This window comes from Hippopotamus amphibius, chromosome 10 (assembly GCF_030028045.1).
Source record: "Hippopotamus amphibius kiboko isolate mHipAmp2 chromosome 10, mHipAmp2.hap2, whole genome shotgun sequence".
In the NCBI taxonomy this organism is placed as follows: domain Eukaryota; kingdom Metazoa; phylum Chordata; class Mammalia; order Artiodactyla; family Hippopotamidae; genus Hippopotamus; species Hippopotamus amphibius.
The window spans coordinates 90,615,128-90,903,485 of NC_080195.1; the positions used below are offsets into that span (position 1 = coordinate 90,615,128).

The following is a 288,358-nucleotide window of genomic DNA, read 5'->3' on the forward strand; positions in this document are numbered from 1 at the left end:
AATGTTCATTGCAGCACTGTTTACAATAGCCAGCATGTGGAAGCAACTTAAATGCCCATCAACAGATGAATGGATAAAGAAGATGTGGCGCATATACACAATGGAATACTCAGCCATAAAAAAGTATGAAATTGAGTTATTTGTAATGAGGTGGATAGACCTAGAGTCTGTCATATAGAGCAAAGTAAGTCAGAAAGAGAAAAACAAATACTGTATGCTAACTCACACATGTGGAATCTAAAAAAAAAAAAAATGGTACTGATGAACCCAGTGACAGGGCAAGAATAAAGATGCAGATGTAGAGAAACGGACTTGAGGACACAGGGTTGGGGGGGTTGGCAAAGGGGAAGCTGGGACAAAGTGAGAGAGTAGCTTTGACATATATACACCACCAAATGTAAAATAGATAGCTCGTGGGAAGTTCCTGCATAGCATAAGGAGACAAACTCGATGATGGGTGATGACTTAGAGGGCCAGGATAGGGAGGGTGGGAGGGAGTCGGGGGAGGGTGGGGATATGTGTATAAATACAGCTGATTCATTTTGGTGTACCTTAAAAATTGGCACAGCAGTGTAAAGCAATTATATTCCAATAAAGAACTTAAATTAAAAAAATAATTTAAAAAATGGTATAGCCATAGTAATGACAAAGACTGGTTAGAACCAACTGGGTCCAAAATGCTAGAAGAACTGACTTCTAGTGGACTTTGAGCCTCATTATACACTCATTGTGATACATTAGCATACTAAATGACACACCCACCAGTGCCATGACAGCTCTGAGGACAACTACAAAAGATCAAAAAGTGGGTGGTGGCCCAATTCCTGGAAATCCTTGCCCCTGCCCCCAAATAATTGGGATAATCCCCCCACTCATTAGCCTATGAAATTACCAGCCCATAAAAACTAACCACACCATATTTTGAGGCTCTCTCTCACCTTCTGAGATGGCCCATGTTCTGTCTGTGGAATGTGTTACTCTCTAAATAAATCCACTTTTTACCTATCACTTTGTCTCTGATTTCTTTTGCAATGAAGGAAGAACCTCAAATTCATCAGGAACATATTGGCAAATCCAGCCAGGAGAATTCTGTAAGCCTCAGGGTCTCATCTACCTTGGGCTTGAGAGGTGCCACCTTACTTCCCACTGTTGAGAGAGAGAGAGAGAGAGGTGTGGCCTTACTTCCAGCCATCTCCATCTCTCTCTCTCCCCCCCTTTCTTATAGTCTGTCTTATTTTTGGACCACTGTCACAAAAATGTGGGCGCAGGATGAGCATAACACTGCCCCCTCCTAGTGGCTACCTTCTTAGGCTTATTATTGGTCCACTTATGCTTAACTCTCCTTGTCTGAACTCTGCATCCCTACCTTACTCTTACTCTGCTGGAAATGGGGAAAAAGAAATCTGCCAGGTATTTTCCAACGTGCCAATAAGTCTTCCACTTCTTCTTGTAACATATATACAGGGCATGTCAGGGAAAGTTTCCAGCCATCCTCACAGGCAGCTAGGGACCCAAACCATAGGATCTTTGCCCTCTGGGTTTGCCTTATCCACCATTTAATTAACTGTTAACAGGTCCAATTGTGTAAAAATATGAAATACAGCCTTACTTAGAGTTTGTGCCATGGTTACAGTGGCTATAGTCCCTTGGGGAGCTCCCTCGTGCAGTAGGCCGTCTGTGCCTGTACCCCTCACCATATTAGGAGACAGATAGTCCCTGCGGCACATGTTGGGGCTCAAGGCAGTGGGAACAATGGTCTCGGAGCCATGAGTCCACCTCCTGGTGTTTGGCTGGCCCCCTCCAGGGTCCACCCTGTTAGGGTGAGGCAGGTGACTCAAGCTGGATGGGTCACACACATGGCCACATGCCGGGGATACATGCTAGGGCAATGATCCACATTTTCTGTGCTTGCTTCCCTGGGATTACACAATAGGGAGTGTCCTTCCAGGGTCTAGGGGCCCTCCATCCCCCTAACTACAGTCACAGTGTAGTCCCACTGCCCACTGGCCAGAGCATTTGTGAGAAGGGGGCAGGAGGAAGATAGTACTGAGGCCTCAGGCATACCACCCACAAAAGGGAAGGGAAAAGAGAGGGTTGTTTTTTTTTTCTTTTTCATAAACCATCTCCCTTAGTGGCCAGTGCCTATTTTCTGAAACTTACCACCTTTCTGGGACTTAAATAGGTCTTAGAACCATAAGGATGTCCATTCCAGGGGACTATATCCCAGAACACAGGGAGTAATGTATAGAATCTATAGATAAACGTTCAGGAAGGTCACTCGTCCTGGGTACCATGGATGCTAGGATATTACACAGGCCCCAGGACACTGGGGCCAGAAGGACAGCCACATGGGGAATAGCTGGCCCCCATTGTGGATAAAGTCCACAGGACTAGGTGGACGACGACACCTGGAACCAGCCCTGTCTTAGAAAGCCCCCATGGGACCTCCTAACACTAGTGCTCCTCCCTGATACAGAAGCATTCTCTCCCTGAAGGAACAATGGGAAACATGTCCTTCATCCCCAGGGACTCACCTGTCATGTGCATTTTGAGTCACTAGAACAATTTCCTCTAGATTTTTTTTTTAAGCCCTTTATTGGAATATAATTGCTTTATACTGTTGTGCCAGTTTTTGCTGTACAACAAAGTGAATCAGCTGCATCTACATATATGTCCCCATTTCCCCTCCCTTCTGCAACCTTTCCCACCTTCCCTATCCCAGCCCTCTAAGTCATCACCCATCATCGAATTGATCACCCTGTGTTATGCAGCAGCTTCCCACTAGCTATCTATTTTTCATTTGGTAGTGTATATATGTCAGTGCTACTCTCTCACTATGTCCCAGCTTCCCCTTCACCTCACCCCCACCCCCATGTCCTCAAGTCCATTCTCTACAAAAAAAAGCTTATCTTCTTTCCTAACATATAAACTTAAGCCCTATGAGGCCTGGACAGAAAATGGGAGCTTCAACTACAATGCTATCCTACACTTACACATCTTTTGCAAAAGGCAGGGGAAATGGACGGAAGTTCCTATATACAGGCTTTTATGGCCCTAAGAGAAAACCTGAAGCTATGCAAGTCCTATGTTAGGACTGGGACACATCTGGGCTATGCAAAAGCCCTCTCTAGTGGCACCCCTGGAAGAACAGGAACCCCACACAGAAGACCCAAATACTGTTGAGAGACACATTGTATTTGCAACCCAGTAGCCCCTGACATTCGTCAGAAGCTTCAAAAACTTGTTGCAGGGCCCCAAATCCTTCTTAACCTTCTGTTGACACAGTTTTCAGTGTTTTTAACAATAGACATCAGGCTGAGGAGGAAAAGAAGGAACAGCATGACTTAAGGAAGGAATGATGGCAAGCCAGGCACGTGGCAGCTGTCATGACAAGACCCAATGCAGTTCCTGGTCACTCCCAGAAGACCTGCACCAGGGAGGGGAGGCAATTTCAGCTGTGGGAATCCTGAACACTGGAGCAAGGAATGCTCAGAAGACAGCTCCCAGCCTATACCCAAAATGTCATGCCCACTCTGCAAGAAGATGGGCCACTGGAAGAGGGAATGCCCCCAGCTCCGAAGGGAGCAAGGAAATTCTCCCACATCAGTCATGGCAGTGGCTGATTGACAAGAGCAGGAACCTCCCAAGGCTCCGGAGAGAAGATAGTCATCATCGCATGGGAGGAACTGCAGGTGACCCTCGATGTAGCAGGTAAGCTTGTCCAATTTCTAGTGGAGAGGGGAGCCACTCACTCTGTCCTGACTGCTCACGCTGGGCCCCTTTGTCCTTAAAACCTGCTCTATTGTTGGGGTTTAAGGAAAGCCAAAACTAAAATATTTCACCACCCCTTTAAGTTGCACCTGGAGAAAGACTCTTATAACTCACAAGTTTCTCATCATGACTGAATGCCCCAGCCCATTACTGGGAAGGGATTTTCTCTCAGCCTTGGGGGCAACTATTACTCTCCCTGAAAACCAAAGCGGAGGAATGTTTTTGGCTGGGCTATGTATTATACAAGACATGGACAGTCCAACCCAAAATACTCCCCCAGAAATTGAAAAATGTATAGATCTGCAAGTCTGGGATCAGGGAATCCAGGAAAGGCAAAGTTTGTCACTTCTATAAAAATCACCTAAAAGGAAACTAATAACTTCCCTTCCAGGTGCCAATACCCCATAAAACTATAGGCTCAATGAGGCCTCCAACCCCTAATTTCAAAATTCATTAAATACAGGCCTTTGGTGCCATGCCAATCTCCCTGTAATACTCCAATCCTACCTGGTCTTCTCCAGGAACCCTTATCTCCACCATCCTTTTAAAATGCAAATTGCAAAGAAGGTAAAGTAATTTAGAACTTGACTTGTCAAGGATAAGTAGAAATCCTAAGTGTCTTTTCTGTAAACATTAATAAAAAGGGTTTAGCCATCTAGATAGGTGACCTTGATTTGTTCCATCTGCCAGGAGCCAATTTGAATACAACCCCATATAACTGATGAGTTTTATGTTGTTCTACTTGACTTAGGGCTAAAATTTTGAAATGGGAGCTATGAGGTCTCTGTGTTTCTGTGTTTGTATATATCTGTGTGTATTGTAGATGTATGGTATTGCCAAAATTAATTCATAAAAGAATTCTATTTAATTGACTTAAAGGAAATTAAGCCCTTATATAAATACTCAGGAATATAAGTCTGGCAAGAATGAATTTCAGGTTCATGTCATCTGGGAGATATTTAATATTAAACGGGTATCTGGTTTTGAAGGTGGCTGAAGCTTGTTGGTCTGATTAATATAGACATGTCTTAGAGTCATCAATGTTAAGTGTAACACTTCTGTTGTATCTAGGTTTACTAGAGGTCAAATAAGACCTCATTCTATCCGTTAAAATTTTGTCAACAAGAAAAGTAACTCAATGTGAAAAAAACCTTTTAAGGACAAAAATGCAAATGAGAAGAGCTTTGGGTAAACTTTTTAAAAATAATTATGTTTTAAAAATGTCTATCTAAAATAGTCTCTCCAGATTCTGGTAACTTGAAAATCTAGAGTTGTGCCAAATTAAATAAATGATGAAAGCTTATTAAATAACTAGGTCATTTCCATAATAAAATAAGATACCGAAATATTGATTCCTGAACATTGGCTTCCTTTTACAGAGAAACAAAAGGTTTAGAACTATTAACAACTGTGTTTGGTGCCACACTGAAATATTTTCTATAAGAAAGCACATTTAAAAAAAATTATTATTTGGATTTACATTTACCAATATACAGAGTGCTAATATGAAGAACAGTTCATGGTTGCTTACAGAAAATAGGATATGTGTTTTCAGTAAAGAAAGTATGAGGAGCAGAATTGCATTTTATAATGTTACAGGAAAAGGGGGTTAGCTGTTTCTGAATGGAAAAATAAAGTGATGGATACAGAAAGTGATGAAAGTTTGTGGAAAGGAACCCTGAGAAAAAATGTTTTGTGCATGGTCAGGATTGACTAAGTTTAAAATAAACTTAATCGAGTAAATGAATTTTAGAAGTAAGCTGTTGCAAAACCTGAATTTGGCCTTTCTCTCCTTTAAAAGGACAAGCTTTTTTAAAATGTTAAACTGCCTTTGGTAACAGGTTTTAAATTCTATGCCTTTTAATTGATCTGTTCTCTATTTGTCTTTGAAATCTTTTTTTGTCTCTTTGGCTAAGTAAATAACTATTGTTTCACAGTGACCTATGATCCTATCTGACTGAGTGTTTTAAATCCTTTTGATATTTTTTTGACAAAACTTCCTAAGTCAGATTAAATTACATGGGAAGTATTGTCAAATAAGTAATAAATCTTCTTAGGTTATATTGTATGGCAATATACTAATATAGATATTCTAGAAATTATGTGGAGTTTCTAAAATTCTGACATGTCATTGTACAATGTTATCAGTCATAATTCTAGTTATTATCTTAAAATACTGTATGTCACAACAGTAACCAAGCTTCTTTATCAATTACACTGTAATCAGATGCTTAACCATGCCTTTTAAGACTTTTGTCATTTATAAATATTTTTGTACCCTGAGGCTGTTACAAAAAGTGCATCATCATCAAGAGGATTCATAGGAAGGCTATGGAAGCAGTTACAACAGTTCCACATCAAGATGATAGCTATGCAAGGATTCTAGCCCATACTGCCTTAAAAGAAGGAGCTGTCCTGCCTCTGGGGTCCTTAGATCAGGCACCAAGAGAGTTTTATTCCCTGACAGGCAATGTTGATGCCCCAACTCAGCCTCAAAGCAATTACAGAAGACAGATTGTGGCCCCTCTGCTTCCCATTAAAATATGGGAGTAAAATCTCTGAGGGGGCAATGAAACAGGAAGGAAGGGGGCAAGTCACAACCTTTCAAAGAATGATATAGCCATAGTACATGACAAAGACTGGTTAGAACCAACTGGATCCAAGATGACAGAAGATTCGACTTCCAGTGGACCTTGAGCCTCATTATATGCTCATTGTAATATATTAACATGCTAAATGACACACCCACCAGTGCCATGACAGCTCTGAGGACAACCATAAAAGATCAAAAAGTGGACGGTGGCCCAATTCCTGGAAATCCTTGCCCCTTCCCCCAAATAATTGGAATAATCCTCCCATTATTAGCCTATGAAATTACCAACCCATAAAATCTAACCACGCCATATTTTGAGTCTCTCTCTCACCTTCTGAGATGGCCCATGCTCTGTTTGTGGAGTGTGTTACTCTCTAAATAAATCCACTTTTTACCTATCACTTCATCTCCAAATTCTTTCACTACAAAGAAAGAGTCTCAAATTCACCAGGAACAATTCCATAAGCTTAAATTGGCAATTTTAAATTAACCTGTAAACATCTATATTTTCTATGTAATTCAAGATTTCTGCTTTTTACTTAACATTAAATATTCCACTCAGTAATTTTATCATTAAGTAGTTCATAACACTTAGGAGTGCTTATTCAGTGCCAAGGACTGTGTGGGTTACTGAGAATGAAAAGAGGGAAGCATAGTCCCCTGTTCTTAAAGTCTTGGGAAATGGATAAAGGCAAATTATAATAGATTTAGAAGTATGTATTGTACTATGGTAAGACTGAAAGAATGCTGAATTAGACATTGGTCAGGAAACAGTCTGGAAAGTCTTCCTAATACAGTTGATACCCATGTTGTCTCCAAATAGAAGACAGGCAAGCAAAGAGCTATAAGGAAGTGCATTACCATAAGTGCCCAGATCAAGGAGAGAAAATGTGACGATGAACCTAGTTCATAGGTGGGATAATATGGATAATTTACTAGAGATGTTAGTAGAGAGCTAAATGATGATTACATCATAAAGAAGACAGAGTTAGTGCCCATTATATAATGAACACTCAGTAAATATTTCCTTAGAGATAGTATAGACAGTGATCAGGAACTTAAGCTATGGCATCAGATTGTTTGGGTTTAATCATGCCTTTCCATTTATTTGAACCTAACTTAGTAGAATTAGTGCTCAATACATTTTAGTTATTAACTGTTTCTCTTTATTTAAGATCATTTTCTGTTGGTTAACTTTGAAGCACATAAAAGCCACATTCATATAGGAACTTGATGTTAAATGATGTTAAATCGGGGTTTTCTCAGGAAATGTCTGCATCTGCAAACTTTTTATTAGATGTTCTAACTGATCATCATGATACTTTACATATGTTTTTTCTGTGGAAAAAGAAACAATAAGTAAAAGAATTTTTTGTAACTCTGGCACAATATCACAAATTTGTAAATAATTATTGTTAGCAGGTATTGGAGTAGGACATATCACTATTGTTTTAAGTTGTCATCCAACATTGTGTTATGAGGAACGCAGCATGACAAACCTATTTCTTGTACAGGGAATGGAGGAGAAAAAGAAGTATAATATCTTAGGGAAGATTTCTGAGTCCAAATACAGTTTTGAGTCCAGCTTGAGTAAGAAAGGCCTCTCTAAATTCTTTTTTAAACTTGTTTTTGTTTTTTCCAACTTTATTGAGGTATTACTAACAAGTTGAAAACTACATATATTAAGGTATAAAACATGGTGTTTTGATATAAGTATACCTTGTGTAATGATTACCACACTCAGTCAAGCTAATTAGCACATCCATCACTTTATATAGTTACGTGTGTGTGTGTGTGTGTGTGTAGAACATTTAAGATTTATTCTCGTAGAAAATATCAGATATACAATGCACTAATACTAGGATAGTTACCATGCAGTACATTAGATAGCTAGAGCTTATTCATGTTATAACTGAAAGTTTGTAACCTTTGACCAACATCTCCATATTTCTCCCAACCCCTCAGCCCATAGAAATCACTATTCTACACTTTATTTTTCTAAGTTTGACTTTTTTAGATTCCACATATAAGTGAGAAAACATAGTATTTTGTCTTTCTGTGTCTGGCTTATTTCACTTAGAGTAATGTCCTCCAAATTTGTACACATTGTCACAAATGGCAGGATTTCCTTCTTTTTAAGGCTAATTTATAGTCCATTATGTATTATGTATATGTTTCTTTATCAATTTATCCATTGATGGAAACTGAATTTTTATTCAACAGTCAGCCAGAAGGTCTTATGCAATTTTCTTAAGAATAATATAATCTCTTAGTTTTTGATCATTTAGAATGTCTTTGTGTTGTCTTTACACATGAAATGAAATTTGGCTAGCCTATAAGTTATAATACTTTTCACTTATGTTAAGTAAAAATAGACTCTAAATGGCTTAAACAATAAGGAAATTTATTGGTTCACATAATTGAAAACACTCATAGGTAAGGTAAGATGAAATCTGGGTTTTAATATCATCAAGGTACTAGTTGTCTCTCTCTGTCTTCTGTGATGTCACTTTTATCCCAAAGCTTGATTCTGTCATGGTTATAAAAAGGTGATTCTTAGATATACGTGACTCCTTTTACGTAAGAGACTATATCAATTATGGTCATGTGATCGAGACCACTCTGAACCAATATCTGTGGTTGGAGGAATAAGTACATTGATTGGTTTATGTCTGGCTTTCATCTAATTCTGTTGGATTAAGACAATTATAGTTCACCTTTGATCCCTATGGTTGGCCCTAATTCCTTTTATTCAAAAGCTAATATACCCCAATGTTACATGGATATTATTAATTTTTCATTTCATAAAGAAATAATGTGGACAGATCATTTCTATTCCCATGTGGATACACACACACACACACACACACACACACACACACACACACACACATTACTTTTTGATTTGGTAATATTTATACTTTAAAATTACAATTAAAACTTTTCTTTGCTAGAGTGATCTAGGTCTGTATCTTCCTCCATTAATTTTGCTAAGCACATGGTGAATTATTTAATTTAGCATTAGGCTTGAGAAAATTCTATCTTTGATATCTTTGATTTTTTTTAAATTTGTTCTAACACTTCAGGAACATTAAGTATTCATGAATTATCTTTTTATTTTTAATTATTTCTAAAGATTAGTTTTTTGGGGTTTTTTTTTGCTTTCCTAGAACAAAATAAATGTTTTTTTAATCTGCCCACTAAAGTTTCTTTTTGTTGCTGTTGTTGAGAACTTTTTTCTTTAGTTATATTTTTATATTCCATGTTTTTCCACTTGTCCTAGTGTTTTGCTCAAGAATTGCTGAGATATTATGAGATCTCTCCTGACATCAGTCATCTGGCATGTGAGAATGGTTGGCTGTTAGACAGAGTAGGAGTAGGTTAAAGGGAAAAGAACAAATATAATTTTAGGAATGGATATGGGATGCCTATGGACTTTTAGAAAATAGGATCTGGAGCACTATATAGAGGTGTCTGTGCTGACGATTTGGAGGTTATCAACCTACTTGTGAAAATCAAGTACATTTCTGAGTAGATTGAGAAAAGAAAAATGTAGCTAAGGAGGGAATCTTGAGTGACACATTTAAGGTGAAAACAAAATCAGATATATAGGAAGAAAAAAAAAATATTGGGAAAACAATGTCATGGAAACCAAAGAAGTAGATTCATTACTTAAATACATATTTCTCAAGAATTGCTTTCTGGACATTGCTTCCACACCTAAGAAAATATTGGCTAACATACCATGAAGTATTTAATCATTTTTTCTATATACAATATTTCTTCTGGTGTACATTTTAATAACTATTTAATTTTAGAACAATTTTATAGCTATAAAATTATTTCAGAGATGGTACAAAGATTTCCTGTATACGCCACACCTAGTTTCTCAATATAGTAGTGTCATATATTTGTCACAATTGGTCAAACACAGTTGGTATATTATTACCAGCTAAAGTTCTTACTTTATTCAGATTTCCTCAGGTTTTCCCCTAATGTTCCCTTTTTTTGGTTGTTGTTCCAGGATCCCATCCAGGATACCATATTACATTAATAGTCATGTCTCTTTAGGCTATTCTAGGTTGTGGCAGTTTCTCAGATTTTCCTTGTTTCTAGTGACCTTGACGATTTTGAGGTTTACTGATCAATTGTTGCATAGAATAACTCTCAGTTGGAATTTGTCTGTTGTTTTTCTTACACTTAGACTAAAGTAATACATTTTGGGAAGGAAGACCACAAAGGTAAATTGCCATTTTCATCACATAATATCAAAATTGAATATTATTAAAATGTTATCACTGTTGTTGTTAATCTTGATCACCTGGCTTGCACAAGTGTTTGTCAGCTTTCTCCACTATAAATTTATTTTTTCTGTCTGTTTTCAATATTGTGTTCTTTGGGGGGGAGTCACTATGCTCAGCCCACACTAAGGGAGTGGGCAGATTCCTCCTTAAGGATGGAAATAAAAGGGTAAATATATTCATTAATTTATATCAATATGTATTCATGGATATATTATTTGCACTTTGGGTTGTAACCCAATACTACTTTATTTACTTTGTTGTTTAAATTATTTCAACTTTGGCCATTGAGACCTCTTTTAATTGACTCCTGTATCCCTTTAATGTATTTTCATCATTATTTATTATTGATTTTTATTTTTGGCACTTACTTTTTTGGCACTGTAAGGTGCCTCAGGCCCATTTTGCCTATTTCCTTCTAAGTCCTAGAATCAGGCAGTTCTCCAAGGAGCTCTAGTTCCTTTTATTAGTGAATGGTATTAGAAACCAAGATCTGGGTGATAAATGTGCTCATTTGTGTTGGAAGCATTGCATCCTGGGCTAACAGAGCAAAAACATAGACATATTTAGATTGTCCTTTTTTTTCATCAGCAGTTTGTAGTTTTCCACATATATGTATTGTGCATATTTTGTTAGATTTATGCCTAAGTATTTAATTTTTTGATACTATTATAGATGGTATTTTTAAAATTTCAAATTCTAACATTTTATTGCTGGTAAAGAGGAAAGCAATTGGCTTTAAAATTTTTTATTTTTTAGCTTTATTGAGATATAATTGACATATAACATTGTGTAAATTTAAAGTGTACAATGTGTTGATTTGATACACTTATATACTGCAGTGTTAGCATTCCACACATCACATAATTATTGTTTCTTTTTTTGTGCTGAGAACATTTAAGATCTATTCTCTTGGCAATTTTTATGTGTACAATACAGTACTGTTACTATAATCACAATGCTGTACATTAGAACCCCAGAACTTATTCATCTGCTAACTAGCAATGGGCTTTTGTATATTAACCTTGTACCCTGAAACCTTGCTATAGTTGCTTTTTTATAAAAAGAATTGTCTGGAACTTCTCTATATAGACAATCCTATCATCCATGAGTAGAGACAGTTTTATTCTTTTCCAATATGTATCCTTTTATTTCCATTTCTTTTCTTAGGGCACGAGCTAGGAATTCCTATGTGGTGTTGAATAGGAGTGGTTAGTGGGAGCATCCTTGCCTTGTTTCTGGTCTTGGGGAAAGTGTCTAGTTACTTTTTATTGATTATATTAGCTGTAGGTTTTTGTAGATATTCTCTATCGCTTTGGAGAAGTTCCCCCCTACTCCTAATTTGCTGAGTATTTTTATTATGATTGCATGTTGGATTTTGTCAAATGCTATTTCTTCTTTGTCAATTAATATAATCACATAATTTACCTCCTTTAGTCTGTTGATATGGTGGATTATATTGATTGATTTTTCAGATGTTGAACCAACCTTGCATACATGGAATAAATACCACTTGGTTGTAGTGTGTAATTCTTTTTATACATTGTTGAATTTGACTTACTAATATTTCAGTGAGGTTTTGCTCTGTGTCTGTGTTCACGAGAGACACACGTTTGTGACTTTTTTTTCTTGTATTTAGTTTTAGCATTTGAGTAAAGCTGGGCTCATTGAGTGAGTTAGTATTCCTCTGATTTTTAATTTTTTTTCAAGGGATTGTGAAGAATTGATATTATTTTTTCCTTTAATATTTGGTAGAAATCACTTGTAAAACCATTTGTGTCTGGTGATTTCTTCAGAGAACAGTTATTAGTTATTAATTCAATTTATTTATAGATATAGGACTACTATTCATGCTATCTATTTCTTGTGTGTATTTAGATTGTTCTTAATCCTTCTGAAATTATAAAATATACTTGACAAAATATGAAAATACCTACAGAAGTTGCCTCAAAAAGCAGATTTATAGATCTAGAAAATGGAATGAAGCAGGAAATGGTTAAATTAAAAAAACTTAACAGTGAGAATTTTTGTCTGTATGTATGCTACATGTCTATGTGCATTATCATCTGTTATCCCAGGTAAGAATTTAATTTTTTTTCTATTTTGATAATTGTATGCTATGTCATGTTTTATTTTAAATCTTTACATATGATTTTCACAGAAATATTTGCTTAGTCATTTTAAGATTATTTTCCTTATAATAACTTGAGTCATTCCATTCCCTGATCACATTCAATTTACATTTAACATTTATTTGAAGTTGTTCTCAATGTTTTATGGGTTTCTCATTAGGAAACAGGTGTTCAAAGTACTGTGTTATTAGTGTATCTTGCTTAAAGCTAAAGTCACTTGTATTTTACGATGTACTTTGGAGTAATGGGCTTTTGTGCACAATGATAATGTCTTGGATTTTATTTTTTAAATGTTAGGATTTCAAGAGATACGTGGTCTTTTTGGTCTCAACTAGCATGAGCAATAATGGAACTGCTTACCAAAAAAGATAAGAGAAACTAACAATCATATTTTCACAGAAATAATGATGTCTTTAGGCACTTTAAGACAATGACATCATGAAGCTGTAGGCTGACAAAAAATACATCATTTTTTACAATACAATAACTTGTTTATTATAAGTACTTTAATATGTGATAATTATCAATATTGTCATAACATTCTATCACATTTACTAAACCACTTGACATTACCTAATGCATAAGCATTCTAAAGTGCTCAACAAACACAGTGCCATTTTCTTTAGAATTGACTATTTGGCTTTCAATTTGCTTACTAGACAGAAACATGAGATCGGGGCTGTTTTTTGTCCCACATAACACTTAGCCCGGTGCCCCTCCCCCCCCAACAAAGTCAGCATTAAATAGAATTTTTGAGAGGATAGGTGAATCAAAAGATGAATGAATGCTCACATCCACATGTCAGCTGGTGGGTAAAACAACATCTCATTGCATTGGTAACTTCAATCATGTTTTCCTTACTTCTTTGGTCAGGTGTATTATTTGGCTATTGGCTTCTTCTTTATCCCTCTACTAACTTTACATGGAGATATTGATTCTTACATAGAGGTTGATTAGGTAAACAACAAAACAACTAAATCATCATATTCATGGGTTCTGCCCAACTTCTGAGGTAGTATACAAGTGTACACTAGGGAGTAAGAATCTTAGGGCCATCTTAGAATTCTGCCAGCACAACAGCAAAAGTATTCCTACTCTAATCTATTTCCCGTCATTATCTTGCCGTTTCCAACTTTATGTGAGTGGAGTGTCCATTCTTAACTATCTGGACAAATATGTCTTCCTTTGGGGATATTCAGATTAACCTCTGACTTATTTTATCTTTGATTATTTTCAGTCTTACTTCCTTTACCTTTATCCAGACTTTATTGCAAGGCACCAACATTTCTTTTTCTTCTTCCTTTAGTCTGTTCCCTTTGTAAAAGTTATTTGAACTCTCCCCTTAAAAAGACTATCCTTTTATGTTTCCAATTCTTGATAAGAAATTTTTATCTAGTACCAGGCCTCAACTGTACATTGTCCATGGACCAAAACTATCTTGCAAATCAAAAACGTACATTCCATTTTTTATTGTCCTAAAGGAGAAACTAAGCACCTATATATGCTGTAATTCTTTTCAAAGTCTGTGCATGTTGATAGTGCACACATTTTATTATGTACCAGACAATGACTTAAATGTGGCATTCCTGTTCAAATCATGAAAATGAGAAGTATCACGGAAGAGTGGCGGCTGTGTTATATTTTTCTTCATTCTTAACATCATGTATGGCTTTTGTATAAAACTCTGGCACACGTAGTTTTTCTTCTTCCTGGAAAATGTGAATAATGTACACTTCCTTCATAAATTACATGCTCTATTGGATAAAATCAAACACCTGAGTATAGAAACAAATTGTAATCAACAATAAGATAATTTTTCACTCATTTTTACTTAGACATTATATTAGCTCTCTCAGGCTGTCATAAAAAATACCACAGTGTGGATGGCTTAAAAAACAGAAATTTAGTTCTCACAATTCTGGCAGCTAGAAGTCCAAGATCAAGGTGGCTTCAGGGTTGGTTTCTTCTGAATCACTTTCCTTGGCTGCGGGTGGACTTCTCCCTATGGCTTTACATGACCTTGCCTCTGTGTGCATCTGTGTCCTAATATTTTCTTGTAAGGACACTAATCGTATTGCATTAAAGCCTACCTTAATGACCTCATTTAACTAAATTATCTCTTAAAAGTTAACATCTCCAAAATACTGTCACATTCTGAGATTCTGAGAATTAGGACTTCAATATATGAATTTTGAAGGTGCGGAACACAATTCAGCCCACAACACTTGTGATGTGAACTCACTGCTTTGTGCATGGGTGTCCACGGAGAAGACAGGAATGCAGGATGCAGTGTAAGAGAAGTAATTACTGAGACGAACAAATGTTACTACAGGGCTGCCATTTTATAGCTGCTACAGAAGTACATGTAGCTGTGTAATTGTGGGTGATAATTTTCTTGGTAGATTGTAATGGACTATTCAGAGAAACATGTTGAATATTTTCTTGAATGAAAGAAATGAAAGAAAGAGGCACAAAAGAAACCATTTCCCAGCATTTTTTTTAATTCCATGAGAATTCTGAGCAGCCAATTATACTTTGCTGTATAAGAAGCCAGATCCGATGGGAATCTTTTGGGTTAATATGTGTATTACTTTCAGAATAAGATAATAACTCACCTGTTATCTTGACATGCCTTTTCAAGGTATTGGGTCTTTCACTTTATGTACACCCATCAAACCTAATAGTTCAACCTCTCTATAACCATCTTCACCACTTTCTGAGAAATAACATTTTATTATAAAATGACAATTTTTATAACTTCGATCTCTCATTTCTAAGATAAGAAAACAAACATATTATTTTGGGGGCAGAAATAGAAACAAAGTAACCTCTCTGTTAAAGCAAAAGAAACAACTTTTTTAAACTATTGCTGGACGTACTTTTACAGTATATCAGAAACATTTCTTTTTTCTGGTCATCTTCTGACTAGAGTGTGAACAAATTAGTTATGTTAAAAAAATAAAAGCCTTACTGGCTATTTGCCCTAAATGAAGATACATCCTTCTACCACCAAGCAACAACAGAAACTAAAATCCCTACATGAAAAGATGCTGTCTTCTCTCATTATTGTTGTCCATAATTGGGAATTTGGTCAGGAGTAAGAATGACTTGGTTATAGTCGATGTTATCACACTCCTCTCAACTTCTCTCTCTCTTCCACATGTTGAGTGACTTCTTGACTTATTTTCTGCACATATGTAATGTTTGGCTCTTATTTTGGGTGCAATAGCTCTTAGTTATCATATCTCTTCTCCCTGCTACAGCAGATAATTTTGATTATTATTTAAATTGTGCTTCTCTCTTATTTTTTCACTTAGGCTACCAATGGGCATATTTTAATCTTTTACAACTCAGGATTTATTTTCACACTCAGCCCAACAGCTAAAAAAACTTAGAAATTTAGGAAAGATAAATTGGACCACTTGATATTTTTTTCACATAAGGAAAACAAACTACTGTGTGCTTAGATGTTGCTTCTGGAAGTACTTTCTATAGCATTAAGCAATAAGTACTAACTCTCAGAATGATGTGAGTCTCTGGTCCTGTGATACCAACTTTCTACCTTGGTAGGGCCAAAGAAGTTTGGATTCGGTTGAATGGGTACCATCTTTGTTCTTAGAAGTGCTTGATAGGGGTCTTGTTATTGCTACACACGAGGGTTATTTTAGTGATAATTTGAATACATAAGAAGAATTTAGGTCAGAATTTCAAAGAAATATATGAATTTAGTAATCTTCAAATCTCAGTTTTCCTCTGATATAAAATATCACTCTTCTTTAAATACATCATAACATTATTCCAAATTACCAGATCCAAACGCTGAACAACAAACAGTTCATGTTTACCACAAGGAATAGGGTTAAATTTTGCTCTCCAGTGACGAATCCCAACCCAGAACAGATTTTAGCCAGGCAGCCAGCAGAGCTCGCTGGGTGAACTGAACAGGCCATGGTGGGTGCAGAGCTCAGAGCCGGAAAGCAAACAGCTGCTGTAGCCTGATTTGAGTTAAAATAGTGTGAGTGTTTAGTCTGGCGCACGGCTTCAGGGGAGATTGGCAGCTGGGTCAAACAAAGTCCTTCCATTGGCTCTCTTCCCAGGCAGCTTCTGCTAGTATTTAGGTACTAGTGCAGTGTAGGGCCCTTTCTCAGGCAAAACCTAACATCTGACCGCACCCTCTTTGCTTTTTCCAAAAAAAAAAAAAAAAAAAAAAAAGAAAAGAAAAAAAAAGAAAGAAAGAAAAAAAAAGCTTCTTTTTCCTTCTTTCGTTAAGATAAATTCTCCAATAGACAACCTCTCCCACTAATTGTGTATTAGCAATGTATTTTATCTTGAGAGCTGACGCACTGGGCTCTCAACGTGGTGTGGAAGGCAGCCTGTTACAGTGCTGGATTCATAAAAGGGCCTTTATGGTTTGTGAAAGAATATCTGTGTGCTTAGGCAGGAAACTTTTTGATCTGCAGAAAAGCCTGAAGACATCTAGGTAAGGCTGCGTATCAAATCTACTTTTGGGGGGAAAAGTTGGGCAGTGAGAATGATTCCTCACAAGCGACGTGAGTTTGGAGTGTGCCTGTTCACTTTTGTAGAAGTTTAAAAGGTACTATTTGTTTGCTTGTTTTTTGTTTGTTTGTTTAAATCTTAAGGGAATACTGTAGTCTGCATTTTTACGATTTTGTTTTCTGCTGTTGAACTGATTATAGTGGATATAGGGTTTTATTATATAGCAAAATCTTTGTAAACTGCCGCAGAAAGAAAGTGTATTTAGAAGGGAAATTGACAAGTTTTAAAGAGTAATTGTACAATCATTTGAGGACAGAGGAACACTGCATTAGACTAACAAGGGTTTAATTACCAAAAAAAGTTTAATGTTGCTTTGGAAGGAATATTAAGTAAGTTGTCTTTGTCTCCTACTTTTTAATTTTAGTCGCTGATTTAGCCTGTTGGGTCACATTTTTTGTTAGTGCTGAAGGCTGCCATGAATCCCTAATGAGGCCCCTTTGCACATGATTTTGGCACTTGGCCAAAATCAACTTCCCAGCAGCAAGCTTTCTCTAAAGAACCTGGAGCAAAAAAAAAATTTTTTTTTTTATTAGAAATCATGTCTGAAAGCTGCCATAACCAGTTGTGTAGGCATGTCAAAATGACTTTATACAGTAAATAGGAAACAAACATTTAAAATTTTTTTTCTCATATTGTTGCTTTGAGAATTATGCGTTTCTGCTTGTGGCCACCTAAAATACGTTATAACAAGAACAATCTTAAAGAAGAAGGTTTACCGATTTTTTTGTTTTTCTCAGCAGACCAGAGTAGGGATGGTTATCATTCTGAGAAGTATACAGTGCAAAAGGGTGATTCAAAACACTTCAGGATAAAAAACAGATGAATTCTTAAAACTGTTAATCTCTGTAAGTAATACTCAATGAACAGTAAGTAATGAAGTTTTCTAGAAGTTTCGCTGTGCACACAATTAAACTTAACATTTTTAAGATGTGATTTTTGTATATTTTAAATACCATGGTGTTTGGGATTCTTAAAAATGTTAGCACTTTTTGTATAATTTTAAAAATATATTAACACCCTGATAGTATTTATAACAAATGTTTTAACAGAAGTGCTTGATGTATAAACATGACTGAATAACTTTAAATAATTGCATTTAATTGCTGTTTTGCAATAAAAGCAATGTTTTTTTTAAATGAAAGGAAACACAAAGGCACTTTCACCTAATTTTTGGAACTGTCAGTTTTTATTTTAATATAACTGAATTTTGTCATGTAAACTGATACATTGCTTTATGCTCCAGTATTTTAAGAGTTAAAATCACAGGTTGCAATGAAATACCTTAGTAATCAGATATTAACAACTTCAGATTTTATATAACCATTTTCAGCAATATCTTTAGACATTAAAGATAGACATACTGCAGCATATTTAAAAGCAGAAAAGGGGGATCTCGGTTGCTCTGTTTTCTTTTTAAGAAATCCTATTATACTAAATGCTATTTTGCCTTATATGTTAGTCTATGGAAATCTAGAGTGAAACTTTATTTTTAACTTTAAAATAATCATATTTCTTTTTAAAATATTGATGGGAACCTGATTTATTCGTTAAAGAAACACGAGTTAGAGCTGTCTTAGGTATGTTTTTTGTATATTGATCACCGTGTTTATCTTCCCTTTTTTATTACACAGTGTAAAAGATTGCTAATTGGGGTCATAGAAAGAAGTGCAAATTAACTTTAAGTAAATTTTAGCATTAGAAAATGCATCTGATTTCCTGCAGATCAATTTATGTGTGTATACATATATAATTTATGTGTGTATAAAATATTTTTGATATTGCTTGTATTTACATTGCTGTTAGTTGCACTGAGGCATGGGGTGTTTGAAGTTACCAGATCAGTCAACATTAAAATACAGAGATGCTATAAATTGGGAAAGGGCAATACATGTCTGCTATCTATAGATATTTACCTGGATAAATTCTATATTTCCATGTGAGTTCACAGTTTAATTCTCATTTAATATAATCTTTGACATTCTTTAAAAAGAAGTTAATATATAAGGTAGATATTTCAAAATTTGAATAAAGCAGGAACACTTTTATCACTTGCTATCATCAAACAGGTGCAGGAAAAATAAGATAGCTTGTTTATTCAGCAGGTTTCTTGCTTAAAAAATTATTTTTGAATTCTTTTATATTAATCTTAGCTCTCATACATACAATATTGCCTTGTTTCATTTTTTATTTTTTAATTCATTATTTTGCTTATTTGAAATTGACAGAATATTTCTCTAAAATATACTGAGAAATGATTCAACTGATGATTTTAGCTGTTGTTGTGGGGTTTTTTTATTTAGAGGCCATAGCAAAATAAATGCCATAAAATAATGAACTTTTAAAGTACACAGATATGTTAGTTTGTGAGTTCAGAAGAGATTTAATTGTACAAAATTACTGACAAATGCTTTTGAGTTGAGGTAGAAACAAATAAGTATTGAGAAATATTTAAGTTGTATACTCTACTGAAAAAGCTAAGAAATTTACTTTCTTTTGCTATAGCTATGACTTGTAATTGCATATTTCAAAAGTGTAGGCTTTTCAGCAGAATTATTAGCTAATTTTTCTTTTAGGAGCATAAATGCAAAACATTGATTACATTTTTTCACTGTTGACATTTTAAAACAATATACAGAGTATAATTACTTTTAAAAAGAAAAATATTTTAATATTTTTGTTAAATTTATTTGCAAAGAATAGTTTGGATAATTTGCTTTATTCAGCAGTTTTCCCAATCTTTTGGAAATATTAAAACCTATTCCACTTTACAATATGGAAACTACTTCACTGCTCAGAGAAAGTGAAATTCATTTGTAGTTGTCAATGTAGATTATGGGCCTTTACCGTCTTAAGTGTGACAGTGTTTTGGTTTGTTTCAATTATGCAACAGTCACATAAAATGCTTTCTTTCTCTCCAAGTAAAAGAGCTATTAAATAATTAAGTATAAAATTTAATTCTTGTTGAAAAGTAAACTTTAAAACTGCAGTATTTTATCCTCAATTTTTAAAATGTGAGAAATGTTACAACACGGCATTTTTGATGAACATTTTATCATCTAAATGAAATGCTTGGTTCTAAATGGTAAATTCCAGCAATGAGATAAATGTATTGCTATTAGATAGAATATAATTATTGATTTCTGACACAAATTCAGTGACCTCTGCCATAAAAGATTAGTATATGTGGGATGACATTGGATTTGCAATAACAAACGTAGATGGTGAAGCACATGAGATACCAACCTTTGTTGTTTTGGAGGAAGTATGTGCTAAAAGTAAAGAGATACTTTTCGTGTAAACTGCTGTAATACTTTGTCGTTTAATTAATACAATAAAGCTTGAATATTAAAAAATTAATTGCAATTTTAAAAATGCATTTGTAAGACTTTTTCCATAGAAATAACTGCAGTGTATTATTCTTTTATGAGATGAACAACTGTCATATTTCCATGCAGCTAATGTATAACTATAAATTAGATAACCAAGTAATTTTTTAAATCTTATGCTTTGATTTAAACACAATTAATAGCGAATAAAATAATCTGGTTTTGACTTTTTCATATAAAAGAATGGTTGATTTGCACTTGAAATTTTTACTTCATATTGCTTTAATTTTTAAGTTATCGTAAAGTAAATATTGCTATTTGATATAGTTTTTAAACAAGGTAGGGTTTATTGTATAAGCAACCTGACCTAGTATATATTTAAACAATGGTTATTTACGTTTAGCTCTATATTCTTCTCTCAAAGTCAAGATCAGCAAACGGCCTCTTTTTTGGTGCTCAAAATTTTTTCTAAAAAACTCTTTAGTTTTTAGTTTTCGTTTTTAGTTTTCTCTTGTTTATGTATCCAGATATGTCTGGTAACCTGAGTATCTGCTTACATCCTGAGATATCTGTCTTGTGAGCAGTAGGCTGGAAAGTGTAGTGGGCTCTAAGTTTATTCTTATTTCATAATCTGCTTGAATAAATGAAGATTTTGTGTTTCTTATAGAAAGCTAATCTATATATGAATCAGTATAAATGATCACATCAAATCTGATGATTTTGATATTTTGAAACACTGAATATTACGCATATGTTAGTGGCCATTTACATGTTTGTATAGTGATTCTAAATATTCGATCATTATTAGTTTTAAAGATTTACTAGTTTATGGAAAATGAAGAATGCCATCATTTGCTTAAAAATTATTAATATTTACTAATTTTATAATTGATCTACTGTGCTGTTATTGAAATATTACATAATTGCTCTCCTTAAAAATACCATGAGACTAAGCCGTGCCTTACTTTCCATTTCTCCCATTAACTTAAGCGGTCAACATGTGTGTGTTGGGGATGCCTGAAAACATTTCAAAAATTTTTTTCTCTCCTGTGATTATCAACTACTTTACTATTTTCAGAGATTTTGAAAGGAATGATTGTGTATTTTTTGCATATTTATATAAATGTGAGGAATACATGGGCTTTCTGTGGACTTCAGTTTAAAAAACTAAAATAGAAAATAAGATGAAGATTAATGACATGGTGTATTTTTATAGCAACTAATTACAACTTGCTATTCATACATAAACAACAAACTGAAAAGATACACAGTGGACTCTGAGAGTGGCCTTCATTTACTTTTCACTTAAGAACTGTTGGAAAGTGGTGGCAAAGGGATGGTTTTGGTCCAGTCTGTATGATCTATGTTTCAGGCCCGTGCAGTCATTCCCCATGTTGAAATCCTCTAATCAGAGCCCCCAAAACACTCATCTCAGAAATTTTTACAGAAAGGGGTTGCAGAACACACTCTTTCTTGTTGTTTACTGGAGGGTCTGTGATTGGGGTTTCTTTGGCAAAGGTAGTGTTCTTCTCTGTATAGTGATTTAAAAAAACAAAATCACAGTTTGGGTAGGTCAGCTCAATCAGTTGGCCAAATCAGCGTAATAACTAAGCCAGCTCAGCCTTAACAAGGATAATTAGTTTTTCATTCTTCCCTAAACCTGGGCACTTTCCTAAAGAATGCGGACAGTTGTGCATGAGAGATTGAGTTGCTGAAAACTGTACAACATGCATTTTCTCCTTGTGAATTAATAAACTGTGTTTTGTGATCAAAATAGTTTATATCAATATATATTGTGTGTCCAAAATATTTAAACAGTGATAGAAGCAATTGTCTTGAAATTAAATATGTGGGATTAGCTTTATTATAGTTTTATTTCAGATGTCATCTGCAAGTTACTTTTTAAAAGCATTCTTTAAAATTTTTCCTATTACATTCTGCATGAGGCATGATGGTTTAGATATGAATTTTTTGCTGGTGGAGCAGTTTCTGAAAATTATATGTATGTTGCCAGTGCTTATTCTGTAGGAATAAGCACATGTTCTTTCCTCTCCATGCCTAGCGTTCATTCATAAATATTCTCTAGAGAGATTTTTTTTTTTTGTCAACAGCCAAGTTTAGATATGTTCAGGTAGCTTGACAGTCAAAAGGTTAGTGCACAGAAAATCCCTGTTCAAGTGCAACCTAGCTATTTCTAAAACATGTTCGACTGTCAGGAAATGAATCAACAATGATATAGAAATAAAGAATGATTTGTAATTTTGGCAGATGAAACATGAAACAGAGCAGAATATTTATAGAATGATAACATTTTTCTATTGACATATTTTGTGCCAACAAATTTAATTTAGAAACTGCTATTTGTTACTAGAAGCCAGTAATTGATTTTGGTAATCAATAGTTCAAAATGTCTGATGTAAAACAAAGGGCTGACTTTTTTTTAAGAATATTTAATTAATTAATTTATTTATTTATTTGGTTGTGCCAGGTCTTAGTTGCAGCTTGCCAGCTCCTTAGTTGTGGGACATGGGCTTCTTAGTTGTTGCATGTGAACTGTTAGTTGCAACATGCACGTGAGATCTAGTTCCCTGACCAGTGATTGAACCCAGGCCCCGTGCATTGGGAGAGCAGAGTCTTAACCATTGAGCCACCAGGGATGTCCCAAGGGCTGACTTAATGAATTGGTCTTAGATAAAATGTAAGCTATTAGGTTACCTCATATCTGGAATTTGTTTTAATTTTTGATACCCTAATTATTAAATATGAATGTAGTAATATTTGCATATTTTCTACTTTCAGAATTAGGCAGTCTACCTATGAAATTTGTTCCCTCCTCTTAGATAAGTTAACAACTTAAGAGTAATCAAATATATTACAGTTTCCATTTTCCACCGTAATGCCTACTCAAGATGTAACTTGCAGTAGCTAAATCACATAAAAGTCTGGATTAATAGTGAGATGAGATTATGTAGCCCAAAATGAAATTATATATATAAGGTACAGGTGTTTACTTGCATTTCTGTGGTCAGATATACAAATTGCATTGCAGATAGAGCTTCTCCTTTCTCACTTGAGTGAAGTGCAATTAAAAGTAATTTACAAATGTGCAAAATGTACAGCTGCTTTCTTCTAAATTTCACAGAAATGAGCTAAATTATAATGGGTTTAAAAGTCACTACATTTTAATGGTTTTTAAATTGGATTGGAAGCATCATTACTAGGTTTACTAGATAAAGGAAATTAATACTTATGGGTCCTTGGGATGACCTCTGTCTAGGTGGCAGTGGAACCATTAAGGTATTGGAAATTACAGCCAGACCAAAACATGCAGCAGGTTTGTGAGAATCAAATAAGTGTGTAGATCCCCTCTATGTACTCTATGCCTTTATTCCATTTACAGTATATACTCGCTGACAACATGCAGAATGATCCAATTATAACTGAAATGTGTGTTTATGTGTGTGTGCATGTTCACAAGATGATGATGTGTGTGTATGTAAGAGATCTTTATGTTTTCTTTGCCTAGTGGTATGAAAACTATCGAGTAAGATTTAAGTACGCTGGTAAAAATAGGGAATACTAGTAAATTGTTTTTGTCTATTGGATTATAAGCAATGATCATGAATGTACATTTCTGGAAAATCAGCTTTATTAAAAAATCCATGCATTTCACTTGGAGGTACTTATATATACTCAATAGCGATAAGCTACTGTTATTAATATTATCCGACCAGGTAAAGACCTTTATTTTATTGAACTATAGTTGATTTACAATATTGTACTAGTTTCAGGAGTATAGTGAAGTGATCCAGTTTTTTATATATACATATATATATATATATATATATATATATATATATACACACACATACACACATTTTTTTCAGGTTATTTTCCATTATGGGTATTACAAGATATTGAATATTGTTCCCTGTGTTGTTCAGTAAATCCTTGTTGCTTATCTATTTTATATATAGTAGTGTGTATCTGTTATTAATCTCATACTCTTAATATATCCATCCCCCAACTTCCCCCTTGGTAACCATAAGTTTGTTTTCTGTGTCTGTGAGTCTGTTTCTATTTTGTAAGTAGATTCTTTAGTATCCTTTTTTTAGATGCCACGTGTAAGTGACAGCATATGATATTTGTCTTTGTCTGACTTACTTCATTTAGTATGATAATCTCTAGGTCATTCATGTTGCTGCAAATGGCATTATTTCATTCTTTTTATGGTTGAGTAATATTCCATTTTATATATATATATATATACACACACACGTATATACACACACACACACACACACACATACGTATATACCCCAGTTCTTCTTTATCCATTCATCTGTCAATGGACACAAGTTGATTCCATGTCTTGGCTATCATATATAGTGCTGCTATGAACATTGGGGTTCATATTCAAATTAGAGTTGTTATCTTTTCCAAATATACGCCCAGGACTGGAATTGCTGGATCTATTTTTAGGTTTTTAAGAACCTCCATACTGTTTTCCATAGTGGTTGCACCAATTTTACATATTCACCAACAGTGTAGGAGGGTTCCCTTTTCTCCACACCCTCTCCAGCATTTATTATTTGTAAATTTTTGATGATGGCCATTCTGACTAGTGTGAGGTGATACTTCACTGTGGTTTTGATTTGTATTTCTCTAATAATTAGCAATGTTGAACATCTTTTCATGTGCCTGTTGGCCATCTGTATATATTCTTTGGAGAAATGTCTGTTTAGGTCTTCTGCCCAATTTTTGATTGGGTTATTTGTTTTTTTGGCATTGAGTTGTATGAACTGTTTGTATATTGCAAATTAACTCCTTGTTGGTTGCTTTGTTTGCAAGTATTTTCTCCCATCCTGTAGGTTGTTTTTTTGTTTTGTTGATTGCTTCCTTTGCTGTGCAAAAGCTTTTAAGTTTGATTAGGTCTCATTTGTTTATTTTTGCTTTTATTTCTTTTGCATTTGGAAGACTGATCTAAGAAAATATTGGTATGATTATGTCAGAGAATGTTTGGCTATGTTCTTTTCTAGGTGTTTTATGGTGTCATGTCTTATATTTAAGTCCTTAAGCCATTTTGAGTTTATTTTTGTGTATGGTGTGAGAGAATGTTCTAACTTCATCAATTTACACGTAGCTGCCTAGCTTTTCCAACACCACTTGCTGAAGAGACTATCTTTTATCCATTGTATTTTCTTGCCTCCTTTGTCGAAGATTAATTGACTGTAGGTGTATGGGTTTATTTATGGGCTCTCTATTCTGATCCACTGATCTATGTGTCCATTTTTGTGCCAATACCATGCTGTTTTGGTTGCTGTAGCTTTGTAGTATTGTCTGCAGTCTAGGAGGGGTTATATCTCCAACTTTGTTCTTTTTTTTTAACTTTTTATTTTATATTGGAGTATAGATGATTAACAATGTTGTGATAGTTTCAGGTGCACTGCAGAGTGACTCAGCCGTGCATATACATGTATCCATTCTCCACCAAACTCTGCTCCCATCTAGGCTGCCACCTAACAGCCTACATTGAGCAGAGTTCCCTGTGCCTATACAGTAGGTCCTTGTTGGTTATCCATTTTAAACTCAACTGTGTGTATATATCAACCCGAAACTCCCTAACTATCCCTTCCCCTCACCCTTCCCCCCCATAATCCTAAGTTCACTCTCTAAGTCTGTGAGTCTATTTTGTAAATAAGTTCATTTGTATCATTTGTTTTTAGATTCCACATATAAGTGATATCATACAATATTTCTCTTTCTCTGTCTGACCTACTTCACACAGTATGACCAATCTCTAGGTCCATCCATGTTGCCGCAGATGACATTATTTCATTCTTTTCACTGGCTGAGTAATATTCCATTGTGTATATGTACCACATCTTCTTTATCCATTTCTCTGTCGTTGGATATTTAGGTTGCTTCCATGTCTTGGCTATTGTAAACAGTGCTGCAGTGAACATTGGGGTGCATATATCCTTTTGGACCATGTATTTCTCTGGATATACACCTAGAGTGGGATTGCAGGATCACATGGTAGCTGTATTTTTAGTTTCAGCTTTTTTCTTTTTCCTCAGGATTGCTTTGGCAATTTTGGGTTGGTAAAGATCTGTTCTTGACCAAGCTTCTTTGGCCTTGAAATAGACTTCTTTTCTTTGCAGCTAGGAATAGCCAAACTTTTCCAAAACTCTTCTGGAAAGGCATGTTGATGGTTGAAGGAAGAAGGGGAATTGGAAGGTGAATGACTGCATGATTGCATTGGGCCAGGGAATTAAAGGGCTTTTACCCTGTGTAAGCTCAGAGCTTTATTATAATCAATCCTTTATTATTTCAACAACAATTTGCTTTTCTAAGAGTTTTACCAAAATAACTGCAAAAAAATGGCCTTGGAGGTAGTAGAAAACTGACTTATTGGTTATGAGTATGCTGATGAAACCTTTTATCTATCCTGTCTACAACATTTTTTTCAAGTGACTGACTCCTGCCATTGCAAGTGTTATACATGACCAGTCATTGATGCAGTGGTTCAGATCCTGTGCAGAGGTCTTCATATATCTCATCTCCCTTAATCCTTTAACTAACCATCAAAGGTGGGGATAATTATCCCTATTGTACAGATAAGAGTTCTTAGAGTGCTTCAGTAATTTTCTTATAGTTCCTGGCCTAGTAAGTGTCCATGTCAGGATTTGAACCTGTGTTAACAGTGCTTCTAGTTCATGCTATTTTCCAGTGCACTATGTATTTAATGATTTTGACTTTGAGAGTATGAGGAACATTAAATATAATCCTCTGATTTAAAAAGTCTTTAACAGTTGAAAAACAAAGTTCTAAAAATATTAAAAATCAGTCATAGGTGGAGAATAGTGAGAGGTACTTTATATAATAGGTATTTTTTAATATATGAAGTACATTTAATGTTGTTTAAATTAAGCAATAGTGAGTGACCAATGAAACACTTTTGGTCATAAGAGTTTTTCTCCAAAAAAAAAAAAAATGATAATGTGTATGGGTAACAACTGCATTTCTGTGAGGCTCTTTTACACATCGGTGGCTTAAAATATTAAGAGCTATGGAATAGCACAATAGGGGGAGAAACATCCTCTTAGGAAATTTCACTAGCTTATTTTGTTAACATATATGTTATTATAACCAAAGAGGTACAAGAATTGGAGAGGCACGGTAGTTTTTCATTGTGGTCACTGATAGTACCCAGTGCTCCCCAGCAGAGCACTATTATGGCATTCCACATAACCAGAGACTCAGAACCCTTCCCATAGTGCTTCACTCCCTTAAAGTAGGTGTTCCCATTAGATGATAGTGTCTCTTTAAAATTTTGTTTGTCCATATTACAGGCTGTGTAGAAAGAAACCTGAGCTATATTATAGACCAATTGTTGGTAAATGTTTTAAAATTAGATTTCTAACTTCTCTTGCTAAGACTAACACTTAAAAGAAATAAGGATATGGGCATAAAATACATTTTATAAAATTGTTTATTTTATTTCAATTAAGTTTTATGTAATGCTGGATATTATTTTTCAAAATATCTTGATGAATATTGAAAAATTTGGTCCAAAATCGCTTTTCCAATACTCAGATATTTGATTCATTGGCTCTTAGAGCTGTGATCATTGAATGCAATTTCTTTAACTTCCTTATTTTATGAAGGAGAAAATGGTGACTTAGGCAAAAAAGAAAAAAATTATCTTTCTGTTCATGGTAATACCAGTGCCTGGAAAGTTGGCTTTGAATATAAATCATCCTTCAAGTTTTGTATTCCTTTCTCTACATAAGGGCCTCTTACCCTGTAAAGTCATTTATATCCAGCTATCAAATGTTCTGCTTTTCTTTATTTAAAACATTAGTGGTATGGAAGCAGAATAGAAGCAGGATTTAGCTTCATTATTAAACATGAGAAAGACTGATAAAAAGTATATATAATTGAATATAAACTTGCCCATGAATTATTATTTCCGTAAAGTCACATTATTAAAAGTTTCTAGTTTATCATTTCATCCTTGATTTATATCCTAGGGCACTCTGATCCTTTAATGAGTTTTGTTGAAATGTCCACTTAGCATCCTTTCTGAAAAATTGAAGATAGTCCTTTGAATTTCTTTTTTCTTTCTTCTTTTTTCTTTTCTATTTTCTTTTTTCTTTCTTTCTTTCTTTCTTTTTTTTTTTTTTTTTGGCTGTGTTGTGTCTTCAGTCTTCCTTGCTGCATGCAGGCTTTCTCTAGTTGTGGTGAATGGGGGGCTACTCTTCCTTGTGCGGTGCATGACCTTCTCATTGCGGTGGTTTCTCTTGTTGCAGAGCACGGGCTCTAGGCATGCGGGCTTCAGTGGTTGCAGCATGCGGGCTCAGTAGTCATGGTATATGGGCCTTAGAGTGTGTGGGCTTCAGTAATTGTGGCACACAGGCTTAGTTGCTCCACGGCATGTGGGATCTTCCCGGACTAGGGATCAAACCCGTGTCCACTGCATTGGTAGGAGGATTCTTAGCCACTGCACCACCAGAGAAGTCCCTGAATTTTTATTTCTTTATGAGATTAAAAGGTTATTTTAAAAATGGAGATATTTAACATGCATGATTCTTAACCACAGCTGGGTGAATGTTTTACATATGTGTAAATATATGTAATCATATGCATATATACATGTAATCTCTCAGATCAGGATATAGAAATTTGCAGCACCCCAGAAGACTATTTCATGCCCTATTGATACCTATCACCATAGATTAGGTTTACTTGTTTTTGATTTCATAAAAATAGAATCACACAGCATATATACATTTTTGTCTGTTATGCTACTCATCATTTTGTCCATGTGATTTTCCATTTGCATATATCAATAGGTTGTTCCTTTTTATTGTGGTTTAGTATTTTTTATGTGAATAAAGTACAATTCATTTATTAATTCTACACTTATTGGTTGTTTCCAGTTGTCTTTATATAATTTTTAAAACTTAGATCTGGTGTCAAAAAGGTAGAAGTTTTTCTCTCTAGTAGATGAAATATGAAATAAAATCACTTTAATTAAACCAATAAAGGCAGTGATTGCTTTATATAGTGGATTCATGGATATTTGAACCACATGAAACAAGGACTCAACGTCACTGTTATTAATGGAAATATTTTCTGAAAATGAGGATGTTTGTATTATTTTAAGTAAATGCTAAGTATTTCTAAAATATTTAAACTTTTAACCATTATTCCTTTGCTTTTGTTATTTATTACATTCATGTAATTATAATTATAGGTTGGCCCACATATGCATCTTTTTAAACTCAATTATCAAGTTTTTAAAATTCCTTATGGATTGCTGAAATTTTCTGCTGTAGAACAAAATAAATTGAACCATTGTCTTTGAAAAAGCATAATTTAGAATGATTCTAAACATATTTAACCTCCTAATTTCATATATGAACAAAATAAGATCCAATATTTTGACACTAGGGATAAATATGTGTTTGGAAGTAATGGAAATAGTTTTAGAGAGATTTTTATTACTGTTTTCTGTTATTTTTGTTGTTGTTTTTCCACAGTTCCTGTGATTCTATATTAAAATTTAAGATGATTTACTCTACTAGGAAAACACAGACATTACTAATAAAAATTGAAAAGTTCTTTATTGTAGAATAAAATAAGATTAAATTGTTGTTTTGATGCTATTAACCAACTCACCTATTGAGTTACTTACTAGCTTCTGTTGAGTACATCCCCCACTGCTAATGAATATATTTGTTACGTTGGCTATATTGGTAAATAGTTTGGGATTGTCATTTGGTATTATTTACACACTAATAAGCAACTGCTCTAAATAAAATAAATAACATTAAAGTACTGTATTCAAATGTAGTTTACAAAGCCCTTTCACATAATACCCACATTAACTCTGGGAAGAAGAAGGTATTGCACTCCCCCACCGCAAACAGTGAAATATTTGGTATCCTGTAGTTAGTAAAGAGTGATCTATGACCTGTACTGGGATTTTTTTCCCACTCTAATTCTGTTATCTCTTATAAGAAACTACATCTCTGTAAATAATGGAACCCCATTTGAGAGGCCCAGGGTGAACACACATTCTACTACATTTTTTCAAAATAATTTTTTAAAACCAGTTTTATTTATATTTATTGCACGACAAAATTCCCTTATAATCTGGAAATGTATCATCAATAAAAATAATTCATTTTTACAGCTCTTTTAGGGGTTGTATTTTAAAGACATTTAGCCTCTAAAAACAGTAGTACCACTTTCTAGTATTTTTGTTTTTATACAACCAGTCCAGATTTGGCTGAGGTCAGTGATGCTTTTTATTATTTTTGACAGCTATACAATGCCCAATAATGATTCTATTTTTGATACCAGCTGGCAGTAAGCTTCCCTCTCAGAAGAATTCATATGTGGCTTGTTCACCTTGCAAACATGTAATGGAAACTACAAAATTCCACTGCTGTGCTTCTGCTTAATTAGGTATAGTTTCATCTAATAGGAAGAGAAGACCAACTTCCTACAATGCTTTTTTTCCCCATAATTTTATTTTAAATATTAAATACACTTTTAAATGTGTGCAATGGCTGAAGGCCTCTGAATAAACAAACTAATGTGAACATCTGAAAAACCCTAGTTTGCCTACTTCTATGCCTTATATCTTTGGCTTTGCAAAAATATGGTCCACTTCAAAGTACTGTCCTCTTTAACTCAGGATGTCACCTTGTAGCAATTGGACTTTACTGACCGGTGAAAATAGATGGAATTATTCTGATCTCACTATGGAGAAGGTCAAGTTCACAGCTTGGATTTGAGAACAGCAGAAGGAATCACCTTAGAGGAAGAAGCCGATTTTAAAAAAGCAAATGTTTATTTACATTGAGTTCATCAGAAATAGGTAGATATCAGGAAGGAAACAACTGCAGAATTACTTCAGGGTATATTTTAAAGTGCCTCTACTTAGGTATCCTTGTCTAAATATGTTAACTTTATAGCCATTTCCTCGTGAAGAATGCATCAACATTTCTCTAGATTGATTTTTTTTTTACTTTTCAGTTAACATGCCTGTTTTCTTGCTGTAATATTTAAGCAATTTTATCTTAAAGATTTCATAATACTTAGTTCATCTGTCCTTATTTCTGTAGTTTTTCAATTCTATGTTTGCTTTCATATAACTGCTATGAAAAGCAACCATGGTAATTAGAAATAAGTATTATAATTCACAAAACTAGCATGACTTGCAGAGATACAAGTTAAAATATAATAGAATATATGTATATATTTATTATTATAAGTTCATCTCAGTAAATTCATATGTATATGTTTATGTATGATAAGTAATATATACAATAAATACATTTGTATTTATATTAGAATGTATATGTATTTGTATCTATTTACATATACATATTTATTTACTGAGGTGAACTTAATTCCTGAAAATTATTTTATGCTTTGAAATTTTGATCGGGAATAGTCTAAATCTCAGGTTATTTTGGGTGGGTATAAAAGGTCTCCAGGAGAAAACAGCAATAAATAGGACTTTTTAATTAATAGTAATTTATTTTGAAACTATAATATTTATATTCTGAAAAAGCTATTTTTTTGTTTGCTAGTTTGATATAGAGCAAGAAGCAGTACATTAATAGGTTATCATTTTTCCCAGTATCTTATTTTTTGGTTAAAAGAAACTGAATTTACATTTAACTACAATGAACGAAGAAAAGAGCTCAATATGTTTTTATGTTTTCCAGACTAATTGTGAAGTAGTAAAGTACAAAATTTCTAATCAGTTTTAACATGCACAGAACTTATTGTCTATAATAGCTGTTTTGCTGTAATCATAGTTATGAGTATAATTTATCAGTAAGTTTTCTTTTGAAGGGAGGGGATATAGCTGATATTTCTTTGATTTTTTTTTTTCTTGTACTGTTTGTAAGAAGTTCTAGTTTATAGAAAACTATACTGCAATTTTGGCCAATACAGACCATAATGATACCCAAACTCAAAAAGATAATTGCCATATGTGGAAGATTGTCCTCCTGCCCTGGCCCAATTAGTATTCCTTATTCATTGTAGAACCTAATGGTCATTGATAGGAAATAACATTCCATTCTGATGCATAACTAATTTGTCATTTGAGTTGTGTTGAAAAATTCAATAAAATTCAAGCCATAAGGGATTAAAGAGGTATAGATTATCTCATTCTTTTCCATCATTTTGGTTACAATTTTTTTTAAAGTCTTTTTAAAAGAAATGTTGCAAAATGAACTGCTAACCATTCTCCCTGTGTTGTTCTTCTGGTTTCTGGTGGGTGCTAGCTATTAAGTAAATGATCCAAGGAAGGAAAAGATGAACAATGTGCTTTGACCATAGTAATATCTGCCTTCTCCCTAGAATAATAAAAATCAATCTGCAACCAGAGTGGTTCATCAGTTACCTATCTTCCACGTGATGAATACACATTTCTATACCCTTATTAAAAACACGTTTGTAGGTACTTATCCCCATGAAGCTTATAACTTGGTTGAAAATATTAAACAGAAATGAACCACATGAGAAGAATAGAAAATAGGCTAAATTGACTGAGATAGTGGATTTTTTTTTATAAAAAATCATCTGCTTTTTTAAAAGAAAAAATAATCAAATCAAAGTAAGTAACAGTCTCTTTGTACAACTTGCTGTGAAAAATAGACTTTGAAATTCCATATAAGCCTATTGGAAAGGTAGTTGTTTACAAAATCATTAGTTGATACTCTGTGTGAAAACTACCCTGATAATATATTGGGCACCCTACTTACATGTCTACTGTAGAACAGGAATTGGCATATAATAGATGCTCAACAAATAAACATGTTGAATGAATGAGTGAACAATCCTAATAAAATGAGTATTTGTTTCTCTAAGTGGGTTTACCCTTCTCAACGTGGCTCATTTCCTTAAAGACTAAGAAGATTCTTAAAGCTGTTTCTGGAGCGCTTGTCTTTCAATGATTCAGTTACTTTGCAAATGAATAGCATCTAGTTAAAACTTACAAATTTAGAGAAATTACTCTAATTCCTAGTTTGTAATATTATCAGCCAGTGAAATTGGTAATTTCAGAGAATCTTTTTTTTTTTTAATTTTTTTCTGTTTTTCTTGGGGTATAGTTGTTTTACAATGTTGTATTAGTTTCTACTGTACAGTGAAGTGGAGCTCCCAGTGCTATACAGCAGGTTCTCATTATTTTTTTTATACATATTAGTGTGTATATGTTAATCCCAATCTCCCACTCATCCACCTCCCCTTTCCCCGCTTGGTGTCCATACGTTTGTTCTCAGAGGATCTTTAAGTGTGGGAATTTGTCATCATTGTGGCTGTATCTGGTCTGTGAAAGAATGAAGACTATCACCAAGGGTTTAATAATTAATATTCAGTTATTAATAAATTGTGTTTAATGAGAATGTATACAGAAATATTATAAGAAATTGGTATGACACCTATAACACCTTTTCATTAGTGTAGGAAATGGAGCAGTATTTTTTCTCTTGATTTAATGAACTGCTAAATCCTGCAATTCATAGGTATTGTGATTTTCCCATTCATGGCTGTTGCCTTTGGTTCTCTTGGTGCCAAATTATCACTAAAAAATTTCTTTACTAATCATCAGGAAGGTTTAATCAAAATTCATTAATTTAGTTACCAATAAATATACACTTAGGAGTATGAGAGAAGCCAAGTTTTAATGATTAAATTATTTTACTGTGTATTGCTAACACAGATATAAAACCCATGATCTTTCCCCTCCTCTCTCTTCCCACAAAAAATAAATTGAAGAGAGTTGGGAGCAAATAATTTTTTACAGCAAAAATCTTTTCAAAAAATAATACTAGCACCTACTACCACTACCTCTTGGAGTCTGTACTGGGCTTCTCCTAGAGCAGTCCTGTTAGAAGAGTGGATGCTGGAGTCAGACTGCCCAATTCAAACCCACATCTGCCACTTGCTAGTTATCAAATCTTGGAAAAAGTACCATCCTTACCTTACTTTTCTTATTTGTAAATTGGTGATAATAGCACAACTGATTTTAAAGTATTTGTTAAATTAAAAAATAATAGCATCTCTTCCAATTAAATGAAGATGTATAGAACTTAATTCAGATGTAGGAGTGAATGTGAATGAAATGAGAAAGGAGGCATGTTCTTTGGAGATGTTAGTCTTCCTTAATAAATGTCATTGAAAAACTCATCATAGTATCCACTGTATTGCCATTGTGGAAGTCAAAGCAGAGAACAGAGTGGCAAGTTTCTAAGAATATCGGAAAGTAATAAATGTTGCTTGCTGTGGGTTTTTTTTTTTTTTAATCAGCATTAACTGGAGGGTTTGCCAGTCTTACCTTCCATTTATATTTTATTTTGAAACATTTCATCAAGGAACCGTAAGCATCTTAATTAAACCAGAGTAAAACTTCAAAGGGTCCACTTCACTTCTCATAGTATAGGTTCACATAAGAAAAAGCAATTAATTGAAAATCTAAGTTTTACATATTCCCAGGTTTCCAGTTGGGAGAAGATGAAATATACATTCTCAGCTCTCTTATTTCTCTCTGGAATCAACTGTTGCTTTCTCTTCATCTTCTTTTCTGGAATAACTGGTTATTTCGATTACTATCAAAAGGCTAAACAGTGTTCACAATTATCTTTTCTCTTTCTGTCGCTAATTCTATTGCTTAGTAAATTAAGGGAAAGGAATACCAGATGAAATAAAACCTGGTGTGATTTTTAAGGTTTGGAAAGGAAATCAGTATTTAGCTTAATTGTTGTCTTTTATGTACAGGTTTGAATATTTGTATTTGGAATAGCCCTTGAGCTTAATTCATCCGTTTAGACACAAAATATAATTCCAAGTCAAGCTAACCAATCTTTCATTAAGATGTATTGGTGTCAGTGTATCTTGGCCTGTTTAAAAATATCTTTTTATACTCTCTGTTTTGAACTGTTTAATTTTTTTAAACTTTAGTAAGTTTTCAGTGTAGAAAATCTTATTTGTCTCTAATCCAACATCTCCATAATAAGTCTATTTTTAAGAGCAAAATTGACCTTCTTAGATGACTAGCTGTTAGTGGGGAGCACAGTACCCAATCTACGCTGATCTAAATCTCAGAAATTTTTCCTATCTCGGATCTCTTGCCTTACAGATATCGAAAGCATCTATGCTTCTATTCTTTCAAATTTTCACAAAAATATTAGACCCGATGGTGTGATTTTTTTTCTTTTTTACCTCAAGACATAACTAGAAACATAAATCAGAAAAAACTAGCTGAATGAAAAAAATTAAGAAAAATGAAAAAGAAAATGAACTGATGCTTTGGGAAAGGAAATGATTTGGTGGTAGAGTGTAGATTAGATTAAAGCAACCAGGTTTCAGAAACTAGTGTTGAAGTTCAATAAAAGATGCCCAGAATTCTTGAGTGCAGTAAAACGCATGTATAGCAAGGGCCTTCCATAGAATCTGAATGTTGCTTGATTAAAAAGAAAAAAAAAGGTGAAAATATCCTTCAATGGGTCTAGCAATTTCTGAGAACATCTGTATGTTATCCATCCAAAGTAATAAGGAATTGAAATCATCTGTCACTACCTACTGCCACTTCATTTTCATAACAACCCTCTAACTATGTCTCATCAGGAAATTAAATTTCTATTCACATAGGTTGAAGGTTATTTACAAAACAGACTTCCACTGTGCTAGTTCATCCTGCAAATGCAGCTAAATTATCACAGCCAGATTATTGCAGCCATTTTCCAACTGATCTCCAAGATTTTATTCCTTCAATTATGTACTTTTTCTTTTGCCTGAAGTTTCCTTCAAAAATTAAGATCAAATCTCTACTTTTTTGGGTGTTTTATGACTCTGTTGCCTGAAGTTTGTTTCCTCCACCAAAACTTGCATATTGAGTATCATTAACTGATTATTAATACTGAATTGATCTTGGAGAAACTTTCTGTGAGGAAACAGTTGTTGGTATTGTTTTATAAGTTAAAATACGCAGGCACCTTAGATGGCTTAATAAAAATTTTGTAGAAAGATTCTGAAAGATTTTTTTCCCCAATTTTTATTGAAGTATAGTTGATGTACAGTATCATATAAGTTACAGGTGTACAATATAAAGATTCTGAAAGACCTTAAGAAGTACATGGAAATAAGTAAAGAATAAAGTTGATAGAGAAAATTGATGGCATTCTGCAGGGCAAGACACATTATGTGGAATTTAATTTTTCTTAAGCTGCCTTATTGAGTAAACTAAACTGTCTCCGAAATTCCATCTTTTAAAATATGACCAGCACGATTAATAGTAAAGACAGTAGCTCTATGTATACGCCATTTATTAGGCCTCTGAGGCCATTGCTTGACTAAAAACATAGCTTGAAAATTTCAGAAATTCTTTTCAGAGTCAACTTCTATAAGCTTGGCAATCTGTATTTAAAGATCGAAAAGAATAAGAAAGTTATTTTGTTTAGTTACCAAAACATAAAAATTATATGTTGTGGTTTTAATTGTAAGTTTATTTTTTTTGAACAAGAGTTTAAGTAAGGATATAAAATTCTTATTAGTTCGTAACTATTCTCTAGTCATTAACTACTCCGTGAAGATGTTTATATTTCTAAATTGTTTTAGAACCAATAGCTATCACTGTAACATAATAAGATATTTGAACTTATACAAATAACATCCAGAATGTTTTTAAGTAAATTTTAAAAAATCAATTGAGTTTGTTTTTAAAGTATTTTGTTGGACGCCATGGTAAAATATTGACAATAATGGATTTAAAATAAATAAATATTCTAATTCATAATAGAAGTCAGACTTTCAAAAAATTATTGGAAGATAAAATTTATAAAATTTTATATGTCAGTAAGAGAGTAAAATGAAGAAAACAGAGAAACACAGATCTGTAGTATTAAACAGCTATAAAAATCACTATTTGAACTTTCTTGTTACTTTACCAACCTGGACTATCACATTTATATATTAAAATGCTCAATATAATTTTTATGTTATTGCAGGAGGGAATGGTGTTTTTCAAAAATCGTACTTGCTACAAGCAAAAAAATAAAATAATTTCAGTGAGAACTAACTGAAATAATGAGAAATTTCTATGCCATGGTCAAAATAATGCCATTGCCTCCTGCATGATTGCTTCAGTGATTTTTGAAAACTGTATAATTTGTTTTATCTGATTTTGGCTATTGAAGGCTTTTTCTATCTAAATGCAGGTGTGGTAATATACAAATGTAGAATAATTTGTGAGTTATATTTTAGATCTAAAACATATATATATTTAATGGTATGATCAAGTTCATATTTGGGAAAGCATCCCCTGAAAGTTGGGTTTTTAGTATTTTAAGTATTGTCAATTGAACCAAGAGGTGATATTTTTCTTGTTTACTTATATGATAATTTATATGCTCTATTCAAAAGCAAGAACTCAAAATTCCCAGTTTTAAATGTTGCCACAGCTTCATACACCAAAGAGAACAGTTTAATTGTTTCAAATCTTGAGCTGGATTTAGTATTAAACATAGTTTAATGATTATGTATTTTTTCGTTGATAGTTAAACATATGCATCAATGTATATTTTCTTTTAAAAAATGTATATTTTCTTTTATATTTGCTTTAACATAAAATATAAACAGTTGAGCAGAGGTATGATAAAAATACTTACTTGGAAGGAATGGGAATTGAGCAAGCACAGTCTATTTTTTTGCCTCAGAGGTGGCAGTGGGAAAAGGTCTGTCTACCCGAGCTCTCCTGCTTCCAAATGAGCTCCGTTGATTTGAGTTTGATGAATGACCTCAGGGAGCTATGATGCCCACCACGCTGCCCAACATCTTGGCCCAAACAACAAATCAGCTAATAGGTCTCCATTAAGGTGCCGGCGAGGATGTGGATTGGATGGGGATATATACAGGGAGAAGTTATTCCTGAAGATGTTATTTTTTATAAAAAAATATTTCCACTGTGCTTCTCCCCTGCTTAAATACTTCCAAGGTAAAGACTATTATTTCTTATTTACATCTATCCAGAGTCTTGTATATGAAGGTTCCTTTCCTCACAAATGTTTATAGAATAAAATTTGATGTTAGAAGCAAGAATGAACTTTTGCTTCTTGTAGTTTGCAGGGTTAAAGCAAAACTCATGGGACAAGTCTGGTTTTATTTTTTGTTTGTTTGTTTGCTTTAATGGGGTTGTTTTGTTTTGTTTCATGAACTGTGGTGTAATAGAAAAAGAGCCAGCCAGCAAGCAGGAGAGCAATGGTGAAGAGGCCAGGAGCTAGAGAAAAGTTGTTAGTCCATTCTTTCCGCATCAGCTTCACGTTTAAGGCCTTGGCCACTCCTCTCTAGCATGTGACTCAGTTGGTGTGGTACTCTCACCAGGTGTTCCTGGCACCATACATTTGTACGTCCTATTCTACATCATGAAAAATTCTTCCCTTCTCTTCTGTCTGAAAATTGTCTCTGGTCTTTCGATATTCTGACATCTCCTTTGAAAAATCCTTGCTTCCTCCCCCAGGCGGAGTTTGCTTATTCTTTTCTGGAATGGATGGTGCATATCTCTAGCACAGTGCTTTTCACAGTGCCTAACAAATATTCACTTATATACGTGTCTGCTCTCGGACTAAACTGTCAGCTTCTTACAGGAAGGAATATTTCTTATTCATTTCTGTGTTCCCACCACTTTCTATTATGCCTTTCATAGTTGGCATTCTATGAAAGGCTGATTGATCTTTCAAAGCATTAAACCAGTCTTTTAGAACAATAATATATTTGCAATGAGGCGATATATGTCCCAAATAGTAGTTTATACTCTCTATTGCCTTGTTTTTCTCCATAAAGCTACATAATAAGGAAAAAAAAGCATCAAATTTAAGAACAAGATTTGTTTGAAAAGTGCTAATTTGAGTAACTTGAATAATTAGCTAAAGTAATATGAATATCATATTAAGAGAAATTGAAATTATAAATAATTTTTCCCACACTGCTTCTCAGTTTTTCCTAGACAATAGAATATTAAAGTAGAAAAATCATTAGAGGCTATCTTATTCAATTATATTATAAATGTATATTGAATAAATGAATGAATGAATAAAGCCCAGAAATGTTAAGTGACACACACAAGTCACATCTTTTAGCATCAGTGCTAGAACTGGTGCCCAGATCACAATGTCAAGTAAAAAGTGAAATCCTGACTTTTAAAATGCTTTGATTTTTTTTAAGGTTTTTATTTTCAAATAGTTTTAAACCTATAGAAAAATTGCAAAATAACACAGAGAGTACATGTATAAACCCTTCCCTTAGTTTCCTCTAATGTTAGCGGCTTATGTATTGATAATTACAGTACAATTATAAAAACTGGGAAATTAACATGAAATTCAGGATCCCGCATTACCTTTTTTTTGTTGGGTATCTTTGTCTTCTCAGTATTTTATGGTTTCTCTGTCTTAAATTTTTTATGACCTTGAAGGGGACTCATCAATTATTTTGTAGAGTGACCTGGGCTTGTCCAGTGCTTTCTCATATGAGTATATTGAAATTATGCATTTTGGACAAGAGGAAGTGTTATGCCCTATTCAGTGCATCATATCAGGGGACACATGATGTCACTAGATCTTGTTACTGTTGATGTTAACCATAATCTCTTGAGGAAGGTAGTGTTGGCTAGGTTTTTCCAGTGTAAGGTTACTATTTTTCCCTTTATTATATGCATGTACATATCTATTTATATATATATATTATGTATATATCTTGGAAGAGATACTTTTAAACTAACCAAATATCCCATTTTCCTTCAATCTGTTGCCCACTGTGTGATTTTGTGGGTCCCTCATTCCTTCTATGTTTATTAGTCGGAATTCTTCAAAAGAATAGCTGTTCCTTCTTCCCCATTTCTTTGCTTATTCAATTATATATTTATGTTAGTGTGGACACGGGTATTTATTTTAGTAGTTATAATTTAATATTAACATTGTGTAGTTTGTTCAAATTATTCCAGCATTGGTTATTGGGGATTTTTCTTCAGGCTGGCTTATTGTCTATTTCAGGGGTCCCCAACCCCCGGGATCTAATGCCTGATGATCTGAGGTGGAGCTGATATAATAATAATAGGAATAAAGTGCACAATAAATGTAATGTGATTGCATCATACCCAAACCATCCCCTCCCTCCCCCACCGCCGGTCCTTGGAAAAATTGTCTTCCGCAAAAACAGTCCCTGGTGCCGAAAAGGTTGGTCACCGCCGGAGATCTATTTGATATGTTCCATCCTTTTTTGAGGATTTTCTTATTCTTTGGCAACACAAGATATTCCAGACTCACCTTGTGTTTTTTCTGCTCAGCTCTGAAATAAGCCACTTGTTCAAGGAGTTCTTTTTCCTTTTATTGGAGAATGAATTTCCTTTTATTGGAGAATGAAGATCTGGGTGCCAGGTATGCTTATTGCTAACAGAGTGTTATTATTTCTAGTCCCTTTTAAAGGACAATGTTAGGAAATATAGGTATATATAGTAATCCATGCATAGACATTCATCCATATTTATTTCTATATCAATATGTCTCTAAATATATGAACAATTATGAATTAATATTGATATCTCTGATTCTAATCTAATACAACAGGGTTCATTTTAGCCTCCCACCTTTCCATATTTGTAAATTTTTCTTTAACAGTGAAAAATGTGGCTTTCATTTTCTGTAATATATTTACCTGTTTGTTCAGTCCTGGTACACAGAGCAAGTAGTTACAAAGTTGATAACCCTTACCCCAGTGGGAAACTGACTTACTAATCAGAGCAAAGTAATTGTGTACAATTATTTTTGCCTCACGGTATTTTAAAATATTGTTTTTCTAAAGCTACATTGGTTCATCATTTGCTTTTCCGTTCCTCTCAATGTGCTTGTGTTATTCATTTATAACATAACTAGGTTCACTTGTTACTCATATGTTCACCTCATATCCTAGGTTATTTAATTTTAATTAAGTTTTTTAATTTTATTTTTTATTAAATGTGCCATGGTTCTAAAAAGCGAAACTATAAAAAAGTTATACGTGGAGAAGTGTTGCTCCCACTACAACTTTACTACCAGGTTTCCCATTCCCCTTTCTTCCTACTCTTTCTCTCCCATTTTGTGTAGGTAACCACTTTTTAAAATTTCTGGTTTATCCTTCCTGAATTTCTTTTGCAGATATGTAAATAAGCAGATACATGGTTATTTTCTTGTGTCTTTTTCTTTCTTATAAGAAAGATAGCTACTGTTGATAGTCTTTTGTAATTTGCTTCCTTATTTTAACAAATCTTTCTGAAAACCACTTCAACACAATTCATATTCTTCCTCATTCTCTTATACAGCTACATAGTACCTTGATGTGTGGCTCTAACATAAAGTCAGTGACTTTCCTGTGCATGGACAGTAGGTTGTTCCCAATATTTTGCAGCTAAAACAATGCTGCAGTGAATAACTTTGTGAATATGTATTTTCTAATTATTGGAAACATCATCAGGGTACAGTCCTAGAAGCTGGATTGCTCAATCAATAGGTGTTTGCATATGTAGTTTTGTTAAGTATTGCCCAATTTATCTTCAGAAGGATTGGACCAATTTTTATTCCTATGTGTAATACAGGGGAGTACCTGTCTCCCCACACCATCATAAACAGAATGACATCATTAATTTTTGCCAGTCTGAATTAAGAAATGGTATCTCAGCGTTTTAATTTGCACTTCACTGATTATGACTGAATTTAAATATTTTCATATAGTTGAGGATTATTTTTGTACTTTGTGTAAAAATTGCTGGTTCAAATGTTTTTCCAATTTTTATGTTTTTGTGTTTGTTCCTCAGTTTTTAAAAGCTCTTGATACGTCGTAGATATGGGCCATTTGTGGTATGTGTTGTGAATATTTTCTCTGTTTTTCAGTTGTCTTTTGACTTTTCAAACTTTCTCCTACATATTTTTAGATTTTTTTCCTTTATTCAAATTTATCAACCTTTTCTGTCTTCCAGTTTTATAGCGATATAATGGACATACAACACTGTATACGTTTAAGATGTATACCATAATGATTTGACATACATATATTGCAATATGTCTCCCACAATAAGTTTAGTTGACATTCACCATCTCGTATCGCTACAAAGTAATTTTTTTCCTTGTGATGGGAACTTTTAGAATCTTTTATTGCTTCTGCGTTTTAGGTCACCAAATCAAATCACTGGTTTTGATTTAGAAAGATGTTTCCTAATACATGGGAAAAAAAAGAGGAATTTATTCATGCTTTCTTCTGGTACTTATATGGTTTCATTTAAAAAACCTAGATCCCTAATTCATTTAGAGTTTATTTCGGTGTGTAGTATGAGATATGGACCTAATTTTGTCTGTTTCCAAATGGCCACCCAGTTGTCCCACCACCTATTATTAAAACATCTTTTCTCCAGTGATTTGAGATGGCACTTTTTACACGTGCCAAATTTCAGACTGTTTTGGTTGTTGTATTCCACTTTTCTGGATTATTTGTCTACCTTTGTGCCAGTACTACTTGTTTTAATTATAGAGACTTGAGAGTATATTTTAATCGAGTAGGGTTAAGCCCCCTTATAGTTTTTCTTATTTGGTATTTCCCTAGCTATTCTTTTATATTTGCTTTTTTTTTTTTTTTTATTTGCTTTTAAAATGCACTTTGGTATCAGCTTGTCTAACTCCATAAAATAGCTTGCTGGTGTTTTTATTGGGGTTTTATTGAGTTTTTAAATTAAATTAGGGAGAGCTTACGTCTTTTTAATGTTGAGTAGTCTTAGTAAACATCAGGGTATGTTTTTTCATTTGTTCAAGTCTACTTTTATGTCTTTAAGAAGTATTTTTAAAAGTTTTAAATGTTCCACATTACTTAAATTAATTCTTAAATATTTAGTTTCCTTTGTTATTATTGTAAATGATTTTCCTCGATCATTATAGCCTTTTTTTATTTATCGGTATATTAAGGCTATTTGCTTTTGTATGTTAATATTATATCATTATACTTACTGGATTCTTTATTTATTTGAATTAGCTTTCTCATTCATTCTTTGAGGTTTTCCTTGTATTCTATCATATTACCTGCAAATAGTGATAGTTTTGTTTCTTCAACTGTTTTTGTTCCACTAATTAGTTTCTGTCATCTAATTGCATTAGCTAATATCTTGATTGCATTGCCAAATAGTAATATAAATAGTGGGCATGCTTACCTTGTTTGCAATTTTAGTGCAGATGCTTCTACTTTTTCCTCATTAAATAAGATAATGGATTTTGGATAAAGTAACCCTCAGTTCCTTTTTTTTTTTTGCATTTTATGTAATCATGAATGAGTGTTTAATTTTGTCAAAACTATTTTCAGCTTCTATAAAGATAAATTTTTCTCTTGGATCTGTGATGTAATATGTGATAGTAGTAGATTTATAAATAGTGAAGTGATTTTCCATTTCTAGAATAAAGCCCATTTGGTCCTAGTGCATTATTTTCTTAATGTGGTATTGGATTCTGTTTGTTAATAGTTTTAGTTTTCTCGAATTAATTATGAATGATGTTAGTCTTTTATTTCTTTCTTTGCAATGTATTTATTTTTTTAGGTATCATTGTTACACTTGTTTCATAAAAGGAATTATGAATTTTTAATTTCTTCTCAATGCACACTAATAATTTCTAGGGTCTTTAGATTATATGGTGATAGGAAGTAGGGGAAAAAAATCCCCTGTCACAACATCAGAGCCTGGTGCTTTTTGTGGAATAATTTCTAGAATAGTTTCAGTGTTTTTTCCTATTGAAATTGGTCTAAGATTTGTAATTCACACATAATTAATTTGGTTATATATATATATAATTTTTCGAATTTCTTTGAATAGAGCGCCACAAAGCAGTCCTGTGTGTGTGTCTGTGCATGCGTGTGTACATGCATGCCTGTGTGTATGTGTTTTAATTTCTTTGGTTTCAATAGTTATTTCCCCTTTGCCATTTCTTACTTTACATCTTTCCTTACTATATTTCCTTACTGCTTTTTCTTGATCAGATTAGCTAGTACATTTTCTTTTTATTAAAAAAAAGCAAGATTTTATCTTATTAATTAGATCTACTTTATTATTCTCTCATCATTTCTTTTTATTTTTATTATTTCCAACATTATACTTTTTGTTTTATATTTACTCTTTTTCTAGTTTTTTGAGAAGAGAATTTAATTCATTTTCATTCTTTCTTGTCCAAGTATTTAGTGCAATGATTTTCCTTTTATCAGATATGTAGTGTTTCATTGTCATATTTTTTTAGTTCTATTATTTCAATTTGTGTTTCCCCTTTTAACCAAAAGTTATTTAATTAAAGGTTTTTTTTTTTACATCCGAGTGGAAAAGGACTCCCTTGTTTGTTTTTTAAATATAAATATATACTTTCTTATTTTATTGCCTTATGACTATGGAGTATTATTTATAATATTTTTACTTTATAGAAATTACTGACATTTTCTGTGCAATTTAATATGTGATCAATTTTTGTTAACATTCTGTGGACTCCTAAGAAAAACACATATTCTTTATTCTTAGGGGGTAGAGTTAATTATACATTCATAAGATATTGGTTAAGTTGGTTAAATCTATCTCCTCTCTTACTCTTTTGTCCACTTGTTCTGTCTTGTACTGAGAGTGGCATAATAAAGTCTTGTATTATTAGTGTTTTTCTCTTCTTGCATCTCTTGTAGATTTTGCCTCATAAATGCAATGTTGTGATTTCTTAGACCTTTTCCAGCTGCCTGAATTCATGGATGATTCATAAACCTTTCTCATTGAATGAAGTGGTAGCATGCATTGGAATTACCTTATTGCTCTGCATAAAAATAAGATTCTGTCGATTCTTTAATATATAAATCCCCTTGACAGAATTCAGAACACATCCATCCTACCTCAAAGTGAATTTTATACCAGTTCTATACCAGGTAATACTATGAGAATTGTCTGTGTATATCATATGAAAGACTTTGTCTCGAAAATAGATTTTTAAAATTGTAATATTTAACATTAAATACTTGAGACCATTAAACTGTAGACATTTCATGAAAGTTAGCCCTTGTGGTTCCCAAACTTGGCTGTGCATCATGTTAGAAGCTTGTCACGAAGATGCATAGACCCTACAAATGGAATTTTGGTTCATCATATCTGGATGTGGCCTGAGACCCAGAAGCAGAAAATCTGAAACTACCTAGGGAAACCACTGATGTAGTCTTCTCATTTTGCAAGTGTTCCTCTTAAGCAATGTTTACTTCCTCACTAACTCACTTTGATACTCAGAAGCATTCCAATCTATTATGTTGCTTTGTTGGTAAATATTCCCCTTCTGGACCTTTGGCATCATGACACATATTCAACCATTTAAAACATACTTAGGTTGACAATAGGCAATATTGACTCTCTCCTGGAAAAAATATAAAAATTTCCTTAAATCTGTTACTCTTATCTTCCCAGACAAATAAGTCAAAGGAACTGTACTAACATCTGAACTAACAGCTTTAAATAAAGCTGAAGGAGGTGATTATTTAACAAATTTGTTCACCATAAAAAGCAAAACATTTTGTATGCCATAGTATCTGGGTACTTAGTAAAGACTGTGAGTGATAAGAAAAATATAAAGAAGGAACATGGAAAGAGATTATTAGGAAAATCGTGCAATAAAACTATGACCATTAAGCTCATTCAAGCAACAGAAATATTAGTTAGAAGCCAAGCTCTAAATGTTTTGGGATTTCCTGGACTTCGAAACAACTAACATCACTTCATAAAGTCAGGTAGGGCAATATTCTGTAAAATCTTTGTTCTGAGTTTTTAGTTGTTTTGCTAAAGCTTCAGGCTCAATTTCAACTGAGCCTAGTTTACAGAATTGTTAGATTGAAGTCTCATCCAAACTGACAAAATAAGCAGTAAATCTCTGCAATTCTCTACAAAGTACAAAAGAAAAGAATAGGTTATATTGCTGACTACATTGCATTTGGCTAGTAGTTTCTCTGTTAAACTGGTAGGTGAATTATTTATAATCTCCTTTGATTGCAAAACAGATGTAGTGGAGTGATTCAGAGGTTGTTCATAGATCCTTTAAGATTGATGCTATGTGTTTATATGTTGCACATTGACATTCATTGTTACAAAATTATTCTGATGTAGCTGGGGTGGAAGCCTGAAAGCATTGGTCTTATATTTTTACTGGTGAAATAGAGACAGAGAGTTAGAGAATGCACTGCCTCAGTCTGTCAATGTGAATCTCTCAGATGGCTAGAGGCTGGGAAAGAAGTTCAATCCTGTCTTCATTTTCCTGGCCAAGATTTCTCTATAAAACCAGTTTTCAACTGAGGTATAAGTGTAGCCTTTGATTTCCCTTCATAATGTATATAAACACAAAGCGCCACCTTTGTCCTTATTTCAGGGTTCCTCACCTTCTGCTATTGGAGGCAAAGCAAAAGTCAGGAGAATTCAACTAATTTGAAAAATGACCAAATTATGATTACCCTGGAGCAGGGCATGGTTTGAGTTTATCAGTGAGTCATTTTATGGCCTCTGATAATGTTTCTATTTCCTGATTCCATCCTCTGATAATATTCCTGTATCTTCCAGAGCAACTCTATGGAGGAATTATCAGCAAACTTGTTCTTTTGCAACGGAAGCACCTTAATTCATTGCAGTTAAAGCAAATTTTGTCAGTTTTTACTCCACCTCAAAAGATAAAAAGTACTGTTAAGAGAGTCATACATAACAGATGTTAATATTAAACAAAAGAAAAACTACAAGATCTTTCCATCTTTTGAAAGAAAATGGGATGTCTAAACACTATTTTATTGCAGTTCTTGACTATAAATAAGACTAAAGGAGAATCGATAAAATTATTTTACTTAAGAGGTACTCATGCATCCCCATGAATATTTACATATGCATTGATGTACAGATGTTTTGCTATTCAACAGATGCCTTTCATTGATGTATGCAATACTTTCAGTGATATATGCAAACAAAATTGCATTTACTTCAGAGTTTTGAATGTGTCAAAAATGCTCTAATATATTGCTTAGTAGTTATAAATAATAAACAATTATTTGCACAATTATTGATTTGAGACAGGATCACTGTCATCAGATCCTGATTTGAAGAAAGCTGACACTGTAGTTATATTAATAATATACATATTTTAAACAGTATTTAAGAGACCAATTGTTTTAAACAATGCTTTTGGTGGAAAGGCCCCCCTGATAGTGAGTTTTATCCCTGTCAGTTCTTTTAGAAACAAACATTGTAGGCAAGAAGATATTAAATATGATTTTAAGCAACTTTGAAACAAAAGTTGCTCATGTAAGAATTATTCTTGAGACATTAGTTTGGTTAATAGGTGTTCCGGATTTACAAAAGCAGTGTCTGTTAGAAAGACTGTTTTAGAGTTTTTAATTTTACCGGAAGAGGAAAGGAAAATTTTAGTGAGTCTAAGTTCTACTGTGATAATACCTAATTAGTTGTGTGATTGTAATAACAATGCTAAGAATAGTAATGTAGCAGTTACCATGTTTTCAATATTTGCTTTGTACCAGGCGTGTTGTTATACACTTTACAGTTACACAACTACTGTTATCTTGGGCATTTTATGTAAGCAGAAACCACTCTCAGGAAAACTAGGTAACTTCTCCACGGTTAGACTTATCTGTAATTTATACTCATTTCTACAAATGTCTTCTCTCCTTGGTTAAGCTAAATCTTTGAAAAACTGCCTTGATCATGCAATGTAATCATGATATAATGCTGCAAAAGAGGTGCCAACTCTTTGGGCTTCCTGGATAATAGTTAGGATATTATACTCTACTTAGGGACATCATTTGCCCCTGGGTATAACTGGATCCAGTGTAATTGTGAACTTCTTCTTTATAATGGGCTTTGATTGTATCTGGTTTTCTACTTTGCTGCGGTGAACAGGACTGTGTATTTGATGAGAGGCACATTGGTATAGCTATAAACGTGATACTAAAGATGATTTCATATGCAACACATGAGACAATTTTATGAACAATGACTATAAGCATTCTACATTGCCTTTTATTGAAAGTTTCACAAGAAAAACTCTTGTATTCCATGAGCTAATGATAGAGTAATTACATAGTATTTTTTCCAATGGGAAGATTATGACACTTTCATTATATAAAAACTAAAGAGATGACAGTGTAAAATTCAGTAAATATGCCACCTACTGCACATTTCCATACACATGACTCTTTCCTCCAGTGTTCTCTTTTTGTCTAACTGCACTACAGGAAAGTCTGAAAGTTCATTGAATTAAGTAAATTAAATGTGGTTCCTGGTTTCTAGTTTTCATTTTAACTCAAGTTGTTCAGACAAATTGTGATTTTAAAATCCTTAGCTCAGAGCTTTAATTAAAAAAAAAAAAAAAAAAACTTGGAGAAAACATTTATATGCCCCAAATTTATTGAGTACCAGCTCTGGGCCAGATGCCTTGCTTGAGACTTGAGGACAGAAATAAATGATTTAGTCTATTAGTTGAGATATACAAATTAATAAATTTATTCACAGCATTTTTACGTGAATTTCATAGTCTCTGTATAAGTCTATGAATACCTTTCAGGGGATCTTGAAATCTTAAGATTATATGCAAATCGTTGTGGGTCGATAGATGTGTACATTTTACTAGGGAGGTGTTCATGGATTTCATTAGGTTCTCCAATGTTTCATAATATAAACAAAGTTAGGAATTATTAATCCTCTTCTTCCTTGGCAATGTTAACTAGTTTTGGTGGTACAGTTTTTAATATGTAAAGAAATTTTGGTTCAAAAGTATCATGACTTGCTTAATATCAAGTTTCTGTTTAATGGCAAATTTAAAATAAGGATAATAAATTTTCTTTTGACATAATCCAGAGTTGTTTCCCTCCATATATTTATCTCATTAATATTTGAATTTTTGTTCAAACTCTAAAATGTTGGCTAGCCATAGAGCCTGAAGCATTTTTTCCTACATTCTCTTCATCTGTTAAATGGAAACATGGGCGTTTATATACCCCCCATGTTTAATAGCGGAAAATTCCAACCCAGCATTAGACATCCAAACTCTAACGTAGTTTTTATTTCTGCTCAATTTTTGTAGGAAGCGAATGACCGTCAGAATTTTTTCAATGTAATTTCCTGGAGCAGACCTAATCTGAGAACATTGTCTAAATCACAGTATCTTTGATGTCTAAAAATCTTTTTTTCATCATAAAGATAAATCACAAAGAAAAGATTCCATTTACTTCCTCTGTTCGCTGCCAACTAGGACAAGGGCATAAATGAACAGAATTTTAGATATCTCAACAGGATTGGGCCAGATGTTCTGCTTAGATAAGTAAACCAGACAGTGGAGTTAGTCTGTGGAGCCCAATCTCCATGCATTCTAGTAGTCATCAGTGGTTTGCCTTGCCTTTTTTGTTTGTTTGTTTGCTTAGCATTCAGATTTGGTTTCTTCATCAGTAAAATGATGTTTATCATTTATCAGGTAAATCATAGCAACTTAGTGCTTTCTTATATGACCTCAGAGAATGTCACTTTTATCAACAAAATATATAAACACACATATTGGTTATTTATAATGCATCTATGAGAACTGCATTAAAGATTTTACTTGTTTTTAGTTGAAAAATTGGAAAACATGATCTTTTCAAAAAAGATAATGTCCCTTCCTATTTTGTCATTATGAAGAGTTAAGTTCATGTTACATTTCATGTACTTATCTAACATTTTACCATTCTAAGAACTGAAAAATAGAAGGAAATTAGGTCAGATTTAGCCTTTATGAAAGGCATTTTTACTCTGACACACCACTGGGTGGAGTACATTGCCAGCCCAGAATCTAATATTATTGTATTGCATTGTAGGGTGTTTCTGTGCCAGATGAGAGAAACTCCTAATCAACATTGAGGTTTTGTGTATTGTTTTAAAAATCTAGGCATGTTTAAATGCTAAATACTAGAATATAATACCAACATTGAACATGCCTTGGCATTATAACTTTAAAGATTCAATCCATCTTCTCTAGACCCATGGGAGATAAGGTTTGACACCCTGCCTAGAAAACTCTGAAAGAATTATTTGGAAGAAGGCCATTTTATGTTCTTGTCAAAAGAGCAGCTGCAATTTGGGCTGAATTAGTGCTTTAACTCTACATGGAAAAGCATAAAGCTTATTTTTGAAAATAGAATCACACTGTACCCAGATATTGAGTTTGACTTTTCATCTGATGTTGCTTTGATACAGCTTATGTTGGAGCTGAGCCCTAATCTTACAATAAAATGAACCGTCAGATGCTCTGTGGGACTATTGTTGTCGATAGCATTTACCTGAACTTGGCCTTCAGAACTTCAGGAATGAGAATGATTCCATAGTAGGTGTTGGTTCTGTATCATTTTCAATTTCCCCCATTCTGCTCTTGTCTCTTTAATTCTTTCTTTCTAATGCTGTGAAAATGAAATTTACTGATCAAGTCTAAAAACCTCCAGCCTTACCAATTTACTGTGCCTCAAACTTTGCAGTCTGATAAAATTACAGCATTTTTGTAAAGCTAGCTGGAATCTATAACTCTAAATATATGGGTGCATACCTCAAATAAATATTTTTTGTTCTTTGTAAGAGAAGATTCTCACTTTGACAATCCCTTTCTCTTTGTTTCTTTTATTCCTTTAATTTCATTTTCCTGCTCACATTTTACTTCTTCATTTCTTTTAAGCTTTCAGCTCTCAAATCTCGCCCTATAGCTTTCGTGCTTCTAAACCAACCCTCCATTTTCTGTTCTAAAATGAATTCTCTTTCATCTGTGTTTTTTTAATAATGTCGTATTTTCACTTCACTTACATTTTCTTTCCAGTGCTGTTAAAGATTATTTCTCCTTTCCTTCTTACCCCTCCCTCCCCCCACCAAGTATAGCATCTCATCTATTTCTCTATATGAAGCTGTGGTTTACCCAAGGGAGGGACTTTCTCATGCATGCAGCTCCGTGCTATGATGATTTCAGTGGTGCCAGCATATTTTAACCACATCATTATCATGTAGTCCCAAAGCTTTACTCGCTGAAAACACCATCTTTAAAAGGATTTCATTTCCATTAATCAATTTTAAAACTTGAGATTCAAGCACATAAAGCATTTATTAGAATGTTCCCTACTTGTTCCCACATTCATTTCATTCTCTTGACTATCTAAGAAAAAGGAATTGTGCAGGAGTCTTTTCTCTCTCCATGCTTACCTCTCCTTTCTATATCCCACCGAGCCCCCCCCAAGTCTATTCTTCCATACAGTAGTTAAATCAGAGCATGCGGCAGGACCGCATTGTGTGAACTGGTGGCCACACAAGTACTTTGCATTCACTGGAGGTTTAAAAGTACAGCAGCTGCATATAAATATGCATAGTTGAGAGATTCATGATGGTGCCACCTCATTCTAGTGCTGGTTGGCTGCAGTGCAGGCACTACAAATCAATGAACGTTTTCCCCATCCATCAGCTGCTCGCTTGCAAGCAGACAAAACACTTACAATGCCAGAAACCCACAGAGAGCTCCTTAGTGCACGAAACCTCACTGTCACAAGATTCAAAATAGCCCTCTCCCTCCCACCCTGAAGCTCCACAGCTCTCGACCTCAAATGTCTTTTTTATCCAATGCGGATCGCAAGCACTTAAAAAATAACATGAGAAAAGAGAGAGGGAAAAAAAGGAGCAATGATAAATCAGGTTTGGAGGGTCCTCACGTAACACTTGTCATAAAACAAAGGATTCTTTGAGCATTAACCCTTTTAAAGAATAAAATAAAAGATGAATTTGCTTATGTTGACTATACTGCTTTATAGTTGTAGGCGTTGAGTGTTGAAGCATTTAAGTGTGCAAAGAATTGTGCCGTGCTTTGGCAGACATTTGTAATTTATCCATAGTTATTTGATGGCTTTGGGTGTTGAAGGAGTTATGCTGATACGAGAAAAATAAATCATAGATGTATTTAGTAAGTAGAAATCATGTTTTCTCCCATTGATTGAACAATGTTTGCAGAGGGCTCAGATATATTTATATTGTCAACCATTCAATCCATGTAGAAATTTTAATAAAAGCCTAATTTCATTTAATAAAATTTCCTGTGAAATATATTAACGAACCAAATGTATATTCCTTGGTGAAAAGATATACATTCATTACATCTAGAGAACAAATCTATTTTTCATTTGTAGATAGATAATATTAGCAACAAAAATAGTTTGTTCTTGTGTAGAGCAAGTACTTAGGTATTAATCAGTTTATAACACTTTCTGACAACTTGCCAATCAACTTACCAGTAAGAATAATAATCAACTAGATTTCTCACTCAATTTTTCAACTATTTATCAAATACTTACTGTAGCACACTATGCAACATAAAATAATATATGATAATATCTATAGTCCCTGTTTTGAAGATATGAATATTCTTGTTAGGGAGATAGGAAATACAGTTATACAAATGACCATGTGACTTTCAAATTTTGAAGAAATCTAGTTGGGATTTGGCATGTTCAAGATACTTGGTAAATATTTGATAAGTATGACATTGATTTAAAACTTATCTAGCTGATTAGTATGTTTGGTTACCATATTGCAGGAGGGTAAAAACAAATATAGTTAAAGTAGTTAAAACTGTCCATAACTATAGCTCAGAGAAGCTGACTGAGCCCACGTTTTGTTTGCTTGTAAGGAGCAAAACCAAAATTTGAACCCCTATCTGCTTAACTCCAGATTCCATCCACTCACTTCCACTAAACCATGTTGAATTACAAGACAGAATGTGATAATTGCTCTTGTGGATCAGAGGAGGTAAAGATCACTTCCAGCTGGAATGACCAAAGAAGACATCATTAAGAAGGAGTAGCATTTGAGCAAGCCTTTGAAGAACAGGCACAGCAACAAAGCAGAAACTACAGACAGGGGTGAACACTGGTGAAACCTTATGACTCTGGAAAACAAGTTGCCAGACAGACAAAGGACATCCCTTTCAGTGAAATGGATGCTGTAAATAATACCACTTTTAAAGAATTGCCAACTGTACTCCTCACTTATTAGATAGGGAATCCACAAAGTGATTTATATTTCTGATTTCAAAAAGAAATCAAACTGTCTGGATCCCAGTGTCTTCATTGCTAAAGTAAGGGTTTGAACAAAATAACCAATGAAGATTCCTCTTGGGAGTTCTGTTTTGTAATGCTTTTATTTTCATTTTTTTCAGAATACAAAAAAAAAAATTCTAGAAGTAGCTGATTCAGTGTATACTAGTTATATAACCTGTGTATATGTAATTATTCTCAGAATACAAAGCATATCTAGATATTTAGATATCTATATGTCTATGTCTATATATAAATAAGTTATTTGCATTTAACTGGCTAATCTAAGCTCTAAATTTAATGTCAAGAGAGGGTCTTTTTTATTTTTGGCCATGTATTTTCCCCCATTTTGCTTCCCATTAACTCTGGAACGCAAACTAATTCTTGAAACAATTTAATCAATACTTAAAGAAGAAAGTAAACATATACTAAGCACATGATAAATACAAAATTTGGGTATTATGGACTTTCATAGTATCTGTTTCTGTATTTCAACTATTGGAGAAGATATAGAGATTGGAATATTAAATATTAAATCATCAATAAAAAGGCCTTTTTGTAGTCTTTGAATGCTTTTGAGTAGATTTACATATTTTCCACTTTTCTAGCCTATAACTCAGACAATACTCAAAGCAATATTTTGGCAGTGTTTATCAAATATGTATCAATGATATATATATGTGTATATATAAAATGAATATATATTGTGTGTGCACATGCATGCATGCGTGTAAACAAGTTAAGGGAACATGAGAACTTAAAAGAATGATACAATACTTTTTTCCTGACTTCAAATCTTTTTTTGTTTTTCTGTCAACATTTTCCCCTAATTTTCTTTCCCGAACAAGAAAAGAGAACAAAGAGAGAAATGTTTTGTTTGAATTTAGGGTGAGAAGAAAATCAAACATCATTTTTCTCATAATTTTTGCAAAGGCTATTAAGGGAATATTAGTGGGGAGCTCTTCCTTGAATAGAATTGCCCTGGATGGAATTCCATCCTGCCATTGTTGCTGCCAAGCACATTCAGGGGGAACTGGATGTTGTGAGAGTTCCAGACTCTCATTTTCCATCTCACTGTTTCTCTTATGTCCTAAAGTAGTATGTTTTGGTAAATACTTATTTGGATTCCAATCAGTTTGAAACTGAGCTGAATTTATTAGGTTTGTCTTAGTGATTTGAATTAAACTGAACCCCACGTGTAGCAAACAATGCAGTGCTTTGATGATTTTCATTCTGGTTCTGATCTTAGTGGGGATAGTTTAAGCTTACTTTGGTTAAATCAGTTTATGGTCAAATTGGCTAATCTCCTTAACAAATATTTACTGAGCACCAACTATATTCATTAGCACTGAGCCTTGTTACAATGAAAGGAAATATAACAAGGTTTCTAACCTTGACGGCTTATATTTTATGTTGAGAAAGAATATTAAACCCTTGAAAAGTTAACCAATTTAAAGTCTTACATACATGAATGCTAAATGAGTAATAAGGTATACAAAGGCCTTTGGAAGTTCAGAGACCAGAAACTTACATAAGTCCTGGCTTTGTAACTAGGCAGTACTGGCACCACTTTCTAATGGGAGAAAACTCTCAAGATAAATTTGCCCTTTGTTGCATTCTGAGCAGATTCAACTTGAAAACCACTGCTCCAGGCAATGAAAGTAGTTGAAACAATTTGTGAAGATAATCACTTAATAAAAAGTGGATGAAACTAGAGCAATTGATAGATTGCAGTAAATTTTACTATCATAACATGAAAAAACCCTGTCTTCAGAAGATACAAATGCTATCCTGTAGGTATGACCTTAAGTTAGAAGAACTTTAGTTTTATAAAGGCATTTCTGTTGGGAAGCTTGAGTTACTTTTAAATAGAATCATTGATTTTTGTCGAATAAAATTGTCAGACTTACATCCTGTAATAATTAAGAACAAATATTGTTTAGTAATTTCAAAACCAGCCATGAAATCTAATGCTTATATTTCAAGAAAAAAAAGAATATGTATAAATACCAAAAAAGTACAACAACATCTTAAGGCTGAAAGTTGGATTGAATGTTAACCTAATAGCCCTTAAGTCTTTCCATTTTTCTTTGTTACCATCTATGTAATCATCTATTTAAGTAAGCGGCAGGTCTAGTAAAATGTTAGGTTGGAACCAACATTCAGATGTGAATTGCTTCAAGTAAGTTCATTTACCCTCTCAGTGAACTCGGAAATCTGTTTCAAATCATATAAATCTCAGATTTCTCAGCAACAACATGTAAAATAATAATTGTTACCAAACCTACCTTCCAGAATTGTGAGGGTTCTGTAAGAAGTAAATGAGCATGCTCTAAAAATGCTGAAGCCTGCATTCGAGGCATTGTCATTGCTATTATATTGCCTACTTTGTTCTATGATAATTTTCTTCTAATGTTCAAAAAAATTGAGTACCTTTTAAATTCTATTTTTTAATAAATTTCCTGTAGACAGAAATTGTGATATTTCTTGTCTTTTTCTTCTCTTGTAAAATTGATAAAAATTTTTGTCTGATACATACATTTATTATTTTAATCGGTAGCTGGAAGAGAGGTGAAGGCATATGAAAAATAATTATAAAATCTGTCACTAGAAAAACTGCAATTGTGGGCAAAATAATGAGAAAATTACTTATAAATTAATGATTAGAGTGTAATATGTGAGCTTTTTAATAGTTTACTGAGCATTGGATTTCAAAACCATGTTATTTCTTAAAATCGAAGTCTGTTGAAGAGGAATAAAAATAAATGTCTTAAGATTAAAGAACTATTTTTATATTTAAAACTTACTATTGATTCCACAATAAAGTGATACATGACAAGAATATTATTAGCTAAAAAGCATACTAAACAAATTAATTTTTACCAAATTGACATTCCATTCTAGTATTCATGTACTGTATATTCATTTTCATATGAAATTTTGGCCACCCCCAAAAAAGCCTAGGTAACTGGACATCATCTCATCTACAAAGTGATTTGTTTATTTCTTCTTAAACTATTTGGGTCTAGATAGTGATTTGAAATGTTATTCATCTCTGATTTGAAAAATATTGGGCTGTTTTTAATTTGCCATTTCCTAGCTTACTCACTGGTTCTCACAGAAAAAGCCAAGAAATTTCTCCCTGTGTAGTCAGGGTAATGCTTTGGGTTTTAGAGTAAGACCTAAAAAGTTTAGATTCTAACTGTACCACATCCTGCCTAGGGCCAATTATTTAATCTCTAAGGCTCCTGCTCTGTGAAAAAGGAGATGGTATCATTTCTTTCCAAATTTCATGTGAAGGTGAAAAGGGATGCCTACTAGCTTGATGCCTACTCTTTGCTGCATACTTAGTAGTTATTAGTGTTGCTATTCATTCATCCAGACATTAGGTATTTATCTGTCAAGTATTGTGCTGGGAAGTGAGGATATGAAGTTGGATCTGACACATTCTCAGCCCTTAAGGAGTGTTCAGTATGGTGGTTGAGAGTAAGATGGGACAGACCAAAGTGGTACACAATTATAACAGTATAAGTATGCTGAAGGGTAAGCAGAAAGAGCTAATGAAAGATAAAAATGTCTAACTTGGATTTAAGAAAGAAGTGCTGTTTGAATATTCGTTTAATCATTTAATCCCTTAACAAGCTTTTATTTAGTGCCTACTATATACTAGTGATTTATGGTGAGAAGAAAAACATACTGTGTGTTCTATGGGGACAGGTATCATCTTGTGGAAGAAGACAGTAGTCTAATAATTACTACAATAAATATAACATCACAGCTGTGACAGTAGCTACCAAGTAACCCAGTGCTTCTCAACTGAGGGTGATTTTCCTCCTCCCAGGAGACAGTTGGCAATGTCTGGAGATTTTCTGAGTTGTCCCAGCTGGGGCAGTGCTACTGTCATCTAATGGGTAGAGGCCGCGGATACTGCTTAACATCCTACAGCACGTAGTATAGGACCCCACGATAAAGAATTATCTAGGTCACAATGCCCATTGTGCCCAGGTTGAGAAATCCTGGAGTAATTCCACCACTCTTTATAGAATATAAGCCCATGCTGGCAGGGGTGCCCCTCTTTTTCAGACTGACATAACCCCAGTGCCTAGAAATATGCCTGTCATATAGTATGTACAGGCATCCCTCAGTATCCACAGGAGATTGGTTCCAAGATCTACCACAGATACCAAAATCCACGCACATTTAGGTCCCTTAATCACCCCTTTATCTGCTGGTTCTGCATGGGCAGATTCTGTATCCATGGATTCAACCAAACAAAAATCATAAGCGTACTATGCAGTCTGCGGTTGGTTGAATCCATGGATGCAGAATCTGCAGATACAGAGGCCCCCTGCACTTAGTAAATATCTGTAGGGTAAATGAATTGGTTGTGAGTGACCACCTGAAAGAGTGTATAGTATATTCAAAGCCTGGGCTTAGAGTAAGTAGGTTACATTAAGAAGCTGAAAGACAGAGAGTCTGGAGTCAAAGCAAGCAAGAGGATGGTTCCATTGATAAAACCAATGAGAATGGGCTTATAGATATTTAAAATCTATTTGTAAGTCTCGATCGCTTTGTATGTGAAACGAAAACTGTTCCTCCTGAAATTTCTTAGTTTCTTTTTATTCTGCTCTGATTGGAGAACACATGATACATGTTTACATAAATCCAACCTTTTTTTGGTCAAAGAGGTCCAAAATATACTCAGCCTATCATTTTTGTCTTTGCTGATTTCTGTTTTCCGAGTCCTCAGAATTGTGGTCTAGATCAAGAACACCAGACAAGAATCATTTAATGACTTAGGCAATTTTATGTGTAAGAATAGATAACTCTGGGAGGGATTGTGTTCCTTAGCGTTGTAGTTCTTGAGGGTGTGGTTAGGATGCTGGAGCAGAAATAGGATGGATATTTCAAAAAAGCTGCACAACTGTCTATTCCTGCCACTTGTATCTAACCAAAAAAGTGGAACATTGCTTTCTCTGGTGATATGCCCTGACTCCCCGGATGAGGCACTCATCCCAGCTCCCCCAGCATCTTGTCTATCATTTCTTAATGATGCCTACATTATAAATATTTTCCATGCTCATTTACCAGTAGGGGAGGGATTAAACAGTTTGTGAATTAGACATGGTAAAAATAATACTGATAGTGATTACATTTGTGAAAATCTTAGAACATATTATGAATCAGCAAAAGCACCGACATATTAGAAGCTTGCTCTCTCTTTTCCTCTCTCTCTCTGTAATATGCTCTAAGCGGTTCATCCCATCTGTGATTGCCTGAACTGCTGTAGCTTTCCTTCATCAAGAAGGAAAACGTGCCCTACTCTGTGCATACATGTGTACACACACACACACACACACGTACACCTTTTTGCCAGTCACTACTCCTAAGGGTACAGTAGTAGCCCTCCACATTTGAAGGCAAAGGAATGTCTGGGAATACAGGGGGAGTGTAAGTGAGAAAGGGAGGGAGAGGCGAGGGGGCATGCAGCTGAGTGTGTTATCTATACAGAGTGGAATCTTTCAGGTTTCATTCTATTTGAAAAAGGGAGAGTGTAGCTAAGAAACAGTCATAATTAACAAGCCATTTAAATAGTTTAGCCATTAAAATTTTATTTATTTATTTATTTTTGGCTGGGGCTTGTGGGATCTTATTTCCCCCACCAGGGATCGAACCGGCGGCCCCCACCCCCACAGTGGAAGCGCCGAGTCTCAACGACTGGACCACGAGGAAAGTCCCCTTAGCCGTTTTACATTAAATCATTTGTGTGGTATCCAATATTTCTTATTTTTGAAATTGTGCTACTATATACTTTTGCATAGTTTGTACAGTTGTATAATGTATCTAAATGGTTGCTTAACAAGTATTAAATAGTTAACAAAATTCAGTTACTCCAATTTCAATTTGTAAAATTGTGTGTTTTTTTGGTTTTTTTTAATCTGAGTGTACCACCCCTTTAACATTGATGTAACTGAAGAACTTAAGAGAGTCATAAACTGAAATTTTGGAAGAAGTAGCTAAAACTTAGCAGAGTCATTCCTGGGATCTCTTTCCATGCCCCAGTGGAGCAGTGGAACACCAATATCAATCTGTTGCCCATCTTGAAGATTTTCTAGTACAGATGAAAAGTTTCATTGTTCTGGTGGATGAAGGAACTTCAGGAGTAATTGTGTCTGCACCATGATATTTATTGAAGTAAACTAAATCATGCATGGGGGCCATGACCTGTGGGCTGAGCAATCCTCACTCTCATGTAGGACAGTGATTCTTGTCCCCATCTGAGCATCAGAATCACCCTGGGGACCTTTCACAGTGCAGGTGCCTTGGACCCATTCCTGGATATTCTACTTCAGTAGATCTAGAGAGGAGCCATGGCATGTATATTTTGAAAAGACTCCCGGGTAGGTCCAGTGTACTTTCTGGATTAAAAATCACTGTTCTAGGGTTTTCTGCTCACAGTCATGCTATAAGAAGGGCTCCTAATATTTAGAGTTCCCTATTGGACAGAGACTCCATTCTTTAGGACAGTGGCATACCACCCTTTGAGTTTCAGATAGAGACTAACCTAACTTGTCCTGCCTTTCTTCCCACATTTTTACTTATGATTAACACCTTATAACAAAAGCAAAGCCCTACATGTTTTGCCTGTGTTTAAATAATATTTCATTGAGAATTTCTTATAGTGTAAAATATCTCCAACTACTAATTTATTTTAGAAGATTCCTTTTAAGTAATATAGATTAATAAATCCTGTATGCTTCTTTGAGAAATAATAATTTAGAGAAATATTTACAAAAGGCAATAATAATGAAGGAAATAACAATAGATATAAATAATAAATAAATGCATAATAATTAGTTTTCCCTTACAGAACACCTTTAGACTAACCCATTAGACTATACTCATATATATTTTAATTAAAATGTGATTCATCCTTCTATATATTTAAATAATATAGAAATGGCCTATTTTGAAAGTAATATTTCATTAGTATGTTATATAGGAAGAAGTCATAGCCTTGCTTTTATTTATTCAATGAACATAAGAACTTTATCAGGTAATTTAAAAATATAATTTCTGCCTATATAATGCTACTGAAACTACTCCAGTATTATGAACACCTAATGAGGTTTTAGATGCAAATCCAAAGGGCATGTGTCATTCTTACTTTATTGGACTTTTTTTTTTAATGTTTATTTACTTATTTGTTGTGTCATCAGGATCTTTTGTTACAGCACCCGGGCTTCTCTCTAGTTGTGGCTTGTGCGGTTTTCAGTCTTCTCTAGTTGTGTCGCTCAGGTTCCAGGGCTCTGTAATTTGTGGCACGTGGGCTCTCTAGTTGAGGTGCGTGTGCTCAGTAGTTGTGACGTGGGCTTAGTTGCCCCCCAGCATGTGGGATCTTAGTTCCCTAACCAGGCCTTGAACCCACGTCCCCTGAATTGCAGAATGGATTCTTTACCACTGGACCACCAGGGAAGTCCCTACTGGACTTCTTGATGAATTTGACTTGGACAGCCATCCTGTTTGAAATTTTATTGACTTCTATGACTCTCCCTATTCTTTTCCTTCTAATTTTCACCATTCCTCCTCTTTGTCTCCAGGAACACTATTACCTATCATTCTGGAATTTCTTCTCCCTATACTCTACATGGTATTTCTAGATGAGCAGATTGATTGCCATAATTTCAACTCTTACTAGTAGAGGTTTCCCAATTTTCATCTCCAACAAAATGACTTCTCACCTGAGTCACATATTCACTGCCCTCTAGGGGACTCTACCAGTATCTTAAATTTGAAGCCATATCTCAGCATTTCCTCTTCGAATTTGTTGTTATCTTCTATCCAAGGCAGTGGCATTAGAATGAACCAGTTTTCCAAGATGAAATGAATCTGTGACTCCTCCTTCAACATCATCACCCATATCTGACTCCTCCTAATATGGCCTTCTAAATGTTTCTTGAAACTTTCCTTTCCTCTCTCTGTGTATTCCCATTGCTCTGGTGTAGGACTCATCTCTCTTTTGAACTGTTACAAAACCCTCAGTTCGTTTCTGCATTCCAGTTTTTTCCTGAGCAATCTACAATTAAATAACAATCTTAACATATTACCCCACACATATGCTGAAAGGTATCAACTATGTATAACAAGAATAGCAAATATAGCATCAACACCGTGACTCCCTTGAGGTGGACATTTTAGTAACTAAAATATTTGAATTTAATAAATCCTAATATTCATTCATAATCTTTCTCAAAACAGAAACCAAGCCACCCAGTTACATCATAAGAGCTTTGGCAGTAAGAGTAAATTCACTTGCCATATTGATTAGGATAAACCCTTTCATACAACACAAGTTCATCCGTGATCTGGCCTTTGTCAAATTCTCCGATTTCGTCTCCAGCCACTCCCTGCCTCATATTCTATGTAACACTTCAGGGAGAGTCTTTTCTTTCTTAACCACACTGTTTCTTCTCTCTGGGCTTTGGCTTATGCTGACCTCTTTGTCTGGAGGCTTTCTCCTCAATCCCTAACTTGTTGCCAGTTCCAGTTCCAGTTAATTCTTACCTGTCCTTGTAGAGCCAGCCTAGTCCCTACCCTCATCATAACTCCAAAGAGAGATGATGGCTGTGATCCATATGCCTGTAATATCCTGTGCATATTTCTATCAACGTCTGTCATTGCTCTTATTATTCTTAGTCATCATTTGTTCCAATTATGTGTTTGTCTAACCCGCTAGATGATACGTGTCTTGAAACAGAAACACAGTTTTATTATTCTTTGCAATCTGGGGACAACGTAAACAGTATCTAGCACATAACCAAGCTCTATGTAAGATGAATAGATTAATTTTAAAAGTATTGCTACAAATGGGGAAGAATAGGTGTATGTAGGAGAGGTTTTCATCTTTCTTTAGTGACATATACTCTCCAGCCCAATACTGTCCACCCCAGTCCACATAATTAATTCATGTTGTCAGGTTGCTATAGGAATTAAGTTTTAGACACTGGTGTAAATTCCAGAAATTCCAGAAATACTAAATACATTTTCCATAAAAATGTATATCTAAATAATGACTGAGTTAATGACTTCAGAGAAAACAAACTTTTTTTGGAAATTACTTCTAAATACCTAAATTCTGGGGCTTTTGTCATGAATTATTATTATGTATCATATGTCAAAGTTATATATATTTTGTATTTATTTGCCTTTGCCCATATTTAAAAGAAGACATGTTGACATTATTGGTGCAATGTAAGTGCTATTTATTCATTTCAGAGACATGCTTTGCCTTTATATGGTTATAGAACATCTATAGAAGTGTTTCAGATAGTTTCTATAACATAATTCATACTACTTTTCTGGTCTTCTTAGTCATAAACTGAAGACACAACTTTGCCTTCAGTGAAAGTAAGTATAAGAGCTCTACATAGCCTAGAGAAATTTTCTATTAAATCTACTTTTATATAGCAATATATTTTTAGAATCTTCAGTCAAAAAATTTTGTTTTCTTGAATTTTTAGTTGTACGTTTTTTGTAAAACTAAACAGAATTGATTATATGCTAATATAGGTATCTCCGAATTGTCTGAGTCCGAATTCTTCTTCAAGGGGAGTGTGTGTGTGTGTGTGTGTGTGTGTGTGTGTGTGTACGTTGTTTGAAAAGAATGTGAGAAGTAAGAACCAGAGGGAAAAGGGTTCCGTTTCAAAATACAAATGCTGTGTAATTTGATCAAATAATACATGAGCTTTCGAGCTGGAATGTAGGTGAACTGGGTCTCATATTTTACATGGAATGTTTTGAGAACCATGAGACAGCAATATCAAATATTTCCACTTGATTTACTGAAACATCAGTAAATAGCGCAAAGTAGTTTTCTCTTCGGTGTCTGAATATAATCTGGTGACTCCTAGATTTGGAATGTGTTGAAATAGAATTGTTTGTCTTAAAATATGAAACAATATGTGCACTGGCCAACTCACAGAGTTGAATGGGAGGCTCTCCAGACGTATCATGAAAATTGCAGGGAAAAATATGTGTATGACAGATAGAAATAGTTCCCTTCTTATCCTTGTTTCAAGTTAGCCAGGCAAACCAACTTCATTTGCAGGAAAATGGAGAAGGAAAATCTGGCCAAGGAAATGACCGATCCGGGCCTCCGTAAGTCTGTGTTTCCTTGTGTGGGAGTACCGATAGGAATCGTTTCCTGTGAATGATGTTATAGCCCAATTCATTCATCCCCTAGTGTTTCCTGAGCATTTACTACATGCCAGGGAGGATAAGCAAAACAAAGAATTGACCCCACCTCACAGAGCTTACAGTTTAGTGGCAGAGAGAGGCAGATTATTCAATATTCACACAAACAACAGGAAAAAGTTCCCTGTCACGATTGCTGAGAAGAAGGAATAAACAGGGTGGTGGGGGAAGCCTGTCTGAGGAAGTAACACATCCGTTGCTCTTTGGAGGATGCATAAATGTTACCTCGGCAAACAGAGAGGGAAGAGAGCTATGCAGTATCCTGGTTATGAAGACACACGTTCTTATAAAAGGTGAACGCCACACATAGCACACAAGCTGACTTCACACTGTTACTGGTATCCGAGGGGGCATGGAGGGGAAATGAAATATGTTGGGTAGGACTTCAGCTATAGTAAGATATTTATTTAGCTTACATTCTGAACGGGGAACAGCTTACATTCTAAACAGGTAATACACATTTTAGCAAATAAATATATCATATGTTAAGTATTAATAAATACTATGTAAAATTAAAGCAAAACAAGAAGATGGAAAGGTTAGGGAGGGATGCCACTTCAGATTGGGTGGTAAGGGAAGACCTTTTTTAGCAGACCCCTGAATGAAGAGAGAGAGTGAGCCATGCCCTAGTTTATTTTCTTAAGAGCTAGAGAAAAAGATGACTTTGGCAGAATGGTAATGCCTATTTAATCTGCATAGGAGGTTTAGAGCCTGTTTTATAATTCTTGATACTTCTGTACATTTGTATTTTGATGTATTAAAAAATCGTTATATAACATATATGTCTTTAGTCTGTAGGCGGGAGGCTGGTGTCTGCAAGGTCCTGAAAGAATCTAAGTTAGCACCAACAGTATGGTAGGAGTTTCGTGTGAGACAAGCCTGGAGAAATGTGTGCGGGCTAAACCAGCAGGTCCTTGTAGACTCTGTTGAGAATGTCAGTCTTTATTCTAAGAGCAAAGGGAAGACATTTAGGTATGAGTAGGAGTAATAGGGTTGGATCTGTGTTTTGAAGAATTTAAAAATTTCCATTTAGTCAAGAAATTTTAAGCTAGCATCTACCATTTCCCAGGCTCTGTGCTAGTATGGGGAGACATAGTAGTAATAGGTCTTTATGCTTAAAGAACTTGAAGTATAGAGATGGGCGAAGTTTTTGCTGTCATCTGTAGATGAACTCACTGGCTAGACAGTTTGAGATCTCCCGGTAAGCTGTTTGTTTTGCACATTTTAGCAACCTGCGTGGTACCGTCTTTGACAAAGTTTGGGTAAATTACCTTGCTTTAATGGCTTTGAGAATTTTAGTAAGTCACTAATTCATTTATTGTAGAGAAAAAAATTGTTTTTGTATAACCGAGTGCCTTCCTATATGCCATTTTACCAGTTTTCTATTGTATCCATGCGATATTTATTATCCTTTTTCTAAATTTGAGGTTTCTAATATTTCAAGGTTAAGAAGTCCTGGGCAAAGGACAGAAGAACCATCTGAGGGGCATGTTCCTTGATAAAACAAGACAAAACCAAACAAAAGTCACCCCTTTGGAGTGTCATTTGAGGATTGAGACTTTACAGATTTTGCCGAAAGGGGGATTTAAAATTCAATTATCAGTGGTGAATAAACTTTTAATATTTTGGAGGTAGGGTGTGTCTTCTGCCTTAGGAACATATTCTAAGTGATTCACTACTATTGAAAACCTGGAAGAAGTGGTTAAGATAAAGTCTGATGAAAATATATGAATATTTGGAAGGATGCCAAACAATTTCAAAATTGGTTTAAAATCTTTTGAGCACTTGCCTCTGACATTGGTTATTTCCCAATGATTGACATCGTTCCTCTGGTGTTTTATCATTTTCCAAAAAAGTTAACAATATACTTCTCAAGACAAGTGAGATTCTTTGCTTGCCATGGAGTGCATGTTGGTATTAGTCAAACTTGGTCCTTGACCCATTCTCTTTAGTTGTATAAAAGACAGGGCTACCAAGTTACTCCGTTGTCTCAAGTGATTTATTGACCAAGGCATAAATTTCACAGCAACTTAGAGTTTATCTAAGTAACTCAGATTGACACCATATAGAATAAGCTACCTTATATTCATCATAAAACAGGCGTAGCTTCTTTCTGGAACTTGGGAGACTATTAAATCCTAATCTTTGGAGCATCTAAAACTCAGTTATCAGACTATGAAAAAAATAATTGTGCCCAGACTATAACATCTATAGATGAATTCTGAGAGAAAAAATGCATAGCTAATAATGACATTTGCTTTTAAGATAACCGTGGGTCATATAAACAATTAACTGAATCATACACATTTTTATGCAAATGCCAAGACATTAGTGGAATTGTATCAAGTCTATATAACTTTTTATGTTGCCAAATTAGAATTGATTTGATTAGTTTGAATGTGGCCAGAGAACATAACGAAGGATAAAATAAGCTTATTTATGAAAGAGAGTGAGAATGCTAAAATCAGAAAGTGAGGGAACTTGATTTTTAATTATTTTATGAATTGAAATTTAGTATTTGTTACTACATAGTTTCAACCCCAAGGGGGAAAAAAAAACAGAATTGCATTTCTGGTTTGGAGATCCTTTGGCTCACTTTTGTAACTCAAAGTTTAAAGCAGTAGAAAAACAAAAGGATTCAGAATCTGCTAACTTAAGATTTAGTGCCATCTACTCAGTAGCGATTAGATGAAGTTACATAATGATCATATAACCGTTTTGTCTTCACTTTCCTGAATAACACCTACTTCATAACTTTTATAAGAGTGACAATAAGTAATTAGGGAACATGCTTTGAAGAATTTTAACATATGGCAGAAACATAAAATATTAAAGTTATTATACTAGATATTAAAGTTTGAAAGAGTTGACCTGATGGTGGAAGGAGCCTTGTGTTTCATCTTCAGAGGGTCTGTAAGGTGGGGCTGTAGGAATTGGGCTTTGGAGCAACAGGCACCCAGATCAAAACCCTGCCTTTGCCCCTTAGAGTCTTTCTCTGGTTAAGTCACTTAATCCTCTCAAGTATCTGTTTCCTTATCCATAAATGGAAATAATAAGGATGAGTTTTAACTAATATGTGTAAATGACCTAGAATGGTGTCCAGAGCTAAATTAACTCATTAAGTTCCTTTCTGGTGCATTTTCTTTAACCACTATGTTCTTTTCAGATATTTACCTATAATATTTTTGCAATAATTATGTGTTGCAAAAATTTGAAAAGTGTATTTGTTGTCCCAGAAAGATCACATGGTGACGTGAAGGAAAAATCTCAGGCTCAGATGTTTCTAATACCATAATAGCAGAACCAAGGTGATAGCTGACAGTCTCCAGCAATCAGTGTGACTTGTTCTTGTTCTTTTCCTTCCTGATCTTCCTAATCTTCCCCCCTTATCTAAAATCTTAACACCAGCTCTTCACTTTCCCATTTCCCTGCTTTATTTACCTTCATAGCATTTATCATCTGTTACATTACGTATTTATTTATAAATTGGTTTATTATTTTTGGTAGTATATAAACTCTGTGGGAACAGGAATTTATTATTTTGGATGTAACCTACCCTTAATTAAAATTATTAGTTATTTTGTACTTTCCAAAAAAAAAGTTGAGATATTTTAGGAATAAAGTACTGTGCATTTAATCTATTGCAAAAGAAAATACATTTAAAGAGTGTGCATGTCCTTTTGATAAATGATATTAAACTTGCTTTGTCCTGTATATAATAAGCAAAGCTAAAAATAACACATCCTAGATCTATGTGATTTTTTAAATATAGCACATTTCATGTGCATGGAGATTTTTACTCCAGAAAGGTATCAGACATGACAACCTGACCGTCTGTCATTGGGATGCCATCATTGCTTTTCCCAGATCAACTGACAAGGCCTCAGCTGGGTCCTTACCGGCTTCTTAAGAATATTTCTGGAGCCATCCTCATGGGCATGTTCCAACTGTCACTTGGAAAAAGAAAGATCACTGCAGATAAATCTCTACAGCAGGTCTTTTGGCAGAAAACCAGTAACAGCATCCTCTCCAATAGAGCCTTTGTGGGGAAAAGGGCCTTATCAAAGTCCCTGGCCGTGACATTACTGCTGGAACTATTCTTAAACCATGCCATCACCACGCAAGGAAGGTGCAGCTTTTGAAAGGTCAGGAGTGGGCTTGTGATGATTTAGACCATCTTATTGTTAGGGAGTGAAGGTGGTTATAATACTATAAAAAGCACTGGGTCTTATACCCTTTTGTGAGAAGAATCTGTGTGCCATTAACTAAACCACAACTTCCTGATATAATTAGAGACCAAACCTAGGAGGCTAACAGTAACCCTCACCCTACTGTGGACTTGGATTCAAAGTGTAGAACTGGATTATTCCAATTTTAGGATATAGAAGAGAAAATAAGGTGTGTAAAAAGCTAGGCAGAAACAATACATTTATTTCTTATGAACAAAAATTTATGCTTTACTAATAATTAATCGAAATTCAGTATTTTAAAATGGTTGTTTAATCTTGTGTTATTCTTCTATGTTGATCATATAGAAGAACATGGGTTTTCAAGTAAAAATATACTACTAGTAGACCTCATATCATATGAAGAAGAGCTGAAAGTGAACCTCAAAGCTATAAATGTGAAAGTTTTCATGCCCGCTATTCCTAAAATGGCAATACTCAGTTTAGTGGAAATCAAAGGAAAACATATGCTATGATAATAAAACTAGGCTTTACTTGTAAATATTGTAGGATACATTCTTAATTCATCTATATATCTGTAAAATAAGACTTATCTAGACAGTCAAAAAGCTTTTAACCCAGTTGGCCTACAGGTGATATTATACTTTCAAATTATATTTTAATAAATATGTGAAGTATAATTCTCTATATGTTCATTATAAGAAACATGCGTATTTTGTGTTAGAGGCATAAAGTGTAGACATTATATAGCTAGTTGTTCCTATGTACTTTTGTAGAGATACTAAGGTCTAATTTTGCTCTTCTTCAAATGCATTGAGCAACTTTTTCTCTTTATGGAATGTGCACTTGTTGTCACCTCTTTTTTTTTTTAAATGATCATTTCTTTTTTTGTTTGTTTTTTAACTATTTCTAATAAACATTTATTTATTTACTTATTGGCTGTGTTGGGTCTTCGTTGCTGCGCGCGGGGTTTCTCTAGTTGCAGCGAGCAGGTGCTACTCTTTGTTGTGATGAACGGGCTTCTCATTGCAGTGGCTTCTCTTGTTGCAGAGCACGGGCTCTAGGTGCATGGGCTTCAGTAGTTGTGGTACATGGGCTCAATGGTTGTGGCGCACAGGCTTAGTTGCTCCATGACATGTGGGATCTTCCTGAAGCAGGGATCGAACCCGTGTCCCCTGTATTGGCAGGCAAATTCTTAACCACTGCGCCACCTAGGAAGCCCTGTGACGTCTTATTTTGATGAAAGAACTAAAGCTTTTAGGAATGAAGGCTTAGATACATTTATACAACATTTTAAATTCTCTTGATTGTTCAAACTGCATTTTTCTAAAACAGGATACCTTTTAAGTGTTTTTGGTAGCATCTTTCATAAGCAGTAGCCTCCTCAGTGGAAGAGAAGAGCAGAGAACAAGAGGGTTTCTAATTAATTTTGTTTAAAAATAGTAATTTGACATTCACTTCCTTCGTCTTTTTCCAACCGTCTACAGAATCTTGCCTTTCACACTATGGTAATCTTGCCTTAAAGTGGCAGTGATTTGTACCATGTATGTCACTTTGAAACTTGTAGACATGTTCATTTACCCTAACCCTGATATTAGAGATATTTAAAAAGCCAAATCTCTAGTCTCTAGTTGAGGATATTTGAGAACATACTGGATTAGAAATATATATATTTCAGTTTGCTTGTGTACAACATAATTGTGTCCACTCACAATACTATGTGTAAATTTATATTTATATATCTATAAGGGTGATGAACTATAATCATATGCCTTCTTATAGAAAAATGTAGAAACACTTTATACTTTGCTGAAATTTCAAAGAACACATTTCCATGTAATTCATTCTGTGACTTTATTTCTCTTAAAAATGGTTGGGTTAAGTTGCTTAAATTTTGGCTCACAGAAAAAAATTTTTCTCAGAATTCTTTCTTCATGATTTAAACAGAATTGAAAAATTGGAGCAATAAAATCCAACAAACACCTCTTATTACTAAATAACGCTTTATCTTCTTAGGGATACTAGCTACTTTGGCTAGATACACTCCAAGCTCTCCAAACGTTTAAATTTCACATTTTGGAAACATATTTTATTTAATGTCCTTTGTATATCTGATACAACTTTTAAACTTATAACACTCATCCTTTGATATTCTAAAGGAAACATGAATTAATCATTGAGTTTGTCCAGCAAGGGGAGCAGTATCTTACACTGGTACTGTGGGCTTCCAGCAGGGCACACGCAAGCTGTGCCTGAGATAATAGCACAAGAAAACATCCCCACAGCTATTGCATTGCTGCTTGCTCAATTTCCAGGCTCTCAAAATTCTAGATCTTCATAGTATGGGGTGGATTCCATGCTTATGTAATGTTGACTTTGTTATTGCACTTTCTGAAAACATAGAGGTTACTGTTAACAGCAACAGGAACTGGGCAAGGGTTACTGTCCATTTTTGGAGAGAATTTACTGGAAATGGTTTAATAAGCCATTGTGATTGTTACAAAACTACATTTTATTAATTAAGAATCACAAATGATTGTATCTATATGTGTTTTTTTAATGAAGTCTAGCTGGAGAGCAGATGATTTCATTACTGCCTATAATAATACAGATCAGCTGAGAAAGGGGGAGCATTTGTTAAAGAGCAGTATTAGACCTTCTTTGAAAGCTGCCCAGAAAACAAATTTTATGTGAAGTACTACGGTGGGGCTTCTCTCCTACCCTGCTTGTAATGTTAACGGCTGGTTTTGTCAGCTTTGTAGCTCATGCAATTTCCCTTGATTTTTTTTTTTTCCCTTGCTTTTTCTCACTGATTTGTAAGCAGTGTAAGAGAAGAATCCTGTCATTTTTCTCTTTGGTACAGCTGGCCCTCTGTATCCGTGGGGTCTACATCCGTAGATTCAACCAATCGCAGTTTGGAAAGTATTTTTAAAAAAAGAAAAATTCTTGGACATTCCAAAAAGCAAGACTTGAATTTCCTAGGCAGACAACTATTTATGTAGTATTTACATTGTATTTACAACTCTTTACATAGCATTTACATTGTATTAGAGATGATATAAGGTATGTGGAAGGAGAGAAATAGGTGAGGGAGATTAAGAGGTACAGACTTCCAGATACAAAATAAATGAATCACAGGTATAAAATGAACAGTGTGGGGAATGTAGTCAGTAATTATGTAATATCTTTGTATGGTGACAGATGGCAACTAGACTTACCATGGTGATCATTTTGAAATGTATAGAAACATCGAATCACTTTGTTGTGTACCGGGAACTAACATAATGTTGTAGGTCAATTGTACTTCAAAACAAACAAACAAACTCAGAAAAAGAGATCAGATTTGTGGTTACCGGAGATGGGGTATAGGGAGGGGAAATTAAAGACAGTCAGTAGGTCAAACGTCCAGTTATAAATAGGTACTAGGGATGTAATGTACAACATGATAAATATAATTAACACTGTTGTATGTTATATATGAAAGCTGAGTAAATCCTGAGTTCTCATCACAAGGAAAATTTTTTTTCTATTTATTTTTGTGTCTATATGAGATGTTGGCTGTTCACTAAACTTATTGTGGAAATCATTTCACGATGTACATAAATCAAATCATTATGCTATATACTTTAAACTTATATAGTGCTATATGTCAATTATATCGCATTAAAACAGGAAGGAAAAAAATTAAAGTATATAGGAGGATATGCATAGATTATATGCAAATACTGCACCATTTTATATAAGGGACTTGAGCATCTGGGGATTTGGGTATCCATGGGGAAGGGAAGGTCCTAGAACAAATCCCCTGAAGATACCAAGGGAGGACTGTATCTCCCTTCACCCGGGAAAGGAGTTTTGAATGAGATAGGTACAATAAATGTTGATGCTATAGGTCATTTATGCAGGTAAGAGTATGAAGCTTCATGAAGAAGATGGAACTTATCCAGAGCAGAATACACAATTCCACTCCCTCTACTCCTTTCCAGTCTTGGAAGTTACAAAGAATTAAGTAACTAAATGCTGTGGGATAATGATGAGGCTGGGAGATGGAAATTCTACCCTTAGTTCTGCCACGAGCTAGCTATGGGATCTTGCTTTGTTTTATAAAGTGAGGATGTTGGACCAGTTGATTTTTAAATTACCTCCTAGTTCTAAGATTAATTATTTTCTAATTGAAGAACACTAGAATTTCCTTACAGTAATTCCCTATGTCAGGTAATATCTTTCTTAAAACTCTGGAACATAGGACTTGATTTCACTCCAAGCTGAAATCTTGTGATCATACCTACTAAATGGACTACAATTTTAGTACCTGTATTTTTAAGGATATAAAGAGATGTTATTAAATCTCAGAAGTGTTTGCAAATTTTTTTGTTGTTCTTTTTAGGTTGTTGTTTTGCTTCATTTTAGTAATATGGCATGACTTTACTTTTTCCTTTTCACCTTTACCAACTGTCAATAGTAAAATTACTAAATTGGCTAATAGTTGTGAACAATAAGTCAATCATTATGTCCACGTACTACAGACAGCGAAAAATGCTCAATCCATATATATATTTTATTCAAATACTCGTGTGCCCTTCAGTGTTGCCAGACTCATTTGTGGATGGAACAATCGATGCCTTGCCACAGTAAACAGACTAACCTTCAGCAAACAGACCACTAACACTCAATGTTAACAATGATGCTAAAACAATCCTGCTATTTTATTTTTCTCTATGTCATCTATTTTCCATTTATATTTTAGGGTACCCTTGAAGATTAATCAGAGAGCCTGTCACGTGCCTCTAAAGGTAGGAAAAAGAACCTTTTTTTTTTGGTTATAGAATGTGTTGTATTTGTTTTAGCTACGTTTTAATAGTTTCTCCTCTTGTTAGATACAGATAGAATTGATGTTGCTTAGTCCGAAAACCTGAAAAACATATGTCCTCTTACCTGTTAAACTTGAAATCATCCAACACGTAGTGTTTAATCATCAGTTTGAATTTTTCTTCCATACTATTACATTACTACAGTTTTATTATATCTTTTAGAGTTTATGTTTTACTATGGGCAGAATTTATTCATTATTTTATGTTTTTGTATTACCTTCTTCATAATTTTAGTGTTGTCTGATGTTACCATATATGATTTTCTTATATCAGGAAGATAATTTTATATACACTTATATATATTAATATATTGCAATACATTATTAGAAACTGCGATTCTTTAGCCTACCATAATTTCATAGTTTTCTTCTTATTTTAAAGCTAATTTTTAGAGAAACAACCGAGGTACCCATAAGTATAATTAACTATCAGTGATTTAGTAAAATAAATGTTAATTTGGAAGAATTTACTTCAGTATTAGCTTTATGTAATAAGAGTGTCAGAAAATGTGGCCCTTTTCTTGGCTAGGATGTATGTGAAGATAAATTTAGAATTTCTAGTCTAGTAAATACTTCTCTGATAATAGCTTAATTGTAGCTATTTCAAACCAAATTGTTTAATTGTGGTGAATCATATGCAAATTGTTCAGATGTAGGTCAACTTCCCACTCCCACATTCTAGCACCTCTTTTCTAATTCAAGACAAACTGCTCAATGCCTAGAAAATGCAGAGTGGTACAGATTAAAAACATAAGACAAAAACAAAACAATAATAACATAAAAATCAGCAGTGGGCTAGGAGTCACAAAGATGGCAAGGCAGGCTGAATTTATTTTACCTTAGCTGATGCTCTCTTATGCTTGCTGTGTGTTTGTACACTATAATTTGCTCGCTGCTCGTGAGATTTGTGGTTGGCACATCATGGTGCCTCCAGGATGCTAAGTTTCCTCATCCGTATTTATTTTTAGTGATCTGGTTGAGCGACACAAGTGGGCTTGACACATGGGAAAGAATACCTTGTGTATCTCCAGGGAGGCCAACTGAGATACTGCAGTTGTATGAAGTCTGGAAATAGTTTACTTTCCTAGCTGCTGCATTCTAGTTCTAATCTATAGTTGCCTTTATGATGGCACTTTCTGATGAACAGCTGAGATTTGACGAATTCTGTTTAATCTTTATGTGTTGTCTACTATACTTTCAAAGAAAAGTTTTCATTTACAGTTTCTAAAGCATCAAAAAATGCTGAAGTAGATTCATGAGTTTGTTACATTTGTTGTCTTTTATCTCTAGGTGATTATCACCAATATTTGGTATGTTGACAGAAAATAGTGCACCTTGCTGGTTATTGACAAAAAATTCTTTTGGCCTTAATTCTAATAAAATTAGAAATCTGCCTTAATTTTTAAAATTATCATTCTTCATTGGAATTTGATTTAAGAATTTGAATTTATATTTTCATATAACATGATTTTAACATTTTCTAACATTTGAGTTAAAATTTTCATTCTTGAAAAATTATTGAATGAAATTACTGACTTAAAAAGTACCAATGATTTTTCTAATTCGTAGGATGGGGGAAGTAGATGGTGTATACTTTGTATTTCTTTCAATATAAATACTTTTGTTGTTTGAATTGTTTAAAATTAAAAACTAGAGAATTATACTAAATAGAAAGTGATATTTCCCTCAGAGTTCGCTACTGCTAAAGTTTAGTTTATTCTTCCAGATTTCTTCTTTATATACATAAACATCAGTATCAACCTGTGCACATAATGCTTTCACACCATATGCATGATTCTGTGTTTTTTAACATTTTAATTATGAACATTTCTCTAAGTCAATATGTTATCTATTTCATCCTTTTTAATGGCTGCATTTTAGACAACTTTTTTTGATGTACCATGATTTATTTAATAGGCCCTCTAAACTCTTTTTTTAAATAGAATTTTAAAATAGAATGAAAGCAGGCCTTTCTTAATTACATTTTTGGCAGACATACAAAAGAATAATTCTCACTTGTATATTGAATTAGGAAATTAAGGAGTGAAGAAAAAGTGTTACAGTAAAGAGGCATAAAAAATATTAGGTAAGTGCACATAAGTGCTCAGGGGAAAGAAAAGCTAATAATATAGGTGTTCATGCAACTGTGTTCTAGGTAAGTAAAAGTAAAATTCTGATTTTTTTCAAGGTTCAGCTGCTTCCATAGCTTTTGAAGAGACATTTCCCTTCATCCTCATTCTCACCAGTCTTACATCTCCATAACACTATGGAGAAAAATAGATCTCATCACACACGTTATGTCACATATAAAAATTCATCTTGCATTTACCTTTTTTTCTCTACTAGCAGTTAACTCTTAGAGAGTTATGACTGTGTGTTACTCATATTTGAACTTAGTAGGTGCTGAATAAATGGTCAGTCAGCTAAATTGGATTGAACTGTGAAAAGGGGGAGAAATCAGGTAGAAATGTTTAATCTTACCTAAAGAAGAAGGTGCCACTATCTGCCTGTTATCTCTGGAGTAAATACAGTAATAATTAATTCTAATGAATGGGATACAAAGGATATAAACGCATGATTTTTGATATATAATAAAGATTCTTTTAAATTGAATTGTAATAATTCTTAGTGGTATTCATGCTTAAAATTAGATCTAAGTTAAGTGTTCCATAAAATTATTTATAAATTTTGGAAAAAAATATTTGTATGGTACTGAACTTATTTACACATTGCCTCATATGAATCTAAAAACACTTTGTCAGCCTTAAAGTATTATACACATGTAGGACATTATTTTTTTTTTTTTTTTGGGGGGGTACACCAGGTTCAATCAACTGTTTTTATACACATATCCCCATATTCCCTCCCTTCCTTGACGCCCCCCCCTCGAGTCCCCCCCACCCTCCCTGCCCCAGTCCTCTAAGGCATCTTCCATCCTCGAGTTGGACTCCCTTTGTTATACAACAACTTCCCACTGACTATTTTACAGTTGGTAGTATATATATGTCTGTGCTACTCTCTCGCTTCTTCTCAGTTTCCCCTTCACCCCTCGCCCCCTCCCATACCTCGAGTTCTCCAGTCCATTCTCTGTATCTGCTTCCTTGTTCTTGTCACTGAGTTCATCAGTACCATTTTTAGATTCTGTATATGTGAGTTAGCATACAATATTTGTCCTTCTCTTTCTGACTTACTTCACTCTGTATGACAGATTGTAGTTCTATCCACCTCATGACATATAGCTCCATCTCATCCCTTTTTATAGCTGAGTAATATTCCATTGTATATATATGCCACATCTTCTGTATCCATTCATTTGTTGATGGGCATTTCGGTTGCTTCCATGTCCTGGCTATTGTAAATAGTGCTGCAATAAACATTATGGTACAAGTTTCTTTTGGGATTATGGTTTTCTTTGGGTATATGCCCAGGAGTGGGATTACTGGATCATATGGTAGTTCTATTTGTAGTTTTAAACTCCAAATGGATTAAAGACCTACATGTAAGGCCAGACACTATAAAACTCCTAGAGGAAAACATAGGCAGAACACTCTTTGACATACATCAAAGCAACATCCTTTTTGACCCACCTCCTAGAATCATGGAAATAAAATCAAGAATAAACGAATGGGACCTCATGAAACTTAAAAGCTTTTGCACAGCAAAAGAAAACATAAACAAGACTAAAAGGCAACCCTCAGAATGGGAAAAAATAATTGCCTATGAAACAACGGACAAAGGATTAACCTCCAAAATATACAAGCAGCTCATGCAGCTTCATACCGAAAAAGCAAATAACCCAATCCACAAATGGGCAGAAGACCTAAATAGACATTTCTCCAAAGAAGACATACAGATGGCCAGCAAACACATGAAAAGATGCTCAACATCACTAATCATCAGAGAAATGCAAGTCAAAGCCACAATGAGGTATCACCTCACACCAATCAGAAAGGCCATCATCACAAAGTCTGGAAACCACAAATGTTGGAGAGGGTGTGGAGAAAAGGGAACTCTCCTGCACTGTTGGTGGGACTGTAAGTTGGTACAGCCACTATGGAAAACAATTTGGAGGTTCCTTAAAGAACTACAAATAGGACATTATTTTTATTGGTAAGACAGTAACAAAGTTGGCTCTGTGGATTAAAAGTATGGATGGTTGTTTACAAAATAAAAGTAATATATAAAAGAAGCATTTTTTATGTGGATTCTGTTAGAAGAAAGGGATTATTGTTTTTAGTACTTGTATATAATGCAAGTTGCTACTCATGCCATTTAAATGAATCTTTGACATTATCTCAACAAGCAAAAGTAGAGTTATTAATAGTTTGAATTATGCCAGAAAGAATCTCTGATTTCACATTAGTCTGAATTCAATGGTAGTGTTATTTTTAAATATCTGAACATATGTACCAATTTCTCTTTTTTAACAGAAAAATGAAAAATTCGTGGGTGTAAAATCTCTTTTTTAAATTGAATGTAATGCCTACTGCATAATAGTTTTTCTCCTCATCTGACTTGCAGAAGTCACTAGCCCCAAAGTCTGGTTTTACACACATTTTATGGGAAAAATTAGGAGCGAGGAAAGATCTTGGTCAGTCTTCTAAATAAATTTTTGAGCTTCTTGCTGACCTTTGCTTGACCAGAGCTTGAACCTTAGTATTTTAGATGTATACTTTTACATTGTCTTTGTTCTCAAAGCTCTCCCAGTCATTGTTATCTATTAGGCCAGGGTTGCAAATGCAAGTATTTTTAGGACCCATGAATGTAACAAAAGTGCATGTAACAGACCAATATTTTACAATAAGGAGTGATGTGGACTGAGGAACAGGTGATCACATGCTTAATATCCAGGGACTGCTTCTGCTCATTCTGATCAAACATTCTAGCTAACTGTATGTTCTAGTAGCCATAACTTCTAAAGGTAAAGGGAATTGAATATTGGAATTTCCATATGAAATCTCACAGTTTTTGAATATGGCCTCAAATTTTAAATGTTGGGGAAAAAAGAAAGAAAACCATGTAAAGGAATCATGACATGCCTTAGGTAAGCAATTCGCTACCTTTGCATAACCCTGTATCTTGTAAGTATTGTAAATACTTGCTCAATCAATGATTGAATTCTAGATCTCTATAACATATAGGGAAATTAAAGAGCACTCTAATCCTTGTTCTCCTGTGTCCATTGGAAATTTCATATGATACTTTAAGGAGGGTCATAGCCATTAGCAACAAATGTGGAGACCTACTAGATAAGCCTCTTCAGTCTATTTCTGAATTCCAGAAAGGGGAAAGCACGAGTGAACCAAGTAAGCTAAGATGTTGTTAAAATATATATGATATGCAAAAAAATGATGGTTAAGAGACATCATTTTTTGAACACATTTTTATCTTACCCCTAACTCACCTTATCTATTAATTTATTACCATCTTTTCTTTAATTCAAGCCTTCTGCAAGTCTTTTGTCATTTATTAATTTTAAAAGAAAATGGTGAATTAAGATAATGGATGAAATGAAAGTCAAACCCAAAGGAAAAATAAAAATCAAACATGCAAATCTTATCACATAATCATTAATGAATAAACATGCATCCAGTGGACTCTGGTTTGCTTTACATTTTGATTTACTTTCTTTTTGAGGTCTCTCCTGCTTTCCTTCTAGACAAACTCACCCTTTCCTCTTTTATTTCAGTCCTTTATTATGTGACCACACATTTCACTGCATTTAATTGTACCTAGTTACAGTTACTCACATGTCTCTCTTCCCAAGTAGACTTGAGAATCTCAAGGCCAGAAACAATATCTTTTAAAAATCATAAACTTATGGAAAATTTGCAAGTACAGTACAGAGAACTTTTTCCACTGAACTATTTGAAAGTAAATTGCCAACCTAATGCCCCACTACCCTTGAGTACTTTAAGATGTGTCTCTTTACAAACAAGGACATTTGCCACATAACTACAATAAAATAATCAATATCAGTTACGAAGGACTGAATTGTGCCCCATGCCCCATTCATATGTTGAAGCCCTAACCCCCAGTGTAATGGTATCTGGAGAAGGGACCTTTGGGAACTAAGTAGGTTTAGATGAGGTAACAAACATAGTGCTCTCATAGTGGGATTAGTGCCCTTACATGAAGAGATGCCAGAAAATTTATTTACTTTCTCTCTGCCACGTGAGAGCAAAAGCAACGAAGAAAGTTCTCACTGAAGAGGAACTGGTTAATCCCTTGATCTTGGACTTGCGAGACTCCAAATCTGTGAAAAACAAATTCCTGTTTCTTGAGCCACCCAGTTGATCATAGTTTGTTAAGGCAGCTGGAGCTGACTATTACATCAGGAAATTAACATCAACACATCACTACTATCTAATCCTCAGATCCCACTCAAGTTTCATCAGTTGTCCAAATAAATTCCAACTGCCGTTCTTTAGAGTGTAAGAATTTGTTTCCAAATGATGTGCCTCATTTGGTAGTTTCATTTTATTAGTCTCCATGAATGTAGAAAAGTTCTGCAGACTTTCATTGACTTTCACGACCCTGATACTTTTGAAGATTACATTCCAGTTGTTCTGTAACACAGCCTTTAATTTGGATTTATCTGATGCAGGGACCATATTTTATGCAAATTTGTATCATAGCATCCAGGACAGTGTCTGGCATATAGATGATGTTCAATAAACACTAGCTGTGGAATGAATTAGTGACTGAAAAACTCTGAATCACTTGCATAATGCTAACAGCAACAATTTCAAAACTTTAAAGAGAAAAATGTAAAGCATGTCCAAAATAAGAAAAAAAAAGCACAAACTCTGGTGTCTTCTGGTAGTGGTATTGAAATATGTTCTTTAATTCATTTAGTGAGTATGCATACACTGGCTATTGTGTAAGTTTATACCAGTTTCTATAGAGGAGTGCTTCTCAAAGCATGATCTGTGGACTGCTTCTACCCTGCATACTGTTTCTGGTTCATGGTGACACAAGCGGAGGAACTGGGGATAAGCATTTAGAAAACCTTTTCAGCATTTTGACAAAGTGGTTCTATTTCAGCTGAATCTAATATTTCTTAAATGGTATATTAGATATGCTTTATCTGACTTTCTTTTTTACTCCATTTGCCTAGTAATTAATTTACATTATATTTGCCATATTATTGATCCACAATGAATTAGAAGTTAAAAATGGATCATTTATCACAGTTTGTGGTCATTCCTATCAGCGTAAAGTGCAATTAAAGTGAGCTAGAACTTGGTGGGATTGGACCTTGCACCTGAAGAATGGGTAAAATCTTACTAGTTTATAAATTGGAGAAATGGACAATTCAGGCATAACAAAGTATAATAGTAAGCATGTGTGTATTTGCATTATTTGTGTGCAAGTGTGCATTTATTTGCTTGCTTGTGTGTGTTGGATGAGTATTAGAAGACAGGAACCTCAAAAGGCAGTAAGACCTCATGATTCTAATACCAGGTGATAGCAACTCCTTCCACATCTGATTGCATAGCATCCCAAAACATTGATTCTGGTAGCACTGCCCTCTATAGAACATTCTTGTGTTCTCCCTTTCCTTTCTGAAAATGTTCTTTCCTATGACTACCAGAGACTTAGAATTCTCATTGCTGGCAAAGCACCATTAAGCTCCTCTGACCAAGAAAGTGGCCAGTGCTGCTATAACCACTTATATATGACAGAGCTTATGCACGGTTTTCCAAATATTTAATTGGAAAGAGAAGAGATGTAGTTAGAAAAGAGGGAGAATAATGAGAGAAAGAATAGAGGAAGCATAAGAAATACTGATGGGGAATAAAAACTAAAAGGAAGGATATATGATTGCATCAAGTTTAACTTACACTGGCGGCCTCCAAGGGCTGTAACATTCAGTTCAGTTCAAAACATATTTATTAAGAAACTATCATGGGCCAGACACTATACTTGGGGAATGAAAAGAATAAGGCACAAGAACATGCCCTAGAATGATTTCAATGTTTTGGGTAAGACAGATAAGCAAACACGATTTCAATGTAGTGAATATTCATTGGGATATTCACAGGTACTGAGGAAAGGATGATCGTCTAGCCTCCCAGGCCTCTCTGAAGAGATTATGCCCATGAAGGGTCTTGGAAGAAAACTAAACCAAATTGATAAAAACAGGGTGGGGAAGAAGCATAACTTGATCACCAGCACTCAGTCTAGAAGCTGGTATATTGTTGGTGCTTAATAAATAGTCGTTGAATGAATGAACAATTTAATTAATTAGAGTGAACTGACAAACTAGAGGTAAATGCAACTCTAGAAAGAGGAACTAGGCAGACGTGTGGAAGTGTAACTTAAGAATGGTGAGTCAGGGAGAGGGGATGATCTGCAGTCCTCCATGGTGCAGTAAAAATTGTGTGACAGAGACACATGAGTTGAGAATGGGAACATACGTGGAAGCCAGGTAATGGAGACATTTCTTTGCAATACTAAGGGCCCAGGCTTTATCTGTGGGTAACAGGGGTTGATATTGGGATATTTGTATTGTAGTTTGAATGTAGATGGCTAAGTGTGGGGGAGACAAGATGGACACAGTGATACTAGTTAGGAAGGCAGCTCACTGGTCTTGACAAGAAAAGACAATGATCTAACATAAGGCAATGAAGGAAGGGATGGAGAATGGGGGCGGGACAGGTACACAGATTCAGGATTCACTTGAGAAATAAAATCCGTGGAATGTTTCACTGGTTTAATGGGTAGTGTGTGTGGGGGGTGGGGTGGGGGGAGTAAATCACAGTGTGAAGGAAAAGGGTAAAACTTGGATAATTCCTATATTTATGACGTGAGTTTCTGGGTGAATGATGATATCCTAAATTGAGCGAAGGTATATGGGAGGGCAAATAAGTATTTGGAAAATAGGGAGGGACATCAAAAGGAATCCAGTTTTAGACATTAAATTGAGGTGCCTGTTGAGGAAGAGAAAAGGTCAAAACTGGAGAAATGTATGTATGTATTTTTATGTGTGTATATATGTGTGTGTATATGTATGTATTATGTAATGTTACAGGTATACATATATAGCAAGGGTTTAATGTGTCAATGCTGTCTGCACAGGATCATGTAAAACTTTACTTTCTCGTTAATTTATTGCTGTCAAATTAACTTATTGCTTGAATATATCTTTTTCAACTCTAGTAATTCATTCCATCTTTCAAAACGTACCGCAGAGAAAATGATGTAACTTAAAACTGGTTCCAGACTTGTGAAAACATCATGTGTCTCTATTACCAAAGCCAAGAGAAGAACTGTGCCAATTACATGCCTGAACCTGTTTCAGTTTAATTACCTGGATTATTGAGGCAGAAACGACCTTTGTGCTTAATTGACTCTTTATAATTGTGTTAGTTCTCTGCTTTGCCTTTCTTGTGGGTTTATTTCCATGTTCTACTATTATTAGAAAGGAAAATTCACTTCCTTTTTTGGTGGCTCCGGAAAAAAAAATTTAAAACATACTTTACAGTCCAGAGAATTAACATTTTATCAGCCTCTGTATCTAGAGAGTTATATCCTGAGCAAAGGGAAAAGAGTTGACCAGTAGTCACCTCATTGTCATCATGTGACAGTTCAGTTACCTCTTACTCTTCTTTTACAACCAACCTCAGTGACTCAGTCCTATCAGTAGTGACCTTTGAGCATCTCCCAATTTACGATGTCCAAAGACCAAATAGATTCTTGAACTCTCTTTATGTTTGAGTCAGTGTTGTAAAGGTTAGGTCTCCAGTCGATTCATGCACCTGCAGGAAAACTCAAAATGGATTAGTCAACAGGAAGAGAATGCTTACCCTTCAGTCTCTCAACCACAAATTCAGCTTTTCCATATAGCAGTCCAAAACCTAAGAACTTCAACTAAATGGAGACATTAACAGCACAGACGTCATTACATCCCTAATATTTCACTCATAATACCTACTTAGTAATTTTTTTCAACCCAGTTAATGGAAAAGGCAGAATGGTAAGGTCGTGCATGAATAAATTATGATTCTCTCAAATTACCTTTTTGGATTATCTTTTATGAAAGAGGTAGACAAAAGTTATGCAATGCCACTCCCTTTTCCCTGGACACAATCTGTGAGAACGAGTGTTTTTAGTAATAAGTCTCACCTATCTTAAATATATAGACTCCAAAATGTACAATCTAAGTTGACTGTTTTAAAACTCAGAAATATTTAACAGTCCAAATTCATAAAGCATGCAGGTAGCCTCTCATCATTTATTTTCATCCATTCAGAGGTTTATTCATTTGTGGATGTCATCAGTGGGTATTGAGCACATGCTCTGTACTAAGCACTGTATTAGGCTTTGGAGACTCATAGGCATAAGAAGTCAGATTGTCTGTCCTCAGAGGGATGCACACAGATGTAAAAGCACAGAGGACAGCTTTTTAACCCTAATCTGCCCCAAAATTCTCAGATATGGCTTCCCAGAAAAGGGGATATGAAGGTAGAGATTTAGAGTCAGGCAGACTGACAAGATGGTTAAGGGAGTTCCAGTTACTTTAAACAAATATTGATGGCAGGAAAAACACACTTGAGGAATAAACAATGTGATGTTGGGGACACAGAGGGTAGGTGGGGAGGGGCAAGATAAGTAGGCGTGTGCCAGATCACGAGAGCTTGGAATGCAATGCTAATGACTTTGAGTTAAATTCTAAAGATGGTGAAGAGCAAATTACTAAATATAAGAATGGGCACAAATTGTCCAGATTTACTTTTTAGAATGATCTCTGGAAGTTTTTCAAGTAAGAAAATTCAGCAGAGAGGAGAGTGAACAATGAACAGAAGAATAAGAAGAAGGTAACTGTGTAGGTTATCCAAGAGCTATTTTAGATATCAAACTGACCACTCATATAAGGGAGGTTAACACAAGCAGGAAATCTTGGATGCCTCTCAAAGTTTGAAAGAAAGGGTGGGTAGATAAAAGTGCCATTAACTGACTGTAAAGAAGAGGTTTAGAGACTAGACAATGAGTTCAATTACATGTTGAGAGGTTGATGTGTTTAAGGTACATTCAGTTAGTTATGCAGGTTGACTGTTGAACACATAGAGAGAAACTTAGACTAGAGGTGGACTGGAGATAGTGATTTGGGTATAATCAGTATAGAGGTAGAAGTTGATTCATTGATGTAAATGAAATAGTCCAGTGGTATATCTATGGCAGGAAGTGAACATAGCTTCAAACCATGGTGAGCCAGTAGAATACATGAAATTATAAATGCAAGACTGATGTGATGAAAGTCTCATCCAAAAATCTTAATGTCTTTGAATATTAATGTGGGATGACTTCTTTTGAAAGATGCCTTGTATTTAAAAAAAAAACAAGGATCCAAATTCTAGGAAAAATCTTTCCAAAATAAAAGGAAGAGCATCCAAATCTTGAATATGTTCCATTTCTGTAAATCTTATTTTTAAACAATCCACTTTATGTTTCAACTCAGAAGTGATTAAACTCACCCTATTCACATATGAGCACAAAAACATGATCAAGGATTACTCAGCACTCAGAATCACTCTTTTTCCTATCAGATTTTTTTTTAATTTTATAGCACCCAACTCACTTAAAGAAGAAGAACCTTCTCAAAGTGTGAAGTTTTCAATGATCTAACTCATTCAGCCATGGCAATATTTTCCTACATTAGCTCATCAGAAAGAATGCCAATGACATAAAAATAAATGGGAGTAAAAATAAATTAAATATTTGACCTTAATAACATATTGCTTAACTCCTATTTTGTTTAATGTCACCTTCATATGAATTAGCATAATCTAAAAGAATGATTTCATTTTCTACACTGTAAAACAAAGTTATGGAAAGGTTAAATGACCACAGAAAGAAACACAGTATAGGAAGGCTTTTTTTTTCCTTTGAGAATTAAATAAACTTTAGACAGCTATTAAATCTTATAAAATATATTTTAAGACAATATTTTAGTCAATATTTGACTTTTAATTATTCCTGAACACATTAGTGAGATCTCCGTGGGATCAATATTAGTAAAAGAACATGAGGTTCAGTGCCATAAAGATAAGTCAATTCCATAGTCTTAAGGTTTTGTTAGGTTTCATTGCTCAGATTTTACTGTATTTCATTGTCATCATTAAGATATTTTTCAAGCAAATCAGTTAACTTTTATCAAAATCAGTTGTAAAATCTAATTACTTAATTTGATAGTAACTTTTTTCTAATTTATGTTGCCAGAAGATTTAATATCATTTTCACCATATTATCATAATTGTCATTTTAAAATATATATACTGGGCCATGCACATTCAAATCATATATAGACAGATAAAGCCTCTATCTTTTATAATAGTCATTCGTATCCATACTAAAAACAATTTTTTAGAAATTGGCTCCACAAACAAAAATAATGTATTATCATTTAAGATAATTTTAAGATCAGTCATTACTCATGAACACATTGGATGGCTTGATCCTTTGTTAACCTAAATTCTCACCTCTTGTTCCTCTTCCTGCTCTATCCCTTCTCTCTCTTTGGTGGAATGTTTTCTTGACCAGACAGAGCCACATATAGCTCCGATCTGTGTGTGGCCAATAAATATCAAGACAATTTGGATTGCTTCCAAAAAAGAACTTAAAAAAAAAAATTTCTAAAGAGGAAGTGCCAAAACAAAAACAAAATTCCTTTCTTCGCTTCTAAACTATCATATGTTGTTTGTAAGAGTATGACTGAGAGTTACAAGAGGACAGGGTAGGGGTGAGGGGAAGGTGGGACATGTGCTTGTTTGAAGGACTGTTGAAAAACTATGCCATCCAAGACTGGTATTTTCATGAGTTTCTTGATGTAACATATAATTAAAATGTGTTTGCTTATTTTAATATTGCTCCAATCTACTTTTAGCAAGAGGCCTGTATCCAATTTTATGGAATATATCTTTAATTTAGTGTCTAAAAATAAATCCCTCCTTAAGTTTAACTACTAACATATTTTTCCAGCTTAGAATTTAATGAGCAAAAAAAAAAGTTTGTATTTTTAGCAATAATAGCCGATTAGAATATAGTTTTTTGTTATCTTGGCTTTAAAATAAGGAATTCATGTATTCATGGAGGTAAAAAAAAATTTTAAGAACACTTTTGACGATAAGTTGCATTAAGGAAAAGAAATGTTCTCCTTGTAATAATTAGACCTTTTCTTTTATAGCCAAATGAATCGAGACTTTTTAAAGGAAGCATTTTTGAAATGTTTATTTTCTCATTTATCAACTTAGACATCTTTCTTCTTGCACACTTCATTCCATTCACCTTGATCTAACTCATTCTTTTCCAGATCTGAGGCTAGCTCTTCCTTACTCCTTTGAGATTGCCATTATTTTAATGAAAAGATACCTTTGTCCCCTGGTATTCTTTTCTCTACACTTGGCAAAAATTGGCCTCACCACCTTCTCCAACATAGCCCTCTTTCTTCCATCTTCTTCCTACCTTCCCCAAGCTCTCCCCACCCTGCATACCCCTACGCTTGCCTCAGTATCGCCTGGTCAGGGACCCCCGTAGGCATATCCATACTCTCTATGGAACCTTCACTCTCTGAGTAAACATCAAGCAGAGCAATGCATTGCATTGATTGGTTATCAAGCTCACCCTAATATTTTATAAACTGAATTGTTTTTGTATTCCCAGAAGCATACTACATGATGACAGATAGTTCTAGATGCTCAATAGTTGTTTATTATACAAATGAATAATTCCATCATTCAGAAAAAAAAGTTATTTGTATTTTTAAACTAGTTCCTTCAGATAGTTTAGTTTTCATGCAATATTTTTTAACTGACACCTAAACACACTCTGCCTGTTTTTAGCACTGTTTTAGTATTAATTCAATAAGTACATAATTTATCATGAAAATCAAATTTCTTTGTATGTAAAATTTTTAACACAGCTCAATATTTTATTTTGTATGCATATCATTTTATAAACATATTTATCTGCATTTTAATTTTTCTTCTGGGTACATTTCTATAAATTAAGTTATTATAATCCTGTAAATTTTAGGGTTTTTGATACATTTTGGGAAACTACTTTCCAGAAAGATAACACCAATTTATATTACCATGGGAAATTTATGAGAATTCTAAATTCACTTCTCTCTTACCAATACTGGAAAGTCCTATAGTGTTTAATGTTTGCTAATTAGATAGACATAAAAAATTGTAGTTTGTCATTTTAAACTAGATTTCTTTCATTTATACTAGTTAGTGGATAAAGTTTTTAAATGTTGAACACCATCTTCAGAAGAGTTTTCTGGCTTCCAGTCTTCCCACTTATACCTCTAATCCACTACTACCTTATAGCACAGTCCTGCCTGCGCTGTGCAGAGAATATCAATGATTCCAAGTTATTCACAAAATAACTTCCAAATTGATCATCTAAAATTACTATCCTCTTTACAGTCTAGTCCCAACCTCATTTCTCTTCATAAAATTTCTTACCTCTCCCATACACATCCTGTAATTGTGTCCAGCTGGTATACTTTCTAATTCCCTTCTACCTATAAATTTTATCCTCCCAATTATACCAGTTGAAATCCTACCTATGGTTTAATATTTGGTAAATATGCCCCAACGTTTTTGTGAGATCCCTATCTATCTAATATTGCATTTAGTTTTCCATTTTCTTATCCTTGGTGTTCAATTTTACTGAAAAGTCCCAATACTGACATTTCAAAAGACCTTTGAAATCATGTCCTGCTATTGTAAGATTTAATATTAAACAGTAGACCTGGTTAAAATCTTATGTTTTAAAATAACCTCAGGTCTACATATCTGAAATGTCCAAAAAATATTTGTCAAATTTTGGTTGCTGTCTTTGAAAAATAGCTTAAAGATATGTAAATAATAAGTATTTGAACCAATTAAGATAATTTAAAATAATTTACAGATGGTGGTTATGCTCTATATAAGTATACATTTAAGTTTAATTCAAAAGTTATGCAAACTAACTTTGCTGAATTGTCACCAAATGGTAGTCATCGAATCCTATTTATTTTGCAGTGTTCTTGGGATACGTTTCATTTTTGATAATCTGACTTCCTTTCAGCCAAATGCACATTTTTTTCCCCAAAGAAAAAATAAGAACATAGTAATCAAGATATGCACTCAGTTTACAAATTAATTATTCATGGAAAAATAGACCAATTGATTTGATAATCAGTTCTATTGGCTTGTATTTAGGTTTATAACTTCAAACTCAAGAAAATAAATCAAGGATTTTTTCCTTCCATCTGTTAATATCACCTGTCTCATTTTCATATATATTTAAATTTACATTTGCATTTATAGGTGTATATATATATATATATATATATCTTACTTAGCATAGTAGTTGCACGTATGTGTAGTCAGGAAATTATGGTGGTCCTTTAGTAAACTGGCAGGTCGAATTATAAAACTGTATGTTTGAAATCAGTCAGTAAATTTTTTAATTCTTTAGGTTTTTCTTTTTGAGTAATTCTCTGGAATACACTTGTTATTGCGCTAGTCTAGCTGGAATTTGAATTTTTTGTGGTGTTATTAATTTATGATAGTGGACTCAAGGAAAGTATAGTTATTACTTTAGGTGAAATAAGAATGAAAAGTAGCATAGATAATATTCTTAGCTCATATATTGAGTTATCAGGATCCACATATATTAATGACTGACTTAAATGTAATTGCCAATTAACTCTCTGTTGGAGAGAATTGATGTTTTTATAGTATTCAGTTTACTACATCTAAAATAAATAAAATGTCTTTCTGGCAAAAAAAATTACCTTGGCTTCCTGGTTAGGCATTTTGTTTCCAGAATCTTCAAACACCTCAGTCACACAAAGTACAATTCCAATAGTCTTCAGACCACACAAATAGTACAATGTTTAATACTTGGTTTAACAAAATAGAGGCATTAGCACTCACAATTTTGATTCTTTACATATTGACCGGACGCGTTAAGGCAAAAGATCAAAGACTCTTTTTAAAAAGAAAAAAAGAAAACCTCCATGGTAGAAAAATGGGTAAAAGCTGAGTTTGAAATTAAATCCTAAGCCTCATAGGTTGGCTTTTCAACAGTCCAAACCTCAGTTTTTTGCTTTTGGTCCCATTTGAAATAAAGCTAAGTGTTATGTGTTGCTAGCTTTTTTGGTTTCTTTGTCAACAGCATTTTCTCTTTTTAAACAGCCTGTCTCCTGCTTTTATTATTTTCTTTGATCTCTGTTCTCTTTTAATTTTCTTTTTTTTCCACATAGTCCCTTTTTTTTTCTCCATCACCCCTTTTCTTCATCCTCCTATAAATCTTCATAGTTGAGTCTAATGATTAGACCTTATAGGGATAGAATCCTTCTGTCTCCTTGGAAAAGCGTGCATAGAAAAATCTGTGACATTTTGTCAGTACTTTTGTCCCACTTCCACTATTTTTATAATCTATGAAGCTATAGTAGATGAAATTTGAGAAAATATTCTCAACATATAAATTCTATTATAATTCTCAGTACCAATTTGGACTATTTTTCATCTGTATCCTTCTCTGGCTAGATCTCTGGCTAGTTCTCTGGCTAGGTGGTACCAAACCACAGTACTTCAGACCACACAATGTACTTCATCAACACTTTATTTAAATGGCCTTTTTGTTTTGTTTTGTTTTGTTTTTATCCTATAGCCAAAAACAAAAGAAAACATACCCCACCAAAAATATTTTAATTTTTAACTTTTTGGTTGATAGTTTTGGCATCAAATGCATAAGCTTTAATCATAGAAATGCCTTTCTTATAGAGGGTTAGAGTATGCCAACTAACTAGAGTAAAGCAAATAAAAAAAATTCTCAAGATGAAGAGGGCATTCACGCAGACCCTGTGGCGGGGAGGCTGGCACTTACTCATCTAAAGGACAGTGTCTTTTGGCCAAGGCTACCCTCCTCTTTGCTTTGACACTTGGAAATGGTAACTGAGTTCATAAGACAAAACTACACATTGAGCTTCTTAATGTGAGGAGAGTGTGAAATAAAGCTCACAAATTGGAATTCATGAATATAATTATGTTGCAATATTGCTGGAAAAAAACAGACTCATGACTATACTAAGTCAGTGATTTGAATGTCAGGCACCAGTACATTTAATTTATTAAAGGGATGATTTGGGTGTAGTCAATTCTAGGGAAATGGATGCCTTTGATTATTGAACTTGCGCTTTCATTAAAAGTCTGCTGAGCTGGATATAGGTTCAGAAAGGGGACTCAGGAATTGCGTTGCTGATTGTTGAGATTTTTGTCAAGGCAGATGAAACAAAGAAATACTGGTATAAATTCTACTCTCTTCAATGTTGATTTGGAAATAGTTATTTTAGAAAATTTAGAGCAGAAAAAATAGGAATAGAATTTTAATTTTTTAAAATGAAGTATAGTTGATTTACTATGTTATGTTAAGTTCTGCTATACAGCAAAGTAATTCAGTTATACATATATATTTTTTAATTAGAATTTTAAATTTTACACCAAAGTAATTTGAAGAAGTACAATAAAGACATATTTTAGATTGTGGAGTTTTCCTGGTTTATATCTGTGTTTGCTGTTCCCATGCTGTAGAATTGTATGAAAGATAAACAGTAACCCTGTATTCTGTGAAGAAAACAGACAACACACCTTTTTTGGGGGTTGTTGTTCTTTGAAAATGCTCTATTTGAATTTGAAGTGAGAAATATATTTCTGAGAATAATCCTACAGTGCTAAAATGAACACATGTATGGAAATAAATTGGTTATCACAGCTCCCCTTTTTACTTTGCACATTTGTATTATGCACAGCAGAAAAACACATTCCACTAGTTTCCCCAGACCATCCCATGACCTTGACCTTTCCAGTCTATTTCCTACATGCTCTCAGAGTTCTCAATCCCTATCCCTATGTGTTTTGAGCACTCTCCTAAGCTGCATTTCATTTCAGAGCACTAGACATCTCACTATTACTATTAGAAATGTTAATAAAATATGCATTATCAATCTTATAAAATATTTATATTATCTGTGTAGTATCAATATTCATTATGACCCTCTCTTCAAAGATGATATATGGCCAAAGTGCTAGGGTAGGTGGATCAGACCCTCAAACAAGAAGGGACAGGGACAGGATAGAGCTGTATGAACAATTGAAGTAATGAGATCCAGAGAAATTAGAAATCTCATCTAGGAGAGCTTCTTCTGAACCCCTTGTTGTTGCTTTGGTTGGTAGGGGTAATTTACCAGTGATCCCTGTGTTTTTAAACGTACTAATGCAAAACAGAATTGTTGTACCTTTTGACTTTAGAATGTCACTTCTTTATGTCTATAAAAATTCTACAAGAATTCTGATGGGAGCTTATTTTTAGAATTATAAACAGCATTGAAAGAAATAGACATAATAATAAACAATTTTTTACAAAAGAACACAAAGCTTTCAAAATGGTTAAATTTATACAATCCTCATTAGTGCAGTTTAACAAGAATTGATCACCCCTGATGTGGGTATCGTTACTGATCACAGAGCTTGAAAAATTTTAAATGCTAGATTATTTAGTTTAAAAGAACAAAAAGAATCAGAAAATAAAATCCCTTAGGAAATCCAAAAATTACTTTAATAAAGAAACTATTAAAGGTGCGTTTGTTGCCAAGTTCCCTTATACTATTAATACAGATGCATTAACTTTTGAGGAAATAGGAAAAGCCTTAAATAGTGTGTAGTATTTGAGGGTTAGTTTCTACATTTTTGAGCAGGTGTACACTTTGGGGTTGGCAGAAATTGTTATTTACATGTCTTATGGTTCTGAAATACTGTGCTACATGTATCTATGGAAATTCAAAAGTTTTATATATAAGAATTTTACCTTTTAATAGTCAGTACCATGTGACAAATTTTAACTTCCATAGCAAAGAAAAAAAACTTTTTTGTTATGTTTTAAAAACCATTTCCATTACTGGAAAAGCAAGAAGAAAATGCTTTATGAATTCTGAAGTGGGCAGAAATATAGTGCTCTAATTTTTTACTGCTTTATGAATAGCCACTATAATTGATCAATAATTTTTAAGTGCTTGTTGTATTTTAGTACAGTTTTCATCATAAAGGATACCAAAGTAATTAACATAGTACCTCTCTTCAAATAGGTTATAATATAATTTTGGAAATGATTCTGAAATACATGAAAGAACTTTGAATGATAAAAACCTTTATTACCAGGAAGCGTTATTAGGGATAGAGGAGCTGAGAGGCGATGGAGCCTAATGATGGTGGCAGTAATAAGAGAGTGCTTCATACAGCATCAGGATTCTAATACTGACTGTGTAGAACTTTGCTAATGAAACAAGGGTAAAAATGGAAGGCATTTTACATGAGGTGAATCTCTTGAACAAACGAATGCAGTTTCCAATGGATGTGACCTTTAATGAGGCAGTGAAAAGGTGATCCAGAAGTATTTGTTGATGGACCTCAGTAAATAAATTTAGATGAGAATGATGAAAACAGTTTATGTATGGGCTTAACATCTAGATAGAAAAGTTTGTGTCTGGCGTGGTTTGAAATAGAACTCCATAATTGATTTTTAAGCAAAGTTGTAATATGACGAAAGTAGCATTTAAAATAGATTAGTCTGGAATGGTATGCAATATGTGGGTGACAGCTGAAGTGTGGAAAGAAAGGCGAGAGGCAGCCTGGAGTCATGAAAGTCCATTGGAAACAGTTGCAGTGTTGCAGGTGTGGAATGAGTGATAAGCTTTTAGCTTCAGGTGGCGGCAATTAGAATGGCATGACAAGGGAGGATACCTGAGGCATTTAATTTACAATAACACTATATATCTATATTTTAATCTTATAACTACCCTCATATGTTGGGTCTGAAGGTTGTTGGTTTAGTCCTGTGAGCAGAATACGTTTTCATTAATGCATTCCTTATCTCTTAAAGGCATTATTAAAAGCCCATATTGTCCTGTCTATACAAAGGTAGTACAACATAGTATTATGTCTCCACTAAGAGCATGTACTTTGAATTATTTTCCAACAGTGGCAGTAGAATTTACTGAACCAAATGTATGCTCTCAGTCTATCCCAGTGGTGAACAGCAGCCCGTACTTTTGAGATTGTTGGCAAGGGTTAGTGACCCAATGATGGCTTAGGACTGAAATCTGTAGCTATGAAATAGGAGATAGCAGGTAAACAGTGCATACCATCCCCGAATAGTATGATAAATGCCATTTACTGAGCAGCTGAACCAATCCATCACGTGTAATATGGAAGGTAAGCTAGCTGCCAGAAAGATGGTAAAATGTTAAACTAACAGAATTTCTTTTTGAGCTCTATGTCTAAGGTGGCCTTTTAACTTTTCACTAATTCTCTAAATTATCAGAATCCAGGCTCCAGATTAGACTAATAGCATATTTAATGAAGACATGAGATTGATGCTTACATGAATCTTATGAATAACAAAGGAGTACGTTTTCCATTTTTAAAATAGTTTTTCCATTTTAAAAATAGTAATTGATAATGTGTTTGTCAATTAGAATGCCATTTAGAGGTCATTTATGAGATGGAGTTCAGCAGTACAAGTATGAGAATTCTTTCCATAAAGCGGGAAAGTTTTTTTCTGTCCATTGGAAGGATAATATCCATTTTGTAATTAAGGGTGACGTTAATAGTTTTGATTTGCATTTATCTGATAATTAGTGATGAGCATATTTTCATGTGCTTTTTGGCCATTTGTATGTCTTCTTTGGAGAAATGCCTATTTAGATCTTCTGCCCATTTTTCAATTGGGTTTTTTTAGTTGTTGTTGTTGAGCTATAAGATCTGTTTGTATATTGGAAATTAATCCTTCATCAGTTTGCAAATATTTTCTCCCATTCTATAGGTTGTCTTTTTGTTTTTTCTTATGGTTTCCTTTACTGTGTAAAAGCTTTTAAGTTTAATTAGATCCCATTTGTTTATTTTCGTTTTTGTTTCCATTACTCTAAGAGATGAATCCAAAAAAATATTGCTGTAATTTGTATCAAAGAGTGCCCTGCCTATGTTTTCCTCTAGGAATTTTATGGTATCAGTCTGACAGTCTTACATTTAGGTCTTTAGTCCATTTTGAGTTTATTTTTGTATATGGTGTTAGAGAATGTTCCAATTTCATTCTTTTATATGTAACTGTGCAGTTTTCCCAGCATCACTTATTGAAGAGACTGTCTTTTCTTGATTGTATATTCTTGCCTCCTTTGTCATAGATTAATCTAATTATTTCTATCTTGTTCCATTGATCTATGCATCTGTTTTTTGTGCTAGTATCATACTGTTTTGATTACTGTAGTTTTGTCATTTAACCTGAAGTCAAGGAACATGATTCCTCCACCTTCATTGTTCTTTCTCAAGATTGCTTTGGCTATTCAGGGTCTTTTGTGTTTCTGTACAAATTTAGAATTTTTTTGCTCCAGTTCTGTGAAAAATGCCATTGGTAATTTGTTAGGGATTGCAGTGAATCTGTAGATTGCCTTGGGTGGTTAACAATATTTATTTTTCCAACCCAAGAACACAGTATATTTTTCCATCTGTTTATGTGGTCTTCAGTTTCTTTCATCAGCATCTTATAGTTTTGGCGTACAGGTCTTTTGTCTACTTAGGTAGGTTTATTCCTAGGTATTTTATTCTTTTTTGGATGTGATGGTTAATGGGATTATTTCCTTAATTTCTCTACCTAATATTTCATTGTTAGTGTATAGAGATGCAACAGATATTAATTTTGTATCCTGCAACTTTACCTAATTCAGTGATGTGCTATAGTAGTTTTCTGGTGGCACCTTTAGGATTTTCTATGCATAGTATCATGTCTTCTGTAAACAGTGACCGTTTTACTTCTTACATTCCAATTTGGATTCCTTTTATTTCCTTTTCTTTTCTGATTGCTGTGGCTAGGACTTAGAAAACTATGTTGAGTAAAAGCAGCAAGCGTGGACATCCTTGTCTTATTCCTGGTGTTGAGGGAATGCTTTCAGCTTTTCACCATTAAGTATGATGTTAGCTGTGGCTTTGTCATTTATGTCCTTCATTATGTTGAGGTATGTTCCCTCTATGTCCACTGCCTGTATTATTTGATTTTAGAATTGAAATCATTCTATACTGGCTTTTCCTAAATAGCCTCTAAGCTGACTAAGGCGGGGGTCAATACAGGATGGTTTTAACATATCAATGTTATATACATTGTATCTGTAACCTGGTCAATTCAATTTGCCCTGATGTTTTAACTAATTTTCTCATATCAACAAATGACAATAAAGTGATCCAAATAAGTTGTTTGGATAGCTCAAGAGATTGCTTTCAATATGCATTTTTCCCTTAGACATTTATACAACTTTATACCGAATCTCTGTGAATCTGTTTATCTATTTTTGCCATTTCTACCTTCTTAAAAAAATGTTATTTACATAGCAGATATTCAATCAGTTATATTGCTGCAACCCATAACCCATGACTCACATGCATTACTGTATATTATTTCTACATGTCTGTCATGGAAGAACTCTAGAGATGTAAGTAAATTGTGTGAATTTTATATAATAAAGCAAGTATTTTATAAGACTTCTTTTTTTTTGGAACTTTTTGAACCTTGTGAGTGCAATTTCTATTTTGGAATGTAATTAGTGACCCATGTTTGAAAATCTCTAGGAATTTGCTCCGGGCATAACTAGCCTTTCACTTTTTAAGGAGATGGATAAAACTTCACTTTCCGAATTATACTTTTCTGAAGAAAAACTATATTAGAGCTTTGGTATGATCCTGACAGGTAGCCTAATTCCCCTTGGCTCCAAAATGCCTAGAAAAGCTTAAGGGAGGTGGGGGAATCAATTTAAACATATAGAGAGTTCACTGTTTAGAGCCAATTTATCTGTCTTTTTTCCCACAGATATAGTAATAATTAAAACTTATTCATCAATATGGGGATTGCTTACTTAAAAAAGAAAAGAAAACCAATCCTTCCTTGTTAATGATGAAGAGAAATTATAAACAGTTTAGATGGGAACATCAAGATGATCGAAGTGAAGTTATGCCTGAGTCATAGAGAGGGAAAACATCACAAACTTCTTATAACACCAAACCTAGCAAATGAGGAATAAAAAGAACAGCAGTGGCTAATGAGTGTTTTGATATTTTTGGTGACTACTTCAGGAAATTAACACTATTGAGTACACAAGTATAAAACATATATTTAAGGTATTAAATCAAAATATAAAGACCAAGAATTGATTGTACCAGATTGTACCATACTAAAAAAAAAAAAAAAAAAATAGAGATAAAGCCTTAAAATAAGGCTGCTTTTTAAAAGTCTAACTATGCTAAATAATACAAGTCAAGTTGGGATAGTTTCAGACGACTGACTTGAAATTCTTACTCTAAACTATGAGCATGAAGTTTATCTGAAAACTGCTCATGTAAATGATTTATTTCCAAGAGAAAAGTTCATATAATTTTTTTAAAAATCAGTGTGAGAAACTATACCTAAATTTCACAAGTTAGAACTTTGTATTGTATTTCAATTTATGTTCTGAGAGTAAGTGAGCATAAAGAATCTTACGCACTTTTTAAGCTTTAGAAGGCACAAATCTCCTCATTGTCTTATAAGCAGAAAACAAAATAGGAAAAAGGAATTTCTGGAATTCCATGGCACTTTTTACCTTTGATTAACCACTTATAAGGTACTGTAGGTCTTGTGAGCATCTTAATTATTGTGGAGAAACCACTTAATTTTTTTGTTTTTTTGCTTATTTATATATTTTAACAATATGATTAATAATAAAATGTATTTGCTAATCACAAGTTGTATATTCTCAGAACACTTAGTAATCATGTTTTATTAAAAATGATTTTACCAGATTTATTTCACTTTCTGCTGTTGTTTTTTTCAAGAAATTGTATCTTCTGTCATGAAAGAATTGTGCCCATCAGTCTGTGTATAATAGAAAGAGAGAATGCAGAGGGGAGAAATAAAAGGATAGTGAGTGAAGGAAAAATGGAATGTGAAGATCTTCAGGAAGAGATTAGAGAACCGCTCTATAAATCTGAGAAATTGGTAGTCAAAACCAAGAGCACTGATCAAAATCATGTTGCAGAAGTAACTATAAAATACTGGATATCAATGGGAGAGCTTGTATATGCCACTGGACATTTGTACATGTGTGAGTATTGTGTGTGTGTGTGTGTGAGAGAGAGAGAGAGAGAGAGATGGGGGATAAGGAGGAGGGAGACATTGGTGTACTTTTTATTCTGATCCATTTTCTATTTAGATGCAGTTACCACATTGGTATTAAGATTTCCAGGAAAAAAAAAATTTGTTTTTACTTCCGCAAGTACATTTAATACAACATATTCAAGTTTGTTCTAAATAAATTTTGATACGATTTGTCAAAGCATAATTCTTCAAGAATTGGAATCAGTGGTTGACAATAATTGTGCACCTGTGGTTAATTAGCTCAGTTAGTTGAATCATGGCACCAGTGAGGCCAGAGCCTGAGTGTGATGGTCATGTGGTCCAGTGAGGTTTGCTCTCTTCTTGAGTCACAGACTACAGTTCAGACCCAGACCAACTGTTTCATAGCAGCATGACACTGACCATAAGGAAACTGGGCAAAGGAAAGTAAATCTAACAATATGCCTGGAAAAGATCCCCAACTATACACAGTATCTGCTTGTTAATATTTATCAGTAATGCTCCAGTGTGAAGAGAAGCATCAGTTATGCACTCAGTACTGCTACAAAAGGATACAAAGGATAGAAAAGGATACATTTGTGGCCTCAAATGACACATGAAGGAATAAATAATACTAAAAATTATCTAAAGAGACCATGGGAAGTGAACTAATTCGTAACCAAATATTGAATCTATTTCAACTTGCAAGTGAAGCAAATTCCATAGCTTGATTTTTGTTCAGTAGATTGTAAGGGTCCTTAAGAGGTCTGATAGAAACACAACCTACAGGCTCCTTTGAGTTCTGAACCAACTGTGAAATAAGACGAAGGAAGGGGAAGAGGAGGCAGATGGCAGGCCAAAATATCACATTTGTTGTGGATATCCTCCAGACTCTATTGGAGCATTTAGCTTAGACCTATAGATATACAGACTTTTTCATAGTAATTCAGAATCAGAGAAACTTATTCACCCATTTGGACTAGAAAATCTAGGTCTCCTCTTGGGTTGGGCCCCATTTTATTGCCTGATCTCTCTTTTTGCAGGAATGTCATCCTCAAAGAAAATAGGGCAGCAAAGGGGATTGATTTACGTGTGGACATTTTTTCTTACAAACATATCAATCAGATTAGGTCATTGGAAAGACTGAGTAAGAGGAGAGAGGCCTGGATTGTTTTATAGGAAAAAAAACATCAGGAATGGAAACAAATTCCTGCCACCCCCTACCTCACCTACACAAAATCTTTTTAAAATTGAATAAATGTCTAGCATAAAATGAAAAGCAGGGAAGATGCCGGAAACTGCAACTTACACGATGTGTACATTATGGTAGAAAAATACTTGTAAACTTTTTGAGAATCAGTGTAGCTCTGTAGTGTGGTGGTCCTTCCTGATGGTCTCCCAGATGTCTGAGGGTAGTTTTTTCACATCTGCCACATTGTGGTCATCAACATGATCATAGAGAAATGCCTTGATTGGAAAAATCTACACCCCTTGATGGAAAAGTCATATTGAAAGAAAATATTTTGGTGAAATAATTCATTTTACTGTCTTATTATCATTAATGATAAACTCGACGTAACTTTATTCTGAGACATCCCATGAAAATAAATCTTTTCTTTTCTTCTCTGATTTTACTGTTTTTGGTTTTGGTTTGGTATTTCTTCTAGTTTTATTGAGATATAATTGACATACATCACTGTATAAGCTTAAGGTGCACAGCATAATGATTTGACTTACATACATCATTATATGATTACCACAAGTTTAGTGATATCAATCATCTCATGTAGATACAGAATTAAAGATATACAAACAAAATTTCTCTTCGTGATGAGAACTCAGGATTTACTCTCTTAACTTTCGTGTATAGCATATAGCAGCACTAATTATATTTATCATGCTGTTCATTTCATCCCTAGTACTTATTTATCTTATAACTAAAAGTTTGTACACTCTGACTACCTTCATCCCATTGCCCCTTCCCCCAGCCCCTTGCCTCTGCTTACCACAAATCCGATCTCTTTTTCTGTGAGTTTGTTTGTTTGTTTTTGAAGTATAATTGACCAGTAACACTATGTTAGTTCCTGTTACATGACATTAGTGATGTGGTATTTCTATGCATTTCAAAATGATCACCCTCATAAATCTAATCACAGTATGTCACTATACAAAGAAATTACATAGTTAATGATTATGTTTCTCCACTGTACATTTCATACCTATGATTCATTTATTTTGCAACAGTAAGTTTGTACCTCTCAATCTACCTGACTTATTTCTTTCCTACCCACACCTCCCTCCCCTCTGGCAACCTCCTGTTTGTTCTCTGTATCTGTAATTCTGTTTCCGTTTTATTATGTTCATTTAGTTTGTTTTTTGATTCCACATGTAAGTGAAATCATCCGGTATTTGTCTGAAGGTATTGATGTATCTTTTAAATACTATGTGGCATGTTCCCTTTTGGGGATTCACAATACCACAATGCATTCCAGTTCTTTAGTGTTTGACTCTATTGTAGCATTTCCCATACTTTTGATAAGAAACACCATTGTAACCAGTGTTTAGTAAATTTAGGTGGTGTTTAGTAAATTTAAGATGGGGAAACACTTATTAAAATTATGGTATAAATTTACCATCTACCAAATTCTTTGTAGTAAGATTTCATAGTGTCTAGTTTGTAACTAACAGTGATGAGAGAACTTATCCTCAGATTATGTTGTGTAAAGAAACTGCATGATAAATTCTATTTACCAAGTGGAAAGAGGGTTTTCATGTTGTAGAACTAGTAAGCTGTTTGCATTTATACTCTGTTGCCATCTGTAAAGGCTTTAGGAATATGTTTGCATTGTAATTATTATTTTGAGCATGAATGACTATAGATATACTAAAGATTTTTATAAAGCAAACTTCATGTTTGTTAATTTTTTTCAGAATATGACTTTGGTCATTGAAAACATTCAGTTTAAATACATAAAACTGCAATTTTTTTCCAAGGAGAAAAATCACCTTGGAAAATTAACTTGGTTATACGCGTGAGAACAATTCAATATTCATTATTTTGATGAATATTTGGAGCACCTCTTTTGTGCCTGGCACTCTTCAAAACACCAGTGATACAACAGTCAACGAAATAGACAAATATTCCTGCCCTCACAGAGTTTACATTCTAATGCGAGAAGCTAACCCCTCCACCACTTCTCAAATATTTTGCAGTAAATACTTCTCCAAATGTAAATAAATAAAAATGTTTGTAACTATGAATTAAAAGCCCCCCAAAGCACCCTCCAGTAAATAATAAAGAGGTAGGAGGATTTGGGTTGTTTGAACACAATTTGTTTATTCTTTTTTCAGAAAGGCAGAAGATTATAAGATTATACCAGTACAAAACCTTCTGTGTATTTTAGAACCTGCAGAAAGCTTTTATGAAACAAGTGATTCAATATTACTGTTTTGATCCCTCTTGGAACATTTTTCTCTTCTGTTTTCTTTCTGATCTCAAGAAAACTTCTAATAATCAATGCATCCTTGTCACCTTTCCTACCTAATTTATCTGCATTGCATGACTGAATATAACTGAATTTTCAGTCATTAAAACAATAGACTAAATTAACTATATTAATTTCATTACTCAAGCTCTGTAACTTCTATGCTTGTCATAATACTATTACTTTTAATACAACTGGCAAATAAGTGGTTTCATGATAACCATCAAGTGTGAACTTCACTTTCTCCCTAAACTCTATACTTTTTTAACTATCCTGAAATAATATAGATTAGAACAGAAAATAGGTTACTCCCCTAGTAAAGAAAAAAATCTGATGATAAACCTAAATTCATAATTTTCCATCAAAATACTAAGTTATAGTTACACTTTAAATACATGCCATGTAGTACTCTTAGGATAATTGTGTTTTTTTATGGATTTCTAGGTCTCTAATTTGCCTTAAATGAACCTGTACTACAGATTAATGAATATTTAAAAAATGAAATATCAGACAACACTGTGTATTTTAAGTAAATAAAATTTTATTTAACTATGATAAAGTGGATCTTTTGTTTGAAAATCTTTACGAGTCCTGCATATCGTGTATGGTTTACAAAAAATTTTAACGTGAGTTTATATGCAAATATTAAGTAGATTTAAGTCTCAGTCAAGTTTCCATGTAAGGTCGATATATGGAGTTTTGTGAAATCTAAGATTCACAGTCATTTAAGTTAATAACATGCTCTTTAATACTCGTGCAGTCCTATTATTCTTTTTTTTAAGCTCTTTATTGGAGTATAATTGCTTTACATTGTTGTGACAGTTCCTGCTGTACAACAAAGTGAATCAGCTGTATTTATACATATATCCCCATATCCCCTCCCTCCCTCGACTCCTTTCCACCCTCCCTACCCCACCCCTCTAGGTCATCACCAATCATCGAATTGATCTCCCTGTGCTATGCAGCAGCTTCCCTCGAGCTATGTATTTTACATTTGGTAGTGTATATATGTCTATGCTACTCTCTCACTTTGTCCCAGCTTCCCCTTTGCCCCCCACCCCGTGTCCTCAAGTCCGTTCTCTACATCTGCATCTTTATTCTTGCCCTGTCACTGGATTCATCAGTACCATTTTTTTTTTAGATTCTGTATGTATGAGTTAGCATACAATATTTGTTTTTCTCTTTCTGTCTTACTTCACTCTGTATGACAGACTCTAGGTCCACCCACCTCACTACAAATAACTCAATTTCATTCCTTTTTATGGCTGAGTAGTAGTCCATTGTATATATGTGCCACATCTTCTTTATCCATTCATCTGTTGCTTCCATGTCCTGGCTATTGTAAATAGTGCTGCAATGAATGTTTGCATATATGTATATATATGCAAAATGTAAAATGTGTTTTCTTATAGATTTAATTTGATCTTCGGGGACATTATTAACAAATTGATTCAACCATATTTGAAATGAATAAAGTTTAATTGTGAAGATTCAAAACTGTATGGAAAAAAATCTATAAGAAAATACTTTTTAAAGCTAGGCCTTTTGTTGATGAAAGTAATCATAAAAAGCATCTCTTGGTATGTTTATTTATCGTGTTAGTAACACTGGATGACAGCCTGATTCAACTTGAATTTTTACTGATTTGCTTTTTCAGAAGTTATCATAAAACAGAACTCTAAATGTTCCTTACATTCCTCATGCTCTTCTTTGCATAAAGCAAAGAGTGCAGATAATCAGAATTCACTAAACTCAAACTATTTGCTTTTACTTTTTTACTTAGTTTCAGTAAATTTTATCCCATCCTCAAAAAAACAAAAACAAAAACAAAAACCCAACATTTAGTGGTCTAAACAAGACTCAAAAATAATCAATACAATTTAATGGGAAAATAATTGTATATTCTATGCTTCCTTCTATCCCCACTAACCCCATGGTGGGCAAAGGTGGGGGAGAAGGGAAAAAAAAGGGGGAGAGAGAGACAGAAACAAACAGAGAGAGAAAGAGAGGGAGCAATAGGAAAAAAAATACAACACACTAAAAGATTTACTTTTCAAAAAACCAGTGTGGTTAGTGAAAAACAAAACAAAACAAAACACAAAACTGGCCTTGGATAAGAATCAGATGACCTGGGTTCCTGGGTTTTATATCCCAGATATATTACTTTAAGCAAGGATGCTAATCACTCTGACCTTCAGTTCATTGGTTTGTAGATGAGAATAATAACACCTGCCCTATTTAGTTTTTAAAGAAGTGATGATAATCAAATGATATATGTAAAATATAGCATCATATAAATGTACAGTAATGGTAGCAGCACTGATGTTTGTAAGAAATGTTGCTGGGAAGAATTGCTGGATAGCTTTTTGTTATTTTCAATTATGCATAAAGTTTTGAGGCTTAAAATGACTATAATAGCAACATTATTTATTTTATGTTCATTATGTATAGACATGCTCTAACCCATTTAGGTGAATTTATGTATTTAATCCTTTCAACAACCTAAGGAGTAGTTATTATCTTTATTCCTGTCACAAAGGAGAGGAAAGTGAACATAGCTTGATTAAATGACTTTACCCAAGGTCACAGCGCCAAAAAGCGCTGTGGTCTACCCTGTCTCAACAGGGCAATATCTTCTGCAGAAATCATCTGCACAGTTTTCCAGCCTCTATTGAAACATATCTGACTAAGTAAATGAGATATGGATGTGTTCACTGTGGTGAGAAGACTTCCTCCCGTAGTAACTCCCCAGTCTTTAAAAACACTTCCTTGAATTAAGTTGATACTTATTTCCCTGTTACAGCAAACATAAATATCTAGAACTGTAGAAAGAAAACTACTTCAACAATTCCTTACTCCTATTAAAAGAAAGGAATTTCAATAAGAATTTGCACAAATGATAGTGAAGGGAGTAGGAGGGGTCAAGTTCTAAAGCAAGTTCTTAAATATCATGATGGGACCTTATAAATGCATTCTTAGATGCTTGTTATTATGTATATGGGAAAGACATTTTGTAGTATAACCTAAGCAATAAAGCTTTTGAAATGAAACATATTGACCATGCCTGCTCAACATATGTAGGAAATTCTTGCATATACACATGCACATGTTAACATTTCAGAAGCTCAAACTGAATAGTTAAATAGATCCATTCTTCACACCCTGGAAATGTATCTCCTAGGAACACCATTATCAAATTCAGATAACTACAGTTAAGCACAGAGATATGGACGCATTGTTTGTGAAGTAAAGCCAGTGAAATCAAGTAATCAGTTCTGACCCCAACTCTGACTACAGTCGAAGCTATGTTTTCTAAGGCAAGTTTTATTTCATATTTTTAGATTATTTTTAATATATTCAGCATATCTAAATGTTATTTTTAGTTTTGCTGATCTTGGTTTTTTCTCTTTTATGTCTTAAAATAACAAATAGATGCTCCTTTTCTTTAAAATTGAAAAGTGTCATATAAAGAATAGCTTTAATTATTTAACTATAGGTAAATACTACACATGTATACATACACACATTCTCTTTTCATATAGTTTCCTATTTTCAAATAAGAAAACACACATTTGGACAAGAAATGCATGGAGTTTGGTAGAAATCAATTTCAAAATTATTTTGAAAATAGTCAAGGTTTATAATCTACCTTTTAGCATACTTAAACTACTTAACCAAACAAAATATGCAAGTAACAATGATTTTATTCAGGTACATACATTATACCTGAACTTTATCTTTTTCTTTTCTATCTTTGGTGCAAAATTGGATATGTTATTGCCTATGGGCTAAAATAGATACTGCACCAAACACTAACTTCTTTTGCTGCCTTCTAGATACCACCACACTGAACGCCAGACAAAGCTTTGTGATATACATCCCATAAAGTATATGATTTTTCTAATATTTAAAACACAGAATGAATTTTGAAATGTCATAGAATTGTTTTTAATGTCCAGAATTTTACTTAACCATCAATGTCTAGGTGTACATAAAGCTCTTCTAGATTTTCTTTTCACCACTTCTCACCCAACCTTCTCTTTATACCTATTCTCAGTCATAGTCCACCTTTAAAGATACGTATGACTTAACTGTCACAACCTGTTGGAGGAAAATCATTTAGTCTTATGTTAAAGAATTTTTTGACATGTTTTATTATTTCTACAAGATTTTAAGCTTTTTGAAGACGTAGGACTATTTCTTGCATAGCAGCTTACAAATATGCAGTAATCATTATTCATTAAATATTAAAGGAGTAATGGCAACTTTGACACTATTATAATGCCTGGATTCTGTTTTTATTTTAGCCACATCAGATTAAATTCAGTAAATAAAGAGTTGGCATAGACCCTGACCAACCAATAGACAATTGACATCCCTACAAGGAAACGGAAGTATATGAAATCATTGAAACTCAAATTATATATATGACATGTAATATAAAATATTAATCTAAAGAACAAAAAAGCATGTAGTTTAAGGATGAATAACCAAGTTATATCTCAGAAACTGTATTGATCTTATACTCAGTACAATAGACTACCTCAGCACTGAATGTTATGGCGAGTTAGGGGAGCACATTCTTTTTTCTTTTAATAGATTTAATTTTTTTAGAACAGTTTTAGGTTTACAGCAAAATGGTGAGGAAGGAAGGTATGGAGTTTTCCCACATGACTCCTGTCCCCACACATGTATAGCCTCCCCCATAATCAACATTCCCCACGAGAGGGGTACATTTGTTACAACTGATGAATCTACTGTAATACACCATTATCACCAAAGTCCATGAAGTTTATATTAGGATTCACTCTTGATGTTGTCCATTCTATGGGTTTGGACAAATGTATGACACCTATCACCATTCTAGTATTTAGAGTAGTTTCACTGGCTTGAAAATCCTCTCTGCTCTGCCTAATCATCCCTTCCTTCTCCCTAATCTGCTGCTGTAAACATAAGTGCATAGGTTTTTGTGTGGAGATAAATGTTTTCAACTCCTTTGAGTAAATACCAAGGAGCATGATTGCTGGATCACGTGGTAAGGATATGTTTAATTTTGTGAGAAACTGCCAAACTGTCTTCCAATATGACTGTACCATTTCACATTCCCATGAGTAATGAATGAGAGTTCCATTTGCCCCAACCTTGTCAGCACTTGGTGGTGTCAGTGTTTCAAATTTTGGCCATTCTAAATAGTGTGTAGTACTATCTCATTGTTCTTTCAATTTTCATTTCCCAGATAACATATGATGTGGAACATCTTTTCATATATTTATTTGCCATCTGTATATCTTCTTTAGTGAGACACCTGTTAAGGTCTTTGGCTCATTGTTTAATCAGATTGTTCCTTATTGTTGAGTTTTAAGAGTTCTTTATATATCTTAGATCAATCCTTTATCAGATCTTTTGCAAATATGTATCCCGGTCTGTGGCTTGTCTTTTGATTCTCTTGCACATTCTTTTTTCTGAAAATCTATTTTGTTCTATTACAGAAATATGACACTGTATTCAACCAAACTTTAATAGCCAAGGCCCATAATAATGAAGCCAAGAAAACTAAATACACTTAGAAAATTAAAATTATGACAATATATTCTGTTTAGTAAGTAAAATAAGCAATGTTTTCTGAATATACATGCTTGTATTCAAAAAATTATTTTCCTGTTAATAGAATAAAGTTCCATTATTGAAAAAATAATTTGTGGGACATTCCATTCTCTGGTAATGTAATATAAAATATATAGTCCTGTAATATGATTTTATAGCTAAAGAATTGGGGAACAGTGAAGAAAGAACGATTAAAGTGGGTTCAATTCATGTACAAATCACTTTCATTTTATTTTATTTTTAGTTACACATAGTGTTTTGTGAAATAAAAAATGCTCTTAATTCATGAAGATAACATTAATAAAATTATCCTTGCATTACCAACAAAATGGTTTTTGATAAACAAAAACCTATGTTGTCACTCAAATTAGTATTCTAATAGAGAAGAATTTGCATGCAAAATATGAAAACTAAATTCCTTGTGTATACCATAAGATGATTCCAACTGTAAGCATCCCAAAGAATTTTCATTTGGTTCTAGAGAGATAAAGAAGATGTAAAAACTAATGCAGTTGGACCAATGGCCATCAATATGGGACTAATCTGAATCATTCCCATTATAAATCTGGAATAAATTTAACACAATTGACTACAGATGGCAGCATATGAATAATCCATGTTTTGCTCATTCTGCCCACTCTTGTTAAACCACAGTCCTTTTGAGGAGAATCTGTCATCACATATACAGAAGATATGCAGACCTGGAGAATGATACTACACCAGCACAACCACAAGTTAGAGGGGAGCTTGAGGGCAATTTTATCTGAAATCAGGATTATTTTAAAGTATCAGCAATTGACAGTACATGCATGAGGGTAAAGTCAGGTCATATGTGACCTTTCAAAAGTAGAATGTGCTATCTATAATTGAGAACAGACAGTGGGAAAATGTGGCAAACAGAAAACCAAGGTGCAGTTCCCTATGTGCAATTAAATACTTAAGTACGTTGTAGAATGGATTGCCTCTTCCTTTCTGGGATGACATTAATTAATAATTATTCTATTTATTTTATTTAATTTATTTTTTTTAGAGTGTACAATTTGGTATTTTTTTTCTTATTAGTAATGTATATATGGCAATCCCAATCTCCCAATTCATTTCCCACCAATCCTCCCCGCTTTCCCTACTTGGTGTCCATATGTTTGTTCTCTACATCTGTAGTTCTGTTTCTGCCTTGCAAACTGATTGATTTGTAGCATTTTTCTATATTCCGCATATATGTGTTAATATATGATATTTGTTTTTCTCTTTCTGACTCGCTTCACTCTGTATGACAGTCTCTAGGTCCATCCATGACTCTACAAATGTCCCAGTTTCATTCCTTTTTATAGCTGAGTAATATTCCATTGTATATATTTACCACATCTTCTTTATCCATTCCTCTGTTGATGGACATTTAGGTTGCTTCCATGACCTGGCTATTGTAAATAGTGCTGCAGTGAACATTGGAGTGCATGTATCTTTTTGAATGATGATGTTCTCTGGGTATATGCCCAGTAGTGGGATTGCTGGGTCATATGGTAGCTCCATTTTTAGTTTCTAAAGGAACTTCCATACTGTTCTCCATAGTGGCTGTATCAATTTTCATTCCCACCAACAGTGCAAGAGCATTCCTTTTTCTCCACACCTTCTCCAGCATTTACTGTTTGTAGAGTTTCTGATGATGCCCATTCTCACTGGTGTGAGGTGCTACCTCATTGTCATTTGGATTTGCATTTCTCTAATAATTAGTGATGTTGAGCAGCTTTTCATATGCCTCTTGGCCATCCGTATGTCTTCTTTGGAGAAATGCCTATTTAGGTCTTCTGCCCATTTTTTAATTGGGTTGTTTGTTTTTTTGATATTGAGCTGGATGAACTGTTTATATATTTTGGAGATTAATCCTTTGTCTGTTGATTCGTTTGCAAATACTTTCTCCCATCCTGAGGGTTGTCTTTTCATCTTGCTTATAGTTTGCTTCGTTGTGCAGAAGCTTTGAAGTTTCACTAGGTCCCACTTATTTATTTTTGTTTTTATTTCCATTACTCTAGGGGGTGGATCAAAAAAGATCTCACTGTGATTTATGTCAAAGAGTGTTCTTCCTATGTTTTCCTCTAGGAGTTTTATAGTGTCTGGCCTTATATTTAGGTCTTTAATCCATTTTGAGTTTATTTTTGTGTATGGTGTTAGGGAGTGTTCTAATTTCATTCTTTTACATGTAGTGTCCAGTTTTCCCAGCACCACTTATTGAAGAGGCTGCCTTTTCTCCATTGTATATCCTTGCCTCCTTTGTCATAGATTAGTTGACCATAGTTTATCTCTGGGCTTTCTATCCTGTTCCATTGATCTATATTTCTGTTTTTGTGCCAGTACCATACTGTCTTGATCACTGTTGCCTTGTAGTATAGTTTGAAGTCAAGAAGCCTGATTCCACCAGCTCCGTCTTTCCTTCTCAAGATTGCTTTGGCTAATTATTCTATTGTTTTTTTCCTCAAACACTTTATAAATTATACTTGGAAATCACTTGAGTATATTCATTTCACTGCAAAGAAACACTCCTATCAAATAATTCAGTTGCTAAAAGGAATGATGAACAGGCATTCCCAGTTCTGAGTGTCATGCCCTTCCCAACAGTACTCCCAATATTGTCTCAGTCCTAGGATTGGGTCTTGACTGCACCCCTTTGACTGCTGCTTTGCTCATTTCCAGAGGCTTTACCACTTACTTCTGGGGACGCAATTGGTGAAGTCATGTGAACATTTGATATTGAGTCAAAGGAGCCTTTGTGGTGCCTACTATTAAGTAGAAAGCAATGTCTTAGCTATTTATGACTTTGTTCCTTAACTCTTCTAATAAAAACCTCCATTTTTCCAGAGATTCTTATAGCTCTTCATTCTCATGAAATCTGAAATTAGTTAACATATAAGTCACAGCTACTAAGTGGGCAAGAAAGATGCCAGACTTCCAAGATTGCCAGTTAATACGTGAGCCTCACTTGTTTGTGAACCAGAAAATAAAATTCCGTGCATACTTATGATAAATATTCATTTTAAACAGTCAAATTAATACAACAACTAACAGTTTTACCTGTCTGCAACATTTTTAACTACCCAATTTTATTCATTTTAAACTTGATGTAATTTATTGTATCCAAACTTTAGTATAGTACTAGACCCGATTAGAAGTCCCACGGAAGGAGAGCATTTATGACATACACTGAATTTATGGGCTTGATTTTTTTTTTCTTAATCTCAAATCAGTTTATTTAAGGGTCTTGTAATCTGGTTTGTATACTTTCAGGGAGATAACCTTGGTACCTAAAATTCTTAAACCAGCCAAAGCCTGAAAGAATCTGCTAATTACTTGTGGGCCAAATCTCTAGATTTGAGAAGGCTCAGATATCCAAAAGCAGCCAAAGAGGCATTTTTTTAAATTAGTTAGAAAAGACTCATATACTGAAAATTGCATATTGTTTAGTTTCTCTGTTTTGGAAAAATAAAAATTGAAATGTATAATTCCGTAGTTACTGCAAAAGTAATGGTTAAAAAACTCTAAGCCATTTAAAATACCAGTATTACCACACACTTAAAAACAACACTCTTTTCCTCCATGTAGAAGTGTTATACCAGCAAAGATAACCATACATGTTTGAACTTCTTCATGCTCATCAAGATTGGACTAGAGAAACTAGTCTTAGTGTATCAACTGAATCCATTTCACATAAATTGCTTAGCACCAGACCTAACCTGAGAGTGCTCAATAAATATCAATACTTTTCTATACCTATTGAAGGGTATATATGACTTTTAAGTATACATATTAACTATATAAATAATGGTGAAACATTTTACTTTATGGTGAATATTTTCAGAAATCATGTTTAAAACTTCTCATCTCAAAATGTTTTCATCACCTCCCATCTCATACAAAGATAATGAATGGTCATAATTTCTTAATGAGTCTTGGTGATCATAAGGATAAAAATAATAAGGAACTTAATTTTTTGCATTAATTGTTTGAAGTCAGTTAATTTAAAAAAGGTTTTTGTTCTCCATCTATTCATTCTAATTTTCTAAAGAAACTCAGACAACACTGTCTGAAGACTCCAGAATGTTCTTTGTTTATATAATTTAATAACTGTGTTTTATGGTGTCTTTAAGCAATTTTTTGTGGAAAAAATCTTATTTTTCATGAAAATAATAATTCCATTAGAAGCCTTCTCCTTTACCCACATGGTCTCAATGGAGTATTTGGACTTTAAGAATGTGCAAGTTATTACTTACTATCCTTACTCCTATCCAGGCTTTGCTTTTAAATTTCACATTATGCTTGACATAGTTTTATATTTTTCAGACGTAAGTTTAATTTTGTTAAAAGATAAACTGAGGCGTATTAAACATTTGGGGCATTTATTTGAGCAGAAATTGATTTGAATCTGCCAGCATCAAACTGAAAGTGGTTAGAAGCTCTCAGTAGGGCTTTACTGATAGAAACTATGGGATAGAAGCAAAGCAAGGAAATTATTTGATTGGCTATAGCTTAATCAGTTGCCTAATTTGGGAAAGGCTTGTTGGCTGTTTGTGGTTGGTTATCCTTAGGTTTGGATTTCTTATCCTTGAGGCATTTCAGGCTTAGGTTTTGGTTTGCTCACAAAGGCTACTAAGGCACTGAAGCCACCTCATCTGGTGCCCTCCTTGTGTAATTTATTTAACAGTTTTAGTCTACTTTTTATTGTCATGAGCTTTTATTTTTTCTGCTTTTTAATACCATTTTGGCTCTTTGTCACCACCGCCCTCACCTTGCTAACCATTATCATGCAAGTGTCAGGAGGGAGATAAACTTTCCTGTGCCCTTCTAGGTTCTTCTGGCTGATCTAAGAATTAAATTAATGTGAGACAGGTTAACAGGATAAAATAAAAATTACTTTTGTATGTATGGGAGCCTCACATACATGAGAAGTTCAAAGACAGAAAGGTAAAATGAGGTATATATGCCATCCCAAGCTAAGGAATGGGATAGGGGCCTGGGCTTCCAAGGACAGGAAGGTCATTCACAGGACAATAAGAAGAACAGATGTTCAGTAATGAGATGTTTACTCTGCCGTATAGGTGGGGCCACTAAGATAAAATTTATCTCTGGTAATAACTTTCTCTGGGAAAAATGCTCAATTTAAATTCTTCTAGGTAGTTAAGGGAGGGGTAGAAGTTTCTCTTAAGCCAGCAGGTCCTCAGTTGCCATTAGCTCAAAATAATCATATGTGAAAGTGGTATATCTTGGGGAGATCTGTTCTGAACCCCTACATAAGTAGTACCTGTAACCACAATATACTGCACTGTTTCTTATAGCCTTTTTATTTATGTTTTTTAAAAACTTTCTGGTCTAAATAAATTTGAAGCTTTCAAATAGTTTGCTTCACGTAATTTCCTCTTTTAAAGATTCAAGGCCCCTATCATCAAAAAGGACCTGTAAAAGGAAATATTTTTTTCTCACTAAAATTATGAAGAAAATTAAACAATAGGTAGTATAAGGAAGATAACTTTATCCAATTTTCTATTTAGTCCCCAGCTTCACATTTTAACAGTAAAACTTCTGTTTGTATCCTTTGAGAGCACAAGAAAGGAAAACATGGATGGAGGGACAGTGAGAGGAAATTCCTAAATGGGAGCAGTTAGCATTTTTTGAAATACAGAAAATGTTCGAGAAGAAAATAAAAAGGAAACAAAACTGAAACATGAGACAAGAGAAGATTTCAAATATTGTAATTTGCTCAGAGGTCAGCAAACTATAGCTGGCGAACCAAATCCAGGGCCTGTTTTTGTACAGTCTACTTGCTAAGAATGGTTTTTACGTTTGTACATGTTTGAAAAAACAAACATACTTTGTATGTGAAAACTGATGAATTAAAATTGTGTTGTCCATAATAAAATTTTATTGGAACAATGCCACATTCTTTAATTTATATATTGTCTAGACTGTTTTCATACTGCAATAGCAGGGTCAAGCAGTTATAACAAACACCATATGCATGTAGCACTTAAGGCATTTATTATCTAGCCCTTTACAGAAAAGTCTGCTGACCCCTGATTCAGAACATTTCCCCAAGCTAATTTTCCTAGCTGATCAAATCATTGTTTACTGAATAGTACTCTGGGATTTCAGGTCCAAATAAACCAATAAGCGGCTAGTTTGTTCAGTTTTTTCCAGGAGCATTTTCTTTACAATAATACAAGGACAGTGCAAATAACCATGGAAGCAGTTGTCCTGGTGTATTTGTTACTTAAAAATAAATAAATAAGTAAACTGCTTATTTTGAGATAACTCATTTGCAGTTCTAAATAGATACCATGTATTATTTATTATTTACCCAGTTACCACTTGAAAATAGTAGTATGAAATCACAACCTAAATATTAACATGAATACACTTAAGATACAGAATATTTCCAGCACTGTAAAGGATTTGTCATGTTGCTCTTTTATACCTACACCTGCTTGCCTCTCACTTCTACCCTCGCTTTAACCACTAATCTGTTTTCCCTTTCTATAATTTTATCACTTAAAAAATTTGGAAATGGAATCAGGAAGGTAACCTTTGGGGATTGGCTTCTTTCATTCAGCATAATTCTCTTGACACCATCCAAGTTGTTGTGTGTGTTGATAGCTTGTTCCTCTTTATTGCTGAGTAGTATCCCATCGTATGAATTTATCAGTTTATTTGACTTCTTATTAGTTGAAGAACATCTGGGTTGTTTCCAGTTTTGGGTTATTATGAAAAAAGCTGCTGTAAACATTCATGTACAGGTTTTTGCATGAACATAAATTTTCATTTCTTTGGAATAAATGCCCAAGAGGAAAATTGCTGGGTTGTATGGGTAAACATATGTTTAGTTTTTCAAAGAATATGCCAAACTGTTTTCCAGAGTTGCTGCACCATTTTACATTCCTATCAGCAATGATATGAATGATCCAATATCCTCACAACATTTAGTATTGTCACTAATTTTTTAGTTTGAGCTCTTCTAATAGAAGTGTAGTAATATCTCATTGTGATTTTAATTTGCATTTTCCTAGTGACTGATAATGTTCAACAACCTTTAATGTGCTTAGTTGTCATCTGTATATTCTCTTGGGTGAAATATCTCTGTTTTGCCCATTTTCTATTTGGATTGTTTGATATTTTTTACTGTTGAGTTGTGAGATACTGGTTCTTTGTCAGATACGTGGTTTGAAAATATTTCCTTTCAATCCATAGCTTGAGTTTTCATCCCCTTAATGGGACACTTTATTAATGAAGACCAATCTATCCATTTTTCTTTATGGATTGTGATTTTGGTGTCAATTCTAAGAATGCTTTGCCTAGCCCCAGAACCCAAAGAATTTGTTCTATGTTATTTTCTAGAAGTTTTGTTGTTTTATGTTTACATTTAAGTTAACTTTTGAGTTGATTTTTACTTATTTTTAATTAATCAAAATTAAAATAATATAACTAATAAAAATAAAAGAATAAAATATATACATAAATTATACAAATTAATTTTTTTTAATTTTGAGTTGATGTAAGATATATATCAAAATTCTTTCTTCCTTTCTTTCTTTCTTTCTTTCTTTCTGTCTGTCTATCTTTCTTTCTTTCTTTCCTTTTTGTTGGTAGATGTTTAATTACTCCAGTATCATTTGTTGAAAAGATTATCTTTCCTCCATCCAGTTGTTTTTGCAACTTTGTCAAAAATCAATTAGGCACATATGTGTCTATTTCTACATTCCCTGTTCTGTTTCATTGATCGATGTGTCTATTCCTTTGCCAATGCCACACAGGCTTGATTATGATCAAATACTAATCTAATATTTATTATTAATATCTTATGTAGACAGTCATATTAATGTATTAAGAAATATACTATTATACAATGAGCCTTGAAATTGGGTAATTCCCCCCAGTATTTTTTTCCCAACATTGTTTTAGCTGTTCTACTTCCTTTGCAATTCCATATGAAGTTTCAAATAATATTATCTGTCTCTACAAAAAATCTTATTGTCATTTTGATAGGAATTGCAGTAAACCTATATATCATTTTGGGAAGAGTTAACATCTCAACCATGTTGAAACTTGCAATCTCTGAACAAATATTTCTCCAAATCTCTTTATGCATTTTTATAATCTTCAGCATATAAGTTTTGTACATTTTTTTAGATCTATACCTAAGTATATCATTTTGAGTGATTTTCATTAGTATTGTGTTTGTATTTTTATCTTTCTTTTTCTTTCTTTCTTTTTTTTTTTTTTTAGTATTTTGTTACCATAGCTAGAATAGAACTTGCAGCACTAAGTTGAATAATAATAGTGAGAGTGAACATCCTTACCTTATTGCTGATTTTAGGGAACAGCATTTAGTCTTTGCCATTAAGTATAACATTTATTATATGGTTTTTTGGTAGAAGATCCTTATCAAATTGAGGAAATTCTCTTTATTCCTACTTGTAGGAGTGTTTTCAATCATGAATGCAGCCTGAATTTTTTCAAATGCTTCTTCAGCATCTATTCATATTTTCATGTGATTTTTTTTTATCTTGTTAATATGATGGATTATATTGATTTTGGAATATTGAACTAGCCTTGCATCCCTGTAATAAACCTTAACTGTCGTAGTGTATAATTCCTTTCAAATATTGCTGAATTGTATTTGCTAATATTTTATTAAGAATTTTAAAGTCCATTTTCTTAAGGAATATCGGTCTATACTTTTTTTTTGCTACTCTCTGTCTGGGTTTGTTATTAACATGATATTAGTTTCATAAAGTAAATTGGGAATTGTTCCTTTTTCTATTTTCTCAAAAAATTGTGTAGAATTTGCATTAAATCTGTTTTAAATATTTGTTAGAATTATTCAGTGTAACTGTCTAAACCTGAAGATTTATTTTTGAGGGAGTTTTTAAATTATAAAGTCAATTTTTCAAAATAGCTATAGGGCTATTCAAATGATCTAATTTATATTGGGTGTGTTGTGGTAATTTGTGTTTTTGAAAAATTGGTCCATGTTATCTAATTTGTCTAGGTTTAGTGATTGTAGTTTTCCATTATTGTTTTTGTCTGCAAGGGTCTGTAGTGACATCCTGTTTCATTACAGAAATTGGTAATTTGTGTCTTCTCTCTTTTTTATTTGTCAGTCTTGCTGGAGGTTTGCCAAATTATTTTCTGTTATCTCCCTTATTGGTTTCTAGTTCGATTCCATTGTGGTCAGAAAACACAGTGTGAATGATTTCACTTGCTTCTAATTTGTTGGCATTTGCTTTATGGACCAGGATATGGTCTATCTTGGAATATGTTTTTGGGCACTTGAAAAGCATGTTTATTCTGCTATTGTTGGGTGGTATGCTCTAAAAATGTCAACTAGATCCTGTTGGTTGATGATGAGTTCTATATCTGTGCTAATTTTCTGTCTAGTTTTTCTATCAATTGTTGAGAGAGGTGTGTTGAAGTTTACAGCTATTATCACGGGTTTGTCTGTTTTTCTTGTCTCTTTTACCAGTTTTCACACTACACAGTTTGCAGCTCTTTTGTTTCCCATATACCTAGTCAAGATTGTTATGTCTTCTTATTGGATTGTCTTTTTTTTTTTTTAATCATTTTATGATGTTTCTGTCTCTGGGAATTTGCTTTGCTTTGAAGTCGCTTATTTGATATTAGTATCACTTTCTTTGCTTAATGTTTGCATGATGTATGTTGTTTCAGTCATTTTACTTTCAACCTGTGTCTATTATTATGTTTGAATTGAGTTCCTTGTAGATAGCATAAAATTGAGCCATGATTCTTTTTGCACTCCACTGTGCAGATCTCTGCACTTTAATTTGTATATTCAGACAACTTACATTTAATTTAGTTATTGATATGTTATGGTTTAAGCCTGCCATTTTATTCTTTGTTTTCTGTATTTTTTCTGTTTTTCATTCCTCCTACCTTCCTGTGGGTTACTTGAACAATTTTAGAATTTTGACTTACCTAGTGTTTTTCAGTGTATGTCTTTGTGTAGTTTTTTCAGTGGTTGCTTTATGTGTTAAATTATATATACACAACTTATCACACTCTACTGGTGTCTTCATTTTGCCAATTCAGGTGAAGTATATAACCTTTACCTCTTTTTTTGTACCTTTATCCTTATCCATTTATAATGTAATTCTCTTAAATATCTCCCCTACATGCATTTAGAACCACATCGGATAGTGCTAAATTTTTATTTTCATCATCAACTGTAATTTAGAGGACTCCAGAGAAAGAAAGTCAATTGTTTTTACTCATATTTTTGTTATTGAATTCTTTCCTCCCTTCTAAAGTTGTTCCAAGTTTCTTCTTTTATCATTTCCTTTCTGTTTAGACAACTTCCTTAGCCATTCTTTTAGGGTAGGTTTACTGTTGAAAATTATCTTAGTGTCCATTTGTCAGATACTGTTTTGATTTCCCCTTCATTCCTAGAGGATATTTTCCATAGATATAGGGTCCTCGGTTAGCAGTTCTTTTCCTTCAGCCGTTAAAAATGTTGTGCCCCCCCCCCCAAAAAAAAAAATGTTGTGCCCCTTCCTGCTGGCCACCATGGTTTCTGATGAGAAACTCACTTGTTAGAATTGTTTTTCCCCTATAGGTAAGGTTATGTTTTTCTCTTGCTGCTTTCAAGATTTTTTTCTTTGTCTTTAGTTTTCAGAAGTTTGACTAAGATGTGTTTTGGTGTGGATTTCTTTGGGTATTTCCTGCTTGTGGTTTGCTTAGCTTCTTGAATCTGTATGCCTTCTGCTAAATTTGGGGAGTTTCCAGTCATTATTTCTTTAAGCACGTTTTATACTCTCTTATCCTCTCTTTCTGGGATTCCAGTGGCATAAATATTTTATCTTTTCTTATAGTTCCATAGTTGCATAAGTCTCCATTACCTAATTTTTTTAAAGCATATTTTCTCTGTGTGGTTCAGATTGGGTAATTTCTATTGTTTTAGCTTCCAGTTCACTGATTCTTTCCTTTTTGTCCCTTCCATTTTTTTTTTTTTTTTTTTTTTGGATTTCAGCTATCATATTTTCTGCTTCTAAAATTTCCATCTGGTTGTTCTTTATATGTTCTATTTATTTGCTTAGACTTTTAATTTTTGTTAATTTATTTCAACCATGTTCATAATTGCTTATTGAAGCATTTTCATGATGGCTGTTTTAAAATCCTCGTGAGGTAATTGTGATATCTCTATCCTCTTGGTGTTCGCATGCATTGATTGTCTGTTTACATTCAATTTGAGATCTTCCTACTTCTGTGTCTGGCAGATCATTCTTAGTTGAACCTGGACATCTGGGTATTATGTTAGGAGACTCTGGATCTTATTTAAACCTTCTGTTTTAGCTAGCTTCTTTGGACACTAATCCAGCAGGAAAAAGGGGAGTACAGCCTCACTGGCAGGTAGAGGTAGAAGTACAGGCTTCCCCTGCTGTGGCCACCACTGACCCCTGACTGGGAGGGCTCCTTGTTACTGCAAGGAGGGCGTCAGAGTTCCTCTTCCCCAGCAGGCCTCCTTCCTGGCTGGGAGGGATTGGAGTGGTTTGTTACTGCTTCTTTGTGGCATTTGCTGGCTTACAGGTTGGGGGATAGTGGGGTTGTCTTGTGACTGCTGGGCAGTTTCTAATGTCCTGACTCCCCACTATGCCTCCTTTGTCTGATACCACCTCAGTGGGAGGAAGAAGCTTTCCTCACTACTTTTGGGTTGGGGTGGGTGTTCAGCATCCCTATGAAGTTTCCACTGAGGCTGCGTTTGGGAGGGAGGGTTCTTGTTATCCCCTGACAAGGATGAAAGTCCCAATTTCCTGCTCAGACTTTCCTACACTGCCCTGGGGTTGGGGAGAGGAGGTTGGGGAACTTTGTTCTAGCCTAGCAAGGGTGGCACTAAGCTTTCCACTCTGCCTTTGCAGGTACGGGGTGGGTGTTTTTGTGGTGCTTGACTGGTGCAAAGTGGTCTTTCCAGCCTGCTGCTTTCCTGGTGTTTGGCTAGAGAGAACAAGTTTTTGTTGGGGAATTTTGGGAATGCACCAATTGATGTCTCTGGGTTGCAGGCTTCTTCAGCTCCAAGTTTTGGGTATATGAGACAAAATTAAAATCCAGGGAACTCATCACCATGTTGTTCCTTGGGTCCTGAGGTCCCTAACTGGACTGTCTTCTCTCCATCTTTCAGAGTCTCCTTACCTTAGTTTTACATACAATGTCCAGGTTTTTTTCATTGTACCTATCAGGTGGATTTAGGGAAAACTACATCTGCTCCATCTTCCTTGAAGTGAACATTTCCCACGACTTCTGTTTTTGTTTTTGTGTTTTAATTGGGAGGGCAATATATAATTTTCAAATTAGGCTCTTTAAGGAAACAAACAGAATTATGAAAAACTTATAATTGTATTTTGTATTAAAAAGAGAAAATTTAAAAGAGCAAAATGAGATAAAGCATCTCTCTCTATAAGCTATTTTTTATATCCATTTCACTTCCGTTTTCTAATTCCTATCACTTTGTTTCTCGACTAGCAATAAATGCTCTTTTAGGACCTACAACATTTCTGTTTAGATGTGAGTTCTCCTCACTTAAAAGTTCTTACTGAATGACTACCACACAGGGACATGTCCATTTGATTCATTGCTGTTCCCCATATCTACCACAAGGCCTGGCCACGTGCTACTACTTAATAATATCTACTTAATAAGTGAATGAGAACTCAAAATTTAAATTTTTCTTTCTATGAGGACTTATCTACTGTCTTCTTACTGTGCTGCTGCATGGGGCACATGTGTCTGCCGTGCTCAGTTCTCCACCAGGCACTCTAAGGTATGTGCTTAAGACTTTAGCAAAATTTGTCCAGAATTTTGCAATCTAGAAAAAAGCATTTTTAATTTCAGCACATGTGTAAGTTTTTGCTTTGTGGTTTACAATTGTTTGTGTCCTGAATTACAAATGGGGAGGACACCAGAATAGTTCCCATACGTGTGCATGTACGCATCCACTCCTACCATTCCTCAAGAAAGTGACCCAAAGACCATGACTCAAAAGACTGTAGACCTTTTCCAGGATATCTCCTAGATCCCTGATTTCTTTCTTTTTCTTTCCTTTTTTTTTTAATGTTTTTCTTTTATTAGGCAAGTCATAGTTTGATTATCTTTTTAAATCTTTGTCAGGTATTGTGCAACGTGTGTGTGTGTGTGTGTGTGTGTGTCTATACATGGAGGAGGGATAACATTAGTCCATAGTTTTGTAAGGCACTGAATATAATTGAAAAAATTTTGGTAACATAAAGATTCTCTCATTGTTGAAAAATTGAAACATTTTTAACTGCAGGTAGGAGAACATGATTCTTTTTAGTACTACTGAGTATCTTTGGCTTAAATACTAGTAAGACTTGCTTTCCTGCTTGGCTTTAGATTCTGCTTAAGGAAATGGTGAAAGATTTAATTCACTGTACTTTTGTTAGAAAGTATGGAAATGTTTGTCCACGGGAACTTTCGTCGCCTGCTAGAATGGAAATTCATTGGGGAGAGGGAACTATTTCATTTTATTGCTAAGAGCTGTTGATATATTTCCTGCATCTTTCAAAGGCATCTTTCATGCCATACAGGAAAACTGTAGCTCGTGAAGGAACAGAAAGAGCACTTCTTACATGAGTCAGTCTCAGCAAACTTGCACAGCAGCTGTGCTAGGTACTGCTGAGGATTACCACAGGACCCAGTTGTAGGGGTTTTGTGTGGTTGAGGAGACAACTGGCTCCCTCAGGGGACCACTTTGACGGAGATTGCAGCAATAATGCGTTCCCACTGTTGCTAGTGGATATTGTGGCCATGTAGTACAAAACTGGTGCCAGATAAAATCAGAAAGTAATAAAAGGCAAGACGAAACTCAGAGATTTTAAATCTTCATGTGAGGAACTAAAACAAATGTCCTGGGTTTGTTGCTTTTACTCATAAGGAAAAGGAGACAGAGGAAGGGATGCCTTTCACTCAGAAAACTTGCAGAGACTTCAGTCTTTTCATTTGAGAATCTTTTGGGTGTGTTGTGAAATAAAGTTGCAGAGTAGGCAGGTTCAGACCTTTATTTGCTACATTTAGTAGGAAAGATTCTCCTCCCCCGCCCCCCCCCCCCCCCTTAACTACAAGAAGCCAGAGTTTTCCGTGCAAACTGAAGCAGGCATTGCAAGAATCAGATTCACTTTGGACGACTCTTCACATTCCAAGTCATCATTGCATTAGGCAGCACAATTCCATCTCTGGTTGATGGGCAGAAAAAGTGGGCAGCTTGCCAGGTAGACGTTTCCATGACTCCCAGCCCCCAAAGGTGATGCGTTTTTCAGCTAATTCAATGAAGAGTGGGCTGAACTTTGGGTCTAAACGAGACAATAGCTGCCTTCGCAGTATCAGCAGAATGGTTGATGGAAATGCACTCTACATTTGGCAGAGAATCATGTGACCTTACGACTGAGATTTTGTGATGGTGCCAACGGAGACTTGGAGAGCAGCAACCGTCCTGACTTTTTTCTTCTTTTTTAGCATGGCTCAGAAAATGGTGGATCTTAATACTTGACTTTAGCCAGACTCAGCAAGCAACTGAGCTTTGAAGCACAACTTCGCCTTTATTCTGGGTTTTTGGCAGGCCACCAGGAGGCTGTCCCTTTCACGCCTGATAAATTCTGCTGCTTATCTCTAAATAGGGGGGAAAAAAAAGAAAGAACATATAAACAGAATATTGAGGCATAACAAGTGAATCCTAAAACTGTATGTGCTTTTTGTTTTTTGCTTTTTCTTACTGCCGATTTTTTTTTTAACGTTAATACCCTTTCTGCTTACTGAAGAATCCAAGTAGTTTTTTTGGTTTTGTTTTTTTGTTTGGTGTTTTTTTTTTGTTTTTTTTTTTTCCGTTTATAATGAACAGGCATTTGAACTGGGCAAACAGGACGACAGCAGCAGTGAGCATGAGATCATTGCAGCAGTGTAGCAAACTGGCACCCTGCCTTCTCACCCTTTTGGTTCAGGAGACAAACGTGTGCAATCCTCATTTCTAAAGTCAGCACAGCCTGGAAGGATTCCTGGTCTCTCCCACCTTCTACCATTCTGCTGCCAGGAACGGCAAGGATTGGTGCAGCTTCTGCGCAGTGCTTTGTGCCTGGAATACCGAGAAGGAAGAAAAAGAAGACAAACACCCTGGTCCTTTTTTCCAAGAAATAACAGGAGCCATGAAGAAAAAAATCTGAGTTTGTCCTACTCCATGCAACAGTGCTGAAAAAAAAAAAATAAGAGAGACGCTCCTGCTCAAAAACAAAAACAAAAACAAACAAAAACCCAAACCAAAAAAAACCAAAAAAAAAAAAAAAGGCAAACATTGGCTTGTATAACTACAGAGACATCGCGCTTTGCAAAGCAGCTTTGTAAGGCAGCATAAGCAAATGAGCCTTCTTTATTTGTATTATTTCAAAACTATGGCATAATAAGCAATATATTGCACTGGGTGAAATCGCACCTTTCATATCAGGTATAACTTTTTTTGTTGTTTCTTTTTAAGTCTACTGTTATAGAAAAGGCGATCCTTGAACTTTCAATTTACTCTTTTGTAACTCATCACCCACTTTACTCCTGTTAACTTTTTCCTTTTGCTCTCTTGCTCTAATCCTGAGTAGAATAGAAATTTTAGTAAAAATAGAAAAATCTCTATGAAAAAAACAGTACCTGGTTTTATTTTTGTTATACAGAGAAGTTTTAGAAATACATTAACATGTTAACTGTGCTTTTTGTGTACAGTATTAGTTTCTGCTATCTAAGAAAACTGAGCATTTAGCCCTAGTTGGTAAAGAAACTAAATCTTTCATGTGCTGTGACTCATAATTTGAAATGTGAAAGAAGAAACTTTTTGAACTTCTAGAAAAGGGTCGTATTAGAATATGTATTAAACTTCTCTGATAAATGAAATTATTTTGGGGGAAGTTATATTTAAATTACTTACCAGGGTTTCAGTTTACCAGAAAAAAGCATGAAAAGATCATGTTCTCAGTTGCTAAGTAGAAAAAAGCTTGTTCCACAATGATGCTGACTTTTAAAATATATTTAAAAAAGACATTTGTCTTAGAGCTGTTGCTGAGAGCGTTGGAAATATCCATTAAGTATTTTAGTGGAAAAAGTACATATAAACTTGTATGTTTAAAGCAATGTATTGGCTCAGCAGATAAATGCATTGCATCCTAATTATTTTGTCTGTTTGTAGAAGTAAACTGCTAAGCAATTTAGGCATTTTATAACAAAAACCCAGTTTTGCCTGGTTCAATGGGAAAGGATTAGCCGATGTAATGCACCTATTTTAATTTTTATTAAAACTGTTTCTAAACATGTTTAAAAATTGTTAGAGAGAAAATGCTTTTGAAATATAAAGTGTATATAAATAAAGACTATAATATGCATGTTAAGAATTGATTCTAAACTATTTTCCATGAAAAGAATAAACTTTAAGCAAATTGTGCTTTTAAAATCATATTTTATTATAATAAAAATATATAGAGTAAACAATGAAAAATACTATAAAACTGATGAATTTTACCTTCTTTTTTGTTATTCTACAAAGAATTGTGGGAAATTACAAATACCCTATATACTGATAACATTTAAGCAAAACATTTTATTAAGTTTATCGGTCATCATTGTTCACTAATTATTTAAAAAATAGCTCTTGTTCCTTTATGCTGCCTCAGCTAATGGAACATCAACTTTCACAAGCTTAATTAACATTTATAAACCTGTTTTCATGTTTCAAGATCCTTTAGTTGAAAAACATTATTTTAAATGTTATTTTTAGGAGCCATTAATCTCTACACTCTTAATTATCTTATTAAGCTCCATGCCAAATCCAAATCTCTTTTCAGCTTTCACTAGTTCATTGTACAAAACCTAGTCGCTTCTTTAACAGCCATGCCTCCTTTCACTTTCAAAACTGTTACTGTGAAAACAACACCGACCAAAATGAACGCATAAATGCAAACTATGAAACCACATTATATGTCATATGAGTAGCCTTGGGTGGGGCTCCATGAGTCTTCCAAGCCTTTAAAAAAAATACTTTAAAAGGTTTTGCCCAGTTTGATATTGTGTTTTCTTCTTGATCATCTACCTTCATTCCCACCATCCACCCAGATGCTCCTCCTAGACAGCACTTGTCTGATATTTCTCCTTTTGTGGTTGTTTTAGGGAAAAACTTAAAATGGATATGAGAAGTGAAGAAAGTGATCATAAGAGAAAATCATCTCAGGTAAAAATAAAAAGCAAAAGAGCAATTAATATTTCATATTTTTAAAGAAAAAATAATTTTGACTGTGTTTAGTTAAAAGAATTTGTTTCATACTCTTTATGGATCTAGCTGTTGGAATTGTCACTGATGGTTTGAGGATTTATAATTTTACCTACCTTTGTGAAAAATTTTTGCCTCAGTTTGTGATCAACGTACAGTTTGGGTCCCTTTGAATATAGATCTATATATCCATTCCTAACACATAGGTGAAATACAGTTGAATAGGAAATAATTTAGGAAAAAGAAAAAATATTTTTTGTCATTTGTCATACCATATAAAAGGAAAGGAAATCTGGGGAAAAGGAATAAAGTTGTGCTCTTTTTTTTAATGATCTAATAAGAGAATGAAACCAAAATATACATTCTTATAGTTAAGATAACATCCAAAACAAATGTTGCCTTTTATTTCATGTCTAAATTTATGAATATATGTTGAAATATTTTTACTATATTTGAATGCATGATTGTTGATTTTTTTACTATAGTTTTTAATAAGTATGGGAATAATTAGAAAACAAATAATAGTAAAAATTATATAGACCACATTATCTATATATAGTCTATAAAAAACATTTTATTTTATTTGTTCCAAAAACATGCAAAAACTAATTAATTTTTATGTAGTGCTATTATTTTTCACAATGAAGATAAAATTAAAAATGCTAAATATTGTGGATAGGAGTGAAACGATTAATAATGTACAACTTAATAATTTTGTTGCTGCTGAACTTGGAATCTTAAAAAACATGTTCGTGGCTGGCTTTATGTTTACTCTTTGTGTGTTTGCTTATTGTCTGGTGGTTTAAATTTTTTTTTATAACAATCTGTTTTTGCCCAACCTGTTGACCAGATAAGAGTTGTATGTAGCCATATAGTATGTTTTGAGTATATATTTTTGAAAAATAAATTTAAATATATTGTGTTTGGGAGACGAGATATCCTCTTTTATGCAATAGATCTGGAGTATAAATGTTAGCGCACAGTAGTAGTAGTAATGCTATTAATGTGTCATCAATCTTTGTTTTCTGATATTAATTTATCCAAATATTGTTCATTTCAGTATTATTCCAACTACAGACACATATGTATATTTAAGAATTTAAATAACTTCCTGTGTTCTTTGCCTAATCAACAAAATCTTGCTTGTTTTATGGGAAAGTTATAATACTACCAGTTCCTTGAAACCACTAACTGAGGTTTTATAAGAGTTAAAACAAGCAGTCTAACTCTTACACAATTAGCTTAATAGTTAATTTGGTCTTAATTATAGGCTTATAATACTATATTCATGCCTCACAATTACATAATTCATACATGCATGTATGGATTCTTTTGTATTTTCTTTCAAAATTCATCATTAATTAGAATAGTCTAATTCTAAAATATTCATTCTTAAAACAAAAGTAATCTGTGAATAATCTTTCACTATACTGTTTTTAAAATTCTCATGTATATAACCTGTACTTAGTGTAGAATATTTATGAAGGCCTTTAACTGGGAATATACATACTTAGAGCATTTAAGCATTTAAATATTTATGCAAAAGGATTGATATTATTATTTTGGTTTCCTAATTTCATCAGATATTTACAACAAATTCTGCATTATCAGGGAGCCCATGTGAGACGTTGCCCACTGGCATAAACCCGTAGATCCGATCTTGTGGTGAAGTGGACCGCACAAGCTCGCTTCTATGGGTCTGTGTCAGTGTGGTAATCTGACAAAATGTTATACACAATGCTGTTAAATAATGTTTCAAACAAACTCTTGTTAAACTCTAGTTGTTTACTTTTGAAGTGATTATATTTTCCTTTGGTTTTCATGTATACATATATATATATAAATCCTCACCTGTCTTATGAGACAGGCTTCAGTTCTTGACCACTTGGAAGGGCTCATAGCACAGTTGTTGAAGTTTAAATCCAAGTATAGTAAATTACTTAAGAAGCTTGAATTTTTTATAGCAAGGTTTGAACCAAGATCTGAATAGATTCTGTTCAGAAACTTCTGTTCACATTCCAGTGGTTAGTGCACTTCATCAACTTCAATAAGAAAATTAAAGGCTGTAACTGGATTTATGTGTCACTGTTGAGCCTATTTCTCTTTAAAAATGAAGCTGAATTGCTATTGACTTTCAATATTATTATTGATAGTGGAATTATGCCGTGAGAGATGTCAGAAGACTTTTTTTTTTTGTGACCTAAGCTGGAAACCCAAGAGGTTAGGATAGTCCTAGTAGACACATATTAAGTTTATCGGTACAATGTTAGAATATTATATCTACGTCCTTGCCAAGTCCTTAGGTGTATGGTCGCCATATTTGGAAGAGCTGACTGAAGATATGATAAGGAGTTTGAAGCAACATTGGAAGCTGTGTGCATCCGGGTTGAGGTAGTAGGTTGTATGGTTTAGAGTTACACCCTGGGAGTTAACTGTACAACCTTCTAGCTTTCCTTGGAGCACACTTGAGCCATCGAGGAATTCTTCATCATTTCAATCTGATCGAGCCAATTTCTGTGTAAGAAGGTTATGTGTCATGAGTATTTTAGATAATTAAAATTATCCTTTATCTGTAAATATTAGATTATTATATTTGCATCTGCTTATAAACTTTGGCAAGATGGTATTTCTGATAGGTTGTTACTCTACGATAAAACATTTTTAAGAACTGGTGAGTAGTGACTTAAACTGCGTTAATATTGCAGCTTTCATCATCCATAGATTCATAAAATTTGGCACTTAATTTCACAAACTTGTCATTGGTCTTTCTATTTTTATTGGCTACATAGACACTACAGTGAAAAAACAAAAGCCTGCTAGTGTCAATAACTTTCACAGCACATGGTCTGAGTATTTCTTATGACACATCACTTTCTCCCTTATGTTATGGCTATCTATGTGCTTGTTTATTTTTTCCATACTAGACTGTAAGCCCCTTGAGGGCAAAGTCCATGCTTTATTTTTCATTGTATCCCCTGCAATGCCTTACACATAATAAGATCTATTTATTTATTGGATGCATGAATGGAGTAGAAGATCTCACGCTGTGATGAGTTTCTATTGAATATTTGGATCGATTACAACAGTGGTCATAAAACTGAGGGTTTTTTTATTTGTCCTAAAACTTACCTACGTTTAATTCACAGAGTGCTGTGCATCAGCAGTATACTTGCCTTGTTTTTTGACTGTGTTGACTATGTCTACTCCTCATAGACATACAACTTAATTTTTTCTCTAGAATAAAAAAAGTGGACCAAGTTCATTTTCGTTAATAAGTTCATTACAGTTTATAATCCTAAATTTCTATTATGTATATTTCTTTTGACTTTTTAAATTCCCTGATTTCCAGATGAATCATTTTCCTTTCAGTATCAGTCTTACAAATCAGCTTTTTGTACTGTGTATACTTTCTTTATCTTCTGCCTTTTATTTTTGTACAACTACATCAGTTGAGCAAAACAGGAACAACTAAACCAGAAACATATTAAGAAATTAATAACAAATAATTATATGAAGTATAATATGAAGTATAACTTGAGGATTACATTTTTGTTTGAAAGAAAGGCACCTACTGTACAAAGCAATTTGGTCTCTTTGAACTCCATTAGCTTTGTGCCAACTTTAATGGCAGTGAATGGTGTAATTTATATAGATCATTTTTCAGTCACAGAATTAAATAGTTGTAGATATTATAACATTTAAACTCTGAACATGAAACATTGAATATTTAAGAAAAGGTTTTTAGATACAATTATATGTTAAGAACCACAAGATCCTGGCTAGGTGGTCATGAGCTTTCTATAGAACACTCTGGCATCCAGATGTCTCATAATCTAGATTTTACCAACAATGGTAGTGAAGAAGGAACTTTCAAATCACCAAAGGGAAGAACACATGAGCTTTAGAAAGCTTGAATACCAGTGATTTCAAACAAAGTTATTTGACTGGTATGCAGAAGTTAAAAACTAGTAGTCTCTAAGAAAGAAAAGCCTTTTCAAGAACTAATCAAGAGATAATGAACAAAGGTCAGGAGACATAGACAAGAGATGAGAAAGAGAGGGTTGGAAGAAACAGACAACTGAGTGGTAAACAATTACATCTTCGTAAATAGTTTAGCCCTTGAGAGCCTAGTTCCCCTTGTGTGTGTATGTGTATATCCCAATACGCTGTGTACAGACTTGCAGACCAAGTTTTGCACACATCGAGGGCCAGATAAAATACTATTTCCAATAAACGCCTGTTGCCATCTATAAATGCAGTGCAATAGAGTTAAGTATATTGCCAAAATCAACTATGATGTGCAGTTTAAAGATAATCTTATAAAAATACTATGACACATGCATAGAATATCTAAAGTGAACTGGTATAAAAGAATAACTGAAGAGTGACAAAGATGTAGCTATGATCCATTGTGTTAGTCTTGCAGAAATCATAATAATCCTGAAGGACAGAGGATATAATTAGCCTCAATGAAGAAAATAAAGGGACTACTACATGGGAGAATTATGCTTTCACTAGTAATTAATAGTAAATTTTGCTCTTCCAGCTCTTTTATTTCTGTGAAAAAAATGGCAAATGACAAACATACAAACTGACAAGATTATTTTTAAAAGAAACTAAGTTTCAGGACCACTGATATCTAGAAATAGTTAAATTATGACTAAGAGACCATGAAGAAACATTGTACGTTTAGAAAGTTAGCATTCAACTAGGGAACAGCTATGCAGATTGAATAATTCCTTCAAGAATTTTAAGTGCTCAAGTTTTACTCTAGTCCAAGGTTTCCATATTTGGTAACAGAGGAAGTGTGAAAACTCAGGAAACAAATATCAGCAAATCATATTTTACTTCAATAATATCTCTTTTGATATTTTGGAACACTAAATTGTATATATATCTTTAGGTTTATAGTGGCTGATTGACTTAAATTCTTTATGGAATGAGGCAGGAAGGAGTGAAAGTGGGAAGGAAGGAAGGAAGGAAAGAGAGAGAAAGGAAAAGGGGGAAGAAGGAAAGGAAAGGAAAACCAACTGCAGAGCAACTGATTGGACCTTACCAGAAAAGTCTAATTTAGTTCATAATATTATGAACTAAGTTGGCCAAAGTAGCTATGAGGGAATTAGATAAATCACTTGGCAATTGGACTGAGTCTTCTTGAAAACGATCCAGCAGTTCATGAACTATGTTGTTAGAATAAATGAGTCACTTTCTGTAAATAATCATTTTGTTTCTCTTGTTCCCTATTACTAAACGCTGACTCATGAGCCTAGGTGATTCCCCAAATGATGTAATTCAGGATTCTGCCACCCTGACCATTACTTCACACCAGTGTCTAGTTTCTCCTTCAGGATATAGGAATAACTCTTGAGGTCACTAATCTTGACTATACCCACACCAGCCCCCTAAAAGACCCGTAGGGAACACCCATGAAAATCATTAGGTGAAGGTTCTGACATAATCAAAAGAGCATTTATCTCTCACTTGCCTACCAATTCCTACCATCCACTACCACTTTAAGTAAACCTGCTACCAGTTGAGATCATGTTTTTCAACATCCGCGTATATCACCTCTTCATCCACGAAGCTTTTTCTCTTTCTCTAAAAGGGACTTCCTCAGTTTTAAATCCTCGTAGCCCTTCCAGCTTTTATTCCCACAGGGTTTTCTCTAACTTCCATTAGTAGTAGGCCCAAGTGCCCCAAGGGACTGGGACTGACCTTTGTACCTCCTGCAGTGTACATATACTTTTTTAACTGTTGGATTGAGTTGAACTTTAAATCATTTATAGAAAATCGAACTTATACACCTCTTAAACTATGCTTCAGTAGTAAAGTCCTGTGTTATTCAAAATATTTCTAGACTCTCCAGAATATATCATTATGGGACAAGGAGGGGTTTTTTGTTTGTTTGTTTGTTTTTAACACTGTCTTGATTAACAGGCCAGCCTTGATTAAGCCTATCATATACCATTGAAGGTTATTTATGAAACTAATCTCTATTATTTATAATAAATCTAAGTTCCTTGCGTACAGAAATATGTCTTCTCAAAACTCATGACTCTTACCATAGTGCCCAGCTTAGAAGATGAATTAAAGAACTCTTTGGTGAATAAATGGAACTTTTTAATGAAATAAAAACATTATGTGACGCAGTGGGGTAATTCTATATTTAAGTGGACTTCTTCAAACTTTTAAAATTTAGAATTTAAGAGAAATTAGGAATATCACTTTTAACTTTCATGAAATCTGTTTGATGGTGCTTCTTAATTTTTAAGTTGGCATTGTCTTGTGTGTGCCTTCACTTGTAACCTCACTCTAAGCTATGTGGAATGTGTGAGTTAAATAAACTACCAATGTCTCTTCTCTACATCTATCTGATCCCTCTTGAACCCCAACTTTGTTTCTCTTTACTCTGAACTCTTGGAGCACCTACTTGACTCCAATCATATTCAGCCTTGCATTTCCCCTTACTTTTTATATGTTTAGATAGTAAGTAATAAAGTTAGATTGTAAGCCGTGAAGTTCATGTATACTTTAATTTAGTGGGCACTTATGTAGTACTTGATAGAAATTAAAAATAAAATCTAGATTTATAAATGGTAAGAACAGTAGAAATCAACTGGCTCACTCTGTAGGTGACCAAACTGGGTCCCAGAATATTTGATGATTTTGAATGGGTCAATCCACTAGTTATGGACAAAGCCCAGATTTCTATCCAGGTCAGTGATCTACTCAAGAAAACATATTTCATGTTTGCTATCAATAGATTTTTGAGTAGTAATTCTTGAGTAACTAATTTTAATTAATTGAAATGAGATAAAGTTTTATTTCTGAAAGACTGCAAATAACACTGTCTTCAGATTCAAATATGATAAGTATATCATTAATATTATTTAAAATCAACTCCATATCCATTTAATTCTTTCTTTTCAAGTACCAATGCACTCTTATTCTTTTAAGTATAGAGAGGAATTTACCCTCCAGTTCCACTGTGACATTTCTCCTTCTTCTAGAATGATTCTCTAGGGAAGAGGAGTATGGCCTAGCAGTTGGTGGTATATCTTAAGTGAAAAGGGAAGAACTATGAATTGGTTAACCTCTTAGCATTGTTTTTCTTAGGAGAATAGAGGTTAATATAAAATGGTAGCCATAACTAAGTCCAGCTTCAGAACTCAGTTACCTATGCCCCCCATGAGATGTGCAAGATAACATTACATAAAACACCTTAGCAGAGGTCATGAGCATAAATAGCTTCAGGGTCTAGGCTGTGTAATGAGCCACACTTAAAGATAAGAGGAAGTGAATGGGGGCTGTGGTAGACCAAAGAAGGCACACTCACTTTCAAGATATTCCAAAATGTCTTCATCAGTCAATCTAAATTTGGCCCTCAGAGGCAGCCAGTTCTCCATCTTTTGTATGAAGGCATCACATAGTAAAGCACAGTTGCAATAAATCTGTTTTTTTGATAAGACTAACCACATCTTTTCTTCTGGTTGGACTAGATAATTTGTAGTATCTTTGATACTCTCAGGTAATTCTAAGGAGCATAAAGAAAGGTAAATTATTGCACACTTACATGCTTATGCTGTTATTTCAAATAGAGACGTATGATTCATGACAGTCTAAATATTTTCTTGAATGTAATTGACTAATGAAAAATATTCATCAGTCAAGCAACAACTACCAATTACAATATTATTTTGATGCTATTTTAATGAACGAAATGTAGTAGTAGAAATTGTAGTAGTGCTAGTAGTAGTATGTAGATTTTCATTTGCATCTAAATTTCAATGAACAAAAATGAAATTCTTATACTTTTTATTTCTCAGGTAATTAATGTGATACATAGATGGATAGATAGCATTTTCAAGTCAGAAAAAAGTCAAAAGGTTAAATAGAGTGAACACAAAGTTGAGTGTTCTCATCTTTATATAAACTCTTAGACACTCAGGCAACTGGGTAGACTTCAAGAGTAAAGTAATAATATTGCTGTTAGTTATATTTTGTGTTATAATTAAAAGACCTGTGATGCATACATCTGGAATTAGATCAGATTCCTGTCCATAAATGTTTCAGTATAATTTAATCCAATGGAAAATTTGGCAAATAGAAATGACACAATCAATTATGAAAATGCCGAGTTTATAGTAATAAAGAAGGAATGTGTTTTCAATTTTGCTATGCACAGTAGAAGCCTTCCTATTTAATACAACTGGGATCAGTAGTTGGTGAGTAAATTCACTGAGACATTTAAAGAAACAGTTCTTAAAATTAATACATGCATACTGTACACGCTTTGTTTAAATTTTAAAATTTGACTATATACATATTTGCCAATAATTTTGAGTAAGCCAAGAACTATTTCTGAGTTTGGGTTGCTGATTATAGATCTTAGTCATCTTTTCTTTCTGTAACTCCCATAACACATCATCTTTGATTTCTAATTTTGATTGCTTTAAAAATGTCTTTAAGTGAAAATCCAATACAAAGAAATCTGAGAGCAGATTCCTGTTTTTCTCTATGATTTTTTCTAATGTTGTCTTACCTGCATTTTACACTATAATATTTTTAAAGTGACAGAATTTTATTGTTTTTCCAAAATTTTCAGGTTTAGAACACCTCTCATTCTTTTATAATCATATTTAAGTCAGTTTATATAATAATTAAATTACACAATTTTATATTAAGCCAACAGGCATTAACTGGGAACAGACATAACTGACTGCCAGCTAGCATACACATCACTTGGTGGGAGTAGAAATACTTGTGTGTTCTAGAAACTTCTGAGGTGATGGAAATATTCTCTGCACTGTGCAAAACAGTAACCACTAGCCATCTGTGGCTAGTGTGACTGAAGAATTGAATTTTAAACTCAGTTAATTTTAGTTAATTAAAATTTAAGTACCTACATGTGGTTAGGAGCTAGAACGTTGGACAGTACAGTTTTAGAAAGTACTTTACTTGCTTTTAGCATGCCAGTGCCATCTGTTGAAAATGTTAGATAATCTGTAAAGTGGTGAATGGTTAAGAGTACTTTCTCTGTGGTTGAATTAAGATTTAGGGGAAGAATGGCTTGGGAAACTCAAATTAGGTTGGAATTAGGTTGGCTGTGTTGGGTCTTCGTTACTTCACACGGGCTTTCTCTAGTTGCGGCGAGCGGGGGCTACTCTTCGTTGTGGTGCGCGGGCTTCTCATTGCGATGGCTTCTCTTGTATAGCACGGGCTCTAGGCACGTGGGCTTCAGTAGTTGCAGCACATGGGCTCAATAGTTGTGGCGCACGGGCTTAGTTGCTCTGTGCCATGTGGGATCTTCCTGGGGCAGGGATCAAACCCGTGTCCCCTGCATTGGCACGTGGATTCTTACCCACCGCACCACCTAGGAAGTCCCTCATTTTTGTTTTATTTTTAAATTTGTTTATTTTGATCCTATTTAGATGTAGATTTAGATTGATGGAATTTTAAAACTTTATTAAAAAAAAAGCTGAAACGTTAGAAACTACAGAAGTTTGCAGTTTTTTTCTGAAGCATTTGATCAACACAAACCTAATTAGAAAGTAAAGACATTACTTCTCACATTGGCCAAAAAAAAAAGTATTCTTAATTTAGGATCATAGATCTATAGGAGCCATAGAATAAACTTGTTGAGTCTTTGTGCCCTTTGAAAATATTTGTAATTCTTTAAAGGCATGCGGATATGTTTATTTTACTGAGGAAAACGTCCTAGCTTTTGTCAGATTATCATGGGAGTCCATGATTTCCTGAAAAAGTTAAGAATAACTTTGGTTATTTGTTTAACACTTTTTAAGGGGCCAGAAGTTAATTAATTAGGGCATTCTGATAGAATTGTAAGCCTTCTCTTACAATTGTTGTAAATCTATCTATCCATCCACATATGTATTTCAAATTATATAGTTTATATATGTAATTAATATTAAAATTTAATTAAACTTTGTACGGTAGGAACTTCCCTGGCAGTCCATTGCTATGCATGGGATGCGGTTTGATCCCTGGCCAGAGAGCTGAGATCCCACATACCTCGTCGCCAAAAAACCAAACATAAAACAGAAGCAATATTGTAACAAATTCAGTAAGGACTTAAAAAAAATAAATAAAGGTGATCCTTTAAAAAAATTTGTACAATATATTTACATATAATTTAATTAACAATATATGTGCAATTTAATTAATTAGCTAAATCTATGGAACATGGTTGGAAAAAGAAAGAGAATAGCTTTATTTCTTGTAAAGATTCAGTAAAATTGAATAGCTAAAATCCCTGTCATACGAAAGAAAAATTATATTTTTGTTGTTTGTATTTCATAGACCGAGTACGTGTTATCTTTAATTTATCTGAACGTTACCAGGTCCTTTTATCCTTTTTATCTCTTTCTGATCAGATTCTCTCTTCTTTTTTCTGTTATGTGTAATCTATTTGCATATATTATATTATACATTGTCACATATATCACAGGCAGTCATGCTGTTACATAATATATCCTATTAAATAAGTAATGCAATGTTACTTACAATTTTAGAAACAATAATTTTCTACAACACAGTTGAATTTTGCTTATGCCAGATGTAAGTGTCACTAATGAATAATCAGTAAACCATAACATTTTAGAATTCAGAAAAGAAATTCTGTAGGTAAAAATTCTCAAGTAGAATACACATGGGAATTATCTAATAACTCAACTACATAGTCTTTTAAACATTTTGTTTGCTGTAATGACTGGGTATTCTTTTTAGAGTTTATATACACCCAGATGATTTATTTTAAGGTATTAAAAGAAAATAGTGAAAAATAGCAGGGTAAAAACAGTGCCTTCAAACAGTGTTCGTAACAGTGTAAACTGGTAAAATATTTTTCATAAACAATAAAGAGATATATCAAATCCTTAAAAAAATAAAACAAAATCTTTGTCATATTAAATTTGAACTTTCAACTGTAAATTATTATTAAAAAATCATAAAAGTATCAATTGAACCATCTCTGTTTCCTGTATCAGTGTCTTTACATGTTCTTGCTTATGAATGGACCGGGTCCACTGAAGTGGTACATTATGGGTACAATTTATGAAGCCTGAGAAGACCATCGCCAGTCCCGTACTCAATGAAAGGACTTGTCTCACAGGAAAATATTGGAAAAATAAGAAAATTATACTTTTACATGTTTTAAGAAAAATTAAGATATTTATGTTTTAAAGTATATCTGTGCTTCCCTTTCTAACTATTATTTTTGTTTAATAGGTCAACTGTTGAGCCCAAACCCATCAAGTAGAATGGCCTCTACTCTAATAGTATCAGTCCTCTTTTAAAAGTGAGAAAACCACAGTCAGGTTTATAAAGTTTCCTACAATCACATAGATGGTAAATCTTAGAACTGAAACAAATGTGTCTTACACCAGAGGAGTTAATTTGAACTACTTTGTTATAATGCCTCCAGTGACAGAGGCTTAGCAACTCAAAAGCAGTTGGTACCCACAGTAAAAGTTTGAAAGTAAGATTTGCTCTACTTCATTTAGAATGAAAATGCAGCTTCACTAGTTGAGCTGACCGGCCCTTTTTATGCTTCCAGAGACTTCTTAAACCAGTGTTTCTTTCAGTCTAGAGATCCACACAACAAAAGTTCAATGGGCTCTTTTCTGTTTCTGATACTTTAAAACATAGAATAACATAACATTGCCAGACCCACCTAAAAACAGCAAATATGTTTACTTCTAAGTGGGAATTTATCAGCTCAGTGTGGTAAAAAGTTTATTTAATGATAAAGAGAAACATGGAGTGGCATCTGTCTGTTAGATAAATAATTACTTCTGTTTTTAAAGTCTTCAAAACATAGGAGTGCAATAAACCTTACTCACAGGCTACTTGAGATGAGCGTATTGCTATTTGGGAAGTATCTAACAAAGCTCCTTACATCATCTGGGGACTCAGAGGAACCTGCTTTTTCTTTCTCCCTCTTCTAATACTATTAGCTTGACACTTGCTTGTTCTTCCCTGCCTTGCTCTGAGTTTTAAGACCTCTTAGAACAGCGGTTTCTCAACTTTATTGCTTCAGGACCTGTAGCGGGGAGGGGAAAGTGGAGCAGGAGGTGGGTGTAGTTTGAAAAAGTCCTCATTGTTATTCAGATTTTCCATCTGCATCGTCACCTATTCCGGAAGACATCCACTTTGGTATAGGATTTCAGAGGCCTCAGAAAGGTCACCTCTGCTCCAAAATAGCTTGGTCTTTCATTGCATAGTAAAGTTAGAGCACAGTTTTTGACTCTTCCCCATTGCCCAGTAATAAGCAGATTGAACTCCAGCCCTGGAGTCCGGCACACCTGAATTTAGAGCAAGTCTGAGTCAACCACCACTACAAAAGCTGATCTTTTCATCAGTGCTTTGTGACCTTCATCTGTAAAGTGAAAATTATGACACCACTACTGCAAGGTTTCCGTGAAGATGAAAAGATTATGTGTATATGGCATGTAGCAGGCGTGGTGCCGAGTAGATAATAGGACCCGAAAGAAATATAATTACTGTGGCCATCATTATACACGTTAAATGGTGCAGTGTAGCGTTTATTTATTAAATGTCCTACGGATTCAGTGCTGTGGGTTTTCCCTGCAGAGCCACAGCAAACACTGGGAGGAGGTGGTTTTCTCTGGGTCCTCCCCCTTGATTCCTGAGCATGGTGGCTTTGTCGCCTGGCTCTGCTGATTTAAAGAGGTCACATTTCAGATAGTCTTCTCACTGGCAGATCATGATAGACAAAATTCTCACCTTTTCCTTCTGAGAAAGGAAATAGTCCCTCTTCCTATGTCTGAAGTTGTCTTTTCCTTTTTGTCTCATTCTTACTTTGAAAACAGGCAGTTTGTTACTACTGTGATAAGTTGCTTAAGTGCCTTAGTTTTCTGATCTGTAAAATAGGGGTGACAGCTCCTCCTGTAATACTTCTCCAGACTCTTGATAAAATAAAAATACATGATGTGAAAAAGACTCAGGATCTCAGTATCAGCATTCCCACGAATAGGAAATTAACCATTTAAACTTACCACCTAGAAGGAGAAGGAGCAGTCTTCTTAAGCTATTCATTCCCAGGGAGAAGATGTCTCTCTCAAAACCTCTCCTTGTCACTGTGTTTTTCTCTGTCTCTGTCTGCCCCTTTCTCTCTCTCTCTTTTCTCCCCTTTTCTCTCTTCCCTTCTCTCTCTTGTGTTCTGTTTCCATTACAGCTCATGAGTTCCTTTCTCAGATCTAGCCAAGCGCCAAAAGTAAGAACATTTTATTTACTAGATAAATGAATGAATTATTTATTATTAATTATCTCAAATCAATTAATGAGGGCAGCTACAGAAATGTAGATTTTTGTTCATAAGAAGCTGGAAGGTATTAGCTACAGTGTAATTAATATGTTAATAGTTGGCTAATCTTGGTGATCATCTTGGACAGGTGATGCCATAGGAAGCTAAGTTAGACCTGCAATTCCTTCCCAACAGGTTTCTTTTCTTATAAAGCTGATCATTTCAGTATGAGCTAGGGCATGCCCACCTTGCGTGTGTGATAAAATTGATTTGTGTTAAACATTTCTCACAGAAAATTGGGTGGCCCCTATGCTTCATGATTAATTTTTGTTAATCTGTAAAAACTAAGTTCAGTTTGCCATGCTAGTCAAGTGAAAGCATATTCAGTAATTTCATTGCAACCAATTTTGATTTTAGATAATAGGAGGCTTTTGAACTTAGTTCAGAATTTGTGAGCTTTTAAACGTGGTTCTTTTTCCCCCTTTTCTTCAGGCTGGATACAGTGCTATGTCAGGGTATTAGATGATTTCCCAAAGCAGGATAACTGCCAGGGAGGAAGCAACATAGGCATCTAAAGTTCAATGATGTAATGCATGTGGGGTTTCATATGCTTTAACCATTGCTCTGTGTCCCACAAATCTACAGAAAGTCCACATCACCTTCCTGGGTCCCTGATGAGGGGCTAAATACTCTCCAGGAAATAGCATCTTTACCTAATTGGCCCTACACACCTATTATTCCATTTATTGTGGTGTCAGAGATTTCAGGAGCTGAGATAGTGACCTTGCCCATCTTCAAATGCTGACTGTTTAATTGTTGACTTTGAAAATGCTGTAGCCTTCAGAGAAGGTGTTTTCAGATTTGGTGGATGATTGTTTGGTGCAGGGAAGGTAGACCTTCTTTCTTTGTTTAGATAGTTTCATTATAAAGCATGGGCTTTGGATATAAGGCTGTTAGATTTCACAAGTAAAACTGTGGGATGCCCAGCTAAATTTGAATTTTAGATAGACAATGAATAATTTTTTAGTATCATTATGTTCAGTAGTTCATGTTGTTTTCATTGTTTGAAATTCCAATTTGACTTCACAACTTATATTTTTATTTGGCAACTCTTTTTAGGTAGCATTTTCCATAATAATATGGAGACATCTTATCCCGTCTCCATATATTCTCCACCCTCATTAAATAAAGAAGTAGAAGCTTGTAAAGAAACCCAGAATAAGATTAATGTTGTGAGATATTGGGGAAAAGCATACAAAAATAATATAATAGTTTATATTAAAATAATAGAAAATTTGAGACAAACTTTTTTTTTTCTAAATGTTAGGGTCATGTAAAATAAGTATTAGCCCATATTCCTTTACATGATTAAACAAAGTACTTTAGCAAATGATGTTTAATAAATGGAAGCCAGTTAATAACTTCAGCATAAAATTCAGGGGATAAAAATTGTGTTGTAATGTCAAAACCATATTGCCTGTTACATTCTGTGATATTCTAAGCCATCTTTGCATTAGTAATGACTGATTTTGTTTGGTTTTTTTTTGGTTTCTGTGGGTTTTTGGAGAGTTCTGAAGGGCAAGTTTTCCAGAAAATGAACGTTATGCTGAAAGCAATTTCACTTCTCAGTGAATGTAAAACATTGCTTGCTTTGCACATGATCTGTTGCTGTCAGTTACTTTAGAATCTTTGTTAGCTTGTCAAACATTGGTTGCCATCACAAGATAAATCTACGCATAACCTGTGCTGTGTCTGAGTTTGCCCTAGACGTGGAGAGTATTTCACAATGGGACCTCTTAGAGATGGGTGATGCTGACTGCCACAGGCACTGTGTTTGTACACACCACCGTCATCCTTTCTCACAGCCCAATTTCATCCTTCCCAACTATCCTGACTGCCCCTAGCTCAATGGCTCCCACTCTTTCCAGTTTTGCTCAGACCTCCCCCAGAGCCAAGCTTCCCAGCTGGGTCTTCTCCCCACACTCATCAGCCCCAAGTTCCTTTCCAATCTGGCAACCTTGGGCAGAGAATCACGGACCTGGAGACTTTCAAAGTGTCACCCATCAAGTCACACCAGGCACACATATGCTTGTCCATGTGTTCACACGCAGTGAATCTTTTCATTTAATGAGGCAATTTGTCCTGTCCACGTGGCCCGTTTCCTTTATTTTATACAGAAGAACGTAAGCACATAAAGATCAGGAGATTGTTTTCAAAGTCACATAGTCACTTACAAGTCAAGGCTGGAACCCTGATCCTTTCATTAAATCAATCTTTTCAGAGAATTAAGTTCTTCCTCTGTCATATGGGATCATATGGCCAAAGAATGATGTTTTGTGAGAATTAAACAGAAACTTAAAGCATCTAGCTGAACCACTTGTAAGGGGCTTTCAGAAAACATTTGTTTCTCCTGTTTTCACCAAACAATTTATTAGAATTTATGAATAAAATTTATCAGAAGATCTGGCTTTGGTTGGGGCTTAAGAATTCCATTCATTCCCAGATCTTTTCCTAGCTTGCTTTCTGACACTGACAAATTTATTTAACCTTTCTGTTCCTGGGCGTAGTTGTCTGTCATACACTAATGTTCAGTGGTTATGTGATTCTATAATTTTTCTATTTTAGGGTTTACCTCATTAATTAGCCTATAGTCATTAACTCAGTATTTTCAAGTGAATAAATGCATGAGTAAACGGTAGTATCCAGTGTTACTATTCTCCAGCTGTTTAATGACACATTAGAAAGTAATATAGGTATTATATGGTTTCCATGATATTTTGAAGTAAACCATAGGATTTCTTTTTACTAGATAGATTTTTTTTAATCTTTATTAGGGTATAATGGCTCTACAGTATTGTGTCAGTTTCTGCTGTACAACAGAGTGAATCAGCCACATGTATACATAGATCTCCATATCCCCTCCCTCCCACCGTCCCTATCCCACCCCTTTAGTTCTTCACAAAGCATCAAGCTGATCTCCCTGTGCTCTGTAGCAGCTTCCCACTAGCCATCTATTTTACATTTGGTAGTGTGTATATGTCAATGCTACTCTCTCACTACATCCCAGCTTCCCCTCCCATGGGATATTTTAAAGTAATCGGAGTTTTAAAAATTGTCCCTTATAGCTAAGTTAGATATTTGCTCGGTTTTCACAGTATTTCACATTGGCCCTCACTGAAGCCTCTGGCTTTCTTTCACCTCCTGAATTTCCCTCACCTCTCTGTAAGTCCCTACTCAAAGAGTAGTGTGTATTTCATAAAAGTTTCCTTATTTTGTATGCAGAATAAAGTTTAAATTCTTCTGCAGGACAGGAGGAACTGTACAGTCTGTTACAAATGTACCATAAACCTATGTCAGGCTCCACCTCCATCTCCTGACACCATCTCTTTCCAGTTCATACGCTTTCACCACTGCCTTATATCCAGCCACACCAGGGCCCTATGCCCAAGGGAAGCTCAAGCTCTGTAATGGAAGGCAAAAACTTACGTAAGCACAGGCTTTGGAATGAGGCAGCCAGAGCCCAAATGTGGCCTTATCATTTTAGCATTTTGATAGCTGTGGGGTCTCTCTCTCTAAGCCTCACTTATTTTATCTAAAAACTAGGGTAATAATACAGCATAGAGCTCCTGTAGTATTAAATGAAATAGCAGAACTCAGATTATGTTATAAGCTGTTACTTGGAAGGCAGTAAGTGCAAGCTGATGTGATAGGGTAAAGATGAACAGGAAAGTCTTTGCTGATCTTGTTCCGTTTGTCTAAGAGTTTTAAGATTATTTTTATTTCTGGCAAAATTGCGTTCATTCTTCAAGATCTACTTTTCCCTTATAGTCACATTTATATGTAGTGAATAACATTTAAGTTGCATGCTGCGGCCTTTTCACTCTCTTATTTCTTAATTGACATTGTATCCTTTTTCTATTCTTTTGTTTGCAACAAAAAAAAAAATCAGTCATAGGTAATAAGAGTGACAGGGACTTTGACAATCATTTCCTCCAATATCCTCATTTAATAACTAAGAAAACTGAAGCTCACACTCATTAATAACACTTTTTAGCAATTAATTGTATAACATCTGTCTCCCTAGTAGTCTGTGAATTTCCAAAAAGTAGAAAACTGTGTTTATCTGATCAGTTTAGTATGCACAGTGATTGGCACAAGATGGACCTATGGTGATGGATATTTCAGTATAAGTGACTGTTGTGGAACTACTTCTGGCCAAACTTCTGAATTCTAGGTAGGTGCTTTTGTGCTATACTGTATTTCTTCTCATTCAGATGTCATCTTACTCCACAGATTCACTTACTGAAAATCTCTCTTGAAAGTTGTTGATCATCCTGGAGTGGCCCATAGAGGGCTGGATCTTTATAAAATCCAGGAAATCTTCTGGTTCTATAATGCAGTCTTTTAATTTGCTTTGGAGTTGTGACAATACATACTTCCAGAGGCAGGCCCAGGAGAAAATGAAGCTGAAGCAGTATTATTTTTCCTAGTAAAGTTGGTCTGGACATGTGGATCTTCTATCCTTGACCTCAAATCCAGTAGTCCTTTCTTTTGTCCAACAATTGATGGTTTCAGCTTTGACTTCATAAAAATGCCCATTTGGTATGGACTGTGGGAGTTTACAGACTACTTATATGCTTGTTACCTTGTATATATGCCATAATAATGCAAGGAGAAGCAAGGAAGTTACTAGGATTCATGGTTTGCAGATGAGGAAACTAAGGTTTGCTTTGAATTCAGATTTGCTTTCTCCCATCCTGGTGTTTACACTGCACAATTTTGCCTCTCATTGCTTGCTTAGGGCTGTCTTAGACCTATGGCTGAGCTGTTCTACACTAGTAGAATATTCTACACCAGTAAAAGAAACCTGATATTCTTCCATGCACATTCTAGTAGAGTTCTAAGAACAGCCATGAGTTATACACCCATTGAGTCCCCATGCTAAAGGCCCCTTTGGTTCCTGAAAATAAACAGCTGGCTAGTTCAGACTGTGGTTTCGGGATGTGCAATCTGTGTTTAGTAATTAGCTCTTGAACTGAGCAATAACCTTCAATGAGTCTTTCATTCCCCTGCTCAGGGAGAGAGGGAACAACAAACAGAGACAGAATGTGCTCCAGTATCAGGTTGTCAGATTTGGAATTGCTTGCTAGATATATGGTCTTAAACACATTCTTTAACTTCTCTGTGCCTCAGATACTTCATCTGTAAAGTGGTGCCCAACCTCAAAGGCTCTAGAGAAGGCTGAATGAAATAAATAGAACAGAGTAGTGCTTGACTCATAGTAAGGGCTCAATAACTATTAACGCCTAGACATTATTATTATTCATTACTTTGTGGACATTAAAAGCAACAGTTTCATCCAATCTGAGATGGTCATTGAAAATAGCACTATATTTTTATTTATGCAAATAAAAAATTCCTTTTAAAATAAGAAATAAAGGGGTTTGAAATTAATTTTTTTGTGTGTATGATGAGGTGATTTCTGTTCATTCTGTTTTTAGTTTTAGCATCTTTGTCAGTTTTGACCGTGGTGGAAACCAAACACATCCCCTCTAGCATTATTGGCCTCACATTGGGAATGTATATAATCTTATGTTGAAAGTACAATTGCAAGGCCAGATCCTCGCTTAATACTTGCTTGAAATTCATCCCTTTAGGGTTATGTGTTAATAATGACAGTTGGAAATTTGCTGTAAGTATTCAGGTTTGATTTAGACATAGGTTAATATTGCTTGCTGTAATATGTTTAACATTCCAAGGCTCCTTTCCGATTTATTTTATCGCATCTGTCGTAAAATTAACAATTATTAATCATTCCCATTTTTCTGTTAAATCAGCTAGAACACAACGAAGCAAGGTATTAATACAGTTTGACAAATGATAGAATTTCAGGGCTCCTTCTAAGAAAATGGAAAATATTTGGTGCAGGCTGTTGTCAGTAAAAAGGAAATCTGTCCCTACAAGGTTATCTCGTATAAATATTAATATTCCTTATATGGCCATTACTTCTAGCATTTCATTTTCCAAATGCACTTTTTACAAACGTGTAATATTATGGTCCATTACCAACCACTAATGGAGAATTTTATGACTAACTTTTGCACCAAAAACGATTATTTGTTGTGTGAGGATAGATTTGCAAAACAAGATATGGTAGCATTTAAATGGCCACTTATTTTTAGAAGAAGACTGTCCTAACACTTAGATTACCATCTCATGGCATCATTATCTCCAGACCCAGATGGGCGTCTCCTGCACTTATGAAGCATCAGGGAAGCCAATTTGATTAAAATAGGCTGTTTCTTATCATTAGGAAATTTGGGGATGGAAAAATAATAACTTGTGTAATAAATACTATATGGTTTGAAGCCATGTTCATCTTCCAAAGTAATTAGCAATCCAGCTTTTTCAGGGACCAGGAAGGCACCAGATTTTTCCACTGTATGCTCTTTTCAGGAAGAATAGTGGGTATAATTATCGATAAGTCAAAATGAGCAAAGTGAACTGTTGCATTATGGTGTGAATATGATGAGAATTATTCCATAGCTCATTTCCTCCCCTCAGCCCATAAAATGGTTCTTTTAAACATATTTACAATCCAAATTTCTAGAAAAATACCTTAGGATCTCCTCTTATAATAACCTCATAATTCTTTCTATCTCAGTTTTATTTAATATGTTGGATATCTGGAGCTATTAATATTATTTTTAAATGTCTTCCTTTATTGATGTTCCTATAATCCATATCCATTTCAAACATTGAAATCTGAGGATAATTATAATGTAAACAATGATTCAGTAAAACATAATTTACATTTGTATTTTAAATAGTGCTCAAGGAGATTTTGTTCATAATCTAGAATTCACATACTGAAATAGAAGGTGATAATGTGGAAGTTTTTTTGTTTGTTTGTTTGTTTAATTTCCAGGACTTACCCACACTTAAATTAACTTTAAGTATTTATAACTAATCTCTACTGAAAGCTCTTTCAAATATTGTTTCCATGCTGTAAAAGTGTAAATGAGGAGAATAAGGAAAATAACGATTAAGTAAAATAGAAGTTAAGTGACATGCCTGAAGCCACAGAATTAGTTCATGACAACACCAAGAATTCAACCTTGATTTTTTGGTTTGGTCATGTTTTTTTCTCTAGTCTTTTAAAGAAGTCAGTGTTTTATTTAACACAACTGACTTTAGTACATGGTTTAATTTTTGTCAGCACAAAATACACCTCACAGTATTATGGTGTTTACATGAAATGTACAAAATATAAATGCTAATATGACTTGTAGTATGTGATGATTAATCACAAATAGCATTAGAAAGTGACAAAATTCATTAAATTAATAATTCTATCAATATAAAATATTTCCATGAAGAGTATTCTTTTTACCATAAGGAAGCCAAGTAATGCCAATAATTAATGAGAAGTGAAACCATTCAGTGATAAAATGCTTTCAGGTTTTTAAAACTAATATACTTATATGCAATATATTTAGGAACACTATAACTGTTCCTAAAGTCTTTTTTTTTTTTTTTTTTGCATTGTGAAGATGGAATTTTGCTATTTCTTCTGATAGAGTATTTACCAAATCACAAAAGTGATAAGTAAGCTTATAAGTTAGGACATTCTTGGAAATGTAGTTCCAAAGAGCAAACTTCTGATGTGATGGAAGAAAAAACTAATTTAACTGAGCTATTTTTCGATACAATTTAGAAACAGATGAACTGTAAAAGATTACAAAAGTGTTGCCAGCATGATCTTTGAAACAAGACTAGGACCTGAGGAATGGAAGACACTCCCCTTACATACATAGCATCATCCCTCTCATTCCTCCTTCCTGGTCTTTTCATCTCCTCCTCCATTGCCTGAAATATTTACCTGTCATACATCAACCTTAGATGTCACATTCTCTAAGAATCCTCAGATGCCTTGAGGCTGTGGTAAAGAGTCTCCAGGGTGCACCTTGGCATCCTGCACTTTGCCCAGCCTTTGTCACAGTGTGTTGTTGCAGTTGCCCATTTACCTGGCACTGTCTCCCCCCAGACTTTCAGCGTCGTGAGGAAAGGAGCAGGGTGTCCCATCACCTAGCCCAGTGTTTCACACATAGTAAGTTGATCAGCTCTGGCTAACCTAAAGGATCCCAAAGTTAACCAAGCCCCGTGCAATTCTTTATAACTTACACACACAGGATCTCTTTTGAGGCTCTTTACAACTCGTTATTTCATCCATATTACAGATGAGGAAGGGAAGATTCAATAGGGGGCTAAGAGCTAAGAGGTCATGCACCATAAATGGCAGAATGAGGGAATCCCACGCATCCTCTCTCCTCACTAATTCTTTCATTGAGTGAATTTATGCTGAGCATCCTCTACTTGCCAGACATTATGTCAGATCTTGGGATCCAAAGATTAATAGGTTAAGATCCCTGAAGCTCTCTGCCTAGTCAGAGAAATAGACTATAAACAGTAATTATAATACAATGTGATAAGGGTTTTGACAGAACAATGTACTCTTGTGCTTTGGGATTTCCATAGAAGGAATAAAAAACTGTGCATATTCATTTGCTCTATTTTATTTTATTTTTAATGTTCTTTTATTACCCTTTTATGTCTGAATGTTTAGTACATAACCACTCTACTTCAGAAAAAAGGTAGGCAAAAGCCTATGCAAATTAATGAAAGTTTAAATATTGCAAGACTATTTCTAAACTAATTAGTTTTCATTATTGTTCATATTACACATTAATTTGAATATCAAACAGAAGTCTATATAAAGCCTAACCCATGATACTTTTAAACGGCTTGCTTAGGAAAATCGCTTTCATCGTCATTTATGTAACTTGGAATCCAAAGATAATTCTCAAGAGAGAATTATCACAAACACATTAACAAGAATAGATGAGTGGAAGAACTGGGGTAGGAGTGCAATATGGCGTGAAGATGGCTTAGGGTGAGTCAGGAATTCGCAAGACTGTTCTAGAAAGCAGCTGTGAGCCTAAGTTTTGATCAGAAGTTCATCTGCTGTTTTAAAGAGCCTTTTAAAGAAAAACTAGTTGCGTGGAGGAAAAGACTTACTTCCTTTTTCTTAGTTTCTAAATTATTCTTCAGAGAAAAGAAAGCAACCACGGAAAAGAATGGTATTTAAGAATGACAAAATATTTTACTGAAGGAATGAAAAATAGGTAATTATCAGTAAATATTTAACATGAATCTATTTACAATGCTTACTTATCTGGAGGAGGGGGCCTTTCCTTATTAATCTGTGTATTTCCCATGCTACGTATGGTGTCTTGCTCATGGTTCAAACACTTCTACCAAGATGAGATGACTCAACTTCATTCTTTAAAAATAGAATAAACAAAACAAAAATTGAAGAGACCCAAATGAAATGTGGATAAAATGTAGCTCTGCTTTAAAAGCCTAATTTCAGAAACCTAAGAGCCGTCCTTTTTCAGTGATTAAGAGCTAGGGAATTCACTGAGTATTTCAAAATAATACCTGTTTCCTACTGAAACCGCCAAACTAGTGAAAATGGGTAGATGCCAATAAGGGGGCAGTCACCCCTTGCAAGCATCTAAAGAATGCACATTTGACACATTCCAGGAGCACCTCCCCCGCTGGCGGCTTTGCTCAGCACAGTGTCTATCCACCTCAAACTGCATTGTGCAAAAATTAATAGGGAAGAAAAAATGCCTTTTTGGAATTGTCAAGTTGCTCCACATTGGTAACCTTTTCTCTTGTAAGTCAGTCAAAAACCCATTGTGGAAAGGGGAAAAGTGTGTATCCAAAAGTTTCTGGTACAGGGAGTGGGAGGGGTGGGATGAACTGGGAGATTGGGGATGACATATATAAGCTAGTATGTATAAAATAGATAACTAATTAAAAAATGAAAAAAAAGTTTCTGGTAAAGGGAGTGGAAAGGTCTGCTGGGATAAACACTGTAACCCACATAGAATTTGCTAGGTGTTTTGGGTTTTTTTGTTCCTTTTAGTCACTCTTTATAATTCTGCGGTTGAAGCCCCACCTGACCACCCTCAACTGAATGCTCCTGTTTTCCTGGTGTAAGAATGGAGGAGGAGGTGTTTCATTGTAGATTAAGGCCACCCCAGCTGTGGGTTAGTAATGTCCTCAGTAAACAGAAAATCCTGCCTTTACCAGTGTTCACAAAGGGTCCAACTACTATTTACAAACCAAGCCTGTCAAGAAATTCATTTCACCCTTTATAACCAGAAGCAGTAGATCAGCAAAGTGAATTAGTTGTATTATGTCACTGGTTTTTACTGCTGTGTAGATCCCTATGGGTCGCTCTTGAGGGATACCTGAACTTCATACGCATGGAGATGACTTGCTCCCAATTCTTGTACTTTCTACCAGTACCTATTATTCTTAATAAAGTTCTCATAAAACTTTAGCAAGATTCTAAAGTTAAAAAATGATTCCCACATAACTAAAATTTCTACCGTAATATAGCAAGATAATTATAGTGAGGTCTAGTCATTATCTGTGTTATGATTTCACTATAAGTCATATCTTTTTTTCTTGCATAGTCCTATGCAATAACGCATCATAAAACACATTGGATCACTTTTTCACCAGATAGGCATTATGCTTCTGTCTTTTTGGAAAGAAAATTTCATGTTCTAGCTTCATATACTAGTGGGAACTAAATTTAACATTTACTTTTCATTATGATCATATTAACTTGAGGTCATAATCCTGCTTTTTTTGTCCCATAATTCCCTTCTTTTCTAAATTATAGATGTAGGAGGATGAAAGTGTGTGTTTATCTCAGAACAAATCCTGGACATATTTCTGTCTTGCTTTTAAAAGATCAATCATTTATGTAAATATTTATAAAATATTCTAAAAAATGGCTTTTATCACTGCTTGTCATGTTATTTTGTATTGAAAGTGAATATTATACTAATTCTAGTTGACTCAGATTTTTAAGGCATTACATTCTAGTCCACCCTTCATATGAGAAATGGTTAATAAGACAGGCTATTTTTATGGGACCAAAAGCTAGAAATGAACTTTTCTCCAAATAGCTGTATTTCTTTATTCCATTCTGCCAAGTAGAATATACATGTCCTTGGTGTTTTCCTAATACTGAAGCTACTAATTCTTGGGTTTTGGGTGTATATTTCAAATTCTTGGCACTTTAATTTTTATTATTCTCAGGTAGAATAAGCTCTTAAGTGTCTTGCTTTCACTAATTATCTACAGAAAATATAATAAATGACGGTACAAGCCTTCCAATTAGAATTTATATTTACTTCTGTTGGTCAGTTGAGAGGCATCAATAATTAGGAGAGGATGTATCTGCAAAGTTGTGAATAACATTTTGGTGTTGAAACCACAAGTCTTGTTAGTCTAATATGTCCCCTCTGTGACACTCTAGGTGACACTTATTCCTTATTATTCATACCTACAATCTTGTTTTCCCATTTTTAGTTGATTTTCTACCTTCACATCCCATATGTGTGTGTGAGTATGTAACACGATGGCTTTTTGAAAAGTAATGTAGATAGGAGAGATAAATTGGGGTGTAAGTACAATGATAACTGTATTTTAAGTGTTCTAAGTACCATAATACAACATCAACTTACTGTATATGTTCCAAATCAAAAATTAAAATGAATATAAATTTTTATATAATAAAAATGGAAAAATGCATAAAATATTAAATGTAATTAGTCAAGAAAGTGTCACATTCAATAATGAATTGTATCCTGCACTGTTAGACTATGATGTCTCTGGTTAAATATTGGGTTGGCCAAAAAGTTCATTCGATTAATGAATGCACTGTTCAATAAAGTTCTTTGTGAAAACGAAAAATGTCTTTTGTTTTTACTTAAAACCGAATGAACTTTTTGGCCAAACCAATATTTTGTAACCTCAATTCGTAAGATGTATAATTTAAAAATCTTAGTTACTTCCATCAAATAATTTGAGTATGGAGCCCACTGAGTCATTGTTTTTGGTTCTTATCGGCGACATTTTTATTTAATAGTTCCTATAAGGAATACAGATGATCACATTTCTAGGGTTTTTGAGATGATTCTGAGCTTTTTGCCTATGTTGAATGCTATGAGTTTATAATATGTAATATCTCATTTGTCAAAAAAGCAAATTTATTATTTTTCTTTTCCTCAACAAAATCTTTAAGGAGAGAATTAAGATTTTTAAAATTATTCAGTGCATGCACCTTGCCCTGTTCCCTTCCTTAGTAACTGACAACTTTTGTAAAAACAAACTTTAATATTTAAGGAATGGAAAATTATGGATCCATGTTGCAAAGTGGTCAATTAAAAAGATTTTCTTTTTTTTTTCTGAAACCAGCAAATTTCATTCCTTATCCCTTGAATCAAGTTTAACGTACACTGAAAAATAAAGCTTTACTTTGAATTATTAAAATTACTGTAAGATCACTATGTTTTTTCAGATTTCCCTGATCTTCAAGACTCTAAAGGGTTTACTCTGAGACCACTTACCAAACCTTAACATTTTCGGTGTTCTTATTTTCTCACTGGCTATCAACACCATACCATCATCAATAGAAGGCTTTCCTTCAACAAAATAATTATAATGTCTTCAACATTGCTCACTAATATCTTTCCTATAGGAAAAAAAATCCTCCCCTATATATTTATAGGCAACTTTTGACCCCATATTTAGTCTAGATTAATCTCTGTGCTAATTTTCATGTTCAGTTGGATAAAAGGACAACGTCAAGGTTTATATTTCTTGCAAACTAAGAAAAAGTGAGTATCCCACATGAGGAAATATCAAATTTACTATACTTATTTCCTGTGTGCATTTGACTCACACACGTGCATGCATGGCAACCTTCTGCAATGAAATGGGTTAATTTATATGCGAAGCCTCTCTTCCAGCTTTGTAAAAGGTATCTAAATATTTGATAATGCATTGTCCGCACCTAGGATTTCAAAACACAGACTCAATTAAATGTATGAATCCAGTCCTGGAAGAGAGGTAATTTAAAAAGCATTTAAAAATTGTTTTGAAGAATGCATTGCTGCAAGGTGGCACAACCATGTAAACATGACACCACCATCTTATGGAATGTACAAAAAAGGGGTGGCTTTTGTGCCAAATAAACATTCTTCAATTAACGCTTCACAATATGTAGTGTGAACGTTCAGAGTCTGTGTTTATCCATCCTGAGGCTGCTACTTTTAATGCCTCAAAAACTGTTGCCTGTGTATGTTCTCCTTCTGGTGGATCTTGGGGGGAAGATCTGATCACAGATACATTTTACCCTTGAATCTAAAAAGCTAAACTGAAAAGCCCGCACATTGCAATGAAGAGTAGCCCCTGCTCACCACAACTAGCGAGAAAAGCCCCCGCAGCAACAAAGACCCAACGCAACCAAAAATAAATAAAAAAATAATAATTTTTTTTAGAAAGCCGCATTAAAAAATTTAAAAAAAAAAAAGCTGAACTAGAACCAAGTGAATACAAGATAGAAGGACTCATGATGAATTAAGTTGTGTCCTATAAACAGAGGTTAGAGAGGACTACAGGGAAACTAATGGTATAATAAACTCTTTGTATTTGACCATATAATACTTACTTTGGATTCCATAGTTAGGATACTCATATATAAAAAGTTTCCTAGTCAGGATGCTTTTACTTATCATTTTGAGGGAAGAAATTATTTTATTGTGAAGTTTTGAGACACCCATTTTCTATTTGCAGGGCCTCTCTCAAAATGAGAGACCCTATTCCCTGATTTCTCCCTTTTGCTACTGAAAGATTTACTCTCACATTGTTTCTTTTGTTTCTACCACTCATTTTTTTAATTAATACTCATAACTTTTCATTAGTTTTATATTTTTAATAAAATATAATACCTTAATTTTGAATAGCTATGAACACCTTTATGTGTTATTCTTCAAATAGGTTGATGTTCAAATAATTATAATGGTTCTATTTTATTATACATTTATACTTATTCTGAAGAAAAAAGAAATGCTTATCTTTGGCATGGCTTAAATTATTTTGCCCCCATTTTTTCAGGAGTATTAATATTTCTTAGAGCAACCAAAATTCACATTACATCAGCAAGTATACAGACCCCAATGCTGGGTGATCATGCTTTAGTGGAAGAGCATATTTCCCGTATGTTTTACTAATGACTCTATTTCATGAATTTTTATTTTCCAGTGTCTACAACTCGAATGATTTTTTCTTTGCTTGCATTAACTTCAGTTTCACAGGCCTGTGTAGAATGCTGATGTTCAAATGGTTAAATAGTTCGTTGAAGCTCAGATTTAATTTAAGCCTTGTTTAGTCCTACCAACATGATGTTTTCCAACTAAACATTATCCCACCCCCTCTCAGCTGCCTGTTAAGTTGTAGCAGCAGAGTTTGGTCCAGTCTCATGCAGGAGAAATAGGGATGGATTTGGCAGGTGATCTGGTCAGTGAGTCTACATCAAGTGATGGCTCTTAGAACACTGTTGAATTCACAGGTTGTTGCAAAATAGCTAGGGTGATGCTTTTTTTTCTTTTTTTTTTCCTACCGTGTATTTTATTTTATTTTTTAAAGAACTTTTATTGAGATACAGTTAACAGACAATAAACTGCATATATTTAGAGCGTACAATTTGGTACTAGGGTGAATCTTTTTGAACTGTGGGAAGCTGGCCTTAACCTTGATGCATATATTACCTCCTTCATCATTGCGAACAATTTTTTCCACTTGTTATTTTTACTGGAGGAGAGATACATTGTAATATTAGCCTTATTATATTCCCTTATATGTAAAAATATATGTACATATTACCTAAATCATATAAGATCCATTCTTCAGTAAAAATTTTAAAGTCAGTAGGTTCTTTCCTAATAATTTTTCTGAAAGTAAATTATTTTAAAAAACAGGTGAAGCTAATAGATAATGGTCTCCTTGGTGCAGACTCTTAACTAGAACTAAGCAATGCTCTCTGATAACGAGACCTCAAGGTATAAAAATGTTTTTATCAGAAACACTGTTAGTGTGACCTAAAGTTCTAAATTGTTATTACATTTATGAAATTCAATTCTCTGGTTACTTCTTTCTTACTCAAGTTATCTTCACTTAGAACATGTTATTGTAGCACTTGAAGAAGTCAAAGATTTCCTTGGCTCCAATCACAACAAGAAAATATAGTGATCTTCCTTTCTATTTTTGTGCCCGTACCATACTGTCTTGATCACTGTGGCCTTGTAGTATAGTTGAAGTCAGGAAGCCTAATTCCACCAACTCCATCTTTCCTTCTCAAGATTGCTTTGGCTATTCAGGGTCTTTTGTGTTTCCATACAAATTGTAAGATTTCTTGTTCTAGTTCTGAGGAAAATGCCATTGGTAATTTGATACGGATTGCATTGAATCTGTAGATTGCTTTGGGGAGTACAGTCATTTTCACAATGTTGATTCTTCCAATCCAAGAACGTGGAATGTCTCTCCATCTGTCCGTGTTGTCTTTGATTTCTTTCATCAGTGTCTTATAGTTTTCTGCATACAGGTCTTTTGCCTCCTTAGGCAGGTTTATTCCTAGGTATTTTATTCTTTTTGTTGCAATGGTAAATGGGAGAGTTTCCTTAATTTCTCTTTCTGCTCTTTCATTGCTAGTATATAGGACTGCAAGAGATTTCTGCTCATTAATTGTGTATCTTGCTACTTTACTAAATTCATCAATTAGTGCTAGCAGTTTTGTGGTAGAGTCTTTAGGGTTTTCCATGTATACTATCATGTCATCTGCAAAGAGTGACAATTTTACTTCTTCTTTTCCAATTTGGATTCCTTTGATTTCATTTTCTTCTCTGATTGCTACGGCTGAAGCTTCCAAAAATGTTGAACAATAATGGTGAGAGTGGACACCCTTGTCTTGTTCCTGTTCTTAGAGGGAATGCTTTCAGTTTTTCACCATTTAGAACGATGTTGGCTTTTGGTTTCTCATATATGGCTTTCATTATGTTGAGGTAAGAATAAGGATGCAGATGCAGAGAATGGACTGGAGGACACGAGGTTGGAGGGGGCTGGGAGCGAAGGGGAAGCTGAGACGAAGTGAGAGAATAGCATAGACATATTTACACTACCAACTGCAAAATAGAGAGCTAGTGGGAAGTTGCTCTATAACAAAGGGAGATCAACTCAATGATGGGTGATGCCTTAGAGAGCCAGGATGGGGGTTGGGGGGAATCGCAGGAGGGAGGGAATATGGGGTTATGTGTATAAATACAGTTGATTGACTTTGGTGTACCTCAAAAACTGGTACAAGAGTGTAAAGCAATTATATTCCAATAAAGAGCTAAAAAAAAAAAAAAGAAAATATAGTGAAAATTCATGTGATGAATTTTGCATGTATAAGTAGAAAGAAGTGGAGATACATTATTGTTTGAAAACAAGGTCAAGCATTTTTTTTAATTGCTATAATAAATAGAGTCAACATTGGTTTACAAACACATGCTAAACTACTACCATCTACATTTCAAATAAAGACAACTGGGTAAAAATAGTAAAGTATTTTCTGAAAGTCATCGCTAAAGTTTTAAAGGAAAAAGAGACAGTCACAGAATCACCAGTTTTGGTAAATGAACCACTTGGAAGTTTGGTTAAAAGCCAATGGAAATTATAGAAATGGCAGCAAAAAGCATCCTGCATTGTGTGTAGAAATAGAGGTACACTCAGGTGGTCAAAAGCAGGACTTCTGTTATCACATGGTTGGATTAGTGGTTGGGAATACACCCTAGAAGGCTGGATTTTCATATATTTCAGTATGTCTGCTCTGTGGATGAGTAACAGGTGATATGGAAGTTGTTCAGTAAATCCCAAGAAGATATAAACTGGTGAAACAGGAAAGAGAGGAATGTAAAAGAAACATGTTTGAACCTCATATGTTGTTAAATTTGAAGCCCTTAGTAACTTCATCTTTTTTTTAATTATGTATCATTGTTATTTCTCCTCAAGAACAGGCCGTTCTGTGACTTTTCATTCCTGTCTTCATATTTTTAAAAATAGTATCTAACATATTCTGTACTTAACCTCAAGGAAAATTTTACAGGGTTTCTTTAAATCCTTAACTCAGTGTTTTTCAAGATAGGGCAAACCATTCCCAACAAAGAAACACAAAATTCCAGACATGTTTAAGGTGTGTAAAAACTCTGAAGCACCCAGACGCTGAAGAATTGTAGGCAACAGCTAAGGCAGCTGTCCAGAAAATTTGGAAGGTCAAATACTACCTCTTTGGTTAGAAAGTCTGCCTCTCTGATTTGTTCAAGATAGCCTTTTTGTGAAAAGAGTTTTGACTGTAAAGAGTGAATGAATGAATAAGCATTTTTTATTAAACAAGCTCCGCTTTGTTTTATTGCTGCTGTTCCTTTGTTGTTGTGATGTATGCTTCTAATTCATGCAATACCCGATGTGTTTTTCTTCTGTTTAAGAAGTAACCCCTCCAAAAAAAAACCCCCAAAAATAAAAGTTTAAAAAAAAAAAGTAAACAACAAAAAATTATGCTGAAAAAAATTAAGGGGAAAAAAGAGTCACCCCTAGTGAAATACTTTCACTTCTAAACAGTGTGACGCATATATTCATATATGTGTATATATTTTTTTTTGAAATTTTCTTTTAGTTAGCAGTGATCTATGTGGGAGTATTGTCTGGAATGTTGATAAAAATCTTTCCAAATGCCCTCAAGTCTGTCTGAACAGGAGATGAAGAGTAGTCAGAGTAGAAATATACCTTCTATTCCCTACACTGTTGATTTTTTTCTAAATAATGAATAAAAGGGAAAAGACACTTTAAAAATTATCCAAGGTATATGGGCATGTACTGCTACTCACTTTACAATTGTAAAAAGTTGGCTATCTGAAGTTGGGATAAATGATTGCAGTCACAAGTCAGCTTCCTTAAAAACTGGTTGGGATAATTTGAGAATTCACCCAATGGATCCTCTCCTACCCTATTGAGAAAGTCCCTCACTGTTATCACTCTTCAGACAGAAAGATCAGGGTGCATAGAAGAAACCAGGAAAAGAACCTCTGCATATTACATTTCCCCAGCTTGTTCACATACATCCTTTTCTTCCTCATAAGTAGTAGTAGATGTGTTTTTAGCGGTCTGTGTGCAAGTTCTTATTTTCAAAATTATTATAAGGTCATCTCTTCAAAGAAGTCTAAAGTGCCTTTCATATTTTTCATTGCTTTTGTAAATCAAACTTCTTGGAAGGGACTTGTGAATTGAGATGGCATTATTACAATTTGGAAATTTTATTTATCTGATTCTTCCTCTCAGAAGAACAGTGCCCTCAGACCCTGGAAAGTCCACTAGTTGTCTCTATTTCTTTTTACCCTACTAGACCTTGTGTTTAATTAGTTCTCAATTAAAGGGAAATGTTTAGACTTTTCCCTTTACTCTTTGCTCTGCTTCACATCTTTAAAACCCAGCATCTTTGTCACCACGTTCCAGGTGCATCAAACCAAGTTTAAACATAGAAATGAATTGGGAATTTTTTGTTTCATTTAACAAAATTTGATTTAAAAGTAGCAGGTAAAATAACCCCAAATCAAACTGTTGCATGGACATGTTATTTTGCAGTGATATGGCGTTTTTTGTTTTCATTTGGCTTAAAGTTGTGAAGTTAACATTCCAATCCAATGTGGTAGCTTGATGCTTTTTAAAATGGGGCATTCAAAACCTTGAAGTGTTAAATAGCCTGTCTGTAGTTGCACAATGAACATGGCAGACACAAAATTGGAACTCAGTTTCTAAGTTTCAGTATATTTTTTTCATCTGGTTTTCTTTTATATATTAAATTCTCAAATTAGAAGTAATATGTGCTTTCAAAATTAATTTAGACCTCTAAAAAACACTTGTCTTATGATGCACTTAGCTTTTCTGTGATTTAAGTGCTTATTTTCAAAAGGTTAAAACTGTTAGAAATGTGAATGGAATAGAAACACAAATAAAAGCCTCCAAACTGGTAGGTTTCTTGTTTTGATAAAATCCTCACAGGAGATTTGGTACAAACTTTGATGTTCTACAAACTGACTTTATTCCTTGGAATAGACATAATGGTGTATTGCTAAATATTCTTTTATCGTGTAACTTTAGAATACCACACAGGAGAAAATAGAATATTTTGTTGATATGTCCGTTGAACATTAAAATATTCAGTGGCAATTCTCAGAGTCTACCAGATTGAAAAAAAAGTCCTAAATTTAGATGATTATTTTAGCTAACTAATGTGTAGTCAGATCAGAAATAGATGAAAATAGTTGGGTAATGAGTGAAACAATGGAAAAATGAGTGAATGAAACTTATAAGCAAAGGCTTTAGAAATCATATTAGATATTATGGTTGTGTGTTTGATATGTTGTAAAATTTAAACAAAAATGGAAAAAATCTCTAGGACACCAATCATTCAGTTATGCCCAAGTTACTCAGATGTTTTAAATCATTATAACTTTCCCATTTCTGCAATGTTACCCAAAGGAGGAAATTCAATAGGGAACAAGATACATGGAGAAAAGTACTGATTTCAACACTATCCATAACATGACTAAATTGGGACCCCCACAGTTTCCCCAGCAATCAGGAAGCAGTTAAACATACTGGTACTTTCCCAGAATAAAATTTTATACAGCTACTTAAATTATTAATTAGACAAATAGTAACATGATTAAGGGAAGAGCATGAGCTTTGGGACTGAACAGATCTATGTTTGAATCCTTCTGCCATTTCCAAATGCTTAGAATACAAAAGGACTTCTAGAATCTCTGTGCCCTCTTAGAAGTTCTTCCTGATATGATGGAGACTGCCTATGTTGTTGGGTAGTGAGATCCAAATTCAAAAGTGTACTCTCAAAGAGGCCAATTTAATTTTGAGTGGTGCTGTGACAGTACACTTAAAGAGATGAACTTCGAAATTAGATAGTCCAGGATCAAATTCTAGCCATTTACTAATGCTTTGATATTGGGTACATTACTTTAATTTCTTTGAACCTCAGATTCCCTGTCAATAAAGTGCAAATAAGGATATCACTTAACCTTATGGAGTTATTTTGTGATGATAAAATGGCATGATCTACACCAGCACCAGACTAGATAGGGATTAGGTGTTGAATACATGGTAATTATTGGTATTATTATTGGTGGGTAATTATATAATAATAAAAAAAACCCTACTCAAAAAGATTTTAATTGTTAATTCTTGACTAAATAACTTATTTTCAGCATAACATTAAAGACCCTCTGTAACTGTGCTCCAATCCAACTGCTTGGCCATTTTTTCCTAATAATATTCCTTGCATAAGCCAGCATTCTACCTCATCATCTGGTCATTTCCCAGATGTTGTATGCATCTCCCCCTGCTTTAAGCATTACCTCTTTCTCTGTCCTCAGACCTGATGTCTTTTCTCTCTAACTTTGCCTCTCTAAGTTCTTCTCATTTTTCAAGGCTCAACTCAAGTGGAGTTGCTGGGTAGTCTCTCTCTCTTGTGTTCTTACACAGTTAGTTTAAAACAGCATGCTTCCCATTTTCCATGCATTATAGTTTTGTTTGTGTCTGTCACTTCCACTACATTTTAGGCTTTTTAGGACAGAGACCATTTCTTTCTGCATGTTATTAATTATTTTAACAACAAAGTCATTCGTACACAGTGGACACTCACAAACTATATGTCAAATTAAATTCAAGAGCGACTGAAAGCTCTGGAAATAACCTTGTGCAACTCTTCTTGATGGGTAAGTGCCATCTGAAGTGCCCATTTGAGTGTGGTTTTCCTAAGTTTTACATATCAAATTTTCATTTATGTGAGGTTGGTGCTATAATGGCAAAAACTATTGGAATACCTGACACCAAATCACTTTTTTCCACTCTAATTTCATTGTAATTAATTACACAAATATAAGACTTATAGGTACAAGCTACATGGGTATAATATTCTTTCTGTCTAGTCTCATTTGTGGGCATAGCCTTTATGTAATCCACAAGCCCTATCCCTGGCTCACTTAATATTGTGGGAAATTTTTGCTACTTAAAAGTATGAAAGATAAATACGTTCTTTAACATGGTATATTTGGAAGACCTGTAAGTCCTCTGGAAAGAAAATAGACTCGAGATTTCAAACATGCTTTATAATTCTTTTTTTGGAAAGAAAGAAATTTTAGGTCTTTAAAACTGATTTACTACAAAACGGTGGTGAAATTGGGGGAAAGAAAAAGCCAAAGACTGACCCTAACATGAATGTCAGCTCATCTTGAAGGCATTCTTAATTTCAGTCCAATTAAAATAATTTTTTTAACAACCTGGTCTATACCTTCACCCATTGATAGGTAATATCCATTAAGCCTCGGAAAATAAAACCTGCGCGTGTAGCTTTTTGATTTCTTCATATCTTTACAAATCTAGCAACCATTTTTACAGGACATTACTCAAAAAGATAAGTTAAATTGCAAAATCTGATACATATACAAAATGTATATGTGTATATGTATGTGTATATGTTATATGTACATGTAGCTTTTTCCTTTTCCAAAAAGTTTACACCCAAATTAATTGCCTATTCCTTCCTGACCTAGAGAATTTGGCTAAACCCTTGGATAAAACACTCTAAAATGGTTCACAATATCCACTTTCTGACAAGGAGTCAGTATATCTGGTAATTCAATCAAAAAATCAAAATGCCTGATCATAATCTTATGATTTTTAAATATCCTAATTACTTTCTCTCAGTGTTTCATATTGAAATACCCAACCCTGGTTAAAGAAGTGACTGGACTTGCCATACCTAGCTTGACAAAGAAAACCCACCAAAATTTAAAACTATCAAGATCAGAGTAGACTTTCCGAAATCTTTATTCTTGATCACATGCAGTAGTGAACTTAAATTTTAAAGATAAATCCATTATATTTTGCAAATCAATACAAGATCTAGTTCTCTTTTATCAAAATAGAGAAGGAATCATTTAAGTATTATACCTTTTTCTTCAAATCGAAAAGAAACAAACTGGTTCATGTGTAATCCTAACTTGGAAGTGTTACTTGATTTAGGAAGACTCTAGAATACGTGTTAAGAATCTTATCTTGTCTTATGAGCTCTTTCTCTGTTTCACCCCCATGCTGCTTCTCTAGCCTCACCCTCTGATCCTGCATTCTCCTCATGCTCATCTTTATGCATCAAAACAGGACTTCTCACTCCAGCCTGAATATGTATTTTTATTACTTTCTACCTTGCCGAGTTCCAAACCATTTTTAAATTTGTAATATTCTATTCTTTCCACATGGAGACTGGATGTGGGTGATACCTGTGTATCGCTACACCCGAAACATACATATAAGCAGACAACTAGTATAAATAAACACTGTCTTGATATTAAAAATTATTAGGATATAAAAGCCTTTATTAAATAACAAATGTAATTCTTAAGCTGGTTTAATAGTAATTATATTTAAGTACATACTTTTAAAAGTTGTGTTGTGACTCAACACCTAACCCAAAGAAATTGAAACTATTATTACCACACAAATTTATATGCAATATGCCTAACAAGGCATTTTGAATATTGATGAAATACCATGTCTTGCTAGTTCTTAAAAAGAGTCAAGCTAATGTTAATAGTGAAATAATCCTTTAGCATAGTGAGAACAAAAATCACAAACAGACATGAAATGTTTGCCTTTTTTAAACCATTTCCCCTCAGTCTACCAGCTCAAACCTAGATTAGAAATCCATTCTTAGTTCTTAAGGATGAATTAGGACTGGCACACATTTCTGAGTTCCGGCACACATTTTTTGAGTTCAACAACTCAGAAAACACAGATATGGCATTTTTCTATAAAGTTTTCATAGCCCGTGTTGTATGGACTACATATTAAAAGTTTATTTCATAACTAAAAGACCAAAGAAATTGAGAGAAAAGAAAATGAGTAAAAAGTTAAATCAAACTTCGATAATACAAAGTTTAAGTAAGGAACTAATTGCTCTCTAGTACCTTGTAATTTTTAAACATAATCCTCACATCATTGAATAATTCATTATTTATTAAATTTAGCTGTTAACTGGGCATATTCCAAGATATTACCAGTTAGAGAACTCCTAAGATAAAATATTTTTAATAAGAATCCACCCCTCCTTTTTTTCTCTCAGATGAAGTTGTCATGGGAAGTCTATTTTGTTTGTTATGAATAAGTATTTGTAGAGCAGTTTGTCATGCTGTTGGTACAGAAGATTTTCTATGGTAGATTATGAAGATTCCTGGATATATTTATTTTTTGCAAACATAGTGAGTGTTCATTTATATAAAATATGTGTATATATGTAAAGACATCATATGTTACAGATGTCTTAAAAATATTATACATGTGAATAAACGTATAGACATCACAGGGTCACAGGATTCTGGAATACCTGTGAATTTAAATAACAAAAATGTTTATAAATAGCACTGAAAACTTTAGTCATGTGGATTTCCTTCTGAAGTATACTTTAATATTGCATCAGGGAACAGTGTGGGAGTTGCCTAATTTTGGTTCTATTTTAAAACAATGAGAAATATAACTGGCTGCTTAATTTTAAATGACATATTCGCAAAATTAAGCAATGTCCATTCAAGAGTTTTTCCTATCAAGTTAACTTTTCCTCTGCTCACCAAGAGTATAATCTCGTGGACTCTGGTTATTTCTGCGTAGGTTCCTTTCTGAAAAAGGACAGATTGATTTGTTAGTGATGTTCATCCCCAAAGTGATGACACTAAAAAAGAAAATGGGGGATTTTACACTTCAGGAGCAGGAGGACAAGCAGATATATATTGGGGCTTTTGAAACTATCTGCAAAAATGTGGGCATTTGATCTGGAAAGGACGTTAGATCCTGATTCTACAGGGGATCTAGTTAGATCCTGATTCTACAAGGGATCTAAAGAGATAATGCGCCTCCTCTAGATCCCACAGCCAGTTAACACCCAGCGATAGACAGGAGGGCACATCTCCTGCCTTTTGGTTGGCTGCAATTTTTCTATTACCCTGAAATTCTTAAAGGTAACCCTCAGGACACTGAACATTTCATTATTTATCAAGTCACATTTCTAACTCTTCCAGAATATTTTGCTATAGCCTGTGTATACAGCGAATCACACATAAAAATCAGTCCCATGTTTACCATGTGAATGAACTTAAACACCTTTATGTGAATTCACTATCTAATGGGAAACTGCTACTTGCTATGTGAGCACCACCTGTCATTCAGTATAGGGAAAGTACACCACATTACTATTCATGTCTTTCCACTCTTTTTAGTTAGAGATACGACTCATAAAGAAGTTACTGATTGTTGATCCAGTGTAATTGGAATAGCCACACATTTGAATAAGATGGCTAAATAATGAAAATAATGTGTTTACCTGTAGATTTAACTAAGAAAGGAAAATAAAGTATATTTGTGATTAGTCTATGTATTTTTTTAACCCAACAAAAACTGGATTGAGAAGCTTGCCAGATAGACATATTCATTTCCCCAAGAATATCTTTTGATGGCTTTAATGAAGAAAATGATGCATTTGAATCAATATATTGTGTGTAATTTAAATGCCAAGGATACATTTACTCTTCTAGGTTTTTATTTGCTTTAAATTTTCAGACTTTTATGGAAGGCTGTTTACCTCAAGGATTGGCTGCATCAGATTTTGGTTTTCAGAGAATCTTAACGTTTACCCCACATGCAGTTACGTGCTTCCAGGGTAGAGCTAAGTGGCTGCTGCTCTTGGATTTCTCTTCTTTTAGTGCCAGAATCACCTCCCTGCAATACTGCACGTGGAACATTCCTCATCCACGTTTGTTTCTCCCAGGACGCTGACTCCTTAGGGATTTTCCTGCCTAGCTTGATGGAAATATTCCAGCTCTGCTTTCTTTCGGATAGTATTTCTCCTTCATTTTATCTAAATAGAGGATTATATTAGCTAAACATGATTAAATTTGAGATATGAGTAGGTACATTTCTCGTATCTGATTTTGTCACAGTTTCTTATGGTGGATGTCTCTGCATGTAACATAGTGTTTTAATGTGACCATCTTTTAGTAGCTACAACTCCTAGGAAAAACTTTGGAAGAACCCTAAGCAAGTTGTTTGAAAGAAACAGGCATTTAAGTTCTTAATTCAATTAGTAACTCATAAAGTCTATACTGATGAGGATGCAAATAGCCTTTGTAAGCAATAATTTCATGAAATGAACATTTCGTAAAAGTGAATGTGGAGTTTGTAGATCCTTAGGCAAATCTTCACTGTCGGTTGAATTTATTTAAAGAGCTTTTCTGGTCACCTTTGAACCTCAATGATTTCTCCAGATGTACAGAAGTGAACAATGTAAAAATCTTGCTGTTTCAGCAGAACTGATTCCAGCTGGCTGGGAACTGGATCTGCAAGTCATTGGTTACAGCTGTGTTTCGATTTATGTGATGGTTGAAAAAATAAATTACCCGATTAGATGGCTAGAAAGAGGACTCTTTGTTTAGCCCTTGTGTGGGGACTGAAAGTGTTTATGGTGCTGTTTTCTACGCAGTCTTTGCAAAGTAAGCTGGACAAATAGACTTATTCAATGCTCCTAAGAAATGTTGCATATTCAGCTTTAATTCTTTGCTAAAGAAACTTTTTTTATATAATGCTGTCATCCAGCAAATGTTTTAAAGGTCTAGCATTTAAGAGAAGCAGTAAGTTTTCTGTCCTACTGAGCACTGCATTTAGTAATTGAAAAGCCGTTTCCTTTTCTTTAATGTGTACTTTAAAACATGTCTTTGTCAGGCATACAAATTAAAATATGTCTCTCTTAAATTCAAAACTTTATAATAGCAAAGTATCCAAACATAAATTCTAATTTAACCCTTTTCTTTAATGGCACATAAGAGAAAATTAAAGTAGTAAATGAAGAAATATAATCAAGCATTACTGCAAAAAATTGACATGACTGTGGGCTACTTAGGCTATGAGGGGTTTGAATTTGTGACCATTTTTGTTGTTATCGAAGTAAAGTTTACAGGTAAGAATAGGAACAATATTAAGCAGCATGTAACTTCAGATTAGTAAAAGTCAAAAGGCTAGTAACTCTTGGAGATTTAGAGTACTACCCTCCCAAGAAAATTAATATACTAATATAAGATTGTATGAAGTTTTTCTTTTTAATTATATTCCAAGGTAGATTTTTTTCCCTAAGGTTTTTTAAAATCCTTAAACAGGACAGAATTCTCAAGTGAACTTGAAAATGAGACCAAACACTTGATCAGGTGTTATAATGTCCACCAAGTTCAATAGCAATTCAGTGTGGGGAATACCCAGGAATGTATCATTTTTTACCAAGATTATTCTTTATTCATTTCCTTTCTTAGACTGAGATATGTATTATGGAATTTAAGTGATGTGGAATTAATAACCATAATGTATCCAAAAGGAAACAAAGGTGGAATTGATCTGTCTTAAATTGGCAGACAGTGATGCTATGTCAGGCTATTTCTCTGATTAATGGAATTATACCCTCTAACCCTTAACAAATCAATGCAATTGCTTGGAAAGGATGGAACGAAGCATGAGAATGCAAGATACACTTGAACCTTCACAGTTCAGAAATATTTAAGTGATGTTTATAAGGCTTTAAGTATTTTCCTCTCCTCCCATGTAATGGTAGCTTCTTCTACTTACGTTGAAAACCTATATAATAAGATTCAGGAATATGCTGTGGTGGCATTCTTCATGAAAGAATACTTTTTGAAAAGTTAAAACTTGTCTCATAGTGGTTACACTTCTAAAAGTATATTATGCAGGAAACAATCTCTTTCACTGAGCACGGAGGTAGCAAAGTGAAAATTCAGTCTTGAAAAAAAGTGATTGTGTGATATTAAGTTTCAAAAGTGCACAGTATTTTAATAGGAAAAAAATCAGGAAATGAAATAAATGTATCTATAAAGAGACAATATTTTATTTAAGATAATTTACCCTATTATTTGTGTTCCATTCCTACCTATTATGGTCAATGGATAAAGTATTATCTTTTCTTTATGTTAAAAAATTTACAAAATTAGTATGTTTTTTTCATATTGAAGAAAACTCAAAATCTAGAGTAAAAATGACTATAAGCAATCAGAATAACTATCCATTAATAACTTTACCTCACCTAAATTAAGCAACGTCCAAAATGAGTATTTTTTAAAAATCAAAAAAGATGTTTTAAAGTTGATAGATGATAGAGATTTTTAAACCTATGATTCACCTGATTTTCTGATATCTTTTTTTTTTCCTCATATTTCTAAAATCCACTTAAGGAAGTTTTATGAACTGACATATTTTAGCCAGAATTTTAAATGCCTTTTTAAAGCTAAACTATGTTTATTCAATCAATTAATCCTAATTTTTTTTAAATCCATGTAGGCTAATTTTTATAAATAAGTTATCCAAGGAGACTGAGTTCATCTCCTCAGTGCATGTACTCTAACAGTGTATATATATTTTTCTAAAACTTAGAAAACTTTAGAACTACCTCCCTAGTTCTAAAATAAAAATATTTTATATATTGTTTCAAATCAATGAAAATATAAATGTAAATTGGATAATCCACATAAAAGATATAACATTTTAATGTTACCATATTATGAAGCTAAGATGAAAGGATACATTTTTGAGATTTAATTTTTAGGTGAGGTATCACAGGGACATATAAAGAGGATTTATCATTAGTCTTTCTAGAGATAAATGCTACTGGACAGTAATGTGGCAATTAAATGACATGATTATGCATACAAATATCTAAAAAGTAGGTAGTAATCACCAACATGTGTTTCCAGTTTTACTCCCTTTCATTGAGCAAAATTTTAGACCTACATTAGGCCTTGGTGATTAACCTAGTCATCCCTCCTAATTTTAAAGATAAGAAAACTAAAGTTCCAAGAGTTAAATGACTCATCCAAGGCCATAAATTTTATTATTTACCAAATTGGCACTAGAACTAGTTACCTTACTCCTAGATTACTTCCCTTCCCACTTCGTTTGAAAGTGTTGCATGTAGAACATAAGGAAAACAGTACAGTTGGCCCTCCAAATCCATGGATCCTGAATCCACAAATTCAACCAACCACAGATCAAAAATATTCCACCCCTGCCCCCCAAATTCCAGTAGGTTCTAAAAAGCAAAACTTGAATTTGCTGTATGGTGGCAACTATTTACATAGAATTTACATTGTATTAGGTATTATAAGTAATCTAAATATGACTTAAAGCATATGGGAGGATGCATGTAGCTTGTATGTAAATACTACACCATTTTATATAATGGGCTTGAGAATCCCTCAAATAAGGATTTTGGTATCCCCGAGGATCCTGAAACCAATCCTCCTCAGATACTGAGGAATGCCTGTACTCTTCTATAATATGTCAGCTAAAACGTAAGTTATTATTGCTCCTTTGCCAAAGTATTCGAGCTCTAAATATGACAGTAATTGTGAAGTCACTTGATATTTCCACCTAATGTCCCATCTTAAAAAGTCAAGATTAATTCTTTACTCTCTCAACTGTTAGAAAGCACATCAACATAGCAGAAACATTATCCTGCTAACTATTGAAAAATACTCTTCTGGATTTCAAGATAATTTGATATGGCATAATTTTTTCTGTGGTCTCCAAATTGCCCCTCATTATCATACCCTACCTTTTTCCTGAAAGAGAAACACTCCACCAGCATCCTCAAGACCTATTTGTTCATGTGTGTCGCTGTACAACAGTTGCTGTTATTGTCACTTCCTCAAGACCTCCCTCAAGTTCATGTTCTTGCTCTAATTACCCCTGTCTCAGACTTGTCTCCTCCTCTCATCTCTCTGGTGTGGCTTTGAATGTGGTCCCCTTGTGGATATTGATGACAGACTGGATTGGCAAGTGGGTTACACTCTTGGGGAAAGCAGGGAGGAGGAGGGGAAGGGGAGAGGAGAATGGGGGGAGGGTGGAAGAAAGAGAGAGATTGCTATAGAGTGTTACAATCATATATATTTTCTAAACAGAAGAATGAACATTAGATTTCACATGCCAGGGTCTAAAGGATCATCCCTGAAAGGAAGAGAAATCTGTGTGATGATTTTTCCATGTTAGTTGTGATGCTCTGCATTTATATATCAAAAGAGAAAGAAAAAAGTAATTTTAAGTTGACAAATAAGCCTATTGCATTGCAGTCCGAAAGTGTCTGAGTTAAACACTGAATCATCCTCTCGTCCAAATACTAAACTACTAAAAGAAAAGATGTCAGTTTTTTCCCTTGTTGAAACCCAGCTGCATCATTCACTATGAAATTTTTAAAGTAATAACATATACATTTATGTTTTACTTTATTTTCATTTTGTTTAAGATAATTAGTTCCAGAATCTGATTGAGAACTCAAAATTATCTTAACAAGGTCTACACACACACACACACACACACACACACACACACACACACACACCTGGTTTTCCCCCATTCAGTGTTTTCTTTAATAGAAAATTCCCAACCAGGTCATCCTAGTTCACTGGCATCTGATTCTTGTCTCTTCTGCCCTTTCATTATTTTTTTCTCTTTAAAAAAATAGAACATGGTATAACCATTGTTGTGGTTGCTCTTAACTGCAACCCCTTCCTTATATGAATGGGATTTTTAAAAATTGCTTTTTATCTGTACTTTTGCTATTCACACTACTATTACAGCCCTTCTTTATTGAAAATAGAAATTTGTAATATGCATTGTTTGACACTAAAAAGAGCATGATTCGTTTCTGGAAAGGTTAGACAAATAAGCATCTGTCAGATTTATTCGGAGACTTTAGCTTGAGTATGTTTTTGTGTATTCTGATGGTTTTGTTATCAACTACCTTAAAGTTCATTTCTATACAACCCTTCCCATTAAGTAATCTTACATATTTCAAAACTATTAGTAAATAAAAGTATTAGATGATCTTTAGTCAAATGAAATTCCCAAATTTTAGATCTTCAAATAAATCAATATAAATTCTTCCTCTTAAAATAGACCGGAATGAAAGTATTGGGACACAGTGATCAGTTATGCTATAAACTTTTCACAAGGACAGTTTAAGTTAGCACTGTCTAATAAAACTTTCTGCAAGGTTGGAAATGTTTTATAGCTGTGTTGTCCAAAATGGTAACCACCAGCCACATGTGCTTTTATACATTTGAAATACAGCTAGGCAACAGAGGAACTGAATTTTTACCTTATTTAATTTTAATTTTCATAACTACATGTGGCTGGTTGCACCTTATTGGAAAGTGTAGGTTAAATAAAACAGAAAATATGCAAGTAATAACAAACAATATATGTGCACATCTGTGAATTTTGAGTCACAGTTTGAACTGTAGATAATTTTTTGTCCTCCATCTTGCTTATCCTAAACCTCATCAGTGTTTTTAAATATAATTCCCATAATGAGTTCAAATGGTTTTTCTAAGAAAAGATCCCTTACCTTAGTAGTAAGCTAGAAAGCAGGTTGTAGTGAAGTATTTCAGAGCAGTAATTGCTTCCTTTCACTTAATACATCATTTGATATACATCCAGATCTTAGCTATTTTTTTAAGTTAACACATAACAAAGTTCAAATAACATATACAAATAATTGATCTACAAAGACCATACTTGCCTTGCTTGCTCAAATTAAATATAAAACAAACCGAATCTTCAAATAATTTACAAATTACTTTGTAAATAGTTTGGCCATAATCAGAGTCTCATATAGGAATGTTTTAGTATTGATGAATGGAAGTTTAGAATAAGAGACCTCAAACCCATGTCTATGACAGACATAGTTGAACTGATTGATTACATCTTCTGTCAAATAAATATTGATTTAATCAAGTCTGCATTCCCATTGGCCCAACGGTGGTCTTGACGGAAGCCTGGGCACTTGAAACTGGCTCACCCCTATCTGGATATAAATATTTTAAATGCATGGCTGTTTATAATTATTTTTCTTCAAACTTTATTCATGATTTTCTAACTCCCTTGGTTAATGTTTTTATGCCTTCTGCAAACTTAAGTAATGTGTATATCTGTCTCTGTATGTAATAAACAGAGATAGCATGGAATAGGAAAAAAAAAGTTGCATTTGCATCTGTTGTTTCTGATTTGCAGAACTGGGAATGAGGTGCTTATGCAGGCAGTCCACAGAGCTAAGATATCAGTAGGCAGTTTGCTGTAAGCACATGTTCAATTATTAAAATAATTGACATTTTATGTCTGATAGCCATAGCGAGGGCACAACATTAATTTATCCAGAGTATTGTCGGCTACTGTCTAGAAAAAAATAGCGTAAAGGACACTGATGATGCTGGAGAGGGAAAGAAAAAAAAAAGAGATGGATCTGAGCAAAGAGACTTTAAGAGATGACCAGTTTAATACACACAGGTAGAACAGGAAGGATGAAGTCAGCAGGCATCTCACTGTTACCAACAATAAGTATTTTAAGCTATGCTGTGCATGCGTTAATTTCTGTTACAGTTTTTCATTAAATTCTAAGCTTGAACACGACTCTGGAATCTTTGGCTTCTGAAATCTAATTTCATATTTCATTTGTTGCTTCAATGTTGTGATTCTTTGCTCTTTCCTCTCTGTCCCTTTCTTCCCCTTCTCTACCTTTCCCTTCCCTCTTCCCATTTCTTCGTTTCCTTTTTTCTCCCCTCTCATATTCTTTTACTTCCTACCTTTCTCTCTCCAGTGGGACTGTGTACTTAATACCATGCTTCCTCCGGGTGCCCACTGCTTTATTTGTATTTTTTGTTTCTGCGCTTGAGTTTTTCCTATTTTTTCTGTCCATTCTCTTTCAAATCAGGAGCCTGTAGGAGCTGATTGTAGAGATACATATCCTCCTGCAGATGCTTCTTTCCCTTTAGGGGTTGTGTGATGTTTTCTTTGGAACCTCTGCAAATGATTGTCCTTCATGTTTGTTGCCACAGATCTGTTGCCAAACTGCTACCTTAGTTGGTCCTGCAGTGCCGCAGTGCATGCTGGGATCTGTCTGTGTGAGTAAACCGAAATTTCTCCAGCACCAGGCAGCCTTAGAGTTGGCTTGAGAATTATCGTACTTTTCTTTCCTTTGTATGTATTTCTTGTATGCTGCAGAGTCACCGAAAGCTAACTCTGTCTGGCAAGTAATTCAGAAATATCGCTTATGTAGAAAGGAAAGGTAGGCAGTTTACCACATTTTATCATTAAAGGGAACAACTGAAGAACAAAGGAACTGGATAAATACCTATATACTGCCTGTTATGTTATGAAAGACTGTAGCACTAACACAACTGTGTTCAGCTAAAATTTTACTTCCTTTTATAACAATGCACATAGTAGACTGTTTTCACATATGTACACAAATCCATATTTTAAGTAAACATATATTTAATTTTTAATATTTATAGCCTGCGAACATTTCTTAGTCTCAGAGACTTTCACATGTTCCCCAACATGGTTATTTATTATTATTTTAAAGAGTTCTTAAATCGAAAAAGTAAAAAAATACTAATATCCTGTTGGTTGATTTCATTCCAGCAAGTTAGGATTTCAACACAGTTTAAATCATATTGATGATTCAGACCCTGGCAACTCTTGTAATTCCTGTGAAATGAGAGCACAGCTAATAAAAATATTAAGCAATTATTTTTATTAAAATCATAGTGGGTTTTTTTTCGTTATACAATAGAAATGATTGATCTATACAGATCCACCTCACTCGTCTGTCTCTTGGGCTGTTTGGGGGCTTCATATAGAAGTGGGAAGGTTCTTTTTTCTCTTTCGTCAGCCGGGGGAGGGGGCGCGATGGGGGGAGAATGAAAGCGTAGAATAAAGTCTAGGACTGCTAAAGAATTGCTGGCATTATTTCTCTATCACGTGTGAGCCTGGCTGCCTGCTTCCTGAGGTAGTGAATCCAGGATGAGACTGTGTCGGAGCCTGTTTCCACAACTGTATTTGGAGATCCGTCTTATTGATTGCGGGGGGGGGGGGGGAAGGGGTGGGGATCGGAGTGTGAGGTGAGGGGAGGACCAACTGACTACTGGCTCACTGAAGCACAAGACAGTTTCTTCCGGAAAGATGTCAAACAACTGAGACATAGCCACAGAGGAAGTAGAAAGGTGGAAAAATAAGGAGACCCTGGAAGAAATGAAGGCTTTCGGGGCTTTTCCTTTTCACTCTTTTTCTTTCTTTTTTATTTTTGCCCCCTTTCCATCATCTGGCCTGCAAAGGCTAGAGTGACAGCGTCATGCAAATACTGCCGTCCCGCAGGTCTGGGAGAGGGTGGATGCTAGACTGTGAGTTAATGTTAATGATGAGCGCAGTGAAAATACCAGCCGCTGCCACCCCCTGCACACAGAAGCGCTCTGAGTCAGCATCAGATGCTTTGCCTCGCCTCTCGCTGGGTGTCTGTATCCAGCCTGTGCGCGCGCGTGCTCGCTCGGGCATCCGTGTCTAGCCGAGGGGAGGGGGTGGCGTGTGAGTGCGTGGAGGGTAAAAGCCAGTCAGTCAGTGAGAAGCAAAGGTACGTTGGAGAGCAACTAAAATCTGACTGATTTCCATCTTTGGAGCATCAGATGTATTCCCTAAGGAGGATGGGTCTCCGTGATGGGGGTGGTATAATTATGTTAATGTCATATTTATGGAGGGGTGAGATTTTTCATTCTAATAATTGGTTGAATGCTATGGTCAAAAATTGTAAAGCCATATTCAGTTTTAAGGAAAAGCATGGACTTATATCTAAGGACTGTTTTATTTTTTTGCTTTTTGTGAGTGCTGCTTTTTTGTTTTGTTTTATTTTTTTTTTTAACTATTTACTATTTTAAGCCATAACTGATTCAGTATGGAAAATCAAATGATAAACAGAAAGAGATCTTATATAATGATGCATTACATCATGGAGCAGAATATTTAAAGTCTTACAAGGCAAAGTAAAGATCTGGACAGAGGGTGGGGGGTGGTGGTTGGAAAGGGGTGTGGTACTAGGGTGGAGGAGGGGGGCCAGTTAGCAAATATTTTGTTCAGTATAGCTTTCCTTGCAGCTTACTTGGAAATGGATGATTCACCTGTTCTGCAGGAAAACATTCTAATTCTTTCCGTTTTTGTTTTTGTTTTTTCCTCCTCTTTTCCCTTTTAAGATCAACCACATCAGAAGAACCAGATTCCACTTCTGTGGCCAGGACTTTTATGTTATGGCTGGTCCGATTGTTTTACCCTGCGTTCTATGCTACTAAACCTTGGATCATTCCTAAAGTACAAATTCTGTTCTCGTACCACAAACAAGGCTAAAAGATCGGAGGAAATTCAGTGAATATACAGGATTGGGATTGTGTATTTTCAAAAGTATTGAGCTTTATAATGCAATTATTTAAAAGTAGAATCTTTTTTTCTTATGTTGCCAGTGTTTTAAGTTACGTGTTTATCAAGTGGCATAGCTCAAATAGCTACAGAGTATGCATGGAAATATTGGCTGTCTGAATAGTTTGGAGATTCAAAGAGAAATAGCAAGCTTCAGAGGTATTAAATTATGACATGCAAAAAAGTTTGTGTTTTATTCTTAACTGCAACAGTATATATTTAAATTAGATTTAAAGTGTTATATGTCCTGGGCCCACCTTACAAGTTGTGCTGTGTAGACGTGTAATGGGAAGCAAAATTTCAATTAGGGTCCCATTAACTGGCTTATAATCCTTCTTTAATGTAATAGAGGCTATGGTGTTGCTGTACAAATCTGCTAGAAACAGATTTTAACCCATTTTTAGTCTCTTTCTTGGATCTAATGGAATGACTCTTAACTGTTCATTTTCTGCACTGTTTCTTACATTCTTCATTATTTTAAGTTCTGAAATTAGTCTATAAATGGTTGTCGTGAATATTCAGCTCATCCTAACTTTTATATACCATATATATATTTCTACGTATGTATTTTAGTTAGTATTAGAGGAAAAAGTTAACTGAACCCAACTGTAATTTCTAAACTAGCCTTATTACTGGAAGAAGAATTCTACTGCATCAAACCAGACTTTTCCTAGTCCCTGAGACCCTAACTTGTGAGGTATTTTAGTAACATCACAAGTCAGGCTCTTGGGACCTAGGCGGAGGGGAACCAGCAGCTTTGGACCTTATTGATTGTCTGCAGTTACCATCAGAACAAAAGAACATACATAGATTCTGCCTAGGAGGAAAGAACAATGCTCTTCTTTATAATCAGCAGTGTTTTCACCATGACCCACCCCCCAAAAATACTATTTTCAGAAACTGTGCTCTAAAGTGATGACAGAGTTTCACAGAAATAACATTTGTATTATATTATAATGACCATATAAAAGCAATATATGATATCTGTGTAAGAAGCAAAATTAAAATACAAGTGTTTTTAAAATTCTTCTTTTGGTATATTTTAAGGTGGCTAGCCTAAGAGAATAACTCCTTAGTTAATAAGAGAGTGGTTTATATTTAAAACTTTTTTCATATGCATAGAAATATATACATTAGCTAATTAAACAAATCCTACATGTTTTCACATAACTGTGGCTGAGAATATGTAATGTATAGCTATAATCATGCTTGAGGCCTAGAAATAAAGTGATTTGCCATCTTCTTTATTTGACCCTATTAGATTTTATACTGATTTAAGAAGAATGCTATTTTATACTTGGTATTTACTGCCAGAGTTTTCTTTAGTCTTTTTAACCAGACAAAATGCTTTATACGTCTTATTATGATAAGACATTATCTTGTTACAAGAGTTCGAGTTATCATAATTAGCAGAAATGTTACCTTTTAATTTTTGCATTTTACCTGGCATATATCATGGACGTATATGAGATAAACACCACCTATGAAGTCAGACTGCTCTAGTTCATCTATCAACTGAATCTGAACTGCAGACTTATACTTTTATGAGAATTTTAGTTTTATATGAGGTAACTATTCCAACTGTAACATGTCGCATTTGAACATTATTAGCCATTGCCATATCAAATGATGTGCACTTTTGAAAACAGAATCATACGTTAAATCTATTTTTAAATTTTACAATAATGTTGCAGATATTAAGATTCAAAATGGAGACGAGAGATTTTCCATAATAGAAGAATCAAAATGATCTCATTCTTTAAACTCTATTGCTTTACAGGGGTACTATAAATTATATGTATATTAGCACTTATAAAAAAGATTTCTGACTGTATTTTAGAATACTGTAATGGACTCTTTGTTCACCTTTTTATTGGAATTGTTAGAACTACTTATGATTTGGAATATCACAGAATATAAATCACCCATGAGTTATATTTCCTAAAAAATTGATATTACAATATCATAAACATACTCCTCATCTATAAAGGAACATAGAATGTGTTTAGGCATGTATCCACCTGTATTTATTCAGATTCTTTACTTACATCACCTATTTCATTAATCTAGAATCTCTGAAATTTTCAGTGTGTGTATGTGTGTGTGTATAAACAAATGTTTTAAAACTTCAAATGAACAGAGATAACATAAACAGTAAAGTTTTTGGTAGTTTTTATTTTTTACTTCTTTTAACTTTATTCTCATTGTAAGTAAGCATTTTTAAAAGCATAAGTTTCTCAATGCAAAGAACTCTATGTATATGTATCTAGAAGTACACAGATACTTGATTATATTTAATAGCAGCGTTTACACAGTGGATCAAAAACTACCTCTTATATAAAACAACATCACACACAGGTATATGTTTATAGACACCTGTTTTAAAAGTAATATGTCTCATGTGTTCCATCAATTTAGTTCCAAAATAATGTAAAGGATAGATGTTTGTTGGCTATAGTGATATCAAAGTAAGCTATTTCAAATGCAGGATTTTTTTATGTCATCGTATTTATGAACCACACTATATATTAACTTCTGTTTCACAGTCTGATGATACCAAAGCTAGATTTAAAATGCAATTGTGTTTATTTTTCCCATAAACATATATAAAATATATATATTTTTGCCAATCATCATGCATTCTCTGAACCCTCTGTATGTAACCTTCCAATATATGAACAATCTTTTCTGAGAGTGTCATTGATAAAGCTTTTACCTTACTTACTCCATAAAGGTGAGTAGAGATGTAAGTGGGTAACTTTGTTTATGTAAATTACCTTATGCTGTATATGGATGGATGGATGCCACTTTTTTTCTGCATTTCTATCTTAGCTGTCACAGGATAATATTGTTTGGGGGCTGTATAATATGATTTGGAAAATCAGATCATGCTAAGCTTAAAATAAAAGGAGGGATCTACAACAAAGAGCGAGAAAATGATGTGTGTTGCATACAAAAAAAGCAGTGATATTAACAATTCGATGGCTTCCTGGTTAGGAGACCAGCCTGAGCCAGACGCATATATTAAAGGCTGTCTGCTGCCGATGCGAGCTTGCTCAATGCGGTGGAAATGAGGAATCACCTCCTCTCTGACACCAGCTTATTTTTACATTTTAATTTTGAAATAGCGAATCACTGTTTTACATAGATATACTAACTCCTGCTTGATTCTTTTCCTTTTTCACATTGTTTGCCAATTTATGGTGAACTTCAAGTTCTATTTTTTTAAATATCATCACTCACCTTAAACATCTATCAAATACCAATGAAGTATTAGTTTTTCTTTTGTCTCTTTTATATTGTTTTGTTAATATTGTGATACTCATGCTTTTAACATTTAATCTCTGTGAGGAAAACAGCAATTTTTCAAAATGGCATTTTTTTAAAGCCTTTTAGGATCCATCAAGGAAGCCACTTCTGGAATTTTGCCAAATCTAAATATGATTGTATTTCATTTCGGGGTTCATGGGGTCAATATCTTTCTGAGTATAGACGTCCCTAACACTTTAGTGTTCCAGTGAAGCTGCAGAAGAGGTGTAGAGATAGTCTTAGGCCATTTAAGCATTAGGCTGCATTAATAAAGTCTAGAAGTATAGGTATCTCAGGGAAATTATAGCACAAGTTAATTACTAATGAAATTACAAACGGTATATACTACCTTAAATTTCTTACATTCAAATGGACATGCTGGTGCATGTGCCTAGGCTTGGTCTAATTCACCTGATAAATATTTAAACGGTTTTGCAAACTGTCATGTTTGGATGAGTTTCGAGAAAAGCAGTACATAAAGGGTTAGCTAACGCCCAAATTTTCGTGCCATTTACACATGCAGTGCAGCCTACATTTCGGTAGGCAGCAAATGCAGGCATCATTTTGATTACTTGGATTCTTTTGTTTAATTTCTTGCTAGACATTGAACTTAGCACTCAGATTCCACTGATCCTTTAGTGACTGTGTTTGCAGAAGGAAAACAAAGTTCCTAACACAGGGAAGTTTTCAAAAATCCTGAACATTTGTAAGCACTTAAAAAACAGACTTTTTAGTGAAGCTCTGCAAATACGTAGTATGTAGAAACTGAGGTGCTATCATTATCTGTCATCTCCATCTTCATATTTAATATTTTTATCTATCAGTGACCAACTACACTCTTAGGCATTATATGCATATATATTAATACACATTAACATATGTATTTAATATACATCAATACATACACATGAATATATAAAAATTAATGTACTAGTATATACATTATATATATATAAATATATATATTTATATATTCTCTCTATATATAATCTTAATTTTTTTAAACCCTTGGTAAAAATAGTATAAAAAGTGAGACTTTGTCATAAAATTATCCACGACATGTTTTCAGTGAGTTAGCTTTGATTTTCATTGAATCTTGCTTTTTCCCCAGCTTTATGAGATAGAGTGCCTTACTAGCCAGTAATATTAACTTGTATGTAACGTTTTACTTGTAGAAGTTTGAAAGAAAGTAGAACTTGAAGGTGATTGAGATTAAGTGAATTTGAGATTAGTTTTATGTAATTAATCAGCTAATTCCATGCATATTTTATGAAGAATTTAAAAGTGAAAATTATTCATATGGTGAAATAAATTCTTCATTGTGTCTGATGTAAGAAATGTGATTTTAAGTGTGTTACTTTAATAATTAATTCCTAAACAAATAAAACTAGAGTAAAAATCATCATGGACTGTATCTGTTAGGTCAACTACATAAGAATAATAACTCCTAGGTTTCATCTTGGCCTTTTAAGGTTTGTGGGGTGTTGTGGGTTCTTTTATGTAAGTGGATTTAACCATTCTCCTTTTCTAAGAAGTTTCTTCCTCTCTGTTGGTAGGTGTCTGACGATTTGTGAGCACCAAATGACTATTCTGTGGAGTCATCTTTCCTTGCCTTTGAATTAGCTTTTCCTAGGCTATGAGTCAACATCAATATTTTATACATCCAAATTGGTAGGTCTTTCTTGAAATTCTTCTATGTATTTGTCTGGACATGTAAGTGAATTGTGAAAAATTAAATTTGCATTGTTATTTCCGGTCTTTCCAGTTTTCAAACATCTTCTCTAAGAGATCTGGGTAATGTTGAAATGTTAGCCAACGGAAGCCCTTGGTTTTGTAGGATTTAAAAATGTAATGTCTCTCTCATGGTAGACTTCCTGTTCTCAGCAGTGAGGGGGGAACCAGTATGTGGCTAAGTTATTACTCTGTTAAACATCACACTGAAAACCCAGCCTATGCATTTATAAACCTTGGGGAGGATTCTACATTAGACAACATTTTTTGTTGGGGGATTACACCACAGTTGGTTCCCTTCCCTTCTCTCTCTTCCTGGCCCCCCTCCACCCAACATGGAGCCTTTTCAACTTCTTCAAAGAAGAGGGGGAAAAAAGTAGACTCTTTATTAATGGCAGAAAACAAACTGGCTGCTGGACTTCCGAGACAGCCTTCTAATAATAAAGCAGAGTAGGCACTGCGACAAAGAATTCTTGAATGTACTAAATATATAGGGAAGCCTATTTAAATTCACCAGAGGGGCTTAGAGGACAAGCAACAGAAAGTTTAGAATTCAATTCAAGCCATGCCAGAAAATGAAAATGTACTTAAAAAAGGATTTCTGAAACAATTGTTCAAAGACATGTCAACTTTTAAGGTTCTTTCTAGAATAATGAAATTCGTACTTTAAGTTCTATGGTGACTTTTTCAATTAGAAAGGAAAAGTGATTAAAAGAATCTGAAAGGAACTGTGTCTTATGTTTAAAGAAAATGTGGTTTCTTTCCATAGGATGTGCTCTAGTGAGGCCCACCAAGTACACTGATGAAAATCACCCAAATATATACACGAGACAAAGAGATGATGTCTTTTTTTCAGCACTTACATGTATAATAATGGAAACGCTCTTCCTAATTTGGAAGAAAGATACCCAATTTGTATGTTCTCTCTAGATCATTTCCTCCCATTTTATGACATAATATTTTAAATAAATGTAATGAAGTAATTCTGAAAGAGCAAATTGCTGATAAATAATAGGACTATGTGTTGCTATATTTGAGAGATGAAAAAATGATCCCTACCTTATCTCATTAACTTTAGAAAATGCTGCTTATACTTTATCTATAAGACGTGCATCTGTAAGAAGTACCACATCTATAAGAATGTATATTTTATTAATTTTAATGTTGAGATAAACAACTGCTTTAAAGTTTATTTAAAGGCCTTTATGGTCTTGATTCAGGGATGAAATTTCTAGTGGGCTTTTTCCTAATGTCTTCTTGTAGAATTAACATAGACATTAAAAAAGGATCGTCATTCTTTGTCTCAGGGATTACAAGTTGTAAAGAGGATGGAAACTTGGTCTCACTAGTGACACATCTTTGTTGCCATTGAGGAAAGATTCTACTTGAGAATGAAACCCACTTGAAATTCACGAATTCATAAATACAACTTATCAACTCAAAACAAACTGTTGATTCATTAATTCATCCATTCACTCATAAATGTAAATTTAACATAAAAAAAGAATCCAATGAATTAAGGCTGCATAAACACATGGGACCATTATGGCCAATTAAGATGTGACCATTTAACAAAATTTGATTGACTTTGAAATGAAATGTCAGATATGTGAAAATCATTTATAGATGTTAAATATTTAACAATAAAAGTAGTTGTTGCCTTCAGTACATCAGATGAAGCCTGATTCATAATTTACCAAACAACTGAACTAATTTCCACTGAAGTTTTAATGACATCAAGGACTTCAAAGGACTTAATGATTGATCAATAAAACAATCCAAGTAAATTCCTTAGCTTAGTGCCTAACACCAAGAAAGTACTCTTGGTATTATAATTAGCTTATTTCTTCCTGTTTGGATCTTAGTTTGCTTTTGCTAAACAGACTATTTTTTTCATCACCCAAATTTACTGGATATACACTGTCCCAAAGAGTGAGATGCAGACACCATTAGGAAATCATTTCAATTTCAGGGCGCTCACAAATCACTTATTATAAATATCTTTATCAAAGGTTTTCTGAGTGTCAGCTATATGAAATAAAAGGAGGAGTTCTGCTCTTAAATTGCTTATGGTCTGCAAAAGATGTCTTTCCCTTGACCAACACTTTTTGTCCTTTTTGTGTGCCTTAGCCTTTCATAAGTTCTGTAATTTGGGAGTTTTATTATTTTTTATACTTTATGGATTAGCATTTTATGTGATTTGTCCTATTTTCTAGTTGTGTATGGGATAACTTGTCTATATATTTGAGTTGCTTTGAATAAGACAGGGGATGTTGTTAGGATTTTTCGCTGCTTAGATCCTGGTCATGTTATTCCCTATACCATGCAAAGGTCTGGTGATTAAGAACCATAGAAAGACCATGAAAATATTAGTAACTACGGTTTATAAAGATGGCACTTCCAGAATAATTAGACCAAAATGCAGTATTTACGTATGGTTTCAGTCCATCTAAAAAAAAAGCCATCATTTAATTTCTTAAAAAAGTGTTCAAAACATGCAGAATAAACTTGGATTTTTAGACTTTGCATCATAAATGCTACCATTGAACTTGAATAGTGAACCAGAAATAGAAGACCAAAATTCTAATACCACTTTTACCGCTAGTTATCTCATGGAACTGAACCGCTCTCCTTTTCACTTTTTAAATTTACAGTTGATTTATAAAATTAAATATAGAGAAAGGCGATTTTAAAGTGATTTTCAGGTAAAACATTAGTATATCATTAGGTAGGTGGATGTTTTTCCATCCCACAGGGGACTTTTTGAGTCAAGTTAGGAAAGACTAACATTAGCTTAGATCACTACATTAATCAGACTCTTTCAGTAGCAAAAGATCAAAACTCAGCTCAAACTAGTTTAAGCAATAAAAGAAGCTATATGCACATCATCTCCTCCTCCTCCTCCTCTTCCCCTTCCTTCTCCTCCTCTTCCTCTTCATCCTTCTCCTCTTTCTCTTCCTCCTTCTCTTGCTTCTCCTTTCCTCCTCCACCTGGTCCTCTCTCCCTTTCTCTCTCTCTGTCTCTCTCTCTCCAATATGTTGACTTCATTCTCAGACAGTTGACCTCATTCTCACATTCTATTTGATAACCAAGATGACCATTGGAAACTCTAGGCATGCATTATGCATCATTCCTAGAGCTTGTGATTCTGGGAGGAAAAAATTAAAAGATTCCTCTTTATCCCTACATCAGTTTCATTTCTCTGAAAGCTCTGATTGGCTCTGTTTTGGAGCCACTTCTCTGTCCATCTGAGAGTTACTCAGATTGGACAGCCTGTTAGGGAGGCAGTACAAGATTCACCTAGCAAGGTTAATGTCAATGGCAAAAGGTGAAAGAAATTCAAAGCAGGCAAAAATATAACAGGGCTCCCAACAACCACTACATATTTCTAAAGTGTTTAGCATGTGATATGTTATAGGCTTCTGTCAAATATGTTTGTCTTGGTAAACTTAGTGGAGCCTGTCAACATATAGGCAATATTAAGCTTTTTAGCCCAAATGTGTTCTGTCTAGCTTTGTAACTATAAGATATCTGCAGCAGCAAATCTCAACCTTGAGTATCATGGAGATTAATCATATTTTATTAGTATTTTTCATGATCATTTAATATTTATCATGCATCAGAAATGTCATTATTTGGACTCATTTAGGAATTTGTCATTTTAAAAATTATTTAGGATTATTAAAAATGGGAGTTTGGTATAAAAGGGATAGTGATTATATTTTGTAGTCTGGTGTCTATCTTTAGCCACCATATGTTTAGGTCATTCTGTTACAGCAAATTTTATATCCTTTCCATTTTTACCTCTACTATTATAATATTAGGGAGCTTTATGTTGCTGATTCTTAAAAATATTCTATTTTGGTTTATGAGTTGGTTTCTTCCTCTTCTACTATCTTTAAAGATACATATTTACATATATCTATGTGTGTGTATATATATATAAAACATTCTAATTGTATAAAATCAATATGGTGGCTATAATTCTACAGATATAATTATATGTGTACATATATAGTTGTATATACATTCATATAATACACATATATGTATAACTACATCTTTATTTAGGTATAACCATTATATGATTTTATATAATTAGAATGTTAGGTCCTTATCCTTTTCAGCATTATTTTTTATCATGGTATGACCTGGACAATTTTAAGCATTTTACTACCATGAACTACCACTTAGGGATCTTCTTCAATGAGAAAAAGATTAATTTGCTATGGGTAATGATTCTCATGCAAAACATTTTGGCTTTTTGTGATGCAGATGAGCAATGCTATAAATATAATTTAGAAAGTTCAAAAACTGATTTTAGCACTCACAATTCTTCCTAATTAATCAAATTACAAAATTATGCTGTGGTTTCCAGTATATTAAAATAAGTTGTCATATTTGGAACATCTGTTTATGCTTATATTATGAATATCTGTTTCTAAATGTTTGAAATATAGATTGCCATAAATAATGTTTATTATTTATTCTGTGGAAGTATGATACCTACTTCCTCCCACAATGCTAGTTTATTTCCCACAAAGTAAATCTTCCAGTTAGTATTTTATTTTTTTCCTTATCAAGATACAGGGAAAAAAGGCTAAGGTTTTAGTTAAGCCTTGCTGATTGGTTAAGAAAAGGATGGCTGTCATGGGCAGCCTTTCCAGACACTGGACCGAGGTTCCAGACAGTCAGCTGGTAGTAGCACTTTGTCTCAACTATAAATCAGCCTCGTAACGTCCAAGGCTGACACCTTGACATTTTCAAGAAGAGTAAAAGACCTGATTTGAATGGAAATCAATTTTATTTCACAAATCTTGGGTTACTACTCCAAGCCTTTTTTTCTTGCATCTTCTTAAGACTTATTTGGGATTTTCGTGATCATCAGAGGATTATTTGAGTTGTTATACATCTTGCAGCTATAAAAACCATATTCTTACTTCTTTATTCAACCTCAAGATGAAAACTTGATTTTTAAAATTTTATATAAGAAAATCACTGATAAGATTTTATTTTAACCATGATGTATTGATAGTTTAAAATTGTGGCAGTAGCAGCAACTGCCATTAGTTTTTGCACAATTTTTGTAAAATGTTCTGTGATATAGAAATACAAGCTGTGTACACACATACCCAAATTAACCTTTGGTTATCTAGTAATAGATAATGTCATTTATGAAGTGATTTTGAACTTCAATTAAGCAGGTCTAAAGCCTAGAATCCTCTGAAAAGTATATGATTTATACTTTTATATTCTTGCACATAAAATGCAGGTTTAAGAATTATAGAGTCAGTGAGGAATAGCATGCATTTAACTGTCTTACATGGGTCAAGCATTAAATTCTGCCTCAGTTTTTTTGACCAAGTGGCATAGAAAAATTCCACATTTGACTAGTGTGGAAAGAAGTTCTTTATAGCTCTTTTAGGAGCTTGGCATTGAATGTTTAAAAAATTGACTGCTCTGTTATGTCTTTCACCTTTAAGAGAACACTGCAATTTCTTTAAAACCACACAGGGGGAGAAACTTCTACTTCCTTAGTATTTTTGCTTGCTCCCTCGACCAGATGGATCTAAACTTAATGAAACCTTAGATCTTCTAAACACAATTATTAATTGAGAATTTGGGTATCACCCCTCTCTTGTCAAGTATGGAAAAATTATCACAATGCCTGGCAGTGATTTCTCTTTATCATCTTCTTTATTAGTCTTCAATTTTGTCCCAAATCTCACTTCTAAACAAGAATATTCTTTGACTGCTAAATTCATTATTTTGTAATGCCCCCATGAACAAGTGCAGTTATAGACAGTTACGAACAGGAGACTCTCAACCCTTAAATCTTTTTACCCACCCTTCTATTCATCCATCCATTTGTTCATGATCTATACAAAACAAGACCCTATGCTAAGTACGTGTAAAATACAAGATGAAGTTAGAATTCCTTCTTCACGAGATACTATGTTCTTATGAGAAAATAAGAAGTAAAAGAAAGTTAACAAGTCAGAATATGACAGATCCAGAAGGAATATATAAACACAATGTTTTGGGTTTGGAGAGAAAGTATTTACTTTGGTTGTTGAGAATCAAGGAAGATTCCCTGGAGGTGCCTGCATTTATCGAGTCTGTGATAGGTAGGATTTCTAGAGGAAATAATGGCTGGATTTGGGGGATGAATATGCAGTGTGCGCAAATGTGTAGATGCAAGAAAGATGGGCTACTTTTGGCAATCAATTTTGTTGGAAGATTGCGTGCATTTTTATAAAATGCCTATTGAAGAGTAAGCTAAAGTCAGCTTGAGAAGGCCCTACAGTGCTCACAGAGGCTTTTCTGGTAATTGTGTAGTTTTACAGTATGGCAGGCACTGGGAATCCTTTAAAGATTTGGGGAAAGATGCAAGATTAATCCAAAGTCAGTGTAACTTAAGACCTCAACCCAGGGGACATAAGAACTACTCAGAAAAACTTATGAGGATACACCATTCTTCCTACCCTGTACATTCTGACTTAGTAGGTTAGAAGTCGAGCCATGTGGATGCATTTTGTAAAAGCTCCTAGATGATCAACACTCCAGTTGCTAAAGAGTTGGGTATAGAATGTTGAGCCGAGAAGAATCAGGGATAATTGGACATAGGGAGAATCAAAACTGGAGATCTAAACTAAGGCTTCCTAATCTGAGGTAAATTATGTTCCCATGAGCTTACATAAAATATTTTGCGTGGATATTCATGTTTTTCAGGAAAACAGTCCTATAGTGTTTATGAGATCCTGAATGGAGACTAAAATCACTCCAAAATTAAGAACAAATAGGAATACTTAGTGTGAGAAGGAGAAGGTAAATATGAGAAATCATGACTGTAATTAAGACAATTTGATAACCTACTATATTGCATGGAGATAAAAATTATGGCAGGCAAGAAAGGAGTAGAAAGTGACAATAAATTTTTTCCTCCTTTTGACACTAGAAGAATGAGAATGTTGATAATCCTTCTGTGAACCAGCATCAGATAACCTCCCGGCTCCTATTTCAGTTAATACAACTTTGATATCATGCATGTTGGATTCACGGTGTGAATGTGGCTCCCAAAGGTAAGATGTCAAACAAGTAATGAAAATTTTGGGCAGCTTTGAAAATCATTTTTATGGAAAGCTGGTTGAACATGTTGAAGTCAGGAATCTAGGCTGCTTCTATCCTGTTTCTCTCTTTGACTGACTTTTTCATTTGTCAGGTAATCCCAAGATGATCATTGAAGCTAAACCATGTTGTTTTTCGGTCAGTAGGAATAAAAAGAGGAAAATAAGGACAATGCACTTTCTTTTAAAGAAAATTCCTGGAATTCTTATACATACCTGCCCCCATGCCCTTAGAACTTAGTCAGCAGGTACACAAAGCTTTTGGGGAATGGGTGCATGGAAATGTACACTTTATTTGGGGTATTCATTCATCCAGCTAAAAACCAGAGGAGAAAGAGGAGAATAGATATTACAGAAAACTAGCAATCTCTGTCATAGTATTTCACTAATAATTTTTAAGCATTCAGTAACTAATGAAACAAAACCATGATATAGAGACATTTTATCTCAACCTTCAGCCTAAATAAATATGTTGATTGGAAAGAGGTAGAAATTTCTTTGTAACATTTATGAAAACATATCTCATTTCAAACTCCAGTCTTCCTCAAGTGGTTCATATCCTGAAAATGCCTGAATTCTTCTGTTTGCAACTGGAAAGATAGTATTACTGGTTAAAAATAGAGTACCTACAAATGGAGTAACCCACCAGTCCAATGTTATTAAACCTACTAGTCTCAATCCATCTTAAGCTAATTTAACATATATTCACATTAGTCCAAAGACAACTAGTTTGTTTACAAAATAAATGAAACTTTTCCTGCATAACAACAAGCATTCATTTTATAAGATCAGAAATTACAGACAGATAGAAAATATATATGTATGTATATATATTAATTTCATTACTCAGCAAATAACTCCTGTTATCATATCGTATATAATCATACTTCCCTCTCTCCCTCTTTTCTTTCATTCACACACACACATACACTGAATATCTTCATAAATATTTGTAACTTGCTTTTTAATTATTAAATACCAAATGAGCACTTTCCCACATATCATTTTAGCATATGCTCATTATGTTATTGTTTGAGTGTAATATAGTATATTTAACTACTTCATTCACAGGTGTAAACTGAGTTTCTTTCCATCCTTTTCTCCTAATATAAATAGCATTCTGATGATAAATGCACATTTATATAATTATATATAATTATTCCACTGATATATTAATTGGGACATTTGATAATGGCCTGAATGAAGGTGGTGGCAGTGGAGGTAGAAAGACAAGGAGCGAACAGAGAAATGCTTAGAAGATAGAATTGGCAGAGCCAAGTGATTAACTGCATGTGAAATGATATCTGGAAACTTTTTATACATCTTTATTGGAGTATAATTGCTTCACAGTGTTGTGTTGGTTTCTGATATACGACACAGTGAATGAGCTACATGTATACTTATATCCCCATATCTCCTCCCTCTGAGCCTCCCTCCCACCCTCCCCATCCCACCCCTCTAGGTCGTCACAAAGCACCCAGGTGATCTCCCTGTGCTATGCAGCAGCTTCCCACTATATCTGGAAATTTTTAACCAAAGGTATTACTTCCCCAATTTATGTTCGTTGCCGTATTTTTCTGTCTTACTTGATCAATGACACATACTGCTTTAGTGGAAGGGCAGACAATCAAAAACAGAATCAACAGAAGATTTAAAGTGCTTAGCAGATTATTTTTTAAAATTTACAGCAAGTACAAGAAGCTCAATACAAACTGTTCTGATTTGGAAGAGCTAGGCTCTGGAAGAGGGAAATGGTTTTATATTTCATTCTTAAAGGGCTTGATTAGAAATATTCACCTGATGCTAGAGATCAGGATCTTAGAACTTATAAAAGTTAACCCTAAGCTAGAGAAGAGTTCAGGATATGAGTTAGAAGTAGTTGCCCATCAAACAGGGCAGCACGAAACTTTCTAGGCTGTGGACAGTGAGGAGCCTAGTGTACAAGAGAGAGGGGAGAAAATTGGATGTAGACAAGGAGCATCGCAAATTCTGTTCTGACTACTGCAGCTTCTGGGGGAGGGGGGTGGGTAACAGATTCCTGCTGGATGAGTATGAAGACATAAGGGCCAGAGGGGTTATGAGCCCTGCCACCTGGAACCCTCCTGGGGGTGGGGGCCAGCTTTGTAGATGCTTATAGGAATGGCAGCAAGTGAGAACTAGAGGGAGTCTGAACTAGCATCCTCGCTCTCTCACCCTAAACCCATCACCTTCTCCCAAGAAAGCCCTCCCAGGGCACGGGAGAGATCTGGAGACGTTTCCTTGCCTTCAAGAGGCATCAGGGAGCTAGCTGAAAACAGATGGAGGATGCTGTGGAGGTTCAGAAGATCCACAACAGTTAGAACCAAAGAAAGAGGTCTAATCAGCAAGCTGGGCTTGTGGAGAGCAGCATTATATATATAGTTTCACTGCTGAGGGAAGAATTTCATGCATTTTCTAAGGGTGAAAGACCAACACCCAAAAAGACATGTTAGCAGAGGTTAGTGAGGACCAGAAAACAGGGGGTAGCCTTAGCGGGGAGAAAGTGGAAATCAGATATGTGAAATGCCACCTTTATTATGTACTAAATTCTCATATATTCTAGAATATTCTAGTCCATTTTAAAATGGTAGATTCAATAGTGATAACTATATCTCTAGATTTTCTTTCCCATTTCCTTTCTAGTGAGTGAATTAAGAACCTTTGGAAATTAGAACGTTTTTCAAGTAGTTTATCCAAGGTTTAGCATAGGATGTAGTCTTTTTCAAGTTTCTTTCAAGACTTTGCTTTCTCTTTGTCAGATAGGCTCCTTTATTTGTTCACTCAATCAGTGAACACATTGAGTACCTTCCAGATGGCAAGCAGATTATTCTAATCTGTAAACTTAGTTTTAAAGTGTAAACTTAGTTTCAGCGATAGTTTGTTTCCCTGTATATGTTTAATGTTAATTGAACATATCCGTGCCTTTGTACTGGATGGAGCATGTGCTTCACAAAATTCTTACTTATGGATGGACATTAAAATTACAATTAGAAAGAAACAAAAGCATACACAAGCACATCTGCCCCCCACCCAAATATAGGAGATATTGATGATACTAAAGAAAACATGCAATGGAATAGTTGAGAATATGCTGTGTAAAATCATAGCACATCTCTTCAAAACCATTGATTAAAAAAACATCATGAGGAAAACAGTATTATTTCTTTGCTAGTGCTTCCAGTATCTTTCCTAGCAATTCAGGTGGAACAGAGACTCCAGTGAAATCTCGTGTTTTGCATCATTATTAAGCTCATATCTGCAAGCTAATCATGTGTGATAAGGTTAAAATGTAAAAGCATTTGAATCAATAGCTCTTTCAGATGCTTTTCTGATAAAATTGCTTCATTTTCTTTTCCAATTAATTAATTCATGTAAGTGGAAAGACTCAGAGAAAAACTTATTCATATGATGAGTAACAGGATCCAAACAGTTTATTGGACTGTATTGTTGGCATCTTCGCAACCAATAAAACTCTTTAATAACCAGGTCTCAGAAACATCTTAGAAAGAGGTATACACTCTGACTTCTACTTACTTGAAAAGGAATTAACCTACGGTCAGGAGCAGAGGTTAGGTTACTTCTACCTGGAAATTAATCAGAAAATTCATATTGCCCTTTGATGTTGCTTGTCTGCACACACACCACTCGCCCCCACCCCCACAACCTTTTATCGTCTTAAAATCCTAAAGCTCCTTTTCATGCATTGTGGCAGTTTAAAGGAATTTAAAGTTGTAGGTTTCTATATTTATGTAATTATATACTGAAAATATAATAGGGTAGGGTAAAATGTTTTTAAAAGATGTGACACCTTAAAGGAAATTCACAGACATCATAAATGACTCTAATATATTGGCAAATTTCAGGCTACGTTCTTAGTCATATTTCTGCTAGAAGAAACCTACTTTCCATTTTGTGTTTTCTCATTTGCATTACTGCAGAGTTATTCATGCATGTGAAGAGGATATTATTCATCTCCGTATCCCTTCCTCTCCATATTCCAAGCCCAGTGTGTTTATGAGTTATACAGAAACACTGCTGTATCTGTATATTTATACATATGTATCTATGCAATTCAGATTTGGTATCGCAGCTGGATAGCAAGCCCAAGTGATAACATTATGTACTAGATGTGTCTTATTACATCATTGATGGCATATCAAAATTGTCAAATATGTTGAAATCCAATAATTGTAACTGACAAGCTTTAACGTGATTTGTCTCCATTGGGAAGGATTGAAAGAGAGAGAGAGAGAAAGGAACGTTCTTCTGAATTCCCCCTCTAAGTGCATGTGACTCTATGGTAGGCTCTTATTACTTCTACAAATATTTTTAGTGAGATGCTGTTTTCACAATATTCATGGAAACTGGCTAGTGAAGTTTTTACGTGCGTAAGCCTTATCATATTCTAAATTCAGAATCCAGTGCTGTTCCAGAAAGAACTACAAAGTTGAACTGGCAAGAAGAAAAATGACCAACCTGGCTGGGCTTATCTCCCTCTAATGTATGATTCTTCTTAACTCAATATTCCAGGAAATTATTCACCTGAAAGTTTAGATAGAGGTCACAGAGAAAAATTATTTCTCTTCTACTCTCCAGTCCTACTTCTTCCCCTTAGAAAAGCAAATAGTATTGCTTAATTCCAAAAAGTTTTCTCTCAAAAATATCTTGGTATTTGGCGATAAGAGGAAAGAGGGTGACAATGAATTTCATGGACACAGAACTCATTCATTGCAATGATGAACTATTCAAGAATCCCCACCCTTTGTGTCCTGCTTTATCTGTATTTGGGGATGGCATGGAGGAGGAGGAAAAGGAAGCTTATGTTTTTTCTTTAATTCCCAGTTAACCATTTACTATTGGATTATTTTAAGCCTAGAGGACCTTATTATTGCGTTTTTCTTTTCAGCAATTGTGGCAGATATTCAAGTGAATAGACAATGGTAGGCATGTAGAGAATAACCTGGTTTTCTAGACAGACCTACATGTCCGAGATCAAACAGCTACAGCACATTTAGGGTTACAGTCTCCTTCCCTTCCTCCTCATTCTCAACCGCAGTGGAGCTTTTTCCAGCGTTGCCATGGTAACACTATATCTGGCTGCTAGCTCTGTCGTAAGTTATTGAACTGAGACTGGCTTTTGGTTTAGCAGATAATTAGGTTCTGTCTCACAGGTTCATTTTCCTGTGACTGGGACGTGAATATGACCTACAGCTGGCCTCAATCTCAGTGTCACAGACAAAACTTTAACCCTTCCCGAGCTCCCAAGGCACTCTCCTAAGCCTTTCTTGTGAAGTGGAGGAAGTCCACCTATACCTCAGAGAGGATTACCAAGCCTCATTTCATTTTTCTTTATCTTCATCGTAACACTAAGGAAAATTTGATCAAGATTGTACACCGAGCAGCATTTTCAAAATTAAAAATATATCAACAATATGGTATATGTACTTATGTCTTTTACATATAACATGTAGTGTATAGAACTTTCCCTGGTCATTATCATTTCTCTGCTTCTTTAATAATTTTTTAAGTCATATTGAAGTTTCTTGTGTTGTGATTTGGATTCCACAGTACTTAGATTTCAAACACACCATTTTCAGGAATATTAGCTTGGTACACTTCTTCTCAGCTTCCAGAACTGTCTGCCAGTTGATTCATACCCCTCCCTCTCCTTTTTATAAACTCTTGATTTTTGCTGACATTGAAAGGTTCCTTTGGAGTCACAGGCAGGTCTGTGCCACGGGGAACAACACCATCACTGCTAAAATGCCCAAATGTTGACTCAAGGCTTGAATCTGCCTGGTTTGGAAAATCAGCAAAGATCTGCCCTTTGTTTAGGACAAAGGAAGAAGCATAACTTTTAGAACAGATATTGAATTCACAATACCCACGGCAACACGAAGACCTACCTGTACAGTTAATATGAGAGAGTATGTCTTTCTATATATCAAACAATAAGAAAGACCTTCAAGGGAATCTGTTTGAAAAGTTTAGTGTATTTCACTTAAAACAGTCCTGTGAAAAGGTAAGAAAGGAATGAGGGAGAGTTGAGACCACCATAATTAAAACATGAATTAAAGAAATTCCATGCTTAATTGTCTGGAGAATCACATAACTGTGTCAATAGAGATAGGAAAGACTTGGAAGACCCAACAGTTGGACATTAAAAGTAGGATGCGTTTGTGTGTGTGCATGTGTGCACGAGCATGTGCTTGAGTTCCACATTGACGGTGTTGTTTTCATCCATTCCTTCCATTCTCAGACTCGGGATGAGAAGCGCATCTTGAATGGCAGCAGCCTCAGATGTCTTGAGTGAGAGCAGCCATGGGTCTGGCAGGGTCCTGTGAATGCAGAGAACTTAGTGGAGGGGGTTGAGGTCAGGGCGGTGGCGGGGGGGGATTGTATGAAATAAGAGAGCTGTTATGCGAGAAAATCAGCTGTTGGCAGTTATTTTCCACTAAACTGAGCTTCTTCTAACTTTTAATCTCAAGTACACAGCACGTGTTTTCTTATTAATGATCAATGTATTTGTTGAATGAATGTATGAATTCTTCTCTACTCTGTGTTCTATGTAGTAAGAATTAGCACTCAATTATAAAGAGACCTTAGGAATTCTACAAGCATTTTCCATCCATCCAAAGTCCTTTTTTTTCCTTTAAGAACTTTTATTGAGATACAAGTGACATACAGTAAACTGCATATATTTAAAGCGTACAATTTGATATTTTTTTCTCATTAGTAACGTATGTATGGCAATCCCAAACTCCCAATTCATCCCACCCCAAACCCCCCGCTTTCCCCTCTTGGTGTCCATATGTTTGTTCTCTACATCTGTATCTCTATTTCTGCCTTGTAAACTGGTTGATTTGTACCATTTTTCTATAGTCCGCATATATGTGTTAATATATGATACTTGTTTTTCACTTTCTGACTCACTTCACTCTGTATGACAGCCTCTAGGTCCATCCATGACTCTACAAATGTCCCAATTTCGTTCCTTTTTACAACTAAGTAGTATTCCATTGTATATATGTACCACAACTTCTTTATCCATTCATCTGTTGATGGACATTTAGGTTGCTTCCATGACCTGGCTATTGCAATGAACATTGGAGTGCAGTGTGTCTTTTTGAATTGTGGTGTTCTCTGGGTATATGCCCAGTGGTGGGATTGCTGGGTCATATGGCAACTCTAGTTTTTCAATGAACCTCCATACTGTTCTCCATAGTGGCTGTATCAATTTACATTCCCACCAACAGTGCAAGAGTGTTCCCTTTTCTCCACACCTCCTCCAGCATTTACTGTTTGTAGATTTTCTGATGATGCCCAGTCTAACCAGTGTGAGGTGATACCTCTTTGTAGTTTTGATTTGCATTTCTCTAATAATTAGTGATGTTGAGCAGCTTTTCATGTGCCTCTTCGCCATCCGTATGTCTTCTTTGGAGAAATGCCTATTTAGGTCTTGTGCCCATTTTTTGATTGGGTTGTTTGTTTTTTTGATATTGAGCTGGATAAACTGTTTATATATTTTGGAGATTAATCCTTCATGTGTTGATCCGTTTGCAAATACTTTCTCCCATCCTGAGGGTTGTCTTTTCGTCTTCCTTATAGTTTCCTTTGTTGTGCAGAAGCTTTGAAGTTTCATTAGGTCCCACTTATTTATTTTTGTTTTTATTTCCATTACTCTAGGAGGTGGGTGCAGAAAGATCTTGCTGTAATTTATATCAAAGAGTGTTCTTCTATGTTTTCCTCTAGCAGTTTTATAGTGTCTGGCCTTACATTTAGGTCTTTAATCCATGTTGAGTTTATTTTTGTGTATGGTGTTACAGAGTGTTCTAATTTCATTCTTTTACATGTAGTGTCCAGTTTTCCCAGCACCACTTATTGAAGAGGCTGCCTTTTCTCCATTGTATATCCTTGCCTCCTTTGTCATAGATTAGTTGACCATAGTTTATCTGTGCATCCAAAGTCCTTTTAGCTGTCTTCTCATGGTTTCCAATAACCCCTACACAGACAGGTCATCTCTTGCCTGCATGATTGCAATAGCCTTGTAACTGATCTTCTTCCCTCTTATTACCTACTGTATACTGTAGGTTGTGCATACTGTAGTCTCTACTATGCACAAAAGATAGGGCGTTCATTTAAAGTGCATATCAATCAAAGTCAGCACCCTCCTCGCAACTTCCCAGTGGTTTTCCATGTAATTAGAACAGTGTACATAATCCTTATTGTGCTTACAAGGTCCTCCATGACCTTGCCTTTGCCTACCTTGCTGACATCATCACTCCCCTCTTTTTACCCTCCACCTTGCCTTTCCTCAGCCAGCTGAGCACACGCCCACTGGAGGCGTTAGCCTTTTCTGTTCCCTCTGCCAGGATCGCATGACTCATTCCTTTACTTTTATTCCCGTCTCTGCACAAATGTCACCTCCTTAAAGGTACTTTCCCTAAACATCTCAAAAAAGTATGTCATTCATTGTCCATTACCTTTACTGCTTTCCGTTTTCTTCATAGCGCTTATCACTTCTTGATAGGATATTAGACAGCAAGGAAACAAGTACATGCCTTTCCCACTAAAGTGTAAGTTCCTTGTGGACAGGAGCTTTGATTGTTCCTGAGTATACTTCTAATTCCTAGATTCCTAGAACCTAGTAGGCTAGGGTCCACCCTAGTAGACCTTAATAAATATTTGTTGAATGAATGATTGAATAAAGAGATCCAGGTGCATGTCTGGGTATCCCAACCTATGTGAGACCAATAATAAGTGTTCCCAGCACAATGAATGAAATCTCATCCTACATGGCGAAGTTGCTTGACTAGATGCAATAACATTGAGGGACATAACTTATATTTCTGCAACTCTCTTCATTATATTGAGGTTAAACCAGGAAATGAAGCATATTTATACCTCATCCTTGCATGCATTAAACTCAAAGCATCATCCATATACCCAACCCATTTCAACCCTAGTCACTCATGGAGGAAGACTTTTTCTGTGAAGGACCAGATAGTAAATCGTTTTGGCTCTGCGGGCCGTACAGTCTGTGTCACAACTTCTCAGCACTTCTGTTGAGCTGTGAAAGCAGCCGCAGACAACACACAAACAAATGGGTGTGGCTTCGTTCCAATAACATGTTGCTTATTAGAACAGGGAATCAGCCACATTCAGCACACAGACGGTAGTTTGCTGGCCCCTGATGTAGAGTCTTTCCCGTTTCTCCTCCCACCAAGTTATTGAGACAATGCCCAAAGGACCATGGCTCTATCACCTGATTCTTTCAAGAAACAAAACAACTTGGGAAGTGGCTTGTGGGCAGAACACTACTGAGGCTGTTTTTTGTTTTGTTTTGTTTTGTTTGTTTTTCCCTTTCTCTCCTTCTTTGTTCAATATTAGGCATTTCCTAACTTTAAACTGTCACTGCAGTAGCAATAACAATGGTGTATTGGTAAATGTCTAACAGTTGGCTCTCTGGGGGAGAAAAAAAGATGTTTACTAATTTCTGTAGTGTAAATTCTCCCATCATGGCCATTTTAAACTACCAATATGATGTCACTTAACCTTGAAGTTGGGGAAAGATGCATATAATAGTCTCCTGAATCAGTATGAGCTGGCTCCAGCCCACAGCAGGATACCTATTTAAATGCAGCAATAACTTTGTTCACCACCACTGCAAATTCTATAGGACAGTGGTGGGCTTGATGGGTGCGACTGGCTGGATGATCTCTTGGAATGTCAATAAATAATGAAAAAGTATATAATTGTAATGCTGTATGTAAAGCCCTTAGATCCGTGTTTCGTTAAAATACATACTCAGTAAATGGTAGCTATTATCCTCTTAGTTTAAGTCATTATAAGCATTAAAATTAAATGTTTAGCTACAGACTCAATCCAGTTTTAATGCCTTGTGTTAATAAGGCCTCTTAACTTGGAAGCAACAAAGATAAAGGAATTTTATGTAGCTATTCATGATTCTGCCCAGCTCAAGGTTAAGATAGCAACAAAATACTCCAACCAGAATAAAAGAAGTCTCCACTTCACTGCAGCTCTTCATAACACTTCACAAGGGTCAAGCTGTGTTATTTTCCTTCAGTGTTAAACAGAAGGAAACAGAAAGCATCTTAGAAACACAGTTCAATTATTGATTGAATAGTGGGTTCAATTTGACTGTAATTCTAACAAATACACTCCAATGAGTTCCAGACCAGGGCTGGGCCAACAAAAGGTAAAGGTTTCACTCAAGCTTTGAGGCAGACGCTCAGATTGAATTAGTAACATGGATGTCTATAGTGTTGAGCTACTAACAATGCTGCTCAGGACCAGTTAGACGGTACTAGTAGAATAACAGGCAAAATATTGACAACGGTTTGAATGACCAGACACCAAAAAAGGACATCAATCTAAAAGAAGTTAGTGAAAAAATATATATTAACCCCGAAAGCAGTTAACACACAGTTTAGGTTTAATCACTCAGCATTTAGGAGAAAAGGCTATTTTAAATACCATAAAAGTGCTATTTAAATTATTTACCCTCTAGTATCCTTTGCTCATTCTCTTCAATCTATGAAGTTTTCTGTCCTCGTATAAGACATGACTTAGTGTTTGGTCTGTGAAATGAGTTAAGAACAAGAGTATTCCTTTTAACCTTCTAGCTAATCTTAGTCTTTTCCTCTGTGCTTTTACTAGCACATAATTCAAATATATTAGTTTTCTGGTAGTTATCCTGCATTGATTCTTGATGACCCTTTGTTCTAGAAGACTCATTTTAACAACAGAATACCTCACACTAAACCCTGGTCAGAATCCACTCCCTCCTCTCCCCCAATCCCCAAATATTACTGAATGAGTTGTATTTTCTGTTTCAATAAACTCTTTCATATGTATTTTTGCTACATTTTCTTTTGGTTTTCTGCTCATTCTAATATTAATGAAAATATATTTTAGGTAATCAGCTTTCTTTTAAAAAGAACGTTTATGTGGAAAAAGATATACGGATTAGAATAGCATAATGAACCTCTAAATGTTCATCACGCATGGAGGTTCAACTATTTAATGATTTATTGTGGGGGGGGGGATTGACATCTTTTTTCCAACTGCACTGAGTTATATTTAACAAGTAACATTGTGTAGTATATTGTGAAATGATTATCACAATAAGGTTATTTAACACATTCATCACCTCAGATAGTTATATAGTTACCTTTTTTTGTGGGAAGAACATTTAAGATTACTCTCAGCAAATTTCAGGTGTTAGATATATATTGTCAGCTACAGTCACCATGCTGTACATTAGATCTCCAGAACTCATCCATCTTATAACTGGAAATTTGTACCTTTTGATAATCATCATTCATTTCCCCAACTTCCCTGCTCCTGGCTACCATCAACCTGCAATTTATTTCTAGGGGTTCGTTTTTTATTTAGAGTCTACATATAAGCAAGATTATATAGTATTTGTCTTCCACTCTCTGACTTATTTCACTTTGCACAGTGCTCTCAAGGTTCACCCAGGTTGTCACAAATGACAGGATTTTCTAATTTTTTATGGCTGAATAATATTCTACTATATTATAGATGCATATATTATGTATATATATATACACACACAGGCATATACATACACAGCACATTTCCTTTATCTGTTCATCCACTAATGGATACTTAAGTTGTTTCCATGTTTTGGCTATTTGTAAATAATGCTGCAATGAACATGGGGCTGCAGGTATCTCTTTGAGACAGTGATTTCACTTTCTTTGAATGTATATACCCAACTATTCAACTTTTATCAATGTATGGCCAATCTGGTTTCATCTGTACCCACCATTTACTCATTTCTAACTTCCTGGATTATTTTGAAGCAAGCTCATGTATCACATAATATGCATGCATCTATAAATATTTCAATATTTGTCTCTAAAAGTAGAGCACTGCTTTTTATAAAGCATAATGTCACTATTACCCTACAAATATTTGCAATAGTTTTGTAATATCATCAAATATTCCATAAGTGTACAAATTTTCCTGATTGTCTCATTTTTTAAATGTTAATTTGTTTGAATGAGGACACAGACATGAGCCACACGTGGCATTTGGTTGACATATGTCCAAAGTCCATTTCAATATATAGGTTCCTCTTCTTTTAGTTCTTTGCAATTTATTTGTTGATGAAACAGAATCAGTTACCCTTCAGTGTCTTTCTCGTTCTAGATTTTGCTGATTTCATCCCTAAAGTGTCATTAGTCATGTTCTTCTCTACTGGTGTTTCCTGTAAACCAAGTGCTCCACTGCAATGCTACATTCAGATTCTTCTCCTTTTTGATTTAGTAAGATTTGTTCGTAAATGATATTGTATACATCCCACCAGGAAGCACATAGAAAACCTGTCTTTATTGTGACTAAGTGGGAGGAAGTTTGTGATTTTCTAGTATTTAATTATGGTTGCATCATCTAGGAATCAAACATTTCAAACACATATGTTAGAATTTAATATAATATTATTTTATGATATTTCAAAAAGAGCACCTTAATCTTCAGGAATTCCATCAACTGAGCAGGTCTGAACTCATATGTCTGAAATTGGATTAAATTATGGAGAAATTCCAAGGGAAGTAGCCTTGAACCAATACAAGGTAATATGTAGAGCTTCTCCAATACAAACTAATTCGAGTTCATTCTCAGAAAAGAATGAGGGATATTGCATTAGAACTAGACTTTTGTGGTGACTTTTAACTTTATAAAAACTTTAGGGAAGACCAATATGGACTAAATTATGGGGACAATTCAAAGCATCAAAATTGTCTTGTGATGGAGCATATGAACCATTCCAGCCTACTCCAAGAAGATGGTGCAACTCTGTCACGATCCTGGGAGTGCAGAGTTGAGATAAAAACATGAAGACATTATATGAAATGTCATTTGTCGTTTAAAAACAGAAGTATGTATGTATTCTTGGGAATGGAGAAAAAATCATGTGGTTGTTTACGAACTTTCAGAAATGGTATGGCTTTTTAAATAGCCACCTCGATGGTCATCTTTTTAATTCCTCTTATGAAAAAAAACTGGAAAACTAAAGGGAGTTAATTTATAGTTAGCTCATTATTGACAGCACTTTAGTCTCATATCCCTTGCCAAACGTGAAGAGGATATAACTTTCCTTTATATATTTATTGGGGATAAATTATAGCTAATTTTTCCATTTGTATGGATGCTTTGAGTTCAAAGCTATGGTATCATATATAAAATACTCCACTTTTTCAATAATACATCACTAAAATTAGACCCATATTCTATTTTGAAACTGGGAGAAAATCTTCCTTAGACTCTGAGAACTGTATTACATTAATGAATTTTCTTCAAGTTCTAAGGTTCCCTGAATCTATTTTAATTCCATATCAAGAATTGGAGAGGTTTTTCCAAGAAGTTACATAAATTTACAAAATGAAGTGGGAGTCTATGACCCACTTCTTAAACTTCTATTTTTCCTACTGCTTTTGCCCCCAAAGTAAGTAAAGAGACATATTGCTCTGTTATATCATCATTACCAACTTTTAAGGAATTTTCTGTTTTAAATTAAGATACTTAATCTAATATATAATTTTTTAATTATTACATCATATCATATCATACTTGTCACAGTTAGGAACCTGGAGCAGACTGAGATTTTAGAGCAAAATGATGATGTGGAAATAGACAAGGATAGCCCGCGGCAACCCCAAGCATACAGTGTCTACAGAGCAACAGCAGTGAGATATTCTGGGCAATGTTGGACCAGGGAGTATTACACTTCTCATATGGCATGATTCTTATTATTTTATTTTATATTTCGTAACATCATAAGGTCCATGAAATTAGCTCCCTTTAGTAAAGTGCTTTTGTGTTGCTTGTTCTGACAATGCTTTGTGCTGATCAGAATATTAACAGCAATATGTGAAATGTAATGTTCTTTATACCAAGAAATAGGTTAGTTTCTATTTGTTCAATAAAACCCATACTCTGAGAGTTTTACTCAAGAACCTAAAATTCAGTTGAGTATAAAAAAATGGCCATTACTCAGGAAGCCTCAGAAGGTATTTTTCATGAGCTGCTGATGTGACATTTATTGGGATATTATAATGTGAAAAAAAAGTTTCATAAAATGCAAGTAAATATATTTTACATTAAATTACATTGTTGTTAAGTGTGTAGTTTATGTTCTTGTTTAACAGTTTTACATGTTGTTTATATCCACTAATGATTCGTTTGAAAAAGCTTTTCTGGAGTTTGATTGATTTGTAACTGAATATCAATTCTTATGGTACATCATTAAAATTCTGTGTTGGTGATAGAACAGTTTTTCAGAGAAGAGACACTTTCCGTTAACATTTGAAAGTAAGTATTCCTTAATTTATCCTGATAATGACAGAAACTTATGTGGGAAGATTAAGCCAGCACTGTATAAATTTAAATGTTCTATCCTAGAGCATTCCTTTTTTTCTGGTATTTTTAAGCAAAACAAAATTAACAGATTTTGTAAGAGCCAAATTGAAGAACTTGCCCTACTGAATATGTTATCTTGGTTCTATTAGTTGCTATTTTGCAGAAATATAGACCATAAAATAGCAGCATCTTAAAGTTTGAAGATATCTTAAAAATTACCCTCCCTCCTCTGAGGCCAGAATCCCTTAATAATCCATGTGGATTATAGCACTGTACATGGGAGTTAACATATTCAGTGGTAGAGAGTTTACTGCTTTCATAGGCAGTTAATGATATCTTTGGATAGCTCTAATTTTTAGAAAGTTCTTTCGTACATTGAGCCAAATTTTTTCTAACAGTATCAAACATGTCTACATGACAAAACTTTGAATATTTAAGGTCACTTTTCATGCCTCTCCTCTTCACAAGTTTTTAATATGCTGTAATACATCTTTAAGGATCTCTAAAATTATAGTATTATTGTTATACATCTACACACAGTTAAGGGTGTGGTCTTCCAGTCCATCAAGTCTGCCCAAGATTTTATAGCTTAACTGCAAGGAGTTAGAGACCAACTACAAAGTCCACCCACACTTCTGAAAATTCAGGGTTTTTCAAATCTTCCTTCAAGTTTGATAATTCACTAGATCAGCTCACAGAACTAACTTAAACCTACAACACTTACAGTTTCAGCTACTACAGGGACATGGTACTGAAAATCAGCCAAAAGAAGAGACACATGCAGAGTCTGGGAGGGTTCCAAATGGAAGTTTCCATTGTCCTCAGAATGTGTTCTCCTTCTAAGTAATGATGTGTGACAACACACATAGTATATTGCCAACAGGAGACGCTCATGTGGGCTTCAAAATACAGAGTTTTTATTGGAGCTTTATTACATATGCATGATTGATGGATTGATTTACCAGGTTGTCCAAAAGGTCCTCCATGAATAATAGTTACTCCTATCACTTGGGAATTTCCAAAGGTTCAGAGGTTACCTCCCAGGAGCCAGGAACAAAGGTCAGACCTCTCTTTAAAGAAGGGCAAATCCTTACCATGCAGTATCATTTATCATTTTCTTGGAGAAAAGGCTTCAATTCCTTAATCTTACATAACATATAGTTTTAGGAGCTCAACATATCTTGGTTGCATTTCTCTAGATAATCTCTAATTTATTAATATCTTCCTTGGGGTCCCAGAAACTTTGTGTAACTTTGTTAAAAAATATATACCTCATGTCACTTGTCTCCAAAAGGCATCTCTGTGTTGAAGTATTTGAGCCCTACTATGAAGTGTGAAATAAAACTTTCGACTTGGGGATTTGACAGACAAGGAGAATCCTGACATTTAATAGCCATTCGACCTTGTAAAAGTTTCGTGTTCTTTCTGAGCTTCCATTTCCTCATAGATACAAAGTTAATAATAATAATAATCTATATATTAAGGGAACTCAGATCACATGTAAAATCTTTAATGTATCATAGGCGCTTAATAACTATTAGTTCTCTTCTGGGAAAAAATACTGTGTGGTGTGAATTTGTGTTTGAGAGGTATCTTATACAATGTTTGCCTACCAAGTATTCTACACTAGATGTATGCATACATTATTAAAACAAAACAGAATTCATTCAATTCATCAAATATTTATCTAAGTCCAACTGAGAAGTGTAAAGCTTTATGCTAGTGACAGAGAAAAAAAAGAAAGTTTCTGCCTTCCTGGAGAGAGAACATCTTCATAAATATCTTTGCTATAAGTAGACTGGAATTGGTGTTGAATTAAGGCACGTATCTCATGCAATAATGGAAGTGCTAGAGAGTAAGAAATTCTGATTGCAGTTATTGGAGAATGTGTCTTGAAGAAGGTGCTATGTCATGGAAGGCCTAGAGCATTAGGAGAGCTTTGACAGCATTTTTAGGAAGAGTGACTACCATGTTTCTGAATTTCTGAATGAATTTACTTGGTAGAAAAGTGAATTTTGTGCTCGCTTCAGCAGCACATATGCTAATTTTTAAAAAAGGAAAAAAAGAAAGAAAAAGTGAATCTTGCAGCAAGATGTAAATAAATTTATCATGAATATAGGAACAAAATATAAATAAAATAATCATATCAGAAATGAGTTCTCTAAAATAAGTGGCAATCTTAGAAAAAAATTTAGCCTGAAAGCTCTATCTTTGTATTAAAAATATGTTATTGATCTTATTGGAATGTCAACGTATTGCTTCTGTACTTTGTGCTTTTAAAACTCAGGAGACTTTACCCTATTTCTCAAATTCATTAAGTCAGTTTTTGAATTCAAGGAAAATGTAGATTTTACCTGGCGCAGGCAGTTTATTTGAGAACTGTGAGAGAGTTAAGCATCATCAAACAACTAATTCAGCAAATATTCACTGGATGTATTCTGTGTGCCAGGCACTGTTCCAGGTTCGGTGGGAAACTGACAGTAAACAAGTAAGTAAATACATAGACTGTCAGAGGGTGTAAGTATCATCAAGAAAAGTAAAACAGTGGAATGAGTGATAGTGTTGGAGAAGAGTGGAACTTGCTCTTTTATATAAATGTCAGGAAAGACCTTTGGACAGAGATCTAAGCAGAGACAATTAGTGTGAAGCAAGTCAAGGTGATCTCCTGGGGTGAGGGTTTCAGGCAGAGAAAACAGCAAGAGGGATGTTCCCAGAGGTCGAGGTCAGAGCATGCGTGGAATTTCCCAGGAACAGCAAGGACTCCAGTGTGGCTGAGGAGAATGAGAGAGGGAGAAAGCAGCAGAGGTGGCTGTAATATCAGGCTCTGTAGACCTTTGCAAAGACTCTGGATTTTATTACAAGTGCTATCTCCATAACCTGACCCATACCTACCTCCTAAACCTTGTCTTCACTTCTGGTCTTTGAACTCCCTACACCTGTGCTGTCTGATATGGCAGCCACTAGCTGCATGTAGCTACTGAGAACTTGGAATATGGCCAGTTTAAATGGACAGTATGAGAAAAGGTAAAATATCTCAGAAATTTTTATATTGTTTAAGAGGTTGAAATGAAAATATTTTAGATATATTGGGTTAAATAAAATGAAACAAACTTAATCTGTGTCTTTTCTTTTCATTAACATTTTTATTTTGAGATAATTCTAGATTTCCATGCAGTTGTAAGAAACAGTACAGAGAAATCCTGTGTTCCCTTTACTCACTTTTACCCAATAGTGATGTCTTGCAAATCTGTTGTCACCATATTCCTACCAGAATATTGACAGTGATACATCTTACTCAGATTTCCTTAATTTTAATTGTACTTGTGTGTGTGTATGTGTGTGTATTGAGTTTAGTTCTATGCAGTTTTGTTACATTTGTAAATATGTGTTTCCACCAGCATGTCAAGATCCAGAACAGTTTCTTCATCTCAAAGATTCCTTGTGTTGTGGTTTTATAACCACATCCACCTCACTCCTGGGCTCCATCCTCCCCCCGGCCCTAATCTCTAGCAATTACTAGTTTGTTCTCCATTTCTGTAATTTTATCCTGTCAAGAATGTTATGTAAATGGAATCCTACAAGATATATCTTTTGGGAATCGTTTTTATTCCCTTAGAATAATTCTCTGAAGATTGATCCAAGTTGTTGCATGCATCAATAGTTCATTCCTCTTTATTGCCAAGTAGCGTTCCATGGTGTGGAGGTACCACACTTTAACTACTCACCCATTAAGCACACTTGGATCCGTTCTAGTCTTTGCTGTTATGAATGAAGTTGCCATAAACATTCCTGTGAATGTTTTTGTGTTAACGTATGTTGTAATTTATCCAGGGTAAATGCTTGAGTCCATCACTCTTGTGATATTTGCATATTTAGATTTATGAGAGGCTATCAAACCATTTGTCCAGAGTACTGTACCAACCTCTTTTTACTTTTTGTTGACATGGCTGCTAGAAAATTATCATGGGTATGTGGCTCACATTTCTATTGGACAGTGCTTCTCTGGTTCATCCCATACGCCTTTCTTTCTATCTGGAGTGTGTTTTCATTATCCCTTCACAAATGCACAGGAACTACTACGGCACAGTGGTTAAGAGCAGAATCTAAAACCAGAGGGTCTGTGTTTGTATCTGGGATCTATCCCTTACCTACTCTATGATGTGTTAAGATATCTAGTACCTTTTTTCCTCTTTACCTGTGAATGTGATGATTGCAGTGGTACTGATTTCATTGGGTTGGTGTAGGGCTGAGCGCATTAGCACATGTGAAGTTATTTCCCAGTGACACTCTCCTGACCTCCTGTCCAAGAGCAGATTTAAATCCTAATATAGACTGCCACTACAGTCAACACCCTCATTAAAATTGTGACTATATGATTATTTCATATCTTTCTCCACTACTGTGAAGGAAGGGGCCCTGTCTGTCTGATTCAGTGCTATATCCTCAGTGTTAGCACAGAATTGCCCAGAGAAGACAGTTAATGTAACATTGTTGAATAAACGAGTGAATGAATGAATTTCCTTCAATGTAAGCATTTAAGTAACTCATTTAAGTAACTCATGTGTTACTTAAAATATAATTTTATTTATTCTTTCTTAAAATTGTAAAACTCACAGTATTCATGTTTCTCTGAGAAGATTTTTACATGTGGATCCTATGTATTGTGGAATAAAAACTGCTCTGGGGTAGTGATAGAATTCAGTGATAAACATACTGACTCATGTATATACTTTAATACTTTTTGATTGGTTGCTTTGGTTAATTGTTCAGTTTAAGTAATCATTCCTTTATTATGCTGGGGTTCCCTGAAGGTTGATGGAATTCACGTTACTTAACTGCTTTCTTCGATTTTATGGGCCTTGTGAACACTGATTCTCCCGAAGCATCAGTAGGTGACATTGAGATAGAAGTCCCTCTTTACACTTCTGCAGATAATTTTATCTCAGTATTTCAATTATCTAAAGCCGTAAATAGGTAAGTTCCATGACATACTTGGGAAAGTCAGAGAAAACCATGGCTTAGCAGAGATGATTTTCATTTACCTACTCTCTGTTTAAACCCAAACTCTATACCAACTACCAAGAGCACATGCCTTTTTCATACACACACACACACACACACTCACACACACTCACACAAATACAGTTTGTCAGTGGTCCACCTTTATCTGCTCACCTACCAAGGGAGGTTACTATAGTAGAATGAACACTGATTTATGGTCACTTTGCCCTACCATGAGTGAGGCTCTTGCTATTAACCCTGTGGTCTTGAAAAGACCAATTAACATGTTTCATCCTTCATTTCATTTGCTAAGTAATGGGGATGATGATGAGATCTACCAAGATCTCATTGCATTGATAACTGAATACAGCGGTCCATATATAGATCATGGACATATATATATGTTTTCTCCAATTTTACCACCTACCCTCAAAGGCAGCTATCATTAGACCAGTGTTACACCTTAGCATGCTGCGTATCAGCAGTGCACTTTAACTTCACAGTTAGATGACCAGGCTTTGCCATGAAATTATGATTCCTTCCTTCCATCTAAATATTTGAGCTCAGATGTGTACTGAAGCATGTCCAGATATAAAAGAAAGATTATGATGATATTATGATGATATTTGTTTCCTGGTTTAATAATTCTTGATGCTGAATTGACTAAAATGATACAAAATAACATAAAATTTGCTAATATTTATTGTGTTTACTTTGTGATCAGAACTATATTAAATAACTTACCAGATAATTTTTATTGAGATATAATTGACATATAACATTTAAATATAAGTTTAAGGTGTACAATATGTTGATTTCATGCACTTATATATTGCAATATGCTTTCCACCATAGCATTAGCTAATACCTCCAATGTGTCCCATAATTAGCATTTCTTTTTTATGATGAGAACATTTAAGATGTAGTTTCTTAACAACTTTGAAGTATATAATACAGTATTGTCAATATAGCGACACAGGTAATTACTATACTCATTCCTATTTTACACTTGGGGACACAGCCTAAGAGAGATTAGATCAGTGGCTCAAGGTCAGTGTGCTAGTAATTATCAAGGCTGTGATATGATTCTGTGTGATGTGAGGGTTCAAGCCTTTACCAATGATGCATGTTGCTTCTTATTTCAGTAATTTCAGTTGGTCATCTGGGTTGATCACAGAGGAAGTGATGCTCCCTTTGATTTCATTTGCCTTATATTTTTCAACATATTTCATTCACATACAGTCTGGTGAAACAAAATCATGTTCTCTTTCTTCTATGCTTTTACACTTATCATGTTCCCATGGCCTTCTTAAATAGAATAAATAATAACAACAACAAGCCCTTACTCGAAGGGAGTAAAAATTCTAGCTTCTCCCATTTTCTTATTGTAGCCCAAAGACATTGGTGTCATAAATATCCATATGCCAACAATATTGAATTTTCATCATCGGGTAACTCCAGTGTTGTAGACATGAAAGTGTGACACCATATTTTTTTATAATCACTTCTCCTGCCACATTTTAATACATCTATAGTTACCATCTGGAATAATAATATTAAATGGATTATTGTTTTCTCCTTAAAGTATTAAATCCTTATTTAAAGATGATTGTTTAGTTGACCATTCATTTACATAGTGCACAAGAGTCTGTGTTTTGGAATTTCTTAGTCTTCTCTCTACTGTATATCTTTTCCACATGGCTATTTTTAAGGTGAAAATTGTTGCTTTATAGGACCACTTTGCTTCTCTCTTTTTATCTTATTATTGCTATTCTTTTTAATTGGAATACTCCTATTGTGTAACCAGGAAGAGTTCTTTCAACCTGGGAATATTTGCTTCAAATAGCATAAAAATATTTATGTATTTATGTATGTATGTATGTATTTATTTATTGTCATTTTCCTAAAATATCAGCTTTGATTAATAATTATATACAGGCTTTGTTCTTCTTATCTGGGTGTCAACGGTAATTGGAATCCATACCCGTATCCTACCTTGCAATCATGCTGCAAAAGGCCAATAAATTCCCGCTGAGTGTGTTACTTGTTAAATTTAGTGCATTACATTCAGGGTAATGAATAAAAGCAGTGGGCCGTTACCGTCTGGCTGGCTGAGGAAGGCTGGAACAGCCAGACTCCTCCGAGGCTTTGAGCTGGCTTAAAACGGTGACAGGCAGAATCAAGGGAGTCCCGGAGCATCACAGTTCAGTTTGTCTCCCTTAATTTCCTCTTCTGTAGAGACTCAGAAGGCTATAGGCAGGTGAGGTCATTTTAGCCATTAATTCACCACACTTTCATAAGCTGCATGCTCTGGTTTCATTAACAAGCAAATACAGTTTAAATAAATAGTTACGTATTTACCTTCAGCAGAGAGATGAGAATACCATTGAATACACACTAGTGGCTATGCCTCCATGCAGGTCACTTTGTATATCTACATATGTCTACTGTGTATTCATTTTCTGGTGTTAAAAAGGCACATAGGTATTTTAATATGAGTGAATAACCAATGAAGTAAGCCCCATAGATATATCTGTACTTATTTCCATCTCATATTTATTGAACATACAAAAGCAGTTACTGAGAAAGTGACTACCACATTCTTAAGCCTACATTCTTAGGAAATAAATATATTCTTCATATGAAAAAATTCTTTCTTAAACTATAATATCATAAAATTCAACATATACTGTAAATGCACAAAGGCAGGTACGTTAGAGCAATGTGGTCTATGTTTTTTTTAAATAAATGAAAGCCAGTCTTTATTCTTCCAGCAAATAATTGTTATACACTCTGTTTTGTGCCAAAGCCAGCTGACTCCCTTAGACTTTTGAGTTATTGTGAATATTAATATCTATCCAGAAACAAGTAAATTCTCAAAGAAAGGAGGAAAAAATAATTTGTATGAGATGACTACTTATATCATGCTTGACTGTCTTGGACATTTTAGTGCAGAGTGTCCTTTGCTATCTATGATAGAGCAGCTGGTTCCAAATAACATGGTATATCTCATTAGAGAGATATCAGATCTAATTATGCAGCATATAAGTGAGATCATTATAGTAACATTATCTCAATGAGGGAAGTAAGCACATGTGAAATCTAACACTCTGCTGCTTGAAAGAATTTTTGAAAGCAAATGTAAGGAATTAATGTACATTAAAAGATGCTGAAAACCAGTCATGAATCGTTGGCATGTAATGGAAAATAGAATGATAGGTACCCTGATTAATTTTGCTGGAGATAAAAATAAGCTTTCTCGGCAAAATATTATCTTTTAATACAAATTATTTTCCAAACAAGATAAAACAAAAAAGTGGTAGAAGAGACATAGCTTTTGTTATTTTGTGTTTATTCTGTTACCTTTTTTTTTGCTCTTCTATTGTGTCAGAGATCACAGAGAAGCCTTGTTAAAACAGACTGTTGGCCCCGTCCTCAGAGTTCCTGATTCAGTAGGACTGGGTGGAGTCTGAGGACTTGCATTTCTAAAATTCCCAAGTGACACTGATCTGCTGGTCCAGGTCCTATTTGAGAACCACTGGACTATGTGAAAATCACTATAGAAGACATTTAAGTCACATTATCTTCTTGATTATTTTTTGGTAAGATGAGAGTCCAAGGATCACATATTCTGCTCAGTATTTTTCAATCAAGCTATGTATCTTGGGAAATCCAAATTCTGTTACAAAGAAACGTCCTTAAAATATAATTAAAGCTTCTGTCTGACAAGTGCATTGGGCATATTTTTTAATAACATATTTCTAAACAAGAATGCAAACAGTAAAGTAAATAGATACTACCTAGCAGGGAATAGGCCAACAATAATAAGTTATAGCTCCATGAAGCTAACATAACTCACGCTTATCTGTAGATGTTATCACTTTCCTAAGATATCTGAGTATGCTGACTATTAAATTGATTGATTCTAATGTACAGCATGGTGAGTATAGTTAATAATAGTGTCATATATTTGATTTGCTAAGAGTGTAGATCTTAAGTGTTCTCATTACACACAAAAAAAACCTGGTAAATATATGAGGTAATGAATGTGTTAATTAACCTGATAGTGGTTATAATTTCTCAAGGTATGTGTATATCAAATCATCACCTTGTACCCTTGAAATATATACAGTTTTATTTGTCAATCATAGCTCAATAAAGTGGGAAGAAAAATAATAAGTAAATAAATTGATGTAGTCAAACAAATTTTAAATTTAAAAAAGTAGCAATCAAAGATTGTCATAATATATAAAACAGCTAACTGGCTCTTTCCCATGTAAGGTAATGCTACCTATAGCTCGAATAGTTTTGCTAAAATATTACCTAACAATGTGTTTAGGAAGATGTATATAATAAAATACCACCATAAGTTTGCATGAGTTTTGTTTCTGTTTGATTTTATCTGTTTCTTATCTAAAGTCAAGCATTATATTTGTTATGGTAACAATTTAATGTTCAGAGGACATTTCCAGAGAGACTATTTCCTTCACCCTACTCAGGTAGTCTTCAAAATTAGATAATCAGGTTCATATTCTGAATTCAAATATCTGAGGTTCATAAAATTAGGAAACACTATGTTGTAATCTGCCTAAAAATAGAAGATTGTAGGACTTAAATGTCAGGGCAATAACTTCTTCTTCTTCTTCTTTTTTTTTTTTGTGGAAGAGAGCCCAAACCAAATTTATGAAGCAAAACTCTTAATTTTTAGAAAGTGGGTTATAGTCAGTTTTTCCATGTTTGTTTTAACTGAGCTATCTGATCAACTCTGAGGAACCCTTTTGTTGTCTCCTCTCTTACCCCAAAATGCAGCTGAACACTCCATCCATCTGCATGTTAAAAATGATGAAACTGTTATTCAATGGTACAAGTGCTTTTTGATCATTTTAATGTGATCATCCTATTCCAGAACAAAATTCTGTTTCCCAGGATCACTTTTAAGTATCCAAAAAAGCTTGTGTTGTGTTATACCCACAGGCAGAACCGGACTGAGGGTTCAGATTCCATTAATTGTCCTGTGTTCTTATTCTTGGTTGCATTCCGTAGTCACATGAGGGGCTTTAGAAAACGCTGATGCCTGGGTCTCAACCACAGTGATTTGGATTTAATTGCTCTGGTGAGTAGCTAGTTCATTAGGATCTTTTAAGAATCTCCCCATGTTATTACTATGTGTAGCCAAGTTTGAGACCAATGTTTACAGTTACTTACAGGTGAATCTATTAAAAGGGCCAGTAGCAATGAAGTTAGTGTAGGTGCCTCACATTCCAAGCGTCGGAGCTCACAGGAAATAGTGAAGTGGTCATTCCCATTCATGCAGATTTGTGTGTTGCTTGTGTTTTTGACCATGGCAGAGATGGGGTTATCAAGGTGAAATCCACTCTATTGGATTTACCATAATCTTGGTGGTAACATGTTTCTGGTAACATGCACGTACAGAAGCAATGTTTATTATGGGGGTTTAAATTTTACTTGATTGGGTTCTTATCTTCTTTTTCCTGTTCTACTGTGTTAGTTCCTTAACCAGAATTCCTGAGAGCACATGATGTTCTAGTCCTTGTGCAGGCGTAAGAGTACAGCAGTGAAGGAACATAAAGGTAAGATTATACAATTATTGGTAATATGCTTTTCAGAAAACTGAGTGCAAATGTGAAAATCATTGGCAGAATAAAATACTTAAATGCTTTTTAAAATTAAACAGTGAGTTGGTAGTAAAATATAGATTATATTGACAAAAATTAGAAAAATAATGTGGAACATGAGAGTGGAAGGAAGAGTAGGAGGATTATAGAAGGAAAAATGTAGCAAGATTTTCATCTTAGCTGACAGCAGCCTACTATATTACTTCATGCTTGGCTTTGGTAATGACAAAGTATAAGGTATAAAGAATGTATGTAGACATTTTAAGGGAAATATAAATTAAATGTAAAATATAAACATGATGTATAACTACCAAATCACTACAGAAGAATTGCACCATTTAAATAACTAAAATCAAGGAAATAAAAGGGAAAGTAAATAACTGATATCTATAAACATCTCTCCCCTACAAACAGAAGCTACACTTTTTTTTCAAGCATCTGTGCTTTATTTACCAAAATAGATCAGTATTATTCAAGAACAAATAAATGATAAAAAAGAGAAATTGCAGAAATGGCATACGGTCACAATTGTACAATGCTAAAAACTAAAACTATTACCCTCCCCAAATAATAAAAACAAACAATAAAACAAAACCAACATTAAATAAACACACCATTTGCCTAAGTAACTGTTGAGACAAATTGAAAAATAAAATCATAACTGTAGACTTTAGAGATCTACTAACATTATAGCACATTTCAACAGAAGTCTAATACCAAAGCTGTTCTAAGAGACAGATTCATAAGCTTTAACCTTTCTACATTAAAAATGAATGTAAATGAATCAAGTATTTATCTAAAGAACTTAAGTAAACTACAATAAACCAAAGAGACAAAGGTTAGGAACAGAAGCAACACAAATTTAATTGAATTAGAGAAATGTAAAATCAACAAGTGAATTAGAACTAAACCCTTTTTTTTAAGGAAAAATCTGTTTAGTTTTATGCAAAGAGTGAAAGAAAAAAATAATAAATTAGAAATGAGAAAGAATACAAAAATAGGAAATAAAAAAATGTAGAGAGTAATCTTGTTCAAGAGATAATTACAATTTTCTTAATGAAATACTAGCAAATATAGTTTGCACAGAGTATTAAAATAATACCCAAAAATCCATCAATATTTCCATTTATCTTAGCCATATGTAGATGATTTAAATAACCAATTTATAATATTTGACCTTCTCATATAACAGTATGTCTCTCCATATATTCAGGTTTTCTTATAGGGCCCATAAATATGTTCTAAGTATATTTCTTACAACTGTATATTTTTGTGCAAGTTTGAATCAGAATTTTTAATCTGGTTATCGCTGGATTAGAAGAGTCACAAAATTCCATACACACAACAAATTTGGATCTAAAAAGAAAATGTAGCAACCATAATCTAATCTTTCTCTCAAATCAACATCCAAAATTTGTCAGCAAAGGGAAGTGTTCAGTCTCTTTAAACCTACTTTGATCTGCTCTGTTAGAAAATGCTTGATCTCTCAGTAATGTACTTCCCCCTCCCCATGATCTCTTCCTAATGCTGCATAGGAATCGTAAGCTCATTACAGATCTAATTCTGCCACTTAGCAGAATATGAATTCCAGTTTTAGCTCGGATAAAGGAACATTTTCAAAAAAGTCAACATTTTTTATCAATATCATTAAATTTTGTGCAGGGTTTCAAAACATTTATATACTTTTTATTTCACTTTATGCAATTTTTATAAAATAATTCTTAATTTTTTTATTTTTGGCAGATATGATACATTTTTGAGAACTACATCTTCATTTACTAGAGACCTTCATTTAACTCTCTGCTACATTTGCTTGTCGCATCATCACTCCTTGGACTTCAGAATTACCGGCCTTGGGACAGCCTCTTCCCCACAAACACTGTCCCCTGCCCCCACGCCCAGTTGTTGTGGCTCATCCTGTTTATTGATGTGGTGACAGCAGAGCTGACTTACAGGATTTTTGTAGACTGGACATTAGGACACAGGCCTGTACCATGAGAGCAGCAAAGTGGTATCTCAAGCCTCATTCACAGAGGTGGATCCAGTCCAAGTCCTTCCTGATTTCATGCTCATTTACAACTCACTTTTCTTATTGTTACAACCCATGCCCTATAACAGGAAATGAGGACCATTAACAGGCATTAAGCGGGACATGCTTCCACTGTTTGTCGTCCACAATCTCATTCTGTGAACTTTTCATAGATTGGGATACCTAGACTTGTAAACTTATACTTGAAGAAGCTTAGTCTATATCACCATTTCCCCAATTTCTTAGCACCAAGTATTTTTTTCTTTCACAAGTGCCCAACCAGGGACATCTAATAGAAACCATGTCAAAGATGAAAAGAGCATCACAGAGGAAAGTAAAGAAGGCCAACTCTAAATATATTTAATCATAAAAGGAATTTAGAAAATAGTCTAAAATAAATGGGCATGCAGGCTGTCCCACAGAAAGTAAGACACACCAATGAGAGTAGATGTGAAATACTAATTCAAAGCATACTTTGACCCTTGAGGCAAGCTGTAGTTTCTTCTTTAATTGGGAACTTACTATGTATCAGGCACTGTGCCTAAGAAATTTGCATATGTAATCACATTTAATCTTTCCAATGCCCCTGTCAGGTAACCTCTATTATTGTCCTTCATTTATTAGATAAAGGGAGCTAAAATTTGGAGCGATTAAGAAATTGGTCCTCCACGATACAGATAATAAACAGCAGAATCTTGATTCAGACTGATTTTGTACCTGATTTTAAGTTCTTAAGCACAATGTTGTAATGTTGTTATGAGCTACTTTTATTGATTGCAAAGGATTGAAATCCACTTTATAGTTTATGAAAAAGTAGAAATCATAGAAAGGAACCTGAGAGGTTTCATAGAAACCAAACACAGGACTCAGTTTCCACCCACATCTACTCTCATTACCTCACCCTGTCCCACCAACCTCTACTTGCTCCCTCTCCAGCTCCCCCCCTACCACCTACCCACCCTCCCACCTGTCCCTGGCTTGCTTCCTTTGGTTCATGTGGTGGAAAAACAATTACTGTGAGCTTTATGTCTCCTATTTCAAGCACTCAATGCCCCCAAACATGAACTTGACTCATTTTTGATCACAAAGCCCACAGATCATGGGGATGGAAAACTTTGGCCACCTTTAGGTCATTGCCCATTCTGTAACAATCACTTAAATCAAAATTATTTGGAGGGAAGCTCTGTGTGTCTGACACTGTCCTGAGTACTGGGAATACAGAGATGAACCAGACAGATAATATCTTACATTCTAGTGGGGAGAGACAGGCAATAAATAAATAATTATAAATATCTGAGGCAAGTACATATATAAGCCAATGGTGCTAAGTTAAAATAAGGTAATATATACAGCACGTGATGGGACGGAGGTCAACATTAGGGGATGTGTCTCTGAGATGATTTTTGAGTAGAGACTCAAATGTCGAGAAGAAACCAACCATCAGAAAATCAAGGAAGATCATTCCAGGAGACAAGGATGAAAGGTAGGAAAGCAATAAGCTGAGAAAATTAGTCAGCCAGGATGGCTAGAAATTAGTAAGTGAATGGGAGAAAGAAAGGGGGTAAGTTAGGAGTCAGAGAGGAAGACAGGGACTAAAACTCTGTATGGGAGACGTTTGAAAGTTTATTCAAAGTGGAAAAAGTTGTAGCCAGAGGGAGGATGCTCTGATTTGCCCAAGTTGGGTCTGATCCCTTGGGTTATATTTTAATTTGGCCGCTGTTGCTGCTGCCACAGGGCTTAAAAGGAGGATGAATATTTCCCTGCGGGAGCTGTGGTTCTGGGCAGAGAAAGCAATGAACAATCCTGTCCTCTTTCTTCGCAGTTCTGTTCAAGAGCCTCTGTTATAAATTCCTTTAACAGTTCCCATATATTGTCAAGCACCAGTTGCCACTGTTCTTTCAAAGCCAGCTTTATCTATAAGGTTATGTTTTCTACCAATTTTAGATATTTTAGATTTTCTGATTTTTCCATACAATTTTAAGGCTTTATTTTAAAGGAGCCAGTTCAATTGGAATATCATCCAATGTTGGATAATTATCTTTCTTATGCTGATTTGTTGATTGCTTACCTTGTGGCTAGTATCTACTTAAATACTGTCTGTTGCCTCTAGGCATGGGCTTTCAGTTTGATTTCATTGGGTTTTATATCTTCAATTTCCCATCTTCCAAGTTCTGTTATTTGCCATGCTTATTTTCAGTTTTCTTAGTAAAAATCATTTGGATGCTGAGGGCGTTTTGCTAGGTACCAGACAGGGAGCATCACACAACTATAAAAGCAAGTCAAACTAATGGGAAAATGGAGTAAAATGGAAAGGGATGCCATGAGAATGGAGAGACTCTGCAAGCAAAAAGAAAAAGAGAAACTATAGACAATCAAGATAATAGTCACATCCAAAAACTAAGAAATAGCCCGAAGAGTTATGAATTGCTACAGCAGAATTAATGAGATGGAAAAGTTCTTAAGGAAAGGAGCCAAGGATAGATAAAGGAAGAAAAATCAGCATAAAAGGAAGAAAAAGCAAAATGGAGAAAAGAAAAATTAGAAAAACCCCAAGTGCAAGGTGGAAGAGTAGAACGAAACAAGGGACACATTAAGAAATGGTGCATTGCATTAAAGCAAATGTGTTCTCGTTTCTTTATTCTTATCTTTAACTGGCTTTGCATTTCTCTGGTAGCAAAGCCAAGCTGAAAGGGTAATTTTGTTTATGTACCCAATTTGCATAATTGTGCAATATAAATTACAATGCTAATTAAGGACAGCCCTTGGGCTTCTGGAATTGGGTCAAAGTGGCTCCCTGAGAGCAAAGAGGTTGCGGCATTGGCTCTGTCCCCTCTCCCACCGCAGGGAAGCCAGGCAAGAGCAAAGAACCTCTCTGACAGTGTGTGAAATCTTGTCAGAATTGGTTGAAGACCCAGAACTATATGTCTCACTCCACAACTTGGCTTTGAAAATCATCTGTGTGTGATTCAGCAAGGAGGGAACTAATCCTAAAGGGTCTGTGTTGGTTATCATTTTAGGAGTTTTTTCCCCTCACTTTTTTTTTTATTCAGAGAAAAAATTTTTTTTTCAGACTGTAGATAACCAAGCGTGAACCTGGCATACGATGTTTTCGTGCTGCACTGTTGCCAGAATTGTCCCCAACCGGTGTATGACGTGCCCTGCTCAGAAGCCTGGGGAAGCCGACAAGCTGCTTTCTGAGCTTCAGTTAAATCCATGTCCTTAAAACTAACTAAACCGTTGCACCGTAACTGCATCAAAAACTCAATCCCAGAGAGTTTATTCCCTGCAGTATTCTGAATAGGGAACGGAAAGGTGTAGGGTTCATATAATCTTCAGTTTAGGATTTTCAAGGAAAGAATCTCTCTGCATTCCTATAGTGAAGGCTCCCCTAGCTACAATGGAGGGGCCTCTGTTTAGGCCTGTTCTGAAGGAGGTGTTTTGCAAGTGTTTTTTGACTGTTGAATCCTGGCCTCAAGCAAAGGTTATCTAGAAAATCGGAAGAAATAGATTCAGGGACTTCCCTAGTGGTCCAGTGGTTAAGACTCGGCACTGCCAATGCAGGGGGTGTGGGTTCGATCCCTTTTCGGGAAACGAAGATCCCACATGCCACCTAGTGCAGCAAAAAAAAAAGAAAAGAAAAGAAGAAAGAAGAAAGAAAGAAGGAAAGGAAGGAAGGAGGAAGAAAGGAAGGAAGGAAAGAAAGAAAAGAAAGAAAGGAAGGAAGAAAGAGAGAAGAAAGAAAGGAGGAAGGTAGGATGGAAGGAAAGAAGGAAGGAAGAAAGAGATCCAAAATCACTAAGGTCGGAGTAGGGATGGAGGGGTGGCAGCACTGGAGCCCAAGTGTCCTCTCTCAGCCCTCTATATCCTCTTCCCCCAGTTCTCCATCTTTCAAGAGTGCAGAAGCCACTTTTTTAAGGGATTTTTTATCCAACTTAGATAACAGAGCTCATTTTGACTTTAAGACATTTGAAGGTTCTTCTCACTGGGAACATTTTATAGGAATAATTGGAAAACACATGGCCTATTTCTTATCCTGTGATACTTTATTTTCTAGAGCATTTTTTCAAATTTGTTCATATCTAGGCATTTAAAAAATGGTAATATTCTTATGGAATGCTGGGATAAACTAGGGAGAATTGGGACTTTGGGATCGTCCTGGAGCAGGACTCGAACCCGTGTCCCCTGCACTGGCAGGTAGATTCTTAACTACTGCGCCACCTAGGAAGTCCTAGAATTGGGACTTTGGATGAGGCTGCTCATTTTCCAAGGTGACTGTGTCTGAGGCTTTAACGAACCCAACCCTCCAGCTACTCAAGGCCATAGACAGTGGCTCATGGTTCAACTATTAGACTAAAGTCTGGCAAAATACAATCCATGTCAGGAACAATTGGGAAAATTGGCAAAATCTTGAGAATATTGTTTGAGAGTGTAGATACAACCAAAAATACATTTTCTAACTTACTCCTGGTATAGGAGACAATATGCTTCCCATTTTGCTGACATTAATTTGAATTGTTTCATTTTCGACTGGAAGAGCCTTAATTAATATATATTTTCATTTCTTCAAATTCAGATCTAATAGGTTACATTCCAGTTTAAAAATCTTCAGGACTCACTATTGCATATAGGAAAAAGTCCAAATCTTTATCTAATTATAACTAATATATGTTCACCTGCAACACCATCAATATGGGGTAGTGTTCCCTCTCACTGGTTTACTGATGACAACGTTAGCCAAAAGTGAACAGGGTGGTCATCATCTCTGGTCTGGTTATTGTCCTTTTATTATCTTAGTTGAGCAGCCCTTAGCAGACAAGTTGCTTGCTGCTCCTGGAGCTGAAATGCTTTTTAGTAGATTTTCCTTCTCTTTTTCTGCTGTTGCTCAGGATTTAGTCATTCTAGCCTTTTCCCCTAGCATATATTCTGATCCTAATTATAAAGGTATACTCTTAGAATGTAGGTATCTTAGAGAACGCGTCTTCTGATGGTTGTGTATCTGTTGAGATCAATTACCATGAAGCTGTGATTCTCAATGTGTGGTTCTTGGACCAGCAGTATCAACATCACCTGGGAAACTGTTACTAATGCAAATTCTTGGGCCCAACCTCAGACCCACTGAATCAGAAACTCTGGGGATGGGCCTTAGAAATCTGTGCAAGGTGATTCTCTTGCATGATAAACTTTGCAAACCATTGCCAAAGAGAGTCAGGCTTAGAGAACATCTTGGTCCAGGACTTCCTAAACTCATCTTTCATTACTTCAATACACTTTCCTTATGTCTTTTTAATTTCTATATCATTGCAGTTTTCTCTTCTATAGGGAACTCATGCCCTCCAGGGCTAAATATTCCCTAATCAACTGGGTTTATAGTTTTACAATTTCACGCCCACATCATGTGGGTGACTATTGTTAGGTTCTTGCTTCTTTAAAATTTTCCTGGAAGATTGGAGAATTAAAGTTACCAGATTTATTAATCACATGCCATCATATCTCCTTTTGGATGGAATTTTGAAATCATAAAATGTACTTTATCCCCTCTTAGTTTGCCTCCTTGCTGATTTCAGGCTAGTATTAATTCCATGTTTCCTAGGCATACAAAAACTGATGACATTGTGAGATACAAAATAATCAATATTGCATGGCAAGGGGACATCATTCTAGAGCTAAACTCTTGAAATCAAAATCCACTGAGAAGGCAAAATACATTTGCAGAAATTGAACTGTACACTTGCATCATGAGTAGAGATACAGACAGATGCAAGCCCTGTTTAGGGTTTTGGAGCCCCAGCTCTGGAGCCAGACTTCCTGAGCTTGGATCCTGTTCCACCACTTACTGATTATGAGACCTGTACAAATGCTCTGTGCCTCAGTTCCTTTATCTGCCTGTCGCAAAAGATGTCTTCAGTGAATTTTAACCACCGCTAAAGCTATTGAATCAACATCTTGCAAAGGATATCCACTCATAGTAGTCAGGCAAGGTTTGTATAAACTAAGTATCTGTTTCTAAAAAAACAGATTCATATTTTGATGATAGAGAACTGGTCGAGAATGAATAAACCCACACTGGGAAATGAAAACAATAAGTAGTTCTTTTAAAGCTTGCAGTATATACTCAAATCTAATGGAACTTTAAGTGGTACACAGTGAGATTTAGTATAGATTCTAATTTTCCCAAGCCCAGAAACTTGCACCAATTTTAGCTAAGATAATAGCTCTGTTGTTTCTAATCTGCCCTCATTTCATCTGACTGTGAAAGTTCTTCCTTTTTCCAGAGCTTCAGTCTCTTCTAGCCTGCCTGCTTCAGAAGATGTTACCTTCATGTTTATAAAAGGATTGGGCTGATATGTTGTAACTTTGATGCCTGTAAGCACTTACTATTGTTTGTGGAAAACGTTCTAAAATTTGTAAATAGCTCAAAGTTTGTGTTAAGATAAGATTCTTGATAGACACAAGTCCAAAAGAGGTTTGGCTTTTCTACACTTTGGCTAAGCCTGCCAGGAATTTCTAATTATCCCAGAATGTTTGTATGCTCTTTGAGTGTCTGGGCTTAGAATTTTACTGTTTTTCCATTTTACATTCTGTATCTTATTGGCTACATTTTTTTTCCTCCACAGTTACACCCATAATATGCTTTCTAGTCTTGAAAACTCACTTCAACATTACATGCATGATTGTATATTCTTATTAAAAATATATTAAGCACCAGGCACTGTTCCAGGCATGTAGGGTAAAGTGGTTATTAAAGTTCTAGCCACCATAGTGCTTATATCAGTAAAATAAACTGTAATTTCCTAGAAGACAGAAACTGAAGATCATTGTATCTGTTTTGTTCTTAGTAGAGTTTTGGGAGCATGAATAGAGTCTCCTAAGTTCACAAAGCCCACATAAGATAGTTCATTCAACCTTTCAGGAATGTTGTTAAGAATTAAAGGAATAGAATATTTGAGAGCACTTTGATACATTTTTATAAATGTTAATTATTTTTGTAGGCAGACGCAATTGGGTTTGGGGAATGTGTCTTGAATGGAAAGATAGTGATGAAAACAGGGAATCACTGGGAAAAGGGGAAACAAGCCGTAGTTCACAATTATGTAGGACTGCCGTGAAATTTCACCCCCAACCTCCGAATCTAAAATGGATACATGGACCTTCCAGAATGTGTAACTTGGTCATCAAGAGGTTCAACTACAGTGCAACTTGCAGTTTAGACCATTATCGTATCATAGAGTTAATTAAAAACTATTTAATCTCCCTTACTCTGAAATATGTAGTACAGAATACGAATGGGAATTTAAGTATTTCTCCAGCCCATTATGAAAATGTCTAGCATATTTTGTGGATAATAATTTCTTGGATTATTAGTTACTTTGCTATTTGTTTTTCAGTAGGCACAAACATATTGTGAGATGTTCTATATTTATGAAACTTACGACAAGCTGTGAAGATAACATAATGCATTTTGGGTGAGCAAAAGCAGTAACCCAAATACTTCATTAAAATTCAAACTGACACTTTTGGTTGTGTATTTATTCATAGATAGATTTAAACATATTATTGAAGATACATTTCTCATTGCCATTATTTAATTTCCATTTTCAGATTGTGAGACATGCATTAGACTGAAAATCAGCAAACATGAGAACTGGTCCTAACACCGACTCATCCAGGTTGGATATCATGTTCTTGGAGAAGTCTTCTCTGCACCCCTCCTCCAATAAAGTTAAGCATTCTTCCACCATGTGCTGTCCTCTGATTTGCTCTCATATTTTCCTCTAATGCAGTTGTATGTTCACATACCTATCCCTGTTGTTTAAGACAGTGAATTTCCTGATGGGAGGCACTTAGTTTTTTTCTGCTTGGCTATTTTAGCACAGGACCTTGCATATTATTGATGCTCAATAAGTGTTCTTGACTCAAATGCATTCAATTGAAATGAATATTACTCTTTAACTCTGAAAACATGATGCAAGGTTAGTTAGGACTCTCCAGCACTCTTTATTTCAATTCTGATTAAATAATAATTGAACCTATGAACGTCTCAGCACTTGATTTACAGACATAGAAACCTGGGCAAATAGCATTTATGTTTTTATATTCCTCCAAGAGTATGCTTATCCTTCCAGTGAAAGAATCTACTGAGGAAATCCAAAGAAATTGAATGCAAGTGAGCAAAATGTAGTGGCCCAAGTGTGTGTGTATGTGTGTGTGTGTGTGTGTGTGTGTGTGTGTGTGTGTAATTTGAAGGTTAGATGGGAAAAGACTGTGTCCAGATGGCAGATCTTATCTTGCTAGTCACTAGCAGTGACAGCCACTACCCAATGCCTACTCAGTACCCACTTCTCTCTTTCTTAACAGCCATTCCAATTATGAAAAATTGTGTTCCACTAAAAAACCTTGCTTTCACAGCCTCAGGCATAGCTAGCAGTCATATGACCAATTCTGGCCAATGATAAAATTAGTGGAAGCCCCTTGTTAGGGCTTCCAGGAAAGCTTTGTAAGAGAGAGAAACCCACTGGGGATGGGTCTTTATTCCTTTTGCCTTCCTCTCAGATGGAGGTCTGGAGGAGCAATCCTCTTGCAATCATAAGGATTAAATCCACATTTTAGGATTGGGTGATAGGAATACAGAAGAAATCTGAATCCTTGATGACACTGAACCATAGTACTCATCCTGATCTATCCATGGCTTGTTGCATTAGACAAGTAAACCACTTATTTATTTAACTCACAGTTGGTGTTTCTTGAAACCAAACACAGTTCCAATACATTTGCGCTTCCAAGGAAAAAGGGAGCACATGACTTTGAAGTCTGATGAGACTTTCCATGGCCAAAACCACTCTACCGAAATAATTCCATCTCTGCCCATGGTGCAGGGGAATTGTCCTGAATGACATATGGTGTATGAATAGTTCTTTGTTAGTTTTTCCTGAAGCCTAGGTGTGAATAACATATGCATTGTCTTAGAGGTAAATATGTAATTTCTGTGTACATCAATAAGTAAATTCAATTACTATATACATGCCTAGGTTTGGCAAAAATCAAATAAGCAACATCCCTTACATGATGTTGCTTTAACTAAGTTCATTTCTCTCTGGGTGTGATATATACTGCAGAAGCACAATCAATGAACCTCAGTGATTTGCTTAAACCTTGCTCTTTGTCCCGTTTATATAATTTATTGTGTCAGTGGTTCTCAAATTGTGTGCTCCTACAGCTCATCATCTGGAAATCCTTCCCAGATGTGCTCAAAGTTTTTAAATTAATTTGTATATTTTATTTTTTATATTAAGTAAACATGCTTGTGACTGGAAGAGAGACACCCTTCTTTTAATCCCGGAGAATTACTTGGCCTTGAGAATAATTGATTCATATCCTGCCCACTCCACCCCTATTATTCAAATAGGAATAATTGAAGAAATCTCTGCCCTATAAATTTGGCTGATCCAAAAATGAAAAGGAAAAATACTTTATTTTAAAGACATCTGCAGGATCTGTGTATAACTCAGGTTTTTTTTTTCCAATTAAGAATCATATAATCCTAGAATACATTCCATTCCTAATTATCAAAACTGCAACACAGTTTTAAAACAAGAAGTGGTCATCTCTATGGTGACATTTATCCATGGAGGTAGTATCTCTGATTAGTGAATTTCAGGACTTGAAACCAGGCCTCTGCCTCTTAGTTTGTGGAACAGCCAAAGGACTAAAACAGCTCTGTATAATCACATGAAAACTATTTATTATAAGCAGCTGTCATTATGTACATTGTTTTTTTTATGAATTGTAGTGCTTGTCCATGGAGAGTGTGTGCCTGTATGTGTATACACATGCGTATACGTGTGTGTGATGGTCTAACTCATTAATCTGGCCTGCTAAATAAATATACCAAAGGAATGAGGAGAAATATTTTTACCTTGAACTGAAGGACCTGGCATAGCTCAACATCTGTACAGTCTACTTTCTAGTGTCCAGGTCTTTACCATGAAGAATGGTACCTAAAACTGAAATTGAATTTGCTAGACTGCTTTGCAGCTTGGTTTCTGGGTGGGATGATGTTTGACCAACCAGATGACCTCGCATGACACTTAGAAGGTGACAGTGAGGCAAAGATCACATGGCTGGCTGATTATTTTTAACGACCTTTATTGAGGTATACATTACATAGAATATAAATGACCTTTATTGGGGTACTTTTTATGTAGACTATACATTTTAAGTGTACAGTTTGATGAGTTCTGACAAATGTGTAGACCCGTGTAACCAGTATCAATGTGAAGGTACACTGTAATTCCCTCACCCCAGAAAAGGTTCTAGCGCCTCCTTCTAGTTAATCTTCCACCCCTAATCCAGGCAACTATTGATCTGCTTTTTATTCCCATCGATTGTAGTTATCTTTGCTAGAGGTTGAATTAAGCAGAATCACGTACATATCCTCTAAATCTGGCTTACTTCGCTCAGCAGAGTGTTTCTGAAATTTATCCATACTCTAGACATGATAGGCAGGATTCTAAGCTTCTCTTATTCAGCTAAACTCTAATCTAGATGCTGCTGTGAAGGTGTTTTCCAGATATAATTAAAATCTCTCATAAGTTTACTTTAAGTAGGGAGATTGTCCTCAGTGAGCCTGAACTGAACAGAAGAGCCTTTAGAAAAGTCAGAGATACTTGAGGTCTGAGAGGAGCTTTGCTATTGCCTTATGTGACTAATCCTCTGATTCACAGTTGCTTCCAAGCCTGCAAACAATGTCAGCCAGCACTGAGGTCTCCTCTGAAATTTAATTTGGGGTCAGCCCAGTTTCAGTGGGAGGGGTCCACATAATGTGATGGTTGTCAGGATTCAGATCTTTGAAGTTATTAGACTGATGGCCTCAGATACCCATTAGCTGTTATCCAGAGGCTTCCTTCAATTTATTGCCTTGTGGGCCTCCTGGAGTACTTTTTTTTTTCTTTTGCTTCATCAAAACAAGCAAGAGAGAGGGTCTGCTAGTCAGATGCTACAATCTCTAGTAAATAGGATCACAGAACTGACATCCCCTCAACAATGAGGTATTTTATTGGTTAGAAACATCATACCCATGGGAAGGGGATTACAGAAAGCTGTGAATACCATTTGGAAACTGGGATCCCTGGGAGCTATTTTAGAAGCTACCTACCACTGCAGTGAGTAGTAATTCATTATGTGAATTTATCAGGATGCTTTTATACATTCCATTCAACAGTGGGTAGACACCAGATTTGGACATTCATTTAGGGGAAAACAAAAAAAAAAAGTTGCTCTGAACGTTCAAAGTGTAGGTGTTTGTGTGGGTATATGTCTCATTTGTCTTGAGTTGAGTTTCAGGGTCACATGAGTAAGAAACTGCCCCCAATGCTTTCCAAAGTGATCCTACCATTTTACACTCCCCAGGAGGTACAACAATGTATCAGCGTTCCAGTTACTCTGTAGCTCCACAATCACTTGAAAGTGTCAGTCAGCTAAACTATAGCCATTTGAATGGGAATATAATGGTACTCATTATGGTTTTAATATGCGTTTCCCTAATGCATATTAGGTATGTTAATAATGTAAAGCATCTTTTCACAAACTTACAGGCCATTGTGTGTATATCTTCTTTTGTGAAATATATTTAGATTGCCCATTTTAAAATTGAGTTATTTTACTTTTAATTATTGAGTCTTGAGTTCTTCATTCAGAATGCAACTCCTTTATCATATATATGCACTGCAAATGCTATTTCTCAGTTTGTCACTTGCATTTTCAATTTTAAACACTCTATTGAAAAATGGTTTTTATATTTGGTGAAGTACATTTTATCCATTTTTTAATGATTGTTACTTTTTGAACTATCTATGAAAATATTTCTGTGTCTAGACAAGAATATTGTATTTTTATCTCAGGAGTTCTATGATTTTAGCTTCTATTTTTACATGTGTGCTCTATTTGAGTTTAATTTTTCCTTGTATTTTGAGGTAGGGGTTGATATTTTTTGTCTCTTTGTAGGTACTTCCAATTTTTCCATCACCATTTGTTAAAAAATTCTCCTTTCCCCATTGAATTATTTTGTCTAAATTATTATGTTTAAAATCAAACTACCATATATGGATGGTTTACTTTTGAACTATTTTTGTTTTTGCTCCATATATCTGTATATAAATCCTTTCACTGGTACTGTTGTCCTGATTACTGTAGATTTTTGGAAATCTTAGAATCTAAGTACTACAATTTTGTTCTTTTATCAAGTTATTTTGGCTATTCTAGGTTGTTTGTATTTCCCTATAACTTTTTGAATTAGATTGTCAATTCTCCCAAAAAATAAAGCTTGCTGGGATTTTGAATGTGATTTTATGGAATCTATAGATCAACTTAGGGAGGATTGGTAACTTTTAATATTGAGTACCTTAATCCACGAACATGGTATCACTCTCCACTATGGTCTTCTTTAATTCCTCAGCAGTATTTATAGATTTCAGTGTACAGGTCTGGCAGTTTGTTAAATTCTAAGTATTTCATAGTTTGGGATGCAATTGTAAATACCTAAAAAATTAATTATCTTTTGTTCTTTACTAGTACATAGAAATACAATTGATTTTTGTATTGATCTTGTGCAGTCTTGTTATATTCACTTGTTAATTCTAGTAGTTCATTTTGTAGAGTCCTTCAGAAATTCTACGTACATCATCATGTCATTTGCTAATTAAAAGTTTTATTTCTTACTTTCACATTGTGTGTTTTATTTTGCTTTGTTATCTTCACTACAATGTTGGTTAGGGATGTTGAGTATGTAGACCCTTTCCTTGTTCCTAATGTTAGGGAGAAAACAGTCTTTCACTTTTCAATATGATGTTAGCCGTAGGTTTTTATAGATATTCTTTACTAGATAAGACTGTTCCCTTCTATGACTAGTTTACTGAAATATTATATCATAAATAGGTGTTGAATTTTATCAGACGCTTTTTCTGAATCTAGTGAAATATCTAGTGTTTCTTCTCCCTTAGTCTGTGCATTCCTGGGAAAGCCCCATATGGTTTTAATATATTTCCTTTTTAAAGATTTACTGGATTAAGTTTGCTAGTGTTTGTTCAGGACTTTTGTGCCTAAATTCATGAGGATTATTTATCTGTACTTTTCTTATAATATTTTGAATTGGAGTAAAACTGTCTCATAAAATGAATTAAGGAATGTTCCACTCCCCTATAATTTTCCAGAAGAGTTTGCATAATATTGGTATTATGTTTCCTTAAATATGTGATAGAATTCACCAGTAAAGCCATCTGAATCTGGAGATTTCTTTGCGGGATCATTTACAATTTTAATTCCAATTTCTTTAATTGATATATGGCTATTCAGAATTTTCTATTTCAATTTCTTTTTGAGTCAATTGAGTAATTCATAGGTTTTAAGGAATTTATTCTTTGCATCTATTATTTAAACATATCAGCTTAAAGCTGGTCATAGTATTCACTTATCATCTTTTTAATGTCAGTAGAATTTATATTGACATCCCCTTTCTCATTCCTGATATTGTTGACATATGTCTTCTCACTTTGTCTCTGTGTATTTTCCTGCTTAGGGTTCGCTGTGTATCTTATATAGTTAAGTTTTCTCTTAAATTTGGAAAACTTGTTCATTATAGCTTTAAATATTTGCTCTGCCACCACCCTTTTCTGGGACTTCAATTATACAAGTTTAAGACTGCTTAATATTGTCCCACAGTGGCGTGATGATCCAGAGAAAGATGTGGAATATTCAGTAATTAAGTAACGAACTATGAATTTCATCTACGATAAGAGCTTAATGTTTGTGATATTGTGACTTATAATAAATATATATTTGATCTTCATCTCAATTTCTGGCACACAGCTTCTAAAACCCCTGTAGTTCCCTAAGTATAGAGTATAAAGGTGTCTTTTGTTATTATAATGAATGACTTTTGGAGAGCACCTAAGGATGTTGGTTGCCCAGGGAGCCAACCACGTGATGGAGGATTGGAACTTTCAGTCCAATCCTCTGAACTCCAAGGAGGGGAGAGGGGCTAGAGATTGAATCAATCATATCTATATCATGAAGCCTCTATAAAACTCCAAAAGGAAAGAGTATGGAGAGCTTCTGTGTTGGTAAACAATTGGAGATGTGGGGAGAGTGGCACACCTGGAGAGGGCATGGAAGCTCTATGCCCCTTCTCACATACCTTGCCCCCTGCATCTCTTTCATCTGGCTATTCCTGAATTATATCATTTTATAATAAACCTGTAATCTGGTAAATAAAATGTTTCTCTGAGTTCTGTGAGCTGTTTTTAACAAATTAATTGAACCCAAGAAAGGCATTGTTAGAATCTCCAGTCTATAGTCAGTTGGTCAGAAGCACAGGAGACAACTTGGGCTTGCAACTGGCATCTGAAGTGGGGGACCGTCTTATAGACTGAGCCCTTAACCTTTGGAATCTGCTGTTATCTTCAGGTAGAAAGTGAGTTGAATGGAGTCGATCTATAGGACACGCAGCTGGTTTCTGAGAATTGCTTTGTTGTGTGGGGGAAAACCCACACATATCAGAATTGGGTGCAAAATTGTGACCTTTATTTCATAGAAAATGAAAATTCACTTATTTTTGGAGAAAAAATTGTGAATGAGCTTAGATTTTCTACCTTTTTTTCCTACCTCCACCTCCTTCTCCTTCAACATTGTTCCAAGGTAGTCTCTCCAACAGACTTCCCTATGTTGTTCCAACTTAGTTTTTTCACTAGTCTACTCTGCGCATTCAAAACCCTGCCTTGGTCTTTTGCAATTCTTCAGACCTCCCTCAGTCTCATAATCGTCTCCTCCCTCCCCTCAACCAATTTATAAAACTCATCATAATGACTCTACTATCATTTAGATGTGAATGTTTGCAAGTGAGCCATATACAAAAGTAGTGCCACCCAATAGGAGTTTTTCTTTCACTTCAAACCCAGAACCTATTTAGATGCTAACTCTTCTTGAATATTCCTTTGGTTAATAAATAGGGTTTCTATATTTTATTATAGATCCAACCTTACTGTAATGAAATGCAAAGCAGATTTAAATTTATATTTAACAGGATCTGTTCAGAATGTGAATGAAGAACTGTCAGGGTGAGTGGAACCACACTGCATTCACTGGTAAAACTCTGTTCTGCTTTGACTTCAGTGATTTTCCTTAGGCATGGTCTGATGGAGCAGAGACAACTGATGAAGGGGGCAGCAGTTTAAACATACTGTTTTGTCATGTACATCTTCTCTAAGCTCCAGCACTGCAATATGACTCTCATCAGTTTATTAGCTCACAAGAAAAATACAAACACGTGTGCAAAAAGGCATTGCATGTAAAGATGCCTTTAATACTTTAGTCTTAATATTTCCAATTTAGTCTTTTCTGGGAATGAACAAAAATGAGTATTGACAGCTTGTCACAATGTCTTTACAATAGTTATTTCTAATACAACTGAAACAGCAAGGCATGATCTATGGAGTAAGCGGTGGTAGGTAGTGTGTCTATCCCATTTCCCTTCCTGAGTCACTTCCTCCACACATCACATGACCGCAGATAATGACGTATTATACACATGCTTTGTTTCTCAGCCTTTACACATTTTAAAGGAGCACTTTAAAGAGTCCCATATTGTAGAGCATTGCATAAGCCTCAGGCAAAATATAACAGCACTAACTGGTCGTGATAGGAAAACCATCCCATAACCATGATTATCAGTGAAAACAAATGAAAATCGTGCCGACTAACTAGACAAACTTTATCAAAAGTGTCTACTCTCTTTTTAAACAGCAAAAACAAAGCAATGAAGAAAAGCTTAAGCATGACCACTCACTCTAGAAAAGGAAGAAGAATGTTTTAGGTACTCTTTGCTATGCCAAGGTCATCTGCTTTTCTCCACCACTCAATCCTAATTAAAGGTAAATGAATACATCCAGTGACAGTAAACTGGCTCCTAGGTGGCCTCAATCTCCCAAAGGCTGGAGGAAGAACACCTACAACAGCAGGTAAAATGTCTTAAATTTGCTGCGCCTATGGAAAGACAGCATATGCAAAGGTGTAAAAAACTGTCTTTGAGTGTGAAGTGGCAAACTGCTTATTCCCATGAGGATGAGGATTATGTCTAAATTAATCCTGCCTCTGGCATGAACTGTAGAGAATCAGATACTTTTACAAATGTGACTGTTACTGTATAACAGTAAACTGATGCAACCTAAATCCTTTGTCCCATACATTGCATCAGTTTACTGTTATACAGTAAAAAGGATTTAGGTTGAGCGGTTTAAATAATTTGCACATTTTAGGATTTTAAAATGGGAGTTGTCAATTTGTTTCTGTAAAGGGAGATAGCAAGTATTTTAGGCTTTATGAGCCACACTCTGCCACAACTACAGGATTCTGCTGTTGGAGCAGGAAGGCAGCAATTGACCATATGTAGAATAATGGGCGTGGCTGTGCACCCGCACTGAACTATAAACAGCTCTTGCTCTAAAGTGTTAACATCAGTTTATGGGAGCTGAGCCAAAGCATGGTTCTTGGGGAGTGAGAATGCAAGTGGTTGATGGTGAGGTTTATTGTCAAAGGGAAAGGCTAAGCTCCAATTCCCATAGCTTCTGCTAATAAACATCTCTCTAGGGGAAAAGCTTGCTGGCAATGCAAAGGAAGCATCAATACAAATTCCATAGGCCTCCTTCCAACCAGACTGCTGCACTCAGGCTCCACTCTATCCACAAGAATGTTGCAACTTGCATGGCACAACAAAATACAGAGAGTGTTCACCTAGCAAAAGGAATGAGTGAGGTGTCCTTCCTGCACGTTGGAAATGGAATATATTGCTTCTCACAAGCAAATCAATTGAAATATTTCAACAGTTTCAATAAGACTGAATTCTGATCATGACACTAGATCAGTGGTTCACAACTGGAGGTGATTTGACAATGTCCGGAGACACTTTTGGTTGCCATAACTGGAGAATGGTTGCTACTGGCATCTTGTGGCTAGAGGCCAGGGATGCTACTGGACATCTTACATGCACAGGAGAGTCTCCCACAACAAAAGATTATCCAGCCCCAAATGCTCCCGAATACTAGCTCACACTGCTCTCAGCACAACAGGCCAATAATTTGAGAGATGAGTTGTTGGGGCAAAGAATAGCAACTTTATTTGGAAAGCCAGACTGAGAAGATGGTGGACCAGTGTCCCCAAAAACCATCTTCCCCAAGTTAGAATTCAGGTTTCCTTTATTCTAAAAGGGGAAGAGGTATGGTTGGCTGCTGCAAACTTCTTGGTGCCAGAATCCTTTGCTCTTGCAGCTGTCCACACAGGTCTGGTCACGATGTTCCTATAAACCTCCAGCAAGACAAATGCTATTCTCTGTTCTGCAACTTTTTATTTCTATGTGAATGGAAAAGCAATATACCTTTAAAGGTTAGCACCTTGCGAAAGGGGTTTCTTGAATATTTCAGGCTATAAGCTTCATTCTTAACTTGTAGCAAAAGCAATAGAATACAAAGACTAAAGTAAAAGAAACAGATCCCATAGGGAGTCAGCTTTGTTCTTCCCTATTACAAAAATATCAGTAGTGCCAAGGTGGAGAAACCCTGTTCTGATACTTTAACAAAGTCCTCCTTTAGTGAACAGAATTACTAAAAACACAGAATACATTTTCTGGAGAAGTATTGAGAGCCACCACCATATAAAAAGTTATAAGAGCAAATGGCTTTCAAGTAGTTTGCAGAAGGACTTCTTTTGAAAATATTTTGTTCTTTCAAATTAATGCAAGAAATAAAAGAACACCTCTTATTTTTAGATCTGAATGCAGTATCTTTCAGAATATGCTTTGAAAAATTTTGCTTTGAATTCAGGGTGTTTCATAATTTAATTTTCTAACTCTGACACTGGTTACAAATTTAGATATATTTAGGTTTTGCAATACATACATGATATAATCTGGAATTACATCAAGCTTGAACAATAATTTACCTGGTTGATGCTGAGGACTGGAACTTTGAAAGAGAGCTGGCTTAAAGGACATGATAAAATAGGAGCAATGCTTTTGTAGAGTTGCAAAGGGATTGGGGGGCCTTAGAACTGCCTGGAAACGGTATGCTTTTCTGTCAGGAAAGTAGGAGCTATGATATAGTTGAGGCTGGGCTGACAGAATCAGGTCAAAGTGTTCCGCTTCGTTTTGATGCGTCTTCATATGGAGTTCCTCGGATGGAGCTAAACCTACATAACTCTGAGCCCTGGAAAAAGAAAAACACTCCAGCAGACCCATGGAGTTTCCTCAATAGCCAAATGTAGTATGTTAGTCAAGGTTACTCTAAACGATCAGGAGCTATTGAAACTTATTGAAATATCCAAATTATACAATAAGTACTGAATTAGGAGTAGGAACTAATCAAAAATTTCTCCCCTGAACAAAAATAAAATCAAACAAGCTAGTTATTTGCAGCATTTAAAAGAAAATTCCTGCTACTAGGTAATTAATTAAAAAAAAAGTTTACTTTATCCCAAACTCCCAATCTATCCCTCCACCCCACCCTTCCCCCCGGTAACCATAAGTTCCTTCTCTAAGTCTGTGAGTCTGTTTTGTAAATAAGTTCATTTGTAGCATTTTTTTTTTTTAGACTCTGCATATAAGTGATATCATATGATATTTGTCTTTCTCTGTCTTACTTCACTTAGTATGATAATATCCAGGTTTGGGATTAACATGTACACACTGCTATATTTAAAATAAAATGCATTTTCATGGAAAAAAAGTTTACTTTAGAATAGCTTTAGATTTATTTTTTTAAAATTGGAAAGATAGTACAGAGGGTTCCAGTATATAACACATCTGGTTTCCCCTATTATTAATTAATTACATTATTACATTACATAATCAATATCTTACATTAGTACAGTACATTGTCACACCTTATGAACCAATATTAATACATTATTATTAACTAAAGTTCATACTTTATTCAGATTTCCTTAGTTTTTTCCTAATATCTTTTTTCTATTCCAGGATCCCATGCAGAATACCATATTACATTTAGTCATCATATCTTCTTATGTTGCAAAAGTTTCTCAGATGTTCCTTATTTTTGATGGTTTTAAGAAGTATTGATCAGGTATTTGAGAAGTCCTGATCAGGTGTTTTGTAGAATGTCTCTCAAGTAGGATTTTCTGATGTTTTCCTTATTATTATATTGGGGTTGTGGGTTTCGGGAGGAAGACCACAGAGATAATATGCCAATCTTAACAAATTGTATCAAGATTATATGCTACCAATGTGACACATCACTCAATATTAACCTTGATTACTGAGCTGAGGTAGTGTACATAATTCAATTTTAAATTGAATTCTATTTATGTATTGAAACTGTGTGTACTGAATGACATATATCATATAAAATAGCTTGACAGAATGTTCAGGTAACTTTTATTTTTTTAAATCACTATATTTCTTTGAAAAGTATTCACTCAACCATTTCTTTAACTGAAACTAGAACTATTAACTACTGTGTCACACCTGATCTTACACTAACATATTAAGCCGGTATATAACAGTCTCTAATTTACTCCTCTGAGATAACAGTGAAAGACACATCTCTTTTTGAAGGTGGCACAAAAACACACTATTATTATTGACTATGATATTTTCAGTGAGAACATCTTAACCTTTTTATAGCATTTTCACATGTACTGTCTCTCTTGAGTTGCATAACAACTCCATAAAGTAATCAGCAGATATTATTTCTTTAGTCACAGTAATTACCTTTTGTAGTTTGCTTTCAATACAGCAAGTTTTTGGATATTGTATGAGTCTTCGTTGTTTTGTGAATGCAAAGATATATTAACAGTTAAGGAAAAGTACAACCCTTCTTTCCCTAAAAAATTTACATTTGTACTTACTGTGTATGTGCGTTACATATACATTTGTAATAAGAATTTATACAATGATTTCCATTATAAAAGAAATATTGGGTTTTCCTATTTGCTAGCAGTTAGCACAATTTCACATTTCACTAAAATTAAGTTTCAAGCCCTTGGGATTGACATATACACACTACTATATATAAAATAGGTAACTAATAAGGACCTACTGTACAGCACAGGGAACTCTACTCAATACTCTGTAATCACCTAGATGGGAAAAGAACCTAAAAAAGAGTGGATATATGTACATGTATAACTGATTCACTTTACTGTACACCTAAAACTAACACAACATTGTAAATCAACTATACTCCAATAAAAATTTTTTAAAAATTGGTTTGTCTGAACCTCATGGCCATTCAAAACTGATTAAATCCTTCCAGACTTTTTCTATATGTATATTTACCTTGTAAAAATGTGAAATACATACACTGCTTTATAACCTCTAGGTGTACAATAAATAATGTGCCATATTATACAGAAATAAAATAGTGTACAATATTGTAAAAAAAAGTTTCAAGCCCTGTGTGCCAATAAAGCAAGTAATTTCACAGGTAAAATTAAGCTGGTAAGATATCAGCTGAAATAGATAAAATATTATTTTAGATATCATTCTGAAATTTTGATTGTTAGATTCTGAAATGTATTTAATACTATCCTATAGCTAAATTCCTCTTTGTGGAAATAGAATGATTTTAGCTATTATTTTTCTTTTGTTGAAGTGGGGTTTGTTGCCTCTGTGATTTGGATGTTTCATCTAAATTTTGACTGCTATTCAAAAGCTAAGGCTAATATTTGCTAACTAAAGAATTTATCAAAGCAATTTTATGTGGAAAAGAACAGACTTTGTCTTAGGACAATTTATATTAATAAGTTTTAATTGTAAATGTTTATGATGCTAATAAAAATAATCACTAGGTATTATGATGGACTAGATGAGTGAAGAAAACTTCTTGAGTGCAAAGTATCTAAATATGCTGATAAAAATATTTTTAAAAAGCTTTTCAAAAATAACTGATTAACTAGCATAAACAAAAGGGAACATGCTGTGGCCATAAACTAAGGAAAAATACATTATCACAAGGCCAAGAAATTTCTGAAGCTAGTTTTAACCATAAGGGTATCTTCTGGTGAGACACTGAATGCAAGGGACAAGTGACTAAGTCTGCACCTCAATCAATGTGGGAGGTCAGACCAGAGATGCCTGCCAATTTAGGACACAGGAAGAATAGAAAGAACAACCCCTTTGGTAGGTGAATACACACACACATGCGCGCGCGCACACACACACACACACACACACACGGAAGCTAATCTACCTTATCTGCCCTGGAATTGATTTTGCATAGAGGAGCAAAAAAATACTCATCTGAGAATTTATAATCATAAACTTGTACTCAAGCCCATCTGGGTAACTTGAAAAACTCATCTTGCAAATGTAACTGAAACTGGTCCTGGATTGTGCCTCTAGTTACCTGGCTGAAACAAAAGCAAACCCTTCGAAGAGAATGTGCTCTAAACACAGACCCTAGAGAATTATCACAAAGTTCTAAGACAATGTACATAAAAACAGTGTACATATTTTAATCAAAAAATACTTTATTGCTAAAAAATGCCAACTATCATCTGAGACTTTAGCAAGCCCTAAAAGCCCTCTGATCACAGATCACCATAACAAATATAATGATAATGAAAAAGCCTGAAATATTCTGAAAATTACCAAAATGTGACACAGACTCACAAAATGAGCAAATGCTGTTGAAAAAATTGTGCTGATAGACTTGCCCAATGCAGGATTGCCACAAACTTTCAATTTGTAGAAAATGCAGTATCTGCACAGAGCAATAAAGTGAAGCATCATGTAATGAGGTGTGCCTATGTATCCCTAACTTAATTGAGTGTATATATCTACCACAAGACATGTACAAGACTCTAAACAGAGGCTTAGCTTATGTTGAGAGTTTCCTTAAACTACTCCATAATATTGCTGCCTTGGCATCCATTCTGTGTGGCCAAGAGGTCTATGGGGACCCAGAATTGACACTACTCCCTCCAGTGAGCACATGCCTTAGCTAACAGCTGAGTCACAAGCAATTGTAAGTTCCTGGTGTGACTCCCTATACTCCATCCTCCTTTGTCTCTCAGGGCCTTCCCTTTGTGCGCTCCTCAGATAAGACCCTCTCAGTGTACACCCAAACCCTGCTCTTTCTGGTTTGAATTAATCAATCTGGCCTTAGCCCAGGAACCACACAGCACTCCCCTTGTGGACTCTTATATAGGTACATTCCCCAGGTCCTGCTGTGCTCTCTGCCTGTACCCTGCCTTGACTTCCCTACAGGGCTGCTCCAGGTTTGCTGGGTGCCTCCTCCAGGGCTTGTGAGTAACTCATCAATTCCAAATCCCTTGTGATCTTTTACTGAACCTTGGCTCACCAACTGATATTTTGATGCTCTGCTTAAATGATAATTTAACAAAGTCACAACAACTTATAATTACCTAAAACTGGCATTAAACCAAATACTGATTAATAACAAAATGGATAACTATGTATTGGTATACTCACATAATAGAATATTAAGCAACCATGAATCACAAACTGAACTCAATAACATGGATGAACCAAACAGATATAATGATGAGTGAAAGTATTCATACAAAAGGGCACATACCACATAAATTCATTTATATAAAATTTAAGTATAGGCAAAACTAATTTGTAGTAATAAATATTGTCTTGGCAATTATTGTTAGAGGGTGCATTGATGGAGAAGAGGGAAAGTATATACATTTGTAAATATTTATCAAGATATACACTGATGACAATCACTTACAACTTGTGTATTATACCCTAAGAAAATGTTTTTGAAAGACAAAGCTAGCAAGTACAATGTATAGTCATAATTTAGACTCTGATTTTAGAACCCTTTAAAAGATATGACATTTATAAGATGACTAAAAATATAATACTGGATATTTGAAGATAATAGGGAATTACTAATTTTTGTGTAACAATTTTAAAAGTCATCTTTTAAAGACATATGCTAAAATAAATACACATAAATAATAGGTACATAGACAAAATAATATGATGTCTGAAATTTGCTTCAAAACAATATGGGAGGTAGGGTAGGTACAGGTGAAATAATGTTGGTTATAACTTGATAAATGTTGAAGTCAGGAGAGGGGTACATTGTAAAACTTTATATAATTCTAATTTGTTTGTGTTTGAAATTCTCCATAATAAAAAAATATATTTTAAAAACTGTTGGGAACTGTTACCAAATATGTTTCCTCTATTAGTTCCTTATCATAAAAAATTGAATTGAAATTCTAGAACAAATTGAACAACTGATAAAATTCAGTGAATGAGCTTAACAAGACATTAGTACAACTGAAAAGAGATTTAATAAGCAAGAATATATAGCTAAGATGAAAATGTACAAACTGAAACAAGAGGTCAAAGAAGTCTACAAAACACAGAAAAAAGAGCATGTGGCCCTTGAGGCCCAGGACGAAGGTTTAATATATGTGTAGTTGGAGTTTCAGAAGGAGAAAATAGAGAACATGGTAGAGAAACACTATTTGTAGAATTATGCTAAGAATTTCTCCCAACTTACAAAAGATATAATACAATATTCAATAACAATTACAAACAGGGTTTATATAAAAATTCATATGAAGCAGTACATCATATTTCAGCAGCTGTAAACCAAAGACAAAGTGAGAAATCTCAAAACAAAAAGACACATTATCTTCAAAGGGGCAAGAACCAACCAACCAGACAACAAACACAGAACAGAAATGACTTCTCAACAGAAACAATGAAATTCAGCAGATAAAGGAATGTTAGGCTTAATGCTGGAAGAATGTAACTAATGACCAAGCATTCTATATTCAATGAAATCTTCCTCCAAAAATAAAACAAAATAAAGACATTGTAAGACAAAAACTGAGAGAATTTGTCCACAGAAGGCCTCCATTAAGATAGTCTGTAGACACTTGGAAAGGACTTATGATGGTCACCTGAGATGAATAAATGAGTGAAAAACAATGGGAAATTTAAATCTGTGGATAAATGTAGATGAATAGTTACATAAATATAAAGTATAAATTAGCAATAGTGATGGCTTTGGGGGTATAAAATACATAGAGTATCAAAATTATTATAACAGCACCTAATTAGGGAGGAATAAATAGAATTAAATGTCTAAGGTCTTTTCATTTCCCAAGAAACGTCTCAGAATTTATATTAGATCTTAATAGGAAAAATATTTGTTTTGTAATCTCTAGGATATCTGAAAGAATAACAAAAAGGCTAATAGACATAGGGAAATGGAATGACAAAAAACCTACTATTCCAAAAGAATACAACCATAGGCATAATAAGTTAAAATATGAACAGTGTATTTGTATATTTAAACCAAATAATAATAATTACACTGCATATAAATGGAATACATACTCCTATTAAAACCAAGGGTTGTTATGGGAGGAAAAACACCCAAAGTGTGTATCTTGTAACAAATACCACTTAAATACAGGTATACCTAAGGATGAAAATAAAAGAATAGAAAATGCCATATTTTTGAACAGCACCAAAAGAAAGCTGGTATAGCTATAGTAACAAAGAAGACTTTAATGCTAGAAGCCTAACAAATGATAATGAGGGTATCTAATAATGATCAAAAGTAAAGTCAACCAGAAATATCCAGCAATTCTAAATTTGTAAGAACAAAATATATTAAGTAGAACTAAAACTAAAAGGAGAAAGAAATGAATCTACAATCATAATAAGAGATTTCAAAATCCTTCTCTCATGAACTGATAAAGGCATTGACTACATGCAGAGTTATAAAATTTACCTATTTTACTAAAATTTTCTTTATTCACCTATCTCAATGTGTTGCTGTTTTTGGGTCTATAGACTATAAAATTAATGTTTCTAACTATAGTTTCTGTGACTAGTAGCTTACTGTTGTATACTGTTAAATTTCTTGGTGTTGAGATCATTCATTTTAAAGGATTAATTTCACTTTGCAGAATTAAAAATAGCTGAGGTTTGTTTAACTACGTACCATGAGGCCATTAAAGGAATATGTTACACATGCTAAAAAAAATAGATGCTGCTGCTGTTCCTTCTGCTCATGGTGACGGTAATAATGGAGGAGAAGAGGAGCACAGGCTAAATGAAAGGATGTAGAGAGTCTTCCAAGGGCATGCCTGAAGAACGCTAGATCCTCTGGTTGGCAGAAGTCATTGATTTTTCATTTTTGTGTGTGGAAAGTACAAGCTAAGTGCTTGTTCAAGTGCTATGGAACACCATAAAGGAGATCATTTAGAAGTGGAAGAGAAAGGATAGATATGAAATGGTTTGCAGAGACAGAAATTACGAGAAAGAGATGTGTTTTTAAAATGTTTCATGGAATTTTACTATATGGCATATGTTTAAAACCTTCTATCACATCTTCAGACAAAATATTCAGTAAAATATCCATTTTTACTATTGGCATTTTTTGGTTGGATACATTTTTCACCAGCATAATGATCTCTGTTTCAAAGTCAGGAGGTTGGCAATAAAATATGCGTGTGCACAGAACCCAGTATCTTGATTACAACTAGAAAAAAAAAAAGTACAGAAATATTTCTTAAAATGCATCAAAATAAGATGGCTATATTTTAAATCCTGAATCAATTTGTTAGAAACTCTAGAACTCACTGGCTAGCCAAGAGTAAATTATCTAGCCTTCCAAAGCAGGAAATAGAATTCTTTTTGCTTCTTTTTGGTTCATAGTCCTATTTCTGCTTCCAGAGATCTTTATTCCATGAATTTACCAAACTCTGTCTTTAAAAAAATCTTTGTTTTCAAACTCATCATGCTCAAGAATTACTTAACACTAAAAATAAAAACCTAATGGGACTTTCTCCAGAGATCCTGGATTTATCAAAAGATTCAGGATGCTTCAGCTGGCCTTTTCTGTATCTCTTATATTTCTCAACAATTCTAGGAAAACATATTCAAAATTCAGGTTATTTTTTCCAGTTAAATTTCTAATTAAACTCTTTTTTGTCTGATACAAATTTGAATCACTGAAAAAATTTAAAGTAAGATTTCACCTCTTTTAAATATTAAAACTTCAGATTAATACATTGTTAGCATATTTTAGAAGTCAGAGATTTTTTTGTTTGTTTGTTTACTGTGATCATGGATTCTTCAAGGAATGAAAGTTTCTTTAGCTTCAGTTGAGAGCTTCATATGACAAATCATATCCTACTGACCTCCTTTGAGACTTCTTACTTAGTAACGTGAATGATTTGGTAGTTTGAAATTAAGGATTATATCTATACATTTTTTAGTGATTATTATCATGTTTTCCAAGATCTAAGATGACAAATAAATTTATTGCTATTTGGAAGTATTTTAATTTGTTCTTGTTTTCTTATTTTCAGAAGCAAATGTCTCTCTGGAGACCTCACAATATGTTAAATAATATGTATCCTTATTATCGTACTTGAAAATTTAATTAATTTATGAGTTAACCTTGCCATAATATTTACTTGCTGGTCTCATTTTAATAACAGGTCTAGTAAAAGGACAAATCTATACATTTCAGAAAATAAGAAAGTTTGCTTTAGAATGCATCAGGCTTTGCCGTAACTCTTTAAATAAGCTCTTAAAAATACAACAGTGAAAAGTCAATAATTATTATTCTGTGCCTTATTGGAATTATCTGCATTCCTTAGAGAGGTATAGCTTTATTTTCCTTTTCTTTTGTGAGCTTTAAGTGTGTAACTCTGAAGTAATCTGCATCCATATTTACTGACATGCAAAAATCCATTTTGCAGAAGGAAACAATGAGAACAAGAAAAACAAGTATAAATGAGAAGAGGATTTACAGACACGTATAAAGGAGTGAAAGAACAGACAGAGATAAACAGACGGTGAGAGATAAATAAATACAGAAGCAAAGAAATTTATTTTCCTAATTCTAAACTACTCTACCATCTCCCCCAGCTACATAAACAAATAAAATTCTTTGTGTTTAAAGAAATTTGTGAAGAATTTCTGTTATCTGCAACCAAAACAAAACTGAGATAGAAATTAATACTAGAACTTATGTTGGAAAAAGAAGACCCTAACATGGAAAATTGGCTGAGCTGAGGTAGGTGAAGTTACAAGGATGATTCCACTATCCCAGGATGGAAACTGGCAGCCTTTGTTACACCACAGGAAGCAGATTGAAAAGTTACCTGTCAAATCCTTGGGTTTCATGTGCTTACTGAGGCTGGAGCTATAGGACACTTGCTGGAAAATATCAGAATTCTTGGAGTATATTTAAATCCTTTCCTTCAAGAAGGTCCTGAACAAATGTCACAAGCTTTTCTGTAAACTGGCCCATCCAAAATTAGATAGAATATAGCCATTTTGAGTTTATTTTTGTGTAGTATGAGGGAGCGTTCTAATGTCATTGATTTAATGCTGCTGTCCAACTTTCCCAATATCACTTGCTGAAGAAACTGTCTTTTCTCCATTGTATATTCTTGCCTCCTTTGTTGAAGATTAATTGACCATAGGTGTGTGGGTTTATTTTGGGGGCTCTCCATTCTGTTCCATTGATCCATGTGTCTGTTTTTGTGCCAATACCACCCTGTTTTGATTACTGTAGCTTTGTAGTATTGTCTGAAGTCTGGGAGGGTTATGCCTCCAGCTTTGTTCTTTTCCCTCAGAATTGCTTTGGCACTTCTGCATCTTTTGTGATTCTATATAAATTTTAGGATTATCTTTGAAAAATATCATGGGTAATTTGATAAGGATAGCATTAAATCTGTAAATTGCTCTGGGTAGTATGGCCATTTTAACAATATTAATTCTTCCAATCCAAGAGCATGGGATATCTTTCCATTTCACAGAATCATCTTCAGTTTCCTTTATCAATGTTTTATAGTTCTCAGCATGTAAGTCTTTCACCTCCTTAAATCCATATTCTCTCCAATACTTTATGAACTAAAGCAATCACAGTGGGAGTGAAAAGGAAAAAAACAGATTTAGGCTGTATTTAGAAGATAAAATACACAAAGATGTCATGGGTAAGAAGGAGAAATAAGAATGACTCAATATTTACTTATTAATATGTACCAATATAAGTATGATATTTCAATTTGCTTATAATTTTTATTCCCTGATTGCTGAAGAGATTAAGAGTTTTTATGGCTACTGACCATACACTTACATGTCACTTGCCCATTTTTAAAAATTTTGTTCATGTGTGTATGTTTCTCCTATCAATTGGTAAGAGTTTTTTTATACTCTGGATGTTAAAATTTGTTGGTTACATGTGTGACAGAAAAGAAAAAAGAAAAGAAAGGGCATGTCACACAAAATTGTTGAGGGACTTCTTTATTCTTTCTCTGCCTCTTCTCATTTAGCTTGGGACAAAACATTAGGAACTGCTTATTTTTCAAGAAGCATTAATTATGTGATTCCCCAGTAATCTTGGGTTGTTGGCAAAAGAAAGAGAAGACAGAGACAGAGAAGGGAGTTGAAGAAATGAGAAAGAACTATCCCATAGACTTGTCTGTATCAGTTTGAAGTCTCTAAATTTTAACTAACAAAATCTAATTCTGCTTCATTTTGAGCAAAAAAAATAACTTATTAGTTTAAAGAACTTAAATTCCAGTGACAGCCTGGGCTATATATCCAGGGACTCAAATGAAATCTTCATGACAGTTTCTTTCTGACTACTTTCTCTGCTTACCTCTGAGTTTGATCAATTCTCAGAGTTCTCCTTTATTCAGAGGGAAAAGTTAGTTGCTAGTAAGTCCAGATTTATATCCTCCCAACTCCACATCTAGGGAAAGAAATTGTTCCTCTCTTCTGGTCCCTTAAGTGAAAATTCAAAGAATAGTCTACTTGAACATGATTAGCTTGACTTGTGTGATGCTGAGCAAATAATTTTCTCTATCTTATCTGTAAGGTAGGAGTAATAATTACAAAAATAGTAACAAAAGTAATAGCTTCCTGAGGTGTTGTGAGGAATGTGAGTTAATTTATGTACAACTTGGCGAATATGAAGTTTTGTAAAAAGGTAAACTTCTGCAATCCACAATAATGCACTCATGCTCAGCACACATAATAGTGTATATTAGTAGCAATAGTAGTTACAGTAATGATTTTATTATAGCAGTTATTTTTTAATTAATTAATTATAATATTTTAATACAAAATTTAAAAGTTACTTTCCATTTACACTTATTACAAAATATTAGCTATATTCTCTGTGTTGTATGATATATCCTTGAGCCTATCTTACATCTAATAGTTTGTAGCTCCTACTCCCCCATCCCCACCCCTATGTTATTATAGCAATTGTTTTAGGCTATCCAGAATGCCTTATGAGCATCATCTTTGAATTAACAGTACCAGTCAGCTTTAAGAAATGCTTTCTTTCTATATGTGGTCATATTGGAGCTGCCAATCATGGTGTCCCTTTTTTTCACAGGGTTTTAGATTAGCCAAGTCATGTAGACTGGCTCAGATGCATTACTGCGTCTCCTAGATATAATGATTATTCTAAAAGATGAGCATATTCAGTCCAGAAACCATTCCTGAAATTTTCTAAACAGGAAATGAATGACAGTAGATTTTAATTCATCTTGGATCAAAAGCCCTATATATGTAGAAGTGAAACCATACAAGATTTTGTTTCTGGGACTTCGCTGGTGGTGCGGTGGTTAAGAATCTGCCTGCCAATGCAGGGGACACAGGTTCGATCCCTGGTCTGGGAAGATCCCACATGTTGTGGAGCAACTAAGCCTGTGTGCTATGGCTACTGAGCCTGTGCTCTAGAGCCTGCGAGCCACAACTACTGAGCCCACGCTCTACAGCTACTGAAGCCTGCATGCCTAGAGCCCGTGCTCCTCAGCAAGAGAAGCCTGTGCACTGCAACAAAGAGCAGCCCCCACTCCTCACAACTAGAGAAAGCCTGCATGCAGCAATGAAGACCCAACACAGCCAAAAATAAGTAAAATAAATAAATTTTTAAAAAAAGATTTTGTTTCTGCTATATGGAAATAGTTGGTCTAAAAGGGTCAAGAGGGATCTTATGGTATTTTTCCCCAATGTGGGTCCCTAAAACCCAGTTTTTAATTCTTTGGATTTTATTTTTAACTATTTTATTATTCTTCCCAGTTATGTTCATAACAAAATCTATTGTTCCTTAAGCTAAGATGAGCAATATCTCATTGCTCATGACCACAAGTGACTGGAATAAAGTAGGATGTTATTATAGCTAATGAGTTCTGTACAGTTTGATAAATGCCTTACAAAGAGCTGGTCATAGAAAACTAATTCTGAGACATCCCTCAGAGATCACTGAGACCAGTGTCCTCTTAGATATAGGTAAGTAAATTGGTCTTGGAGAGGATGAATTAGCTTGTGATTTCAAGAAGAATCCAGCTAGCTATATCAAGCAGATCTTTGGATAATGCTAATATTGAGTGTGGCAATAGAAAGAGAGGTTTGGAGGAGAGGAGTGAACTAAAAGTCCATGGTACAGACTATAAGAAATTCTGGAAACTTATTCTTATAAACCAAATGCAGAAGAACAAATTCACAAACCTAAATGTCCATATATTAATGTAGAATGGGAGATGAATATTGATTGTGAGATATGCCAGCCATCTAAGAAGGAACTCAGTTTCCTGAGTATTCATTGGTTATCATACAAATGTATTACCTAATTCTTTATGCTGAGAAAAACTTTAAGCAATGACATCTCAGTGGCACCAAGCATACCCAGTACCCAGACCTTGGTTTCTAGACCATTCTCTACTAAATATGTCAGATATGGCTGATTCTGGGATTGAGGCTGGCAAATACAAGATGTGCCTGGAGTGCCTTGTGATTTGAGAAAGTAAGAAAGAACTAAAAAAAAAAAAGGGCTAATTGTCAAAAGGAAAAGAGGAACCAACCTGAAAGACCCCAGCAGTCAAAGCTACAAAAAATGTAAGCAACAAAATAAATAATGTAGTATTGGATTATAAACCAAGGTATAAAATAAATGTACATGACTCCACATTGACATAAATAAATGATTGGTAAGTAAACAGGGAGAAGAGTCAATCTTTCTTGAAGAATATATTCAAATAATTTATGCAGGTTTCTTTCTCTTGCAGATGGTGGAACTTAATTTTCACCTGACCCCCTACACTTGAGGGTGGGTTAGACTTAATCACTTGCTTCCAAAGTATAGAGTAGGGAATGGAGGAAAAAAAGTTCTGCACTGAACTTTTTAGTGCAGAAACCTGGAAAAACTACCTTAACCAAGTGACAAAGTTAACATTGTTAGTGATTTCATGTGAATATCATGTAACACCTGATATGATATTACAAGTACGGTGCTTCCCCTAGTTAGCATTTTTTAAAAAAAATGATTCCAGTCTAGTCATCAGAAAAACATAAGATAACATCATATCGGAGGACATTCTATGGCATACCTGGACAGTACTTCTCAAAAAGCTCATGAAAAAAAAAAAAAAAGACAGAATTAGTCATAGGCCAGAGAGACTGGGAAGGATTGGCAACTGAATGCTGGTGAAATCCAAATAAAGTCTGGTGTTTAGTTAAGAAGTGAACAGTCATATATCAATGTCAGTGTCTTAGTTTTGACAAATGTACTATGACAATGTAAAATGTTAACCACTGGGGAAACCGGCTAAGGGGGTACACAGGAACTCTGTATATGATTTTTGCAAATTTTCTATAAACTTAAAATTATTTTAAAATAAATGTTTATTAAAATAGTAAAAGTATGTTGAATATTCTTAACAAATATTTTCATTAATTTATGAATTGTCTTTTTTGTCTATAGGGGTGCTTTTGTTAAATGTGATTGTGTTTGGATCAAAATACATGGAAAATACAGACTTCTCCTTAGTTGCTTCTTTTTCTGGCACTGCATAGGAGAGTGCAGAATCTCTCCTGCCATCTCTTATTGCGGTCACAATTCAACAGGATGATCTGAAATTGGTAGAAAGAGACAAAGGAAGCATTGGCATTTCTGCTTTCATAAACGCTAGCAGATGGAGAGTCAGGAGGTCTTCTCAGACACAGCCAGTGGGTGGTTTCAGAGGTTTCCTTCCCAGCCCGGTCTTATTTGAATAATGGTGGCAAATTACATATGACTTTATTAAGTACCTTTCACTTTTCAGAAGAAAACTGCTTTTCATTAGATTTAATACGATAATAGTTATATTCATAATGACACCAACATTCATCATAAAAACCGTATTCATTTCTTTAGTTACTATAGAAATCACCTTAGATTATGTGTTTAGCCTATTGAAAAGTTGAAATGCAAAATAAATTGTCTCCAGTATGATGTTTTCCAACTTGGGTGCAAAGTAAAAATAAAATTCTAGAACTCAAAGGCTCAAATCACTATCTAAAAGAAATTTAGAGTAAAAATATTAATTAGAAATGTTTTCTATGAAGAATTTATAGTTGAAAAGAGAGGGTAAGAGCTGCTTCTGAAATATATTTGAATCTATGAACTAAGCAGATTTATGAGATAAAGAGATTCAAGATATAATTTTTATAAAAATCCAAGTAATATTAAAAGCACTAGTAATTGTAGTCAAGTCAAGCCTTGGTAGTGAAACTATTATAAAACTTATACAGTATTCTTAATTCTCAAAAATTATGCTGCTATTGCTCTATTTATCTTTATGATGCTCTGCAGAGAGTTCTTCTCTGAAGAACCTGAAATATGTTGTATTAGGTGATCTCTGAGAATTGAGTGTCTAGGATTATTTGTGCATCTTATAGCTTAAACTGATACTGCTATGAAAAATCAATTACATAAACAAGTAAGCAAAATAAATTGGGTTTTAAATCTTTCTTCATCTGCTTAGTATATGTTCTTTTTTCAGTAATAAACATGTAGGAATTTTGTAATAAAAATTAGTAAAAAATATTTTTAATACACAAAATTGAATAACTTTCATCAGTTAGCTGACTAAATAGTGATAAACAGAAATATTGAGCTCATTAATGCTCACACTTAGCTAGAATTCAGAGGATTTGGGGGACACTAAGATTAATCCAAAACTCCAGACATATTTGGAAAAAAGATATGCTATGCCCTTAAAAATAAGCAATGCAGGGCTTCCCTGGTAGCGCAGTGGTTAAGAATCTGCCTGCAAATGCAGGAGACATGGATTTGAGCCCTGGTCTGGGAAGATCCCACATGCTGCGGAGCAACTAAGCCCGTGCACCACAACTACTGAGCCTGCACTCTAGAGCCCTCGATCCACAACTACTGAGCCCACACACCACAACTGCTGAAGCCCACGCACCTAGAGCCAGTGCTCTGCAGCAAAAGAAGCCACCGCAATGAGAAGCCCGCATACTGCAACAAAGAGTTGCCCCCACTCTCCACAACTACAGAAAGCCCAAGAACAGCAATGAAGACCTAATGAAGCCAATAAATTAAATAAACAAATAAATAAATAAATGTATTAAAAAATAAGCAATGCAATTTGGCTGTCCTGAATCCTTTCATTCTATTATTTCCTGGAGCCAGATTTGTTGCTAGAACTTTTTGTTTCCAACAAAGTTTTGCCATTGCTGATAAAAGAGCTTACTTCTTTTTAACTCTAAATCAAACAAGAAAAAACTTTGTTCAAAAATCACAGGAAATTCAATACTTGAATATCCCATCATGACCTCCAATGTAACGTGTGCAGAGTAGAACTCATACTTTACTAATTTCCTCAAATGCTACAAACCTATAAACAACTCTGCCTGCTATTATTTTATTGTTTAAATGTGAGAAATCTTGGAGAAACTTGGAGAGACTTTCCCTTTTCTTCACAATCTTTTTTTAAAGAATTCAGCAAAGTTGCTTATTTATCTTTTGAGATATCTTTTGGAATCACAGCTTCTTTGCCATTCTGTCCACAACCACCGTCATCCAGGAATTAAGCTTCTCATTTCTGGACCATCATTTGATCCTCCTACTCTCAATCTGTCTAGTGAGATTGTCTACTTAAACAATTGAGACTGTCAGCCTCCAATGATCCTTATTGTTTACTGCACTAGGACCAAGGGTCTCTGCCAGGATTTCAAGATAATCGCATTGCCCTTTATTTGTCTGCTTAACTTACTTTTTATTCAGTCAGGTTGCTTTTCCTCTGTTCCCTAAACATATCACACTTTTTCTAGTTTTCACCAATTGCTTGACTCCATCTGGAAACTTATCTTTCTTTTATCTAAATGTTCACATCAAGACTTTATCCATGCAATCTACTCACTGAGTTGTCTTTGACCCATTACACTCACAGTAAGCACAATGAAATTTACCATTACTTAATGATTGTTATTTATGTAGTATTAAAGTTTCATCTTCGAATAGATTATGAATACTTGGGTAGTTGAGGCCATGTCTTATATCCTGCTGTCTCTCTCATAGTGCTAGTATAGTGCTAGGATCAATAAATATTTGGCTGAGCACGAAAGCTATTTTAGTACCTCAGGGAGTTTTATTATTTATGGGTGATAGCAGACATGGTTTATCTCAAATGAGATGCATTTGAGATGCAGTCAAAGAATAGTGAAGATGAAGAGAAAAAGATCAGTGCCAGTGTGAGTAATTCTCCTTCCAGGTTAGCCTATCAAAATGAGGACCTTGTTGTGGTGTCTATGTACAGGATGCAAGGAAGTATGATGGAAGGAAAAGCTCTTTGGTTTTTACCCAGCCCCTACTGATAAGTTTCAGCAAGCAAGCGTTTGGCTAGTACCTTCTTTTCACAGCAAACATTCTCATTTTATAAAGTGGTTAGAAAGCATGTAATTATAACATGATGGGGTTAGGTAAGAATTTCCCCCTTCTGCTCTCAGACATTGCCCCAAAGCAACAGAAATAAGACAACATGCAAAATCAACTAAACACAAATCAACAAAATTCAGTATAACAATGGGATATCTAAAGCTCTAAATCACAAAATGGGTGCCTAAATCTATGAGGAAAAGAAATGGTATTTGGGGAAGATGCTAAAAGAGGGTACCCACAACTGTAGCTATTATTTTTAAAAGCCCCTTAGCACACATTATCTAAAAAGGGGTATGTCTGGGGTATAAATCCAATGCTCGAAAGAGGCCTGGTGCTGGAGTTAATTTCAAAGAAAAGGTAAGAAGACGAAGCTCAGGAATAAAACATTTAAGACACATGCAGGAAGCAGTCTGCTGCGGAGGCTGGCAGTGGGCAGAGGGACTGAACTCTGAGTAACTCCGTAGCTGTCAACCTCAGTGGACTGGGCCAAGGGGGATGGAAGGGTCATAATGGCCAAGCGAATTTATTAACATAAACAACCCTGAGGTAGTAGGAAAATACCCGCCTGCTTTGTAATACCTGGCCTTGCCTATGTGAAATTTTTGTAAATATGTGCTCCAGGAGGAAAACTCTCACATTAGCTGGAATAAAGTGAATAAAGAGGAGCCAAAACAAAAGTAATACAAGGGGAAAAAAGATAACGAAAATTAAAAAATATAAAGGATTACAGAAAAGTGATATATGTGTCATTCAAACAAAGAGGATTCAAATATGCACAGTTTGTAGCACAGAAGGAAAACAAATCAAATAATGTAACAGAAAAAAAAGTTAAAATGAAGTTGACAGTTACAAATGAATCAAAGAAGAACAGATCTACATATTGGAAAGAGATCTGGAAAACTAAACAGATAATTCATGAGGAAAATTGCTTGTAGAAAGACTGAAAAAAATTAAAATAAAAACATATGAGAAGAAATAATCAGTCTCATCTCATATTTCTCCAACACCCAAGACTAGAAAATAGTGGAACAATGCCATAAATGACTTAATGGAAATAAATGTGCACAAAGCCAATGTATGTGCATATATAAAAGCAGTGAGAAACATTTTGAATATATATGAACTCAGGAAACATTGTTCTCAGGAAGCTATCTTATAGAAACCACTTGAGAACCAACTTTAAACAACCAAGATATAAATTGAGAAATAATAGTAAATTGATCATGCACAGTTTTAAACACCAATAAATCAAGTAATTACATTTACAGAAAAGAATATCAACATTGTAAACCTGACACAGTCAAAATAATATAAAATAATAGTATTTGGTGAGAAAAGGGAGTGAGAAACCCATAGGTAGTGTAACTACACTAATTTTCTCACTTTAAGGCTAAGAATACAGAGACCATTTATTATTTTTAAATTAAATAGCAAAATTATAAAATCAAACGTAAATAACAAAATCAACTAATATTAAGTGGTGGAAAAAAGAGAAGAAAGAGGAAGAGAGAATCAATGTATAATTACATCATTGCTTCTGGTAGGGAATCAATAAACACCACATAAAATGCAGAAGAATTAGTCTGCTATTAAAAATATAATCACTCAGATTTGGAAAGGAAGGGAATTCTGACACATGCTACAACATGGATGAACTTCGAAGACAATATGCTAAGTGAAATAAGCCAGTCACAAAAAGATACATACTGTATCAATTCACTTATATGCTATATTTAGAGTAGTCAAATTCACAGAGACAGAAAGTAAAATGGTGTTTGCCAGGGGCTAGGGAGATGAGGAAATGGGGAGTTATTGTTTGATGGGCATAGAGTTTCAGTTTGTGAAGATGGAAAGTGTTCTGGAAATGGATGGAGGTGATGGTGGCACAACAATATGATTGTAGTTAATGCCATGGATTATACACTTAAAAACGGTTAAAATGGTAAGTTTTATGTTTTGTATATTTTACCACAATTAAAAAAATAATTTTTAAAAAGATAAGTAATAAACTCTGGAGTATTTATCATGAAGTTAATGAAGCAAGCTTCAAAGTCCCTCTTTTGCATAAACAATCTCTACATCTTATTGATTCATTTCCTAATTCTAAAAAAATTTTCACTTACCCAGTTATTTTGTTTCATTACATATATTATATATATGATGAACTAAGATGAAACATATCTTGATTTTAAAAACTGTAATTTGACCACATTTTTTTCATGGGAAGTCACTTTATTTTAAATATAGCAGTGCATAAATATCAATCCCAAACTCCCACTGTATTCCTCTTCCCCACCCTTCCCCTGGTAACCATAAATTCATTCTCTAAGTCTGTGAGTCTGTTTCTGTTTTGTAAATAAGTACATTTGTATCATTTTTTTTAGATTCTGCATGTAAATGATATCATGATATCTGTCTTTCTCTGTCTGACTTACTTCACTTAGTATGATAATCTCCAGGTCCATCCCTGTTGCTGCAAATAGCATTATTTCATTATTTTTAATGGCCAAGTAATATTCCATTGTTTATATGTACCACACGTTCTTTATTCATTCCTCTGTTGGTGAACACAGGTTGCTTCCATGTCTTGGCTATTGTAAACAGTGTTGCAAAGAACATTGGGATGCATGCTTCCTTTTGAACCATGTTTTGCTCTAGATACATGCCCAAGAGTGGGATTACTGGATCATATGGTAGCTCTATTTTTCAGTTTTTTAAGAAACCACCATACTGTTCTTCCTACTGGCTGCACCAATTTACATTCCCACCAACAGCGTAGGAGGGTTCCCTTTTCTCCACACCCTCTCCAGCATTTATTGTTTGCAGATTTTTTTAATGATGGCCATTCTGACTGGTGTGAGGTGATATCTTATTGTAGTTTTGATTTGCATTTCTCTAGTAATTAGTAATGTCAAGCATCTTTTCCTGTGCCTCATGGCCATCTGTATGTCTTCTTTGGAGAAATGTCTCTTTAGGTCTTCTGCCCATTTTTTGATTGGGTTTTTGTTTTTTGGATATTGAGCTACATGAGCTGCTTGTAAATTTTGGAGACAAATCCCTTGTCAGTCGCATCATTTGAAAATATTTTCTCCCATTCTGTGGATTGTATTTTTGTTTTGTTTATGGTTTCCTGTGCTGTGCAAAAGCTTTTGAATTTAATTAGGTCCCATTTGTTTATTCTTGTTTTAATTTCCATTACTCTGGGAGATGGATAGAAAAAGATATTGCTGCAATTTATGTCAAAGAGTATTCTGCCTATGTTTTCCTGTAAGAGTTTTATAGTATCTGATCTTACATTTATGTCTTTAATCCATTTTGAGTTTATTTTTGTGTATGGTGTTAGGGAGTGTTCTAATTTCATTTTTTATATGTAGCTGTCTAGTTTTCCCAGCACCATTTATTGAAGAGACTGTCTTTCCTCCATTGTATGCTTTTGCCTCCCTTGTCGTAGATTAATTGGCCATAGATGCATGGGTTTATTTCTGGGCTTTCTATCCTGTTCCACCGATCTATCCTGTTTCTGTGCCAGTACCATACTTGTTTGATGACTGTAGCTGATTCCTTCAGCTCCATTTTTCTTCCTCAAGATTGCTTTGGCTATTCAGAGTCTATTATGTCTCCATAAAAATTTTAAGATTTTTTAAAATCATTATAAATATTAATTTTTATAGAGCATACCAGAGAATTTCCTAAAAGCAAATGACCTGGAGAGATTGAAAGTGAAAGGATGGGAAATGTGTAGCAGACAAATGAAAATCAAAAATAAATCAGAGTCACAATCTTAATATCAGACAAGGCAAAATCCAAAGAAAAAATCAGTAAACAACAAAAGTATACTACTATATAATGAATAACAGTGAAACTTACAGTGAATGTCTAATAGATAACTTTCTATGCAGAAAAGGTTATAGCATCAATAATCGATCAGAAAAACACCTAAAGAAAATACCTGAAGAAAGTTGTATGAATGCATTAGTGGTCTGTATTTTTATTCACCTTCTATGCTCAAGTAGTCGTAAAATAAGTTCCTATATGGTAGACTTACATATTAAAATTAAGGAGATATACTAATTGTTATTAAGTTAACTTTGTTCCCTGAGTATAAGGAGCAAGGCTACATCTTCTAGTACCCATGGGACATTCACATTAGCACAGGCATACACACCCCCCCCAAAACCAGGGTGGTAAGAAAATGGGGAGCTACGATTGTCCTGAGGCCAAATGCTATTATCAGGAACCTCAGATTTGGGGGAAATTAATGACCTCTTGGGTCTTCACAAGATGAACAGTTAAATCTGAGAGCCCTGCACAAGGCTGGGGACATTTAAGACACTAAAAGCTCAGTGAGAATCTTGGTTAAAACAGCAGCAACAGTAACACATGGAACCAGAAGGAGATCTGTCTGTCTCTGCTGTGGCTCTGGATGGGGTAAAAATAGTATTTGCTGAACCTGATAAGCATAGGCCTGCCTCCTTAATTTACATGACCTTAACAGGTCAGGGACCCCTCAATTTGAGAAATTAAAGTTCCAGGTTGTTGGTATCCAGGTGCTAGCAGAGGAAACCTCAGTTTTTCTCTGAAGATCCTTAACCTAGTAGCACAGGTGTTTCAAAGATTAAAGCCAGCAACTAGATTTGATTATTAACAAATGACAAATACACAAAGAAACGAGCTATGATCAGGAAACAATAGAAGCAACAGGAAAATAATTTGGTTTATCACATGCTGGAATAACTAGACAAGAAACAAATAAAATAAATATGTATAGAATATTTAAGACAATAAAGCTTATTGGGAAAATGGTCAAATATCATAATTGCTAAAATGTCTAATTAGTTATGAAGAATCAGCAATAGCTTGCCACAGATATAAGCATTACATTAATAATATGTATAGGACACTTCCCATTAGGAAATTTTCAAAGCATGAAATGATGAAGAAATCCAACTAAAGGACTGTGTAAACTAAACTTTATATGGTAAAAACAAATCTTCCCCCTCCATTCCTGATGGACGGAATTGCGATTCTATTGCTTTTCTTCTAAGAAGCAGTGATAATCACCTATCCAGGAAAATTGCCTTTTGAAACCACGATTTAAATACTAGCCTTTGGATTCTCTTGCCAAATTCAACTAAAAATTGTGTGAAGGTCATTTTGACATTACTTATGAGACTAATAATGATAGAGGTGTACACCCTTGGCTATTGTTACAGCTACTATGGTCTGGAGACATATTTTCAAGTTTAAAAAATGGCTTACAACTGTGTTATCTGTCCAACAATTACATCTGTTAGCAATGTACTGTATAAACTTTACAGTTGGTGAAAAACTTTAATAAGCTTTCATAAACTGAGATTACATGGAAAAGGAGAATAACATCTTAGCGCTGCCTTTTGGGCATCTTTCCTTTTATTTCTCTGAGTCAGCAGCATATACAGGCTCATGTCATTGAGTGGTTAGCCAAACTTGGCCAGATTTTGCCCAATGTGAAATCCCTATTTGACAAAGAATCTAGGGCCTTTTTTTTTTAATATGTTGGCCCATGTTTACAGTCTTACAAGTGACAAAACATTGCTCTAATGGAAAACCTTTAATTTAAAAATACAATAAATGCAAACCACAGTTCCCTCATACAGTCTTTGAGAAAGTCCTCCCTTCTCCAGGAACTCGTTTAATGAATTGGCTGTAGCTGGATATTGAATGATACTCTCCAATTGGCACTGTAACTACATCTTGAAACCCCAAGTGTTTAGACTGGCTTTTCTTGAAATGCCCAACTTATCTGTTAAAAGTCTGCACTGTACAATTTTCTTTCACCTCCTCCGCTGGGAGCCTAATGGCAAGGTATTCTGTCTTCTTGTCTCCGGCAGTTACAGCTTGAGCATTTGACCAGTATGAGATTTATAGTCTTGACAACATGACCAAAGGTCACTTGTGCCACTGAGAATATAGTACCTGTGGCTTCACATGTCCTGAGAAAGCCATGTCCAGGACAGCAGTGATGGGGGAACATCCCAGCCCCATGGCTCCCCTGATGAGAGCCTTGCTCTTTTCCTGATGCTTCTCTTCCTTTGTTTCTGCCTATTTTTTTGGCATCCCTATTGATTGTGCAAGTTATCAGCCTTCTGTGATATTCCTTTCTGCTAAGACTAGAGTCCATTTCTGTCTCTCATAGGAATAAAAGCCTGATGGATGTAATATCTCACCTATAAAGTAAGGTTTCTGTCATGGGGATGCATATCTTTCTTTAGTCTTTCTTTCCATGTAATGCAGATGAGTTTGCTGGTATAGTTTGTTGGTACAGTTTCACTGTGTGCTGAACTCTCCCTGCTTTCTCATTTCTGAATTTGTATATCAATAAGGAGAGCACAAGATTACATCTTTCTAATATATGCTTAGCTTCTCTTTTTTTTTTACTGTTGTGAAGCATATATAGTACACGAGACTAGGGCAGAAGCCAGAGGAGAGCAGTTATGAAGCTTTCATCTATTATCAAGTGTCCTGTGAATGCATTTCTTGGGGGCAAACTATATATATTATATATGTATAATATATATATATATATTTGAATTGTTTGACTCTGAAATCAGCTGCTTAAGAAATTGTAGGCTCTGTTAGATTTAACTCCCAAAGGAAAATATGAAGTACAGAAACGATGGCAAGATGAAAAAATGATGGGAAAAGTTGTATACAATAAGGGGAAGTAAATAAATTTTAACATTTTTCAAGTGAGATTTTACTCTGAATCAGGCACTGTTTCAAGTGATTCAGATCAGGGTTTCTTAACTTCAGCCCTGTTGACATAGTGGGTGGAATAATTGAATGTAGGATGTGCAGCAGCATCCTTGGCTTCTATCCACTATGCCAGTTGCACACTCCTACCTCATTTATGAAAAACAAAAAAGTGTTTCTAGACATGGTCAATGTCACCAAGGTAGGGAGCAGGGGAATCACCACTGTTTGAGAACCATTGCTTTAGATGAATTATGCATTTAATCCTCAGAACAAACACATGAAATAGGAATTATCACTACATCCATTTCACAGATGAAGAAAAGGAGGCACCAATATTTATAGCTGTGGGCAAACAAACAGCTAATCACAGGAGAGCTGGGATTCAAACCTAGGCAGTCCAACTCCAGAATTTTTGTTTACATTATCAGTTATACCTAAATGCTTGGGCTCAAGGGTTAGTTGAATTCAAGGGTTTATTGAATTCATTTAAATATATAATTCATTAAAGAAGATATGTTCTCCTAATGTCTTCTGATGTTTTATTCGCAGAAACCCCCTTAGGTATTCAGTGCCAGAGTAAAGTTCACAATACCTAAGCTTACACTTAGGTCATTGTTCCTAGATTTCAGATACACTTAAGAAAAGCGTTGGTGGGGGAAAAATGTAGAGATATGATTTTAAAAGTCAGCATTAGTATCTTTTAAATTGAAATTAATAACACATAGACAGTTTCAACACCCCCTTCTTTACATGTATTATAGAGCTGAGCTATGGGCAGACTCAGTGCCATCCCAGTACAGACGCACCTCACGTGTAAGACCATGATTGCCTTGTGGAACCGAAATAGTAACTCAGGTTTTGGCTTAAATCTCTCTAAATTGGAGCACATGCAGAGCTTACATGAGAACTTTGAATATGTGGTGTTTCAGTCAATTTTTCTAAATTTCAAAGGCTTTTTATTTTTTTCCTCCAAAGCAGAGTGTAGGTAAAAGAAGGGAGTGAAATATGGAGAACAAGAGAATGTGGAAAGGGACAGAGGAAATAGGAACTGAATGTTTTACTTGAAAGCAATTTTCCCCCTTTAGAACACTTTTTAAATTTATAATTTTAATTTATGGATTAAAATTTGTAATTCTTAAAAATTAAATTTTAAACATCATCTGTAACTTGAGTTGGCAAAGTAATGAGACACGTTCTGCCAAGAACTCTACTTCTAGTAAACAAACAAATCTATAAAATGTGTCTTTTTTCCCTAGACTCACAAAAATTTTACACTTGGTTATCTTAATATGTTGAAACATACAATTTTCAAACCTACTGTATAAGACTTTGTTGCCTTCTAACTTGGTTAGAATATAAGGATCAGGTGGGTTGGAAATTGAACTGTTCTTCCAGATTTATGAGAAATGGCTCATCAGAGATGGAAATTCCAAACATCATGCTAATATTAATGGAACTTAGTGCCTATGGATTCAGCACAGTCCATAACTGAGCCTTTATTTGCCCTTTTGAGGACTTAGGCAAAGCTTTATTCCCTTAGCATAGTACATACAAGGTGACATTTTTCAGCAGTCTGACTTTTCAATTGTGAATCTTTTGGAAAGCTAATGATGTCTGTATTGTTAATACTGCCAACATTGTGTCAGTACATGAAAGAACCTGTGATATTAAATATGCTGATGTAAAAATATATGTTATTTCTGTTCAGCCATGTGCAAACAATCTGGCTGAAGTGCTAGAATTATAGGGAAATCCTCTCCAGAGATAAACGTAGAATGGAATTCTGTTGAAAGCAGTTAAAAGGCTCCCTTTTTTAAAGTGATTTCTTGAAGCGTTGAAGCCAAAATTTTAGAGGTTAATTACATGGAGGTCTGTCACTGAAGGCTTTTGGTTAAAGTTATAAATCTTTACCATAATATTCTTATTTTAGGGGTGGGGAGGGCATCGTTAGATATCATTTAAACAATCATTTAGAATTTTTTAAAATCTATACAAATTGAGTTTTGAATAAAATGATTGATGATGTTTAAGTTTTAAAGAGAGTGGTAATACCAGTTCTTCAAGTAGCAAGATATAAGGATCTGAGACTAAATATTTTCCATCACATAATTATTGCAACAAAGCTAGGATCATATTCTTAATGTTTATACTTCACAGTAAACTTTCATTGATTGGTTATGAGCATTGGCCATTGTTCAATGTGATGGGCTTCAGATGTTTAAATACAGTGAAAGCTCATTGATAAAATGAATTATAGTGACCAAAGTAACAAAAGAAAAGAACATTCTTCTCAAAAGTGAAAGGAATAATAAATGTGATACTTAGTCACATATTTAAGATATGATACTTCCATATTATTTTTTAAATATTTTTATTACTTAATTCCAAATCTCTTGCCAAATATATCTCCTTTAGACAATAAATTCCAATGATATTTTTTCCATGTGTAAAAATGTCTATCTGATATTTTCAGAGAATAAACCTTATTTGGCATGAAATCAAAGTATATGTTATATTTTAATTTTCTTTTTTAATTTGCTGGTAATGACCAATGGAACAAAGTATTTGGTGAAGAATAGAAATTATCTAATCATAAAAAAAAACAGTGGGGAAGAAAGGTTTTATTATAAAGGAAACCCAAGAAATAACGTATTTTAAAAATCTCCTGCTATCTTAGAATAGTATGGTATATCAACTTAGAGGTAGTCAAGAAAAATGTGTCAATAAATAGGTAAACATTATTCCATAGACCATCACTGCAATATAAACATTAGAATATATTCTGAGAGGCTATTATTTAATAGAATTTTTGTAAAGTCTCAATAAATAGCTTCACTTATATTACAAAACAGAAATACTTAATATTGGTGTTCAATCTTTATAAATTGTGATATCTCCTATATAACGTCCATTTAATAATAAATATTATTAAATATTTGTAAAACAATAAAATAAATATAAGTAGAGAGTAGGAAAAGTAATCTTTCTTGAGAAGTTAAATTCGGTCATGTTTGTGTTTACTGACCCTGTTTTGCTTATATTTCCAGTGGAAATGAGTTTAATGATGGTGGAAACTCATCCACCCATCTAAAATTAAAGATCAAACTTACCTAAAATTAAACTTATCATTACATAGCAAAATTTACAATGAGTATTACCTTTCAAATTAAACTTGTAATGACAGGAAGACTTTCTGGAAAAATCTTTTCATATGAGGGAAAAACAAAGATTTTTTTTTAACTAAAAAATGATAATGGTGATAAGTAATCCAGGTTCTTGAGCCAGATGTCATCAAACTTTGATAAAGTTAGAAACATTTTTGTAGACAGGAGAGTTTTAGGGGGGAGAATGGCAGATGCACAGGAGATGATTATTAAAAACTTTGCAAATCCTTAGTATTAAAGGTGATTCAATTACAGAAATAGCCCCAAATATAGTAAATCATTGAGCTACCTGAGTACATATTTGTCTTGTTTTATTTTGTTTTTATGGGTGCTGTGACTAATTTTTGCATGATAAACTGTTGCTGAAGATAATTCTAAATGGCCCTGGAGAGTATTTTAAGTTATAATGTAAACTGATTTTCTTCTTTGAATGATGTGTCTCCTTTGTATTAGTTTTCTGTTTCTGCATTTTGCAGAAAATTGCACAAATTTAGCAGTGTAAAACAATTTCCATCTATTAGCTGTAGGTCAGAGGTATGGACACAGCAAGAACAGGTTTTCTGCTGAGAATCTCACAAGGCTAAAATCAGAGTGTCATTTTGGCTTCAGCCTCTTATACAGGTTGGGATTCTTTTCTAAACACACATGGTTTGGGCAGGATTCAGTTCCTTGCAATTGTGGAACTGAGGTCTCTGCTTATTTGCTGCTGTCACCCAGAGGCCACTCTCAGCTTCTAGAAGCCACCCACACTCCTTGCCATAAGGCTCCCTCCATCTTCAAAACCAACAGCAGAGTATTTCTCTCTCATTAAATCGCTCTCACACTTTGAAACTCTCTTGCAAGAGCTTGATCCTCTTAAGGACTCCTTTGATTAGGTCAAACCCACTCAGGATAAAGTCCCTATTTTTTTATCGATTTTTTTTTATATGGACCATTTTTTTAAAGTCTTTATTGAATTTGTTACAATATTGCTTCTGTTTTATTATTTGGCCCTGAGGCATGTGGGATCTTAGCTCCCCCACCAGGGACCAAACCCATATCCCCCACATGGAAGGCAAAGTCCCAACCACTGGACCTCCAGGGAAGTCCCTAAATTTTCTGTTTTAAGGTCAAATTATTGGAAACTTAATTACATCTTAAAATCCTTTTGTCAAGGAGTTCTTTCTACCACATCTCTCCTAACTGAGCTCTCCATTTCCTTCAAGCTTTAATCTGCTGCCAGGTAGCTCATTTTTTTTTCTAAATCCAAATATAGTTATGTTGATCAACACCCTCACCAACATCATTCCTCCTGTAAATGCTTAAAATATTTTGCTGACTTTCATCTGTTTATCTTTATGATAACACACGTAGCTATTGTTTCTTCAAATATTTTCTTCCTATCATATCTTCACACTTAGTGCTCAAGTTTCATTTACCTAATTTTAGTATCTTTTTAGACCTTTCTTACCTCCAGTCTTCCTCATGCTTCGGATGCTTATTTCTCCAAACATATTAGTCACCTATCACTATACCAGTGTATTATCATTTCAGGTTCATTAAGATTCCAACTTGGCCATCATACCCAAGAACCTTTCTTATCACCTTGCCGCCATTCTTTGATCTGGGACAGATGCCTCATCTCTGGGAACCCCTAGGACTTGTGTGAATCTCCTAACATCATTCTGCACTTTAGTTGCCTGTTATTCTACTTCACTGTATTGTATCTCTGAGGAAGAACCTTTCTGAACTCTCTCCCATATCTCACTTGTTGTATTGCTGGTGTCAGACATAGCACCTGTGACCAAAATTTGTCAAATTCATGAAATTTTGACATTTTCCAATTATTAAAATCATGTCTATAAGACACAAATAAAGGGCTATTTGGACTATTCTGTATTCTGTTTATTTCAGTTGCCTTATTGATTAGATAAGATCACTTCCATAGAGCTAATTCAATAGTTGGCCAGGTAAATGTTTATTATGTTTCTACAACTGGGGACAGGGTATTAATCATACTTTTATTTTGCCCATTTAGTAGAATAGATAATGTAGGGACCTGGATCAAAAAAGACTGCATAAGATCAACCAAAGGGACCCATAAATGCATAATTAATGAAGCAAAAGATAAACTTTTAATAAAGTTAAAAACTCAAATAGACATTATTTCTGTTTTAAAATATTGGAATTATCTTGGCTGCACTTTATATCCTAGGTTGCATTTTTTTTATTTTAATCTATTACTTTAAGAAATTCTCCAGGGCTACATAATTCCTTTAAGAATTGATTCTCTTAGGTCTGCCAGGCACACAAAAGCATTTGTATAGCTTCTTTCATTAACACTGATTAAATGGTCACTCTGCTGCCAGTGACCTTTTGCCTATCTACTTTAACCTTTTTTATTCTTTTTAGTGAATAGCAAATAAATAAGCTCAATTTCTTCACGCATTATACACTGATTTTATGATTTTGTAGGCATTATATCATGCATGTGTAGACACTGAGAAGTTAGATTAGTTTTGCTAACAAAATATCTATCCTACAATTCAGATAGTAGAATTATAGAAACAATTCAGATAGTAGAATTATAGAAACAATTCTTAAGAAAAATAATCCATTTGGAGAAGTGAAGTACTCATCATCAAATACAGCACATACAACACACATACACCACCCAATACATATATTTTTAGGGCGAATTTTCCTATTGATATTGAAGAGTGAGACCATGCCCCTTTCTGCTGAACCATTTCAAGTATAAGCAACTGGATATGTTTTTGGAGGGGAAAAATACTTTCAGCATTAGCATGTATAAATTAAGTAATAAGATATAACTCATCCATGTTTACACAACACTTCAGCAAGCTATAGTAACAGAATCATATAAACCCATTGCACAAGTGTGGAAAAACAGTTTACACCTGGCTTCTCTCTGAATGTGTTACTAAGTCTTTCATTAAATGAAAAAAATCAACACTGTACCTTTCATTCAGAAGCATGCTGTAGGCTTTAAATAGATATTCCTTTCTAAATTCCACTTTTAAGCAATTGACAGTTTACATTAGTTGTCAAAAGCTTGTGTTCTTACGAAAATTCTAAGTAGAATAAACACTTATAGGTGATTTTCACACATCTGAAAATATTTATTTGAGAATTGATCATGCTTTTTAAAAGTGGTGAATCTGACAAAAAATGTCTTTTCTCTTCCGTATCTCATTTTTTACTCACGAGTATTAAAGTTCTCCCAAAGATTACCTTAATTGTCATACTTGCATTAAAAATAACTTCTTTGAATTATATTTTTTATAATTTTCTTTCTTCAAATAGGAATAACTTTGCCCTTGAATCTAACACTTTTACAATGAGAACAAGATTTTTCTTCCAGGAGATCTTCACTTGTGATTATCAGTTATACTTTGCCTTGATTTGTTAAACTGTATTCAAATAAAGTCTATTTTAAAACTCAAGTTTTAAAAATTCCACACAAGAAACTTTAGAAATGTGAAATGTATATAACCCAACAAAAAGTGAAATGCTAATGCTATTTCTTAGTCTTGGCCATTTACTAGAAACACCTGGGCAGCAGGGTTCAGGGGGGACTCCTTATATTCTGGCTACACCTCAGGACAATCGCATCACATTGAAGTGTGGGAACTTGGCACCAATTTTTAAGAATTTCTAGAAGTTTCCAACATGCAAGCAAGATGAAGAACCACTAATCTGGTGGTTCTCACTTTTTTGCACATTAGAATTATCTATGGAGCTTTGAAAACTTCTTTTAAAAAATCCAAAACCATACTCCATACCAATCAAATCAGGTAGAATGGACATGAGGATTAGCAGCTTTTAAAGGTTCCAGGTAATTCCAACGTGTAGCCAAGTTTGAGAACTAGTGCTTTGGATTGAAAATCAGTTTAGATATATTGGTCCTTTGTGTTAGTGTGTTGTTGTGGCTTTACACAATAGGGAGGCAGTGGGAAAGATGGCAGGAAGGGAAAGAATAATCATTGCAATTTTAAGAAATGCTCTTTTGTAGATTCTACCTATTTAAGAGCAACTTAATTACAACCTAATTTGTACTGAAGGTGAAACATGTGTAACAGAGACTTGCATGAAAACAAAAGTGTTTAATGAGGTTCTGAAAGGTTTAAGAGAGGCGAATGTGAACCATTATGTAAATCATCCTTTATATTTTTCACAGATGAAATACATCATAAAGGGGACAGGCATATATGCTAAATGAAGCAATTGTTCTAGAACTTTTATTTCCTTATACATTATGACCTTTGTTGAAAAACTGAGTGATAGATGGTTTATTTCTTTATATCCTTAGGTTGTATGAGATGTACCATTTTCAAAAACTGTTCTGACATTTTAGTCTGAATTGAGCTTGGATTCTTCCAAGTTCTATTACCTTATAGATTAAGTTTCAACAAGCATTCCCAAGAAAAGTTATGGTCAGGTCAATTTCTTAAAATGTGCTAGAAAAAAAAAGCCAAAATAATCATGAACTTTTCCCCTATAATCATTATGTTTGTTCCTACATATGTCCAAATAATATTTGATGTAGTTCATAGTCAATTGTGATAATATAGGTAGACATGCCCAATATTTTCTTTGAGTAATTATTTCTCTAGCAAGTAAACTACCAATTTGATACAATTTAAAAGATATATAAATTCTAAAATATGAAACAAAAATTTTGAATAATTTTTCTTATTCCTTGGTGAGAAGTGCTATGAAAAATATATATTGAAATTTGGAACAAAAGTAAGAATTTTACTAAAGAGCTCCTTCATGTTCTTAAACTCCTATTTCTACATGCGTCATCTAAATCTAGCCCTCAATGGGTATTATAATTATTGAAGTGAAGATACTGTCTGCAAGGCTTCTGCACCACACACATACACACACACACACACACACACACACACACACACACACACACACACAAAGACTTCCTAACAATCCTTTCTGTACTGGCTTTTTGAAATTATAGGGGTAATTATATTTCTACTCCCTGATTTTAACCATATTTCAATGATCAAACGTTGTAGAAACAGGATTAAAACACATCCATGCTTTAATCAAGATCATTTTCTTTGCTGGAGCTATCATTTACATCAAGGTCAAATGTATGAACTCAGATTGAAAATTATTCAAAAAGCTAGAATAACTGTGGCAAGATTTAACCAAGATTCTACATGATCAGCCAAAAACAACTTGTGTCCTTGACTCTTTATGGTGATTTACTCACACACTTCTAGGTTTAGATTGGATTAGTTTTTTGGAAATAAGTGTCTGTACCAGATGACTCCCTAAAGCCCTGTTGAGCACATGACTCAATGAATTGCGAGGAGTCCTCTGTGTTAGAAAACCTGTCCTTTCATGGCAATGGAAACCCTTGCTATGACCTTAAACCTTCTGTTTGATCTGCTGTGGGAGCCTTAGCTGAATCCCTGTCTCAGCCATGAGGCATACTGAATAAAAATTATTGTAACACCACGATTGTGGAACAATGTGTAGATCTTTGAGCTACTGGATGAACCAACCTTAAATTTAATGTCTCTGCTTCCCAATCTTTGAAAAGAGAATAACTATCAAAGATGAAACTATTTATATTGCCCTTGAATGTATACTTTAGGAATTAGCCTGCCTCCATCCAGTCATTTTGGAAATGTTTTTATCAGTAGATAGAACATTAGTTTTGATGTTACCCAGACATAAGTATGAACTTCATCACTTACTGGCTCTCTGACAATGAGTAAATCATGTAATTTCTTAAAACCTTAGTTTCTTGATTACAAAATGGAAACAATAAAACTGCCTAGGAGTTTGTAATATGCAATTAAACAGGACAAAGTTTATAATTACCTAACATAGGAAATTGGACACATTAGGCACCAAATTAATATCAGCTTTCCTCTTTTATAAATGTAAGGAGAGAGGAGCCTGGATTCTGAGAATAGGCTGATGTGAAGAGTGATAAACAATATCAGAGTGGTAAAAATAAAAACTATAAGAAACTAAAATATTTTTCAACTGTTCTATGTAACTGCATTCGCCTTCCTTCTTTGACCCACTTTCTACTTGTTTTTCTCACTCCTCTGGAGGATTGTATGCTCTCCCATTCAGCCTAACTATCCCAGATGCAAAGATGCATACTTTGGCTTTCATGCTTAAAAATATTTTAAAACAAATATATGAAGTTTAGAACAAAATAAATACATAATTGTTTATAGATATTTTGAGAAATATTTTTCTTGAATATCTATAAGAATATTTCTGAAAAATGTACCTTTACACCCAGTAGCAATGGCAAAAATGTGATAAATCAAGAAAATTAGGAAACAGCCTCACCTTCCTGACTTATCTAAAAGCACATACACTCATGCTTCTGATGTGCTTACCTAAACACATCACCACGCTCTTTCAAAGCTGTAGGTGTGTGGTGTGGCAGTCCTAGAAGGAATGAAAAAGTTAAATGATTATCAATGTACCTATTATGATACCCTAGAAGGGACTTTTCAATATAGTACTATTTTACTTATTTGATAAATAAAAACTAATATTTGTTTTTCTCTTGGAAAAATTTGACTCAAGAATATTGTTAGATTTATCTAGCTTTTATTATACACATTGGCAAACACAATTCACCTCCCTGGAAATCTTTGCTCATAATAAGGTGAAACGGCTGTTTTAAAAGAGTTTGTTGAAATAGACGATTTGGGTGTCTTTTTTTCTTATCTCATGTTTATAATGTTCCCTGCATAAAGACTTCTGGTCGCTCTTCATCCCATGCCTTTGAGGACTTCAATTAGTACTATGTATGTAACTGTTCAGCTCTATTACCTGTATGAATAGTTTTATGACACCACGTTTTATGTACCAATCATGACTGTAATGCCTTGTGGTCTCAATCCTTAGATTTTTTCTCTTTTCGTTTACTTTAATTTTATTTTGAAAACTACTGAAAATCAGCCTTTAAACGTTCATATTAAAATGCTTCATTCTAATAATGGGAAAGACATCAGATAAATCCCAGCTGAGGGACATCCTATCAAATACTGGACCAGTACTCCTCAAAATGATAAAGGTCGTTAAAAAAAAAATTCTGAGAAACTGTCACAGTCCAGGTAACATGGCTACTTAATATAATGCAGTATCCTGGATGGGATCCTGGAACAGAAAAAGAAGATTCGGTAAAAAATGAAATAAAGTATGGATTTTAGTTGATAATAATGTATCAACATTATTTAATTGATTGTAACAAAATACCATACTATCATAAGATGTTAGTAACAGGGGAAACTAGATGTGGGGCATATGGGGACTTTATGTACCATCTTTCCAATTTTTCTGTAACTCTAAAACTATTCTAAAATAAAAATTTAATTTAATGCTGCCTTTCTGCAATTCATGTTGGGTATTTGATGTCAATTTGAAATCTTAAAATAGTGTTCAAATTCAAAGTAACAAGTGCTTATTCATCATTCAGCATGGAAAATTTCCTGGCCCTTGAAATTTACTATCTTGTGCAGATAATATGTATAAGGAAGAAATATTTAAAAGAACAACCCAAGGGCAATGTACACTTCAGGGATAAAATGAGGAGATAAGACCAAAAAATGCTTAGCATTGAGAGGTAAATGTGCTAAAAAGTGAGCTTTCTCAGAAAGTACTTCAGGGAGGTAGAGCAGCACAGTCCAATAGAACTTTCTGTGATGATGGAAATAACTCTGTGTGTAGCCACAATAATAATACATAGCCACAAAACGTAGGTAGCCATCAAGCACTTAAAAATGGCTAGTGTGATTGAACAACTAAATGTTTTATTTTACTCAATTTAAATTAGTCAGTGCCGGTTAGCATATGAACTGAATACAAAAGTCTATGTGAAGGGTGGGCATCCCATTTCAGTGCAAAGATGCATTATAGTTAAATGAAAGACATTATATTTGTGGAACAGTAAGTAGATCTATGAGCTACTGGATCAACCAATGCTAAACCCTGACTCACATCTGCACTGCTGATTTGAGCCAACTCATTACCTATGTAGCCCAGTTTTAATTGGGATTTCTATCATATGTAGCCAAAAGTACCCAAACTTATCCGTGAGGATTAAGTGAGAAAGTAATATGTGAAGTACCAGCCGTTACCCAGTAGATTCTGGATGCTCAGTAAATGATACTCCTTCCCTTGCTCTCCTCTTTAACTAGCCACCTTCCTTGTATCCCTTGCATTTGTGCTTCCATGATTTTGTTCCCAGCATGTTCCCTTTTCACCCACATCACCTACTTGAATTCTTTTCACCCTTTCAGTCCCAGCTCAACTGGAGTCTTTCACAAAGCTAATCAGCTTATAAGGAAGTCTCATTTTCTCATCTGTACATTGCTTGCACCCAATATGCCTCATCTGAATCAATACCTGTCCTGTATTTCCTGCCACCAAAGTCCTTCCAATCAGAGGCTAGAGGGCCAATTGGAGTCCCTGAATGTTCTGAATTGGAGTTGAAAGTGAAATTCTTTCTACTTTCTGTTCTTGGACTTGGAAGGAGGGAATCCTCGGGCTTCTGTTGGTCATGAGAGAATGAGACTTACCTGTAGATGAAAAAAATTGAAGGAAGGAGTGACAAAAGCAGTGGTGATAGCATGCAAGACCCAGGTTCTAAAAATTGCAGATTTTTTCCACATATGCCCTTGTCCTTTCAGCTATTCTTTTAATCCCCTCAACTGCCCCTACTTTTTCAATAAGCCCTCTTTTTTCTTGTTATTTAACATTGGATTTCAGTCCAGCTACTCAATTTGTGTTTTTCTCTTAATGCCAAAATATTCAGAAAAGTTTTTTTTTTTAACTTTCTCTACTTCCTTATCTTACCTCCCTTTTTATCTTTTACTGACTGAAATCATATTTTTATCTTCACCATACTTCTTAAGTCACTTATACAAAATTTAAGTATAATGTTTATCTTCAAAATCCAATGTTAAATTCTCAAGCCTTCTCTTAACCTTTTAGCAATATTTAAAACTTGTTTTTCACTTGGATCCCAGGATATTATACACATCTGCCTTACTCCTTACACACTGACTGCTCCCTTCCAGCTCTTTGCACACACTTGTTTTCCCTTCCAACTTCAAATGTTGAAGTGCTTCAGACTTTGGTTCTTGCCATCTTCTCTTCTGCATCTTCATTCATGACCTAGTGGCTTAATCCAACACAACCCCAACTATATGCAAATGACTCCCAAATTTATGTCTCAGCTCACATCTCTAGTCCTTCTTCTGAACCCTAGACTCAAACATCAGCCTACTGGATACCTCCACCTTGATGCCAAATAATCTCTCATATTTAACATATTCAACAGCAACTCTTTGTATCTCTACCTCCAAACCTACCAAGTAAATGGCATAATCATACCACCATTCATCAACATTCAAGTAAAAACCTAGATATCATCCTAGACTTTTCTTTTTCCGCCACTCTCGCATCTAATACATCATCAAGCCCCATTAGTGCTAACTTCAAGAATATACCCTATAGCTGGTCTCTTCCCATCCCCTCTATCACCAACACTTTTCAAGCCTCCAGTTTAGTCATTTGCTATAGTGTAGTCTCCTGGCAAATTTCCCTACTATCCTCAGACTCCACTACCCTAATTCTTCACACAGCAGGCACTGGCAGAAGAATCTTTTTAGAGAATACGTGTTACCAGTCCCTTGTTCAAAACCCTTCAGTTAATTCTTATCAAACTTAGATTTAAGTGTTCTAGTTTCCCCCACTCTTTCTGAAACCAGATTCTAATATTCTTCTCTGACTCACTCCTGCCACTGGAGACCATCTCATTGTTCCCTCAGTGATGTTACTCTGCCTTTTCTCTGCTGGGAACATTTTCCAGCAGGCAATCACACAATTTCCTCTTTCATATCATTCAGGCATTTGCTCCAAAATCTCCACCACAGAGAAGCCTCCCCTGACCACTCTGTCTAAAATACAGCACGTACACTCCTCATTTTCTCTTCCTGTAGGCTGTTTTATTTTTCTCCATAGTACCAGTGACTACTGGAAATTATAGTGCATATTTGCTCATGTATGAATTTACTACAATCTCCTCTAAGAGGATGAAAGCTGCATGAAGATATGAAACTTACGTGGCTCATGACTTTTCCTCATTCCTAAGGGCAGTGCCTAACACCTAGTAGAGGACGATGATAAATATTTGCTGAATAAATGGCTAAATTCTAATGTTAAGCAGACTTAAGAATAAAAAAGTGCTAGTTTGTGATCCATCAAATGACGACTGGAGGTTTCCTTCATGCAAACAAATTTGGTGATTTCACAACATTGATAGTTTGGATGATTGACTCAATTCTTAAAGGCTGGGGTCAGGATTACTACATATTGGCATAGCTATCGTCTCATTCGTGGTCTGCTTCTCAATAGGTGCTCAGTAAATGTTGATAATGGAAAAAAATTGAGCAAGCAAAAGCTGAAATTAATTGACTGATCTTGGGCTTAAACTACTGACTAGATACAATTCTACATTTTATATTGCTGTTATTAGTGTCTGGAGAAATGATAGTCCAGAAGAGAAGAGCATACATGATGGGTAAGACTCTTTGATGCTAAGGGTAGAATGGAAGTTGGGGGGATTTGATAGAAAGGGAGAGAAACCTTCTTTTCCACATCTGAGTTTAAGCCAAATGAGAGAGTAATGAAGATGCGCAAATGGAACTCTGACGTTATTTTTATTAAACCAGGTTGCTTATATGAATAGCAAAAAATTTTCAAATTATTCAAACTCAGAATTACCTAGTCTTTCCATTCACACTCAGAGTAAATAAACACAGCACCTCAAATTGTAACGCTACCCTGCCAAAAGTTAGCCAAAGAAGCATATCATATGCTTTCTGCAAGTAACTGACTCTATAACCAGTTTTTGCTAAAATATTTCCCAGTGGGATTCAGTTCTCTTCTTCAAAGGAAAAGTGAGTGAAGGAATGGAGAAAGGCTATGGGTTTTATGCTAATGAGTGTCACTCTATGTGGAAATACAAAGAAAAGGGTACAAAAGTTTCCCTAAGAATAAGTCTCCAATCATGGAAGACAAAATGATATTCCTGGCCTATAGAACTTAGAGATAAAAATAGAGGTGCAAGTGATTTTCTCGTAGTGAACTGACTAGGACATAGAAATGTTTTACTATCAGTGAGAGGAAAAGAAATCAGAGATTCCCTCTGGAATTGTTGATGACTTTGTGATCTGAACACTGTCTTTTGAAAAATTCTATGTACCAATTATCGATGTCACAATAATACTATAGTGGTAACGCCACAAAACAAACAACCACTAAACTTCAGGGGTAATCAACAATAATTGTTCATTGTGCACACATCTGTAATTAAGTGGGGGTCAGCTAAGGGGCTCTGCTAACCTTGGCTCAGATACCTGGAGCTCAGCTGGCTGTTTGGCTGACATTGTCTGGCTTCGGCTGGGGTGACCAGGGTAACTTGGCATTTGTCATGTGCTGTTTAAGTCCAGTAGACTAACCCAGACTATCTTCTGGCAAAGGCAAAGACTTAAGAAAGAGCAAACTACAATGTGCAAGACCTCCTAATGTCCAGGTTCAAAACAAGAATACTTCCACTTCTGAATCATTTCATGGACAAAAGCAAGACAAAGAATACAGAGGTGGGGAAACAGATCCTTTCCCTTTTTCAAAGGGGACTACACGGTCACAAGGCAAAGGGCACAGATATAGGTGAGGTTGAGGTGGGGGGGAGGGAATTGGGACCATGAGTATAGTCTACCACAATGTAGGTTTGAGGCAGTGACTGGATTTCTAAAATCTAAATAATGCCAGAGGAAAGATATACAAATAGCTAGACTACAGCTGACTTTTCCTTACCCCTAACATTTACAACATATCCAGTGTATTCCTATCATTATCTCCTGGATAATCACCGATGTATAAGCATAGCATCAGACATATTGTTTAGAAACAATATTTTTTAATTATAAAGAATTTGTCACCATATAGCCATTCACTGTAAGATATTGAAACACCTCTTAGGGCAAAGGGAACTCAACATTCCTGATGATTCCTAGCGGGGAGGTGATCATACACAGGGTCAGCTTATGTAGAATATAAACCAAACCCAGTGAGTTAGGAAACTACCTACAGATCCAAATGAGGGGGTTGCAATTGAAATACAGAATGTACAGGAGTAAGAAATATTGTATGGTCAGGTTGGCAGTCCCAGCACAAGTTCAGTGGCTTAGCTGCAGGAAAGATAAGTCATGTGCAAAGGGTTCAGATTCACATATGTGAAGCCAGGGAATCAGAATATCTTTGGCAAAGAGAAACTGAAGGATCTTAAATAGCAAGTATTGGTATCTCTGGGATCCCCAAACCTCAGCTCACATGTTATTAATCCCTTCATCTTCCATGTGACCTGCTTCCAAAGAAGTCTCAACACAAACTTTTTAGTTAGATTTTACTTAGAGATACAGAAAAAGGGGTACTTGCCAAGAATATTAACATAAAAAGATTCAATTTATGTGCTAAAATTAAAAATGCACTTGTAAATGAGACAAGAATACAGAAAAGGATGTGAAGAGTTGATAAAAGGAGACCTGGGGCAGTGAGGGGGGAGAGATGGAAGGAAAGGAGGGAGGAAGGGAGGGAGGGAGGAGTATGGATTAAAAAGAACAAAGGGAGGAGAAAAGATGGCGGTGAAGTAGAGGGACATGGAATGCATCCCTCTCCACAGATGCATTGGGAATGCACCAAAAGATGCAATCATTCCCACAGAGAATCAACTGAACACCAGCAGACAGCCTCGGACACCAGAAAGGACCGCAAGGATCCCAACATAACCGGTAGGCATCTACGTCGGCTCAAAGAGGGTGAAGCTGCGGAGCCGTGGCAGACGGGAGGGAGTAAGAAACACACGGAGGGTCCGCACCTCAGCTCAGCGTTCCGGGACTGAGACATCGATTCACAGCTGAACAGAGGGTCCGGGAGTGGGAGCGTGGGAACCGGAGAGCTGGTTCAGGATGAGAAACATTGTTGCCAGTAAAGAGACGGACCGAGAGGACAGGAGAGAAGAGGTCCGTGGGGAGGAGTACCTGCCCCTGAGAGCTGCCCGGCCATGATGGCGGCTGGAGGCTGCAGGCTCATGGGCGGTGGGGAGCAGCCGCGCACGTAGCCTCTCTCTCTCTCTTTCGGTGCCTCTGCAACAGGCAGTGGAGAGATGCCCTGCAGGCCACCTAAGGCGCTCAGGGATAACAAGGACCCTCAGGCCCTCGGGCGGGGCTAGATTAAAACCCCTTGGAACGCCGGCAGCAGGGAGGCTGCAGAGAACAAAAAAACCCAGAGAGAGGCCCAACTCTGAGACATTCTGTTTACACCTGAGCCGCTGGCTACCTCTGCAACAGGCACCGCCACGGCCGACTGAGCTGATGTGACCCAGGCATGGCGCCTGGCAGAGGCGTAGCTGGGGGGAGGAGCTGCAGTTGGAGTCGCTCTCTTGGCCTGAGCCACCAGTGTCCCTCTGCAACAAGCACCACCCGAGCCCCCGAGCCACCGTGACCCAGGCAGGGTGCCACTGCTCACTCACTCCCAGGGGAAGGAGCCACTATTGTACCCTCCCCTCCCCACACACCAACGCTTACAGACGAACAATAAAAGAAGCTCTGCTGGTCACAGAATAATACAAAAAACCTAAGGCGAGTAGAAGGACACTTACAGCTGAGACTCTAAGGAAACAGTAATATTAGTGTCAATTCTATTGAACTGGTCCATTCTGGGATCAGTTCTAGTTTTTTTTTTTTTCTTTTTTTCTTTTTTTCTTTATTAATTATGATCTCAGTCCTAAGGGATCTACAAGTTTTATAACATTTTTTAATTCTATTTTTTATTCTATTTTTATTTTTAGCCATTTCATATACTTCTATTTCTAGCTTAGTTTTTTGTAGTACGGACTATATATCTCTCCTACCTTCTTTTCATCTCTATCTTTTATACATTTCTATTCCTTTCTTTTTATTTGCATATTTCCAGTCACACTAAGCTCTTCTGTTCCCCTGTCTTCCATCAATTTTTTAGTTTATTTTATCTTAACATATTATAAGCAACATTATCGATCTGCTCAGACTCCTTGCTCTTTTCTCCAGATGACACACCACCTTGGTATTTAATATTAGGCTTTTGCCTTTATCTTAGGTCTTAGTGCAATTGTCTAATTTCATTCTGAGAATCTCCATTCCAGCTGGTGGTACTCTAGCTCTTTTTTATATTTGATCCTAGCTTTCAATATCTCCCTGGATTTGTGTTTGTATGTGTAAGGTATTATTTGTTTGTTTGTTTGTTTTTGCTTTAGTTTCTGTTTTGTTCTGTTTTGGTTTTCAATTTCTGTTGGTTTTCTCTTTGAATATCTGATAGCATACTGGGGTTCTTCTGTCAGGTCTTTCCAAAGCCTTATGTCCTAATGGATTCAGTAATTGTGTGTCATACATGTATGTGTTTCCTAGACTTAGTATTTGTTTGACCCAACACTTGGACATTAGTCTGGGGCTTGGACAGTCTTCTATAAACCCCTCTATCACCGGGAGAAGCAACCCCAGAAGTTTGGACCACTATGAGGAAACAAAGAAACACCATGCAGGCAAAGGAGCAGGAAAAAAACCCACAAGACCAAATAAATGAAGAGGAAATAGGAAAAATGCCCGAAAAAGAATTCAGAGTAATGATAGTAAAAGTGATACAAAATCTCGATAACAAAATATAGAAAGTACAAGAAAGAGTTCATAAGAACTCAGAAGAACTAAGCAACAAACAAACAGCAATGGATAACAAAATAACTGAAATTAAAAATACTCCAGATGCTATAACCAGCAGAATGACTGAGGCAGAAGAATGAATAAGTGAGTTGGAAGATAGAATGGGGGAAATAACTGCCACAGAGCAGGAAAAAGAAAAAAGAATAAAAAGAAGACAGTCTCAGAGACCTCAGTGATAACATTAAGCGTACCAACATTCGAATCATAGGCATCCCAGAAGAAGAAGAAAACAAGAAAGGGTCTGAGAAAATCTTTGAAGAGGTTCTAGTGGAAAACTTCCCCAACATGGGAAAGGAAATAATTAACCAAGTCCAAGAAGCACAGAGAGTCCCATACAGAATAAACCCAAGGAGAAATACACTAAGGCACATATTAATCAAACTAATGACAATTAAACACAAAGAAAAAAATTTAAAAGCAGCAAGAGAAAAGCAACAAACAACATATAAGGGAAAACCCATCAGGATAACAGCTGACCTTTCTACAGAAACTCTGCAGGCCAGAAGGGAATGGCAGGATATACTGAAAGTCCTGAAAGAGGAAAACCTACAGCCAAGGATACTCTACCCAGCAAGAATCTCATTCAGATTCAATGGAGAAATCAAAAGCTTTCCAGACAAACAAAAGTTAAGAGAATTCAGCACCACCAAATCAGCCTTACAACAATTGCTAAAGGAACTTCTCTAAGTAGGAAACACAAGAAAAGGAAAACACCTACAAATACAAACCCAAAACAATTAAGAAAATGGTAATCGGAACACACATGTCAATAATCACATTCAATGTAAGTGGATTAAATGCTCCAACCAAAAGACACAGACTGGCTGAATGGATACAAAAAGCAAGACCCTTCTATATGCTGCCTACAAGAAACCCACTGCAGACCAAGGGATACATATAGATTGAAAGTAAAGGGATGAAAAAAGATATTCCATGCAAATGGAAGTCAAAAGAAAGCTGGAGTAGCAATACTCATATCAGACAAATTAGACTTGAAAGTAAAGACTATTACAAGAGACAAGGAAAGACACTACATAATGATCAAGGGATCCATCCTAGAAGAACATATCAAAATGGTAAATATCTATGCCTCCAACATAGGAGCACCTCAATACATAAGGCAAATGCTAACAGCCATCAAAGGGGACATGGACAGTAACACAATAATAGTGGGAGACTTGAACACCCCACTTATATCAATGGACAGATCATCCAAACAGAAAATAGACACACAAGCTTTAAATGACACATTAGACCATCTCGACTTCATTGATATTTATAGGACATTCCATCCAAACATGACAGAATACACTTTCTTCTCAAGTGCACACGGAACATTTTCCAGGATAGATCACATCTTGGGTCACAAATCAAACCTCAGCAAATTCAAGAAAATTGAAATCATATCAAGCATCTTCTCAGACCACAATGCCATGAGACTAGATATCAATTACAGGAAAAAAACTGCAAAAAATACAAACACATGGAGGCTAAACAATTCACTCCTAAACAACCAAGGAATCACTAAAGAAATCAAAGAGGAAATCAAAAAATATCTAGAAACAAATGACAATGAAAACACAACAACCCAAAACCTATGGGACGCAGCAAAAGCAGTTCTAAGAGGGAAGTTTATAGCAATACAGTCCTACCTTAAGAAACAAGAAAAGTATCAAATAAACAACCTAACCTTACACCTCAAACAATTAGAAAAAGAACAAAGAAACCCCAAAGTGAGCAGAAGGAAAGAAATCATAAAGATCAGAGCAGAAATAAATGAAAAAGAAAGGAAGGAAGCAATAGCAAACATTAATAAAACTAAAAGCTGGTTCTTTGAGAAGATAAACAAAGTTGATAAACCATTAGCCAGACTCATCAAGAAAAAAAGGGAGAAGATGCAAATCAACAGAATTAGAAATGAAAAAGGAGAAGTAACAACAGACACCTTAGAAATACAAAAGATCATGAGAGACTACTACAAGCAACTATATACCAATCAATTGGATAACCTGGAAGAAATGGATACATTCTCAGAAAAATACAATCTTCCAAGACTGAACCAGGAAGAAATAGAAACTATGAACAGACCAATCACAAGTATAGAAATTGAGACTGTGATTAAAAACCTCCCAAGAAACAAAAGCCCAGGGCCAGATGGATTCACAGGCGAATTCTATCAAACATTTCGAGAAGAGCTAACACCTATCCTTCTCAAACTCTTCCAAAATATAGCAGAAGGAGGAACACTCCCAAACTCATTCTATGAGGCCACCATCACCCTGATACCAAAACCAGGCAAAGATGTCACAAAAAAAGAAAATTATAGACCAATATCATCGATGAATGTAGATGCAAAAATCCTCAACAAAATACTAGCTAACAGAATCCAACAGCACATTAAAAAACTCATACACCATAATCAAGTGGGGTTTATCCCTAGGATGCAAGGATTCTTCAATATATGCAAATCAATCAATGTGATACATCATATCAACAAATTGAAGGATAAAAACCATATGATAATCTCAATAGATGCAGAAAAAGCTTTTGACAAAATTTGACATCCATTTATGATAAAAGCTCTCCAGAAAATGGGCATAGAAGGAACTTACCTCAACATAATAAAAGCCATATATGAGAAACCAAAAGCCAACATCATTCTAAATGGGGAAAAACTGGAAGAATTCCCTCTAAGAACAGGAACAAGACAAGGGTGTCCACTCTCACCATTATTATTCAATATAGTTTTGGAAGTGTTAGCCACAGCAATCAGAGAAGAAAAAGAAATAAAAGGAATCCAAGTTGGAAAAGAAGAAGTAACATTGTCACTCTTTGCAGATGACATGATATTATACATGGAAAGCCCTAAGGACTCTACCAGAAAACTGCTAGCACTAATTGATGAGTTTAGTAAAGTAGCAGGATACAAAATTAATGCACAGAAATCTCTTGCATTCCTATACACTAACAACAGAAAAGCAGAAAGAGAAATTAAGGAATCTCTCCAATTACCATTGCAACAAAAAGAATAAAATACTAGGAATAACCTGCCTAAGGAGGCAAAAGATCTGTATGCAGAAAACTTTAAGACACTGATGAAAGAAATCAAAGATGACACAAACAGTTGGAGGGACATACCATGTTCCTGGAGTGGAAGAATCAACATCGTGAAAATATCTGTACTACCCAAAGCAATTTACAGATTCAATGCAATCCCGATCAAATTACCAATGGCATTTTTCACAGAACTAGAACAAGAAATCTTACGATTTGCATGGAAATGCAAAAGACCCCGAATAGCCAAAGCAATCTTGAGAAGGAAAAATGGAGTTGGTGGAATCAGGCTTCCTGACTTCAAACTATACTACAAGGCCATAGTGATCAAGACAGTATGGTACGGGCACAAAAATAGAAAGGAAGATCAATGGAATAGAATAGAGAACTCAGAAGTAAGCCCAAACACATATGGGCACCTTATCTGTGAGAAAGGAGGCATGAATATACAATGGAAAAAAGACAGTCTCTTCAATAAGTGGTGCTGGGAAAATTGGACAGCTAAGTGTAAAAGAAAGAAATTAGAACACATCCTAACATCATACAAAAAATAATCTCAAAATGGATTAAAGACCTACATGTAAGGCCAGACACAATCAAACTCTTAGAGGAAAACATAGGCAGAACACTCTAGGACATACATCAAAGCAAGATCCTTTTTGACCCACTTCCTAGAATCATAGAAATAAAATCAAGAATAAACAAATGGGACCTCATGAAACTGAAAAGCTTTTGCACAGTGAAAGAAACCATAAACAAGACAAGAAGGCAACCCTCAGAATGGGAAAAAATAGTTGCCAACGAAACAACGAACAAAGGATTAACCTCTAAAATATACAAGCAGCTCATGCAGCTTAATACCAAAAAAGCAAATAACCCAATCCACAAATGGGTGGAAGACCTAAACAGACATTTCTCTAAAGAAGACATACAGATGGCCAACAAACACATGAAAAGATGCTCAACATCACTCATCATCAGAGAAATGCAAGTCAAAGCCACAATGAGGTATCACCTCACACCTATCAGAATGGTCATCATCACAAAATCTGGAAACAACAAATGTTGGAGAGTGCATGGAGAAAAGGGAACTCTCCTGCACTGTTGGTGGGAATGTAAGTTGGTACAGCCACTATGGAAAACAGTTTGGAGGTTCCTTAAAAAACTACAAATAGAACTACCATATGATCCAGTAATCTCACTCTTGGGCATATACCCAGAGAAAACCATAATCCAAAAAGAAACATGAATCATAATGTTTATTGCAGCACTGTTTACAATAGCCAGGACATGGAAGCAACCTAAATGCCCATCAACAAATGAATGGATACAGAAGATGTGGCATATATATACAATGGAATATTACTCAGCTATAAAAAGGGATGAGATGGAGCTATATGTAATGAGGTGGATAGACCTAGAGTCTGTCATACAGAGTAAAGTAAGTCAGAAAGAGAAAGACAAATATAGCATGCTAACTCACATATACAGAATCTAAAAATGGTACTGATGAACTCAGTGACAAGACAAGAATAAGGATGCAGATGTAGAGAATGGACCGGAGAACTCGAGGTTTGGGGGGGCGGGGGGTGAAAGAGAAGCTGAGACGAAGTGAGAGAGTAGCATAGACATATATATAGTACCAACTGTAAAATAGATAGCCAGTGGGAAGTTGCTGTATAACAAAGGGAGTTCAACTTGATGATGTATGATGCCTTAGAGGACTGGGACGGGGAGGGTGGGGGGGAGTCGAGGGAGGGAGGGAATACAGGGATATATGTATAAATACAGGGATATGTGTATAAATACAGGGATATGTGTATAAATACAGACTGGTACAAGAGTGTAAAGCAATTATGCTCCAATTAAAAAAAAAAGAACAAAGAAGAGAAGAACAAATAAAAGGTAGAAGAGTCATATTAAACTAGGGCATGAATTGCTTTCTTTACAAATATAAAAATAGGATCATACATTCGGCCTTCTTATTGCTTGAATTTTTCTTATTTACCATAGTAGAGAAGGAAAATTATGCTAAAAGTTTTAAGAAAGTGGGTATCAGGGGAACTGAAGCCACTATTTGGTCTGAGACTGATTGCAAACTTGAGTGTGCATTTTACAAAACACACACACATATATAAACACATACATATATCCTTTGGGTCAATATGTTTAATTCCAGTGAATATGTTTTATACCAATGAGTGTGTAGAGCAAGTGTATAATGAAAATGTGTTATGCTTATCAGTATATATTATGAGTATGCATTGCAGTAAGGTTTATGGCATCAATGGGTTAAATTACAACTTGCTTACGTTGTTTAAATGGAATCCAGCTAAAACTATCAAAAGTCATGGCCAGGTCATTTGAATAGATAAACGATAACAAAAACTGCAGATTTTCCATTGTAGCAACAATATTTTCTTTGAAAACCTATCTAAATAATTTAACTGTTGTTTATATCATAAATAGAAAGCTAGATTTTTAATACTTTTTAGGCCAGAGAATGCAACTGAAATTCTTTAATGATATCTGTCTAGTCTGCCCCACCCAATTTACTTTCATCTTAGAAGAAAATTACTTGGGTCAAAAGTCATTGGTTTGAGTCCCTAGGTACATTATGAGACACAGAATGTTAAGCTCAAAAGACATTATCAAGTTTCTGATAAGGGCTTTTGTGACAGAAATTCTAATTTTGTAGTCAGAGTTAATGAATATTGTGGTGATTTAGGCTTGGACTGCTGATTCAGTAGAAATATGTTACAATCCAGTTACTCTCTTAAGCTGCCTGCATTCTTTTTCTGCAGCATTACTTTGGCTTAGTCTACCTTGAGAAGTTGTTCTTGTATGTAGCTCCCCAAGAATGTCAATGTACTTTCTTTTTCATGTATTTTCTTGGCAATGCAGCCTGTTGAAAGAAACAGGTGCCAACTTTTAACTTAAACTTATTTCACCTAAAATCTATAAAGCATCCATCTCTTTGAAGATTGTTATGGGTTTTATATTTCAATTTAATAAACCATGTCCTTCCAGTAAGCTTGATACTATTTGCAAATTAATCCTAGACCTATAAATACAAGTAGAAGTCGACAGGACCTTAAACAGAATCCATTTTATCTTTGATAGATGTGTAGATCAATTGGGATAATACATGTAACCTGATATTTTTTAAACAGAATTTATCTTACCATTTGGGAATTCTTGAGAATTAATATGCAAATTTTTCACTTTGTAGATTTTGTAAACTAAATGTTTCATACCAGGTTGATTGGGATGAGCATAAAAGAGAAGCAGAACTTTTCTGGTAGTGGAACGTATGTTTAAGTGAAAGAAAATGGGCATCTAAGGCTGTGATGGATTGTCCAAGGAAATATCAGTATCTTGTCTTTGCAATACTCCCCAGACAACATAACTGTATGGTTCTGTGGAAGATGAGACATATTGCTTTTATTATATTTATTTATTCCACAGGTGATGTTGAATAACTGACGTGTCAGATATTGTGCTAATCGCTAAACTTAAGGTGATATGTCTTTTTACTCCCTGGATGTTTAAAATGTTTGCTTTTAATATTATCTCCTTCCCTTCTGTGAAGTTTTGTTGCTTTATGCTTTATTTCACAATATTATTATGGAAAATTGAATCTTTGGAAAAAATCTGCTGAAAATCATGTGATACATTATAAAGTCAAATAGAAATTTTCTCAGGACTTGAGGCCATTGTGGTATGTTAATGCCACTGGATTTCTTCATTAGAACAAGTTATTGAGAAGTGGCTGGATTACCATAACTTGAGGTTTTTCTCCCTATGATTGCTTGAACTGACATTTTAAATTTGGGCCAGTTTGGTTTTTGCAGGATTGCATCTATTCGGGTAGTCCTATGGTGAGATGTGATAAGTGCTAGAAAATCTATCCTGCTCCCAAATACTTTCATCACAGCACTCAAAATGACCATCAGGAAAAGTTTTGTCTTTGGTGTTAAAATCTTCACCCAGAAATTTCTGGAAGTTTATTTATCTTTTATTAGTCCTTAATGCCAGTATAATTTGCCAAGTAAATATAGAATAGAACGTAACAAGCAAACCTTTTTGAATAATCAGTTTATTGAAGAATAATTTGCATAAAATTATTTCACTCACTTTACTGATGAGGTTTTAAAAATGCATAACTGTGTAATAATCACTTACAGAACTTTTCCCTGAACTGAAAAAGTTATGTCTTTGAATGTGATTCTTTGCGTGGGAGCCATTTCCCTGGCTTCTCTTTACTTCTTCTTATCACTGGTTTTCAGTAATTTGATTATAATGTGTCACGGTGTGATTTTGTTTGTATTTATTCAGCTTCAGTGCTCTTTTTGAATGTGACAATTTTTGAAATTTGAAATATTTTGATCATTCTTTCTTCAAATATCCCTCCCCCTCAGATTCCAAGTTCCTTTATATAAGACAGCTTGATATTATCCCACAGGTCCCTGATAAACCAATCCTTGTTTTCATTATTTTCTTGCTTTGTGCTTTATTTTGGATATTTTCTGTTTGTATGACTTCAAGTCCACTGATGTTTTATTCTGTAATTCCTAATATGCAATTAATTGCATCTAATGTATTTTTCACTCAGATATTGTATTTGTAATCTCTAGAAGGTCTAAAGATTTCACTTTTATATCTTCCATTTCTTATGTTTTCTAAACATCTTTAAATCTGTTTTTAAGGTTTGTACTAGATGCTTAAGGCATTTCCCTCTGATCACTCCATCATTTCTGTCAGATCTGGGTCTGTTTCTATTGATTTCTTTTCTACTGGCAATGAGCCATATAGTCCTGCTCTTTTGCATGCTAGTTATTTTTTATTAGATGCAAGAAATCATGAATTGTGAGGTTTTGAGTGGTGATATTTTCAAGGTATGCTTTTTCACTTTTTTTATTGAAGTTTAAAAACATCCTTTATTCTTCCAAGGACTCTACCCAATCCTGCACGTATCATGAATTCTATCATCCCTGGCTGGTGGCAACACACATTCTTCCCCATCATAGGTAAGTAAGCTCCAAAGGACTTCCAACCTACTACTTTCTAGTTGGTGTTTTCCTTGGCTTCATGAAATTTTACTTCATGCTTTGTAAATGTCTACTCAATCAAAGACTCAAGAAGACATTTTTGCAGACCTCCAAAACTCTGTGTATGTATGTGTGGAACCCCCCTTTTGGGGATATTGTGCCCTACAGATTTTAGTCCAATTTCCTCTCTCAGCTCTAATCTCAGTCATCAATGCAGCTAGATGCTAGACTCTGTTTGAATGCCCCCTGGATGCACTGTAATCTCCAAACTGCCCCATCCCACACCCTGAGTGTGGTTCGGGGAAATTTAAGGGTTCACCTCATTTATTTTCTAACCTCAGAGATCAGAGTCGTGTACTACCTCTTGCTCAGTGTGTGAAATTGGTTGTCTTTTTTATTTTGTCCAGTTTTACAAATATATTTGACAGAAAGATAATTCCTATAGCAGTTAATCTTTCATGGATAGTAGTGGAATTTCAGGTGAGTTTTGATGAAAGTGAAAGAAAAACTTCTTGATGAAGGAACTTGATCCTAAGGGATTAAACCGAGGAGAAAATTGAAGCAGAGAATTCTGGGAAACCATAGGATAACAATAAAAGGCCCTTATGGAGGAAAGAAGCAGAGACAAATTTTACTAACTACCCAATTTTTCATGTAAGAATATTCTATTTTAGTTATGTCCAACTCTGTGGAAAATCCTATGAAGCATTCAGCAAAGCTCCGTAAGGAATCCTTACCCCCAGTTCCTCTTTCCAATTTCTGAACTTCTGCAGGACAGGGAGTCTAGGTTTGATCTTCAGAAAACCTAAGATTGGGTTCCAGTCTTTTCCTCCACTCTTTTCCTGCTGCTCTTTTTTGAGCAATGTTTTTCACCCAGTTTGTTGTATCATCTCTGTTATCTTGTGTTCTCTAGTTGCTTGCAGCCATGGTCTACAATAACATGCCAAAGTTTATTACTACTAAGCTTCCTATTACCACACTTAAACCTATTCATTCCCTATGAATACTCTACATTTATATTTTACTTTTGTAAATGGTTTTTCTACACATATTTGAAAAAGCAAACTCTGAAATAGATATTATTTTTATAACTTCAAATACCACCCATATATTGAGAATTCCCAAAATAATATGTATCTCCAAGGTTTCTCTCCTAAATTTCAAGCCTGTATATCCAACAATTTTCTGGATACTTCCACTTAGACAAATTTCATATGCTCAAGTGAATTCACCAACTTTCTTTGCCAGATGTACTGTTGAAGGCAATTGCCTTTGTGGATCAAGACTAGAAAATAAGGACAGGAAGGGGAGGAGATTAACGGATCTCATTATAAGCACTTTAATATTATCTTAAAAGTATGTCAGTTACTTTTAAAGAATTTTTAAAATGTTAAAAATAATGAAAAAGTAAAATCTTATCTCCTGTCTTCAAAAGCGAGCACATCCCAAATGAAATTAGTGTCCTGACCCTGTGAGGAAGGAGAAAGTACTCTGTAAAGCGTTGAACTCCAAATACAAGACAACACAGAGGCGGGAATATTTTCTCTTGCATTTCATGTCTGCAATTTCTCCTTCTACAATAGTGAAGCATCAGATAAATCTCCACTTTTTTTATTTAAATGATAAACTAAGTTTCACAGCGAGGCGACAAATCTTACTATCTTTTACATAGTCTATTTAGTAATAAACTTTGACCAAAAAAAATGTTCTAAATACTTTGGTAATAAATCATATGATTCCTAATGAATGATGGAAAATGATGGAAACATTTCCTAATGTATGATGAGGTTGATTGTTTTCTCTCCATTGGCTTATATAATTAAATTTAAAACATCTTTGCAAGGTGAAGAGAATTATACTTTTAATTTTTTAATCTAATATTAGGCATATTCAATTAAGGCTGTCAACGTAGCAGAGTTGATTCGGTAGCTGCCATTTGGAGACCTGCGATTATAGACCTTGAAGAAAAATTATGCTCTGGTTTAAGAGGAAGATTTGTATTAGCTATACAGAGACACAAGATTAAGTTGAAGAACTTAAAGATTTCCTCTCCATTTACCTGCTTCCAAAGACCCAAGTTAAGCAACTAAGCATATTTTAAAGCACATGTGGTAATTGATTCTGTTTAGTTTAATGAGACAAAATTTCAACTATCTGATTTATGACTTCACTTCAAGATATTTCTGGTGTTGTATTGCTTCAAATAGTCTAGGGAGAATGGATAGTTCATCCTGAACCATGTTCTCCCTGTAGTTCTAAGTTATAGCAAACGGTACATCTTAGTGGTCATATCTTATGACTTGATATAGTGATACTGTGCTGTCTCCTTTGACTAAATTTTTAGTTACATACTTGTGGTCACTGTATTTCTGCCCCTGAGACTTGACTTCCACACAGCAAATACTTCTGAACTAGTTATATTTTCTTAACGTTTATTCTTACCAATACGTATTCTTTTATCTTTATTCTTTTGAAGCCAATACAAGTAAACCAGTGTAAGTGGACCCAAACATCTGCCATCTTCTTTTAAAAGGGCCTGGCCTACTGTGACAAAGGTTTTATGTTGATCTTTGTAGTTTCCATTGATACATTCCTGTTTTTATGGTGGATTATAATGGAAACCAACCATATGTTTGATATTTATCTATTTGAGAGTCTATTACAGTTCTTTGATTTCAGCCTACAAGTGTATGACAGTAGAAATTCATTTTCAGGATTCTAAAGATTAGAAGAGTCCAAATACTAGATTTTTTTTCAATCCTTAAAAAATTACCACCTATTTAAAAAATCACCATGGCATTGTAATAATTGAAGAATTAATTACAAAAATGCAGAACTGAAATGTCTGCTATAGGGAGATGAAAGGATAGATGAGGAACAAGGTGGGTGTAGAGAGGGTAGGAACAAGGCTTCTTTTATGTCATTGTGATTTGTGAATCCTATGATGCAGTACCTATTTTAAATACACTGAACACCTTGTGGGGGTGGCTTTATCCATCATCAAAAGGGCTAAAAAGGAATGGTGTGAGTGTTCACTCAGTGGCCCAATCTGTATGACCCAGGCAGGGTGTTGTCTGTTTTAATGATGGTTATATAAATTGCACAGATTTCATGAAACAGAGATAATTTACTACAGAACAGGAGATTCTCCAGATGTACAGGCTGAGGAAATATTTGAAAAGGAAAGACATAACAAGAGGAAGCAGATGACTCTGACGGATGTTTTCAAAAGAGCTGTCACATCACAGCTCTCCTTTGGTTTCTGCAGATGCTGTTAGAACTAATCCTGATGATGAGTGATTTCAGTTCACATTATCTGCAGATCAACAAGGATTCTCTGGTAAATAAAGTTTCTTTCTTTCTTTTTTTTTTTTCTTTTTCTTTTCACTGAGCACAATGCCTGTTGCCATTTTTAAGGGAAAAAAAGTAAGTACTGCAAATTCAGCTCTACAGTAAAAGACTTTCAATGCAATTATTTTTTGCTTTTGGTTTATTAAATATTTAGGATTTATTTTTGCTCCATTTTCAGTTAAAGCCTGATATTTTAAGATACATAAGATGATAGACATTTAATATATTCTTCAATTGACTTTCCTGATATATTTTTAGATAATAAAAAGTTGTTTGGAAAAATAATATTCATAAACTTTTAGACTACTTATCGCATATTATGCAAATATATTAAATACCATAATATATTCTCTATTCTTTATTTTTGTGCCTTTCAGAATTTAAGCTATCAAATCATAGAAATATTAAACTAGAGCAGGACCAATCCTAGACACTCAGATAAAGTAGTGTTTTAATGCAACGTAGCACCCTGCCCAGATACATTAAATTCTAATTTAGATTTATAAAGAACATTAGAGAATATCAAGTTGGAAATCACTTTTCAAGAAAGGAAATTTAGTTTGATAAAAATTTAGTAATGTTCACAGAACTAATCAGTAGACTGAGCAGCAGAATGAGATAAATTTAATATTGTTTATATAAATTGCTTAAATATTTTGGAGCCAGTATTTTTAACGTGGTAGACGGGACCTAAGTACAATACCTTAGATTGTCCCTACCCTTCATTCACGTTTAAATCCATGTCATTTGGTGCCAGACTGGAGTAATGAACGCTAAATTTGTTGAAGTGTTTGCTATTGTTTCTGGCAATGAATTGGAAGGAGGGCATGAGTGGGCAGGGCCAAATTCTACTGCAGAAATTTTCAAATTATAACGAACAATTTTTCATTCTTTCTCAGAATGTACACAGCATTCATGTGAATCTGTGGACTAACTAGATTCTTTACAAAGAAGGTTTTCAAAATATGTAACAAGAAGTAAGACTGCCAAATAATTCTAGGAGACGGTAACAGTATTCTTTGCGCTCTAAAACTACTACAAAATCTTTCATTGTTTCAGTTTTAATTTTTCCTCATGCTAATTAGATGAGATTTTAGTCTTAGAAACAACCCTCTATGCTTTGTTTCTCATTTGATTGACATACCAGATCTTTATTCATGTTTGCATGATGCAAATGGCCATTACAGCTATTACAATGCTGCCTCGCTCCTGGGGGCCACGCCACAGTGCCTCTAGAGCTAAGTCAGTTTATGTGTCATAAGATGCTGGTGGTAATTAAACTCCTCTTCAACTGTGTCCCATATGTGTCTTGTTCTGTGTCAGGAAAAACTTATTAAGGAAAACCTCCACAAAGCAAATGTCATCCACATTATAAAGCTAATCTGACTAGAATATACACATTTTTATCCTGAAGAAATAGCTTTCCACAATATGGATGATTGACATGATAAAATTCCTATTATTACAGGCCATACCCTTGCACTAATGAGTGCATTATTGGATTTAGAAATATTAATAAATTGATAGATCTAATGTCTCCAAAAAATGTATTCCTATATAGAAGTTTACTGTCAAAGTATGTGTTTGAGGACATAATCCAGGTAGAGGCAAACTTTTTGTGAATGTCTCTCAGAATAAGAACTTTCTGATTAATACATTGGACTTATTCCATTGCAGCTAAGAAATTAAAGAAAAATTCCCAATCAAAAATCTAAAATATGTATCTTCACTGCATTTGAAGAAAGTGAACAGTAATATAATTTGATAGTCTTAGGCAGAATATACAATTTGGGGAATTTTATAACGATAATTCTTTTTAAAAAACAGATTGCTCAGTTGTAACATTGTTCCTTTTAAAAAAAGTACACACTCACATATAAATGTATTCGTTTTCAAGTAGTTTTGCGTAACCCCACACAATGAAACCTGTTTTGATATAAAATTATGAAGGATCTAGCTTCTGAAGAGCCTTAGAATTTTTAAATTACTAAAGTCTGAAACTTGCAGGGTAAAGCAGGCTTGGCAGATGGTTGGTAAGAGAAGAACAACACACAAAGCCAAAAGAAATGCCTGGAATGTGGTTGATATTTGGACTTTGTGCAAACATATAGTGTGAGGCCTGCAGAGGAGGCTAGAGAAGGAAAGAGTATAACAAATTGAATTTTGCTGTTTTAAATTAAAAAAGCAATTTTATAACAATGTGAAATCATTGTGAATTTAGTTTACTGTTTGTCAAGAATAGTTCACCAGTAAGTGTTCTCAGATATTTCTCTTGCCCTTATCACCTTAAGTAGTCCTTCGCTCAGCATAGGTTGTGTTTATAAGTCATGAGATGCTTCTTCCCTGACTTTTGTGGCCTCTAAACTCATGTGAAACTTCTATGTTCAAGTCCTGTCCAAAATGAATTACATCTGGTTTTTTGGAAACTGGGGCCAAATTGAAATATTCAATACAAAATGAGAACTAAAAATGCTTTTGCTTGCTTTGTGATGCAGAAGAAAAAGATATGAAAGGATATACAATTTGACATTATGGACATTATCCCATTATTTCTGAAGTTTTAATATCAGAAAAATGTACTAAAATTAAAATTTGAATACATGTCACCAAGTGGCAGACCTGTTTCAGTCATAATTCAATTGGAGAAAACCATTCTCTCTCTCATAACAAAAATAAAATTCTTCACTTTAACAAGCAAAGTTTTCAGAGACCTGATATGGAAGCTGTCTTTAATTGTAAGGAAGCCTATTATACAAATAGGATTGTAATAAACTAGGCGAAGTCAAATAGCCTTGAAAAGCTAGAATATTTACATGAGTATTTTCCTTTTTACCCTTCTGTTTATTCCATATAATTCTTTGGAACATCTTTGTTATTTCCTGATTCTTTCCTGTTCATAGCATTTTATTACATAGGAATCGAAGACTGAAGAAACTATGGTAGCATTATTTTTGGTAGGATAGTCTATGTTAAGAAATATGCCCCAATATATATAAAGGATCAAAAACAATAAACATTTATTTCTTATACTTTTAATAGTTCGAGGAAGGGGCTACTTTTCAGCTGGCAGCTGTGCTCTTGTGATAGTTCAAGGAGCCACACTCTTTTCATCTCCTGACTCTGCGAATCCAGAATCCGCCCAACAAAACCAATGTAATGACGAGGAGGAAGAGAATGATTGTGCTTGGAAATCAGAAAAAATTGTAAGTGGAGGTAAAGCTTGGGTTGGGATTTGAGGAGTGGATGGTATTTCAACAGAGAGAGACCAAAGGAAATGGCATCCTGGAAAACACTGTGAACAAAGGAAAAAAGAAAAGTATGTTCTGGAAATGATGAATGTCCTAGGTTGACAGTAATACAAGGTTCATAAAGGAGAAAAAAATGAGGGTCAATTCCAGAAAAAATTGTGCCAAATCATGGATGACCTTGATGTTCTGCCAAGCTTTTGGTACTTTACACACACACACACACACACACACACACACTCACACACACATATACACATAACTGAGAAGAAAATAACTCGATGATAGCATGAGGAAAAGAGAGGTGGGAAAGAAACCAGTTACATCACTATTGTGAAATCCAGGAACTTATTAAGTTCCTGAATAAGGCATTGACTACAGAAAAAGAAATGAGTGGATTCATTTGAGGAAAAAAAAGAGATTTAGATATACCAGGTCATAATAGCCAAATTGTTTTCGGGAATAAATGATGATAGAGAAAATTGAGGGAGTGGCTTCTGGTTGATGAACCGGAGGATAGTGGCACTACTGTATAAACCATGGTGGAAAACAGGCCGTGGGGCTGACGGAGCGAAAGAAGACAATAGGCTCTCTTTGAGACATTTTAGGTTTGCCGTAAGAGCAAGACACATCTTTTACACTCAGAGAAACAGTTGAGGGTGTAAGTCTGAAACTTAAGAAGGAGCCAGGATTTGAGACATAGGTCTCCTGGGGACTATTTGGGAAGTGTGAGTAAAATCAGTTAGGAAAGGACTGTCAAATAGAACATCAATCAATTTAAAATCACCTAGGAAAGTAGTTCCACTGAGTAATCATGACCTTCTCATACCAGCTGTAATGTTTTTTTTTTTATTTAACTTAGTGATAAATGAGAAAAAAGAAACATCAACAGACTTGTTAGAGTAAGATTTTTTTAAAATACTGTTATGTCCTGCTATATTTTGGATGACAAGATTAAAGTAAGGTTTTCTTTTCTTTTTTTATGTATGCATTTTTCTTTTTAAATGATACGTGGATCATTGTGAACAGTTTCACTTACATATTAAAGAACAATTTGGAGCCTCCATGAGTAAATACTAATGAATCAAAATAGGGTCACATGTCCATTACTGAACCAATCACAGGTGAGGGGAATGAGATTACCCCTTGGACCATCATTCTCTTCCTGGGGGAAGAATGGAATTCACCTCATCAAGATATCTAGCTGTGTGTGTGTTGGGGGTGGGATAGTATTTACCTAAAAAAAAAATCAGTATGGTCTTGGAAAAAAAAAAAAAAGAGTGGATATTGTGAAGGCAAACTTAGTGTTCATTATATCATGATTATCTGGTTAAGTGAATAAATAACAACAAGTCTGCATTTCAACCTTTATTATTGAATATTCTAAAATGAATTAGTTCTTCTTACCTGAGAGAACAGAATTTATAAAGGATTTTTGTCCCCAGGGTTGTCATTTTAGAGTCACAAGAATCATCATTACAAAAGATACACATATAAAAAGTATAGAGAATTGAACTGAATATAACATCAAGGAATACATTGGAAAATGTTTTAATGAATTTTTATGGTATATTTATAATATTTTAAGAATGTAAGTCCACAAGGGAGGAATGTTGTTTGTTGTGTTCACTGGTTAATGTCCAGTGCCTAAAACAACACCTGATACACAGTAGGCTCTCAATAAATATCTGTGGGATGAATAAATGAGGAAAATATTTATATCACCTTAGTTGTGATTTTTATTCTTCTCTGAAAAAAGAAATTTCTCTCTAAATATTTTATATTTGATTATTTGGTATTTAATTTGCTCTGATTCTACTATTCCGTTTTGCAATGTTCTTTCTAAATTTAACTATATGTGACCTTCTCATTTGCCCTTCAACTTCATCCAAAGTTCTGGGTTTAGTCATATTGGCTGTTTTTTCTCCTTGGCTTTCAAATATCCTGGTATAATTTGTTTTGAATGGGTAGAACCATGTTCTTTTTGATAGCCAACTTTCTTGAACTACACTTTCTAAGAGAAGCCCAAGGATTCATTGTACTGGTTTTCAAGCTTGATACAATTAGCTTCCTAAAGTTAATTTTCTTAATCTTTCTGACATTTCCATTCCCTTCCTTTAGGGAAAGGAATTCAATTTCATCTACTTGTGATTGTTTCCTCAAGGTTGCCTTCTACTATTAGAAGCCCATCCAATTTTTCCCTGTAAACAAGTATCAGATCTGATGTCTGCCTTGGGAAATGTTACCTTTATCACAGAAAACCATTCTATGAAATCTCATTGCTTCTGAACTTCTCTGTCATCAGTATTCTCATTTTGATATGTATCTGTCAATCCTTAACTTTATTTAAAATTTCTTTAAGTTGACTAAAAACCTTATTAACCTGCTCTTTCTTAGTTTAATGATTTACATGATTTATAGTAGATTCAGGATATAGTTATTTCATGTGTTCTTAACATATTAACTTTAATCCATTTATTCATCCCAAATAATCCCATTACTATATGTTTATTCTGAATTTATGAAGGCATTAATTTCACAAATAATTATGGAATTCTCTCTTTTTCCTAAGCCAGTCCTCCAGTTCCAAGTACTGTCCTCCTGGTTGTCAGGTATTTTAATAGCATCTTAATTCCAAATACTCCTGAATAATTCTATCACTCAAAAGTTACATTAGAGCATCTTGCATAATTGTATGATATTTCCTCACAACAGAATATGGTAATTAACAGATAACGAGATATTTTAAATGTGTGGTGTGATAGTCACTGTAACACATCAATGTCACTGTTCACAGTGAACATTACATAAAAATAAATACACCAAAGACAGTGAGCAAATAATGGTACAAAATCTTCAATTTATTTGTCTTAGAAAAAAATAAGTGATAAAAGATTTGGTGCAAGCCTAGGGAGGAGTTACATGAATGGCTACATCTGTTTAATAGATTAAACAAGAAGCTATTAGATGACTAAATAAGATAAGAAAATAATCATTTTATAAAAACTTAAAAGCTCCTCAAATGATTTTTCACTAATTCTTTTTATTTCTTCAACTAGTATCTTCTGAGTGTTGCTACGTGTGAGTTCAGAGAAAACAGAGATAGATAACATGTAGTCCTTGCCAAGAAGGAGATTACAGTCTTGGAACGAGAGAGGGTTTATATTAAAGGGCTTTGCTTTCTCTCTTTTATTGCACATCTATGATACAAATCATAATGAGTACAATGGGAATACAAAGAAAGTTTGGTAGAGGAGTCAGTTATCCTTAGGAATATGAGGGATAAGAATATCTAATACATATAAGTCACCTCGAGTAAGATTGTGCTGACTGCACAAAGGCCAGGGCACTTCATCACTGGATAGCACATCAAGCTTAGAGTGTGAGAGGAGAGGGTTAGAGAGAGAACAACAGGCTAGACTGTGAATACTGTCATTAGAAGTTCAGCCTCTGAAGCACAGAAATCTTTGATTCTTTATATAGGGATGCCCATGCAAATCACTAGTACATAG

At 34.6% G+C, this 288,358-nt stretch overlaps 1 long non-coding RNA gene across 10 annotated transcripts; it reads left to right on the top strand.

Moving 5' to 3' along the window:
- Positions 1-16,526: 16,526 nt before the first annotated feature.
- LOC130830033 (uncharacterized) lies at positions 16,527-223,355 on the top strand. Of its 10 annotated transcripts, none has more exons than XR_009047704.1 (8): positions 16,527-17,391; positions 73,049-73,094; positions 123,652-123,712; positions 176,276-176,390; positions 183,409-183,532; positions 208,049-208,118; positions 208,515-208,596; positions 210,385-218,048. It is a non-coding gene; the product is annotated as an uncharacterized LOC130830033 (long non-coding RNA). The 10 variants fall into 10 exon arrangements; XR_009047700.1 differs by lacking the exons at positions 208,049-208,118; positions 210,385-218,048 and adding exons at positions 218,056-218,133; positions 218,270-223,355 and having other exon boundaries at positions 16,531-17,391; XR_009047699.1 differs by lacking the exons at positions 208,049-208,118; positions 210,385-218,048 and adding exons at positions 18,095-18,199; positions 218,270-223,355 and having other exon boundaries at positions 16,532-17,277.
- Positions 223,356-288,358: the final 65,003 nt, after the last annotated feature.